This window comes from Corythoichthys intestinalis, chromosome 11, assembly GCF_030265065.1.
Source record: "Corythoichthys intestinalis isolate RoL2023-P3 chromosome 11, ASM3026506v1, whole genome shotgun sequence".
NCBI lineage: Eukaryota > Metazoa > Chordata > Actinopteri > Syngnathiformes > Syngnathidae > Corythoichthys > Corythoichthys intestinalis.
This window is the reverse complement of record NC_080405.1, coordinates 37,466,502-37,710,294: the sequence shown is the minus strand read 5'-3', so window position 1 is coordinate 37,710,294 and position 243,793 is coordinate 37,466,502. Positions and strand designations below refer to the sequence as shown.

The 243,793-nt window shown below is 38.4% G+C and overlaps 7 protein-coding genes and 5 non-coding genes across 32 annotated transcripts; 7 read left to right on the top strand and 5 right to left on the bottom strand.

Annotated features, from left to right (window-relative positions):
* Positions 1–10,100: 10,100 nt before the first annotated feature.
* On the bottom strand, positions 10,101–63,359 carry n4bp3 (NEDD4 binding protein 3). Of its 4 annotated transcripts, XM_057849341.1 has the most exons (11): positions 45,715–45,789; positions 38,986–39,055; positions 25,881–26,152; positions 25,628–25,790; positions 17,627–17,836; positions 17,432–17,553; positions 17,153–17,354; positions 13,594–13,686; positions 13,269–13,514; positions 12,897–13,152; positions 10,101–10,758 (listed from the first exon to the last, which is right to left on the bottom strand). In XM_057849341.1, the coding sequence occupies exons 3-11, from the start codon at positions 26,117–26,119 to the stop codon at positions 10,400–10,402; spliced, it is 1,890 nt and encodes a 629-aa protein (XP_057705324.1). In that variant the 5' UTR covers positions 26,120–26,152; positions 38,986–39,055; positions 45,715–45,789; the 3' UTR covers positions 10,101–10,399. The 4 variants fall into 4 exon arrangements, with proteins under 4 accessions (XP_057705324.1, XP_057705322.1, XP_057705323.1 ...); XM_057849339.1 differs by lacking the exons at positions 38,986–39,055; positions 45,715–45,789 and adding an exon at positions 63,222–63,359; XM_057849340.1 differs by lacking the exon at positions 38,986–39,055 and having other exon boundaries at positions 45,715–45,790.
* trnad-guc (transfer RNA aspartic acid (anticodon GUC)) lies at positions 19,991–20,062 on the top strand. Its single transcript has one exon. It is a non-coding gene; the product is annotated as a tRNA-Asp (tRNA).
* trnad-guc (transfer RNA aspartic acid (anticodon GUC)) lies at positions 21,741–21,812 on the top strand. Its single transcript has one exon. It is a non-coding gene; the product is annotated as a tRNA-Asp (tRNA).
* trnad-guc (transfer RNA aspartic acid (anticodon GUC)) lies at positions 22,267–22,338 on the top strand. The gene has a single exon. It is a non-coding gene; the product is annotated as a tRNA-Asp (tRNA).
* On the top strand, positions 22,504–22,575 carry trnad-guc (transfer RNA aspartic acid (anticodon GUC)). The gene has a single exon. It is a non-coding gene; the product is annotated as a tRNA-Asp (tRNA).
* trnad-guc (transfer RNA aspartic acid (anticodon GUC)) lies at positions 23,106–23,177 on the bottom strand. Its single transcript has one exon. It is a non-coding gene; the product is annotated as a tRNA-Asp (tRNA).
* A 1,455-nt stretch (positions 63,360–64,814) lies between the features above and the next one.
* On the bottom strand, positions 64,815–75,765 carry LOC130924195 (platelet-derived growth factor receptor-like protein). 2 transcript variants are annotated; one of them, XM_057850604.1, is made up of 7 exons: positions 75,551–75,765; positions 73,286–73,425; positions 73,068–73,210; positions 70,917–71,068; positions 70,553–70,846; positions 66,036–66,175; positions 64,815–65,909 (listed from the first exon to the last, which is right to left on the bottom strand). In XM_057850604.1, the coding sequence occupies exons 1-7, from the start codon at positions 75,630–75,632 to the stop codon at positions 65,703–65,705; spliced, it is 1,158 nt and encodes a 385-aa protein (XP_057706587.1). In that variant the 5' UTR covers positions 75,633–75,765; the 3' UTR covers positions 64,815–65,702. The 2 variants fall into 2 exon arrangements, with proteins under 2 accessions (XP_057706587.1, XP_057706586.1); XM_057850603.1 differs by having other exon boundaries at positions 73,286–73,440; positions 75,551–75,760.
* Positions 75,766–83,270: 7,505 nt separating this feature from the next.
* Positions 83,271–95,979, bottom strand: LOC130924581 (cationic amino acid transporter 2-like). Of its 6 annotated transcripts, none has more exons than XM_057851241.1 (14): positions 95,822–95,979; positions 95,142–95,210; positions 94,209–94,341; positions 91,117–91,501; positions 90,596–90,751; positions 90,363–90,528; positions 90,089–90,225; positions 87,372–87,594; positions 87,169–87,305; positions 84,631–84,733; positions 84,422–84,555; positions 84,170–84,336; positions 83,979–84,087; positions 83,271–83,869 (listed from the first exon to the last, which is right to left on the bottom strand). In XM_057851241.1, the coding sequence occupies exons 3-14, from the start codon at positions 94,338–94,340 to the stop codon at positions 83,739–83,741; spliced, it is 1,980 nt and encodes a 659-aa protein (XP_057707224.1). In that variant the 5' UTR covers position 94,341; positions 95,142–95,210; positions 95,822–95,979; the 3' UTR covers positions 83,271–83,738. The 6 variants fall into 6 exon arrangements, with proteins under 6 accessions (XP_057707224.1, XP_057707227.1, XP_057707223.1 ...); XM_057851244.1 differs by having other exon boundaries at positions 94,209–94,334; positions 95,822–95,977; XM_057851240.1 differs by having other exon boundaries at positions 94,209–95,210.
* A 4,792-nt stretch (positions 95,980–100,771) lies between these two features.
* Positions 100,772–144,265, top strand: anxa6 (annexin A6). Of its 6 annotated transcripts, none has more exons than XM_057849400.1 (25): positions 100,834–100,894; positions 104,614–104,672; positions 112,512–112,596; positions 112,680–112,774; positions 115,682–115,795; positions 115,871–115,961; positions 116,033–116,112; positions 116,209–116,265; positions 119,703–119,796; positions 120,385–120,480; positions 124,035–124,093; positions 124,198–124,320; positions 124,388–124,446; positions 125,093–125,171; positions 125,592–125,673; positions 127,380–127,474; positions 127,565–127,678; positions 133,324–133,414; positions 133,497–133,576; positions 134,490–134,543; positions 136,075–136,168; positions 138,927–139,022; positions 139,096–139,154; positions 142,848–142,970; positions 143,989–144,265. In XM_057849400.1, exons 1-25 carry the CDS (start codon positions 100,849–100,851, stop codon positions 144,046–144,048), a joined length of 2,085 nt encoding a protein of 694 aa, XP_057705383.1. In that variant the 5' UTR covers positions 100,834–100,848; the 3' UTR covers positions 144,049–144,265. The 6 variants fall into 6 exon arrangements, 5 of the variants coding, with proteins under 5 accessions (XP_057705387.1, XP_057705383.1, XP_057705382.1 ...); XM_057849399.1 differs by having other exon boundaries at positions 142,848–142,985; XM_057849401.1 differs by lacking the exon at positions 100,834–100,894 and adding an exon at positions 103,851–103,955 and having other exon boundaries at positions 104,611–104,672; positions 142,848–142,985.
* A 3,965-nt stretch (positions 144,266–148,230) lies between these two features.
* Positions 148,231–189,136, top strand: tnip1 (TNFAIP3 interacting protein 1). 6 transcript variants are annotated; one of them, XM_057849394.1, is made up of 18 exons: positions 148,231–148,461; positions 165,156–165,337; positions 165,627–165,773; positions 165,855–165,931; positions 166,038–166,097; positions 166,692–166,901; positions 168,201–168,295; positions 172,916–173,120; positions 176,258–176,350; positions 176,481–176,546; positions 180,849–180,980; positions 181,052–181,180; positions 181,272–181,394; positions 181,477–181,602; positions 184,855–184,938; positions 185,267–185,467; positions 185,720–185,807; positions 188,295–189,136. In XM_057849394.1, exons 2-18 carry the CDS (start codon positions 165,190–165,192, stop codon positions 188,426–188,428), a joined length of 2,118 nt encoding a protein of 705 aa, XP_057705377.1. In that variant the 5' UTR covers positions 148,231–148,461; positions 165,156–165,189; the 3' UTR covers positions 188,429–189,136. The 6 variants fall into 6 exon arrangements, with proteins under 6 accessions (XP_057705377.1, XP_057705376.1, XP_057705379.1 ...); XM_057849393.1 differs by lacking the exon at positions 148,231–148,461 and adding an exon at positions 163,148–164,311; XM_057849396.1 differs by lacking the exon at positions 148,231–148,461 and adding an exon at positions 163,196–164,311 and having other exon boundaries at positions 185,357–185,467.
* An 825-nt stretch (positions 189,137–189,961) lies between these two features.
* On the bottom strand, positions 189,962–199,139 carry gpx3 (glutathione peroxidase 3). Its single transcript, XM_057849405.1, has 5 exons — positions 198,971–199,139; positions 198,739–198,889; positions 198,549–198,666; positions 195,569–195,668; positions 189,962–190,452 (listed from the first exon to the last, which is right to left on the bottom strand). Exons 1-5 carry the CDS (start codon positions 199,064–199,066, stop codon positions 190,231–190,233), a joined length of 687 nt encoding a protein of 228 aa, XP_057705388.1. The 5' UTR covers positions 199,067–199,139; the 3' UTR covers positions 189,962–190,230.
* A 9,909-nt stretch (positions 199,140–209,048) lies between these two features.
* On the top strand, positions 209,049–235,438 carry dctn4 (dynactin 4). Of its 2 annotated transcripts, XM_057850572.1 has the most exons (14): positions 209,049–209,239; positions 209,869–209,939; positions 210,028–210,206; positions 210,292–210,335; positions 214,029–214,136; positions 214,476–214,496; positions 217,351–217,424; positions 217,612–217,724; positions 217,859–217,968; positions 220,814–220,887; positions 221,266–221,320; positions 221,470–221,577; positions 233,774–233,871; positions 233,940–235,437. In XM_057850572.1, the coding sequence occupies exons 1-14, from the start codon at positions 209,105–209,107 to the stop codon at positions 234,157–234,159; spliced, it is 1,410 nt and encodes a 469-aa protein (XP_057706555.1). In that variant the 5' UTR covers positions 209,049–209,104; the 3' UTR covers positions 234,160–235,437. The 2 variants fall into 2 exon arrangements, with proteins under 2 accessions (XP_057706555.1, XP_057706556.1); XM_057850573.1 differs by lacking the exon at positions 214,476–214,496 and having other exon boundaries at positions 233,940–235,438.
* The last annotated feature ends 8,355 nt before the right edge of the window (positions 235,439–243,793 follow it).

Below are 243,793 nucleotides of genomic sequence, written 5' to 3'. Positions count from 1 at the left end.
TCATGTTTTCTGGGCTTTTTTGTGTGTATAGGTCATATGCAGGGTTATATGGTGAGATTGTATATGTGTTAAACAAGAATGTATATATTTAAATGTAAGGAATGGAACTGATATGTCAGGACTTAAGGACAAGGGGTGGGAGTAAATAAGTTTTTACTTCTTCTCACTCCTTTTCGAATACTCATATTTTGTTTTTTTTGTTTTTTTTTTCATTATTGTCACCGATTATCGGTACCTATGTATTAAGTATTCGAAATAAACGTGTTCAATCAATCAATCAAGAGTGAAAAACGAGGGTTCACTTTATCATGAATTTGAAGGAACCGAAAAATTTAATACAATTAGTGAAAATGGAGTACACAGAGAAAAACAAGTAAACAAATTATCCTTATATTGGACATGCATATTTTTGAGTTTGATGATAAGTGGCAAACGCATCCTTTGAATGCTCAACAAGGGACGCGTACTTTTGTTTCTGAATGCCGGACGATTCCGTTTTTCAAGGAACAGTTGGCAACTCGCTCACACTTTACAATAAGGGTCCCTTAATTAACATTAGTTAATGCATTTTTAGACAGTAACTCATGTTTAACTAACATGACAATAATTCATTTAATCCCTTATCTAACATTTATTAATATATTAACATGAGTTAATGCATTAGTTAATGCATTTTAAGACAATAATTTTAAAGAAATATTACAATAATTAATATAATTGCTTATCTATCATTTATTAATATATGAATAACCATGAGTAAATGCATAACCAGACAGCAACTAATAGTTGGATAAAATTCAGAATACATATAGGCCTATATAGGGTTGGGGTTTAGGGTTAGGGTCTGTTAATTTAAGCATTTATAATTTCTTAGTTAAGGGATATGTGTGCTACACTTTACAATAATGGTCCAAAAACATTCAGTAATGGTTGATTAAGGTTAGTTAAGGTTAGGTTATAAATAGTTATTATACTGGTACTAGTAAGTGATTGTTATTTTAAAACGAGAAACATTGCTCTGTGAGTCCTTGGGTGCTGCTAACCTAACCTTAAGTATGGTATTATTTCAGGTGAACATACTGTACCTCATAAGTGTTACTTAACCTTAATTAACCATTACTGAATGTTTTTTGGACCCTGATTGTAAAGTGTAGCACATGTGTCCCTTAACTAAGAAATTATAAATGCTAAGTTAACAAACCCTAAACCCTAACACTTCATATGCCCGTATATACAGTGGGGCAAATAAGTATTTAGTCAACGACTAATCGCGCAAGTTCTCCCACTTGAAAATATTAGAGAGGCCTGTAATTGTCAACATGGGTAAACCTCAACCATGAGAGACAGAAGGTGGGGGGAAAAACCCAGGAAATCACATTCTTTGATTTTTAAAGAATTTATTTGCAAATCATAGTGGAAAATAAGTTAGGGCTGTTGTTTGGCAACACGGACTTTCAACTCCCTCCACAGATTTTCTATGGGGTTGAGATCTGGAGATCTTACAAAGCCACTCCTTTGTTGCCCTGGCTGTGTGTTTGGGATCATTGTCATGCTGAAAGACCCAGCAACGTCTCATCTTCAATGCCCTTGCTGATGGAAGGAGATTTTCACTCAAAATCTCTCGATACATGGCCCCACTCATTCTTTCCTTTACACAGATCAGTCGTCCTGGTCCCTTTGCAGAAAAACAGCCCCAAAGCATGATGTTTCCACCTCCATGCTTCACAATGGGTATGGTGTTCTTCGGATGCAATTCAGTATTCTTTGTCCTCCAAACACGAGAACCTGTGTTTCTACCCAAAAATTCTATTTTGGTTTCATCGGACCATAACACATTCTCCCAGTCCTCTTCTGGATCATCCAAATGCTCTCCAGCGAACCGCAGACGGGCCTGGACGTGTACTGGCTTCAGCAGGGGGACACGTCTGGCAGTGCAGGATTTGAATCCCTGGCGGCGCATTGTGTTACTGATAGTAGCTTTTGTTACTGTGGTCCCAGCTCTCTGTAGGTCATTCAATAGGTCCCCCCGTGTGATTCTGGGATTTTTGCTCACCGTTCTTGTTATCATTTTGACGCCACGGGGTGAGATCTTGCATGGAGCCCCAGATCGAGGGAGATTATCAGTGGTCTTGTATGGCTTCCATTTTCTAATAATTGCTCCCACAGTTGATTTCTTTACACCAAGCGTTTTACCTATTGCAGATTCAGTCTTCCCATCCTGGTGCAGGTCTACAATTTTGTCTCTGGTGTCCATCGACAGCTCTTTGGTCTTGGCCATAGTGGAGTTTGGAGTGTGACTGACTGAGGTGTTGGACAGGTGTCTTTTATACCGATAATGAGTTAAAACAGGTTCCATTAATACAGGTAACGAGTGGAGCCTTGTTAGACCTTGTTAGAAGAAGTTAGATCTCTTTGACAGCTAGAAATCTTGCTTGTTTGTAGGTGACCAAATACTTATTTTCCACTGTAATTTGGAAATAAATTCTTTAAAAATCAAACAATGTGATTTTCTGTTTTTTTTTCCCACGTTCTGTCTCACATGGTTAAGGCTTACCCATGTTGACAATTACAGGCCTCTCTAATCTTTTCCAGTAGGAGAACTTGCACAATTGGTGGTTGACTAAATACTTATTTGCCCCACTGTATGTATTTCATGGCACCGGGCTAACAAGAAATACTCAAATCTTCGAAGGAAACATTATTTATATGAAGTATTCGCCACATTTTGAATGTGAAATGGTTGCAGTCCGTCATATGAGCAGAGTGATGCAGGCCTCCTACAGAATGAAGAATGGCCTCTTCTCTCATCCCACTTCAGCTCTCCTAAACTCTGCAGTTATATTAAGCCCAGTTTATGTAATATTTTTAAATGTCGAGGTGAGGACCTGGTGAGTCAGCCTGGCTGTTCACAGTACATTCTTCTACATAATACCCAAAAACAGTCCCACTGTATGTACGTATAAATATTTTTTGCAAAAAAAAAAAAAAAAAAAAAAAAGATCCTTCTCAATAGAAGCTACTCCTCTGCAGGAGGTCGAGATAAGGATCCGAGGGTAAGCCACAATAACAGTGTTGGACACTCGTTCATTCTGCTATAAAGCGCTTGTCCCTAGCTTTTATTGGCACGCTTTTTAAACCCTTCAAGGGAGCGGAGGACGTTCGGACCCTCGGATGCAATCCAAGCATTTGGATTTCTGCTCCCTTCAATCCAGACTGCACTAATCAGAAAAGCCTCTTAACCTATTAGACTTTTACACCAAATTTCAGCTATTCATATAGCAAAGAACAGGACTGACTGGTTGTCACATGGATTGGTTTTCACACTCGACCACCAGTATACCAGTATACCACCAGTATATACTAATAATTATTGAAATGATACTAGTAATTTTTGAAATAATTACAAAATTTCTACATTTTTAATACATTTTTTTTCCCCTTTTAAACCTGTCCTGTTTAGCTGTTTGACACGGGTAATGGAAGTCAAAGTGTTCGGTTGGTCTGAACAGTTTTAATGTTTCACATTGAGAATATGACTTACTCCCATTGTGATCATTCAACATATCTCGTTTATGATGACAAAACAGACTATTGGGGGACAGAAGAAAAAGAAACAAGAAAAGAAAGACAACAACAAGAAATACATTGAACGCCTACACTAACTATTAATATGTTGGTGCTATCGTCAGCTAGATGTGTTTCCGTATGACACCATGTGGGGGACCTGTTGACCTGGGAAAGACGGGTGGGGAAGTCTATAAGCTAAGTGATTGGGAGAGGTAGAGTGTACACAAATCAGCTCTGTGATCTCGAACCCAGTAATCGTGTGAATGCCTTGTGAGTGTAAGCCCGTTGGCAACCGACCCTACGACGCCCCACCGCCAGTCCCGGCACCGGGACCCCCCCACCCGAGCGCGCCCAATCACATCCAGCCGCACGTGAGCCCCGCCAAACGCGACAGCCATGCAGACGAGCGGAGACACCGTGCCGGCGCCAACCCAGGGCCACAACCCCCACCCAGCCAGCCCAGGTAGGGTGGGCGCGATGGGGGGGGGGGGCAGTGCTGCGCATCCCTCCTCCCACAGCCCAGCAAAGGAGCCATCGTCACCCCCCCCCCCCCCCCCCCCCCCCGGGTGGTCCCCCAGGCCACCCGCGCTCCCATCAACCGGCCTTCAGGGATGAGAAGAGGCGACGCACCTCCAACCCCACATAAAAATATATATAAATACATATACAGTCATGTGAAAAAAATTAGCACACCCCATGAAATTTTCAGTTTTTTATGAAAAACTTCACATATCAAGTCATATCAAGATCATGTCTGATCTTATTTTTCTTTATCTCTGGACAATAATTTAATTGAAGGTAAACAACTAAAATTAACATTGTTTTACTCATTAAACCAAATAACAAAAATGCATATTCTAACTGAGGAAAAAGTTAGGACACCCTAAAGGCTAATAGCTAGTGTTTCAAGTCACCCCACGGGATTAAGATCTGGGCTTTGATTTGGCCATTCCAGGACTCTCCATTTCTTCCTTTTCAGCCAGTCCTTCGTGGATTTACTGGTATGTTTTGGCCCATTGTCATTTGCAGGGTCCAATTTCGCTTAAGCTTTAATTTTTTCACAGATGATCTCACATGTTCCTCTGATACACGATAGAATTCATGGTGGATTCTATGATGGTGAACTGGCCAGGTCCTGCTGAAGCAAAGCATCCCCAAACCATGACACTTCCACCCAGGGTGAACTTGCTTGGAAGGCCAGACCTAGACATGTTGGCAGCACAAAGCCCAAAAAGCAGACCAGAGTGGCCAAAGCATGGATTTATTTTAACGAAACAAAGGAGGGTGTCACTGTCGTGTGCGGTCTCTGCAATGCCAAGCTTGCATTCGTAGCATTTAAGATAGCAGACTTTTGTCTATTAGGCTAATTTAACCGACTAACTTTACATATTGATCAGATAAGACACCAACTTTTTTGTGTCAAGTGTTTTATTGTTAAAATGTGCGTCGTTTTGATCATAAGTGTACATATGTGTGTTACAGCTTTACAAATAGGCAAAAGTGAAGGAAGCAAAAAGCTTCAAAAACCACAAAACCAGCTGAACGGCTTCAAGTTTAGTGAGGACATAACGTCATATTAATAAGGTAAATTAAAAAATAAGATACTCTGAGGTACAATAAGGTACTGTTTACGTGACGGCGGACTCCAGCGTCGTAAATTCGAAATCATGTCAGCCGAGTACGTCGTAACCCGTGGACTACCTGTATACATATTACCAGTTCCTTATACCGTTAGAATTTTTTGTTTAACCCTTAACCCTTTCACTATCATTGACATCAAATCCATTTCAATTGAGACGGCTGGCATTAAGTGGTCATGTTTCACTGCCATTGAGGCGGTAGACATCCAATCCATTTTGACTGGAAGGGCTGGCAGGATGGATTGAATGTCTATCGTCGTCAATGGCAGCCGATGAGTTAATATTAGTGTTCACGAAAATTACAGATTTTACTTGAGAGAGTAGATAAGAGTCACAGTATGTGGAAAGCTCACGTGACAGCTGACTTTTGAAGTTTTTTATGTGTAAAAAATATACATTAATCTGCTTCATGCATTGGATTTTTGTTAAGGACAGTACAATTCATTGCAATGCATTTAAAATATACAGAGATACTGTTTACAGTGAAGTGAAGGACCGTGCATTTAGCTATAAAATATGTAAATCTGGCAAGAATGTGAGGAATAAAATAGTTCTAACAAAGTCATTTTACATACTGTAAGTAGGGGCAGTTTGACAAACAAACATAAGAGCTAAATGTTGGCACCAAAATTTAGTCCTTGTTGATACCAAACCTCCGCATGCAGCTTTTCTCCCTGAATCCGCGAAAGCTTTCCAAGGCCTTACTAAATCCCTTCTGAATCCTTTGGTTATTGTCAAAGCTTTTCACAACAGTACAACAACAACATTTGTCACAATAGTAATTTGTTTATGTACAGATTCACATTTTGGAAGACATTTAATGAATAATGCAGAATGTGATTGTGCCTTCTGTCTATTCTACAGAAAACAGACACTTTCTTGAAAAACGAGATTTTCTTCGGCCCTACTGTGCTTTTGCCAAACTTTCCTAAACTGATGATCTATTTGAAATCCGATTAGAAACATTCATAGAGGGCAACTTTTGTTGTTTGCAAGTTTCCGAGGTGAAAGTGTATTCGGCAAGTCCAAGTCACCTGTTTGAGAATCTGCCGATACCGAATCCCGATCTGACAACGGAACTTTTTTTTCTTTCTTTTTTTTGATCAAACGCTCCAAACATATTACAGTACTGTACTGTTTACAGTACTTCCGCTTTTTCCAGGACTGTAAAATGTATATTTTTGTTTCTTTTGGCGATGCCATTGTATTTTCGAATTATTTTGTTACTTTTTAGCCCTTAACCCAGGGGTCCCCATCTGCCGGGCCGCAGAACCGGTACCGGTCCGTGGCACATTTGCTACTGGGCCGCACAGAAATAATAATTTATTAACGACCGCATTCTGGCCGAATTAACCCCTGCTTAACACATCAATATCTCTGTCTACTCTAGATATAATACTACAGGATAGATTAGAATGTCGTCATAGAAATCCATTGATTGGACTGCTAGCAGCACATCTTGTTTTGTGTATATAATATATCTATGTGCACTTGTCCTCGATAATAACGTATTACTAGGCCACGGGCGCAGCACATTTGTTCCCGGAAATAATTAGCCCCCACACGAGCGAAGATGACTGGAAAACATACGTCTTTGGAGAGATTTTTTTATGGCAAAAAGGGCACCTGACAAGCCAGAAGATGAGCCTACAACCTCGAAGACCCACGAACTGCGAAGGAGTGGATTCGTGACCCGTTTGTGAATAAACCGAGTGATTTGAGCATGTCTGTGCAACAGGAGGATCAGCTTGGAGAGATCGCAAATGACGGCGACCTTAAATGTACATTTGTGACAACAACTATACCGAGGTTCTGGATTAAAGTAATTCCAGAATATCCTGACATCGCTACAAGAGCATTGAAAACCTTGCTACAATTTCCAACATCGTATCTTTGTAAAGCGGGCTTCTTAATTAATGCTTAACGACAAGGCAAAGTCGTTAATGGTGAGCGAGCGGAGTGCAGTTGTTGTGTGCAGCTAACATGGCAGGATGTATCTGAGGAGAACTTTTCTACATGTCCTTAACGTAAGTTAATATTCCTTTCTTTAAAGAAAGTTTGTAGTGTTTACTTTGGAATCGCTGCATTTGCGGCCATGTTTAACGTTACACGCATGCGCAGAACCGCATCATTGCAATTTTTGATGGGTTGCAAAATTAGAACACCGGTCCGTGAAAATAGGCCCAAATAATATATAATAGGTCCGTGGAGCAAAAAAGGTTGGGGACCCCTGCCTTAACCCCTTCAGATGCGTATTTTTTTCTGCTGGGCAAAAAAACAAAAAATCTGCGCTGATTTTTAATTAAACACCAGAAACAAGTGCAATTTTTTACTCCGGATATGTCATGCTTTTATTGGTCATTTTTAATGTTAATGTGTTTTTAATGAGATATGAGCACGTTATCCTTTTTGAAGTTGCGTTTGGTCAGCCATGTTCAAAGAGCAACAAATAGCGAAGAGGGTGTGCCAAACCTCATGATCTGATTTGAAGGGTGAAGTTTCATCCAATCATCTCTCAGAAGTGGCAATAGCAGCTAAATTCAGTGTATTTAGTGGCTTAGAGACGCGCCATGTCCTTCAGCAGCATGCTTAGGTCTGAAAGGGTTAAAAAAAATACATTTTTAAAAAATTAAAAACCCAATCCTTTTCACCTGATTCCAGCCCTCAAAAAATGTTGCGATCGGCCCGATTTCCGATCACGAGATCAGATTGGGGACATCCCTGGTATCGGTTATCGGTGCAACACTAGCTTTATATCAGTTACTAAATATATGAGCCACAATGATGCCAAATCTATTCAACTCAAATCCCCAAAAGACCAAAAAAAAAAAAAACGTGGAATACAGTGAATCACAAAAGTTAGTACACCCCTCGCATTTCTGCAGATATTTAAAGTATATCTTTTCATGAGACAACACTGACAAAATGACACTTTGACACAATGAAAAGTAGTTCGTGTGCAGCTTATATAATAGAGTTAATTTATTTTGTTGTCAAAATAACTCCAAATATTGCCATCAATATCTAAACCCCTGGCAACAAAAACACCTCTTCTATATCTGCAGCAATGCTGGTGGCACTCCTGTAACGAGTCACATGACATTTTGGAGGGAAAATGACAAGCAGTACTCAATTTGGACATTTAGGGATGTACGTAGTTTCTATGGGGTGTTGCCAGGGGTTTAGATGTTAATGGCTATATTTCGAGGTATTTTGAGGGGAAAATAAAAACTATTATACAGTGGGGCAATTAAGTATTTAGTCAACTACTAATTGTGCAAGTTCTCCCACTTGAAAATATTACAGAGGCCTGTAATTGTCAACATGGGAAAACCTCAACCATGAGAGACAGAATGTGGGAAAAAAAAAAAATAATAACATTATTTGATTTTTAAAGAATTTATTTGCAAATCATGGTGGAAAATAAGTATTTGGTCATAGCAAAAGTTCATCTCAATACTTTGTTATGTACCCTTTGTTGGCAATAACGGAGGCCAAACGTTTTCTGTAACTCTTCACAAGCTTTTCACACACTGTTGCTGGTATTTTGGCCCATTCCTCCATGCAGATCTCCTCTAGAGCAGTGATGATTTGGGGCTGTCGTTGGGCAACACGGACTTTCAACCCCCTTTACAGATTTTCTTTAGGGTTGAGCTCTGGAGACTGGCTAAGCCACTCCAGGACCTTGAAATGCTTCTTGCGAAGCCACTCCTTTGTTGCCCTGGCTGTGTGTTTGGGATCATTGTCAAGCTGAAAGACTCAGCCACGTCTCATCTTCAATACCCTTGGTGATGGAAGGAGATTTTCTCTCAAAATCTCTCGATACATGGCCCCATTCATTCTTTCCTTTACACGGATCAGTCGTCCTAGTCCCTTTGCAGAAAAACGGCCCCAAAGCATGATGTTTCCACCCCCACGCTTCACAGTGGCTATGGTGTTCTTCGGATGCAATTCAGAATTCTTTGTCCTCCAAACACGAGAATCTGTGTTTCTACCAAAAAGTTCTATTTTGGTTTCATCTGACCATAACACATTCTCCCAGTCCTCTTCGTGATCGTCCAAATGTTCTCAAGCGAACTGCAGACGGGCCAGGACGTGTACTGGCTTCAGCAGGGGGACATGTCTGGCAGTGCAGGATTTGAGTCCCTGGCGAAGCATTGTGTTACTGCTAGCAGTCTTTGTTACTGTGGTCCCAGCTCTCTGTAGATCATTCACTAGGTCCTCCCGTGTGGTTCTGGAATTTTTGCTCATCGTTCTTGTTATCATTTTGACGCCACGGGCTGAGATCTTGCATGGAGCCCCAGATCGAGGGAGATTGTCAGTGGTCTTGCATGTCTTCCACTTTCTATTAATTGCTACCACAGTTGATTTCTTTACACCAAGAGTTTTACCTATTGCAGATTCAGTCTTCCCAGCCTGGTGCAGGTCTACAGTTTTGTCTCTGGTGTCCTTCGACAGCTCTTTGGTCTTGGCTATAGTGGAGTTTGGAGTGTGACTGACTGAGATTGTGTACAGGCGTCTTTTATACTGATAATGAGTTAAACAGGTGCCATTAATACATGTAGCGAGTGAAGCCTTGTTAGACCTTGTTAGAAGAAATTAGACCTCTTTGACAGCCAGAAATCTTGCTTGTTTGTAGGTGACCAAATACTTATTTTCCACTCTAATTTGGAAATAAATTCTTTAAAAATCAAATAATGTGATTTTCTGTTTTTTCCCCACATTCTGTCTCTCATGGTTGAGGTTTACCCATGTTGACAATTACAGGCCTCTCTAATCTTTTCAAGAAGGAAAACTTGCACAATTGGTGGTTGACTAATTACTTATTTGCCCCACTGTATAAGCTGCACATAGACTACTTTTCATTGTGTCAAAGTGTCATTTTGTCAGTGTTGTCCCATGAAAAGATATACTTAAATATCTGCAGAAATGCGAGGGGTGTACTCACTTTTGTGATACACTGTATATGAATCTCAGTTGCAGATCCCGTAATGTACTGAAAGGAGTGCCACAGTAATCTTAAACAGTGTAATAGTGCTGATTCAACTGAATTAATGAGCCTTGGAGAAGGTTAGTACCTCATACGAGAAGAACCTTGATTCGTGAGTACAATCATAGTTGCCACACATTATTTTCATCTTGTATCTAAAAGTTTTTCTACTTCAATGTTTTTGTCTTCCCTTTTACCACATTCAAATTTCAGAGGATTCAATCCTGTCTATCCACGGCAAACCCGAAGATTGACTGTCCTCTTCTTTTTCCACTTTGTTTTTCAACTCGTGTCCTTCTCTTTCCAAAGTCCCATCTCTACTCTCTCCTCCTGGCTCTCGTCCAGCTCTCAACTGGTGAAGCTCCCTCTCCAGCTCTGCGTTGCGGTGGTACATCTCTAAATAGCTGGCCTGCAGCTCCTTCTGGTAGCGGATGACCTTGTCCTTCTCCGTCTGCCATGTCCGCCTCTCCTCCTCGAAAGCCGCGACCTGGGCTTCGCTCTGGCGCCGCTCCAGTAGTAACTCGGCGCGCAGACGCTCCTCGTTCGGGCCCACGCACCCTCCTACAAGGATAAGATGGTTACATTCTTCATTTCCAGGGCTGTTGCTGACCTGCTTACACTGATACAGTAATAAGGTTATTCTGGAATTGGAGGACATTTTGGCTTAATAATTCTTGGAAAAATAAGCCTTTGCGTTTCTGGTTTTCAGATCCATAGTCGTTATGAATTACATACAGTGGGGCAAATAAGTATTTAGTCAACCACTAATTGTGCAAGTTCTCCCACTTGAAAATATTAGAGAGGCCTGTATTTGTCAACATGGGTAAACCTCAACCATGAGAGACAGAATGTGGAAAAAAACACCCAGAAAATCACATTGTTTGATTTTTAAAGAATTTATTTGCAAATTATGGTGAAAAATAAGTATTTGGCCATTACCAAAAGTTCATCTCAATACTTTGTTATGTACCCTTTGTTGGCAATAACGGAGGCCAAATGTTTTCTGTAACTCTTCACAAGCATTTCACACACTGTTGCTGGTATTTTGGCCCATTCCTCCTTGCAGATCTCCTCTAGAGCAGTGATGTTTTGGGGCTGTCGTTGGGCAACATGGATTTTCAACTCCCTCCACAGATTTTCTATGGGGTTGAGATCTGGAGACTGGCAAGGCCACTCCAGGACCTTGAAATGCTTCTTAAGAAGCCACTCCTTTGTTGCCCTGGCTGTGTGTTTGGGATCATTGTAATGCTGAAAGACCCAGCCATGTCTCATCATCAATGCCCTTGCTGATGGAAGGAGATTTTCACTCAAAATCTCTCGATACATGGCCCCATTCATTCTTTCCTTTACATAAATCAGTCGTCCTGGTCCCTTTGCAGAAAAACAGGCCAATGCAGGCATGATGTTTCTACCCCCATGCTTCACGGTGGGTATGGTGCAATTCAGTATTCTTTTTCCTCCAAACACAAGAACATGTGTTTCTACCCAAAAGTTCTATTTTGGTTTCATCTGACCATAACACATTCTCCCAGTCCTCTTCTGGATCATCCAAATGCTCTCTAGCGAACCGCAGACGGGCGTGGATGTGTACTTTCTTCAGCAGGAGGACACGTCTGGCAGTAGGGGATTTGAGTCCCTGGCGGCGCATTGTGTTACTGATAGTAGCCTTTGTTACTGTGGTCCCAACTGTCTGTAGATCATTCACTAGGTCCCCCCATGTGTTTCTGGGATTTTTGCGCCCCGTTCTTGTTATCATTTTGACGCCACGAGGTGAGGAGGGAGTTGAAAGTCCGTGTTGCCCAACGACAGCCCCAAAACATCACTGCTCTAGAGGAGATCTGCATGGAGGAATGGGCCAAAATACCAGCAACAGTGTGTGAAAAGCTTGTGAAGAGTTACAGAAAATGTTTGGCCTCCATTATTGCCAACAAAGGGCACATCACAAAGTATTGAAATGAACTTTTGGCATTGACCAAATACTTATTTTCCACCATGATTTGCAAATAAATCCTTTAAAAATCAAACAATGTGATTTTCTGGTTTTTTTTCTACATTCTTTCTCTCATGGTTGAGGTTCGCCCATGTCAACAATTACAGGCCTCTCTAATATTTTCAAGTGGGAGAACTTGCACAATTAGTGGTTGACTAAATATTTATTTGCCCCACTGTATTTCTACTTTTCAATACACATTTTTGGGATGGTGCAACTTAACCCTTTAACACCGAACGTGTCGGTGGCGACAAAATTACGCATATCATCTTTGAAGCCTTGTCATGCTGTAATTATGTCACCCACGTGCCACTGGTTGGTCTCATTTGAAAGTTTGGAAGTTGAGGTCCACGCCCGTTGTTACTTGAAGACAATCGACCAAGTAAAATGGGGGATAATGTCATTTGAGTTTGATAGTTTTATTGCCCTCATAAATAAGCATCAAAACGCCACATGGACCATGTGTTTGTGCCCATATTTCCATTATTTTTTATGCCCATATTTCGATAATTTCTTGTCCTTTTTCAAAACCGAAAGCACCCAATCAGGCCATTGTGAACATTTTTTTCTTTGAAATGTAAAGGCTACATCAAAATAGGACAAAATAGGCTTTATAGATTAGATTAGATTTATATTCCCAAACATACAGTGTTCAAAATAACTCATATATGTGTCATTTCAAGTGTGTTAATTGGATCCGAACCGCTACCTGTTGCCCCGGTTGTAACGCCCTCGTCTCCTTTCCCGTGATCACTGGCACTCTGAGAAGGTCTTCTGTGACCCTTAGAGTTCTGCAGGATGAGCTTCATCGCCTCTACCTGCCCGTCTCGGTTGCGCAGTTCCAGCCGAGTCTCCCTGAGCTGCGTCTTCAACTGGAAGATCTCGCTCAGCTTAAGAGTGACCTCAGCCTGTGAGTCTCGAAACTGCTGCTTGAGCAAGGAGATCTCACCGGACTTCTGGCAAACCTTCCAGACAAGAAAAGCATAAATAAGGACAGACAACCCTGGAATTCGCTTAACTTCTCTGTAATTACATCAAAGTTAGTGCTGAGTGCTTTTCCCTGTCATAAAGTGTAGCCCACCTCCCACTGCGTCTCCTCCAGGGTCGGAGAAGTTAGCGTCTCCCTGCTTCCGTCCTTTTGGCTTTTTTTGAGAGCCTCAAGCTCTTCTAATATTCGGCTTTTCTCCTGCTGGGCCTTGTAGAGCTGCAGTTGGAAACTGCGTTGGGATCGCTGGGCATGCTGGGAAACCTGTCGCAACTTAGCAGCGTAGAGGCGCTTCAGTTCTTCCACTTCTTTCTCCCAAAGACGCTGTTTGCCTTCAAACACCTACACGCGGAAAACGCCAACGGCTGAAGTTTGAAACAAAACGGATGGATGGGATTATTGAGACAGAGGAGGACTTCACCTGCACGATGGCGCCCTCACTCTCGTCCAGATTTCTTCTCATCTGTTTCAGCTCGTGTTCTTTTTCAACCAGACGCTCCTCCAGATCACGCACCTTGGGGGATGGTCATCAACATACTTTATGTGGAAGATATTTGCAGTAATGGCTAGAGATGTCCCGATCGATCGGGTCCGATCACGTCATTTTCAAAGTATCGGAATCGGCAAAAAAAATATCGGCCATGCCTTTTATTAATATACGTATATTTTTTTTTAATTAAATCGTTTTCTAATTGTATTTAACGTTACAGACAAAATATGTTACACTGATCCAGTCTTTAGTTTAGGCTTAAAATAGGGTTATCAAATTTATCCCAATAACGGCTGTAATTAATTTTTTAGAAAATGTATCATGTTAAAATATTTAACGCAATTAATGCATGTGTTGCACGACCCACTCACGCATTGTCACGCTCAATCTGTAATGGTGCCGTTTTACCTTTATAGAGAGATAAAAGGCAGCGTAAAATGAGTAGAGTGAATTTTGGCAGCCTTTGGCGCCTTTATTTAATTGGCTAAACCCTTACAAGCCCTCTCCCTACAAATAGAAATATCATGGGAAGCAATGTGGGAAAGCAAGGTAGCAATTGATTTTTTTCTTCACCTCATTTTATTTCCCAACGCAGAGAAGATATATCAATTGGTAGCACAACGCACAGTCATGGTTCCACTTCCCATCATGCATTGGGGCATCGCTACAGTATCATTTACTGAAAGCTCAACAAATACACTAGATGGCAATATTTAGTCAAATTATACAAAGTCACAAGTCTTTCTATCCGTGGATCCCTCTCACAGAGAGAATGTTAATAATGTAAATGCCATCTTGAGGATTTATTGTCATAATAAACAAATACAGTACTTATGTACTGTATGTTGAATGTATATATATTCGTCCGAGTTTTATTCATTTTTTTCTTAATGCATAGCCAAAATGTATGTGATCGGGAAAAATTATCGGGAATGATTGGAATTGAATCGGGAGCAAAAAAAAGCAATCGGATCGGGAAATATCGGGATCGGCAGATACTCAAACTAAAACGATCGGGATTGGATCGGGAGCAAAAAAACATGATCGGAACAACCCTAGTGGGAATCTTTAGGCACCTAACGATTCGATTACGATTCAGAGGCTCCGATTCGATTATAAATCGACTTCTTTTTTTCCATTTTTGTTTTATTTTGTTGTTTTCAAAGTGAGGAAGAATGTGACTGACTGAGTCCGACATCTCAAATGCTGAAGCAGATGGTGGAAGTGCTCAAACCAATGCTTTTGGCAACAAAGGTCATGTACGAAGAAAAGACCCACCAATTTTATGATTTCCCCACTCCAAGCTCAACTGCTGACTGACACCTACAGCACCGTTATTTTTTTTTAAGACAATTTAAAACTTCAAAGAAATTAAAGGTGCCATTCATCATTATCTCTCCAAGAGATATCAGTGGTTGTGGTTTGTTTCCTCTATATGTGCAGGTAAACAATTTGCAGTAGTAGATTCATATTTTACAGCAACGTTGCACAGAAAAGGTGTCACTGTTTAATAAATGACTTAAACAGTATTTTTTTGTATTTTGAAATATCTTTTTTTTTCCGTTTCAACAGTTGTATTGTAAAATATCATGTATCAAATTTCTGACCAATATATCGATAATTGCTGCATCGTGATATCGTGAGATAATCGTTATCGTGAGCCTTGTATCGCGAATCGTATCGTATCGTGAGGTAGAGCAGGGCGGTAAACCGAAAATTTACCGTCACCGAAATTCTTCACGATGACCGAGTAATTTTGACCATGTCGGTAAATTCGGTAATTTAATAAAACAAATACAGTCGTTTTATCCCGCTTTGACGCTGTGTTGTTCGGCTATGTTCGTTCCCCTTTAAGAAAGCAGACAGTGTGCTTACGAATGGAGTCACGTGGTTTTTAGGAAGCCAATCAAACAGAAGCCCGGTAGGCTAACGCTAGCGGCTAACGCTACAAGTAAACGGGATGGAGTCGGGCTTAAGTTAGCTTCGCCAAACTTTCACCCGACATTAAGTAAATTTTGGCGGGTTCCAGACGGGCTTTCACCCGCTGTCCTCCCTGGTTCTCACGATATTAGGAGAGGATGCTTTCAGTGTTTTCTTCTGGTAGCCAAGCCACAGGCTAACGCTAGCAGCTAACAACGGCTACAAATGAACGTGAACGAGTCGGACAGCGGCTCTAACCTTGTCGAAATGGCTGAAATTAATGAGTGGACTGGGCACGGACTTCATGTAGCAATCATCATGTCGCGTTATTTGGCATCTCTGTGTGATTTCTCTGAAAGCTTTCATGATGGTAAAGCATTCAGCGTAAAGTATAATCCAACAGTGAAGCCTATATATAATATGACAGTTTAATGGCCACAGCTATTTTTCTGTATGTGTTTGCTTTATTCTGCCATCATAAAATCTTAAATGTTTCATTGGCATCAGAGCAATACAGCTTTAATCTGGTTGTGTCTGTGTGGGGGGTGCATGTATTAAAAAATGTTTTGGGAAAAAAAAAAAAAAAAAAAAAACCTTGACGTAAACACTTGTGTTGAAAAATTATGTCACAGCAGCCATTACCAATAAGTTGTCTGAAGTGTACTGTTAAAGCTGCAAGTCATTTGTGTTAGAATGACATGTTTGCACAGTCGTCATATTGATTTTTATAATGTTGTACATTTTTCAAGTCATACAAGCTGTTATAAATCTTCACACTAGAATTCTTATTGTTTACAAGATTTTTTTTTTAATACTTAACGTTTAGACTGCATGTGCAATTGTTAAATTGAAAGCTGGTTAAATAAATTTAATGAGAAACGGTCAATTTGTATTCCATGCATTAATTTAAATTTTTAAATTATATAACAGTCTGCTTGGGCGAATTTATCGTCATTTATCGTTATCGAGGTAAATCTGCTCAATTTATCGTGATACGTACTTGAGGCCATATCGCCCAGCCCTATCGTGAGGTGACCTGGGGTTCCCACTCCTATTAGCGAGGCCTGTAATTGTCAACATGGGTAAACCTCAACCAGGAGAGACAGGATGTGGAAAAAAAAAAAAAAAAACTGAAAATCACATTGTTTGATTTTTAAAGAATTTATTTGTTGCCCAACGACAGCCCTAAAACATCACTGCTCTAGAGGAGATCTGCATGGAGGAATGGGCCACAATACCAGCAACAGTGTGTGAAAAGCTTGTGAAGAGTTACAGAAAACGTTTGGCCTCCGTTATTGCCAACAAAGGGTACATAACAAAGTATTAAGATGAACTTTTGGTATTGACCAAATACTTATTTTCCACCATGATTTGCAAATAAATTCTTTAAAAATCAAAAAATGTCATTTTCTGTTTTTTCCCCCACATTCTGTCTCTCAAGGTTGATGTTTACCCATGTTGACAATTACAGGCCTCTCTAATATTTTAAATGGGAGAACTTGCACAATTAGTGTTTGACTAAATACTTATTTACCCCACTTTAGCTGTCAAAAACAACACTGGTACTTACTACTTCCTCAACAGACACGGAGAGCGTCCAGTCATAAGGAGGTGGCGCTTCCCCTCCGTACGGTACCAGACGGCTAAGGGTCGCCATGCTCCGACTCGGCATTTCTCCTAAAGCTCTTCCTCCGCCTCCTGACCCGACAGCTTTGCCGTCCAAAGAAGTGCGGTCCAGGGAGCCGATAGTATTGATATGGCCCATAGATGCACTAGAGGGGTCATGAAGAAGTATTTTCAAGCAGTGATTAACAGATAACTTAACTTGGGGCCAGGCAGTAACACAGACCTAATTTGAGCCAGGTTTGGGCGAAACGGAGGTCGATATGGTGGCAAACTGCTCATGGAGTTATGACCCGAGTCTGAAAGGTTGTCATCTTCCTGGCTCACCCCGCGCATGGAAGAATGAGCCTATAAATCAATCACAATGTGGTGTAAAGGCAATGTGAAATGAGCTCACTTTTTGCAGCTGAAAACACCGTACCTTGTTACCAGTGGTTGACCCTCCATGACGAGAGGGTGAGGATGAGGAAGAAGAGCTGGAGACAGTTTTGGAGACATGGGCAAAGGCTCGGTGCAACCCGTTCGATAGCCCGTGGTCCAGGTCCTCTGATTTGGAAGCTGGATACAAATTCTGCATAGAGCTGAAGCTTTTGGGAGTGACGGGCTTGAAGGCCGATGACCGAAAAAAAGACTGTGGAAAAAAATGATTCAAGAGACAAAGAATTAATGGGATATAACAAATGTTGCGGGAATTTGCAAATGAAAATGCAATCCTACAGATAATATCCTCAGACTACGCAATCAGGTCACTTTCCTCAGACTTCCTCGTGAGTTTGGTGGACAGTGTCTCCTGTCACGTGACAGACCAGGGTTTGATTCCCTGATGGGGAGATTGGTGTAGCTTTTTGACAGCTGTTGAATCCTCAATATGGGATTCTACACATACTATCCTCAGACGACGCAATCAGGTTTCCGTCTTCAGCCTCCCTCGTTAGTATAGTGGATATTATCTTTGCCTACAACGCCGAAACTGGGGTTTCATTCTCTGATGGGGAGTTAGTTTTAGCTTTTGACACCTCTTGAATCCTCAAAATGCCATCCTGTAAACACTGTCTTCAGATTGTGCGGTTTGTAGTTAGTTTTAGCTTTTGACACCTCTTGAATCCTCAAAATGCCATCCTGTAAACACTGTCTTCAGATTGTGCGGTTCAGTCATATTGATCAGCCTTCCTCGTTAGTATAGACCCTACCCACGTGACGTCACAACTCCGCTCTCCTGACTGGTGCCGCCCACTTGTCCGTCAACACATCATGTTGACCTGTTACGGCTACGTACATTCCTCCTATTTACGGCGTGTTTTTCTGCTCGTTAACATTAATAATCAAAATGGTGAAGGCGTGTGTGGCGGTCGGTTGCAATAACAGAGAAGATTGACGGAGAGACTTGAAGTTCTACCGGATTCCGAGAGACACGGAGAGGAGAGAGCGAGATGGGCTGCTGCAATTCGACGAGAAAACTGGGCTCCAAACGATTACCACAGATTATGTAGTAGTCATTTTATATCTGGTAAGATGCATTTAATATATATTTAGAGGGTTTTGGGCTGACAACCACAATTAAGATCATTGCTAGGCTAATCGCCGACAACATACACGTATGTATGTAGTGAGAGTGCTATCGCTAAACCATATAAACATTAAAAGCCATTGACAAATGACATGAAATACATTAGACTTGACAGTGGATGTTAGCAAGAACAAAAGATTTTGAATTGAAAATTTCGTAACTCACCTTCCGAGCACAAGATTCCTGCCGAATTTTCGTGTACGAGGACCTGTTTCACCCAACCAGCAACGTAGCATTTATAAGCCTCCAAGCTCTTAAAGTTTTTCAAACTTTCGTGAGAATAGGCGGATTTTGTGTGGACAAGATAGTTGTAAATATCAGGGTCAGGCAGAGACGGCGAAGGCAGCCGGTCAAAAATAATCGATTTAGGCATCAAATATGGATCTGGCGACTGTATAGAACGAAGCTTTTCCACATAACGCCTTTTATGCAACACATCCAGTGAGTTTACGGCATCAGAAAGCACCGGGTCTTCCATGAAATGCATTTTAAATTCCTCGATCAATTGAAACCAATGCTAATACAGAGACAAAATGACGGACAAGTGGGCGGAACCATACAGCGAGCACGTGGTTTTGTGACGTCGGTGGGTAGGGTATATAGTGGACAGTATCTCCGCCTGTCACGCGAGATAGCTTTATCTTTTTGACAGCTGTTGAATCCTCAAAATGGGATTCTACACATACTGTCCTCAGACGACACGATCAGGTTTCCGTCTTCAGCCTTCCTCGTTAGTATAGAGGACATTATCTTTGCCTACAACGCCGAAACTGGGGTTTCATTCTCTGATGGGGAGTTAGTTTTAGCTTTTGACACCTCTTGAATCCTCATAATGCCATCCTGTAAACACTGTCTTCAGATTGTGCGGTTCAGTCATATTAATCAGCCTTCCTTGTTAGTATAGTGGACAGTATCTCTGTCTGTCACGTAGAAGACTGGGTTTGATTCCCTGACGGGGAGATTGCTTTAGCTTTTTGACAGCTGTTGAATCCTCAAAATGGGATTCTACACATACTATCCTCAGACGACGCGATCAGGTTTCCGTCTTCAGCCTTCCCCGTTAGTATAGAGGACATTATCTTTGCCTACAACGACGAAACTGGGGTTTCATTCTCTGATGGGGAGTTAGTTTTAGCTTTTGACACCTCTTGAATCCTCAAACTGCCATCCTGTAAACACTGTCTTCAGATTGAGCGGTTCAGTCACTCAAATCAGCCTTCCTCGTTAGTATAGTGGACAGTATCTCCGCCTGTCACGCGGAAGACCGGGGTTCGATTCCCCGACGGGGAGATTGCTTTAGCTTTTTGACAGCTGTTGAATCCTCAAAATGGGATTCTACACATACTATCCTCAGACAACGCGATCAGGTTTCTGTCTTCAGCCTTCCTCGTTAGTATAGAGGACATTATTTTTGCCTACAACGCCGAAGACCGGGGTTTGATTCTCTGAGGGGGAGTTAGTTTTAGCCTTTGACAGCTCTTGAATCCTCAAAATGCCATCCTGTGAACACTTCTGACTGTGCAATTCGGTCATATTCATCAGCCTTCCTCGTTAGCAGTGTTGTTAATAACGGCGTTACAATATAACGGCGTTATTTTTTTCAGTAATGAGTAATCTAATGAATTACTTTTCTCATCTTGGCAACGCCGTTACCGTTACTGAGGCGGGAAAGGCGTGCGTTACTATGCGTTACTAAGTTGGTTGAATAAAAAAAGTCTGAGAGAGACGGACTCACGGAGACGAGAGAGCAGAGCAGGCGTGGGGAAGACGCCGTTGCAAACGCGATGCTAGGTGGCTCCAATAATACCTGACAGTAGCCATAGCCTACAAACTACGCCCACATGATACCGTAGATATCACATATTATAGAACTAGATGCAAATGACAGACACGGCTGCATTGGCACCATGTTTTAAAGACTTCATGCGTTAGTAAACAGCCGCCATCTTAAAGCAGTAGACCTCTCAGAAAGTCTATGATGTGGAGATCCTTCCTAGCGAACCTAAGTAACTTTTCTTTTTTTTTTTTTAATCTAAAATGCTCCTAAATCGGCAAAATCTTGACTTAAATCTATCTTTAAATGATGAAACAGTTTTAAAACCTACACATGTTGAAAGTAGACAGAAGGGAACTAATGCAATAACAACAACTTTAACGGTTGATTCACAAGTTTAAATGACTTCCACACATAGCAAAGGTTACTATCTAGTGATCGCAATACCCTTGTGTCTAGTTAGGTGGAGGGTAAAGAATTGGGCTATGGCCAATTGTCCCCAAAACCCTTTAAACTTCACATTGTGTTACCTGTTTTTTTTTTTTGAAAAAAAAAAAAACATGAAAATTATCACTAGTTACTTTGCCAAGTAACTAATTACTCTTACATTCAGGTAATTGAGTTACTAACGCAATTACTTTTTCGGAGAAGTAATTTGTAACTGTAATTAATTACTTTTTTAAAGTAAAATTAACAACACTGCTCGTTAGTATAGTGGACAGTATCTGACAATATCTCCGCCTGTCACGCGGAAGACCGGGGTTTGTGTCGCAGACGGGGAGATTCCTTTAGCTTTTTGACAGCTGTTGAATCCTCAAAATGCGATCCTCAGATGATACATTCAGGTTTCTGTCTTCAGCCTTCCTTGTTAGTATTGTGGACGGTATCTTTGCCTGTCACGTGGAAAACCGGGGTTCAATTCTTTGATGCGGACTTAGTTTTAGCTTTTTGACAGCTGTTGAGTCCTCAAAATACGATTCTACAGACTCTATCCTCAGATGACGCGATCAGGTTTCTGTCTTCAGCCTTCCATGTTAGTGTAGTGCACAGTATCTTTGCGTATCGCGGCAAAGACTGGAGTTCGATTCTCTGTCAGGGAGTTATTTTTCGCTTTTTGACAGCTGTTGAATCCTCAAAATGCCATCCTATGAACACTGTCGTCAGACTGTGCGGTACGGTCATTTTCATCAGCTTTCCTCGTTAGTATAGTGGACAGTATCTCCGCCTGTCACGCGGAAGACCGGGGTTCGATTCCCCGACGGGGAGATTGCTTAAGCTTTTTGGCAGCTCTTGAATCCTCAAAATGCCATCCTATAAACACTGTCTTCAAAATCGTGAGGTTAGATCACTTTCATCAGCTTTTATCGTTAGTATAGTCGACAGTAACTCCGCCTGTCACGCGGAAGACCTGGGTTTGATTCTCTGTCGGGGAGTTAGCTTCAGCTTTTTGACAACTCTTGAATCCTCAAAATGCCATCCTATGAAAACTGTCCTCAGACTGTGCTGTCTGGTCATTTTCATCAGCTTTCTTCGTTAGTATAGTGGACAGTATCTCATTGCTTTAGCTAGTAGACAGTATCTTTGCCTATCACGCCGAAGACCTGGGTTTGATTCTCTGTCGGGGAGTCAGTTTTAGCTTTTTGACAACTCTTGAATCCTCAAAATGCCATCCTATGAAAACCATCCTCAGACTGTGCTGTCTGGTCATTTCTATCAGCTTTCCTCGTTAGTATAGTGGACAGTATCTCCGCCTGTCATGCGGAAGACCGGGGTTTGATTCCCCGACGGGGAGATTGCTTTAGCTAGTGGAGAGTATCTTTGCCTATCGCGCCGAAGACCGGGGTTTGATTCTCTGTCGGGGAGTTATTTTTAGCTTTTTGACAGCTGCTGAGTCCTTGAAATGTCATCCTATGAACACTGTCCTCGGACTGTCTGATCCGGTCATTTTCATCAGCTTTCCTCGTTAGTATAGTGGACAGTATCTCCGCCTGTCACGTGGAAGACCGGGGTTCGATTCCCCGACGGGGAGGTTACTTTCACTTTTTGACAACTGTTGACTCCTCAAAATGCGATCCTCAGATGACATGGTTTTCCGTCTCGGGCCTTCCTTGTTAGTAAAGTGGACGGTATCTTTGCCTATCACGCCGAAGACCGGAGTTCGGTTCGATTCTCTGTCGCGGAGTTATTAGTAGCTTTTTGACAGCGGTTGAATCCTCAAAATGCCATCCTAGACACACTGTCCTCAGACTGTGCGATTCGATTATTTGCATTAACATACTGTGCAATATATTAACGAGGGAGGCTGAAGATGGAAACCTGATCGCGTCGTTTGAGGATAGTCTCTGTAGAATCGCATTTTAAGGATTCAACAGCTGTCAAAAACCTAAAGAAATCTCTCCGTCGGGGAATCGAACCCAGGTCGTCCGCGTGACAGTCGGCGATACTGTCCACTATACTAACGAGGAAAGCCGGCAAAAATGATCAGACTGCATAGTCTGAGGACAGTGTTTATAGGATGGCATTTTGAGGTTTCAACAGCTGTCAAAAAGCTTAAGCTATCTCCCCGTCGGGGAATCGAACCCCGGTCTTCCGCGTGACAGGCGGAGATACTGTCCACTATACTAACGAGGAAAGCTGAGGAAAATGACCGAACCGCACAGTCTGAGGACAGTGTTTATAAGATGGCATTTTGAGGATTCAACAGCTGTCAAAAAGCTAAAAATAACTCCCCATCAGAGAATCAAACCCCGGTTTCGGCGGCAAAGACACTGTCCACTATACTAACGAGGAACGCTGAAGACGGAAACCTGATAGTATCCTCTGATGATCCCATTTTGAGGATTCAACAGCTGTCAAAAAGCTAAAGCAATCTCCCCGTTGAGGAATCAAACCCCGGTCTTCCGCGTGACAGTAGGGCTGGGCGATATGGCCTTAAACATGTATCACGATAAATTGAGCAGATTTATCTCGATAACGATAAATGACAATAAATTCGCCCAAGCGGACTGTTATATAATTTGAAAATCTGAATCAATGCATGAAATACAGATTAACTATTTCTTGTTGATTTATTTACCAGCATTCAATTTGATATACTGTATTTAACAATTGTACATGCAGTCTAAACATTAAATTTATAAAAAATGAGGGCTGTCAAAATTATCGCGTTAACTGGCGTTAATTATTTTTTTAAATTAATCACGTTAAAATATTTGACGCAATTAACGCACTTGCCCAGCTCAGACATATTTAAATGTCACTAGAGTGAAAGGCCCACTTGTTAATTGTGTTTTGCGGAGTTTTGCTGCCCTCTGCTGGCGTTTGGGTGCGACTGATTTTATAGTGTAAGTAATTATTGCCATCAACAATGGCGGGCTACTAGTTTATTTTTTGATTGAAAATTTAACAAATTTTATTAAAACGAAAACATTAAGAGGGGTTTTCATATGAAATTTCTATAACTGATTTAGAACTGATTTATTGTTATAATAAACAAATACAGTCCTTATGTACCGCATGTTGAAAATATATATCCATCTTGCGTCTTATCTTTCCATTCCAACAATAATTTAGAGAAAAATATGGCATATTATATAGATGGTTTGAATTGCGATTAATTGCGATTAATTACGATTAATTAATTTTTAAGCTGTAATTAACTCGATTAAAATTTTTAATCGCTTGACAGCCCTAATAAAAATGTATTGTAAGCAATAAGAATTCAAGTATGAACATTTATAACAGCGTGTATGACTTGAACAATGTACATTGTCAAAATCAATATGCCTGTGCAAACATGTAATTGTAACACAAATGACTTGCAGCTTGAACAGTACACTTCAAAAAGACAACTTATTGTTAATGGCTGCTGTGATATAATTATTAAATACAAGTGTTTACTTTATGGTTTAAGGGTTTTTTTCCCCCCCAGTGCATTTTTTCATAAATGCACGCACAATAAAAATAGCTGGGGCCATTCGGTCATTATAAGTTTCGCCGTTGGATTGTACTTTATGCAGAATTCTTTACCATCACAAAAGCTATCAGAGGAATCACACACACAGACAGATACAAAATAACGCCACATAGTAATTGCTAGATGCAGTCCGTGCCCAATCCACTCATTAAGTTCAGCCGTTTCGACAAGGTTAGAGCCTCTATCCGACTCCATAACGTTCATTTGTAGCGTTAGCCGCTAGCTAGCGTTAGCCTGGCTACCAGTAGAAAGCACTGAAAGCACCATCTCCGGAAATCGTGAGAACAAAGGAGGACAGCGGGTGAAAGCCCGTCTGGATGCCACCAAGAGTCTACTAAATGTCGGTTGAAAGTTTGGTGAACCTCCCTTAAGCCACACTCCATCACGTTTTGCTTGTAGCGTTAGCTGCTAGCGTTAGCTTACCGGGCTTTTGTTTGATTGGCTTCCTGATGATCACGTGACTCCCTACGTAAGCACATTCACTGCTTTCTTAAAGGGGAATGAACATAGACGAACAACACAGAATCAAAGCGGGATGAAAAGACTATTTTCTTGTTTTATTAATTTACCGAATTTACCGACATGGTCAAAATTACGTCGGTCATCGTTAAGAATTTCGGTGACGGTAAATTTTCGGTTTACCGCCCTGCTCTACGTGACAGGCAGAGATACTGTCCACTATACTAACGAGGAAAGCTGACAAAATCAACCGGACCGCACAGTCTGAGGACAGTGTCCATAGGATGGCATTTTGAGGATTCAAGAGCTGTCAAAAGCTAAAACTAAACCCCCGACAGAGAATCAAACCCTGGTCTTCGTCATGATAGGCAAAGACACTGTCCACTACACTAACGATGAAGGCTGAAAACCAAAACCTGATCGAAGTGTAAACATTTAATTTTTAATGATCACATTTGATTGATAAGACGAACAGATCGGACAAGGCGTTTGTAGATTGGTATACAATAGTAAAATCAGCAGTCAAGTTCTTCAATGTGTTTGTACATGACTAAATTATAGTGAGAGTTCAGAGTACTTCTTTCTAATCTTGTATGACTGCATGACATGCAAGAATGTAACAAAATTGTATTTATTCATAATGTACCTTGTCATACTTGCCGCCACTTGGAAGTGAGTTCTTTGTCAAATCAATTTCTGTGCCATCTTTGTGGAAGACCTTTGCATAAAGATTTTCTTCCTTATGCCCACACGCAGATGTGATGATGTCCTTCTTCGAGCCACTGCTCTGGTTGGCTTTCGATTCTTTTCTGTTTGGGAATACAATACACCATCAGTGTCATGTCAAGACAATCTGCGAACATAGAATTGTGGAATCTTTTTCTAGTAGCGTCACTCACCTGGTAATGTTGAGGTAGTTGAGAAGCTCTCTCTGGGTGAAGCCTTTCTTCAGGAGACCATTGGATGGTTTGGGCCTTACCTGGGGAACAGCCTGGTTCACTTTAGTAGGAGACCCATTGGGCCTCTCGACCAGACTGCCTACACTTCCCATTTTGCAGGGGGGTGAAAAGGACGGTATCTTGAATGGAGTTTGGAAGTTTTTACTGGGACGAGGAAGTGTCTGGACCGAGGCTGCCATTGGATACACGGCTCACAGGGGCAGAAAGGTGCTCTGTGAAGACAGAAAAACAAGGCACTGGATGAAATGAAGGTGGAAATATTTACACTTTATTTGACATTTTAAACATTACATCCTCACTTTATTTGACATTCCCTCACTCATTTTGGTCACTCCACCTTTTGCCCTCTTTTATTACCCCAAGTAGATGTCTTCAGCTGTGCCCCTTGTACATCTACACGCAGCTGTCTCAGAGTCTAGCCGGAGCTTAAAACACACGCAAGTTCGCATCCTCCATCAGACAACAATGTGCACGAAAATATATCTTGGCAAAGAGGACAAACACACTGTATTCCTTCAGTTGTTTCAGAAGTGGTTTTACCCATCAAGAGCTTGTGTCTGGCAGTCCCGGCAGCAACTAACATGCAGCATTTGAGACTGATGTTTATCCCGAGGTCGGGCAGCATATGTGAAATCACAATCCCCTTGCGTAACTGATTCAACTGCTGAGCTCAGTGGGGTGAAAAGATTCTTTGCTGAGACAAATTCAATCTGGTGCTGATTTGGCTTGCAAATGTCCTGTTTTCTACGAAAGTCACATGTGTCCAATGTACTGTACCACTGACATAATTCTTGCAGTCTATCTGCCTGTCACGTATCTACTAGTGGTGCACGATAATCATCGGTCTGATAATTATCGGTCCAATAATAGGAATTATTACGTCATCCCAAATGACTCCAATAACATTATACAGTGTTTCCCACCAATGAAAGAGACTGTGGCGGCCCGCCACAGTCTCGTTTGCGCCCCCTCCCCCCCGCCGAAAAAAAAAAAAAAAGATACTAATCAGATGCGTCAGTCAGCCGATTACACAGCTGTAGCCCACTCCACTCTACTACCCGCGCGAGTGAGAGCAGCATTTTAGAGTAGTATTTTATTTATTTATTTATTTATTCATTTAAGAGACGCAAGGGGAACGAGTAGGAAGAATGGGAGAACGAGCGAGATAGCGAGAGATAGCGGTCGCATGTCGTAGCAGCCCGCTGTTATTTTGTTATTGTTTTTCTTTATTATTGTTACCACAATCAAGTGGGTAAGCAAATACAGACTTCTCTCCTTCTTCCCCATATCCGGGGCATTACAATAGTTTGGATCGGACTTTTCGGCGAAAGTGAGCGGTGGACGGCCGTCTTGGACGGAAAGCAAACTTTGATTGAACTTGCGCAGAGAGGCGGGACCCAAAATAAAGCCTTGCTCTATTTTCAGAGCGTTGGTCACAGTAAAGTATTTATTAGTTCAAGCAGAGTAAAATGATACATATTCACGGTACAAGAATGTCGTTTCCGTGTCCATCGATTGGTAAGAAAAGGCTGTTTGTACGAGTGACGTGTGGGCGCTCCCGTCGGGGGGACATTTCGCGTGGAGTGGCTATTTTTCGGCACAACACCGACACGCCAACTTCAGACAATTACGGCTGACGAAAGTTGGATAAATGCGCCCCCCCCGCCCCCCCAATTTCGCGAGCTCTGGGACACTCGAAAAATGACTCTCATACCTCTCCTTGCTAAGTTAATGGTACCTCGATGTGCGTTTGTGTGGAAATTTAGTTCACGAACAACGGGGAAAAAACTATTCACCTTCTCACCGAATCAAGAAAAACTTTACACGGCCATTAGAATTCCCCCAGTCCTGTAAATGGGTCAGTTGACAGAAGGACTGTTATTGTTGTGGTAATGTAGTACTTATGAGGGTCAAATAAAAAGGAAAAAGGAGGGCTACGACGGCGGTCTGAAACCCGCGGCTCTTGGGCCGCATGCGGCTCTTTAGTGCTGCTTCGGAGCGTTTTTTTTTTTTTTTTTTTAATGAAAAAAGATGGGGGAGGGAAATATTTTTTTTTGTTTTAATAGGATTTCTAGGAAGACAAACATGATACAAACATTCTTTCAATTCATTAATATTGTAATGAAGTTAAACTTGTGGTGTCATCGTACAACAGAGTAGTCACGTGGTGCGCTATAGGATCCACTGCAGGGAAAATAAACATTTAATCATGAAGGCTAATTATGTATTTCTAGCCAACTTAGTCATTTTTATAGTAGGCTAATATAGCTAGTATTGATAATTATAAGGCTTGTACAAGGCTTTTAATTTTTTGCTGCTCCAGACATACTGTATCAGGTTTTTTTTTTTTTTTTTTGGGGGGGGGGGGGGGGGGGGGTCAAATATGGCTCTTTCAACAGTTTGGGTTGCCAACCCTGAGTCACTACGAGATGTAAGTCGTACTATTGCTACGAGAAAAAAAGTCGCATTATTACATAGGGTAACGTAGCTGTAATCAGCAATGCATTTTACATACATGTACCGTAGCTGAGAGCTATAACATTAGCCTAGCTAATGAAATATTTCAAATATATCTTTGTTATGGTTCTTCTTGGGGGAAAAAAATAATGAAAAAAAAAAAAAAAAATCGCCGTGGCACGACATGGTGTGGCTGTCCGAATCCGATGCAGCCCACCACCACAGTTTCAAAAAATCCTATGGTCAGAGAGCCTCCCACCACAGTCTCCTAAAATCCTGTGGGAAACACTGTTATATATTATCGGGCCTATTAATATTTTTTGCACGGTGTCGGATTGGGATGTGAGCGTTTGTTTCCACTCCTGTTTTGCCAGTATTCAAATTATTGTTAGCATTCTAGAGGCTGTATTTTTTCTTTAATTATTTATAAACCTTATTATGGTAATTAGCATGTTTATGTTTACAAGTTCTTGAGAGGCCTTTTGGTTATTGATAGGCTTGCTGCTCTATTATTGCCAAGTTAAGAAAGTTGTTTCATGGACCAAGACGACAAAAGTCTCCTCTCCTGTTGCACCAAATGTTTTATCTGCTGACAAAGCACAATACATGTTGGGTTTATGTTTGTTTTAGATCAGTGCTCATCGCTCAGAGGAACACATCGTCAATGATATCGACTGATTGATTGTGATTGATTCAAATTATATTTATTTGAAAAAATAATATGGGCACTTTTTTGAAGTCAAAACTGTTCTTGTCTTTGTTTTGTTTATTATAATAATGTTCATGTCATCATGAAAATTCTGGTTTGGTCGAAAGCAAATCTAGGCTGAATCAACCACTAATATTTTTTACCTATAGGTGTTCAAAAACTCAGGTCATTAAAAAATTATATATATATATATTATCGGTTATCGTATCAGTATCGGCCTTGAGGAGCAGGAAGTTATCGATATCGGTGTCAAAAATGGATATCGTGCACCCCTGGTATCTACAGTACATTTCCATTCATCTATGCTAACATAAACATTTTGTATTTCATGAGGTTAAACACGAAGCATTTTTTTCAAAAAACTAACAAAAAAAGGATAGATTTTGTATATATCAATGTCGTGTAAATAGGACAAATAAATCTTGAAGGGGATCCACGGATAGAAAGACTTGTAGTTCTTAAAAGATAAACATTATCATGAGTTAAAATTTGATATTGAAACAATTTGTAGAATTTGTTTAATTAGTAGGTCGCCATTGTTGTTGACGTCGCAGGGCAGGGAAGTCACATAGTTACGCTGCTGGCCTTCCAGAGTATGACTCTAGCGATATAAACATGTCATCTGTTCAACCATTTCAATTTGAACTAGAGAGGAACATGAATGAGCAAGACAGCTCTGTCGATATTACACAAAACGAGCAGCAAAAGCAAAATGAACAGGAAAGACGGGATGAGACGTGACGAGAGTAGGGGAAAAAAAACAGTGTTCTGCTAAAATGTGCTACACCGGCGAAATGTCTTTAACTCATTCACTCCCAGCCATTTTCACCGGTGCAACCCCCTTTGCTTCCGGCTGTTTTACTGGATTTTGACTGATTTTGCAAGGCCCACAGAAAATTCTGTTCTATTCCTATATTAACATGGAACCGACCAAAAGAAAGATTAGACTCTCTTCTTTCAGCAGGAAAAAAAAGTTAGCTTATATCTTTTTCCTTTCTTTAGAAATCAGCATTAGAAAATAGCTTAGTTTGAGCAATTTTCCAATTTCTGATGAAAAAACAGAGAAACTGAGCTTTTTGTGAAAGCATAGCAAGAGGCAAATTTGCCCCCCAAAGTACTACCGTGCGCTTTCAGTTTGTTTTGTATAGATGCATACAGACAGAACATACTAATGATGCCTTAAGAATATACTTAATCGTAGAAATTTTAAATAAGGGTGCTATGTGACCAATGTGGTCAACGGATCAACAATCTGTTTTAAAGCTACACATGCAAAAAGTATTTTCATGCAATGAAAAGGTAATAAAAGACTCAATAAAAACTCAAATAGTAAGTACTCGCTGCTTTTAAGCGATGAGCGCATGTTTTGGATGTCTCGCCGCGTAGGAGGAATTGCAGTAACCCGGTAGTATTCATTGAGTGACAGTGTCCATAAAACATGGCGCCTTCCGTAGGTCAAAACATGCACTAAATATTATAGATTTTTAAATCAATAGCAATATTCTATATGCTTCTATAACATATTTTAGTAAAAGAGAACAATTGTGGCTTATTAGAGCCTACAAGTCTTTTAAGTCAGAGGTTGCCTTGAAGATTCGTGAGCAACTGTCTCTAATTCTTTTAGTTGTATGATTTAACAGTTCACTTTTTTTCTCAAACATTGTTATTTATTTTTGTCTTATAATAAACTTTTAAAGAAAATTAAAAACATTAAATAAACAATCAGAGAGAGCACAACCGCCAAAGCAGCAAAATTCAAAGCTTTGCGATATTTGGTAGAGTGGACACTCCCTTTAAGTATGAAACAAGTTATCGCGAAATACATTTTTTTTTTACTTTGTGCTTAAACAACCAGCTGCTAAAAGGACCATAAAACAAAACTGAGATAAAGGATGATTAAAAAAAAATGTACACAAACACAGAAAACCCTGCCCGGTAAAAATCTGACATTGACAGAATCTTTCAACTTGCCTTCAGATACAGAAGTTATCAATGCAAAGTGTTCTGGACATTTATAAACCTCAGCGGACAAACATTTAACGTGTTTATTTGCAAAACTGCATAAAGTGCTTTCTCCGTGGTTTCCTTTATAGAAATGTAGGTTTCTTGCCCTTAACCCACATAACTGCCACATGAACAACAACCAGAAAGACAACAAAACCTTCAGCCTTTAAGTGGAGATTCTCAAGGGCAAACACCCTCCTAAAATAGCAGAAAGTGGTCTGACACTTGAGTGTGAAGAGAGAACATTTCAGACGCTCAGAGACACTAGTGTCCGAAAGATGCACTGCGACATCATACGGATGAAGGTAAATTCCAAAGATACTTCAGAGAACACAAGTTTGGACTTGAAGGTTTTTGGATGAGCGGAACACACACTCCAACAGACGCTTTACATGTAGTGTATGCGTGTGGGTCACTCAACAACTGTGAACCCGCCTTAACTAAGAGGATTGCCTTCCAATGCCTCATATCAAAGTTTGTTTACATTTGTGGGGTAACTTTGTCAGTTCCGCCTCAAACTCCCACACAGCATAGGCTTGGTTACATCACATGAGTTCTGTGTACTAAAACTGAAATCCTTCCTCTGGTCATTTGTGATTCTCTATTTAAAATCTGTATCACAGTAATATGTCATTACAGTCTGTTCTGTTAAAAGCATTATTTAAAAAAATATATATATACATATATATATGTAATTTCTGGACTATGAGGCGCATCTGACTATAAGCCGCCACCCACCAAATTTGACATGAAAACAGCATTCGTTCAAAGATAAGCCGCACTGGACTACAAGCCGCAGCTGTCCTCACTGTATTATGGGATATTTACACTAGAGGCGTGCAAAATTTCCGATTCTTAGATTATTCGCGATTCGGCCGTGGAAGATTCCAGAACAATTCACAAACATCCAAATTCCGATTATTGAATTATACCAGGTAAAGCGGAAATAAAACGCAGTCAGCGCGGTCTTCGGGACGCAATGAGGAACGGACCGAGAGTAAATATCATGTGCAGCTAATGCCGCTAGGTAAAAAAAAAAACAATAATACCTGACTGTGGCTGTCAGCCGCTACAAACAGCGTCCAGTTGCTAGTTGCTACAAACATACGGCAATATAAGGCTATGGTAGATATCACATATATCTAGATTAGATGTGAAATGACAGACTTTCCCGCGCTAGTAAACAGGCAAAAAAGGCTTAAAGCAGTAGACTTCTCTAGAAGGCTCTGTTGTAGAGAACCTAATTAGTTTTTATCTAAAATACCCCTAAATCGGCAAAATCTTGACTTGAATCTATCTTTAAATGATGAAACAGTTTTAAAACTTTTACATGTCGAAAGTAGACATGAGGGAAATTATGGAATAACGGTCGCAATTTTAACAACTTTTACGGTTGATTCACAACATTAAATTAATTGAATGTAGTTTAAAGCTGCTGATGCAGAATGGGGACTTGAGTATTTTATTTACTGTTTTTAACCGGTAACTTGATACTAAAATAGTACTTTGGTTTATTTAGCCTGAGAGAATTTTTGAACAATTTTGGAACAAATATACAAAACATAAAATAAATAAATAAATAAATAAATGGGGGAAGGGGGGCATCAATAATCGATTTATAATCGAATCGGAATCTCTGAATCGTAAGCGTAATCGAATCGTTAGGTGCCCAAAGATTCCCACTTCTAATTTACACCAATAGATATTAACCGGTAGCACTTTATTTGACAGTGGCATCATAAGATTGTCATAAGACCAAATGAACCACCATAAAGCTTTGAACCAATTGGCTGCAATGCTTTATGACGCTTCATTTAGCCATCACTGCTCCCTTGGGGTAGACAGTCAACCTCTGCTGCCACCTGCTGTCAACACTGTTCTCGTCCAACGTGCCTCCTAGTATGCATTGGGGCGCTACAAATGTAAATAACAATCAAAATTCATGTTCTGTGCTAATTATTTCTTCAGTTTCTCTTCTAGTTGTTTCATTAATTGCTAGCTCTGGTATTTGGTAACACTTTATTTGACAGTGTTGCTATAAAACTGTTATAAGACAACCATAATTATGACATGACACTGCCTTGAGCATTATTGAATGGTTATGACCGATGTCATTTTGTGTCATCCGGAAATGATCTCACTTTTGAACAGATGTAAAAGATCCGAGCTGGACATAAATGGAGTGTTGGTGACATAATTTGCCAGGTGATACTTAATGACATCTGTCATAAGCATTCATTAATGCCCATGATAGTGTCATAACCATGTCATAATTATGACTGTCTTATAGCAGTTTTTTGAAGCCCCTGTCAAATAAAGTGTTACCTATTAACCAAAATAAATCAACAAATAAGCCACACTAGACTATAAGCCACAGGATTCAAAAAGGGGAAAAAGTAGCGGTTTATAATCCATAAATTACGGTATATATACCGTAATTTATGGATTATAAATATATACTAATTACCATAAAGTGCTTTCTCTTTTTTTATTCAAATTATTTATTTTATAACAAGTATTCCTTAGTTTAACATCCATACATCATTTTAGTTTACATATATAAATATATATTTATTTTAAAAAGCGAGAGAGAACCCCGGCCCGACCCGAACGTAATAATTGACATTTTAATTTTGTTTTGTTTTCAGTTTAATTTAGCTATTTTCAGCTTGCTATGTTTATAATTCTGATTTTTGTTTACATCTTTTCGTCTTACTGCGAAGATGGAGGTACTGATGATCGGCCGCCATGATATTAAGTCATCCGCCATCGTGCTGTGACAGGGCAATTTAACGCCTGCTTTCACACACACCGCTTCACGGGAAAGTCCCGGACATGATACTAGGACGCGACCCGTGAAATGTCCGTGTAGTCTCCGTGTCGGTCGACACGGGAAATTGTTTTCATACACAACTGCTGCACGGTTAAGTCCCGCGATATTCCCGGTGTTTCGGAGCATGTGAAAGGGGCTTTTGAAATCATTTATAGCATCATGGTTGAAAATGAAAAAAAAAAAACATAACATTGATTCAGCATTGTTCCAATATTATTAATAAAATGACGTTTAGGTTTTGTAAGGATTTCAACGGTGGAACAACATTAATCGAGGGTGCAAAAGTGATGACAAATCAATGTGGGGTACTGGGGTATCAACTTTGATTCAACGATATGCATAGGAATGACAGCGGAATGTTGATTCAACATCATTTCAACATCTGTCTGCTATCTGGGACACTGCCTTGCCTCTCACGTCCCTTCAATTGAGTCCACCCGACCTCTTCGACCCCACAATTGTGTCGCCATCGTAACTGTAACCAGGACAAAGAATTTCCAATGTGTACCTTTTTTTCCCACCAATGATAATGTTACTGTATGTAGATTTGCAATATTTCTGAGTGCATTTTGTGTTTTGTTACATTGAGCAGTGCACCATACATTATTTTTTTCAGTTTTATAAGGAATCCTGAATGATTTTTGCAGTCACAAAGGAATATATATTTAAAGTCATTTCCTGTCCTTTCCTGGTTATACAGTAGCTCACTGATATGGTTTGGGCCCCCCATTAAATTTCCTCATTTGAAAACACCACTGTAGTCGCTAGGTCCTTAAAATATCCACTGCCCTATTTTGTGTCTAGCGTCTCCACTCCGAGGACTCAATAGCTGCTTTTCTCTACAGCGATGAACAAATACGACCCGTTTGACCCCACAAGCGACTCAAGCTGACGCCATCAATGAAGACAGTGTGAGCGAGAACACTTGAGCTTTAACGCCAGCACTCTTGACCACCACTGACTCATGCTCCGTCTCTCCGAAAAAGGCTGCTTGTCGTCTTTCTAGTTTTGCGACGATAGTGAAGCACTTGTGCCAAATTGCGTCTGCTCTTTCCCTAGATGAGAACGACAGGGCTCTGTTTACCCACAGGCATCCCTCTACGCATTTCCATGTACGTGTGTAGCTTGTCTCATGTCGTATTTCACACATACGGCATGACAGACAAATTGCCCTTTAGTAGTTGCAAAGGATTTCACAGTCCTTCTTTTCCTCAAGTCTTCTTTGAGTAGCCTAAGGGTTAGCTAACAATTAAAGGCTGCAAACTTCGTCAGACCTGGGCCACAGTTTGTTTGCACGCAACACGCTTCTCAGCCACACATAGATGATTGCTCTCTTGCATCTACGCCTGCAGTACACTTTAGTACGCTGCTGAAATACATGCTAACGCTACACAAAAGAACTGAGGCCTTTTATGTCTCAAGCAAGTTTTGGGCAAGTCAAGTCACTATAATTTTTGGACTATACGAGCCACCAACCAAACTTTTAAAAGCAGGCATGAAAATGGGTCAGGGGTTAAAAAGGTGAGAACGGTGTGGAGGACATATGTTCCAGCGTTTTGCCAAAATGTTTACATCGGCGAAGCGTCCTACTGTATATGAGGCAAATTTGACACCCAAAGTACTACTGTGTGCTCTAAACTTGTTTTGTTTAGATGCATACAGGCAGAACGTACTAAAAAATGCCTTAAGAAAGACTTAAATGTAGTTATATCAAATAAGGACGGTTTAAATACGCTACGTGACTAATGTGGTCAACTGCTTTAAAGCTACCACAAAAAAAACACATTGGTTAAAAGTATGGGAGGGTAACACATGCAAAAAGTATTTTTGAGGGAATGAAAAGATCATATAAAACTCAGTAAAAACAAAAATAGTGAGTACTCGCCGCTTTCAACTGATGTGCGCATGCGTGCGAATGTTTGCGCAACTGCGCTGAGCATTGTGTACAGCCATATTAGAAAGAAGCTTGCGTTTCTTCTTTTATATTACCGGTAAATACACAAACTTGACGCTAACTTAATGGGAGCTATTTTTTTCACTGGAGATTTGGCTAGCTCTGTCAGTGTTCGACGCAAGTTGCAACAAACGGCAGTAACTTTGTTATACAGCAAAATATGAAAAGGATTGAAACCGTTACTCGCCAAATCCAATATGCGGGCAAATGCATTCATCTGAAAAAAAAAATATTCGTCCAGCGAATGTGAATTTGTGCTTAGGGCAAGATCATCTGTCGCAATTAGCGATCTTTGACGCTATCCTTTTTTCCACTTCAAGCTTGTTTCTCACTTAGCGGTTGTGAGACTTAAAACCACGACGAAGTTGCTCTTCCAGCTAAGCCTAGGCTAACATTCGTGTTTGTAAGTTTTTAATTAGTTTGTACTTTGAATTTGAAAGGAAAATGTGTTTTGTTTTTGGCGAACTTTTTCATGGTGCTAATCAGTTGAAGCTACGAACACATGGAAAAATACCATTGTACAACGTTTTAAATGTATTCATTTTGTATATTTCAGTTACCACGATTTGAGAGCTCAATAAATTGAAGAAATGTACGCCTTGTGTTTTGTTTTTGGGTTCGCTGGAATAGCGTCACTGACACACATAGCAACAAATAGGGGAAGGGGTGAGCGCTGCCGCGCCTCTTTTGACTGCATTTTTGACACATGAAAAATAATAGCGAATCATGTACTGTACTACGGTGTGACAGATAATTTTAGTGGTTTTGAAACCGCAACATTTTCATACCATGGTAAACCGTGACACCGGAAACCGGCACATTCCTACTCCCGACCCCACCCCCCTTAAAAAGTTTCTCCTCAGATCTACACGATTCACGTAGGTCACCCTTTTTGACTTCAAAACGGCGAATTTCGCCAAAAGGTGAGAGATTTTCATGCCTGGAAAACAGTATTTATTCATATATTAGCTCAACTATAAGGTGCAGGGATATTAACACTTAAAGACTACTGTTGTTACGATACTAAATGTTTCACCCCAAAACTTCCATTTTCGATACTGCATAAATAAAAACCCAAAAATGAAGTGTTATTTTTTATCAACTAATTCAGTGCCATTGATAATGATAGACTTCCAATCACGTGGCTCTTAAAAATTGAATTATAAGTTTTTAACTGAGTTTCTCACGAGTAAACGTCCAATCCATTTGAAGTGGAAGGGTGGGAGCAAATGAACATTCCTCATTCAACATTCGTTCATTCGTCAGTGACGCCATGGAGTTAACAAGAAAAACGAAAAAATATTATATCCGTTTTCCGATTTTAGATTCTAAAACAGATATGGAATGAACGAATGACACACTGTTATTTTTTCTTGGAAAACAAGAAATTAAATAACAATTCGCTATCCGTTTTCAAATTTTGGACTCTAAACGAAAAATGAAGAAGAAGTCATTATCCGTTTTCCGATTCTAAAACATGGCTTGTTAAACATTAGCTTGTTCTGTCTAAGGCTAGGTTCATACTACAGGTCTTAATGCACAAATCCGATTTTTTTGTCATATCTGTTTTTTTGGTGTGCCCGTTCAGACTGCCTTTGTCCATTGAGACCTTTCAAGTACTACGCATGCGCACTAATTCGCAGTCCGACACGTGCTGAGCAAGACGACCCGCATGCGCAGAAGCATCAAAACAAATGACCACACATGCTGGCTGTCATCTGTCATTCCAGGGATATCATATTTTGCTTTTTAGAAAGAGGACACAAATAACAGACATAAATAATCCCAGTTTAGGCTTATATTCAAAGTATATGGATCGATAGCATGCACGCACTGTCCGTGCATGTCACACACACATACGGGCAGTTTGCCCCGACTCTCGGCCGTGTAAGCAATGTTGAAATATTGCTTATATGGAGCACACAGAAAACCGTTCATTCTCAGGCTTATCCTCAACCCATTTTTATTTTTTTTATGACTGTTGTCAAGTCCGACCCTTCCTAAAAACCCGTGTTCAAGGCAAGCTAGGCGCTAATAACGCACAGCTGCACCGCTACCGTAGTGTCTCTCTCGCTTTTTGATGACATAATTGCTGCATGAATTCCGATTTGAGAGACTGGACAGTACAGACCGCCGCGACAGTCTGGAAAAATGTGGCCCAGATCGGATTTGAACCACATACGAAAGTGACCCAGATCGGATTTGAAATGGTCCAGTTCTATGCGACTCGTCATATTCAGACCGTCAAGTTAATGCCTCACTCGAGTCGGAAAAACACGAAAAAATCGGATTGGGGCATTAAGACCTGTAGTATGAACGTAGCCTAAGTGTTCTCAGCAACCTGAGCAAATTTGAGTGGACTCACTCAATGAAGCATTTAATAAAGGCAAGTATATTTTCTGTTATTCTTGTTTTAAAATAATTTGGTGGGACAATAACATGTTAAAACTTATCATAATTACTACATTTGAGGTGCTTGAAAACCATTTATTGAAATATAAACATATATACATTAAAAAAAAAAAATATATATATATATATATATATATATATATATGCTTTGGGAAAAAAGGTAAAAACGTGTTATATATCTATTTCCACTGCTATTTATCTTTTTTTTTTTTTTTTAAAGAAAAGAAGAAAGAGAGACAGAACAAGCACAAACAACAACAAGAAATACATTGAACGCTTAGACTAACTATGAATATGTTGGTGCTATTGTTAGCTAGTTTTATTTCCGGTTGACACCATGTGGGAGACCTGATAACCAATGAAAGCGGGGAGGGGGAGAGGTCTAAGCGATATGTGATTGGAAGGGGTGGAGTGTACACAAATCAGCCATGTGTCTAGAAACCAGGATTTGTGTGAATCCCTTGTGAGTGTGAGTATGTTGGCATACTATTCTATGCTGTCTCATCGCTAATCCTGACACCGAGCCAGTGCAGCCCATCCCTCCTCCCGCAGCCCGGCAAAGGGGCCATTGTCATCTCCCAGGGATCTAGGGTAGTCCCCCGGGCCACCGCGCCCCCGTTCCACTGCTAAATCTGAATAAATACATTGAAAAACACAAAACAAAACAAAAAAATACCTTTTTTTCCCCCCGGTATTGGATCGGAACCATCGGCAGATTCTCAAAATCAGGTGACTCGGACACTAACCTGTAAAAATATGCGATTGGGAAATCCCTATTGATTAACATCAAGACTAGTGCAAAACCTAATTTAACCCATGACAATAAATTTCTGATGACTCTGATAACTGACAATCAATATTTCTGCAATCCACTATCTTATCCATTCCGGATATGTTTGATTATCAATACGTTTGACGACACTATTTAATACATACAGCTCATTGGCATGTAAAAATCCACAAATGAACCACACTGGACAATAAACTGCAGGCTTCGGAGGTAAATTGTAGCTCTTTATATTCCGAAAAGTATGCTGCATTAAAGCAGTCTTTCCAGGTCATATTTTGATATAAGCAGTCAATTTATTAAAAGTGACACCTAAAACTGCTTCATTTCAAGTCAACTCTCCAGGAGATATCTTCTCCTGACACCTTCATCCTTTTGAAAAAAAAAGTGTTGCAAAACTGAATAAATAAATAAATAAAAACCAACAGGCACAATCTGGCTAGTATATGAGGTCTTTTTAGGTACTCTTGGAGGCTAGCATGATGTGATGGTAATCATTTATTAATACCCAAAATATACCAAATATATATATATTTTTTCAAACTGAGGCAGAATTTTCAGGATCATTTTGTAATTTAAAGATAATTCTAGTACAACACAATTCACATTGCACCTGTCTGATAGGACTACTGTGTCGAGCAATACCACAAAGCAGGCTACTCACCAAAATACTTGAAAATGTAGGATTTAAAAAGCTTAAAAGGCTCAATAGATTAGCCGAGTTTTAATCTACATTATCCTACACTGATTATTCCCTAGTCTCCCTAGTCTGATTTTGATGTTAGTCGCCCATCCTCCAGCTAAAATGGCTTTTCCCTCTCAGTATCTTACTGCATATTGACCTCTGCTGACTGTGCAATATTATTTACAATTGAATTACCAGCTACGGTTGTCATGTGGGGTTCTCCGAGGTTACTGTTGGTTAAACTGGTGCTTCTGCAATGAGCCATATTGATCTGTAGCTGACCAATGTTACGTAATACTGTTGTATGATGGTCCCTGAGGGGACAGTGTAGGCAGAACATGTAATAGCGCTCTTATTTATGGAAATATTCAATGACGTTTGGTGCAATTTGAACAAAATGTTAAACATACAGCAATGTCTTTCTTTGTGGGCGCGCATTGAACCCAGCCCACATGTGGAGTAAAGTAATCAGCGTAGGTGGGGGAAAACAAAGTGCATTTCCCCATCTATCCACTTTGGGTGAGATACAAGTTGCACCCTGGACTGGCGAGGCAGGTATGCTAACAAATGAACCATTGAAGTCAGAAAGCAAACTTGCCCACCTACTATATTTGAATACAAATGTTGTATGATCTGGAATTTAAACATCAAGATGATAATTCCTGATTAACTACACTCACAGATTGTGTATGCGTGTATGGAGGGGGGTTAGTCACTGTTGTTCTAAAATGGTATTTTTTGGTTTATTTGGATCCATGTTAGTGTCATTAATCAAGTATTAACAACACTGTGTAATGGTAAACGTTTGGCAACAATTACTTACAGAGTAAATACCTAAGTACAAAAATGCCTTTAAAAGTAAACCACTCCTAACATATATACTGCAAAAACACACCTGTTTAAAATTTGTCAAATTCCCTTGTTTTTAGTGTAAATCTATTGGAAATTACTGGTAGTGAAATTTTCTGCCATCGCTTCAAGTATATTTCACTAACTTAGATGTCTTGAAATACAAAAAAATAGCTATCTGAAAATGAGCTTAACAGCCATATTTTAAGCAATAAATTATTATACTTCATCCTAAAAAACTTGATTGTCAGAAATGTTCTGTATTCATGAATAGGTATGGTTCAAAACATTATTTGAAAGGCGACAGTGCAGAATTCGACAAAACTGTTTCGATTGCCCACATTTGGAGCCAAAATCAAGTATATAATTATCGGATTACATTATCGGTTGAAACTTTTTAAATCTGGATTATCTGTGTAACGTCATAATTGCCATCATCGGCAGATAATCATCGTCGGTAACCGATATTGTCATGCATCTTTACTTTATAAGATATTTTTAAAACATTTGTGATAATATGTCGACTGACAACTAGCTGAATGACACCTCTTTTATATCTTGAGTAGGTCTGTATCACTTTCACCGGCACTAATTAACTTTGAGGAAGGTGGCAGGATCCTTGCCACACACAAAAAACTACAAATGTACTGACTGCTTTACGACATACGTCACTTCCGCTTTTCCCCATTCATTGAAAAGACGGAAGTCAATGCCGATGCTTTTGTGCGAATTCTGCAAAGATGGCAGAGCAACAAAAGAGACAAAAAGTTTGTCTGAGGAGGTAAAAAAGGCATGCTACTAGGATATACAGAATAAACATCGGCTTTCACTTGCTGGCGTGACGCGCTGACGAGTTCGGGTGGGCTGGGCGGCTTAGCCACACTAAGCCACATGGTTGCTAACCGTCTTATGCTATTGTTTTGCCACAACTAGATTCATTACCTTATTACAATTTATCCTTTACACAGCTGCTGGAAACAGAAATGTTGTTAAATCCATCTGCAGGCGACCGGGAGATTGATTTTTGATTGATTGATGATTGTATGACACTGTACGGGTGTGCGCTGGTCCTCATGGGAAACGCAGCGCTGATCCTTATGGGAAACGCAGTTTTTCTTAAGGCAAAACACTCCCGCTTTTGTCCACCGGCATCGCTAAAATCGACCAAAACTGAAGAGTTAGTAAGTGTTTCTTCAATGCAAAAAGAACAAAGAAACCACATTTAAAAAGATAACTAAACAGTATGGTTGTGCTGTCGTACATGCACACAACAATGTGTCGTGTCACGTTGTATAAATATACATATGTACATATTTGCTTTAACCAGGTGGTTATACAGTATAATAAGATACACTGAGTAATAAGATGAAAAATGCTGTGACATTAAATTGAAGAAAAATGACATTTTTTACTCGGGATGTGCTTATCAGTGGACCCCATCCTGGGTACTGTTCATGTTAACAAGCAGCATTTCCGAGGGAAGAATGTGAACCTAGAGCGTGAAATGAGGAATGAAATGTACATTCTTAACATTTCTCCCTGGCTAATTATTAATACTCCTTCCTACAAACCAAACTTTGCTACTCTAACTAAAGTGGATAGTTTTGCTGTGTGTTAAGTAAGTTAAGAACGGTCAAAAAGACAGCAAAAACCACTGAGAGTGAGAAACCAATCATAGGTAACAAGAGCCATGTAATTACTAGACATTTTAACCTGATAATCATAGTGTTTTGGTGATAATAATACAAACAAAATGGGAGCGCGAGCTTCTTATTAAATTCATCAGAGATTGGGGAGAGCTTTCCTTCTCTTTTGTGAAGCTTCTTTGTTTCCCAAAGCGGTTAACGTAGGAGTTACCCTTTGTAATTCCGGCATCATAAATTGTATGCGGTTCCCATACCAGAACCAGGTCCTCTCAATTTACAGTCACGGATGGTGAGTCAGTCAGTACTTTAAAGTGCTAAGCAATGTTTTTGACTGCTTTAGGCTCATTATTATCAGCCTACATATAACAAACGCATGCTGGTCATCAGCACTTTTTTTTGCTGCTTGTGCTACTAAGAAACAGCAATGTAGGAACAGGTTCCTCACACTGTTTCTAAAAACAACAGTAGACGAGACTGCACTATTATGGAAAACATAATGGCCCTTTAAAGGGCACTCATTTAACTCATTGATTGCAAGTGATGGCGCCAGAAATCCAATATACAGTGCCCTCCATAATTATTGACACCCCTGAAAAAGATGTGATTTTTAGCTTCTAATATATATATTTTTAATTCAAATAATATGGGACCTTAACGGAAAAAAAGAGAAAAATCCAACCTTCAATACAAGTGCGTTCATTCAGTGGGAAAAAAATCCCACATAAAGAAAAAATTATTTGACATCAAATAATGTGTGTCACAATTATTAGCACCCCTGGTGTTAATACTTTGTACAACCCCCTTTTGCCAACAAAACAAGGTCTGGGGACTCAATCTTGCTCAAGCTCAATCTTGGTCTCACACAAAAATACACACGGTCCCAGGCTTCAACTTGGACCGTGTGCTTTGGTCAGATGAGACCAAGATTGAGCTTTTTGGCAACAAACACTCTAAGTGGGTCTGGCGTGCCACGAAAGATGCGCATACTGAAAAGCACCTCATACCCACTGTGAAGTATGGGGGTGGGTGATGCTGTGGGGCTTCCAAAGGCCCTGGGAACCTTGTTAGGGTGCATGGCATTATGAATGCTTTGAAATACCAGGACATTTTAAATCAAAATTGGTTGCCCTCTGCCCGAAAGCCGAAGAAGGGTTGTCACTGGGTCTTCCAGCAAGACAATGACCCTAAGCATATGGCCAAATCTACACAGACATGGTTCACCAGACACAAAATCAAGCTCCTCCCATGGCCATCTCAGTCCCCAGACCTTGTTTTGTTGGCAAAAGGGGGTTGTACAAAGTATTAACACCAGGGGTGCTAATAATTGTGACACACATTATTTGATGTCAAATAATTTTTTCTTTATGTGGGATTTTTTTCCCCACTGAATGAATGCACTTGTACTGAAGGTTGGATTTTTCTCTTTTTTTTCCATTAAGGTCCCATATTATTTGAATTAAAAAATATATATTACAAGCTAAAAAAACACATCTTTTTCAGGGGTGCCAATAATTATGGAGGGCACTGTATTTTTAATGGGAAGGCTGGCAACAATCATTCACTGCCAAGAGCTCCCGGTCAAAATGGATTAGACGTCTGGCGCCGTCAATGGCATTGAAAGATGAACATTCAGTCCTTCCCAGTTCAAACGAATTGGACAGCTATTGGTGTCAGTGATAGGCAATGAGTTAAATACTATGGATTGAAATGGGCTTTGCCCCAGAAAATTAGCTAAGCCTGTTTTTATTTATTTATTTTTTTATCGGAATTATGGGGGTGGGTGGTGAAGTAAATAAATATTAGAAATAAAAACATTATGTTGACAGAAATTATGACTATTGTTCATTCATTCAAAATATTGTACGTTTTATCGAATAGAATAGAATAGAAAGCCTTTATTGTTATTGTACAGAGTACAACGAGATTTAAAGCTTTGTCTTAACATGCACCACATAATTCTTTTGTAGCACTATTTTAACTTGACAGGAGGACAAAGTAAAGCATAGGTGAAACCAAGTAAAATAATAATAAACACAAAATAAAATATACTTTTGCATTTTATGTGGGGCCATAACTAGAGTGTATTTCGGTTTTATTCATTTTAAATTTTATTTTAAATTAACAGTTTCTTCATTTGAAATGAAATTTCCTGAGACAGTCAGGAAATTAGAATATTGTGTATTCTAATTTCCTGAGACAGTCCTGTATATATACACAGGACTGTCTCAAAAAATTAGAATATTGTGTATTCTAATTTTCTGAGACAGTCCAGTATGTATTCTATAAAAATGATTGATAATTTTAGTCCTGCTGTTTATAAATGTGGACACATGACCAAAAAAGTCTTAATGAGGTTAAATCGTATTTGAAATATCAAAAATATTCACTCGCCCTGAAAAAAAAACTTTCACATCTTTGAAATTCCAAGGACAATTTATTTAGAAACTAGGGCTGTCAAAATTATCGCTTTAACGGGCCTTGATTATTTTTTTTAATTAATCACGTTAAAATATTTGACGCATTTAATGCACATGCCCTGCTCAAACAGGTTAAAATGACAGCACAGTGTAATGTCTACTTGTGTTTTTTTGTGTTTTGTCGCCCACTGTTGGCGCTTGGGTATGACTGATTTTATGGGTTTCAGCACCCATGAGCATTGTGTTATTATTGAGATCAACAATGGCGAGCTACTAGTTTATTTTTTGATAGAAATTTTTACAAGTTGCATTAAAACCAAAACATTAAGAGGGGTTTTAATATAAAATTTCTAGAACTTGTAGTAACATTTATCTTTTAAGAACTACAAGTCTTTCTATCCATGGATCGCTTTAACAGAAGGTTAATAATGTTAATGCCATCTTGTTGATTTACTGTTATAATAAACAAATACAGTACTTATGTACCGTGTTGAATGTATATATCCGTGTTGTGTCTTATCTTTCCATTCCAACAATAATTTGCAGAAAAATGTGGCATATTTTATAGATGGCTTGAATTGCGATTAATACGATTAATTATTTATTAAGCTGTAATTAACTCGATTAAAATTTTTAATCGTTTGACAGACCTAATCAAAACACACTCAAAATAATACATATAATACCAGTATATGTCTGACAATACATGTCTTCATCTAAGCAACATGTGGTTTTACTTTGGGCATAATTAGCAATCACATGGTAATTACCTCAGTATGACATAATCTGCCTGCAAGAGATGACTTCAAAAGTCAAAGTTTACTCATTCTAATTCAATTGTACTACAAACAAGCATTCTTCGTGGCAAATTAGGCATGTCGCACTGCGACTTCTCACAGTGCTCATCTCACTGGCATGTCAAGTGTTTCCATGAGGTAAAGTAAAAGAAAATATTCAGACTTTGAACCAAATAGCAACAAGAAGAAATTGGATCATTGCACAATACAAAACGTAATTTTACCTGTATGTCCATTTGAATCTCTGACTAAAGCCACGCTATGTTTCTCGTACTGATAACCAAGTCTGGGGACTTCTTGTTTGTCAGTCTGATGGGAAGGTAGGAGGAAACTGCATACTATAGTCCTAACCCACAGGTGTCAAATTCGCAGCCTGAGGGCCAGAACTGGTCCGCCGCTTCATTTTGTGTGGCCCCTAAAAGTAACTCAAGCTAAAATAATTTAGTAATAACAATTTAGTAATAATAATTTTCTTTAGTCCTTCACAAAAAATTGAGGATTGCAGAAATAAAAATATGTACTTTATATTTACTTTTTCGCAAACTGAACACAAACACTGAAAAAAAAAAAAGATAACGTTTACCTTTATTTTTTTCCCCGCATTTTTAAAATTGTTTCCAACTCATGTCATTGACGCCCAAAGAAGAAGCAGAGAACCAGTGAAAATTAGCTGTTCTTACATTAACCACACAGTAATTTTGTCAAACTGCCACTTACAGCGCTGGAACTAAAGAAACATTTCAACAAGCTTTTTTTCCCCATTGTTTTATTCTGTTCATGTTGTTTGCCTTGTTACTTTATTTTAACTGTAAACCGTCTTTGAGCATATGTAAAAGCACTCTACAAATAAAACGTATTACAGTGGTACCTCTACATACAATTCGTTCTAGGACCCAATGTTGGAAGTCGAAATGGTCGTATGTCGTATTATTTTCCCTTAAGAATACATTATAATTCGATTAATTCGTTCCATAGCCCAAAAACCTATGCTAAATACAGGGGTTAAGTTAGCTATGAACACATTAAAACTTTAGCTGTATATGATGGCGATAGACCAATCCATTTTGACTGAGAGGGGCTAGCAACAATCAAACAATATTGCTAATAATAATAATACAGTACAATACCTCAACATACGAACACCTCGCATTCGACGTAAAATCTCATTCGTCTTTTGTCTTGATATATGACGACATGCTCGAAATATGACGATTTATAACAGCGGCGTAGTTATTGTTTTCCCACAGGAAACCGTAACCCTTTCGTTGTGAGAGAAATCAACATGGGTTCCAAGAAGGTTAGTGCAGGTGAGGAAAAAAAGGAAAAAGGTGAAGCTTACCACTGAAATGAAGATGGAAATGATAGAAAAATATGAGCGTGGTGTGCGCATCCGTGAATTGCCTCGACAATACGGCCGTAGAATGTCTAAGATCTCGACAGTCCTCTGACCTCCGTTTGCTAGTCTTTATAAGTTAAGGTGACAATTATTATTGTGGTAACATCGCCAATGAAATCGCAAGCTTTGTTAGGTTATTAATCATTTATTTCAGAACTTGTGCAACACAACACGGCTATTGTCTGCCGCAGTTGACGCCAAAAACAAAACATTAAAAGAGAAAGTAAAATGTCTACCGTACCTATCTCACTGTTACGTCAGTAGTGCTGCAACGGTTAATCAATTAACTCGAGTAATTCGATTAGAAAACAGATTCGAATGAAGTTTTGCTGCTTCGAGTAATCGTTTAATTAGAGTAGTGTTGTAATGGTTTGTCTTGAAAGTGTTTGTATTTAGTTTTATTGATTTAGGGAGAAAAACTGCCCTCTGGAAACAGTGAATATGACATAACTCATTTCGCATCCTGCTGCTCCCTGTTACGACCAACATAAGATACGTTTTTGTTTGAGTTAATGTTTTTTTAATGCATTCGTAATTTAGTTTATAGGTATATTTGGCCATTTTTTGTGGGAATACGTGTTTGAACCATTTGTTAAGAGCACTGCAAAAAAAAATGTTAGCATTTTATAGCATTTAAGCTAGCATACTTTTGCTATGTAAGTTAGCCAATTGGTCTTTTGTTGTACTTAGATCCTCATTTATTTATTTGTTTTTTTTATACCGTTTGAGGCTTAGCTCAGGTATTTTAATTTTTTATGTTCCTCATCTGATTACTCGATTATTCGAACTAACAAGTTCATCGATAAATCGACTACTAAAATAATCGATAGCTGCAGCCCTACAAGTCAGCCACACGGTGCGTTCAGGTACAGGACGCAAAACTCATCTGCCACATTGGAACCCGATTCATTACATTATTACAGGAATTATTATTATTATTATACTGTATTACTCCGATTTGTATTTATAATTTATTTGTTTTGCTATGTGTAATTACCATTAGTAATAGTATCAGCAGCATTTATTAAGGATTTAGTGTAGGTTTTTGGCTGTGGAACGAATTAATGGAATCATAATGTATTCTTATGGGAAAATCCTGCTCGACATATGACCATTTTCACTTACAAACCGGGTCCTGGAACGAATTAACTTCGTATGTAGAAGTACCACTGTAAATATATCTATTTTAGGGCTGTCAAACGATTAAAAATTTTAATCGAGTTCATCACAGCTTAAAAATTAATTAATCCTACTTAATCGCAATTCAAACCATCTATAAAATATGCCATATTTTTCTGTAAATTATTGTAGGAATGGAAAGATAAGACACAAGATGGATATATACATTCAACATACTGTACATAAGTACTGTATTTGTTTATTATAACAATAACTCAACAAGATGGCATTAACATTAACATTCTGTTAAAGCGATCCATGGATAAAAAGACTTGTAGTTCTTAAAGGATAAATGTTAGCACAAGTTATAGAAATTTTGTATTAAAACCCCTCTTAATGTTTTCCTTTTAATTTGTAAAATTTTCAATCAAAAAATAAACTAGTAGCTCGCCATTGTTGATGTCAATAATTACACAATGCTCATGGAGCTTAAACCCATAAAATCAGTCACACCCAAGTGCCAGCAGAGGGCGACAAAACACACACAAGTAACAAGTGGACATGACACTGCGCTGTCATTTAAATCTGTTTGAGCGGGGCAAGTGCGATAATTGTGTCAAATATTTTAACGTGATTAATTAAAAAAATTAATTACCGCCTGATAACTCGATAATTTTGACAGCCCTAATCTATTTATATACAGGGGTGAAAGTGGGCCAGAACGGTCAGGAACGCAGTTCCGGTATAAGATTCAGGGCCAGAACGCAGTTCCGGCATAAGATTCAGGGCCGGAACGCTGTTCCGGTACACGATGCTTTGATTCTGAAAATATGACGGCAACTGTCAAAGCGCTCTGTAAAAAAAAAAAAAGTGCTAAGCTGCCACACATGCATTTAATCTCCAAGAAGAAAACAATCTACCAACATCAGATTTACATACACAAGTGTTAACAATAAGCATGATAAAGTGCTTGTGTAGCATAATCCGTTTCCACCAGTATTTATTAGGGCTGCAGCTATCGAATATTTTAGTAGTCGATTAATCGATGGACTAGTTAGTTCGAATAATCGAGTAATCGGATAAGGAACATGTAAAATTAAAATACCATAGCTGAACCCCAAACGGTATAAGTTTATTTTAAAAAACGAGGATCTATGTAAAACAAAAGAACAATTGGCTAACTTACATAGAAAAAGTCCGCTAGCTTAAATGCTACAAAATACTAAAGTTTTTTTTTTTGCAATGCTCTAAACAAATGGTTCAGACACATATTCCCACAAAAAATGGCAAAATATGCCTATAAACTAAATTACGATTTACGAATGCATTAAAAAATATTAGCTCAAACAAAAACTTAACTTACGTTGGTCTTAACAGGGAGCGGTTAGATTCAGCCATGTGAAAAGAGGCAGACCAGAGGGCAGTGTATCCAGCCTAATCAATAAAACTAAATGCAACAATTTCGAAATAAACCATTCAAACCCTAATTTAACTAAACGAATACTCGAGTCAACAAAATTTAATTCGAATATTTTTTTCTAATCGAATACTCGAGTTAATCGATTAATCGTTGCAGCACTAGTATTTATTATTTATTTTATCCCACGGACGGCATGGAGGTTTCCCCAGCTGCTGCAGTTATCTGAGCCTGACGATGATGAGTCACGTGAATGTGCGAATGCACGCAGCAAAGCAAAACGCCTGGACTCATTTATCCGTTCAATTGACTGACATACTGACATGTGATCAGCAGAGATGGTTAGCTCTGATTGGTTCAAATGTGCATGTTTTCTGGAACAACAAGAACAAAAAAAAGGTTGAATTGATGCGACAAAAACGGACAATGCATCATAAAATGGATCAAATCTTTAAGAGCAACGAAGGAGTTGAGGAGGCTTATTTATCATATTTAGTTTTATTTGCTCTGATGGAGAGGTTCAGGACATATATTTTTCTTATATTTGTTCATTTATGTTAGGCTACTTATTCATTTCCTTATGATTTAAAAAAGTCTATGTTTGCGGAATCTTCAAAATATATTCAATTTCACTTTGCATAGTATAAGTCATTTGTACTTATTTTTCTGAATGTATGTTACTTATATCTTTATGTATAAAAAAACAAAAAGTAAAGTTTTACATTATCTTCAATTTTAATGTACCTCCTATGTTCTTAAGTAGTTATAATTGAGATTTGGCATTTAGTATGTGAGGAAATGAGAGAAAATAAAAATTAGGAGATGGAGGTTCGGGTTATTGCTGTTTTTGTTAACTTTTATTTTGCAAATCATTGAAAAAATACAATTTTGAATGAAAATCAGTTTTTGTATGTGTTATAGAAATAACTGTGCTAAAACAGTTTTCTTTGCATTTAAGTAGTTTAAGTGGTTTGACACCCCCCCCCCCCCCCCCCAAATATAAAAAAGCTCCGTGGCGACATTCACGTCGGGGAGTTCCGGCAAGAAATTCTAGGCACTTTCACCCCTGCTTATATATATATAGGGCAATATGGCAAAAAAGTAACTTGGACTCAGACTCGAGTGCAAAAATATGCGACCGGGACATCCCTATGTCCAAGCGATGAATCACCTATACAGAATTTAAGTTGTACGTGCAAGTTGTACAGATTCAAGTCTTTTTCTACCTCAACACTAAATTAACTCATAGCTTTTGTACACTGAGTGGTACTTTCCAGTTCTCCACCTGCTCATCTCTTTGTTCACGAGCTTTAGGGGCCCGCGTGGTCGGACTTGTTCTGCCTGTTCTCCCGCAGACAAAAGACATGCCTGCATGTGGATCCGCTTCGGAGGCGGACAGTCCAGAGCCAACATTGACAAACGCACAGCCTCATTGGACTAACAAAACCAACGCAACATGTGTGTTTGCTCTCTAATGAAGGATCTGACTAGGACTGAAAGACTGACACAAGAGGCATGAGGGGAAAATACAAGTGCTGAGCCGAGCCTGAACAATAATCCATTGTCAGATGGGCTACTTGACGAGTTCTCCATCGTATCATCTTACATGAATTAAACTAGAGGGAAGAAAAGAGAGGACATTGTTCTCTAAATTTGCAAGAAATTACTAATGCATTTCTCTGCTTTATATCAACTTCTTAAAGATGGCACCAATGGGTGGGCATGCTGGAATTTTATTTAATAAAGCACCACACCACGACTGGCAAGCTATAAAAGGCATTCCTGGACTTGACTGTGCTGTTGTACTGTATAGTGTCTTGTAGGTTCATAAAAGCAAATAATACATGAAAAGACCCCTGGAATGGTAGGCTGAACCCCTATCATTACCTTTGAGCCCCACAGGCTCCAAAGATTAACATCTATCTGACCGACTATCAGCCTGACACAAGAATGTATGCAGCGTACCATAAATGGAGAAACTAAAAACTATGTTGGTGCCGGCTTACAGATTCTGTACCTGTTGGACTTTTCAACCTGATGAGAGGACTGTCTGGACTAGCCTCATTTCCTCTGCCCAAGCTCCCCAGGACAATAACATTACAGGAGGACAGGCTGTCTGGCATTTAGGAAATAACATTAGCCTCGGTCGGGAACAAACTAGAGTTAAGCTGTTTTGTCAGTCCACTATCACAATAAGATAAAACGTGGCGAAGGTCAGAGTGATATAAACATGTTGTGTTATTTAAAATAGGATGTGAGTAACACTGAGCAAACTGAGTGTGTGGTAGTACACTAATAAAAAAAATATATGGTAAAATACCAGTAGCTGTAATTGCCAGAATGTTACAATTAAAATAACGAGAGATTAATAAAATGCATGTGAATATAGTATAGAGCTACTGTATCATGGTATTGCAATTACAGCTCTAAAATGTGTTACTTTGAGATGTCTGGGTTCAAAAAACAATTTTTTTCCCATTGAACAGGATTTTTATTTTTCAAAACATATGAGCAAATTGGAACATAAGTATAATGTTAAGTTAAAATAAAGATAAAAAATAAATTTAAAAAAAACATGTTATAAATACAATTAAAATAAATGCAGTCCTTAGGGCAAGCCTAAATCCACAGCCACAGCTCAACATTTTTAACATTAGAACAAAAAAAATTGAATTATTTTCCATAAAAAGCAGGAGTGTATGACTTGTATCATGTTTACATCATACACACACTCTCTTTCTCGACACAGACAGTTGCCAGAGAGAAAAAAACCACCAAATTTTACCACCACTAGACACACTAAACACCCTGGAGTTAACGCTCTCAGCTGTTGGGAAACGTTCATGGCAGTGTTTACTGTTCTTTAATTTTGTATGAATGTGAAATCATATTGGAGGTATTACCTCCTTGACAGTCAACCTCCGCAAACATGTTTTACATGTCGGTTGGCCCTCCTCTAACCCGAGGCCGTCTGTAGCATTTCTGTAGCCAAAGGATTCCCGTACGAGCAATTTCGTTTTCTTCGATGGGGGGAAAAAGGTTCAGGAGTTTCACCTCCTCCAGTCATCGTCATCGTGTAGCACAACTGTAACTGACTCACTGACACTGAGCAACAGCTGCAAGCGAGGGATTTCTCCATGCAATTTTGGCACATAAAAAAAACAGCTAATACCAAAGAAAAGTTTTGCAGCTTTGAAACCTTGACGTTTTCATACCACGGTATACCTTGAAACAGATAATCGGCACATGCCTAGTGGTGACATCACATGGTTACGCTCCCGTACTTCCAGAGTATGACTCTAGCGACATAAAGATGTCTTCTGTTCAACCCTTTCAATTTGTACCCGAGAGGAACATTAATGAGCATGACAGGACTGTCGATATTTCACAAAACGAGCAGCAAATGCAAAATGAACAGGAAAGACGGGATGAGACGTGACGAGAGTAGGAAAAAAACTGTGTTCTGCCGAAATGTGCTACATCGGCGAAACGTCCTTCAAGAGGCAAATTTGACACCCAAAGTACTACCGTGCGCTTTCAGGTTGTTTTGTTTAGATGCATACAGACAGAACATACTAAAGATGCCTTAAGAAAATACTTAATCGTAGTAATATCAAATAAGGGTGGTTTTAGTATGCTACGTGACTAATGTGGTCAACAGTTCAGCAATCTGCTTTAAAGCTACCACAAGAAAACACTAAGCTTAAAAGTATGAAAGGAAAACATAAGCAAAAACTATTTTGCAGCAATGAAAAGGTGATAAAAGACTCAATAAAAACAGAAATAGTAAGTACTGTATTCGCCGCTTTTAACCGAATAGCGAATAGAGACGTGCGAAATTTCCGATTCTTAGATTATTCGCGATTCAGCCGTGGAAGATTCGAGAACGATTCACAAATATCCAAATTCCGATTATTGAATTATACCAGGTAAAGCGGAAGTAAAACACAGTCAGCGTGGTCTTTGGGACGCAATGAGGAACGGACCGAGAGTAAATATCATGTTCAACTCATGCCGCTAGATAAAAAAAAAACAATCATACCTGACTGCGGTTGACAGCCGTTACAAACAATGCCCAGTTGCTAGCTGCTACAAACATACGGCTACAGTAGATATCATATATATGTAGAACTAGATACAAAATGACAGACGATGTCGGTGTTAGAACATGTATTATTCAACAGAGATGCGAAAAAACAGACTTTCCGGCGTAAGTAAACAGCCGCCATCGTAAAGCAGTAGACCTCTCTAGAAGGCTCTGTTGTAGCGAACCTAATTAACTTTTTATCTAAAATACTCCTAAATCGGCAGAATCTTGTCTTGAATCGATCTTTAAATGATGAAATAGTGTTAAAACTTTGACAAAAGTAGACAGAAGGGAAATTATGGAATAACGGGAGCAATTTTAACAACTGTAACAGTTGATTCACAACATTAAATTAATTGAATGTAGTTTAAAGCTGCTGATACAGAATGGGGACTGAGGTTTTTAATTTACTATTATTTTTGTATATCTGTTTACTGTTATATGTTAACTTGATACTGAAATAGTAGTTTGGTTTAGCCTGAGAGGATTTTTGAACAATTTTGGAACTAATGTAGAAAACATTTAAAACAAAAACAAAAAAACAAAAAAAAAGGAGGGGGGTGCATCAATAATCGTTTTATAAACCAATCGGAGCCTCTGAATCGTAATCGTAATCGAATCGTTAGGTGCCCAAAGATTCCCAGCTCTAATAGCGAATGTGTTGGACATCTCGCTACATAGAAGGAATTGCGTCGAGTGACAGTGACAATCACCCTGAGTGTCCATAAAACATGGCGCCCTGTGTAGGTCAAAACATGTACTAAATATTATAGATTTTTAAATCAATGGCAATATTTTATGTGTTTCTAATAACATATTTTAGTAAAAGAGATCAATTGTGGCTAAACAGAGCCTACAAGTCTTTAAGTCCAAGGTTCCCTTTAAACATAAGGTGGAGAGATTTGCTGTACTTCCCTAACATATAGACTGACATCCATTTTATCCTCGACTGTGTTCAACATGAGAGGCTGTACCATACACAAGAATAGAATGTATACATCCTACCATTTACTAAAGGCATTCAATGTGCCACTAAAAACACTAATCACAAAGATAAATAGAAACGCAAGACCTAAAGCTGACCTCCACCAGCAAGTACCTGCTGCAGGTTTCAGATAAATCCGTCCTGAAACCATTCGGTGCAATTTGACGTACTAGACTAAACGTGTTCACTAAGGTGTCACATTTGTCTTGCTTCTATTTTTCCTCAAACAATACACTTGGTGACCATCGCCCCTAATGAGGCACGTGAATGCAGGCACACCTCTAATGGAGATAAAGTAGATCAATAAGAAAGCTGAAGACGATAAGGCTGCATTGAGGTAAACGCACTGTGGCTTACTTTGGTTAATGACACCAAAAACAATAAGACAATAGCCCCTGCATTAGGCGCTGTCAAAGTTTGTTCAAGTTGGTGACATTTGGGGACAAAGGGCACAGTGAGGGGTCTGTCTGTCCTTCTGCATTTGCAGACCTTTCCCCCACACTGAAGGTCAGTGGGTCATGCCTATGCTCATACACTTTTGTTTCAATTGTTTGCTCTATAATGTCTTCATATCTGCTTCAACGTCCACCTAAATAGTTTTGGATGGGTGGAAATGAACATTTGGGTCGCCTCAGTGCGCCAAACCAACACATGAAGTATCCAGCCAAGACACTAAGGCTTAAGGGTGTTCCAAAATATCGATTATTAGATGCATCGCGATTCGACACGTGACGATTCATTTACGATTCAAAAATGTTCAAAAATGATGATTTTCCCAAATAACTTTATGACAGCCGCTCGTAGTAAAAAGAAATTCAAGAGACGTCTGCTGCCTGGACATCTTTAACAGACGCACGCACAATGTTGGATGTGAAGAGAATGCCACCGGCCGCTAGGGGGCAGTAACTTCCTGTAAGAATGTTATTCCTACTAATAGGGGGAGAGTGAGTAGTTGGGAAGAGAGATACTGTAGTTTGTTGCTCCTTGTCTTTAAGTTGTCCAGCAGTAGGTTCAAGTCGTGTTAATTGGAAAAAGTCCTTAGTGTTTTGCCAGGTCCCGTGTCTGTCTATCAGAGGTGAGTACAAAAACCCTTTTGTACTGTTTAGCTTTTATTTTTGTTGTTTTTGAGATGTTACGAGTTAGCGCCGAGGACTATGCTAATTAGCGACTTCGAATCCAGATGCAGAATGTTTAAAACCAGGATTAAGTACAGCGCTAACACTACAAACATGTAAAATAGTACAGAAATCTGTGAAAACAAAGTATATTGGTTAAAAGAAGTCTTATTTCTAAAGACACTTTGTTTGTTTCCAGAAAATGTGGAATTCATTCCACCAGTGTAAATTTTATTGTATAGTTTAGAGAAATAAGTACTGCCTTTGAAACAGGTAAGGTTTTTGCACCTTCTTGTTGTATAGCCATGTTGAAAAATAACTACTCTCTTTAAAATGGTTAATGTTTTGGCACTTTCTTGTAAAAAAAAAAAAAAAAAAAAAAAAAAAAACTCTCTGTCACTCCAAGAGATAACACTGTGAAAACAAAGTATATTGGTTAAAAGAAGTCTTATTGTAAAGACACTTTGTTTGTGTCCAGAAAATGTGGAATTCATTCCACCCGTTTAAATTTCATTGTCGTGTCGAGAGAAATAAGTACTCCCTTTAAAATGGTTAATGTTTTTGCACTTTCCTGTAAAAAATAAATAAATAAACAAGCAGCTTAAAGGCAGCTTTTTGTTGTATGGGCATGTTTCTATCGTTCCTGTTGAATCATTAGGTTATGTTAAATAAATAATGGACATAAATTTGTTTGGGCACTTTATTAATTAGTAATGTATTATGCATCGATAATCGTGATAATCATGATAACCTCGATCATTGTCATCGTTTAATAATCGAATCGTAGCACCCCGAATGGTAATCGAATCGAATCGTGGGGTGCCCAAGATAGCACACCACTACTAAGGCTAGGTTCATACAAGGGCTGCAGCTATCGAATATTTTAGTAATCGAGTAATCGACTGAAAATTCTATCGATTAATCGAGTAATCGGAAAAAACATTTTTTTTTTTTTTTTTTAAGGTAAAGAGCAATTATAAATATACATGAGAAAAAAAGACATTTAATCCAATATTGAACCATTTTCAGTCAATAAATGTTTTTATTTCCAATGTACATTGTTGAAAACAACCAACAATTGCATCTCAGATGTGACTAGAAAAAAAATTCACTACTTTTACTCCAAAAACTTAAAATCTTATTAAAAAAAAAAAAAAAAAAGATATTTCTTACCTAAAAATGTAATTATGCTTGATAACACACATCACTTGAAAACTATGTGTTTTTCCCACGTGTTTCAATTGAATTTCCTTTTGTGTCAAGGTATTTTTAAGTTCTAGTTAAGTTTTAAGTTAGTCTAAACTATAAGTACTGATAGGATTTTGAGTTTTTGCAGTGTTCAAAATAAATGTATAATACCTGCTGTACTGGATCACATTAGGGACCAGTGCTACTTGGTGTTTTATTCAGCAATGAATACTGAGCTAAAACTGACAGTTAGCTTTATTATGTTTTAATTTTACACCCTCATCACTCTACAGCGCTGTGTTATTACAGATTAAATAAAGCCTGTAGGTAAGACACGTTAGCCACGCATCGACAGTAGTCATAATCAATAGAAACCTAACCCTCCGAAGGGCTAACGTTACGTGATCGAGTGACAGTAACGTTATATTTATTAGCGCTGAGAAGTCTACTGCTTAAAGATGGCGGTTGTTTACTAACGCTGCCCAGACGCGGCCGAGTCTGTCATTTCACATCTAGTCCTAAATGCATGCGATATCTATGAGACGCATCGGACACTACCTGCTACCACACTAGCACCATGCGGGCGTAGTTTTTAGCAACGTCGGCGTAGTTTGTAGTGGCTGTCAGCTGCAGTAAGTTTTTTTTATTTTTTTTATTGCTTCTTCCTCTACGCACGTGACGTCAGCGCGTTGTCCTGCATTAATAGTAGTCTGAGCAAAACGTGATGCTTAGAGCTAGAAAAATTAAACGATTCCTCGAGGGGAATAAAATTACTCAGATAAATTTTTAAACTCGAGTTACTTGAGTTGCATGAGTATTCGTTTCAGCTCTAGTTCATACCGCAGGTCTTCATGCACAAATCCAATTTTTTTTCGTGTTCTTCCGAGGCACTAACTTGACGGTCTGTACGTGACAAGTCGCATAGAAGCGGACCATTTCAAATCCAATCTGGTTCACTTTCGTATGTGGTTTAAATCCGATCTGGCCCACATTTTCCAGAATGTGGCGGCGGTTTGAACTGTCAAGCCTCCTAAATCGGAACTCATTCAGTAATTACGTCAGCAAAGAACGAGAGCAGCAGGCAGGACGGAGGCGATGTAACTGTGCATTAGCATTAGCGCCTAGCTTGAACTCGGCTTTTACGCAGGAGGCGGGCTTGACCACAGTCATAAAAAATTTAAAATGAAGAAAAGGATAAGCCTGATAATGCTAGATTTTCTTTCTGTGCGCCAAATGAGCAATATTTCAGTCTTGCTTACATGGTCGGGGCAAACTGACGCACACACGAAAAGCTTGTGTGCGTGCGTGTATGCGTTCTATCACTCCATATAAACTTTGAATATGAGACTAAACGTTGATTATTAATGTCTGTTATTTGTGTCCTCTTTTGGGAAATCAAATTATGATCACCATGGAATGACATACAGCCAGCATGAGTTGTTATTTGTTTTGATGCTTTTGCGGGCCAGTTTTCTCGGTGCGTGTCGCACTGCTAATTAGTGCGCATGTGTAATACTTGAACGGGCTCATTGGACAAAGGCAGTCTGAACTGGCACGCCAAAAAAAACCCAGATACGACAAAAAATTGGAATTGTGCATTAAGACCTGCAGTATGAACCTTGCCTAAATAGCACTTGACGTTAGCAAAACGTTATTGCATATATGTTGCAGATTGTGTTGTGTTTCACTTACCTGAAAAATCAACGTAAAGTCCCTGTCGTTTGAACTCTTCATTCTGGACAGGAAACTAGCTAAATTGTCAACATCCTTCTTCAGGTATAAGGAACCTACTGCTATTTGAGGATAATGATTAACTTAGGTGCGCTCTACTAGTAAATAACTCAAGCTGCAAATGAAAAAAAAGCGCTCTGCTATTTATGACGGATTACTTCAGCTTTTAGTTACAACTAAAACCGTCATTAACCAGCCATTCAGAAATTAGGTTAAGTACTCCCATTGTGTCTTTTTTAAATCAAACCAGCAGGTAGTCCAAAAAAGGATGGGTGCAGTCAAGGAGTGAAAAGCTTTACATTCAGAGACAGTCTATGAGATGAGGATAAACTGAAGATTAAGGACTAACGTTGAGAAAGAGGTGAAAGGAGCGGAAGAGCCAAGTAGAGAAAGGAACGGAAGGTGGGGACTGGACCAAAGAAAGAAGGGCCGATTAGTCTTTTTGATTTGCTGACTAGCTTAAGGGGGAATCTCGGTGGCTCAACACAGTGCCATTAGACCATCTGCTGGACTCTTAAGTATGCATGACTTATCTGACGTGTACTTGATTGCTACCAGGCAATTTAAAAAATGGGTAAAACATGCACGGCCAATTCATTTAGCTACATCTGCGTATTCCTATGCAAAATCAACATATCGCCTTGTAAGATTTTTCTCGACAAAACAAATGGTTAGTAAACATGTAACGTCGGCAGGATAGTGTTATATCAGCTGCTGGTGTTCAAAACAGCAACAGACATACACATGCGAGCCCTTGGGACATTTAACAGCTGAATGAAGACGTAGCATCAGCTGTCTTGTACGAAAAGGATGGACAAATGGTCAGTCCTAGCGGTGTGAGATAAGAAAGCTTAAAATTATAAGTACTTAAAGGGACTTCAGACTTAAAGACTGGCTCTGATAAGGCAAAATTGTTCTCTTTTACGAAAATATGTTATTAGAAACACATAACATTTTGCCATTGATTTAAAAATCGAAAATATTTAGTACATGTTTTGACCTACGGAGGGCTCCATGTTTTATGAACGCTCGAGGTAATGACGTAGATTGTCACTGTCACTCGACGAATACCACGGGGTTACTGCAATTCCTTCTACGCAGTGAGATGTCCAACACATGCACTCATCGGTTAAAAGCGGCCAATACTTACTATTTTTGTTTTTATTGAGTCTTTTATTACCTTTTCATTTCCTCAAAATAATTTTTGCGTGTGTTTCCCTCTCATACTTTTAAACATTGTGCTTCCTTGTGATAGCTTTAAAGCATATTGTTGATCTGTTGACCATATTAGTCATGTAGCATATTTAAACCACTCTTATTTGATATTACTAGATTTAAGTATTTTCTTAAGGCATCAGTCGTATGTTCTGTCTATATGCATCTAAACTAAACAAGCTAAAAGCACGCGGTAATTTTTTATTTTTTGAAAAAAATGTTTATACTGTTCGTGATTAAATGCGATTTTTATGTGTAATTCTATTTCTTGGTTCGATTGTCTTTGTTTTACGTTCTATTGATTTAATGTGATTTTTATGATCTTCATATGATGTAAAGCACTTTGAATTGCCTTGTGTTGAATTGTGCTATATAAATAAATTTGCCTTGCCTTGCCTAGTACTTTGGGTGTCAAGTTCACCTCTTGCAGGACGTTTTGGCGGTGTAGCACATTTTGGCAGAACACCGTTTTTTTTCTCCTAAACTCATCCTGTTTTTCCTGTTCATTTTGATTTTACTGTTTGTTTTGTGAAATATCGACAGTGCTGTCATACTCATTAATGTTTCTCTCAGGTTCAAATTGAAAGGGTTGAACACATAACATGTTTTTGTCGCTCGAGTCATACTCTGGAAGCCCGGCAGCGTAACCATGTGACGTCACCGCCCTGCTACTAGCTAAACTAATTTTACAAATTGTATATAAACAAAAACATCAAGAGGGGTTACAATATGAAATTATTTTGCCTCATAATAAGGTTTATCTTTTAGGAACTACAAGTCTTTCTATCCGTGGATCCCTTTACAACGTGTACTGTAAATGAACTTCGCTTCAAAAGACAACATTTTAACAATTATTAAATATTTGCCCATACAGTCAAAATGGATTGGATGTCAAGCAGCGTCAAGACTAGCGCATTACATAACCGAATGGCCACTGCAGTCACTGAATTAACTGAGCAGTATGAAGAATTCAACTCCAAATCCCCACAGGAAAAGCCAAAGTTGCAGTAAAAGTACCTATTACCCACTCTTGACTAAACCATACATTATCCCAAACAGCATCTATTGTCGAGCTGATCCTTCATTTGCGTCAGCCACCTCACTCAAAAGACCCTTCCTGCTTTGCTTCAAGAGCCCTCCCGGTCAGAGGTCACCTGTGGCCTCTGGTTTCCACGACGACAGCGTGGCAGTCCCCAACATTGAGTTCCCCACCCCACCTCCAACACACACAACAAGCACCCAAGAGTGACAAAAACCTTCTCCCTCCCAAACGCCATCAAAAGAAACCCAAATGTGTGAAAACTCTACTCATTGACATTGACAGCAAACACCTTTCAACACATAGGCATGAGCCAGTATAATATTCTGACAGTATGATAACCTTCAGAAAAAATATCAGTTTCACGGTATCACGGTATTGCAATTACAGCTCTAAAATGTGTTACTTTCAGATAACTTTTTTAGTTTTTCCATTGAACAGGATTTTTATTTTTTCAAAAAATATTAGCAAATTGGAACATAAGTATAATGTTAAGTAAAAATATTTTGAAATATTCTAAATAAAATTAAATTTGAATTATTTTCCATAAAAAGCACGTGTGTATGACTTGTATCATGTTTACATCATACACACACATTCTCAACACAGTTGCCAGAGAGAAAAAAAACACCACGTTTTACCACTGCTAGACACACTAAACACGCTGGAGTTAACTCTCGTAGCTTGTCTGAAACGTTAATGACAGTGTTTCCTAACATTTAATTTTGTATAAATGCAAAATGATATTGGAAGTATTGCCTCCTCGGCAGCCACCCTATGCAAACATGTTTTACATGTCGGTTGGCCCTCCTCTTCTAAGCCGCATACGTCTGTAACTTTTCTGTAGCCGGCGTATTCCCATACAAGTTCCGGAGTTTCACCTCCTCCAGCCATCGTCTAGCACAGCTGACTCACTGACACTGAGAAACAACCGGTGGGGGAGGGTTGAGCCTTGCAGCTGCCAGCGAGGGATTTCTCCCTGCATTTTTAGGACATAAAGAATAGCTAATACCTTAAGGACGGTATGAAGGAAAATTTTTGTGGTATTGAAACCTTGACATTTTCATACCACGGTAAACCTTGAAACCAGTAATGGACATATGTCTACATTACACTTAGTCATTCCCAATTATACATGGTCACTTGTTCAAAATATGACTACAAATAAGTATATTTTTTCATAAACAGTAAGTGGTAGTCAGAACTCAGAACAATTAAATGCTCTTCATGACCACTCTGTGACATTTATTGTTTGGCGGTCCGCTAAGATTGTTCAAATGTAAAATATGAGTCATATAAGCACAATAGCTGCTTATTAACCTTTGATAGGGCAAGTGACTTTTTTTTTTGTAATTTAGAAAAAGCAAACTTAATTCCATTGATACCCAGTGTCCCCAAATATGGACATCAGATTTTGGGTCATGTAGACCAAAATATTAACATTTCTGTGGTCTAAATGATTCAAAATGTCATGTCCACACAAGGTCGCAATTACAGTATAATTATAATCTTTTTCATTAAAAATTGTTTTTCATCTTTTTATTTTTTTTAATTTTGTTTAATTCATAGCATTTAACTCATTACTTGCCATGACAATGATGCTTGTCAGGGGTGGGCAATTGGGCCCAAAAAGGTATCACAATTTTATTTTTCAAATCGTATGTTTTTGCTCTTTTTTGTTTTATATATATATATATATATATATATATATATATATATATATATATATATATATATATATATATATATATATATATATATATAGTTTTTTTTTTTATTTGTAGTTTTAGAGAAAATGCTTTGACAAAATAAAAAATTTGAGAGTATTTAAACATTTTATTTCGTTATGAAGTAATTGTTCTGAGTCTCCAAAAAGACAAATCGAGACAATTTTCATTAGCGTGTGAATAGCGTCTCTGATTATATATTAGCATTAAGCTAGTGGGTGTTAAAATACGAAATATATCGTGCACAGTATGAGTAATTTTCTTTGTCATGTATGTTTAGTGTTGCTATTTACCTCAACTGGATTGTAATAAACTGCTAAAGACTATCAACATTGGAATCTTTTTGAAGGACTGTTAGCTATCTTCCTAACTACAGTTGATTAAATATGTCACGGCTGATTCCCAAGATCGACTGATTTTTTTTCTCGATATACGATCTCGATGCCAAAATCGGCCTGCCCTAATAAACGTCCAATTCATTTAAACTGGGAGTACTCGCTGTAAAAGTTGATCTCTCATTCAAACGCAGCCAATAAGTCAGGTTAAGCAACTCAAGGCATATGATTAATAAAGGACTCATTACTCTTGACAAAGCTTAACACTCACTTTTTTAAAGCAAAGTTTCCTCCTCCATCATTCTGCACAGTGCACTTAGACAAACACACGTTCCATTGCGATATAACAAAGTATCACGATAAACTTTGGCGCTCACCTTATCCCGCAGGCAGGACATGATTTCTTCACCGTAAGTCCCTCTTTGTTGATAAAACCACAGAAAAAAGTAGATATTTTTCCGTAGTTGGTACGCTGTAGCGTGAAATCAGCCTGCTCGATGCTTGCATGAACACAGTCTGGCAAGAAGAAGGGCTTCCCTCTCAAACATTTGGACGGAGCGGAAACATGAGAGGCTGGGAGAAAGTTGCACCAACACGCTGTGTGGAAAGATAGAGGAGAGGGCGTCATCTAGCGGTCAGAAATGGTCTTACTGCAATGGTTGGTACTTCGCATTGGCTATTGTGTCTGGAGGACCAGGACTGCAAAATGTAAATAAATAAATACACAATTAAATAAATAATGAAAAGTGTCATTAAAATGCTTCTATTTCAATATTTATTTATTTATTTATTTCAACATTTATTTAAACATTTATTCATCCATCCATCCATCCATTATCTTCCGCTTGTTGGGTCGGGTTGCACATTTATTTATTTCAATATTTATTCATTTATTTCAATTTATATTTATTTATTTCAATTTATATTTATTTATTTCAATTTTTATTTATGTTTTTTGCTTTTTATTTACTCCAATTTATATTTATTTATTACAATTTATATTTATTTTTATTTCAATTTTTATTTATTTATTTCAATTTATATTTCCATTTTTATTTATGTACTTCAACATTTATTTATTTATTCCAATATATATTTATTCATCTAAATATTTTATTTATTTTTTTAATATGTTATTTTATTTATTTATCTAAATAAATATTGAAATAAACATTGAAATAGAAGCATTTTAATAACACTTTAAATTATTTATTTAATTGTGTATTGATTTATTTAATTTTTGACAGCTATCAATGACAGAGAAAGACGTCCATTTCGGTGGCGATTTACATCCTTCTGTTTTGAATTTAAATGAGTTGATCAGTACTAGACGTCCAATTTGAATTGGGTCAATGTCAAATATTTGTTGGTTGATTCAGCCATGATCAACCACTTATTTGTAATTGATAGAATACCTGTAGCATAATCCAGGGGTGTCAAACCCATTTTACGGAGGGCCATTATGTCTGCCAACTATGCCACCACGATGAATCGACCAATCAGCAAGTAAACGATTATCAAATGAATCAACAACATTTTGACAGTCGGTTGATTTGGTTTGAAACCTTTTATGTTTTTCCCCGCTATCACATATCCGAAAAATGTAATTCTGTGTTTTTTCAATTTATTAAACACGCTTTTTTCACTGGGATGTACATGATAAAGGTGTCGTCTTTCCAGTGGTGGATGAAGTACTGCCTCCCCCCCCCTTTTTTTTTTTTTTTTTTTTTCAACTTTAAGTAAAAGTACAGATACAGGTGCTAAAAATACTTAAGTACAAGTATCTAAGAAAAAAAAAATACTTGCTTTAAAATTGACTATACAAGTAAAAAGTAAAAGTATTTTCTCCCGATGTAAAAATGTAATATTTATATACATACATACCTACATACATACATACATACGTACGTATGTACATACATACATACGTACAGAGATCTGAGTCAATATTCAAAGAAAGAACCAGAAAATTCATTGACTTCTCAATTTTATTTAAAACTGTGCAGGATTGAAAAGAACTATCAACAAAATTTAATGCACTGTAAACAGAAGCCTAACAAGCTCAAAAACTCAGAAAACTTAGCTTAATGGCAGCTTGCAAGCAACCATTAGGTGCATACTACCACCTACTGTACAAGAGTGTGGTGGTTTTTATTGTTCAATATCTTGTTCACCCGCTTAATCTTGCTTGCACTCATGCTGCTACCTCTGGTGCTCAGTTACAGTATAGTTGCACGGGGCTTATCGATTGTGCCGGAGGCATGAAAACAAAACTACGAATTCATGAGAAAAATTAAGAAACCAAACAAAAGTAATGTGTAACGCACGCGACAATTTGAAAAGTAGTGGAGTAAAAAGCTCAGATACCTGTTGTAAAATGTAGTGAAGTAAAAGTAAAAAGTACTTAAGTACAGTAACGATTTAGTTTTACTTCATTATATTCCACTACTGCTTTGCCTGTAAATCATACCAAAAATAGATATGTTTAGCAAAATGTGATCAACGTGAAGGAGAAAAAATGAAATTAGTTTTGAATTCTGCACACAAAAATTAGTTGAATACATCTGTCAGATCGAACTCAACAACAATTCTTCCCCAGTTTAATGTAAGTGTGCATAAATAAAGCCCCCTTTTGTTCTCATAATAAACTACTGTTAACATCTGAGTCATTTTAAAAGTACAAAAAATTTAAAAAGTAAATATATATGTCTCAAAATCAGGTCAATACACAAAGTTGTGACACCATATTTGTCACACATTTCTAAAGAACATGTATTCCCGAAATTTTTGCATGTCTTTTCAGGACTATGGTTCAATCCAAAACTGTAAAACACTGCCCTCTTTCAGACATTTGGCCATCAAGGTTTTGTAGGCTTTGCTTTGTGAAGCACTTTGACTGTTGTGGATACTGATTTCGATCCTTGTAGGTTCTCGGCCGTGCATGTGTATACTCCTTGGTCCACGTCTCTCACCTCGTCCACCAGGAGAATGGACTGAGTCTGTTGTCCAGTTGCACCCCCGGTGACTGGATTGATGCTCTCGAGCGTGTACTGAGGCCTTCCTATCTGCTCCCAATACAGGTGAAATCAGTATTTGTAAAACATTAATGTCACATTTTTGTCAACATTCTACCCCACTACAGTATAAGAGACAGACTAAACCCAATTTAACAAGCATCTAATTTCAGTGACCTGTTGTCCAGGGTAGTCCCATGTGATCTCTACTGCCATATTTTTCTCTCCCATCACAGTACAGCTGACACGAAGATTTTCACCAGTAGCCAAAGAGCTCGAACTGGCCTGGATCACTGGAGCAGGGGGAGCCATTGGGTCTAAATAATAAATTCAGAAGGCATTTTAGAATGTGCGAATACAGCAAGAGCTATTTTCTACAGGAAAGCAAGTTAACTTTAAATGTCAACAGTCAGTGGATAACAGCATGTTATCCTTTCCTTTAAATGTGAAGGACAGACTAACTATGTTGGGATTCTGGTGTACCCACAATGACTCATTGCTCAGGAAAAACGTCAGCTGTGATTCTGTACTATTACATACTGTAATTGTAGTATCACACAGGGATATGGTGGCATTTTTAAATGCATGTTATTTTTTTCCACACACGTTGAAGGACCACTGGAAATCTCACAAACCCTAATCTGCATTTACCATTCCAGGGAAAAGTATGGAAGAACTGCATGTGCTACACTTTCAAAATAATTTCTGTAAACACATCATTATTGATAAAGAGACAGTCAAAACCTGGTTTTAACTAACTTCATGTGAAAGATAGTTGCTCAAAATATCTAAGCATGCAAATTGTGACTTCTTTAGACCTCTTCAGATGGAGAAAATCATGTTTAAACAGAAAAACGATACATAGTGCGAGCACACCCACCATAAGTAATTGCCGAATTGACAACTAATGATCAAATGAACTGACACCTACATCTATTTTGACAGTTGATGTGTCATTTGGAGACATTGTTGCCCTAAAAACTGTTCAAATCTTTCTTTTCACCCCATTAGTAGCGTATAGTTTCTCATATTTTTCTTGTTTATTTACATTTTTTTAATTAAAAAATATATTTCTTTCATATTTGTTTAGGTGCCCTGAGAGCTTTGTGTAGTCTATGTAATTTCTAACACACAATGGTACTCACAGTGAGAGAGACAGTCTAAGAGCCCGTTTTAAAATTATTTCATTTCCAGTGATTGAACCCATGCCCTACTGCCCGCATGAGCAATTTAATATGTTGCTCGTTTGCTGCAAACAACATATTTGACGTTATTTCCTCTCTCTGTTGAACACAGCAGCAATTATTTTCTTTGGCTAGCCCTTTCATACTACCATTCACAGTTTTTGTCCCTGTCCATTCAGCTGTGTAGAAGAAGCGTGATTGTTAGATTTAACGCACTGCAGCCATTTCTCACTCTGAAAGCTCAAGTCATTCATCTTGTAGAGTCCAGGTGAACACACACAGTATAATGTGCACACTGACCCCAACAAAAAGTTTTATTTTTCCTCCAGTAATGACTTCTGGAATGCTGATATATCTAAGCTGAATATGAGGGACACTGAGGGCCAAAGAACAAAGTGTGTGACAAAGTTCTTTGATTAAATTAATCAGGTGTTTTATCTGCTGACAAAGCACAGTACCTGTTGGGTTTATGTTTGTTTTAGATCAGTGCTCATTGTTCAGGGGAACACATCGTCAATGATATTGACTGATTGTGATTGACTCAAATTATATTTATCTGAAAAAAATAATATGGGCATTTTATTTGAAGTCAAAACTGTTCTTGTCTTTGTTTTGTTCATTATAATAATGTTCATGTCATCATGAAAATTCTGGTTCTGTCAAAGGCAAATCTATGCTGTATCAACCACTAGTATTTTTTACCTACAGGTGTTCAAAAAATTCAGGTGAATATAAACTGAAAAATTATATATCGGTTATTGTATCGGTAACGGCCTTGAGGAGCAGGAAGTTATCGATATCGGTTTCAGAAAATGGATATCGTGCGCCCCTATGAAATATGTTATTAGAAACACATAAAATATTGCGATTGATTTAAAAATCTATAATATTTAGTACGTTTTGACGCCAGGTTTTTATACCTGCAATGGACGCTCAGGGTGATGACTTAGATTGTCACTGTCACTCGACAAATACTACCGGGTTACTGCAATTCCTTCTACGTGGCGTCCAATACATGTGCTCATCGTTTAAAAGCAGCGAGTACTTACTATTTGTGTTTTAACTGAGTCTTTCATTACCTTTCTATTGCCTCAAAATACTTTTTGCATGTGTTTCCCTCTCATACATTTAAAACATTGTGTTTTCTTGTGGTAGCTTTAAAGCATATTGTTGATCTGCGACCACAGTCACATAGCATATTTAAACCACTCTTATTTGATATTACTACATTTAAGTATTTTCTTAAGACATCTTTAGTATGTTCTGTCTGTATGCATCTAAACAAAATAAGCTGAAAGCGCACGGTACTACTTTGAGTGACAAATTCGCCTCTTGTAGCCGGTGTAGCACATTTTGGCAGAGCACCATTTTTTTTTTTTTTCCTACTCTCGTCTCATCCTGTCCTTCCTGTTCATTTTTCTTTTGCTGCTCGTTTAGTGAACTGTCGACAGTGCTGTTATGCTCATTAATATTCCTCTTGGGTTCAAATTGAAAGGGTTGAACAGATACATGCTTATGTCTCTCGAGTCATACTCTGGAAGCCCGTCAGAGTAACCATGTGACCTCACCACCCTGCAACATCAATAACAATGGCCACTTACTAGTTACTAGGTACTTACAAGAGCAACTCATAATAATGTTTATTTTTTAAGAACTGCAAGTCTTTCTATGCGTGGGTCCCTTTTAAAAAAAATGGGAAAAATGTAAATATTATTATTTTTAGAATTCATATTTAATTTATTTTTAATTTGTATTTATTTATCTAAATCTTTAAAAAAAAGACGTGGCAAAAGAGTAGTCTTTTTTAAAAAATGTTATAAAATGTTCTAACTATTAATCTAAAAATGTTTAAAAATATATACGGCGGAAAACACAGACAAGGCTGAAAAAGCCGTTTTTGCTCTTGCACCCTTCTCTAAAATAAACTGCTGTATTTTAAGCCAAAAGAACTGTTGTGTTTGATAGAACAATATTTCTATGTGCTGCCATAGCAGATTCATGGCGCATTAAACCCCCGAAGTATTTTTAATTTGGACATTTTACCCTGGAAACACCCGTTTACAGACGTAGCACAACCGCTTTTGTTTCAACCCAGCCATAAAAAGAAGGTAAGTAATTATGTTTATTATTCAAAATGTCTGTCGTTTTTAGCTTAGAATCATCATTTCAATGTCTAATACTTAGTTAAACAAAAAAAAAAAAAAACTTTGTAAAAACATTCATTCGCATATTTCAAACTTTCAAACAAATTACGTCACAATGAAAAAATTTGGTGTCCGTAACTAAGTCACGGATATATCTACCTCATAACTATCGCTTAACTGTATTTCTTTTGTTACTGTCGCATTTTCCCCGATATGATAGATGATAAATAATTGATCCAAACAAAGAAAAATTGAAAAAAAAAAAAAAAACATTTAAAAGGGTTGAAGCGGGATGCTTTACTATGAGTCTTTATTGCTAGCTGTGAACTCTCGTACACTCGCTCTCTAATGAGCCGGAACGCGCGCGGCTCTTTATAAGGTCTGTCACGTGACTGTGACGCAGCCGGCAAAGCGCTCGGCCAAACAGACAAGTACGGTGGGTGAATTATGTCCAACAAAGGGTCACCACAGGGTAAATATATGAAAAAGAAAATCTCGACCACTCCTTGATGTCTGTGATTTCTGTATCACGACCCTTGTTATATTAGCATGTTTCACCCATAAAATCCCCCCAAAATCCGGCTGTGGCCATTCACAGCTGTGTCTTGACACTCGGTGATACATGCTACATGGAGTTTTTGGATTGAAAAGAGGTAGGTATGTTATAATATCTCGTTAAAATCATGGCGGTTTTAATTATGCTCTCGCGTGCTCTCACTAACTGGAGGCAGTTATGGTTTTGCTGTTTACATTTTTTTTTTAAATGCCCTCCTGTTCAAAATTGTTCTTCCCCCAGAAAATTGAGATTTTAAGCTTTCCAATGATCTATCACACATGCATATAGGACAATTTTGAAATTTGGCCGGGTCTAAGAGCGGAACTTCAAGTCACCTAGTGTCTTCTGCCATATATTCATAAATTAGTAAACATATTCAAAGTTTATGACATGATTTTCTTTCGTGAGCCGCACAAAGACATTAGTCTTTAAGGATTGAAAATCAGTTTAGATACTTAAGAGACCATAGATTAGCTATTGTATATTATAAATCAGTAAAAAAAAAAAAAGCATTAGTAAATACTGTTCTAATATCTGTTTCCTCAAGACGGGGTTCTCCAAACCGCTCCTCAAGGGCCGCTGTAGGTTCTGTTTTTTGTTCCCACCAATCAAGCACAGACAGATTATTCAATTAAGTTTCTGCTAAAACAAGCAGTACCTGACTGCAATCACTTGTAAGACACCAGATTGGTGAAAAGGTGTCGTCTGATATTGTTGGAATTAAATCCAGCACCTACTGCGCCCCTATGTGGAATAGTTTGGACACCACTGCCTTAAAAGGACGATTTTTTTTCTATCAGCGGAACTCACAATTGACATAGATGAGCATGTACTTGGTGGAGCTCTGCCTCAGGCCACCCAGGCTGGCCACACAGTACAACGCCCCGGCATGATAGGGCCGTGGTCGATGGATGGTGAAACCTTTCTTCACGTTGAAAGAGATTTCCGTTCCATCCACTGCCACCTCCACTGGCGGGAACTCACGGTGCAGTGTCACATTGGCTGCGGGTGACGTTACCTGGCAGGGCAGACGGGTCGGCCAGTTGGTGCGCAACTGAATTACCTCATAGTAATCAGACGTTGGGACGAAAAGCTCCTGTGGGTCTATTTGGATTAGATGAGTAACAGTATCAGTGTGGTGGTGAAATGTTATAGTGAGATATTTCTTTAGTACCAGGGAAGAAAACAAAGACTTTAGCAGCCTTTTCATAGTTCTTTCTGCAATCTGTGTCCTCGCAGAACATAGGGTAGCAGGTGTACTCCCCTGTGTCTGCACCTGTAGTGTTTACTAGTGTCAGCGCGCCATATCTTTCATGCTGAACAAACCTGTGTAGATGAAATAGAAAATGTAATGGAATCCTTAAAACTTAGCGAACATTGATTCACTACTAACAACACTTAAAGGGCAGATGAAGTGTTCAATTCTTGACCGTTTTACTCGATTAAATTGTATAAAATACATCATTTCCTGTGTCAAAATTTAACCCAAAGTTACTGCTATAGCAACACCTTAGCAATGAGGTACGCGCATCGCTGCCGGCCGCTACCTAATGACGTAATTTACAGAAGACCTCATCAGCACTCCAATACAGAAGATACTACGGTATCCTCGTCATATATTGCAAATATTTTCTGGGTTTCACTGGCAAGATTCATTAGCCATCTCGTTGTGTTGTGATGAATTGCCCACACGAATGCTCAAGACTTTATCAGTGGCCCAATATCCTTCTTCTGCAAGTATTTGGACATCTTTTGTGAGAGTCAAGTCAACTTGTCCCCGGATCCTCGATCGCGCTTTGTTTTCAACATTTCAAAGATGTAAGTAGACCCTTACTGGCTTTTCCACTTCCAAAATTTGATGCAATTCTGTTGATATAGGAGGGCAAATTTACTTCGTCTTTGTTGAAGTGCGTCCTGTTTTTATGTTGACAGAATGACTGAGGAAAGAAAGGTGCAGAGAGAAATCACAATGCTAGACATACAGTCCCTGACAAAAGTCTTGTCGCTTATCCATTTTGTAGAAAGAATTGCTAATAACCTGACTTTTAATTATTCAATTGGTTTCAGAAATGGCTCTTATGAGAGCTAAGACCCTCCCAAATGATGTTGAATGTACAAAAATATATTTGTGTCACCGAAAAAAGATTTATCATTTAATGAAGACATCAGGGGCAAATTTTGGCAAGACAAAAGCTTTGTCGCCTACAGAAAGTAGTGTGAAAATTGAACATAAAATGTACTACAAATACAAAAATATGTTACATAACATAAGCGAATTAAGTAGTGGTGCTGTGAGATCCAAATCTGATATTTTGTATGACTTCCATGGGCTTGAAGGACTGCATCCATGCGGTTCGGGAAGGATTCATACAATTTATTGATGAAGTCATCACGAACATCAAAGAAAGCAGTCTTGCATGCCTCCCAGAGTTCAGCAACATTCATGGGTTTCTTCTTCCATGCTTCCTCTTTCAACCTACCCCAGACATGCTCAATGATGTTCATGTCTGGTGACTGGGCTGGCCAGTCCTGGAGGATCTTGATCTACTTTGCCTTAAGGAACTTTGAGGTAGTGATTGAAGTATGCGATGGAGCATCATCCTGCTGCAGAATTTGTCCCTCTTTATGGTTATGAATGTAAGAGGCAGGGAGGGTTCTTAGCTTTTACATGAGCCATTTCTGAAACCAATTGAATAATTAAAAGTCAGATTATAGCAATTATTTCTACAAAATGGATAAGCGACAAGACTCTTGTCAGGGACTGTATAGGCTTACCACTCTTCCTTACGTGCAGTGTCGAGCCGCCAATCGGCGTCATCGCCACTGTCTGCTGTGCCGAGTAAATCGTCGTCATCTGACACCTCAGGTTAAAAAATGTAAGGATTATTGTAGATAATTTTTCCTGGGAGCAATTGTCATCACTCATGTCATGAAAAAGTGATCCTGAACGGGTACTTTCGCTGGAAATATCACTATTGCCTGTGCTGCTATGGATAAAGTCAGCCATGTCTTCTGTTGCCTTCTGAAAATGAATCACACTTCCAGGTCTGGGAAAGCAGTATTGACGAAGTGCTAAAAAACTGAAAATATATACAAAGTCGTTTCGACGAACTCATCCAAAGTTTAAATTTGTCAAATTACACCGAAATCCGACAAACTTTTCATCTGCCCTTTAATTCACTGATTAACACTGAGAAAAAAGGCAATTTCAAATGGATTAGACATTTACTAGTGACTAACTCATTTCAGTTCACAGTAGAGGGATGAAAAGAGTCACAAAATTGGACGTCTGTTGCACGATCGAGCAATCAGGCATAAAGTTTACCTGAGTCGGCCATCATCATCCTCCTCCAGGTATGACGGGACGCTCCACTGCACAGGTTTACCCTTGCACCTCAACTCTAGAGGAGCTCCAGCGTTCACACTTATAGTCTCTCCCAATTTTATGAATTTACCTTTGTTTATAACCTTTGGGTGTAGGATAGAAACCAGAATTACTCACTAGAAGAGAAGAATGAGTCAAGTCTAAAGATGAAGTTCTACCTGTGTGAGCAAGGTCTGACTTGGTGCTTTCACCATTGGTTTGGTTTTCACAGCCATGGTTCCTTTCTTTGCCGCTTTGGCCAGTTTAGGTTTTCCAGACTTGGGTTTCTTCCCGGGACTCCTCCCCTGTTCTTGAGCATCTTTATGACAATGAGCTAGATAGCAATCAGAACATATCATAAAACATACCGGTATATACAGTGCCTTGCAAAAGTATTCGGCCCCCTTGAACCTTGCAACCTTTCGCCACATTTCAGGCTTCAAACATAAAGATATAAAATTTTAATTTTTTGTCAAGAATCAACAACAAATGGGACACAATCGTGAAGTGGAACAAAATTTATTGGATAATTTAAACTTTTTTAACAAATAAAAAACTGAAAAGTTGGGCGTGCAATATTATTCGGCCCCCTTGCGTTAATACTTTGTAGCGCTACCTTTTGCTCCAATTACAGCTGCAAGTCGCTTGGGGTATGTTTCTATCAGTTTTGCACATCGAGAGACTGACATTCTTGCTCATTCTTCCTTGCAAAACAGCTCGAGCTCAGTGAGGTTGGATGGAGAGTGTTTGTGAACAGCAGTCTTCAGCTGTTTCCACAGATTCTCGATTGGATTCAGGTCTGGACTTTGACTTGGCCATTCTAACACCTGGATACGTTTATTTTTGAACCATTCCATTGTAGATTTGGCTTTATGTTTTGGATCATTGTCCTGTTGGAAGATAAATCTCCGTCCCAGTCTCAGGTCTTGTGCAGATACCAACAGGTTTTCTTCCAGAATGTTCCTGTATTTGGCTGCATCCATCTTCCCGTCAATTTTAACCATCTTCCCTGTCCCTGCTGAAGAAAAGCAGGCCCAAACCATGATGCTGCCACCACCATGTTTGACAGTGGGGATGGTGTGTTCAGGGTGATGAGCTGTGTTGCTTTTACGCCAAACATATCGTTTTGCATTGTGGCCAAAAAGTTCAATTTCGGTTTCATCTGACCAGAGCACCTTCTTCCACATGTTTGGTGTGTCTCCCAGGTGGCTTGTGGCAAACTTTAAACGAGACTTTTTATGGATATCTTTGAGAAATGGCTTTCTTCTTGCCACTCTTCCATAAAGGCCAGATTTGTGCAGTGTACGACTGATTGTTGTCCTATGGACAGACTCTCCCACATCAGCTGTAGATCTCTGCAGTTCATCCAGAGTGATCATGGGCCTCTTGGCTGCATCTCTGATCAGTTTTCTCCTTGTTTGAGAAGAAAGTTTGGAAGGACGGCCGGGTCTTGGTAGATTTGCAGTGGTCTGATGCTCCTTCCATTTCAAGATGATGGCTTGCACAGTGCTCCTTGAGATGTTTAAAGCTTGGGAAATCTTTTTGTATCCAAATCCAGCTTTAAACTTCTCCACAACAGTATCTCGGACCTGCCTGGTGTGTTCCTTGGTTTTCATAATGCTCTCTGCACTTTAAACAGAACCCTGAGACTATCACAGAGCAGGTGCATTTATACGGAGACTTGATTACACACAGGTGGATTCTACTTATCATCATCGGTCATTTAGGACAACATTGGATCATTCAGAGATCCTCACTGAACTTCTGGAGTGAGTTTGCTGCACTGAAAGTAAAGGGGCCGAATAATATTGCACGCCCCACTTTTCAGTTTTTTATTTGTTAAAAAAGTTTAGCCAAGACTGTCTTTAAAGATCCAGACGTCAATAATACGTGGCATCAGAGAACAGGAATGGGGTCAAAACAACTTTTTCCCAGAAAATGTTGACATAGTAAATCAGTATATATTACACAAAATATACTGTACAGGTCATGGGGTGGAGGCATGACCAAGAACCCTTAATATTTTGGATAACGGTTTATAGTTACACCATGGAACTGTCAATTCCACTAAAATTGTAATGGAACCACCCATCTGTTCAGCATGCTCAATGACCAAGAACTCTTAATATTTTGGATAACGGTTTATAGTTTCGCCATGGAACTGTCAATTCCCCAAAACTCGTAATGGAACCGCCCATCTGTTCAGCATGCTCAATGAACCCGGATGTAGCTTGCTAGCTAAAAGATACTCATACATTAATACAGCACAATACATTAATTATAACTTTTGTTAACAAAATGGCCTCAGTAGAGGTTTCCCTTCTCCTGAGCGTCATTCTATTCAAGCATTGTCATTATGGCATTGCTGAAACAACAAATGGTCGCCTCAGGCTTTCACACACAAGCGTACATTCACAGAACTGCTGACCAAATGAGTCACTTACCTAATTCGGAGATTACGATACAAATAAGGAAAGCACTCAGCACCAGCTTCCACTTTGACCGAAACAAGTTCACCCCAGTCATGACGTTCAATTACAAAAAAGAAGTTGTCTGCTTTTTGGTTCACACAGTTTAAAGCAGTGAGTGAAAAGAAAGAAGGCATGAACACGAGAGGTTTTACAGGAGGAGGTGGGCAGAACTCGCAAAGTGAGTGGTCAGCTGCTTTCCAAAATCACACAAATTCCGCCTCCTGAGAGTGGCATTAGCACCCCAAATTCCTGCTGACTGCCTCAATGGAGGCTTTCAAGCTTGCCTAGACCAATGAGAGTGCAAAAGCAGAGGCCTCTCCATGTAGAAACGCAGTGCCTGTTTGCTTAGCTGCTGAAGTGGACGTCTGTGAGCAACATGGGACAACAACACAGTCCATATGAGACCTTTGGAAAGGTTATTGAAAACATTTGGTCTGCTATAAAAGCACTGTTTGCTCACAAACACTCGGTAAAGTTGGAAAAACTAACAACAATGTTAGCAGAGTTAGCAGAGTTACTGTGGCAATACAATACAAAAAGTTTAAGGTACGATATAACAGCATAACCTGCATGTAGACTTTTTGCTGGGGAAATTAATAAAACCAAACAGATTGGGTGAACGGGAGTCAGGGCTATTTCTCACCAATATGAACTAGGGTTGTTCCGATCATGTTTTTTTGCTCCCGATCCGATCCCGATCGTTTTAGTTTGAGTATGCCGATCCCGATATTTCCCGATCCGATTTTTTTTTTTGCTCCCGATTTAATTCCAATCATTCCCGCTAATTTTTCCCGATCATATACATTTTGGCAATGCATTGCGAAAAAAGTGAATAAAACTCGGACGAATATATACATTCAACATACAGTACATAAGTACTGTATTTGTTTATTATGACAATAAATCCTCAAGATGGCATTTACATTATTAACATTCTTTCTGTGAGAGGGATCCACGGATAGAAAGACTTGTGACTTTGTGCATTGTGACTAAATATTCCCATCTAGTGTATTTGTTGAGCTTTCAGTTAATGATACTGCAGCATGCCCCAATGCATGATGGGAAGTGGAACCATGATGGGAAGTAAAACCATGACTGTGCGTCGTGCTACCAATGGATATATCTTCTCTGCTTTGGGAAATAAGTTTAGGTGTTAAGACAAAGCTCTATTGCCACCTTGCTTTCCCCACATTGCGTCCCATGATTTTTCTAATCATCGGGAGAGGGATTGCAAGATTTTAACCAATTGCAAAACGGCTTCAAAGGCTGCCAAAATTCACTGTACTCGTGTTGCGCTGAGTTTTATCTCTCTATATAGGTAAAACGGCGTCATAACAGATTGAGCGCGACAATGAGTGAGAGGGTCGTGCAGCATATATATTAATAGCTGTAAATATTAAAACATGACACATTTTTTAATAAATTAATTACCGCTGTTATCGGGATATTTTTGATAACTCTACATTAAGCCTAAACTAAAGACTCTGGATGAGTATAACATATTAAGTCTGTAACGTTAAATACAATTAGAAAACGATTTAATTAAAATACATATATATATATTTAAAAAAGGCATGGCCGATATTTTTTTGCCGATTCCGATACTTTGAAAATGACGGGATCGGACCCGATCGATCGGCATCTGATCGATCAGGACATCTCTAATATGAACCTAATTAATTGATTAGTGCAACTTTCATACTGCAAATTTATAACATCTTAATCTGATAATTTTCCCAAAATCTAGTCGAATAATTTTCTCCATCTTGTTTGGAGTACGGAGGAAGTCGGCGTGATTTTACATTGATGTCACCTCGCTTAGCAACGTGTCGCCATTTTGCAAAGGGGGCACGAACAGCTAAACATTCCGTAGACAAATGTCTGAAATTCATATATTTCAGGTGTGTTTTGCGTCTTTTTTCATAAAAACGTCTTAAACATGGCTTACTATTATCACAAGTCACTGCCAATAGACGCGAGGAGGTGATACAATTTAAAATTACCGTGTATTGGCTTGCAAGACTGCCCATACAAAGTCGCAGCTGATAGCTGGATGAACAATCCAAACGAATGGCCTGCAGTGGAGTGCGGAAACATCTACAACTACCTTATAAAGTCACCCAGTAAGTTGACCTTTATCAATTACGTGGAATATGTACTGTGTGGAACTAAGAAAACTGGTAGTCTATACGGAGTGATTATTTCTGCCGTAACCGACAATTCGTCTCCAAGCGTTATTTAGCTGTGAACACGTCACGGCAAAATAACCAATTCCAGCCAGGCCAATAATATACCGATTGACTATTCAGAGCAGTTCACGGCAAAAGAAAAATAACGCTTTGCGAGTTGCCGGTTACGGTAATAATAACCACTGCCTAGTCCACTGAATCCTAGCAGCTAATTGGGGCAAAAAAACATCGATTAAAGTTTACTCACCAGTAATAAAATGTCGGCTGCAAACGTAAATGTGCTTGGATTTAGCTTCCCACAGGTGAGAATAGTCCACGGAACCGTCTTCTTTTACTGTTCCTCGATTAATTGCTTTCAGCCATTTGTTTCTCCTTTTCTTCTCACGAGGAAGAATGAAGAACTTCAAATGCAGTTCCGAACTCTTCCTTGTGTGACAACCCGCAACACAGCAACTTTTAGTCATTCTGACGGAAAAAAGACCGCAAATAAAACAAAAGTTCAACGCGTTTGTATTGCAATGCACGACAGAGCAACTGCTTGTGACTCGTCTTTTGCCGTTTTCAATATGGCGACACTTTGTTGTGGCTGGTGACGTCATTAATGCCCAGATGTCCGACTGCCTCTATGAAAGGCCAGTAAACAGATTAATGCAGGGGGAAACTTTTTGGCTGAGAGAGCCATGAACACCACATATTTACCTGGGTCTTTCCGAAGGAAAGATCAAGGTAGTGTTGTTCTACAACTTTATCGTACTTATTATTATTATTTTTCATCTTATTCTCCGCGTTTTTTGGTCCCACCGTGCAGCCGAACCGTAGCACCGATCGGCACCGTTCAAGTATCGGCACGACCGGAATTTTCGCGCGCGGATGGGAATTTTTCAAACGGCCCCGAAAATGTTTTCGTTCGCCCGTAAACGGCAGTTTTCCGGAAAAAAAAAAAAAGTTTCAAAATGTATCTAGTTTTAAATGTAATTCCGTGAGAGCCATACAATATGTTTAAAACTAAAAATACAAGTAGTGTGTGCATTTTATGTAATTTCAACACCCTTAAAGTATAATAAGTCTCTGAATTCTTTTGAATGACAGTATTATGCTGTGGTAATCAATGATGAGTATTTCGTACCATTAATACAACTTCTGGTGCTGCATCGTTTTGTTGATGGCTTTGTAGTCTGGTTGATACTTGGTGGGGTTCAGCTTCATGCAGGCATTGAGAAACTTAGGATGCATCTCTTTTCATGTTCACGAAGCACCACGAATCCACACACCGAAACAAGTTTATCCATTGCTTGTTTTATTTCTTTAGCGAACTCAGTGAAGGACTTGAAGAAATCCTCCCCTCTTATTGTCCCTTTCATAGTCAAAACCATGAAATCACGCTGAGCTGGGATAAACTGCTTATGTCTGTTGACTCACCCAGAGCGAGAGAAAAAAGTGCCGCATTTTTGTCCTTCACTTGAGTTGCCTCAATTTCATTAGACATCATGATGGTACGATCGTGAACAGTTCTTGCCGACAGCCATGTCTTTTATTCGTTTAATGATCTTGTCTTTATCCAAAAAGTCATCAAAATCTCTCCACAAAGGCAAATTCCTCTGTCCATTCCTGCTGAAAGGTACGATACTCCTCGTCTTTTTTTTTTTTTTTTTTTGCCATCTTCTCCAAAGGGTTTCTAAAATTAGCTGACAAACACGGAAAGTGAAACTAAAAACGAGGGAAGTTCCTCATCTGCGTTGCCAATGCGATTGATAGATAGATGGATAGATCGATGGACACAATGACATGTATGTTTGCCACTTTCCCACTAAAATTACTGCGAACTGGCTTTTTAGTCGCCAGTTGTAGTATATGGACTACGTGTCCCATGATCAGCCTGGGCTCATGCAGCCAATGGCATGGGACTTGGAGGGATCTAACATAGCACATCGAGGTTGCTATTTGATGATATCTGGTGCAAAGTGCGTGAGTATTGTCGGAGCATTAAAAAAGTTAACATACGCCGCAAAAGTCATGTCTGCTCATGACTGTACAACACCAGCATATGACCGGTGAGCGTCGCCGTTTTGCGCAATGCGCAAACGAGTATAACGAAACTCCGTCAAAAGACCCAGATCTGGCTCACGAGCCATAGGTTCCCGACCCCTGGATTAATGCGCCAGATTATTCCACTTACTTTAAGTAACTATTACTATTTCCTTATTAAGCCCATACAGCTAAAAGTTGGTCATTTTTCACCTAAATCTAGAAGAAATGCTTTCATATAATGTTTTGAACAATATCTATTCTTGAATTAAGAACTATTTCTGATAAACAAGTTTTTTGTTTTAGATTAAATATACAAACTATTTGTTTAAAATAAATCTGTTGACCTTATTTTCAGCTGGCTAATTTTCTTATTTCAAAAAATCTGAGTAAAATTTACTTGAAGCACTGGCAGATAATTTCACTTTTTTTCTAGTAGATTTACACTGAAAACAAGGGAATTTAAGCTTTTTTTTTTTTTTCTTCCAGTTTTAAGGAGGTGGGTTTGTGCAGTCAATATGTATTGGTTCAGGTGACACACTATTCGATTCAAACCTTTGTTTTCAAAAACTAATAAAGACACATTTTGAAAACTTCCAGAATATATGTCTGGATTTTATTAGCAAATTGAAATCGCAATATTTGAACACAAATTATATTAAAATACACAAGAAATACAAATTGTTAATCATCTCAACTATCCAGAAATGCAAAAAAAAAAAACAACAAAAAAAACATTTGCCTTAAGACCACTCAAAATTGCCTGTCTAAATAAATTAAATATCACAAAAAACTTCTTAGTCAGGAAATAACAAAAATAAATAAAAACGGAGCATTCCATCAGGTAAATAAAACACTACTGGCTTTGTCCACTCAACAAAAAAATGAACGTACCGTTGGGCTGCTTTAAGACTGCATAAATAAAACAAAAATGAAAACTGGGGAGAAGGGGGTAAAACCTTGGTTCACTACATTTCTTTCAGTTTAATGAACGCTAACATTAGAAATCATACAGGAGGATATTTCTCTCAAAGCACCTTCCTCCTCGAGTTTGAGAAATTCACACAGATTAACGTAACGTTTACTCTGATGCAGGTCAGTCTTACATTAGCAAAATTAGTGGTGTGTTCTGCCCCTCCACAACATTGACTTCTCTTTACATTACTTACAGTGGCTGCTGCTGGCTGGAAAAAACATCTAATATCACCTCGTCTTCGAAGCGGGCAGAGGAGGTGGCATGTTTTATTTCTGTCGAGCTGTGAAATGCGTGTGTTTGTGGCCGGGGTGGGTCAAGTCAACAGCCAATCAAACGAGCGTTTGAGGGGAAAAAATGGACTGGTACATTCAGAAAGGCAAAAGGGGTCAATGTAAATCTGAACATAATGATAATAATTCACTTTATATAATGATAGGGTCTATATTATCCTTACAACATATGGAAAGACAATCTAAATTACCTATATAAATGGAGCTATTATATAATGCAAATAAGGTTGCTTAAAAGTTGGTGGGGACATTTTGAGCATCCTGAAAAGTTGATAGTGTTATGTCCCTACCGTACCTATGCAAACCAACACCCTTGGTCCAAAACCATTTACTGAGTTGTTTGGATTTTATACCTCTAAGTTATTTGTATAGACCCTACTCACGTGACATCACAGCCACGCCCCCGCGCCATGTTGTCCGTATATTCGTCATGTTAATGCATTAGCGCTTCGTAAATTCCTCCTATTATGGCGTGTTTTTCTGCTCGTTAACATTAATAATCAAAATGGTGAAGTCGTGTGTGGCGGTCGGTTGCAAAAACAGAGAAGATAGACGGAGAGACTTGAAGTTTTATCGTATTCCGAGAGACCCGGAGAGGAGACCGAGATTGACTGCTGCAATTCGACGAGAAAACTGGGCTCCAAACGACTACCACAGATTATGTAGTAGTCATTTTATATCTGGTAAGATGTATTTAATATATATTTCGAGGGTTTTGGGCTGACAACCACAATTAAGATCATTGCTAGGCTAATCGCCGACAACATACACTCAGACATTGTGAATGAACTACCTGAAAATATATAATTATAAGGGGATAATCAGACAGTTGTCATACAATTAATTTACAATTTCACTATTGAGGTCAAAAGCCAAAAAATAAATTCAACTAGGGACAATCTGGAGTAGTGCTATCGCACTTCATATTTATTACATATTATATATGTATGTAGTGAGAGTGCTATCGCTAAACCATATAAACATTAAAAGCCCTAGCTCCATTGACAAATGGCATGAAATACATTAGACTTGACAGTGGATGTTAGCAAGAACAAAAGATTTTGAATTGAAAATTTCGTAACTCACCTTCCGAGCACAAGATTCCTGCCGAATTTTCGTGTACGAGGACCTGTTTCACCTAACGAGCAACGTAGCATTTATAAGCCTCCAAGCTCTTAAAGTTTTTCAAACTTTTGTGAGAGTAGGCTGATTTTGTGTGGACAAGATAGTTGTAAATATCAGGGTCAGGCAAAGATGGCGAAGACAGCGGGTCAAAAAACATCGATTTAGGCATCAAATACGGATCTGGCGAATGGATAAACTGAAGCTTTTCCATGTAACGCCTTTTATGCAACGCATCCAATGAGTTTACAGCGTCAGATAACACCGGGGCTTCCATGAATTACTCTATAACAGGGGTGGGCAAACCGGTCCTCGAGGGCCGCAGTGGGTCCTGGTCTTTGTTCCAACTGACCCAGCACAGATAGTTTAACCAATGAGGTTTCAGCAGAAATGAGAAGCACCTGACTGCAATCGACTGATTGCACGTGTAAAATAGCAGATTGGTGAAAAGGTGTCCTCTTAATGGGTTGCAACAAAAACCCGCACCCACTACGGCCCTTTGTGGAATAGTTTGCCCACCCCTGCTCTATAACTTGCACGACTAATTGAAAACAATGAGAATAGGTCTAAAAAATAGGTACAATATGGCGGCCGGATACAGCGACACGTCATTTTGTGACGCAGGTGAGTAGGGTCTATAGCCCTTTAAAAAATTTACAGTACAATATTTACAGAGTATGTCTCAGCCAAGCTGGTCTAAACTCACAACTTTTCTATTAGGTTCTGTTTTTTTAAATTGTCTTGCATTATTGGTTGATATGACTTTGGGTGAAAATCAGGCGATGTTAAAAGAAATTAAATGGTTATCATTCAAATCCTATGCGAATGTACTGGCAACAAAGATGCAATGTTTAAAGCTGTTTGTAATTTGGATTTGTCATGTGGTTCCAGAGTACAACTATGTACATAGTTTTAGGTTTTGTTTGTTCTTAACGTTCGCTAATCTGATTTCAAAGGTGTTTTTGGTATGCAGGAAATCTGCGTGCGGGTGGACTAAATTCTTGATCCCTTTTATTTGTATTCCAAATGCTACACACGACACAGGGGGGACAAAAAATCTTTGGTAAACAACTCAATAACACAAGTTTCTCTTTAATTTCAAGTATACATTCAAAATGTATAATTACAAAACATGTACACCTTTAATATTTACACTTAGGTACAAGAAATGTGCTGCAAACATGACTAAAACAAAAACAGGAATCAGGATTAGCTCATGACTGCCGTTTGCTAAAAAAAAAAATGTAAAAAAATGAGAATTAATCAAAAAAGTAATTTCATACAGTTTCAATAAAATACAAGTATTGGCGAATGATTTGTTTTTACTACAGTTCATAAAGCACATGGGTGCAAGAATGTCTTCCAATCCGGAATAAATGGAAATATTATTGGCAAGATAAAAATTGTGGAACCCAGACAGCGGAAAACAAAATGTGCATTGAGCCTTAAGTGCATGAACGTGTGATAGAGTCATTTTGAAATGCTCATCACTGTAGGAAGGAATAAAAAAAATGTCTCACAGTAACATCTCTATTCATCTCTCCCCAGCCTGCTAGTGCTCAAAATTTGCACTCGCTAAAATTTTCCTTGTCGGTAATTTCACAGATGGTTTCGATGTCTGACAGTTTGGTTTTGCGACGCTGGCTCTCAACACTGTAATGCAGCCCATAGCCAAAGTAGATGATCAGACCTACAGAGATCAAATAATGCTTACTGACTTCAATGTGAATTGCATTAATGGGACAGACAACAGCTTTGAAGGTTCCACTGTACTAAATATGTGCTTGTTACATTCTCACCTATTGCCATCCAGATGGCATATCTCAACCATGTGGCGGCTTGTAACTGGAACATGAGGTAGACGTTTATAAGTGTGCTCACAATGGGCAGGAAGGGGAGTAAGGGTACCTATTGAGCACATGAATTTCCATAAGTTGATATGGTAATCTTGTGCTTGGTCACTCAAATTCTTTTTGTAAAATGCACTCACCATGAAGGATGCTCTATTTGGGTTCTGTGGGTGCCTCCAGATGGCGAAAACGGCAAGAAGCAAGATAAAGGAGAAGATGCATACCAGCACTATACTCCATGCCTCCGCGTTGTATAGTGAATCAATAGCCAGGTTTAAGGTGATGCACAGAGCAGTCACGCATACAACTGTTGTCAGATATATGAAACACAATGACGTATGCTGTAGCAGTGCAAACCTTAAGAAACACTGATCTGTTAGTCGTGTTCTTACCAGAAATTAAAATCAGAATGGTGACTCTTCTTGAGGTCTCTGAATTTGGAGATGCTGGAGGCTTAACAAAGGAAAGGATGGAGTTGGATTCCATGATTTTTAACTCTCCACCGTCAGTTGGAGACACTTGATACCTAAAGTGACAGCAAATACACAATATGAAAGGATGTAGCTCAAAACTTGCGCGGTGTTAATGTACGATATGTGACCTCAGTATGAGGATGCATATGGCCACAAGTGTGTAGGCAAACAGAGTCCCGATAGACATCATCTCCACTAAGGCATCCAGGTCGAACAGCACAGCCATGAAAGCTGAAAATGGGAGAAAAGCAGTACTTGTGACAGTGATATATTTTCATCCTCCATTCATAGGCGGAGTTTGACTTTTGGGGCAGGGGGGGCACAACGTGTTGATGACCCCAAAACGCAGTGTCAGCAATAAAAAAAACTTAGAAGAATATTTACGATAGTAAGTTGAAAATGAGTGTTTTTTGTTTCCCATCATGCTTGAGGGGAATTCTAAATCAGGCTGCTTAGGACAGCTATATACCCTACCCACCGACGTCACAAAACCACGTGCTCGCTGTGTGGTTCCGCCCACTTGTCCGTCATTTTGTCTCTGTATTAGCATTGTTTTCAATTGATCGAAGAATTTAAAATGCATTTCATGGAAGACCCGGTGCTTTCTGATGCCGTAAACTCACTGGATGTGTTGCATAAAAGGCGTTATGTGGAAAAGCTTCGTTCTATACAGTCGCCAGATCCATATTTGATGCCCAAATCGATGTTTTTCGACCCACTGTCTTCGCCCTGTCTGCCTGACATCTGCTACGCTAATATTTACAATTATCTTGTCCACACAAAATCAGCCTATTCTCACGGAAATTTGAAAAACTTCAAGAGCTTGGAGGCTTATAAATACTTCGTTGCTGGTTGGGTGAAACAGGTCCTCGTCCACGAAAATTCGGCAGGAATCTATCTTGTGCTTGGAAAGGTGAGTTACGAAATTTTCAGTTCAAAATCTTTTGTTATTGCTAACATCCACTGTCAAGTCTAATGTATTTCATGTCGTTTGTCAATGGAGTTAAGGCTTTTAATGTTTATATGGTTTAGCGATAGCACTCTCACTACATACATACGTGTATGTTGTCGGCGATTAGCCTAGCAATGATCTTAATTGTGGTTATTTGTCAGCCCCGTAGACGAGGCCAGTTTCTTTCACTTGGTACCAGCTATATATTGTTCAAAAATAACGATGGTGGAAGAAAGGGAAGTCACAAACATCTTGAATTTGAAACTATGTCGTACTACGTCGTATGTTGTCGGCGATTAGCCTCGCAATGATCTTAATTGTGGTTATTTGTCAGCCCAAAACCCTCTAAGTATATCTTAAATGCATCTTACCGGATATAAAATGACTACTACATAGTCTGTGGTGATTTTTTGGTGCCCAGTTTTCACGTCGAATTGCAGCCGTCCATTTCGCTCTCTTTGGATCCCTCGGAATACGGTAAAACTTCAAGTCTCTCCTTCCATCTTCTCTGTTAGTGCAACCAACAGCCACACACGCCTTCACCATTTTGATTATTAATGTTAAGGAGCAGAAAAACACGCCGTAAATAGAAGAAATGTACATAGCCGTAACAGGTTAACACTATGTTTTGACGGACAAGTGGGCGGTACCATTCAGGAGAGCGGAGTTGTGACGTCACGTGGGTAGGGTCTATACTTTTCGCCAAGATCGTTATCCATTGAATATTGTACGCTTGCCGGTGTCATGCCAATGCAGTTACCCCAGTCAAAAATGGTATCCCCTGCACGGAGCCATATGAGGTAGATTTGTATCTTCACTATTCAATATTCGAATGCAAAAATAAATTTGAAACTCAAAAAATGCATAAGCTATTTTTCTATTTTTTTTTTTTTTGTTTTTTTTTGATTGAAGTAAACTAATTTTTTGATTGAAGCAACTTTTTTGATTGAAGTAATGTTGTTTTGTGTTTAGGTCACATTTTGGCGAGGATATTTGTGTCTTTATTATTCAATCAAAAAATGAGTTGCTTTAAACAAAAAAAATATATATTTTCAAAAGAATAATCACTTCAATCAAAATAAGAGAAATTTCAGTCATAGAAAAAAAGTTTTCGAATGCGAAAAAATATTTGAGACTCAAATATTTGCATTTGAACACTTAATTTTTCCATCAAAAAAGTTTTTGATTTTAGCAATCCTTTTTGTGTTTGGGCCATATTATGGGTAGCACATTTGTGGCTAAATCATTCAATCCCAAAAAAGTCGCTTCAATCAAAAAATAAAATAAAATCATTTGAAAAATAAAATTGCCCTCCCCTATTTTTTTTTCTTTTTAAATAATATGCTAGGTCTATTCACATGATCTGTTCGAAAAATGATTTTGACCCATTATCACAATAGCTTTTTTCGTTCATTTCATTCATTTTTGTTGCTTGTTTTATTGCTTTACAACTTTTATATATATAGGAAAGTCAATTACATGCAATGACATTTTTGTGGCCACCAGGGGGCCTGCCCCCCCTTAAACTCTGCTTATGCCTCCATTCCAAAATGTAATTTCATTGAGTTTCATACAGAATTTTTCTTGACAGTGTTATTCATAAAGTTGCAATTAAAATAGAAAATGAAAAAGCATATCAGACAGTAAGAAAGAGTAATGGTCCCACACTATTTTGCCATAACTGAAATCCCAATTCTATCATTAAACTATTTACCTGCCACACTTCCAGATGTGATTGTTGCAATACCAGGACTACCCCTGGAGGTGACTTTGGTCAGGGGTTGGAAAAGCAGGCCATCCCTTGCCATGGCAAACATCACCCTCGGCATGGGAAACATCGAGCCCAACAGACTGCGCAGACCAATAAACACAGGCTAAGACATTGACTGCATTGACCGGGACAGTTTTTGCTCATACCTCGTAGACAAGGCACAAAGTGAACCCACGGCAACAACATATTTGGCGGCCCCCCAGCCGATGTATTCAAATGCCACAGGCAGTGGGCTTTTTTTGTTGAGCATGTAGTAGGGCATCATGAGGGTAAGTGCGGCAGAAACAGCAAAGTAGGCCAGGAAGCAGATTAGTAGAGAGGCCACAATCCCAATTGGAACAGACTTTTGAGGGTTCTTCACCTCCTCACCTAAGAGAAACAAGAAAAACATTGTTTAAGCAAAATTGTCTGAAACTCCTTCTGCATGGTCCCATTGAATAAAGTAATGCAAATGGATACTTTAAACTTTTTATTTTACTTAATTTTTGCAAGATGTTTTTTTATTTTTAATGTCCAAGGGGTAAGGTGAGGTGAGAGTCATCGAACAGGAAACTGAGGTACGTAATTTTGTAAAAGTGTTACACATGTTTCTGTCATGGCCATTCTATACAATGTGGATAGGTTGGGAAGATATAGAATTAAAACAATTAAATGTACACTAGAGACTTTGTTCAGTCTCCTACTGTATGTGGAGATTTTATTCTAAAGCACAACTAGTTTTATACCGTTGCACTGCCATCATCCTTATTCAAGTCGGTGGTTTGTTGTATAGCTTACTTGTATGATAGCAAAGAATGAAAAATAAAGGCTTTCCACTTCCCACTTGCACTTTTGTCACGCTGTCCGCGACAGTGATCCCTCGCTACTTCACGCTTCAGACTTCGCGTCCACAATCCACTGCATTTTTTTTTTTCAATTAAAAAAATAAATAAATACAGATGAGTTGTCCCGATCCGATCACGTAGTCTCACTCTCCCTCCTGCTGCTTTTCTTGGTCAGGCAGTGCACCGGAGTTAAAATTAGCGATGATTTACAGATGTTAAGGTTTGATCTTGCCAGAGATGTTTGGATGACGAAACTTCAAAGCGCCGCATGCATCAGTCATTGTTTAACTTGTTAAACAGTTGCTGTGGCAACTCATTGTGTGTAAGTGAGCAGCTTGAGCGGATTTGAGTGGAATCACTCAATGTAGCATTTAATAAAGACAAGCGTTTTTGTACTTCATTCCTGTTTAAAAATAATTCCGTGAGACAGTAACATGTTTAAAACTCATCATAATTATTGCATTTGAAGTGCTTACTAACCATTTATTAAAATATATATAGATATTTTTTTTAAATTTTACATTGGGAAATAAAGTGAAAAAACATGGCTTGTAGAGGTGGGAATCTTTGGGCACCTAACGATTCGATTACGATTCAGAGGCTCAGATTCGATTGTAAATCGATTATTGATGCACCACAACCCCCCCCCCCCCCCCTTCTCTTTTTGTACACTAGTTCCAAAATTGTTCCAAAATCCTCTCAGGCTAAACAAACTACTATTTCAGTATCAAGTTAACCGTTAAAAACAGTAAATAAAATACTCAATCCCCATTCTGTATCGGCAGCTTTAAACTACATTCAATTAACTTGTAAATCAACTGTTAAAGTTGTTAAAATTGCTCCCGTTATTCCATAATTTCCCTTCTGTCTACTTTCGACGTGAAAGTTTTAAAACTGTTTCATCATTTAAAGATAGATTCAAGTCAAGATTTTGCTGATTTGTGTATTCATTTATTATTTTTTTTTTAGATAAAAATTAATTAGGTTCGCTACAACAGAGCCTTCTAGAGAGTGTACTGCTTTAAAATGGCGTCTGTTTACTAGCGCGGGAAAGTCTGTCATTTCGCATTTAGTTCTTGGTATATGATCTAACACGGCCGTCGTCTGTCATTTCACATCTAGTTCTAGATATATATGATATTTACCATAGCTGTATGTTGCCGTATGTTTGTAGCAACTAGCAACTGGGCGCTGTTTGTAGCAGCTGACGGCAGCAGTCAGGTATTATTGTTTTTTTTTTTATCTAGCGGCATGAGTTGAACATGATATCTACTCTCGGTCCGTTCCTCATTGCGTCCTGAAGACCGCGCTGACTGTGTTTTATTTCCGCTTTACCTGGTATAATTCAATAATCGGAATTTGGATGTTTGTGAATCTTTCTCGAATCTTCCACGGGCAAATCGCGAATAATCTAAGAATCGGAAATTTCGCACGCCTCTAATGGCTTGTATGTATCTTTTTCCAATGCTAAATCTAAATAAATACACTGAACACACACACACACACAAAAAATGTGTGCTATTTCGCTGTTTTTCACTTATCGTGGAGGGTTTTGGTCCCCATTAACCGCGAAAAACAATGGATCACTGTATACGTTACAAACCTTTTCCCCGCTGCCTGCATACTTCCCCCCTACTGTATGTAAACTGTATGTAATTAACAAGTAAAATTTAGAGCATGTACAAGTTTAAAAAAAAAATAAAAATAACAATAAGTCCTGTTAAATGTTACTTAAAAGCTACCTGACAATGAAAAAAAATTGTTTAGACATTGAGCATTCACGACCAAATTATGTCGCATTAAAAAAAACATAAGCATTACACATGACTTCACAATAACATTAGCATAAATGCTAATGCGGCCTGAGTAGCCAGAATGTTCTCATCTTATTTCTGGAAAATGTTTGCTGTTGTGATGCAATATGCAATAATGATATCTATATATAAATATATATTATTAATAATAATTTTAGACCATTCTTTTTTTTTTTTTTTTTTTTTTTGTGGGTATGTTTTATAGCCTTAAGGTGGTCTTCTCACCTGTCGTTGCGATTGTGTCAAAGCCCACAAAGGCGTAGAAGCATGTTGCCGCCCCAGCCAGGGTTCCACTGATGCCGTAGGGGAAAAAACCACCGACTCCGAAGTTGCTTGTGATATTGGCAGTGGTGCTCAAGTTACTGAACAAAACAAAGTGTATTATCTCACCGGCGGCTTTAATATCCCATAATCTGGAGTGCGATAACGTCTTATCTCTCAATAAGAGGATGCTACATGCACCCAAACACAGACGCAGGTTGTAACTCTTTGACTTTACTTGAGTTGTGCTGTGGCGTTGAGCAAATCAGTTTCACTGATTTGCCAGTTAGCGATATCGCCTTTGATGAAGCCTGAGATGGCGACAAAGACCAGAACCAGGATGTTGACCCCTGTGAAGACCTTGTTGATTGTGGTTGACTCTTTCACTCCAAATGAAAGCAAGCCTTCAAAGAAACAGATGAGCTTGCATTAGACTTGATATGAATTTTTGTATTGCTAAGGCTGTCTTACCAGATAGAACCAAGATGAGAAAAGCAGCAAAGATATCTGGATAGGGTGCCAACCCCGGAAGGCCCATTGCTGCATTTTCCGCCAAGTATTTGGACATGACACCCCCGATGAGGTCATCAAACGTCCCACTCCACGCAAGCGCTACACTGGACGTGCCTAAGCAGAAAGTGAATGGAAAAATGCAATAAACCAAGTCACCATTTAACTGCAGTCATAAAGCCAGGAAATATACATGTTGATGTTTCTCCGCATCCGATAAACTTTAGACTTTAGAGGTTTATGGTCTTATTTACATGGCAGTAAGACAAGATTATATGAATGTGAATCATCTTTGTAGATTCTGCTTCTACAGCAGGTGGAAGGTCACATGATGTATCATGCGGATGGTTGATCATTTATGTTCGGTGTCCTCTAAATATGTTACGTAAGATAGTTTTCAAAAATAGAACATCAATAAATAACAAATTTCTTCTTTCACATTAAGAGAAAATAGCTGTTGATAAAAGAAGGACTGAACTTACCTATGACATAAGAGAGAAGCAGATTCCAGCCGGTAATAAAAGCCAGCAGCTCTCCGACCGTCACATAGCTATAAAGGTACGCTGAGCCAGTTTTTGGAACTCTGGAGCCAAACTCTGCATAACACAATCCGGCGAATATAGATGCCAGAGCAGCGATGAAGAAGGCGATGATGATGCTGGGCCCGGCAGACTCTCTGGCCACTTCTCCGGACAGGACGTAGACGCCGGCCCCAAGCGTGCTGCCCACACCAAGCGCTACCAGGTCAAGAGTGGTCAGGCATCGTTTAAAGGTTGACTCCTCCCCATCGGGCTCCAGAGGTTTCGTTCGCGACAGGCTGGAGAAGAACAACTTGAGCGCCATGCTTGGGTCCGGAATGTAAGGATGCTGGATAAGGTTGTGGAGACACAGGTGGAAATGCGGCCGGGTGTCATGAAAGGAGGGAACAGTGTGGGAGTAACGAGAAGAAGTAAAGAGGAGTTGAAAAGGGCGGGTCATTCAACGTCAATGAATCATTGTCAAGACAGCCTGTAAGTAGGACTTACCCTCTTCAAAATATGCCTTATTATCAACAGAACACTAATTATGAAATCTTTAATACAGAGCATTATTAAGTCATTCATAATTTATGTAATAAGAATAAATATATGATCAAATGAACAACAAAGGTAGTACTACTAATGAGCAACCCTTTTTAATTGACATATTGTAAGAATAGTTCACTTACACAGAGGTGTTTTAATTAGGGGTGGGTATTGATTAACAAACTTTAATTAATTAGATGCTTGCAATCAATCTTTTAATCAATCAATTTGTTTAAATCAGTTACATGTTTTTCAATTTTAAAGAATCTTAGTGGATGAATGAATGAAAAACAATTACCCGGGCAAAAGCCTAAAAGATCTTAAGTTAAGGTACCATTTTAGAATTTTTTTCAGAGATGCCCAACATTTAAACCATCCCCGACCCTCCCCCCAAAAAGACAACATAAAAAAAAAAAATAATAATAATAAAGTGCACATATTTCTTCAGTTTTAAGAACCAGAAAAATAAATGGTTATTTGAGCGGCCTATAACTCCAAGTAAATTCAACCTCTTTTTGACCAAGGACTGATTTTACGTGAAGACATATTTTGACTTACCTTTTCAATGAGCTGGCCAAGGGCGTAGGTATGCCTGGGGATGGTAGGGACACTACCAACTTTTCAGGATGCTCAAATTGTCCCCACCAACTTTTAAGCAACCTTATTCGAATAATACAATGAGTTCAGTGGTATAGGTCATTTAGATTGTCTTCCCATATACAGTGGGACAAATAAGTATTTAGTCAACCACTAATTGTGCAAGTTCTCCCACTTAATATTAGATGGGCCTGTAATTGTCAACATGGGTAAACCTCAACCATGAGAGACATTATATTGAAAAAAAAAAAAAAAAAAAAAAATCACATTGTTTGATTTTTAAAGAATTTATTTGCAAATCATGGTGGACAATAAGTATTTGGTCAATATCAAAAGTTCACCTCAATACTTTGTTATGTACCCTTTGTTGGCAATAATGGAGGCCAAACGTTTTCTGTAACTCTTCACAAGCTTTTCACACACTGTTGCTGGTATTTTGGCCCATTCCTCCATGCAGATCTCCTCTAGAGCAGTGATGTTTTGGGGCTGTCGTTGGGCAACATGGACTTTCAACTCCCTCCACAGATTTTCTATGTGGTTGAGATCTGGAGACTGGCTAGGCCACTCCAGGACCTTGAAATGCTTCTTACGAAGCAACTCCTTTGTTGCCCTGCCTGTGTGTTTGGGATCATTGTCATGCTGAAAGACCCAGCCATGTGTCATCTTCAATGCCCTTAGTGACGGAAGGAGATTTTCACTCAAAATCCCTCGATACATGGCCCCATTCATTCTTTCCTTTACACAGATCAGTCGTCCTGGTCCCTTAACAGAAAAACAGCCACAAAGCATGATGTTTCCACCCCCATGCTTCTCAGTGGGTATGGTGTTCTTTGAATGCAATTTAGTATTCTTTCTCCTCCAAACACGAGGATCTGTGTTTCTACCAAAAAGTTCTATTTTGGTTTCATCTGACCATAACACGACCTCCCAGTCCTCATCTGGATCATCCAAATGCTCTCTAGCGAACCGCAAACGTGCCTAGACGTGTACTGGCTTCAGCAGGGGGACACGCCTGGCAGTGCAGGATTTGAGTCCCTGGCGGCGCATTGTGTTACTGATAGTAGCCTTTGTTACTGTGGTCCCAGCTCTCTGTAGGTCATTCACTAGGTCCCCCCGTGTGGTTCTGGGATTTTTGCTCACCATTCTTGTTATCATTTTCATGCTACGGGGTGAGATTTTGCATGGGGAGATTATCAGTGGTCTTGTATGTCTTCCATTTTCTAATAATTGCTCCCACAGTTGATTTCTTTACACCAAGTGTTTTACCTACTGCAGATACAGTCTTCCCAGTCTGGTGCAGGTCTACAATTTTGTCTCTGGTATAATTCGACAGCTCTTTGGTCTAAGCCATAGTGGAGTTTGGAGTGTGACTGACTGAGATTGTGGATAGGTGTCTTTTATACCGATAATGAGTTTAAAAAAAGGTGCCATTAATACAGGTAACGAGTGGAGCCTCGTTAGACCTCGTTAGAAGAAATTAGACCTCTTTGATAGCCTGAAATCTTGCTTGTTTGTAGGTGACCAAATACTTATTTTCCACTCTAATTTGGAAATAAATTCTTTAATAATCAAACAATGTGATTTTCAGTTTTTTTCCCACATTCTGTCTCTCATGGTTGAGGTTTACCCATGTTGAATAGTACAGGCCTCTCTAATCTTTTCAAGTAGGAGAACTTGTACAATTGGTGGTTGACGAAATACTTTTTTGCCCCACTGTATGTAGGGATAAAAAAGACCCTACCTTTATTAAGTGTATTATTTGTATTATGTTCAGACTGAAATTGATCCCTTTTTACTTGCTGGATGTGCCGATCCATTTTTTTCCCCTCAAACGCACATTTGATTGGCTGATGACTTGACCGCATGCCGCACCACTCAATCCCATCCCCCAACGGCAACACAGACACACTCACACTGCGCACGGTAGACACAGGAACATTCAGGTCTTTGGAGTTGGACTTGTAGCCTTGAGATTGCCCATGCTTCCTCACAATTTTGCTTCTCAAGTCCTCAGACAGTTCTTTGGTCTTCTTTCTTTTCTTCATGCTCAATGTGGTACACACAAGGACACAGGACAGAGGTTGAGTCAACTTTAATCCATTTTAACTGGTTGCACGTGTGATTTAGTTATTGCCACCACCTGTTATGTGCCATAGGTAAGTAACAGGTGCTGTTAATTACAGAAATTACAGAAGCATCACGATTTTTTAAAGGGTGCCAAGACTTTTTTTTCCGGTCCATTTTTGGAATTTTGTGTAAAATTACATTGATTTTTGTTTTTTCATTCTCTTTTGTGTTTTTTCGTTGCAAGCAAAATAAATGAATGAATGAATAAAGATATTACTACCAAAGAGACCAAACCTAAGCCCTTGGAGCCGGCCCATTGTTTTGTGGGCAAATTTTGTAAAGACAAGCACATTTTATATATTTCCACAAACCCACGTTTTATCAGGTGCTTATTTAATCTAATTTCTCTATTTTCAGTGTGCATCAGTTTAATTGGTGTATTGGGAAATTGTGCACTGACAAAAGTTCCGTTGTTTAAAGGTTTCACGATTACAATGCAATCTGTGATTGAAATATATAATTTTTAAAAAATCATTAAATCTTTAGTATTTAATTAATCATCATTCACGTGTTGAAATCATGCCTCTATTCTTATTATTGACTCATAATTGCCATCTTTAATCCACCTTAATCCAATTATTGTTTTATAATGCCAATGTTTAGTTATATGATTGCCTCACATAAAATAAGGAAGCCGAACCCTTTACTCAACCTTTGACAACTTCCACCTTTTATGAGGGTATTACATCAACAATTATTTTGTTACTAACAATTCTCACCTCACTGCTGCAGGATCATGTCCGAAGATACCGCCGCTGGAGTCAGGACAATTTGAATTTTAATTACAGCTATAAACAAATAAAACATATGTAAACAGTAAAGATAGTGGTGTAATTAAATGGCAGTGTAGTCTACCACACAATGTCCAGCAAAATAATAGGAACATGATGAACGTTTTCATTTACACATCATTTTCATTTTTCGTGTAAATTCCACCATGCCTTGCAAAAACTCGTTTTAAAAATGCTTACTGGATATAATCAAATTGGAATAAACACTTTCATCTTGACGGAAATTTGTGTACTTTGATTGATGACGTCCGCACGCAAATGTGTGACGTAATCAATTACTGGGAACTGCTAGTTTTCACCTCGACATTCACTAACAGCGGGTTTTAACCCCCTTAATCGCTCCTAGCATCCACCACAGCAGTCTTGAGGCAGTCCGTGTGTACCTTTCCGTCTACCTTTGACCAAACATAACACTTGCCCTTGCTATCTGCTGAGCTATCAATTCCAACGTAGAGATAATAGGCTTATTACAACTCACACATGCACATGTGACGTGTAACTGTCACCGCTGTTATTAGTTTCACATTTACAGTACTGTAACCCATGGTATAATTCAAAACAAAACTCAATACATAATAAGTTTATACAGACATGTTATTTTACTGTACCTTGTTTGCTGCCCCAGGAGGACCGTCCAACGTCGAGAACATTTTTTTTTTTTTTTTTCAGCGCGGGTCTACAAGCGTAGCAAGCGGGACCCTCCCACTCAATGGAATTAGTCACAAAGTAGCCTTTCTTGCCCTTGTTTGGATCATAATGTGCTCATTATTGCAGACACAGCTGGGAACCAAATATCCCGGCCAGAATTTAAAAAATGCTACTGATGAATTTTTGTTTCATAACTGGAAATATAATTCAGTCCCGGGCTATGTTCTCATGGTTTACAAACTTTTTTATTTTTATTTTTTATTTTTTAACTCAGTGGCGTAATTAGTTTTTACAGTAAATTAATGGTCAATAAGTAACTATTTTTGCCGTTTCTACGTCATTTAAATCTTGACGAGGCGATCATGATGTGCAATGCACCATTACAGCACAAGAGGTCAGTATAAAACATTAAAATTTTATCAGAGCAAAAAGTCCACAGAAATCCTCATTCACTCAGTAGAATTTCACATGTATGTTCACATAATTTATAGATATGGAATAATGCAATATGAATGCAAAGGCATATCATTTTAGATCAGTGGTTCTTAACCTGGGTTCGATCGAACCCCAGATTTTCACATACAGTGGGGCAAATAAGTATTTAGTCAACCACTAATTGTACAAGTTCTCCCACTTGAAAATATTAGAGAGGCATGTAATTGTCAACATGGGTAAACCTTAACCATGAGAGACAGAATGTGAAAAAAAAACAAAAAAAAACAGAAAATCACATTGTTTGATTTTTAAAGAATTTATTTGCAAATCAGGGTGGAAAATATGTATTTGGTCAATACCAAAAGTTTATTTAAATACTTTGTTATGTAAATGTTGTTGGCAATAATGGAGCCCAAACGTTTTCTGTAACTCTTCACAAGCTTTTCACACACTGTTGCTGGCATTTTGGCCATTTCCTCCATGCAGATCTCCTCTAGAGCAATGATGTTTTGAGGCTGTCGTTGGGCAACATGGACGTTCAACTCCATCAACAGATTTTCTGTGGGGTTGAGATCTGGAGACTGGCTTGGCCACTCCAGGACCTTAAAATGCTTCTTAGGAAGCCACTCCTTTGTTGCCCTGGCTGTGTGTTTGGGATCATTGTAATGCTGAAAGACCCAGCCACGTCTCATCTTCAATGCCCTTACTGATGGAAGGAGATTTTCACTCAAAATCTCTCAATACATGGCCCCATTCATTCTTTCCTTTACACAGATCAGTCGTCCTGGTCCCTTTGCACAAAAACAGCCCCAAAGCATGATGTTTCCACCCCCATGCTTCACAGTGGGTATGGTGTTCTTCGGATACAATTCAGTATTCTTTCTCCTCCAAACACGAGAACCTGTGTTTCTACCAAAAAGTTCTATTTTGGTTTCACCTGACCATAACACATTCTCCCAGTCCTCTTCTGGATCATCCAAATGCTCTCTAGCGAACCGCAGACGGGCCTGGACGTGTACTTTCTTCAGCAGGGGGACACGTCTGGCAGTGCAGGATTTGAGTCCCTGGCGGCGCATTGTGTTACTGATAGTAGCCTTTGTTACTGTGGTCCCAGCTCTCTGTAGGTCATTCACTAGGTCCCCCCGTGTTGTTCTAGGATTTTTGCTCACCGTTCTTGTTATCATTTTGACGCCACGGGGTGAGATCTTGCATGGAGCCCCAGATCGAGGGAGATTATCAGTGGTCTTGTATGTCTTCCATTTTCTAATAATTGATCCCACAGTTGATTTCTTTACACCAAGTGTTTTACCTATTGCAGATTCAGTCTTCCCAGCCTGGTGCAGGTCTACAATTTTGTCTCTGGTGTCCTTTGACAGCTCTTTGGTCTTGGCCATAGTGTAGTTTGGACTTTGACTGACTGAAGTTGTGGACAGGTGTCTTTTATACCGATAATGAGTTAAAACAGGTGCCATTAATACAGGTAACAAGTAGAGCCTCGTTAGACCACGTTAGAAGAAGTTAGACCTCTTTGACAGCCAGAAATCTTGCTTGTTTGTAGGTGACCAAATACCTATTTTTCACTCTAATTTGGAAATAAATTCTTTAAAAATCAAACAATGTGATTTTCTGTTTTTTCTCTCCACATTCTGTCTCTCATGGTTGAGGTTTACCCATGTTGTCAATTACAGGCCTCTCTAATCTTTTCAAATCGAAGAACTTGCACAATTGTTGTTTGACTAAATACTTATTTGCCCCACTGTATATGTTCACATAATTTAAAGATATGGAATAATGCAATATGAATGCAAGGACAAAGGATTTTAGATCAATGGTTCTTAACCTGGGTTCGATCGAACCCCAGGGGTTCGTTGAGTAAGTCTGAGGGATTCGTGAAGGTTAAGACACACAGGGCCCTATTTTCGTAAAGGCAAAGTGTTGTTTTGGACTGGTTTGCCCCCAATTTACAAGCGTATCGTAATTCAGTTTCTTGAAATTGTTAGCCCTCTATCTAATAAGAGGATAAACTGGTTTAATACGTGGAAGGTTGACCCGTACTTGGTATGATGAAAAAAAAAAAACATATATTTTACATTATGAAAATAGTATGTGATGCAAGTATGCAACATAAAATGGGAATGGATATAAACAAAATATTGTGAAAAACAAAATGCGCAATTTGTAGTATATTTGAAATAAATCAAATGGGAATCCACTCAGATATTAGCTTGCTATAGCTTAGCAATATCAATTTTGAATTGGAAAATAATTGCTTTATTTAATTGCGAAGGGTTTGGTGTAGGCACATGTGAAACTTGTGGGGTTCAGTAGCCTTAAAGCAGTAATGTGAAGTAATTTCATAACATGCCAAATAGGGTCACAATTAAAGTAATTAAACATTGTCCAACAAATAAAGCACGAAAAAATAATTTATATGTTGTATATTTGGCAAAATAATCGCGTTTCCTAAGTTCGAGCCTGAAAGGGGACGAACCCGGAAGTGATACGTCACACCGGGAACAGCGATGGCAGCTCCATACATACGGCCGCCATACAAAGCCCTTCAAACAATGATTCAAACAGTGATATAAGCGATAGATCGAGCGCAAGGGAGGAGATCCAAATTTTTGAAGAGTTGGAGGAAGAAGAGGAGGTTGGAATTTTATGTTGGACCTAACATGTATTAGCCAGACGCTAATCAGGATGCAAACAATGTGCCTAGACTACCTGACATGGAATGGATACAAGACCCATTGAGATTACAAGATTGGTAAGATATAGGCTATTATTATTTTCATGATTTGAAGATGCAGGCATTTGCACATAATTGTATGTTTTTCTCTATCTGATGACATTGTTAAAAAAATAATAATCAAACTTCATGTTCCTTTTGGCAGATCCGGCAGCTCTCGTGCATATGAAATAATAATATAAAAACGTTGGGGGGAAAGAAGGAGATGAGTCGTTGATGGCTTTCTCCACTTTATTGTGGCAACAATAAGAAAACAAAATAATAGCGGACTGCCGCCACATTCGACCGCGAAGTTTTGCTTCTCGTTCATCTCACCCCCTCGCCTCCTACTACTCACAGCTCTCCAGTCCCAGAGTCTCTTAAACAGATCGTGCATAGTGTCTTGTTATGAGCTTTTTGTTTACAAATGTATCGAACACACAACGTGCTGACAACTTTTTTTCTTAATTAACACATGGAGCGAACAGTACAACACGGCTCGGTGCACTCAGGAGGAAGAGGCATCTAATGGCGTGACGAAATGTAGTTTTTTCACACAAGCGAACAGATTACAAAGCACTACTTCAGTGTTGTCCCGAGACTACATTTCCCATGATTCACTGTGTGACCAGCGCGCTCGCTGATTCGCTGCCAGACATTAAAACCAACATGCTTGTCAATGTCACCTGTCAGCGGCTCGCACGTAAAACATAAGCTAGAAGGCTACCAAGCGATCACCGTGAAAGAAACGCTGAACCGTACAAATGCAATGCAATGCTTGAAGCATGAAGGTGGAAATACATAATACAAATACAAATAAATGTCCACGAACTGTCTCTTAAGGCAACGTGACCGTGAATTACCGCGACGCCGACCCGCTTATGTGCACATCCACACCCCTTTCCCGATTGACAGTGGATTAACCCTTTCGGACAAGACCGTAGATGACGCACAATTTAAACACGCTTAACCTAGCGAACGCAACAACAACTATGATCGGGGATTGCCATGAGTTAACTTTCGGCTAACGTCGCTAGCTTATACTGTTCATTCCACAACAGTTGGCAGCTCTGCTTTGACAAAGTCATCAGTCATCTATCCAAAAATCACACTTACTTTTTGGCAAATCCTTGATCATAAGCAGACCAGTTAAGGAAGCAGGCATCTTCGAAGTGTTTGCAGCAGAGAACACTACTCGATTATGGCGTGAAATTAATTCGCTTCGTGCGAACGAAAGATGTCCATTTACGTGCCCTGCTATCCTTTGGCCACTCAAACAACTTTTCGTTTGAGTGAGAACAAAACATCGCCACACACCGCCGTGGCATCTTACCGAGAAGCAATGCAACAAACAATACTGTTCTATGGCGGACTTCCCTCGCACTTCCCGGTGTGACGTAATTTCCGAAGATTTCCGAAGATTGCCGAAGAAAAACATTTTCCTTGTCAAGGGCGTTGCTATGGGTTAAACAAAGAATCTGGAAGGGTTGCGTTGAAAAAAAAAAAAAAAAAGAAAGAAAATATGCTTATAACTGTTTAGCCATTGATGTTATTCAAAAACATGGTTGGCCAACCTTACTTCACATTACAGCTTTAACAAGGTTAACAACCACTGTGTTAGATGCTAGGTTATCAATTCAGTGTCTCAAGTGGGTTGCATGGAGGGATGTTGAATGTCCAGCAGGTGTCAGCGTTTAATGACAGTATCAACACTCCCGCAGTGTGTCACTGTGAAGCGTGTCGACTGTTCATGAAGCCTCGCGGACCCATTACTACCTTCAACTCTCACTGGAATGGTTCGCAGCTGTGTGCCAAGTGGTCAGGATGAAAATCAGCACCTCCAAATCTGAGACCATGGTCCTCAGTCAGGGTAAAGGAGATATTTTGTTAAATAAATCTTATTACTGAAATGATATTCATAAACAAATGGTTGCTTTTGATGTCTGTAATCTCCAAAACGTGAAAGGCTATTTAAGGGGTCAATGTAAGATTTTGTTCCAGCTGGACTGGTGTAGAAAAACCCAGGAATATTTTAAATGAATTACAATTCATTGGAAAACCATTGCCTTGAAAATTGGCACACAAATACTAGGGGAAAATTCTAAGTCTTAAAATTAAAAAAAATAAAAAAGCAGTTGATGAGGTTTGGATTTTTATTAACACCAATAAACATGCAGAACATGTGTGCGTAACAATACTGAACAATCATGCTCAGTACTCCTCCCCATCCTCTTCATCTTCACCAACACTGTCTCATTTATTTCAAAATTTATTTATTTTTTTCAATTTATATCTAATTATTTCAACATTTATTGCCATGTTTATTGAATTATTTCAACATTTATTCATTCCAATATATATTTATTTCAATATTTAAAAAATAAATAAATCATTATTTATTTATTTCAACATTTATTAATTTATTTCTTAGAAGGAAAATAGCAAGTGTATTAATGTTGAAATAAATAGATAAAAATGGAAATAAATGTTGAAATAATTAAATATGAATTGAAATGAATAAATAAAAAGTGAAATAAATGAATATATATTGAAATAAATAAATAAAAATTAAAGTAAATATTGAAATAAATATAAACTGACATAAATAAATATAAATTGAAATAAAAATTGAAGTAAATAATAAATAGTGAAATAGAAGCATTTCAATGACACATATATTAATTCATTTAATATTGTATTTATTTAATTTTTGCACTCATGGGCCTCCATAACTCGTGAGTGGGAATTTCAAATTAAAAGCAAGTTACAAATGCACGTAAGACAATTCACACACACATTTGTTGAATGTGTGCGTGTTTCGTGTGATATGTGTTCACGAAACCCACAATGTGTGTGTGTTTCGTGTTAGATTTGTGTGTTCATTGAGCATGTATGTGTGTTCATTATGAGACTGATCTAGCCCTTTACTAATGGCGTACCGCACGCATGCTATTTTTAGACCGTGACGTCGCATCGTAAAGCGGAAGTAATGCTGAAGTGGGACATTATAGACCCGCCCTCGCATAGAAACAACGTAATTTCTGCTACTTTTCGTCGGTAATCTTTCAAAAACGAAAATGCCGATCACGCATTGCTTTTTGGGAAACTGTAGAAACGACTCTAGACATTACGACACATGAAGAATGTTTTCTTCATACGTTACCGGAAACCAAAAACTCGGGAGGAAAAAATGTGAAGAGCGAATCAATTTGCACGGACTTTAACCCTAGCTCGGTGAATCCATTCAGATTTCATATGCAGTAAACATTTTGTTGGGTTGGCATGGTCTTTCAGAGGACAAAGAGGTAAGCCATTTTTATATTTTTAACTTATTTTTTTAGCTTAACGTTGTGCCGTACTGCTTCTGTCTGACAATGAATGACCTGAAAAGAATTACAATGGTATCTGACTGCCACTGTTACGGTTTCTGTTCTATCTATCTTCTGTTCGTTCGTTCGTTCGTTCGTTCGTTCGTTCGTTCGTTCGTTCGTTCGTTCGATCGATCGATCGATCGATCGATCTATCTATCTATCTATCTATCTATCTATCTATCTATCTATCTATCTATCTATCTATCTATCTATCTATCTATCTATCTATCTATCTATCTATCTATCTATCTATCACTTTAGTAGGGGGGAAGTGTAAATAAATTATAGAATTAAGATTTGTTATCAATGAAAAAATTAAAAGTGTTCGTTGGCTGTCACTGAGTAGCATTTGCGATCGCTACACAAAGCTAACTAAATTACCCCCAAGAACGGTCAGAGACGTAGGACAACCAGAGGATATATAAGAAAGACAGGGCTGATGGTAAAGGATAGCTTGTTGAAACAGGAGAATGTCATTGTCAATCGCGTCGATAAAAAAGCTAAGGCTATGCTTAGGTCGGCTCTTTTCTTCGTCTTTTTCCAGCCTTCGACACTCAAGCCATCTCTTTAACTGAACATTTTTATGTTCTTCCACATCTTTGCCAGTGAATTTGGCACCAGGCACATCATTTTCGGAGAGAATTGGTAGGTTTAGCTCTGTAAACATCTCCTTCGTACACGATTTCCATTCATTTCCTATTAGGGACAAACGGTCTACTTAGCAACAGTAGCAAATGTCATGAATATTAATGAACGGAAGTGACGTATTGCTTGCGGTACGCCATTGGACAAGTAACTAGTTTTAGCCATTTAAAAAAATTCAATATTAACAATTTTTAAAAAATTTCTTTCTAAATTTTTAATCCTTATTGCATTGAATTATAAATACATGTATAAATTCATAAAATATTAATCAAAACTAAATTAATGAAGTTCAAATGAATCATAACAAAAATACATGCTGGTTACAGCCACAAGTGAGACTCTAAAGTAGATTTTTTTTTCATAGTATTAAAGTTCAAGACAAGGCAGCTTTATTGTCAAATATGCTATATGTACATGAAATACAGCATGAATGACTCATACAATAACTCATTGCATATCACTGAAGACGAAAAACGTCCAACCAATTTAACCCGGAAGACTGGTTGACAATGCTCATGTGACGGTGCCATTTAAGGGAGAATGAACGACAGTTCATCGTCGTCATTGGCAGCTGAGTTAAAATAATCCCTGTAACGGTAAAATAATAATAATATTAGTAGTAAAAATAATAATAATTTTGTCATAAAACGGCTAATCTCCATTAAATGTATACTTTTGTCAAATAAAACACAAAGGAATCAACTTGCTACAACTCAAGATTTTTTTTTGCGCTGCCACATCTGTGCGTAAAAAGTGGTATTACGCTTAAAGTTGTGCGTAATGCGCACGGGCGCCACATTCACGTTCCCGGGGACGCCGCAGTCTGCGTCACAGCAGAGGGAGGACACGTAACGGTCCACAAAGATCCGAGCTAGTCTTCACACCGTTTTTGCCACAATCTCCGTCCTAAAAAAGGTAATCAGATTTATTAAGTTACTTCTTTTAGAGAATACATCAAGCGCAATTTGCTCTCAGCCATTTGTCTTTTTCTAAACCCATACGACAGCGCGTGGTACGTTTGTGTGTGAAAAGATTTGAAATTGGACATATGTCGAGCTGGAGGTGATTTCAAAGTTTTAGAAGTTCTTTAAAGAACTATACAAATTGGGGTACAGGGAAGGGCGTGGCTTTGCGTGTACAGTAGAGGCCCAGACCCTGAGACTGCATTCTACTTCTATTTTTGGAAAGACACGGTTGTGTCTTAAACAAATAGTGCTGCTGCACATGAAAACTAATAGGGATCTATTTTATATTTTATTATTTGTACATATTCCTTGCAATCAAAAAGTATTTACAGAATAAATCTGTTAATTTTGACAGTGTTGAATGAATGAGTCTTAGTCTCAGTTATGAGTCAAAAGAAGAGAAAAGAGAAATTCTTAAATATATTTCCTGTGCTGCATTAGATTTGGGAAGTAGCCCCTAATAGTGAGGCAACAAGACTGAGTTTAGATTCCACGTCAGAGGAGGGGCTATCTAATGTCTACATATAAAAACTCTTCACATAGTACAATTGCAGTAAAGCAGCAATTTTGACAGTATGTTTTACTCTTTTGTCATGCTTTCTCAGCAGGCACTGAACTCTTGCCCCCTTCACTTCGACATCCTCATCGACATCTCGATTCAGAAATGGTAAGAGAACTCTCATCTACCATTGTCATTTTTGTCAATGTTTTTTGTCTTTTGTCTCGTATGAATTAAGGTAGTAGTTGCAGTAAATGATCCAAATTGTCTGGTGAGTAGGCTTATGACAATATATTAATATGGTGCAATATGCTCCCACCAAGACTCGAGATATTGTTTTAAACAACATGTTATTGTTTAATAAAGGAACCAACAGACAAACCAAATTTTCTACAAGACCAACATTTTCCACCAAAATAATGTCTATTTGTCATTGTCGGCACCTGACGTTCAATCTGTTTTCAAAATTGGACATATAGTGGCATCAATGACAGTCAAACATGAGTGATCAAAGTCAGTCCTTCCTGTTTAAATGAATTAGACATCTGCCAATGTCAGTGCCAAGCAATAAGACAACAAAGGCACTCATTTTTTACAAGAATGTTGCAATAATATAGTATTGGTGTACCGTATTGGCACGAATATAAGACAGTGTTTTTTGCATTGAAATAACACTGAAAAGTAGGGGGTCGTCTTATATTCGCGGTCTAGACGTTATACCCATTCACGACGCTAGATGGCGCCAGATATCATTGAAGCGATGTTCTATCATGACAGAGCTCAGCTACTCTCAAGTTTAACCAGTTTGCATTATTTTATTGCAATGTTTTTCTTTATTCAGATTTGTTTCAAAACTACAGTTACAGTTAGACTTTACTTTGATGGTTAATACAGTTATTGCAATTTTGTTGTTTTATCACAATAGATTGGTTTATTTACATTTCAAAAACCAGAAGCCATTCATTTACGAATGTGATTGGACTTTACATATTTAAATGTTCAGATATTAAGATTTGAATGAGGCAAAATAACATGCTTTTTCTCTCAAATATATTGTTATAATCATTGTACTGTAATTATTTTCTGTATAAAAATTAATTTGGTGTTTAAAAAGTCTTTTTTCAAACTTGAGTCTTGAAAAAGAGGGTTGTCTTATAATCAGGGCCGTCTTATATTCGGGCCAATATGGTATTGAATGTTACACTGAAAAATTCTCATAGTCGTAGGCCCACTTGCACAATTTTCTTAAAAGCTTGTTGCCATGGGCTTGTTGGGGTGCCCTGTTGCTATGACAGTGAAAATGTCCCATCTGTCGAGGGAGTGTGCATGAGAAAGTGCCTTTTGGCTTTCTGCCCTAAAACAGCATGGATCTGGATAGCAGCTGCTGCACTAAACGCTCGGTTTCCTTGCAGCCTACGATGACATTGCATAAATTTAGTGGGTCAAAATCAAATCCACTGACTGATTGCTCTACATGGGGACTTATGATTAAAGTCATACCTTTATTCTTTACATCATGGGGCTTATGATTAAAGTCATACCTTTATTCTTTACATCTGAGAAAGACTCGCACAGTCAGTGCCCCTTTGTGTGTAACCTGACTCCTTGCTGCATACTACTGGCCCACCCCTTCGTCCTTGCAGTGGTCGAACACAGATCCACACATATGGAGGTTGTGTCTGTGAACACGGGGGTCAGACAACTGCTCATGGGCAACTGGTTTTACAACAAATTGCAACATATCACTTAGAAGAGAACCCTGAAGATTACAAATGCGTATGGGTCATTCCAGAATTGGATGACATTTTGGCTTCATAATTCTTAAAAAAATAAGCCTTCACTTTCTTGGTTTCTGCTACACATTCATGAATTGTAGGTAATAAACTAACAAAGGCATGCTTAGGCTTTTTTAAACAAGTAAATTTACTCAGAAACTGCAAGTTTTGGTATTTCGTTAAATCCATTTGATGGTGTTGGAAATAAGTTGACAGCAACTGCATCTTTATTTTTTTATTCAAGTAAAGTTGAGTAATGAAATGTGTCACATGATGGTGTAATTCAGGGGGATTCAAACTTTTTTCTCTGAATGCCACTTTCAGAAAAATCAAAAGATGAAGGGGTCAGTTTGAAGTCCTTGAAATAAGGCAAGGGAAGGCAAGGCAAATTAATTTGTATAGCACAATTCAACACAAGGATATTCAAAGTGCTTTACATCACACGAAGGTAATAAAAATCACATTAAATCAAAAGAACGTTAAAACAAAGGCAATCGAAACAGGAAATAAAATTATTCATGAAAATCACATTAAATTCCTAAAGGTGAGGAGCATTAAAACTAAATGCTGCCTCACCCTGCTTGGTTCTTGTTCTTGGAACATGTAGGAAGCCGGTTCCACACGACCTTAGGGGTCTAGATGTTTCATAGGGATCCAACGAATCAAGCATGCATTTTGGTAAAAGGCCATTAAGTGTTTTGTAGATGAGCAGTAGTATTTAATATTCTATCCTTTGACTCACTGGAAGCCACTGTAACGATTTCAAAACCGGTATAATGATGTCCAATTTCCTTGTATTTGTAAGGAATCTGGCAGCAGCTTTCTGTACTAGCTGCAGCTTCCCTAACTGATTTTTTATCAAGACCTGTAAATATACCATTGCAGTAGTCCAATCTACTGAAAATGAATGCATGCATATGTTTTTCCATGTCTTGTTGAGTTAGAAGCCCCTTAATTCTGGCTATATTTTTTAGGTGGTTAGGTGGTAGCAGATTTAGTGAGGGACTTTAAATGGCTATCAGATTTTAGGTCTGAGTCAATAATTACATCTGACATTGTGCTAAGGTGCGTGCTTATCTTTGAGCTTTCCTTTTTTGGCCCAAAGATGATCACTTCTGTCTGTTCCACATTTAGCCCCAGAAAATTCTGGCACATCCATTCACTGATTTGATGAATGCATTTACTCAGGGAGACTAAGGGACTATAATCATGTGGGGACACAGAAATGTAGAGTTGTGTGTCATCTGTATAGGTGTGATCGGAGATGTCATGCTGTTCCATGATCTGAGCTAGGGGAAGCATATACAGTGGGGAGAGCAAGTATTTGATACACTGTCAATGGGTTTTCCCATTGGCAGTGTATCAAATACTTGTTCTCCCCACTGTAGATGTTAAATAATAGTGGACCAAGAATGGACCCTTGAGGGACTCTACATGTGAATTTGGTTCATTCCGACTGATGGTTTCCGATTGACACAAAGAAATCCCTGTCATGTAAATAAGATGTGAACCACTGAAGAACAGTGTCAGTGAATCCTACCCACTAGGTACCATTAGGTAAAAAAAGATCAGGTTTTTAAATTGTATCCTTCTTTAAGTGCTACCTCATTGACTGCCATTGAAGCTGATAGACATCCAATCCGATTTGACTTGATCGTTCGATCCCTGCCAGCCTTCCAGAGAAATTTGATTCGATCTATATCGCTATCAATTGCAATGAAACATGTTCACTCAATGCCAGCCTTCCCAATTGAAATGGATTTGATGTCTATAACTGTCAATGGCAGTGAATGAGTTCAGGGCTACAAGCGATAATGATATTGCAATGTACATATAGTGATATTAGGCCTGCACAATATATCGTTTGAACATCGCCATCACAATGTGTGCATGCACATAGTGCTATTGCAGGACGTGCAATTGTTGTTGTTGTTTTTTTTTGCTTCATAAAAGCGACATGGCCTCCTGGATCCCTTTTATCAGAGCTGGGTAGAGTAGGCAAAAATTGTACTCAAGTAAGAGTAGCATTACTTCAAAATAATATTACTCAAGTTAAAGAAGTCACCATCCAAAAAATGTGCTCAACTACTTTGTACAAGTAAAAAAGTATTTGGTGAAAAGAATACTCAAGTGATGACTAACATTGTGAATAACTGCCTACAATGTTTGATTTTGATTGTTATTATTATTTTTTTTAAATATGGTGTTTTTTTCTCAGCACATAGAGCAAATACTTCACGCCACGTGATTGAAAAGGCTGGCGTGATAGAAGAACGGCAAGCTTGAGTCTGATTGGTATAATGGAGTCATGTGATTATTGTTGCGACATGTGATTATTGTTGCGACATCTCATTGGTGAAATTGGTGGAGCTACCGTTGGCATCTCTGACAAAAATAAAGTTTATATGTAGAATAAAGAGGAAAAATGTCATGACTCAAGTGTAGACGAATGTAGCGGAGTAAGAGGAGCGTTTCTTCTTCACGAATCTACTCAAGTAAAAGTAAAAAGTAATTTTTTCTCAAGAAGTTACTCAAGTAAATGTAACGGAGTAAATATAACATGTTACTACCTACCTCTGTCTTTTATAAACAGCAATCTTCATCATTCACAAATTAACTCCCTTGGCCTGTAATAAACGGTAATATACTGTATGACCATACAATGTGGTCATGGTGAGTCAACCAAAGTATCGAGCCAAATTCTTCTAGTTTTAATATCGCAATATATCGCAATGTCTGTTTTTTCCAATATCGTTCAGCCCTAATTGATATATACACTATGAAATAAACTTTACACCAAAGAGAAAATGTCAAGAAAATCACAACTAATCAATCATCAATTCATCACATTGGATTTTTTTTTTTCAAATACACTACCGTTTAAAAGTTTGGACCCCAATCTTTTGAACCATAGTTTATCATATGGGATTTTTCATTATGTACAGTCCCTGACAAAAGTCTTGTCGCTTATCCATTTTGTAGAAACAATTGCTAATAACCTGACTTTTAATTATTCAATTGGTTTGAGAAATGGCTCGTATCAAAGCTAAGACCCTCCCAAATGATGTTGAATGTACAAAAATATATTTGTTTCACTCAAAAAAGATTTATCATTTAATGAATACATAAAGGTCAAATATTGGCAACACAAAAATTTTGTCGCCTACAGAAAGTAGCGTGAAAATTGAACAAAAAATGTACTTCAAATACAAAAATATGTTACATAACATAAGCCAATTAAGTAGTGGTGCTGTGAGATCCAAATGTAATATTTTGTATGACTTCCATGGGCTTGAAGGACTGCATCCATGCGGTTCGGCAAGGATTCATACAATTTATTGATGAAGTCATCAGGAACATAAAAGAAAGCAGTCTTGCATGCCTCCCAGAGTTCAAATTCATGGGTTTCGTCTTCCATGCTTCCTCTTTCATCCTGTCCGTATCTGGTGACTGGGCTGGCCAGTCCTGGAGGATCTTGATCTTCTTTGCCTTGAGGAACTTTGAGGTAGAGATTGAAGTATGCGATGGAGCACGATCCTGCTGCAGAATTTGTCCCTTTTTATGGTTAGAAATGTAAGAGGCAGCTAAGATTTGTTGATATTTCAGACTATTTATGTTGCCTTCCACCCTGCAGATGTCTCGCACACCCCCATACTGGATTTAACCCCAGACCACGATTTTGGCACCACCAAACATCACTGTTTTGTTGAAAAAGGTGGATTTTTCAGATGAATCTTCCATCGAATTACACCACAGTCATCGCAAATATTGCAGGAGACCTACTGGAGCCCGCATGGATCCGAGTTTCACTCAGAAAAGTTTTGCCTTCTTTGATGTTCCTGATGACTTCATCAATAAATTGTATGAATCCTTGCCGAACCACATGGATGCAGTCCTTCAAGCCCATGGAAGTCATACACAATATTACATTTGGATCTCACAGCAGCACTACTTAATTCGCATATGTTATGTAAAATATTTTTGTATTTGAAGTACATTTTTTGTTCAATTTTCACACTACTTTCTGTAAGCGACAAAACTTTTGTGTTGCCAAATTTGACCTTTATGTCTTTATTAAATGATAAATATTTTTTCAGTGAAACAAATATATTTTTGTACATTCAACATCATTTGTGAGGGTCTTAGCTTTCATATGAGCCATTTCTGAAACCAATTGAATAATAAAAGTAGTGTTGCACCGATACCATTTTTTGGCCCCGATACCTATACCTGGCTGTGCAGTATCGGCCGATACCGATACCATACCGATACCACCCTGTTTATATTTATATACTGTATATATATTTTTTTCCAAAGAGCTACATAATTGGATGTGAAATCATTGCTGTCAAGGCTTTGTCAGGCTGTTGCTTACCTTTGCAAAATAGGAAAAAGACTAGTACAAAGTGAATAGTCTACTAAACCCTAGTAGACAATAGTTGAATAAACCTTTGGCTCTCAAAGGCCAAAATAGTGCTACATTTGTGAAATTAATAAAACATGTATAATGCTAGCCCAACAGTAAGAAAGTAAATATAAATTCATAATAATAAACTCAGAATGAACGGAGTAAACCTTTTTAAACCTCTCAAACGCCAAACAGTGCAACTTTCATGAAATTATTGTCATATTCTGCTGCTGGTTAGATTGTGTCTTGTTGCTGGGCTGGTCGTGGGGGCTTTCCTGACGTCGCACCTGAATCCAATGCAAGCTCATCAGCGCAGCATTTAAGCACGGGTAATCTCAAAGATATTTGCCTTGCTGATCGCCATTTGACATCTCGCACTATAGTCTCGCTACATTTGCTTGTTACGTTTTTTTTTCTGTTAGTGTGCTGCTCTCGTTTGTAACCTCTACGCTGTGCAGGTATTTGAGTGTTTTATTTTGGCTTTTTGTCTCGCTGCCTATCGTCTTAGTTAACCTTCGAGTTTGTAGTATTGAGCTCCGTCGACCTGCTGTCACAGACTCCTTTTGTTATTTCTTCTATCCCGCGATCGCGTGTTATTTTTTGTTTGCAATCATTAAACCCTTGTACATATCCCCCACTCGTTGTCTGCTTCGAGTTCCAACCTTGTTTCCACATTTGCGGACGCTAACAATTATAAGTAATAATAATTGACCACAGCATCCCGTATGTCTATTAGCCTCCTTTTTTCGGGAGGGGGGAGTCCCTTATTTCTATTTCTGAAAGGTGGCAACCCTACTTTGGAAACAGTTCCCAAATTACTGCGGCATTTCTTTCAGTAAAACACAATAAAAGTAAAGTAGACGTAGTGAATTGACCAGAGATTGTTGCTCCGGTCCAGCGCCCTTCCTCTGGATACCAGTCCTGCTCTTGCAGGCTCAAACTCGTTGTGTTCGTTATTTCGTCTTCAAATGTTTTATCAGGTTCGAGGTATTGAAATTGGCCGATTTAACTCCACATCTCGAAACTTTCAGGCCGCAAATCTTGCATGCAGCCATTGATTTTAATCGACGGGATTTTTATTTTGAAATACTTCCCGACCGCCGCCATTTCTCCTGGTTTGTTTTTCCTCCATATGAAAAAGCGCCCTTGTCATTGGTTAGGAGTGGCTATTGGCCCGCTCTCATTGGTCTGGAGCAGGCCAATAGCGATAGCTGCTTGGTGTTCACGTGTCATCACACAGCACAGAGACAGAGTGTAGTGAGTGCCAGGAGGAAAAAAAGGCTGCGGTCAAATGTTATAATAATGGACCGGTAAATGGTATCGGCGCAGTCTTTGTTGGTACTCGCCAATACCGATACCACCATTTCGGGCTGGATCGGCGCCCCCTGCCGATACCAGTATCGGTATCGGTGCATCTTTAATTAAAAGTCAGGTTATTAGCAATTGTTTCTACAAAATGGATAAGCGACAAGACTTTTGTCAGGGACTGTACACTACGGTTCAAAAGTTTGGGGTCGCTTACACACCAAACTTTTGAACGGTAGTGTATATTTTATTCATGTTATACAATTTACTGAAATTGTACAGTTTCCAACGTTAATTTCAACATGTTGTCAGTTTTTTACCCCTAAGCTATTGGAGAGGCACTGTTTAAGTGACAAGCTTCATTGAGCTCTAAAAAATGTAGGCTGAACTCAAGCTTCTTATGTCAATGCATATTAGATGATAATTTCACAATTTGCTACGGCCCAACAAAACTGGGCAGCGGGCCTTAGTTTGGACACCCTGTAATAAGGGTAATGTTTTGTGCTGCATTGTTCGCAGGTGTTCAGAGGCACAATAAAAGATGCTCCCAATTTTGACCCCAGTGCTGATGCTGAGTCACTCTACAATGCAATGAAAGGAATGGGTGAGTATGTGAAAAGTGCGCACACAATGCCATTCAACACTTTTCAGAATTCACGGCTCACATGTGTTTGTCATGCTCCTCAGGCAGTGATAAAGAAGCCATCTTGGACCTGATCACCTCTCGTAGCAACGCTCAGAGGCAGGAAGTTATTGCGGCGTACAAGTGTACCTTTGGAAAGGTACTTCATATATTAAAGATACACGATAATATCGGTCGCCGATAATTATCGGCCGATAATGGCAATTATGACGCCACACAGATAATCCAGATAATAAAAAAATTCAACCGATAATGCAATCCGATAATTATATACTTGATTTAGCCTCCAAATGTGCGCAACCGAAGAATTCAGCACGCCGCCTCCTCAACCCCTCCCCTCTCTGAAGCCCCTGAGGGAGGAGGGGTTGAGGAGGCGGAGTTACATGACAAGAAGTAGTTCAATATTATGGCGGCTGTTACTAAAAAATACGACGCTCTCGCCATCTGCGAAATATGTACCGTAGATGTTGCGTCTGCTGGGTGAAACGTGTTTAAATTGTGCCTCACCTGCTATCTTGTCCGGGAAAGGGTTAATTCACTGTCAATCAGAAAGGGGTGTGGATTCGCATTTAAGCGGAAGCTGGGTCGGCGTGGCTGTCATTCACGTTCACGTTGCCGAGAGAGACACGCACCGCCGGTGAGTTTGTGCTCATTTGCTTGTGTTTGTATTATGTATTTGCACTTACTGCATTGCTTTTAGATGGCTTGGCGTTTTTTTTCACGGTGATCGCTCGATGGCCTTCAAGTTTTGTGTCCGCTGAGTTTTGACAGTTGATGACTAGCGTTGGGTTAGCGTAGCCACTGAGTCAATCTCACAGCGAATCAGCGAGCGGCGTGGGTCGCGCGGTGAGTCATGGGAGATGTAGTGCCGGGACAGCACTGTATTGGTGCTTCGTAATCTGTTCACGTGTGTGAAAAAACTACATTTTCTCATACTGTTAGACGCCACTTCTTCCTAGTAATTTAAAGCATTGGTCAGCGTTCGTAACGTGAAGTGTTTAATGATTCTACTACTACCTTAATGAAATGATGGGAAAATGTGATTTTAAAATAATGCATAATATTTGGTTATTGCAATCTGAGCAACTTAATTGTGAATGAATTATATATATTATGCACAGTATTATTTATTCATTTATATGTAGGAAGCTTTGTATATATTTGTATTTAGCATTATCATTATTTGAATATTTATTCACATATATACATTTTGTTTGCATTTATAGGTTTATAACCTGCTTGGTGTTTGCTATTTACTACTCCAAACAAATCAACAATAAAAAACCAACAATATACTGTGAGCACAAGCCGAGTTATCCAGTGTGTTCTCTTTCGGATCCCTTTCGGCGGGGAAAACGCCACAAAAAAGCGTAAACGGCCGAACAGTAGAAGTTCCACGAGGCAGAAAGAAAGCGTCCTCATTCAAAACCACTAACCCAGCAGCCATTTAAAACTGCATCACATAGATTTTCGGAACGAATACGAGGCTGCTGCTAGCGGGAATGCTAAAGCTATTGTAAACACCAAGTTAAACTACAGGGCTTGTGACGATACAGAGTCGGGCTGTTTGGGAATGCAGCCGAAGGCGGGTGGTTCGCATCTAAGGCTAAACACCGGCACGACTGGAGACCGATAGTCGGCAAGTAGCCGTCTTCCGACGGAGCCCGCCGCTCTGGCCGGTCCGGCAGGCCATGGTGAGGCGGGCCGAGCCCGGTTCCCTGGCCTCGGGACCTCCGGCGAACACCCCGGTTTCTCGAGCGTTCCCCCACGGCGTGCGAGCAGAGCCAGGTCCCGAAGACGCCGGGGCGGGCGGATTATCCGGTATGAACCTAGCTGCCGCCGCCGAGACAAGACACATTTTTTTTTTTTTTTTTTTTTTTTACCTAAATGACCCGAGAGCCAAAGCCCTGGATAAAAAAATAATGCAGTTTATACGACCACCATTCTTCATGAAAAAGTGATGTCCAGTAAGCAAGCTTATCATAACGGCACAGTGGTTAGATGATAATTTAAACATGGAGAAAACGAAGTCAGACAGTCAATTATGCATTCAGTATGTAAAATGACGAGCGGTCAGATGACTTTGTAATGCTGCCTTTATTTTCGGCTTAACAAAACTCAGGCACAAAACAACACGCACGTGGATGCGAGCTCCGACTCCGTCCAAATAGTACTGCCGTGTATCAGTTTAGCTGCTGTAAAGCAAATGTCGTGAAAACCGCAAATGTAAACAAAGTGCATTTTCACAGTGTGGAACAAAGCATATAACATTAGCAATCACTTTTCAAATTATTTAACTTATTTCTCTGCTCAATTACAGTCACAGTAGATAATCAAATTCTTAAATCAATATTCTGTAGCCACAAATATTCAAAATCTTTCCTTCTTCCAAGTTTTTTTTTTTTTTAGGATTAAGTATAATGTATTGCTTAAAACAAGGCTGTTAAGATTATTTTCAGCTAGCTATTTTTCTTCCAAGAAATCTGAGAGAAATACACTTGAAGCGATGGCAGATAATTTCACTTATTGCCAATAGATTTACACTTAAAACTGACCACTTTTAAGGAGGTGTGTTTTGCAGTGTATTAATGGAATATATGTTAGGAATGGCTTACTTTTAAAGGGATTTTTGTGCAACTTAGGTATTTACTCTGTAAGTAATTGTTGCCAAAGGTTTACCATTACACAATGTCAGACAATCTGTCATTATTTAGATGTTTGAATTGACGACTTGTTCATATTTTATGTTGAAAAAAAGAGCAATAAATTATATTTTTGCACAGCAATATTTTCTTTTGTGTATACTTTAAAATTTTACATAAATCATTTAATAGAATTATCGGCTTGACATTATCGGTTATCGGTTGGAATGAGGAGGAAATTATCGGTTATCGGTATCGGTTGAAAAATGTATTATCGTGCATCACTATCATATATATAGTAAAAATAAGTATTCAAGATTTGGTATGCGGTGAAATTGAGTACTGTATCACAAGTAAATGTTTTCCAGAATAATATGTCTTCGTAAAAACACATTGTCTTACAGGATCTTATTGAGGATCTGAAATATGAGCTGACAGGTAAATTTGAGCGTCTCATTGTGAGTCTGATGAGAACACCAGCCTACCATGATGCCAAAGAAATAAAAGATGCACTCAAAGTAAGACACTTGGATAACATTTACATTCGGAAAGGTGAGTCAAATTTACATTAAATTTGATGCTCCTGTCATAAGGGAGCTGGAACCAATGAGAAGAGCTTGATTGAAATTCTGGCATCAAGAAATAACACACAAATACATGACATGGTGCAAGCATACAAGGACGGTGAGGCATTTTTTTTTAAATTTATTCTTAGTCATTTTCATGACTTGACTCTGACATTTGACCGTTTCCAGCCTATGGCAGAAACATGGAGGAGGATGTGATAAGCGACACCTCAGGTCACTTTAAGAAGATGCTGGTTGTTTTACTTCAGGTTAGTCATCTAAGGGATGGTCGTATCTAGGATCATAAAGCACCTGATGAGCAACAGTATGTTTTTGTGACTTCCTGATGACTTTTCTGGTGTCAGGGGACCAGAGATGAGTCGGGAGTTGTGGATGGAGATCTGGTGGAGCAAGATGCGCAAGTGAGAATGTCAACCAGTATTTCACTGTACTATTAAAAATTGACATAGTTTTATAGTTTTAACTACTTGAATGGCCCAATAGTTGTACAGTATTAGGAATTTAACCAATGTTTCAAAACAGCATACATTTGACAAACAGCTGTCAGTGAACATGCCACAAATAGTATGCCTGGTGATATCAAGCATGTTGATAACAAGGTTGAAAAATGTGTCGAATTTCAATTGACTTTTATTAGACCATTGATAGCAGAATAATCTTGATGAGTTTCATTTTCCTGCGATATACCATATTTTGCGGACTATAAGTCGCACCTCAATTTACGGTGCTGGCCAAAAGTATTGGAACCCCTGCATTTCTGTGAGGAAATGCTCAATTTCTCCCAGAAAATGATTGCAATTACAAATGCTTTGGTAACACAAAAGAGAATGAAAAAAAAAATCATTATCATTTTACACAAACTCCAAAAATGGGCCAGACAAAAGTATTGGCACCCTCAGCCTAATACTTGGTAGCACAAACTGTAGACAAAATAACTGCGAACAACCGCTTCCGGTATCCATCAATGAGTTTCTGAGAATGCTCTGCTGGAATTTTAGACCATTCTTCTTTGGCCAATTGCTCCAGGTTTTTGAGATTTGAAGGGTGGCTCCTCCAAACTTCCATTTTCAGATCTCTCCGCAGGTGTTCTATGGGATTCAGGTCTGAACTCATTGCTGGCAACTTTACAATTCTCCAGTGCTTTCTCTCAAACCATTTTATAGTGCTTTTTGAAGTGTGTTTTGGGTCCTTGTCCTGCTGGAAGGCCCATGACCTTGAGAGAGATCCAGCTTTCTCACACTGGGCCCTACATTATGCTGCAAAATTTGTTGGTAGTCTTCAGACTTCATGATCCCATGCACACGGTCAAGCAGTCCAGTGCGAGAGGCAGCAAAGCAACCCCAAAACATCAGGGAACCTCCGCCATGTTTGACTGTGGGGACTGTGTTCTTTTCTTTGAAGGCCTCATTTTCTTCCTGCAAACTCTATGTTGATGCCTTTTCCCAAAGAGCTCTTCTTTTGTCTCATCTGACCAGAGAACGTTCTTCCAAAACGTTTTTGGCTTTCTCCGATAACTTCTGGCAAACTCCAGCCTGGCTTTTTTGTGTCTCTGGTTCAGAAGTAGTGTCTTCCTGGGTATCCTACCATAGAGTCCTTTTTCATTCAGATGCCGTCGGATAGTACGGGTTAACACTGTTGTACACTCGGACTGCAGGACAGCTTGAACTTGTTTAGATGTTAGTCGAGGTTCTTTATCCACCATCTGTACGATCTTTCGTTGAAATCTCTCTTCAATTTTTTTTCCCGTCCACATCTAGGGATGTTAGCCAGAGTGCCATGGTAGACACAGGAACATTCAGGTCTTTGGAGATGGACTTGTAGCCTTAAGATTGTCCATGCTTCCTCACACTTTTGCTTCTCAAGTTCTCAGATAGTTCTTTGGTGTTCTTTCTTTTCTCCATGCTCAATGTGGTACACACAAGGACAGGGACAGGGGTTGAGTCAACTTTAATCCATTTTAACTGGCTGCAAGTGTGATTTAGTTAATACTACCACCTGTTATGTGCCACAGGTCAATAACAGGTGCTACACAAATTAGAGAAGCATCACATGATTTTTTAAAGGGTGCCAATACTTTTGTCCGGCCCATTTTTGGAGTTTTTTTTTTTAAATGATAATAATTTTTTTCCTATTCTTTTTTGTGTTTTTTCATTGCAACACAAAATAAATGAAGATATTACAACCAAAGCATTTATAACTGCAATAATTTTCTGGGAGAAATACAGTATTATCTGACAGAATTGCAGGGGTGCCAATACTTTTGGCCAGCAATGTAAGTGGCACCAGCCAATGATTGCACAACGAAGTGGGAAAAAAAATTAGAAATCACACTTGACTATAAGCCGCATTTTAGGGGGGGGGGGTTTAATTCATCAGAATGTAAAGTGAAAACAGTAAAATGGATAACAACATGCTAAATAGTAAGGGTGTAACGGTACATGTAATAGTATTGAACCGTCAATACTACTACCGGTAGCTAGGATCGGGCCGGAAGTCACTCGTGTATCCGGTCGATTTTCAAACTAATATGCAATCGTAACCTACTTTTTGAGTCCATCAGACCTCTTGAGTGGTAGATCGGGGCACAGTTGACTTGTCTTTGTTGATTTACTGCTGTCTTCTCTGCTATAATAATAACCAACACGGCCCCGTGTTCAATACAAAACCCTCCTACCACAACAAAACAAGTAGGAACTAATATTCACATAGGAACTAAAGTTATACAACATTAAATATACGGTATAAATGAATACTATATCACATTTGTAAAATATAAACACATTATAAAATAAATAATAGCTCATTTAAATAAAATAAATTGAAATGAGCTAAAACACCTGTAATTAAATAATAAGAATAATACACACATACTGCTTACACAATTAAATTGATTAATTTCTGTGTGGCGCTTTAACTTGAGAAAATTGTTCACAAGAAAAAAAAAATGATTCATTGAGGCATTTCATTTGTAAAATACATGTTAAAATCTTTGTCATTGGGATTGCTTTTTCTTTGCACAGGACTTCTTTTTTCTTCTTTCTTTCAGAAAGAAAGCAGACCAATACGCGGGGTCTGAAAGGCAAATTGTTGTTGGATTATCTTTATATACCCGCTACTTTTTGAGCAGAATTCTAGCTTTGTATAGGCTAATGTTCCTATTGTTGAAAACACAAAAGTGTGTAATAAACAACTAGCACATTTATATTTTGCATTTTGTTTTCTTACTGTACCGAAAATGAACCGAACCGTGACCTCAAAACCGAGGTACGTACCGAACCGAGATTTTTGTGTACTGTTACACCCCTACTAAATAGGCATCTGTTAACATAATTTATTAACAGTTTTTCAGATAGCGAATGCCTAAGCTACACAACATAATAATCTCGCCACTGTCGGAGTTAAAAAAAAACAAACAAAAAAACATAAAAGTCACACCTGTGTATAAGTTGCAGGCCGAGCCGAACTATGAAAAAGGTGTGATTTATAGTCTTGAAAATGCATTATTAATCTTTAAAATCAACAAATATGCACGAATTTCTGCCCACAATTTTAACTCACTGGTTGCCATTCGCTGCCACCCTCCAGCTTCAAATGGATTGGACGTCTACTGTGATAAACTAATTTTAACTTGTTTTAATTTAGTTTTTAAGGGCCACATGAATCTATCATCGGCAATATATGAGGTTGCCTTTTTAATTGATAAGGAGTTTCAACGTGTCCTTCATTTTTACTCAAGTTTCAAAAAGTTGTTTACTATGTTTACTACCATTGATGACTATATTGTAAAGACGGTTCATTGTAATTTTGCCTTTTCATGGCTCGTTTATTTCAACAAAAGGATCTTTATGCTGCTGGTGAAGAACAGTGGGGGACAGATGAGGCCAAATTCATCATGATACTGGGAAACCGTAGTGTAACCCACCTCCGCATGGGTGAGTGCTCGCCAAGGGAATTAACGTGAATGTGTGACATTTAGACCTTTTACCTCTGACCCGAGTGTGACAGGGTTATAATGTGAATTTCAGACTCTTGTACTGTACTTCACTGCATAAGAGCAAGAGAAAGTCCCAAATAGAATAACTTTTGTGTATTTTTAATGATATTTAAAAATCTTCATTTTCAGTCATTTCTCAAATGTAACTACAGAAAATGGCTTTAAGTTACATTTTTAGTACTTTTCATTATTTCAAGAAATAACTATACAGTAGATATACATGCATAACATGCTTGTACATAATTGGGAATATTAAAAATCATATCTTTCATTATATATCACTAATATTGTACTCTTGCAAATATTTCAGTTATATACATAATTAGACTGTAGCTACAGTATTACTACCTACCATCATGTAACAATCTTTTCAGTTTTTGTCTTGTTTATGTAATATTTACATTTCAAAAATCCATTTGTTTTGCCTGACAAATGGTGAAATGCTTATATGACAAAATGCCAAATCTATGAAGAAATTAGTGTCAGTCTATTCTAAGTTAACATACAGTATATGTTGTTTTTGTAGTTTTTGATGCATATGAGAAGATTGCTGAAAAATCTATAGAACAAAGCATCAAGAGTGAGCTCTCTGGAGACTTTGAGAGACTAATGCTTGCTGTTGGTAAGGCACTGATCTTTTACTAATAAAACATTACGATTAAAATGTTATTTTGGAGGGTTGTTTTTGTGTTGAAATTGTTTAAAGGGAATGACAACACCTAATAGAAATGACTGTTGCTCAGCGTATTTAAATATGCAAATCGCGCATTTCTTAGACCTGTAATAATTTAGAACTAATGTTTAAACACTAAATATGACGCCGCTTTTGAGCGCAGACATTGAATGTGACGTCACTTACAAGCCACGTGTTATACATTGATACACTAGAAACAGGTATAAAGTAGGATGTGAAAATAGGCACACACTCTTTATAGTTACTGTACGTGTTCAATCTGTCACAGTCTTTCTCCTTTCTCTGTCTGAGACACAGATGAAGCCTGTTTAACCTTTTGGGTCTAATAAAGCAAATATCCTTGATAGCAGCGCATAGCATAGTGGGTAACCAATGCGTGATGAGTATGTGTAGGTGGGAAAATCTCAGATGCTTGATTGGCTAAAATAGTACTGCCATTTTAAATAAGTCTGACAACGGCTTTTTGCTCTACTTCTGGAAAATATTGGCTTAATTTTTTTCTCCACTATTACACATAATTAATTAATTAAGTTATACGTCATTCTCATGAACTGATTGATCCTCTTGGTCAAAGCGACTTTGACATAGGCCATGTAATAGTGTGTGATAGTACTAGGCCTGCCGCACAATATATAGTTTGAAATCACCATCGCAATGTATGCAAGCGCAATAGTCACATCGCAGGACGTGCAATTGTTTTTTTTTTGTTTTGTTTTTTTGCACGTAAACTTTTGTTTTCCTTCATAAAAGCAGCAAGTGTGGAGATCCTGGATCTCTTTTGTATACAGAAAGCCTGGATTGAACGGCATTATATAAAAATAGACTTCATTATGTATTGACGTGACACGGCGCAGGGCCGATTCATAGGGGGCCTATCTATGTCAAAGCTGACCAAGTGGAAGCACAGACAAAGAGCTTTTTCCGTTGAAAATTCTTGTGAATAATTGCTTAAATCCCTAAATTCTTTATAGATATGGACGTCAAGCAGTTTTGATTCTTGGTTAAAAGCAAAAAAATCGTGCAGGTAGCATTTATTTTACGGAAATATTGCGAACTATGAGGCTAGTCAGTAAGGAAACTAGCGGCCGCCATATGTAAACAAAGAGCTTTATCCGTTTAAAATTCTTGTGAATAAATGCTTAAATCCCTGAATGTTTTGTAGATATGGACGTCTCGGTTCTTGGTTAAAAGCAAAATAAACCATGGGGGTAGCATTTATTTTACATAAATATTGCGAAGTATAATGCCAACGTTTCAAAATACATGCATGATACGAAAAATAAATAATTATCATGAATCCTCGAACAAATCACTCCTGTGACAATCCTTCCTGTTTGTATGAAGTACAGCTTTTGTACTTTTTCAACCTAAATCCGGCATTAGATCGCTGCATGTGACCGACTGCTAATAAATGAAGCGGAGTATTGGAGGGCCCCCTTCAGGAAGGTGTGACACCGTGAATGGGATATGTGTCATGTCAATACATTATGAAGTCTATGATATAAATTAAGGATGTCACCGATCCGATCAGGTGATCGGAAATCGGGCTGATCGCGCCATTTTTCAGAGGATTGGGATCGGATACAAAAGGATCAGGTTTATAATTGTTATTGTTGTTGTAAAATATTTTTCTACTTCATGTTTGCTCAGCGCCACAGCCTTTCCCCATCCCTCCTGTTAGGCAGTGGGACCAAACTGTTTTTCTTGGTCATCAGTGCAGCTGGTACTTTAAGGAGTCACAGGAGTGGCAAAATTAAAAATAAATAAATAAATGAATAAATAAATAAATGAATGAATAAATAAATATAAAGAGAAATGAATATATAAATATATAAATAAATGAATAAATAAATAGGTAAATAAATGAACAAATAAATAAATATATAAATAAATAAAAATATAACGGTATACTTTGTCATTGACATTTACTTTTGGTCATTAACAACCACAAATGGAAAAAACAATGACAATATTTTTCATTGACTTTTACTTTGTCATTGAACACCACAAACGGAAAAAACAATGGCAATTGTATTTTTTGCCCTTGCCTTTTCTGTTTGGCTTTCACATTGTCATTGTCATTTGATCACCTTTCCTCTTTGGGAATGTAAATGGCAAATGCGCAGAGAAACGGTCTGTCAATCAAATGACGTTGGGAGGGGCTTTCCAACCAGGAATAGTAGCCGATAACTGATTATTCCTGGTTTAACTTTCCGCACATGCGCCGTACGGCTACCCAAACGCGACCGCGGCTGTTTTGTGTGACTGCACTACGCTTACGCCACTTCCTCCAATGTCGTCATGATTATAAACACGAAGATTCGGACATAGAAAATAATTATTCTTTGAATGGTCTGGCATGTGTGTCGAATAATATATTTTATAATATATATTTTTTTTACCGGTCTAGAAAAATGTATTTCTATCGTTGAATCCATCACATAAAAAGTCTATCCATATCCATATCTATTCAGTCTATCCTATCCATAAAAACCGCACGTGCAACTCGATAACCGACGTCACTTTCCTTCAGGTAAACTAGGAATAACCAGTTATCGACTACTATTCCTGGTTGGAAAGCCGCGCCCAACATCATTTGATTGCCAGACCATTTCTCTGCGCATTTGCCATTCACATTCGCGAAGAGTAAAGGCGATCGACAAATGACAACGACAATGTAAAAGCCAAACAGAAAAGGCAAAGGCAAAAAATACAATTGTCATTGTTTTTTCCGTTTGTGGTGTTCAATGACAGAAAGTAAAAGTCAATGAAAAATATTGTCATTGTTTTCTCCGTTTGTGGTTGTTAATGACCAAAAGTAAATGTCAATGACAAAGTATACCGTTATATTTTTATTTATGTATATATTTATTTCTCTTTATATTTATTTATTCATTTATTTACCTATTCATTTATTTATATATATATTTATTTCTCTTTATATTTATTTATTCATTCATTTATTTATTTATCCATTTATTTATTTTTAATTTTGGCACACCTGTGACTCCATAGTACCTTAAGTTAACGATGATTGACAGGTCTGATCTGGTTTAATCTGGCCTGAGAGGCTTCGGTAGCTCGACGATCGAAGGCACAAATTTGTTAATCGTTAAATTTGCAGCCCAGTCTAAGTGTGCTATGTCAACTCATTCGTTTAGTAAGTGAGAGGCTGTTCTCAACAGAGTGTGCGTCAACGCAAGAGTGGACTCACCCATATGAATTATATGAATGTTATGGGGAGTGATTAAAAGTATGGTGTTTAAGGTGAAGCCATGAAAATCTGGTGAAAATTCTTCTAGTTTTAATGTAGTAAAATATCACTATACCCCCAAAAGTCGCAATGATAGTTTTTTTCCTATATCGTTCAGGCCTATATAGTACAGTTTAAATATATATTATGTTACTTTTAAAAACACATCAACTGCTGTACATAATATGACATTTTGGAAGTAACAACAACCTCTTTGACTTTCTCACAGTCCAGTGCATACGCAGTATTCCCATGTTCTTTGCCAAACGTCTTTACAAGTCAATGAAGGTAAATATTCATTTCCAATTACGTATTATATTTAAAATTAAGGGTCAACTTGTGATTCTGCAAATAAAAAGTTGCTGCTCAATAAACCTGTGCTTTGTTTCCAGGGTCTTGGTACAGCTGACAACACATTAATAAGGATTATGATTTGTCGCTCCGAAATAGACATGTTGGATATTCGAGAGTGTTTCCGGCTGGGCTATGAGAAGTCACTTTACAACATGATTAAGGTAGCAAGAATACAGAATAACCTGTGTGTGAATGAGTATAGCACTCATATGTGCTTGCTGATAACAGGATGACACATCAGGTGATTACAAGAGGACTCTGTTGAATCTATGTGGAGGTGATGATGAGTAAGTAAATGTACCATGTTGAATTACACTAAGGGAGGACCGTAACAACATAATTAAGCTACATTCTTGTGAATAAATGTTTCAAAATCTTTCCGAATGGGTAAATGAAGCTTCGATCTGTGCACATCGTACACTGCAAATTTGTAACGTCTTGATCAGATTATTTTTCTTAAACCTAGTCTAATACTTCATTGTGTTTTAGTGTTAGAGAATAGTTACCTGTAACAGTAATGCGTAAGATCATTCCACTTACTTTAAGTAAATATTAGTATTCGTTCTTATCAAACCCATACATTGAAAAATTGGTTGAGTTAAAAGTAATTTTTTGCTTAAATTAAGAGAAAAATGCTTTCACATAATGTTTTAAACAGTATCTATTCTTGAATTCAAAACATTTCTGACAAACAAGCTTAAAAAAAAAAAAAAAAAAGTAAATATGCAAATTTATTGCTTAAAATAAGTCTGTTAAACTTGTTTTCAATCTTTCTTATTTCACGAAATCTAAGTGAGTAAAATTTACTTGAAGCAATGATTGATAATTTCACTTACTTCTAGTAGATTTCCACTGAGAACAAAAGGATTTAACTAGTTTTAAGCAGGTGTGTTAATTTCAGTGTACTGAGTTGTGTCCAAATAATCATTGCAGTTTAGCTGGAGAGTTCTTCCCTGAAGCAGCTCAGATAGCCTACAAGATGTGGGAAATAAGTTCCATGACCAAAGTCAAGGTTTGGCCATTTTTTGCAGCAAGTTATCATTGCATGGTTTGGCTTGGCTGTGATATGCAAGCCTTTGCAGTGATAACAAATAATTTTAATGCATGCCTTATGAAAATAGTTGGCAAATTGCAATAATAGTTTTGCATTTGCTGCTTTGCTCTAACTTGGAAGTCATATGTCAACACAATTTCAAATTCGGTTTTAACGGACACTAATGAAGTAGCTCTTCAGGCCACCCATTTCATTGTTGGTTTTTAACCTCTAACCAAGGTAAAAATGTTAAAAAGCTGATGAAGAATAGTAATTCAACTCACCAAACATCTTAATGCTGTTCATGTGATTGCCTTTCTAACACTTGTGTCTTTGTCAAAATATAGAATTCCACCTTGTCGTGCGACCAAAATCTAATTTGTGCATTGCCACTTCCAGCTGAGGCCAACAATTGTCCCTGCATCCAACTTTGACCCCGCTGCTGATGCACAAGCTTTAAGAAAGGCCATGAAAGGATTTGGTATGTAATCTCTAATATACAAATGAATACAGTGCCTTGCAAAAGTATTCGGCCCCCTTGAATCTTGCAACCTTTCGCCACATTTCAGTCTTCAAACATAAAGATATGAAATTTAATTTTTTTGTCAAGAATCAACAACAAGTGGGACACAATCGTGAAGTGGAACAACATTTATTGGATAATTTGAACTTTTTTAACAAATAAAAAACTGAAAAGTGGGGCATGCAATATTATTCGGCCCCTTTACTTTCAGTGCAGCAAACTCACTCCAGAAGTTCAGTGAGGATCTCTGAATGATCCAATGTTGTCCTAAATGACCGATGATGATAAATAAAATCCACTGGTGTGTAATCAAGTGTCCGTATAAATGCACCTGCTCTGTGATAGTCTCAGGGTTCTGTTTAAAGTGCAGAGAGCATTATGAAAACCAAGGAACACACCAGGCAGGTCCGAGATACTGTTGTGGAGAAGTTTAAAGCCGGATTTGGATACAAAAAGATTTCCCAAGCTTTAAACATCTCAAGGAGCACTGTGCAAGCCATCATATTGAAATGGAAGGAGCATCAGACCACTGCAAATCTACCAAGACCCGGCCGTCCTTCCAAACTTTCTTCTCAAACAAGGAGAAAACTGATCAGAGATGCAGCCAAGAGGCCCATGATCACTCTGGATGAACTGCAGAGATCTACAGCTGAGGTGGGAGAGTCTGTCCATAGGACAACAATCAGTGGTACACTGCACAAATCTGGCCTTTATGGAAGAGTGGCAAGAAGAAAGCCATTTCTCAAAGATATCCATAAAAAGTCTCGTTTAAAGTTTGCCACAAGCCACCTGGGAGACACACCAAACATGTGGAAGAAGGTGCTCTGGTCAGATGAAACCAAAATTGAACTTTTTGGCCACAATGCAAAACGATATGTTTGGCGTAAAAGCAACACAGCTCATCACCCTGAACACACCATCCCCACTGTCAAACATGGTGGTGGCAGCATCATGGTTTGGGCCTGCTTTTCTTCAGCAGGGACAGGGAAGATGGTTAAAATTGACGGGAAGATGGATGCAGCCAAATACAGGAACATTCTGGAAGAAAACCTGTTGGTATCTGCACAAGACCTGAGACTGGGACGGAGATTTATCTTCCAACAGGACAATGATCCAAAACATAAAGCCAAATCTACAATGGAATGGTTCAAAAATAAACGTATCCAGGTGTTAGAATGGCCAAGTCAAAGTCCAGACCTGAATCCAATCGAGAATCTGTGGAAAGAGCTGAAGACTGCTGTTCACAAACACTCTCCATCCAACCTCACTGAGCTCGAGCTGTTTTGCAAGGAAGAATGGGCAAGAATGTCGGTCTCTCGATGTGCAAAACTGATAGAAACATACCCCAAGCGACTTGCAGCTGTAATTGGAGCAAAAGGTGGCGCTACAAAGTATTAACGCAAGGGGGCCGAATAATATTGCACGCCCCACTTTTCAGTTTTTTATTTGTTAAAAAAGTTTAAATTATCCAATAAATTTTGTTCCACTTCACGATTGTGTCCCACTTGTTGTTGATTCTTGACAAAAAATAAAAATTTTCTATCTTTGTTTGAAGCCTGAAATGTGGCGAAAGGTTGCAAGGTTCAAGGGGGCCGAATACTTTTGCAAGGCACTGTAATTACAGAATAACTACGTACTCACTGTAATGTCATCGTGTCCTATAGGAACAGACGAAGATGCAATTATTGACATAGTTGCACATAGAAGCAATGCACAGCGACAAGAGATCAGACAGACCTTTAAATCACTTCTGGGGAGGGTGAGAGATGATTCCTTATATGTACTGTGATTGTAAAAACTTCCCAACAGTAAAACAGTTCAGCACTGATTGTGTGCAAAATGGTTGCAGGATCTGATGAAGGACCTCAAATCTGAACTGTCAAAGAATTTAGAGAGGCTGATTATTGGTCTCATGTTGACCCCAGCAGAGTTTGATGCCAAAATGATGAGAAAAGCCATTGAGGTAATGTCTACATTTAACTCATTCACTCCCATTGGCAGCTATAGACGTCATATCCATTAGTACTGGAAGGACTGGCAGTGATCATTCACTGCAGTTAAAATGGATTTGATGTCGAGCTCTGTCAAGAGAAGTGGCGATTGAATGAAAGGGGATAAAAAAGTTTTGTATTTTTTAGGGCTGTCAAAATTATCGCGTTAACGGGCGTTAATTAATTTTTTAAATTAATCACGTTAAAATATTTGACGCAAATAACGCACTAGGCCCGCTCAGACAGATTTAAATGTCAGTACAGTGAAAGGCCAACTTGTTAATTGTGTTTTATGGAGTTTTTCCGCCCTCTGCTGGCGCTTGGGTGTGACTTGCATATGTTATGTGGCGTAATGTCGCCCTCTGCTGGCGATTCAGTGCAGCTGATTATTTGGGTTTCGGCGCGCTTTTCTGACGTGATTATATGTCGACGCGAACTCAGACAGTGCTATTCAGACCAGCTAACGTCCGCATCCAGTATTCAGTGGCAGTTCTCATAGCCCCATCACACTGTTTGTGTCTAATACATGCATCGCTTGTGAGTTATATTCCTCCTTTGTTTATATTCATGAGCATTAGATAGTTATTGATGATGTGTATTTGAATTTGTTCACATATATGGTGAAATGCAGTTACATGGTTAGATGCTTGTGAGCTAATTGGCTAGTGCTACTGCTCAAATGGACACGTGTGTGTACATTTTATGTTATTTTGTGATTTATGCAAGTTATTGACACATTGCCTTGTTATTTTCAGTTTTACAAAAGTACAAGAAACGTGCTCCTGTCAAAAAGAGATGACTTCAGTAAAGCCCATGCAACTTTGCCACACCGTCTGATTTATTTTTGGAACTTATGTTCGCTATCTGTCAATTTGTGTACTCACACACATTGAGGACAGAATAGGGCTGCTAGTTTATTTTTTGATTGAAAATTTTACAAATTTTATTAAAACGAAAACATTAAGAGGCGTTTTAATATAACGTTTCTATAACTTGTACTAATATTCATCTTTTAAGAACTATAAGTCTTTCTGTCCATGGATCACTTTAACAGAATGTTAATAATGTTAATGCCATCTTGTTGATTTATTGTTATAATAAACAAATACAGTCCTTATGAACCGTATGTTGAATGTATATATCCATCTTGTCTTATCTTTCCATTCCAACAATAATTTACAGGAAAAATATGGCATATTTTATAGATGGTTTGAATTGCGATTAATTGTGATTAATTACGATTAATTAATTTTTAAGCTGTAATTAACTCGATTAAAAATTTTAATCGTTTGACAGCCCTAGTATTTTTACTTTGCTAGTAGTTGAAACCTACGGAAGGTGGAGGTTTTGTATTACGTCTGTTTATCTATTTGTACGTTTATGTTCAAGATAACTCAAGAACAAAAAAAGGGATTGTTATCAAACTTGCAGGATATGTTTTTAATATGAAAGGGAAGAAGTGATTAAATTTTAGGGTGATCAGATCAACAAAGTCAGAAAGGAATTTTGCGATAACTTCATAACGGATTAGCCTGTTTGACTCAAATTTGCAGGATAGGTGATGATAGGTAAAAAGATATCATAAATGTACCCGACAGTTGGGCGGCACAAGTTTAAAGTCGAAAAGGTCATAATCAAACTCTTTACCAGTTAGGTAAAATAGCTTTTCAATTTTGTTTATTTTTGTTCATGATAATAACCTTGGTTCAATGTTATGTGTTTACTTGAATTTATAAATGAATTAAGCTCAATTCATTACTAGCCTGGGATATTCAAGAACAAATTGCTGCATTAGTGAAGGACATGGGAAATGTGGCCTAAAAAGTACAGTACATGTCAACACTCGATGTAAAATTGAATAATTTACAAATTTCTGACTGAAATCATGACGCAAGACAACGTGATTAGGTAAAAAATACTGGGTCTTGAGAATAGTTGCGAAGGTCGCCCTGACTCAGTACTTCTGATTGTGACAGTCAGCAGAAAACAGTATAGTATATTAATCTTTCAGGCAATATAGAGTACCACACAGCTACACCAGGTGGCACCATGGCCCAAAAGATCTTATTTGAATGGCTGTGTTTAGACCAGTACTTCTCAAATAGTGGGGCGCGCCCCCCTGGGGGGGCGCAGAGCGATGCCAGGGGGGGCGCATGTGTCCTCGGGGAACATGCTTTTTTTTGGGTTTTTTTTTTGGCCGTACTGGAATAACGTGTACTTGCACATCCACTCAGTGGGTGGCAGTGGCGCTCTCATTTACAGAGTGCGTTCAGTATTTTTGAACTAAGGAAGAGCACTCAGCACACAGAAAACAGATATGAAGAGCAGTGCGCCGCCGCCGTTTTCGAAAGCCGTTTTCCGACCGGACTCACTCACGCAGCGACCCACGGTCTTGTCGGGTTCTCACGTCGCCGCCCGAGAAGTGCCATTTTCGGCTTGGGATCGTCAAGTCGACCGCCCTCACCTACGGTTCTACCTCGGCCGCCGAGAATCCGCCTTTTTCGTGCCGTTTCCTTTTAGCTTTGACTTTTAATACAGTGTGTGATGAGGAAATACCACTGTTTACTGTGTCCAAAAATATTTATAGCGGACAGCCAGAAGCCAAATCAATTAAGACGCCACTTAAAGACATTCGACCCCAATCTCATTGATAAGCCGCTTGATTGTTTTTCAGCGAAAACGTGCCGAATATTGCCAACAGTCGTCCTGCTTTGTCAGTGTTATATCAGTAAACCAGTGAGCATTGATCGCATGCTCATTGCAAAATAACTCCACACCATTGCAAAGGAGGTAATACTGAGTGTGAGCAACAAAAATAAAAACTGTCCTTCTATCCAAGGACACTCTTTTTTTCTTTTATTCAAATTCAATTCGGTCAAATTTTTTGGCATATTGTCCTCATGAGTGAATGTTTCTAATCAATTCGAATTTGTTATTATTTACTGATTTTATTACATTTTATTTTTCTGTATCAAATGGTCAAAAATGTACCTTGAGTGTATTTTTACAGTTTGAACGTTGACTTTTTTTTTTTTTTTTAATTCAGGCAAATTGATGCTCGTCAAGTCTTTGTTACAAACAAAACAACGTTAATAAAGTTATACTTTATTATAAGTTGATCTATGTTACTTTTTTTCTTTATTAGAAAAAAAAGGACACAGTGTTAGGCAGATGTGTATTTATGATAGTAATTTTATAGACAAATGATACTATTTACAGTGGCGGCAGATAGTTTGGGGGGGCGCGAAACATTTACGTCTTGCTTGGGGGGGGGCGAAACAAAATAATTGAGAAGCACTGGTTTAGACAGTTAACAAAGCTGGCCAAAAGCACGGGCTCCCCTGCAATTCTGTCAGATAATCCTCAATTTCTCCAAGAAAATGATCGCAATTACAAATGTTTTGGTAGTAATATCTCCATTGATTTTGCTTGCGATGTAAAAACACAAAAGAAGCGGGGGGGAAAAATCATAATCATTTTACACAAAACTCCAAAAATGGGCAGGACAAAAGTATTGGCACCCTTTGAAAAATCATGTGATGCCTCTCTAATTTGTATAATTAACTGCACCTCTTACTTACCTGTGGCACATAACAGGTGGTGGCGTTAACTAAATCACACTTGGTACCAGTTAAAATGGATTAACGTTGACTCAACCTCTGGCCTGTGTCCTTGTGTGTGCCTTATTGAGCATGGAGAAAAGAAAGAAGACCAAAGAACTGTCTAAGGACTTGAGAAGCAAAATTGTGAGGAAGCACGGGCAATCTCCAAAGACCTGAATATTCCTGTGTCTACTGTGCGCAGTGTCATCAATAAGTGTAAAGCTCATGGCACTATGGCTAACCTCCCTAGATGTGGACGGAAAAGAAAAATTGACGAGAGATTTCATCTAAAGATTTTGCGGATGGTGAATAAAGAACCTCGACTAACATCCAAACAAGTTGAAGCTGTCCTGCAGTCCGAGGGTACAACAGTGTCAACCCGTACTGTCCGTCGCCACCTGAATGAAAAGGGACTCTATAGTAGGATACCCAGGAGGACCCCACTTCTGACCCAGAGACATAAAAAAGCCAGGCTGGAGTTTGCCAAAACTTACCTGAGAAAGACAAAAACATTTTTGGAAGAATGTTCTCTGGTCAGATGAGACAAAAGTAGAGCTTTTTGGCAAAAGGCATCAACATAGAGTTTACTGGGGGAAAAACGAGGCCTTCAAAGAAAAGATCACGGTCCCCACAGTCAAACATGGCGTAGGTTCCCTGACGTCTTGGGGTTGCTTTGCTTCTTCTGGCACTGGATTGCTTGACTGTGTGAATGGCATTTTGAAGTCTGAAGACTACCAGCAATTTTTGCAGCATAATGTAGGGCCCAGTGTGAGAAAGCTGGGTCTCCCTCAGAGGTCATGGGTCTTCCAGCAGGACAATGACCCAAAACACACTTTAAAAAGCTCTAGAAAATGGTTTGGGAGAAAGCACTGGAGACTTCTAAAGTAGCAAGCAATGAGTCCAGACCTGAATCCCATAGAACATCTGTGGAGAGATCTGAAAACGGCAGTTTGGAGAATGCATCCTTTAAATCTCAGAGACCTGGAGCAGTTGGCCACAGAAGAATGGTCTAAAATTCCAGCAGAGCATTGTAAGAAACTCATTGATGGATACCGGAAGCGGTTGTTCATAGTTATTTTGTCTGAAGGTTGTGCTACCAAGTACCAAGTATTAGGCTGAGTGTGTCAATACTATTGTCTGGCCCATTTTTGGAGTTTTGTCTAAAATAATAATGATTTATTTATTTTTTATTCTCTTGCAAGCAAAATAAATGAAGATGAAGATATCATTACCAAAGCATTTGTACCGTATTGGCCCGAATATAAGACTGTGTTTTTTTGCATTGAAATAAGACTGAAAAAGTGGGGGTCGTCTTATATTCGCGGTCTAGACGTTATACCCATTCACGACGCTAGATGGTGCCAGATATCATTGAAGCGATGTTCTGTCATGACAGATCTTTTTATTACAATGTTTTTCCTCATTCAAATTTGTTTCAAGACTACAGTTACAGTTAGACTTCACTTTGATGGTTAATGCAGTTATTGCAATTTTGTTTTATCACAATGGATTGGTTTATTTACATTTCAAAAACCAGAAGCCATTCATTTACAAATGTGATTGCACTTTAGTTTATATTTAAATGTTCAGGTATTAAGATTTGAATGAGGCAAAATAGCATGCTTTTTGTCTCAAAAATATTGTTATAATCATTTGTTTCAGATATACTGTAATTATTTTCCGTATAAAAATTAGTTTGGTGTTCAAAAAGTCTTTTTTCAAACTTGAGTATTGAAAAAGAGTCTTATAGTCAGGGCTGTCTTATATTCGGGCCAATACGGTAATTGCAATCATTTTCTGAGAGAAATTGAGGATTATCTGACAGAATTGCAGGGGAGCCAGTACTTTTGGCCAGCAGTGTAGGCAACATTGCCGGAGTTTATGGAGGCTGCTAGCAGAAAATGGAAAAGTGTTATTTCACTATTCGGGCATTGACGTAAAACTCTACTGTTATGATGCTGTCAAACCTTTTCATACACATCATCCACTGTGAACATTTCCGGGCTTTTCCACAGGGTGCTGGGACAGATGAACACGCGTTGATTGAGATCCTGGTCACTAGGAGCAATGAAGAAATACAAGCCATGAATGCTGCCTACCAGGAAGGTGAGCTAATGTGCTGGAATGGTGTTTTGTTGTGGCAACGTTTCAATGTGATATACTCATATTTTTTACCTTAACTTCACAGCATATAAGAAATCTCTAGAGTCAGCAATTCAATCTGACACATCAGGTCACTTTTGCCGCATCTTGGTTTCTCTTGTGCAGGTAATATAACCCTCTAGAATATGTTATTAATAGATTCACTTCTCTTTGAAAGCAATAGACCTCAAATTCCGATCTGGCCCTTGGACCGTGAGTTTGACACACGTGCTCTAAACTTTAGAGCACATGTGTCAAACTAACGTTTTTTCCTTGATTCATTTTCTCTGCCAGACACACTAAACACAGTTCCTCGATCCACTTTGGGGTCGCGACCCTCTAGTTGAGACTAACTGCTTCAAACACTCTTCTGTCCAGCTAGATTTTCTGAATAATCAACACTACAACAACCATAAAGGGAGTTTTAAAACATTTAAAGCCATTCAGATTTAACATCGTTTGTCCATGCAGCTGAGCAGGACAGTTTTAAAAAAAAAATTTAAAAAAAAAAAAAAAAAAAAGAGAGAACAACATAACATGGTAGTAACAACATTATGGCCGAGAAAACCCATGCAAACACAAGAACTCCACACAGGAAGGCCAAATTCAGGACTGAGAGACAACATCCTTATCACTACCCTGACATGCTAAAGATGGTTATTTCCTTTTGCGTTTTAGAAAGGATTTCACAATTTCAGAAAGCCCCAAAAAAACAAGGGTACAATCCAGGTACTATGAGAATTAGGGTTGTAAGCATCACTGTCCTAACGTAAACGTAATTTGATTAGCCTGGATATGAACTTCCAGGAATAGCATGACATCATGACCTACTTTTATCTTAGTAGGCCATCTTATCTTCCCTGAACATTCATTTGCATATCAACCATTAAACATTGAGATAACCAAAAAAGAACAATCAGTCACCCATCCTGAATGACAAGAAAATGTTGTTGTCTTTGGAGAAGTGGTCGTGTGGTAAACACTGGTGTTGCAAAACAGTATTGGGTTTTTGCATAATTCAGTCTTTCCTCCTGTTTAGGGTGCAAGAGAAGAAGGCCCTGCAGATTTTGAAAGAGCTAATATAGACGCTCAAGTAAGTACATTCAAATGTAGTGAGGAAAATAAGTATTTGAAAACCCTGCAGTTTTGCAAGTTCTCCCACTGAGAAATGATGGGCAGGTTCGAGATTTTCATGGTAGGTGCTGTGAGAGACAATCTAAAGAAAAAAATCTAGAAATCACAGTGTATGATTTTTAAAACTATTTGTTTTATACTGCTGCAAATAGTATTTGAACACCTGTCTATTAGCTACAATTGTAAGCCTCAAAGAGCCGTTAGTCGCCTTTAAAAAGTCCAACAAATAAGTGGAGTGGAGGTGGACTTTTTGAGTCTGACTTTTTGACCTGTTTGTGGCGGTTACCTGGATATAAACACCTGTCCACCCCATACAATCAGGAAGACTGGAATTCCTAACATGGTCAAGACCAAAGAGCTGTCCAAAGACACCAGAGACAGAATTGTAGACCTCTACAAGGCTGGACAGTGTGACGGTGCAATTGCCAAGCAGCTTGGTGATATAAGATCCACCTTAGGAGCAATTATTAGAAAATGGAAGAATCTAAACATGACTGTCAGTCTCCCTCGGACTGGGGCTCCATGCAAGATCTACCTCGTAGGGTCTCAATGATCGTAAGAATGGTGAGGAATCAGCCAAGAACTACGCAGGAGGAGCTGGTCATTGAAATGAAGGGAGCTGGGACCACCATTTCCAAGGTTACGGTTGGAAATACACTAAAACGTCATGGTTTAAAATCATGCATGTCACTGAAAGTTCCCCTGCTTAAACCAGCACATGTCCAGGCCCGTTTTAAGTTTGCCAGTGACCATTTTGATGATCCAGAGGAGTCATGGGAGAAGTTATGTAGTCATATGAGATCAAAATGGAACTTTTGGTTTTAATTCCATTCATAGTGTTTGGAGGAAGAAGAATAATGACTACCATCCTAAGAACACCATCCCTTGAGCCATGTATTATGAGATTTTGGGGAATAACCTCCTTCCCTCAGTTAGAGCATTCAAAATGGGTCGTGACTGGGTCTTGAAACATGACAATGGCCCGAAGCAGTCAGCCAGAATAACCAAGAAACTCTTTGGATGAAGCTCAAACTCTGTGTTTCTCAGTGACATGTCAGAAACATGATTGATCTAAAGAAGATCTTTGTGGAGCAATGGTGCAAAACCCCTGCTGCAGTCTGTGCAAACCTGGTGAAATTTACAGGACAAGTTTGACCTCTGTAATTGTAATCAAAGGCTACTGTACCAAATATTAACATTGATTTTCTCAGGTGTTCAAATACTTATTTGAAGCAATATAATGCTAATTAATTGTTAAAAAACTCATACACTGTGATTTCTGGATGTTTTTTTCGATTGTCTCTCACAGTGTACAAGCACCTACTATGAAAATTTCAAACCCATCCATCATTTCTAAGTGGGTGAACATACAAAATTGCAGGGTGTTCAAATACTTATTTTTCTCGCTCTATATACATATTAGTTCTAGAAAGATAAAAAAAATAGGTGTCTTATTGATTTACACCCAATGCTTTGTTTGCTACTAACAGGAGCTTGCTGATGCGTGTAATGCTGATTCTGATGACCGGGTAATGAAGTTCATGAGTATTTTGTGTACCAGGAGCTTTCCTCATCTAAGGAAAGGTAAACCACAGTGGCTATGTTGACTGTATTTTCCAGATATCATGTTGCACATTTTTCATAGTTTTGCAGGTGACACTTACAGTGGTATGAAAAAGTATCTGAACCTTTTGGAGTTTCTCACATTTCTGCATGAAATCCCCATTAAATTTGATCTGAACTTTGTCAAAATCACACAGATGTAAAAACACCGTCTGCTTCAATTAAAAACACCCAAACATTTATAGGTTTTCTTATTTTAATGAGGATAGCATGCAAACAATGACAGAAGGGGGAAGGGAGGAAAAATAAGTAAGTCAACCCTCTGCCTAAGGAGATTTGACAGGAATTGAAACCAACTTTTACCAAACACTTTTAAGTCAAGTGAGTGCCCAATCACTGATGAGTGGGTTAAAGCTGCCCTGCCCACTATAAAACACACACCTGGTAAGAATTGTCTTGATGAGAAGCATTGTCTGATGTTGTGCATCATGGCTCGGTCAAAAGAGTTGTCTGAAGACCTGCGATCAAGGATTGCTGATTTGTATAAACCTGGGAAAGGATACAAAACCGTCTCTAAAAGTCTGGATGTTTATCATTCGACAGTCAGAGAAGTTGTCTACAAATGGAGAGAGTTTGGAACTGTTGCTTCTCTCCCAAGGAGTGGCCATCCACCAAAGACGATGACAAGAGTTCAACTCAGAATTAGAGCTGTCCCGACTAGTCGACATAGTCGACGTCATCGATGACGTAAATCCGTCGACGAGCACAACATCCCGTCGACGGTTAATGAAGGGTTAAAAAAATATATGCGTGGAAAGTTAGAATGTCGGATGCTCTGTTTGCAAGCGGGGAAAGCGGCACAAAGCCAAAAAAGCGCACCAGAGTGTCCAAAACATTGCCTTATTTCAAAGAAACAAAGGAGAGTACACTCTTCTGTCCTGTCTCTTCAATGCCAAGCTTGGCTGCACGTCGGCCGTGAATAAACACCTCAAGCGCCTTCACGCAGTTTGTAATTTTTTTTCTTTCATTTTTTGTACACCAGAGGGTGCTGTCGCCTTACTAAATAATAATGTTTCATTGACAATGGGCCTATAAGTGCTATTAGTATTGTTCTTAATGCTAATTGAAAGGTTTATTTCATGTTATGGTTTATTTTATGGTATAGAAAATTATATAAGGTTAAAAGGTCATAAATATATACAGTATATACAGTGATTGCACTCAAGGGAGAGATTGTCAATGATGAGGTAATAAATTAAGGTAAAGGCAATTCATATAGGCAATTCATTGATATATAAATAAGGTTTAAAAGGAAAAAGGTGAAAAGTTTTTGTTAATTTCTAATTGTGTTGCTTTATTTGTGTGCACCGTAGCTCTTACAGTGTGTTTACATCAAGGATGGAATAAAAGTTGTAAACCATCAGTTTAAGAGACCATCTTTTCAATCGGGATGCTACACTAGTTAATTCTATCAGCATTTGAACTCATTGTTTATTTGTGATTTATTATTGTTATTTACGTGTTTATTTGTACTTTAATAAATAATTTGAGTGTTCCAATATGTTTTTTGTGAATTGATAAGCGTCAACAAAAATTTCATTGCTAAATTGGTAAAAAAAAAAAAAAAAAAAAAATGTAATTATTAGATTAGTCGACTAATCGTAAAAATAGTCGGCTGACTAATAGGGAGAAAATTAGTCGTTTGGGACAGCCCTACTCAGAATACTCAGAGCGGTAAAAAACAACCCTGGAGTGTGTGCTAAAGACTTACAGAAATCACTGGCACAGTCCAACATCTCTGTGGACACATCAACTATATGTAAAACTATGGCCAAGAATGGTGTTCGTGGGAGGACTCCACGGAGAAAGCCACTGCTGTCTACAAAAAAACATTGTGGCTTGTTAAATGTTTGCAAAAAGGCCACAGAAGTTTTGGCAAAATATTTTGTGGACTGATGAAACCAAAGTTGAATTGTTTGGGAGTAACACACAACGTCATGTGTGGAGGAAAAGTGGAACAGCTCACCAACATTTACACCTCATCCCCACCGTGAAGCATGGTGGAGGGAGCATCATGATTTGGGGCTGTTTTGCTGCCTCAAGGTCTGGACAACTTGTAAACATTAATGGAAGAATTAATTCCAAAGTTTTTCAGGGTATTGCAGTCTGTCTGTCAGACATTTGAAATTAAAAAGATAGATGCTGCAACAAACAATGATCCAAAACACAGAAGTAAATCAACTTCAGAATGGTTTCAGAAGAACAAAATACACGTTCTGAAGTGTCCAAGTCAAAGTCCAGACTTGAACCCCATTGAGATGGTGTGGCATGACCTAAAGACAGCGATTCATGCCAGACATCCCAGGAATCTGACAAACTACAGCAGTTTTGCGAAGACGAATGGGCCAAGATTAGTCCTGATCGAAGCTTCTGGTTTAAGTTATTGCTGCAATGGGGGGGCCACAAAATATTAAATGTGATGATTCACTTACTTATTGTTCCCCCTTCTGTCTTTGTTTGCATACTAACCTCAATAAAATATGAAAACCTATAAAAGTTTGGGTGGTTTTAGCAGACATTGTTTTTTTCATCTGTGTGATTTTGACAAAGATCAGCTCACATTTGACAGTGATTTTATGCAGAAATGTAAGAAATTCCAAAAGGTTCAGATACTTTTTCATACCACTGTAATAGTCTAAATACATTAACTGATGTAGTAACTGCTCAATGAGTGCAAAGTGGCTCATATTTGTTCATAAATTACTCTTACTCTACTCAGTTTTCCAGGAGTTTGTCCGGTTCTCCAACAAGGACATCGAACAAATCATCAAGAAGGAAATGTCAGGAGATGTTAAGAATGCCTTTTATGCCATTGGTAATTGAAGACTTAAAACTGAAAGAAAATTCAGAGTTCGGAACTTCAGTTTAACTCTCACTTTCCATTGCAGTCCGCAGTGTGAAGAACCAACCTTCTTATTTTGCAGACCGGTTGTACAAAGCCATGAAGGTAATGATCTGAATACAACGAGAAATACTCGTAAAATTCAGAAGAAGAAAAAAAGTTCCACTATTTTAACTCTTTTAGTGCTATTAAAAATGATAGACGCCCAATCAGTGACGTCTATCAACGTCAAAGGCAGCCAATGGGTTGACTTCCCGATTTCAAAGTCCTACTCTTCTGCTTTTTGCTTAACGATGATTGGGTAAATTCATCGAAGCATAACTTTATTGGCCTTACATTGTGCACTAGTTATGCTGAGACAGAAATGGGTCATTCCAAAATTGGTGGACATTTGGGCCTCAAAATTCTTGAAAAATAAGCATTTATTCACTTTTCAGATTTTCTCCTATATGAACACATAATAAACTATCAAAGGCTTGATTAACTCATATTACAGATCAATATTTTTCTTACATTATTTAACTATTTTGTTTATTAAACAAATACTCCGATTTTGTAAGAGGCAGAAATGAAACAACGCCATTAGAAAATAATTTTAAAGGTTAGCTCATGTAGCCCACAATATTAACATTTGGTAAACAAGAATGGTCTACATAATCCAAAATGTGACATAAGTGGCCACCAGGTCTCAATTATAATTTTGCCTAATTTGTATATTTTTTAAAATGGTACTAATCATTATCATTTCTTAGAAATAAATAAAATCATAAATTAAAAAAAATGTTGATTAAAAACAATAAAAGCAACACTAGGTAACCTTTCAACGTAAAAAATAAAAATAATAAAAATTTTCATAACATTTGTGATATGTCGACTGACAACTAGTTGAATGACACCTCTTTTATATCTTGAGGTGGTCTGTATCGCTTTCACCAGCACTAATTAACTTAAGCACTTCATTTAACTTTGAGCCACACTGTTGCTAACCGTCATATGCTATTGTTTAGCCACAGCTGGATTCATTACCTTATTACCATTCATCCTTCACACAGCTGCTGGAAACAGAAATTTTATTTAATCCATCTGCAGGCGACCGGGAGACTAATTTTTGATTGATTGATAATTTTACAATACTGTGTGGATGTGCGCTGGTCCTCATAGAAAACGCAGTCTTCCTTAAGGCAAAACACTACCGCTTTTGTCCACCGGCGTCGCTAAAATCGACCAAAACTGAAAAGTTACATAGTGTTGCTTTAACGTAGTAAGATTTAACATGTTAAAAACAGAACTACACTTTGATTATGGCTCCCAAACACACTGTAAAGTTCATTAAAAAACAAAAAAAAACAAACAAAAAAAAAACCTCTTATTTTAATTTGATTTACAGCCACCACTGACAACGATACATATTCAATTTATTTAAACTGGGAGTTCTGGATTTGAATGATAATCTTTCTGAGCCACACTGTTGCTAACCGTCATATGCTATTGTTTAGCCACAGCTGGATTCATTACCTTATTACCATTCATCCTTCACACAGCCGCTGGAAACAGAAATTTTATTTAATCCATAGTGTAAAGCGCTTTGAGCGCCTTGAAAGGTAAGTATAACACCATTTACCATCTGCAGGCGACCGGGAGACTAATTTTTGATTGATTGATAATTTCACAATACTGTGTGGGTGTGCGCTGGTCCTCATGGAAAACACAGTCTTCCTTAAGGCAAAACACTACCGCTTTTGTCCACCGGCGTCGCTAAAATCGACCAAAACTGAAAAGTTACATAGTGTTGCTTTAACATAGTAACATTTAAAATGTTAAAAACAGAACTACACTTTGATTATGGCTCCCAAACACACTGTAAAGTTCATTAAAAAAAAAAACAACAACTCTTATTTGAATTTGATTTACAGCTACCACTGACAACGATACATATTCAATTTATTTAAAATGGGAGTTCTGGATTTGAATGCTAATCTTTCTGTGCCATTTACTGCAGAATGGTAATGAATTCAATGAGTGGTATACAGTGGGGCAAATAAGCATTTAGTCAACCACTAATTGTGCAAGTTCTCCCACTTAAAAATATTAGAGAGGCCTGTAATAGTCAACATGGGTAAACCTGAACCATGATGACAGAATGAGGAAAAAAAAAAACAGAAAATCACATTGTTTGATTTTTAAAGAATTTATTTGTATATCATGGTGAACAATAAGTATTCGGTCAATACCAAAAGTTCATCTCAATACTTTGTTATGTACCCTTTGTTGGCAATAACGAAGGCCAAACATTTTCACAAGCTTTTCACACACTGTTGCTGGTATTTTGGCCCATTCCTCCATGCAGATCTCCTCTAGAGCAGTGATGTTTTGGGGCTGTCGTTGGGCAACACAGACTTTCAACTCCCTCCACAGATTTTCTATGGGGTTGAGATCTGGAGACTGGCTAGGCCACTCCAGGACCTTGAAATGCTTCTTACGAAGCCACTCCTTTGTTGCCCTGGCTGTGTGTTTGGGATCATTGTCATGCTGAAAGACCCAGCCACGGCTCATCTTCAATTCCCTTGCTGACGGAAGGAGATCTTCACTCAAAATCTCTCGATACATGGCCCCATTCATTCTTTCCTTTACACAGATCAGTCGTCCTGGTCCCTTTGCATAAAAAACAGCCCCAAAGCATGATGTTTCCACCCCCATGCTTCACAGTGGGTATGGTGTTCTTCAGATGCAATTCAGTATTCTTTCTCCTCAAAACACGAGAACCTTTGTTTCTACCAAAAAGTCCTATTTAGGTTTCATCTGACCATAACACACTCTCCCTGTCTTCTTCTGGATCATCCAAATGCTTTCTAGCGACCTGCAGACGGGCCTGGACATGTACTTTCTTCAGCAGGGGGACACCTCTGACAGTGCAGGATTTGAGTCCCTGGCGGTGCATTGTGTTACTGATAGTAGCCTTTGTTACTGTGTTCCCAGCTCGCTGTGGGTCATTCACTAGGTCCCCCCAGTGTGGTTCTGGGATTTTTGCTCACCGTTCTTGTTTATCATTTGACGCCACGGGGTGAGATCTTGCATGGAGCCCCAGATCGAGGGAGATTATCAGTGGGTTTGTATGTCTTCCATTTTCTAATAATTGCTCCCACAGTTGATTTCTTTGCACCAAGCGTTTTACCTATTGCAGATTGTCTTCCCAGCCTGGTGCAGGTCTACAAGATTTCTTTGCACCAAGCGTTTTACCTATTGCAGATTGTCTTCCCAGCCTGGTGCAGGTCTACAATTTTGTCCCTGGTATCCTTCGACAGCTTTTTGGTCTTGGCCATAGTGGAGTTTGGAGTGTGACTGACTGAGGTTGTGGACAGGTGTCTTTTATACCGATAATGAGTTAAAACAGGTGCCATTAATACAGGCAACGAGTGGAGCCTCGTTAGAGCACAGGTGTCTTTTATACCGATAATGAGTTAAAACAGGTGCCATTAATACAGGCAACGAGTGGAGCCTCGTTGGACTTTGTTAGAAGAAGTTAGACCTCTTTGACAGCCAGAAATCTTGCTTGTTTGTAGGTGACTTAATACTTATTTTCCACTGTAATTTGGAAATTAATTCTTTAAAAATCGAACAATGTGATTTTATGTATTTTTTTTTCCACATTCTGTTTCTCATGGTTGAGGTTTACCCATGTTGACAATTACAGGCCTCTCTAATCTTTTTAAGTAGGAGAACTTGCACAATTGTTGGTTGACTAAATACTTATTTGCCCCACTCTATATAGGTTTAATATCAGTTCTGTTCTCTGTGCAGGGTCTCGGGACAGATGACAGAGCACTGATCCGCATCATGGTGTCCCGTAGCGAAATTGACCTTTTCAACATTCGTAAAGAGTTCAAAGAAACGCAGGACACGTCGCTGCATGAATTCATCCAGGTAGAGACGATGATCGTAAGTCTGCGTCGGTGTGCACTAACGCTCCCGCTGGCTTTGTTTTGTCTCGGCCCGTTCTTTCTGTAGCATCGTGTAGGAGCATGTCACACAGTCGTCTTCAACTGAAGGGATGGGGCCGCGGTAATCTATAGCTTCTTTGTGGTGGGCTGTTGGTCTGTGGCTTCTGCACAGCTGTTTAGGAATTTCCCTTGTGTGCTCAACTTCCTTTCTATATCTGCCGCACGATTGGCCGACAGCTCGAGAGACAGGAAGTACCCAGGAACATTTCTATATTAACTTCCACATGAAATGACAGTGACATATATTCAGATAAATACAGTAAGCACATTGCCACATATTGGCTTTGCAAAAATATTTTGCAATTACGAAACGACTTGAAGATGTGCTATGTAGTGTGTTGTACACAAAGTTCAAGTGAGAGGTTTAAGAATACCACTTTGTTAGATTTTATTGGCTCTTTGGTTAAGTTTAAGTGCACAACGTTCTGTAGGGAAATTTATTTAATTAAAATAGCGTCAAGTATAAAGTTCTAGTAATTAACGTAGATCAGAGATAACGTTTGGGAAACGTACCACAGTTAAATGCCAGGAAAAGGAAAAGATTTCTCAAGGACGCTTTTTTAAAATCTGACATTTGAAAAAGGGGTGTAGACTTTTTGTACACATGGAATTTTCCATGATGTCTTCTGTTAGCTTGTAGTTTGTTTTGATAAGTAAATAAAATAATCATAGTTTATTTTGATTGATTTTTTAAATAAATTTTTTTTTTTTTTGTTATGGACGTACTGTATATGTTACTTTACCATGAACATGCTATCCCCTTTGCAATGTTTATAACTCAAATGTTTTGACTTCTTTTGTGGTGTGTACTGTTTTGTTTTTTCATTCCTTTTGCAAACATTGAATGTTTTGTGTCTGTGTGAAAGTAGTGATAATGAGCGCAGGTGAATATTCTCTATATTGCAATTTTAATAATTGTCTTTTTCCAACTCTCTCATCAGGGCGACACTTCAGGAGATTATCGCAAAACCCTGCTGTTGCTGTGTGGAGGAGAGGATTAAACTTGCCACATTGCTGCAACCCCATTCACGAGCCACTGTGAAAACTAGTGACAAAATTATCAGCGCATTGAACTAATGTTCGATTCACATGCTTTTTTACTATAGAGCCATGCTACTTGAAAGCACACCAGAGCTCCCTAAAAAACATTCAATTCATTGAATCAAAAATCTGTCATCACCCACAACGAAATAAAATCACTATTATCAGCTGCCTATATTTATGTTCCATTGAGCTGAAATGTTTTCAACTTTCCCTAACGTGTATTCCATTTTCATCACATCCTGTTATGTACATAAGAGAAGTGCTCAAATTTGCATGTTAGCAGACAGTACATTAATTCATTGTGTTAATGCTGGCACAAAGCACAGAGCAGAACGAGAGCTATTTGCCAGGAGGAAACTCCCTCTTAAATAATTGATCGTTAGTTTGCCAAATGTTTGTGAAAGTATGAATCATGATCACATGACAAACATTGCAATTGAATAACCCCGAAAAATATTTTCAAAGTTAAACTCTATGCACAGTTTAGTAATCTGTACCCACGGTTTACTGAAACGTAGCTACATTTACTAGTTGGAAGTACAAGTAAGGGCTATCTGCATGGCGTTTCCACCTGACTCAACGCTGATGGTGCCAAAAGGGCATCTGCAGGGTCATCAGCCATGAGCTACCCTTCATTGATGTTTCATTCCATTAATCCCGGAACATCTCACAGTTGTGGACCCTTCTTTCCCCCACAACATGTCCTTGTCAGCCTGCCTCTTCTGCCAAATCCCTGGATGTCCTCCTCAGTTTCGACCCGGTGAGTTCGATCTTTCTGAGGAGTTGCTGGATAGATGTTCCAGTAAACCCCCGCAGCCGACCTCAGGTCGACCACCCAGCCAAGGGTTTACGAATATGTACCAACAGTTCAGCAATATACAGTCCCTGACAAAAGTTTTGTCGCTTATCCATTTTGTGGAAACACTTGCTAATAACCTGACTTTTTTGGTTTCAGAAATGGCTCATATGAAAGCTAAGACCCTCCCAAATGATGTTGAATGTACAAAAATATATTTGTTTCACTGTAAAAAGATATATCATTTAATGAAGACATAATGGTCAAATTTTGGCAAGACAAAAGTTTTGTCGCCTACAGAAAGTAATGTGACAATTGAACAAAAAAATGTACTTTAAATACAAAAATATGTTACATAACAAGCGAATTACGTAGTGGTGCTGTGAGAACCAAATTTAATATTTTGTATGACTTCCATGGGCATGAAGGACTGCATCCATGCAGTTCGGCAAGGATTCATACAATTTATTGATGAAGTCATCAGGAACATCAAAGAAAGCAGTCTCGCATGCCTCCCAGATTTCAGAGTTCATCAACATTCTTGGGTTTCGTCTTCCATGCTTCCTCTTTCATCCTACCCCGGACATGCTCAGTGATATTCATGTCTGGTGACTGGGCTGGCCAGTCCTGGAGGATCTTGATCTTTTTCCACTGCAGAAGAGCTCCATGAGACCTGGTCACCTGAAGTCCCTGGGTCAAACAGAACAGTCTGTCGAATTCTGTCTAGAAATGGCCTCCATGGTCGAATCAGTGCCCAGAAACCAGCATTAAACAAAAGACTATTAAAAAATGTGTGGCATTTGCCAAGGCAAGTTGCAAAAGGTGGATTTTTCAGATAAATCTTCCATTGAATTACACCACAGTCACCGCAAATATTGCAGGAGACCTACTGGAGCCTGCATGGATCCAAGATTCACTCAGAAAACTGAAGTTTGGTGGTGGCAAAATCATGGTCTTGGATTACATCCAGTATGGGGGTGTGCAAGAGATCTGCAGGGTGGAAGGCAACATAAATAGTCTGAAATATCAACAAATCTTAACTGCCTCTTACATTCCTAACCATAAAAAGGGACAAATTCTGCAGCAGGATGGTGCTCCATCTCATACTTAAATCTCTACCTCAAAATTCCTCAAGGCAAAGAAGATAAAAGATCCACCAGGACTGGCCAGATATAAATATCTCCAGAAATGTGAGGGGTGTACTCACTTTTGTGATACACTGTATAGGTTATATGCATATATTTGGTACTTAAAGTTAACAATGATTGACAGGTTTGTAGCTTTGATCCGGCGAGTGAAGGCTCGGTAGCGCTACGATCAAAGGCACAAATATGTTAATCATCGTTTAGTCATCTCCATTGTCGAGAGGCTGTTCTCGGCAGCGTGAGCGTCAAAGCGTAAGTGAATTTGAGTGGGCTCAATCATATGAATGTTATGGAGAGTGATCAAAAAGTAACAAAATAATCCAAAAATACAATAGCATTGCCAAAAGATACGCAAATATATACATTTTATTCTCGCAGTCGGTGTGATGTCACGATGACGTCATCTCGCATAGCAACGTGTCGCCATTTTGAGATGGGGGTAAACATCCATAGACAAACATTGTCTGAAATTCATATACTTCAGCTGTGTTTTGCGTCTTTTTTTCATAAAAACGTCTTAAACATGACATATTATCACGAGTCACTGCCGACAGACGCGAGGAGGCAATACAACTTAAAATTAGCGTGTACTGGCCTGCAAAACTGCCCATACAAAGTCACAGCTGATAGCTGGATTCCCTGCAGTGAAGTTCGGAAACATCTACAACTACCTCATAAAGTCACCCAGTAAGTTGACCTTTATCAATTACGTGGAATATGTACGTTGTGGAACTAAGAAAACTGGTAGTATATAAAGAGTGATTATTTCTGCCGTAACCGGTAATTCGCCTCCAAGCGTTATTTAGCCGTGAACACGTCACGGCAAAATAACCAATTCCTGCCAGGCCAAAAATATACCGATTGACAGATCAGAGCAGTTCACGGCAAAAGAAAACGCTTTGCGAGTTGTCAGTTCCTGTAATAATAACCACTGCCTAGTCTATTGAATCCTAGCAGCTAATTGGGAAAAAAAATTATTAAAGTTTACTCACCAGTAATAAAATGTCAGCTGCAAATGTAAATGTGCCTGGTCCACGGAACCGTCTACTTTTACTGTTCCTCGACTGATTGCTGTCAACCAATTGCGTGTCCTTTTCTCACGAGGAAGAATGAAGAACTTATGATGCGGCTCCAAACTCTTCCTTGTGTTACAACCCGCAACACAGCAACTTTTAGTCATTCCGACGAAAAAAAGACTGCAAATAAGACAAAAGTTCAACGCGTTTGTACTACAATGCACGACAGAGCAACTGCTTGTGACTCGTGTTTTGCCTCCATTTCATTATGGCGACGCTTTGTTGTGGCTGGTGACGCCATTAATGCCCGGATGTCCGACTGCGAGAATACTCCGCAACACTCCTGGAAAAAGCAGAAGAGGAAGTACTGTAAAAATTACAGTAGTATAACATGTTTGGAACTTTTGTTAAAAAAACAAAACTTTTTCGGTATCGGATCTGGACTCGTTATCACAGATTCTCAAAATCAGGTGACTTGTGTGTGCTAATGTAAAGCGCTTTGGGCATGGTAACCATGTAGATAAATGCGCTATGTCAGTACTCTCCATTTACCATATCCTTGGACTCGGGTGCAAAAATATGCGATCCGGACATCCCTATACTATACTGTGGGTACAGATTACTAAAATGAGGGTACAAATTAGTATAATGCGCTAACAGATTAGTAATTACCTATCATAAATATTCTTCTGTACCCTGGCAACAGCGGGGCTCCGTACAATCGAATGTATGCAAGTACATATTACAAGTTTACAATGATGCCACAACCCTCTTTCGGAAGCCTTGTCTTAATGTACAGTCAATTCGCCGAATGTTGGATTTTAAATCTTTTAATGGCCCGAAGAAGTCTTATGTTAAAGTAATGCATTCTCTTTTCTAGTTGACTGCATGCAGCAAATTCGCATGTGTGAGTGCAGCTGCTGCAGCCTATCTTCATGTTAAAAAGAGGAAAGAAGCTAAAAAACAAGACGTGTGGAGAGGAAATCCCCCACAGAAAGCCAAAATCCAAGGCAAAAAAACAAAACAACTGCTACAACCATATGCACAACGATTTAATGGCACGCCCCAGCCTGTTAATTCTCCATTCAATCATCACTTATGTGAGAGAATATCAGAGATGCATTGTGATAAGAAATATTTCCTAAATTTTGCAGAATTTCTTGATCATTCTTAATTGCTTTTACAGCGCTGTTTGTGGTCAGTTATTATGTTTTGAAATATTTGTTGAGTCATTCTGTGAAGGAAGAACACAAAGTTGGAAGAACACCAGGTTGTATTCACACTGAGCCCATAGTATCAGGCCGTTTTGCTTGGTTTTGGGAATTCCCCAAGTCTCACAGTGAAATTGCTTCCCCCCTATTCACCAGTTTCCTTAAAAAGTTCATGCCTTTCAGACACAAGAAAAATGAGTGGGTGAGTTGTTGTTTTTTTTATACTATGCGTTTAATATTTTTGAAATCATTATCCTGCTAAATGTTTACGCTCTTTGTTGGTTTGTGTTATGTACGAAGTTATTGAGCAACATTGGGAAATACTAACCACTTGAATTCGTTTAATTCTTTCTTTTGAAAAACATCATGCAGAGTTTAATGAAATACATCCTATAGTTTTGTGTATTTCAATAACTTATTTATATACAGTCATTCAAATAAATCTATGGTTAATCATTCTCTAAACCCTATAACGTCAGCGTGTAATTTAAGTAAGCGAACAAATTATTCATGTGAGACTGCTTAAGATATTCTATTAAAAAGATGATCCTCTTGTTTCTGCAGTTTGGTAATAGTAAAAAAAAAAAATGTCTGCTTGCATTAGTCTTTCTAAAATATAACGAACTCCCCATAATTCACCAATTTGACACATTTGCTCTAGCACTACTTTGCAACTTTGTACGCTTTAATTTAGACGGAAGCTTCCTGTGCTTCAAATGAATACATTAATAATCGCAGTCTAACATTCTCATGGTTTAAATACATAAACCTATTCTGAAATTTATAAATTAATTTATCAAAAAAAAAACATTTTGTTTGAAAAATCATTGCTTTATTTTTAATTTTTTTGTAAATCTGAAATCAAACCTTTTTGAGGGCCTGCTTGGAAATACAACATTAAAACACAATTTTTAAAAAATCCCAAAATACATTACATTCCAAATTGCTGGAGTCATTTTTTATAGTTGCTGTTGTTTTTATTCATTTATTCATCTTCTGAGCTGCTTACACACACACATACACGAGATAAAAAATGCACATGCATGACTTTTAACTTTTAAATACCGGTAGGTGTTTTTCATTGTATATACACGTTAGTTTGTGTTTTTTACACATTACTGGAATCCATTGTTGTATTTATTATGTAAGGGAGTCAATTAAAACACTTATGAATAAGCATTGCTTAATATATATGTAACGTGATTTGAACTTTTAAATAGGTGTTTTTTTTTTGTATATGGCGGAAAACACTCAGGTAAGTTCCGCTCTGAGACCCCCAATTTGGCCAGATTTTAAAATTGTACATTGATACATTACTGGAAAGCTTAAAATCTCAATTTTCTGGGAGAAGAATTTTTTTGAACAGGAGGGCATTTATAAAAAAAGGGAATTTTTTTTTTTTTTTTTTTAAATTAAACAGCAAAACCCTAACTGGAGGTGAGAGCACGCGAGAGCATAATTAAAGACGCCATGATTTTAACGAGATAGTGTCCCGTACTTACCTCTTTTCGATCCAAAAACTTCATGTAGCATGTATCACCGAGTGTCAAGACACAGCTGTGAATGTCCAAAGCCGGATTTTTGGGGGATTTTATGGGTGAAACATAGTAATATAACAAGGGTCGTGATGCAGAAATCGCAGACATCAAGGAGTGGTTAAGATTTTAATTTTCATATATTTACTAGGGGTGTCAAACGATTAAAATTTTTAATCGAGTTAATTACAGCTTAAAAATTAATTAATCGTAATTACTCGCAATTCAAACCATCTCTAAAGTATGCCACATTTTTCTGTAAATTATTGTTGGAATGGAAAGATAAGACACAAGACGGATATATACATACAACATACTGTACATAAGTGCTGTATTTGTTTATTATAACAATAAATCCACAAATGGCATTATTAACATTCTTTCTGTTTAAGTGATCCATGGATAGTAAGACTTGTAGTCAGGGCCGGCCCAGCCTATACGCAGACTATGCAGCTGCTTAGGGCCCCTGACCACTAGGGGGTCCCCAATCTGGCAATTGTTTATATTTTGTTTACTACAGTTTGCTTTAGTTGACTTTTGTGAGTTTTGATACTTAATTTAAAGCTTAAAAAATAAAAGTTCTTCCTTAACTTCTTTCTTTTCCTCTTTTTGAAAAAGGTTTGGCGCTATTTACTGTAAGTACTGACAATCATTTGGGGTGAGAAGTTTGAAGTATGCAGTGCAACAAAATCTGATTAATATACAAAATATGGATGTATGGGTTGGCATGTATGGGTTTCACAGTACACTGTGACGAAATGGTGGGCCAAAAATATGGGCCCCTTGGCATTATTTTGCTTAGGGCCCCCAAATGGCCGGGGCCGGCCCTGCTTGTAGTTCATAAAAGATAAATGTTATAGTTACAAGTTATAGTAATTTTATATTAAAACCCCTCTTCATATTTTCGTTTTAATAAAATTTGTACAATTTTCAATCAAAAGTAGAGTTAATCTAATAATAAGAAGAATAAAAATAACAGCAATAAGAATTGAGTGACTAAACTCTGAATAATGCCAGTTCACTTTGCATTGTTGTTTAGCTGTGTGAGAATAGGGCCTCATTACGACAGACTGAAGTGCTTTTCTTTTTGTGAACATTTTTTTTGGGAGATAGCAATATTATTTTTGTTGTGCTTTTACTAAATGATACTTCTGTTTGTTGTAAAGGAGTGGCAGAAGCGTATGCCAATAAACGGCGCAGCCCAAAGAACGCCTGTGTCCACTCGCCTTTATAACAGATATATCTCTGAGCATATCTTACCCAAAATACAACAAGAGACACATAATTGCCACTAAAAGAAAGCAAACTTACCGAAATATGTGTGGAGCACAAAGCAACAGCATAAACGTCTCACAACTACTAATTCTCCCACTATTAGAAGAAATAACATTAGTATGGAACGGCGCCGCGCTGCCCCCAAGCGGCCGGTGGCATACTCGTCACTCTTAATGTCCATAAACGGCCTCATTGAAATCTGTTTGAGGCAATGCGAGAGTGGCTCATTCAGTGCATGTGTTAATTGCGTCAAATATTTTAACGTGATTAATTTAAAAAATTCATTAACGCCCGTTAACGCGATAATTTTGACAGCCCTAATATTTACCCTTTTAAACGTTTTAATTTAATTTTTCTTTTTTTGGATCGATTATTTATCATCTAAAATATTGGGAAAAATGCGACAGTAACGACAAAAATACAACTAAACGATAGTTATGAGGTAGACATCCGTGACTTTTTTACACACGCTAATTTTTTTATTGTGATGTAATTTGTTTTAAAAGTTTAAAATACGCGAGTGAATAATTTTAAAAGTTTAAAAAAAAATTTTTTTTTAATAAACTTAATTTTAGACATCAATGAAAGATTCAAAGCTAAAAATGACAGACATTTCGAATAATAAATACGATTACTTACCTCCTTTTTATGGCTAGGTTGAAACAAAAGTGGTTGCGCGACGTCTGTAAACGGGGGTTTCCAGGGTAAAATGGACAAATTAAAAATAGTTTGGGGACTTAATGCGCCATGAATCTGCTAAGGCAGCATATACTGTAGACATATTGTTCTATCAAACACAACAGTTAGTTCTTTTGGCTTAAAATACAGCAGTTTATTTTAAAGAGGGGTGCAAGAGCAGAAGCTGCTATTTCAGCCTTGTCTGTTTTTCCTGCCATATACACATTAGCTTTGTGTTTTTACACATTAATAATTGATTGTTGTATTAATTATGTATCAGAGTCAATTAAAACGCTTATGAAAAAGCATTGCTTAATATATACGTAACATAACATATGTAACATGATTGAAATACATTTTAAATAGTTCTCCCCACTGTAAATATATATATATATATATATATATATATATATATATATATATATATATATACACACACACAGGGGTGCACATAATTTTTTTGCCCAGGTTCTCAGGTCCTCATTAAGCTTGAGAGCCGACCCGCCTGATGCGATAAATTTATGACAAGCTTTACTTAGAGCCAATTAACTTTAATTAATTATATTAACAATTAATGCTTGATTAACATCAACTGGCACAACAAAATTGCCATTACTTTGAAGTGAAATGTAAAGAAATAAAAAGCATCAATTCAAAATAAAGGGCATTATGCGGCTCCCACTCTCATGTCCGCCGCAAATACAGTGGTCAGCCATCGGTACGCAAAAGCGTATGGAAGCCGTTGAGGGCCAGCGCGTTTGTCTACGTCCAGTACGCATGTGCGCATGAGGACCACTTATGTGCACCCCTGTATACACACACATATATATATATATATATATATATATATATATATATATATATATATATATATATATATATATATATATATATATATATATATATATATATATATATACAGTGCCTTGCAAAAGTATTCGGCAAGAATCAACAACAAGTGGGACACAATCGTGAAGTGGAACAAAATTTATTGGATAATTTAAACTTTTTTAACAAATAAAAAACTGAAAAGTGGGGCGTGCAATATTATTCGGCCCCCTTGCGTTAATACTTTGTAGCGCCACCTTTTGCTCCAATTACAGCTGCAGGTCGCTTGGGTTATGTTTCTATCAGTTTTGCACATCGAGAGACTGACATTCTTGCCCATTCTTCCTTGCAAAACAGCTCGAGCTCAGTGAGTTTGGATGGAGAGTGTTTGTGAACAGCAGTCTTCAGCTCTTTCCACAGATTCTCGATTGGATTCAGGTCTGGACTTTGACTTGGCCATTCTAACACCTGGATACGTTTATTTTTGAACCATTCCATTGTAGATATGGCTTTATGTCAGTGCTTCTCAATTATTTTCTGTTACGCCCCCCCCAAGGAAGACGTAAATGTTTCGCGCCCCCCCCCCAACTCTCTGCCGCCACTGTAAATAGTATCATTCGTCTATATTACTATTATAAGTACGCCTCAGCCTAACATTGTGTCCTTTTTTTTCTATTAAAGAAAAAAAGTAACATAGATCAACTTATAATAAAGTATAACTTTTTTAACATTGTGTTGCTTGTAACAGAAAAGACTTAACGCGCATCAATTTGCCTGAAGTTAAAAAAAAAAAAAAAAAAAAAAGTCACATCCAAACTGTAAAAATACACTCAAGGTACATTTTTGACCATTTGATACTGAAAAATAAAATGTAATAAAATCAGTAAATAATAACAAATTCAAATTGATTAGAAACATTTACTCTTCAGGACAACGTGCCAAAAAATTTGACCGAAAAACAAAACTGAATAGAAGGGGGGGAAAAAAGTCTTTGGACAGAAGGAAAGTTTTTATTTTCGCTGATTCACCACAGTGCTCACTGGTTTACTGATATAACACTGACAAAGCGGGACGATTGTGACAATTGGCAATATTCGGCACATTTTCGCTGAAAAACAATCAAGCGGCTTATCAATGAGATTGAGGTCGAATGTCTTTAAGTGGCGTCTTAACTGATTTGGCTTCTCCGCTATAATCATTTTTAGACTCAGTAAACAGTGGTCTTTCCTCATTTCCCACTATATTAAAAGTCAAAGGCAAACGGCCCGAAAAAAGCGCATTCTCGGCGGCCGAGGTAGAACCGTAGGTGAGGGCGGTGGTCGTGACGATCCCAAGCCGAAAACGGCACTTCTAGGCCGGACACGTGAGAACCGAAGAAGACAGTGGGTCGCTGCGTGAGTCCAGCTCTGCATGAGTCTCTTCCGTGTGCTCTTGCTTACTTCAAAAATACTGCACGCACTTTGAAAATGAGAGCGCCACTGCCACCCACGGAGTGGATGTGCAAGTACACTTTATTCTAGTACGGCAAAAAAAATAAAAAAAATAAAAGCATGTTCCCCGAGGTCACTCGCGCCCCCCCTGGCATCGCTCTGCGCCCCCCTGGGGGGGCGCGCCCCACCATTTGAGAAGTACTGCTTTATGTTTTGGATCATTGTCCTGTTGGAAGATAAATCTCCGTCCCAGTCTCAGGTCTTGTGCAGATACCAACAGGTTTTCTTCCAGAATGTTCTGTATTTGGCTGCATCCATCTTTCCGTCAATTTTAACCATCTTCCCTGTCCCTGCTGAAGAAAAGCAGGCCCAAACCATGATGCTGCCACCACCATGTTTGACAGTGGGAATGGTGTGTTCAGGGTGATGAGCTGTGTTGCTTTTACGCCAAACATATCGTTTTGCATTGTGGCCAAAAAGTTCAATTTTGGTTTCATCTGACCAGAGCACCTTCTTCCACATGTTTGGTGTGTCTCCCAGGTGGCTTGTGGCAAACTTTAAACGATACTTTTTATGGATATCTTTGAGAAATGGCTTTCTTCTTGCCACTCTTCCATAAAGGCCAGATTTGTGCAGTGTACGACTGATTGTTGTCCTATGGACAGACTCTCCCACCTCAGCTGTAGATCTCTGCAGTTCATCCAGAGTGATCATGGGCCTCTTGGCTGCATCTCTGATCAGTTTTCTCCTTGTTTGAGAAGAAAGTTTGGAAGGATGGCCGGGTCTTGGTAGATTTGCAGTGGTCTGATGCTCCTTCCATTTCAATATGATGGCTTGCACAGTGCTCCTTGAGATGTTTAAAGCTTGGGAAATCTTTTTGTATCCAAATCCGGCTTTAAACTTCTCCACAACAGTATCTCGGACCTGCCTGGTGTGTTCCTTGGTTTTCATAATGCTCTCTGCACTTTAAACAGAACCCTGAGACTATCACAGAGCAGGTGCATTTATACGGAGACTTGATTACACACAGGTGGATTCTATTTATCATCATCGGTCATTTAGGACAACATTGGATCATTCAGAGATCCTCACTGAACTTCTGGAGTGAGTTTGCTGCACTGAAAGTTAAGGGGCCGAATAATATTGCACGCCCCACTTTTCAGTTTTTTATTTGTTAAAAAAGTTTAAATTATCCAATAAATGTTGTTCCACTTCACGATTGTGTCCCACTTGTTGTTGATTCTTGACAAAAAAATTAAATTTCATATCTTATCTTTATGTTTGAAGCCTGAAATGTGGCGAAAGGTTGCAAGATTCAAGGGGGCCAAATACTTTTGCAAGGCACTGTGTATATATGTATATATATATATATATATATTAGCTTTGTGTTTTTACAAATTACTAAACCCATTGTTGTATTTGTCATGTCAGAGAGTCAATTAAAACACTTATGAAAAAGCATTGTGTAACATAAATGTAATGTGATTAAATTAATTAAAAAAACATTTTTAAATAGGTGTTTTTCATTGTATGTACATATCAGCTTTGTGTTTTTACAAATTACTGGACCCATTGTTGTATTTATCATGTAAGGGAGTCAATTAAAACACTGATGAAAAAACATTGCTGAATATATATGTGATGGGATTGCAAAAATTGTATGTATTTTTTCCCCTCTGAGGATGCCGTACATCGCAAAATCTGTGAAGTAGATTTTTTTTTGTGTAAATTATTTTTTATTTGTTTGGTGTTGATTTGTGTGTTGTCTAGCACTAGCTGTGTTAAGATCGCTCTTGGCGCGGTGTCACTTAAGTGAGTTGAACACAGACACCCCTGGCATAGTTAAATGTACTAGCAGAGTTAATCAGCCACACCCAGTTTAAGTGCACGTGTCAGGAAACAAAGCAAGCGCGAAAACTTGTGGGTGAAGTGACCACACTACTCTAAGTAGTGTTGTCTGTAAATAGCTGGAGTGTGTTCGGTTGAAAAAATACATAATAGTGAGCCTGACTTCTGTGCCTACTTAACGGATGCAAAGTCCCTCTGTTACCTCTGCCAAGTGCTTAAGTAGGTTACAATTGCCAGTTAAGCCCATGTTATGCACTAGGGTCCCCCACTCATCTAGAATATTAACAACATCACAATGAGTATTTAAAATTAACACTCCTATTGTAAAAAAGCAAAAGGTGGTTACACAACTTGCATGTAAAAGATTGTTCAAGTAATTTTTTAAGTCTTACCTAAATAATTTAGGCCTATTTCATTTAACGACATAACTTAATAGGTACTTAAAGCAGTTGTGTGAAACCACTTGAAATAAGGTTCTTGCATAAATACCATGTTTCATCTTTTTGAGTGATATATCCTCACGAGTGCCATTTTTAATCATTCATACTTTTACAATAGTTGGATATACTGTAACTTTTTTTAATCTCAATGGGTCAAAGAAATGAGGTCTACGTTAAACACTGACAAAAATATTGTACACATTACAAACATGAATGCACAATTTTAAAATACTGTACTATACACCCTCGTGTATGAACAGACCAGCTTTTCCTGAGCCATTTGCAGTAGCTTTTGTCGAACAAATGAATGGTTTTCAGACAAAGGTTTAATTTAAAAAAAAAAAAAAAAGAAAAGAAAAGAAAGTCTACACATTGAAACAAGTTTGACCCAACAAATAAGACTTGTATAAAGTAAAATGATGTAATGAAGTACAGTGTGGATAAAAAAAGTCCACAATTAAAATCTTATCGTAAATCTTGTGTGTAATCTAGCCAACTAAACTATTTTTAGTGCACCAAAAATACAATTTAATTGAGTTGACAGAGGAAGCTATTCATCTGGTTTTGCCTTTTTAGTCCCTCGCCTCCAGGCAGGACCAGGGAAGATTTTCTTCCGCTCCTAGTGGCACTTTGGTTATGGTTTTGCTATTTTTGTTTATTCTTTCCTGAATACTACTAAGACTAACCAACTTATTATTTAGAGCACTATTTTTTTTAAATTAAAACAGAACAAAAAGCAAACAAACTGAATGAAAATCAGTTTTTGTATGTGCTATACAAATAACTGTCTGTGCTAAAAGTTTTCTTTGCTTTCTTGCCAAATGTATCACATTTGATACATTTAGAATTTCATGATTTTGAGAATAATTCAGAAATTTTGAAATATCTTTCCTCAAAAAAAAAAAACAAAAAAAAAAAAAACTGGATGCAAGTCAACTCATGCATCTGCAAGTTCCATGAAAAAAAAAAAAAAAAACAGGATTTAGCAAGGGTTATAGATATTAGTGCTTATTACACATATATTTTATTTCTTTTTTACAAATTTGAAAAAAGATTTCATTAAGACCTTATTTTTCAAATTTTGTGATTCCCTGACAATTCCTTCATATTGCAGGCATTAAAGGGTTAACAGGTCCCCCCAAAAAATAAAATAAAATAAAATAAATATATTAAAAAAAAAAAAAGAAAAAATAAATAAAAATTTTGGCTCCGTGGCGACCTTCACGTCGGGGAGTTCTGGCAAGAAATTCTAGCCACTTTCACCCCTACTTTTATGAAATGTAAATGTAAAAGTACTTGTCCAAAATATGTACTGAAGTACAAATAAAAAAAGTATCCAGTGAAAAGAATACTCAAGTAATAAGTAACATTATGAGTAACTGCTTTTCTTTTTTTTTTAGATTTTTTTTTTTTTTTAACAACGGTATTTTTTTCCTCTCAGCACAAACTTATCAATATGAACTGTTGTTATAATGATTCTGTAAAATAACCCATTATATAACCACATAAAGCCAAAGAAATACAAAACAAATAAATAAAATAATTGAATTACGGCGAGAGAAAAAAAAAACATATGAAGCATTAGTCATCTAAAGAGCATGAGTGCCCTCTAGTGGAGAAAATAGTTCCTGGTTTAAACAGTGAATAGTTCCTTCATAGTTACTATTATGAAATGTAAATGTGAAAGTAGTTGTCCAAAATATTTACTAAAGTACAAGTAAAAAAGTATCCAGTGAAAAGAATACTCAAGTAATGAGTAACATTATGAGTAACTACTTTTTTTTTTTTTTAGATTTTTTTTTTAAACAATGGTATTTTTTTTCCTCTCAGCACAAACTTATATATATGAAGTGTTGTTATAATGATACTGTAAAATACCCCATTATATAACCACATTAAGCCAAAGAAATACGAAATAAATAAATAAAATCATTGAATTCGGCGAGAGAAAAAAAAAAGACAGAAATGAAGCATTAGTTGTCTAAAGAGCATGAGTGCCCTCTAGAGGAGAAAATAGCTCCTAGTTTAAACAGTGAATAGTTCCTTCATAGTTACTATTATGAAATGTAAATGTAAAAGTAGTTGTCTAAAATATGTACTCAAGTACAAGTAAAAAAGTATCCAGTGAAAAGAATACTCAAGTAATGAGTAACATTATGAGTAACTGCTTATTTTATTTTTTAGATTTTTTTTTTTTTAAAGAATGGTATTTTTTCCCTCTCAGCACAAACTTATCTATATGAAGTGTTGTTATAATGATACTGTAAAATAACCCATTATATAACCACATTAAGCCAAAGAAATACAAAATAAATAAATAAAAGCATTGACGTCCGGCGATAGAAAAAAAAAAAACACAGAAATGAAGCATTATTCGTCTAAAGAGCATGAGTGCCCTCTAGTGGAGAAAATAGTTCCTAGTTTAAACAGTGAATAGTTCCTTCATAGTTACTATTATGAAATTAAAGGGATCATATCTCTGGTTTTCCGTGGTCAATCGGTGCCAAATAAAATCAGGAAAGAGGCTAAAATCCGCGCTTTCGAGTCAGGTTGAGGGAAGCGCTCTCCGTCAAATTTTTTACGGTGCTTTGAAGACGCCACGTGACTGAACAGGTCGGCATGATCGTAGAACGGCGAGATTGAGACTGATTGGTATAATGGAGTCATGTGATTACTGTTGCGACGTCTCATCGGTGATACTGGTAGAGCTACTGTTGGCATTGCTGGGGGAAAATAAAGTAAAATCTAATATGTAAAATAAAGAGGAAAAACATAACGACTCTTGTGTATCCCAAGGTAGTGGAGTAAGAGTATCGTTTTTTTCTTCAAAAAACTACTAAGTAAAAGTAAAAAGTATGGCTTCGTATAACTACTTTTAGAAGTACATTTTTCTCAAAAAGTTACTCAACTAAATGTAACAGAGTACATGTAACGCGTTATTACCCACCTCTGGTAAAATTACTCTTAGAAGTACATTTTTCTCAAAAAGTTACTGAAATAAATGCAAAGGAGTACATGTAACGCGTTACTACCCACCACAGCAAATGACCAAATATAGTTACACAATAATTGTCAATGTAATACAAATGACCAACTCTTTAGGCTTTGACTGTAGGTGAAAACGTGCAATCTTACCATGAGCTCAACACGCGAAAATGTCTGCATACAGAATTTAACAAAATGGCTGAAAAATGTTGCGATAACAGCTCCGTTTCTATGATTTTTTTCTCTCTCTCGTTTGTTTTTCTTTGATCCGTGTGTTTGTGAATTGGATGTAACAATGCCTTCTAACAGATTTCCCCAAATTTTTGTGGCTGCAAAGGAATTCAGAGAATTACGTACTGTTCTCAGAACTATGAGGCTTCACAACTTTACTACACAGTTATAATGTCTATGATCTGACCTTAAAATTATCCTGCACTAGTTTAACTGTCTTCTGGTGGTGTGATGTTACAGTCGATTGTGAATTTTGACCTACAAGAAGTCAAATGTGTCTGATAATTCCCACAAGATGTCAGTGTTGCAATAACTTAGCCATAAAGTCAGTTACATATCACTCTCACATGATTGAAAGTGTTCTGAAATGTATCACTCTAAAAGTACAGTATACATTATGTAAAAGAGTAATAGGGTGGAGTAATAATTTGAATTGCTGACACTGTTTGGGGCTCGAATCTTTCTTCCGACATTTCATATAACAGGACGTATTGAATGACAATTTCAACTCTTTATCTTTACATCCTGATGAGAAATAATGTATCGCTGACCTGACCTCAATCATACTGTGGTCAAATTCTGTGGAAATGTTTGAGGCAATCAAAGAAGCCCCCACTAAGCTCTTTATCAGTTTCGGTTTCCTGATTTATTCGGAGATATCAAGCGATTTACTAACACTGTTTAAATACGTTTTTTCATCAGCATGCCACTAACTTTGAAATTATAAGCAACATACCTTATTCAAAGAAATGTTCTTTTTTCCCCCCTGTAAGCCATTATGTTTACATTTTGGATAGCTCTTTTTTGAATAGTAAATATTGGGTCAATATTTGTTGAATATGTATTTTCCCACAACTGTAAACTATAGGTCAAAAAAGAATACCTGAGGAACAAACCAGAATAAACAATATCTGCTCACGCAAAAACTTTTAACTTTAACATTATTGGAAGAGATTGCAAAATTTTGCTGTAATATGACTAGTTGATATGCCCTTTCCAATTTAAATTATGCTGTATTATTGGTCTGAAGAATTTAGCTCTTTCATGTGCAAATGATGTTTTTTTTTTTTTTTTTTTTTTTTTTTTGGGAGGCCATTTGCGGCCTCCAAGACACTATTTTTCAGCCTCCATTAGTCATCCAATTGTAATATTAGTGTTGCCAACTCGTATTTTGCAATGAGAAATAAAAGAAATACATAAATAGTTTTAAATAAAATGACTGAATTAATTGAAGGATGCATATCGGGGGAAAAATCAATTATTTAAATAGTTAAAAAAAAAAAAAATGAATAAAACAAAGAAGCCAAATGATTCTAAATAAAATAAAGACTTACGAAAATATACACTCAAAAAAAACCCAACAAAAACAAATTGTAATAAATTGAAAACAGAAGAAAAAAATCTTTAAATTAAAATAAATGTGGACTGTGGGCGGCTGTGGTGCAGTTGGTAACTGGAGTTGTCCTTGGACTAAAGGGTCAGTGATTCGATTCCCCGGCTATGACTGCCCACTGTCGAAGTGCCCTTGGGCAAGGCACTGAACCCTGATTTGCCTCCAATGGGTTGACAGCGCCTTGCATGGCAGCAGCCCCATTGGTGTGTGAATGGGTAAATGTGTACTAATGTAAAGCACTTTGGGCATGGTAACCATGCAGATAAATGCGCTATATAAGTACTGTCCATGTACCATGTATATATTTAGTTGAGGGAATTTTGTTGATTTTTTGTTTTTATTTATTTATTTATTTATTTATTTTAATACAACTCTTGTGACATCACATAGCTTAATGCTTTTGCTGGCTTGCTCTTTACGGCAATGGATGTCCAATCCATTTTAACGAGGGAGGAGGGCTGGAAGCAATTGTTCGATCGCTTTGCTGAAATGGATTGGACATCTTGTGATGTCAATCAGTGTTTTCAATATCAATTTCCCTCTTGTACTAACTACCACAACACATACCCTGTGTCCTGGACCGACAGTGAACGAGTTAAGCTCATAATAACTTTTAAATAGATGTCCAATGTAGTGACCACTGTCCCCGAAAGGGTTGATTTCATGTTCGCGTTAAATTTACTCCGTTACATTTACTTGAGTAACATTTGGAGAAAAATGTACTTCTAAGAGTAGTTTTAGGAAGCCATACTTCACTTTTACTTGAGTAGATTTGTGAAGAAGAAACACTACTCTTGCTACGCTACTTTGGGCTACTCTAGTCGTTACATTTTTCCTCTTTATTCTACATATTAGATTTTACTTTTTGCCCCAGCGAAGCCAACAGTAGCTCTACTAGTTTCACCAATGAGACATTGCAACAATAACACATGACTCCATTATACCAATCAGACTCAATCTCGTCGTTCTATGATCACACCGATCTGTTCAATCACATGGCGTCTTCAAAGCACGGTAAAAAAATTGACGGAGAGCGCTTCCCTCAACATGACTCGAAAGCACGGATTTTAACCTCTTTCGTGATTTTATTTGGCACTGGTTGACCACGGAAAACCAGAGATATGATCTTTTTAATATTATAATAGGAACTATGAAGAACCTATTCAACTATGCAAACTAGGAATTATTTTCTCCACTTGAGGGCACTCATGCTCTTTGGACGAATGATGCTACAGTTCTACATATTTTTTTCCTTTTTTTTTTTCTTATTTCTTTGGCTAAATGCTGTTATGTAATAGGTGATAGTACAGTATAATAACAGTCCATATTGATAACATTGTACTAAGAAAAAAAAAATACCATTGTTTAAACAGAAAAAAAATCTAACTTTGTGAGCGGTTACTCATAATGTTACTCATTACTTGAGTATTCTTTTCACTGGATACTTTTTTACTTGTACTTGAGTACATTTTTTGGATGACTACTTTTCTTTTACTTGAGTAATATGATGTTGAAGTAACACGCACTCTTGCTTGAGTAAAAATTTTGGCTTCTGTACCCACCTCTTTTTAAAAAAAATTCTTATCTAAATGACATGATGATCTGCTAAAATAAAGTACTGTATTGGCCCGAATATAAAATGACCCTGATTATAAGACGACCCCCTCTTTTTCAAGACTCACATTTTTAAAAAAACTTTTTGAACACCAAGTTAATTTTTATACAGAAAATAATTACAGTACATCCGAAACAAATGATTATAACAATATATTTGAGAGAAAAAGCATGTTATTTTGCCTCATTCAAATCTTAATATCTGAACATTTAAATATGTAAACTAGGGCTGTCAAAATTATCGCGTTAATGGGCGTTAATTAATTTTTTAAATTAATCACGTTAAAATATTTGACGCAATTAACGCAGATGCCCCGCTCAGACAGATTTAAATGACAGTACAGTGAAACGCTCACTTGTTGTGTTTTATGGAGTTTTGCCGCCCTCTGCTGGCGCTTGGGTGCGACTGATTTTATAGGCTTCAGCACCCATGAGCATTGTGTAAGTAATTATTGACATCAACAATGGCGGGCTACTAGTTTATTTTTTGATTGAAAATTTTACAGATTTTATTAAAACGAAAACATTAAGAGGGGGTTTTAATATAAAATTTCTATAACTTAACTAACATTTTTCTTTTAAGAACTACAAGTCTTTCTATCCATGGATCGCTTTAACAGAATGTTAATAATGTTAATGCCATCTTGTTGATTTATTGTTATAATAAACAAATACAGTCCTTATGTACCGTATGTTGAATGTATATATCAATCTTGTGTCTTATCTTTCCATTCCAACAATAATTTACAGAAAAATATGGCATATTTTATCGATGGTTTGAATTGCGATTAATTGCGATTAATTACGATTAATTAATTTTTAAGCTGTAATGAAATCGATTCAAATTTTTAATCGTTTGGCAGCCCTAATGTAAACTAAAGTGCAATCACGTTCGTAAATGAATGGCTTCCGGTTTTTGAAATGTAAATAACCCAGTCTATTGTGATAAAACAACAAAATTGCAATAACTGCATTAACCATCAAAGTGAAGTCTAACTGTAACTGTATTCTTGAAACAAATCTGAATAAGGAAAAACATTGCAAACTGGTTAAACTTGAGAGTAGCTGAGCTCTGTCATGACAGTATATCGCTTCAATGATATCTGGCGCCATCTAGCGTCGTGAATGGGTATAATGTCTAGACCGCGAATATAAGACGACCCCCTCTTTTTTAGTCTTATTTCAGTGCAAAAAACACCGTCTTATATTCGGGCCAATACGGTAATACAGTTGTATGAAAAAGTTTGGGTTCCCATGATCAGATTTTCCTTTATCCAGCAAGGTTCTGCTGATTTTGTTTTTGTTACTATTTTTACTGGTACATTAACTAACCTATGCATAGATTTCTCAGCAGGATAGCAGTGTTAAAAAAAAAAATTAAATCACCAAACATAGTCACTTGCTCAATAAAACGTTAATTGCAGTATCTCGTCTTAGAGGAGAGTAATCAATTGTAAAAAAAAAAAAATGGAAAAAAAAAAAAAAAAACAAGTAAAAGATTACTGTATGCATTGACGTTAAAAGCAAAACGAAGCGTAAAACTCATTCGAAAATTGAAGCAGACAGATTCGCTCCTTGATTGGCCGTGTTGACTGTCACTCATTTCTGCTCTCTGATTGGTCGCCTTGACAGTCAATCATCGCTGTTTACATCAAACGTCGCAAGGTGGAATTTCCCGTGTTACGGCATAGCAGCAACCACTTCCGCAGTAGATGTCTGAGCACAGAGACAAGAGGCCGCTGCTAGCGGAAAGCCATTGTGTCAAAGGACGCCGCTTTGTTTGTTGCTTTGTCAGGTATCTCCACGCTTTCTGACTAACGGAGCGCTTCGTCAAAAGTGTCTCTAGAGGCGTTAAAAAAGGAGCGAGCTGCTTCCTGTCTCCTATTGTTATCTAGTGTTAGCTAGCCGACAGCTAACGAGATGTGGCTAGTCATTTGCATGACAACAGCGAAAACTAATATTAGCCTGCTTCAACCAATCAAGGTAGCTATCAACTGGATAGTTTGTGTCGGGCAGTTTAGCGATTTATATGACATAATTAGGTGTGAATTTTTTTGCTCAAGATCATTTGACATGAATGGTGTATTTATGGTCACTCTTTGTGTTGAAAAAAGACGATTCGTTCAGTGCTTCCATTGTGAGAATGCAGTCACTCTTAAAAGCTTATATGTATTACACCAATGTGTAGCTGCAGATTTATTGTCTGAAACGTGCTGTTTTTAAACCACCCTGTTTGAAAGATGAAAATATCTTTTCCTCTTTCAATTCATTTGCTGCCATTGAGAGAGGACAGGAAAAACCAGGGTATGATTCGGAAGGTTGAGTGAATGAGTTAAATGCATTGTTCTTCCTAACTCTTTTAATGCCGTTCAATCATGTGGCTCTTTTCATCCTGCTGTGAATTCAAGATAGTTTGTCACTCGACGTCCAATTCATTTGAATTTGGGGGCCCAGATTAAATGGACTGGACTTTTATCGTCAATGGCAGCCAGTAAATTAATTGTCAAACCGGACCACCATACACGTATTAAATTTGTATATTTTAAGCCAAATATTTGGAGGTTCTTTGTCCAATTTTACTGTTTTTGCTCTGGAAACGCCGTCGCTTGGCTCACAACATAATGTGTTTGTCTCTTCAGTTTAGAGGACCATGCTTAACGTGTGAACAAAACAATGGAAGGAAAAGGTCCGTACCGCATCTACGATCCGGGTGGGAGTGACGTCAAGACCAGAGATGAGGCTGTCGGAGGAAGCAGCTATCGACAGCTCCTGGAGGAAAACAGTATGCTGAGGGAGAGGATGAAAGGTCTGAAGAGCCTTGGTAAGCCCGTATGAGTGCCTTGCATTCCAACTTTATTGTGTGTACAGTACTTTAACAGTCTGTTGAAACAACATGCTAGAATTATTCTCATAGTCAAACAATACAAATAGAGGAATGACAGACATGGAACATGTCGAAGAAAAATGTAGTAAAGTAGGTTTTACTATCCTGTCGCCTATGACTCATTGAAGGAGTCTTACTTGTTCTTCAGCACATCCTATTTGATTCTTGTTGTGGCAGTACATGCGAGCTTAGTAGCCGATGAAGCTGAACAGCCCCGTCTTTGCAGGCGATTTGCTCGAAGAGTCTCAGTTAGAAGCGTCGAGGCTTCGTCAGCGAGTGGAGGAACTCGTGAGGGACAACGAAGCGCTCAAGTCCTCCAGCTTCGCGGCCAGTCTGTGTGCCGGCGGTGGTCACGGTCAGACGGAAACACAAAGTAAGTCTCAATTAGTTTATTATTTGATATTTGTGAAATAAATGTTAAATAGGGTGTTGACTATGCCACTTTCACATGAAGGTAAACCTTGTTTACGTTCCGCTGCTGAGCCGAAAGAAGCGGATGCGAGCTGTTTAGCGAGACCTAACAGACTTAATGTGAGTGTGAAGTTTGCAAATATTACAACATTGCAAATAGCGGAACTTTTATTTAGGGGCTGCGCTGTGTTTGCCATTGTTACCCAACTCTAAGGTTTTTTTACAGGACGCCTTATCAGAGTTCGAGGTGGTCAATATGGACAGAAGGACGTCAGACGCCTTGACCGTATGTGCCCATTTTATTTTTACACGGGCTTTTGCTTTCCGTTTTAGAAAATAGAACGCTAGCAGTTGTCAAAGTTTCGGTATGTCACTGACACTGATAAATGTGTAATTTAGACGGGTGTGGACACACACCCTTTTCCCAACAACTGAAACTTATCCTGTTGAAGTAACTCAGCAGCTCATTCAATACTGGTAGTTCTAGCCTGAGTCAACCAGGGGAAAGTCCAGGATTATTGCTAACTGAAATCACACATGATTCAGTCACATGCTGCATCCTAAGGGACGTAGTCATTGCATACGCTAGCAGAATACTACAGACATAGATGGTATGATATTCTAAATTTTGCATACTTGTGACATTTGTATATGTGGTTGGATCGGTAAAGCAAGCCTCTTTGATATGTTCCCATTTTTGCATTTTTATTTGTTTTTATTTTTCTATAATCATCGGACGAGCTCAACTGGTCTGACTTGTAAAAAGTAGTAACACTACAACTCCTACAGTGGGATTCTTTTCGAAAATGCACTTTATAGATATTTACCTTGAAAGGAAAGATTGACTGACTTGTGAACATGTGGGTGGGTGTATCTTCAGGCCCGGTCGGCTGTCGGAGTAATCCCCCTCCTGCCGCAGGAGAACGTCGAGCTGGCGAGCCAGCTGAAGAAATTGGAGAGCTCCTTTAGCTTGTTTGCGGAGGAGTCCAACCCAAACCAGCTATTAGCTCACCTTGGTCGAATGGCTGTGGAGTTTCACCATCTTTCCTCGAAGGTGCAAAAGAATGAACAGAGGACGTCACTTCTACAGGTAAGTGAAAGCACAATATCACAAACATTTTTTTAGGTTATTTATGTTTTAATGTAAGAATGTTTAGAATTTAATTTGACAATGTAAACTTCATAGGCAACAGCACAAAAGTATAGGGTAATTTTGTAATTTTCTATTTGTCAGGTTTAATTTTTCTTTTTTGGAGGAGTAGTTTACTTTTTAACTTTAAATAACTGTAACCCTTCATAGGCTACATCCCCTGCTTAATTAAAAATATATTTTTCAGGATTTTTTTTTTTCATTTTTAATTTAATTTTTATTTGAAATAGAACTCTTTATAGGGTAAGCGACGATTTTGGTGCAATAAAATGTAAATAATCGAATATTACTAGTGAATATTATTAATTTTGTCGTCAATATATTAAATTATACGAAACAACTCGACAAACATGTTTTTCAAAAACAAACGAAATAATCCCACTCAAAACGGAACAATTTAGGATAAAATATTATTGCCTTTTAAATTATATAATTTTAAGGTTATGTTCTTTAACTTAAATACATTTAACCTATGATTTGACGTACAAAATTTCAATAAAAACATTAAACAAAAACAACTTCCTGAACACTTTTAAGTGTTTTAATTTTCAATTTTGTTGAATTAAAATGAGTGCTTTATGAAGGGTTAAAGCTGGGACAAGAATCCATACATAACATTTTTGATTTTTATGGCAAACATTTGACTAGTTTGGAAAAAAATACTGTTCTTGTTCTGGATGACACCACCTTGGGCTGATGTTGACGTGGTTGTGTTCTATTTTCTGAGGCTGTAAAGACAAAAGAAGGTGTTGCCTGTTTTCAAAGGGTGAGGAGTAAAACACCCATCATCCAAGCAATTTGCTTCTCAACACCACTGAGAGATTTTCAAGTTATTTATTGGGGTGGTGCTTTGTTTTGCTGGGATGTTTTAACCATGCTCACAGTCTGGTTTAATTTTGTTCTCTGGAAGTTGGGCACAGAGCATTATTTAATGGCAATTTTGAACACTTTATATTGTAAATATTTCTTGCATTGCACACCACTTTTTAAACATAGTAACCTAATAGTTAAAACTAGCAGTGAACTTACAATTTATATCAAGGGTCCTGTTACAGTGGGATTTTTTTTGGTTGTTGCATAATGTCTGCTAGTTGTGTGCATGCAAATGATAGGGGGAAAAACTGTGTTTTGACATCACATAGGGTGGCATTTCTTAATTCTGTTCATACAGACTTGCAAAGTATGGCTAGTTGGAGGAGAATATATTGACAGTGAATTCAAGCTACTTTTGTTTTGCAGACCCTGTGTGAGCAGCTCAGGCAGGAGAACAATGAGCTTCGGAAAAAAATGGAAGAGGATCATCATATTAGGAATCGAGACTTGGAACAGCTGAGGTAATAATTTAAAAAAAAGTCAGTTAAGCTGTAGTTTTTTTGTTTTGCTTGTTGTAATTTTCTCACCAACAGGTTTAAGCTATCGTTCATTTAAAAATTGTAGTAGAAAGTTTAAATACGAGCTGTATGAAAACTTAAGCATATTAAAGATAAGGCTATGCCAAATGATTGTTTCTGCCGATTAGTCTGTAGACTTTTTTAACGATTAGTCGACTAATCTAATAATTTTTTATGAGCTTTTTTATTTATTTATTTATTATTTTTTTAAAAATTTAAATTTCTAATCTTTCAATTAAATTTTTGTTGACGATTATTAATTCACAACAACATTTTTTGGAACACTTAAATTCTTTATTAAAGTGCAAATAAACACATAAATAACAATAATAAATCATAAAGAAACAATGAGGTCAAATGCTTATGGCATTAACTAGTGCAAAATAATGAATATAAACAGATTCAGAACACTGTGACTTCACTTTTCTGACAGGATTAAAAAAAAAATCTTACTTTCTCTTTTTGTGGCATGTCTATATTGTTCAGCACTAGAGTAAGCACCAGCAGAGTAGATAAATAAATGTCATGTATCACTGGTGTGAAGTGTGTGAAAAAAAATTAATGATGCATGTTTATACGACGCTACAATGGAAAAAGTCGCATTATTACTAAGGGGTAATGTAGCTGTGAGCCGCTACGCACTTTACATACATGTACCTTCGCTGGGAGCTACGACAAAGCATTAGTATAAATTTTTCTATTGATTATAATTTGATGTAGATGAAGCAAAATAGTAAAGATTTCCCTGTTTTTAAAACAGATTCTAAAACACAAGATGCTTTCAATATTGTTCATTTTAACGTAGGCGGCAACGTGCTACGTAAAGTAGTTACCGTAAATTCCGGATTACAAGCCGCTACTTTTTTCCCTCATTTTGAATCCTGCGGCGTATGCAATGATGCGGCCAATTTATCAATTTTTCTAACGACCACCAGGAGCGCTCGAGCATAAAATGCAAGCATAAGACACGTGGAATATGTGTGTCGAGGAAGACGCTAGTTGGCACTCTTACCCGTATTTTAACTTTGTGCTTTGTGCACGAATAAAAGTAGCAGACCCTCACCTTTGTGCATTAGTAGAATTAGCATAGCCTGGTACTCCAGACTCACCGCTGTTCCAGCCATTGAGTCTGGCCACCATTAAGCGGATAACATTTTCAGGGCGGAGCAAGCCACAGCAAACAGACAGCGGAGTTGACCAATCAGCAACGGGCGGGACGAGGGACTTGCGCGCGGAAGTAAACATACGAGGAGAGCGGAGTTTATTCAACATGGCTAGCGCGAGACAGACTGTTGTCACTGACTTGTGTCGATGTGTTTTTGGTAATTTAAAACTGATTTTACCGTGGATTGGAACATATTTTCGGCTCTCCTGTTCACCATCTGTGTTGTGGACACGACTTCCGACGCGGAAGAGTGACACCGCTCGTTAAGAGCACGTCACGCAAATAAATGAATCTGATTTATCGATTGATTTTGTACTTGTTCGAGAGGGCGTTAATGGGCTGGGTCTCAGACTATTCTCTCAGTGTTTGAAAAACACACGGAGAACAGTCTAGCCGTGCCAGGCAAGACTTAGCATACCCGCATCATGCTAGAAGAAATGGATATGACGTGCCGAGTTGAATTGAAGGCTTGGATGGCCAGCGGCGTCAGATCGTTTACAAAAGTGGTCGTATGCGAAGAGCAACTTTTGCAAAAGTCTGACAGCGTGGAGCAGCGTGAAAAAAATCCACCATCACCAGCGGGTTTCGAAAAGCCAGTCTGCTGCGTGAAGAGGACGACACGCTAAGGAGTGAGCTTGAGGAGTCAGCTAAGTGCCGTGTTGCTGGCGCTGTTTGGAAAGAAAAGTTAAGGTATTGTAACGATGACAAATAGTAACCCGTTAAGTTAGGTTGCAATTCTTTATTTTGGAAACTCGCCGAACAACACACGACTGCTGCCTCTAGCAGCCGACACACACACACAGACAAACCCGCAACAACAACGACAGCACGTCTCTTGCTCTTCCGCACCTCCCTTACCTGTAAGTCACGCGCTGTATTTAAACTTGGAAAACTGTGTATTTCTTTATAAATATTTCAGTTTAATATGTGGGCACACGCGGCTTATAGGCAGGAGAGGCTTATGTATGTACAAAATGCTTTTTCCTTTAAAAATGTACTGGGTGAGACTTGTAATCCGGGGCGCTCAATGGTCCGGAAATTACGGTAGCTGCTTATTCAGCTACATTAGCCCCTAATACTCTGTCGTACGACCCACATGAATGCAACTTCAATAAAAAATGTTGTTATATGGACTTACGATCCGCCATCTTGTTGTCTCCTGTCGTCTTCCAAAATTATACCTGTGTGACGGCGCTTCAGGTGTTCATTGACGGCCGACGTGCTGCCGTGGTATGCGAGTTTGGCATTACAGAGATTGCACAGTGACAGTGTACCCTCCTTTGTTTCGTTGAAATAAGTCCATGCTTTGGTCACTATGGTGCGCTTTTTTGGCTTTGTGCTTCTTTCCCCGCTTGAATCCCGAGAGTCCGCCATTCTCAACTTTCAACACGTATATGTTTTTTAAAAACCTTTATTAACCGTCGACGGGATGGTGTGTTTGTCGACGCATCAATTATGTCGACTACGTTGTCTAGTCGGGACAGCTCTAATTAAAAATCATGTTTCAGTGCCATCAACGACGTTTATCGCCGTCAAAGAATGTCAGTGTGTCAATTTAACAGTATGTTTATAATTGTGTTTGTAATTAATCATGCAGGTACTATTTGACCTACTTTTTGGTTCTGCTTTCATATGCTTTGGGAAACTCTTGCACTGTGAAAACATTACACTACAAACAAACAAACCTGCTGTCTTGATAAGAAATTGTTTTCACAATGAGTGTTGCGTGTTTTGCATGCTTTCATATTGTAGGAAAATGTACAGTAGCAGAATGGTGTTCTGACATTCTTTTGCCTTTTTGGGCTCTGAAGGGTATTACCAAAGCTCTAGAATTGCTCTTTTTCTTACCTTGTTTTCAAGTTTGTGTGTTGTTGTCAGTGTTGTTAATAACGGCGTTACAATATAACGGCGTTACTAACGGCGTTATTTTTTTCAGTAATGAGTAATCTAATTAATTACTTTTCTCATCTTGGCAACGCCGTTACTGTTACTGAGGCGGGAAAGGCGTGCGTTACTATGCGTTACTAAGTTGGTTGAATAAAAAAAAGTCTGAGAGAAACGGACTCACGGGGACGAGAGCAGAGCAGGAGTGGGGAAGACGCCGTTGCAACCGCGATGCTAGGTGGCTCCAATAATACCTGACTGCAGCCATAGCAGACAAACTACGCCCACATGACACGGTAGATATCATATTATAGAACTAGATGCAAATGATAGACACTGCTGCACTGCCAACATGTTTTAAGGACTACATGCGTTTGTAAACAGCCGCCATCTTAAAGCAGTAGACCTCTCAGGAAGGCCCTGATGTAGAGATCCTTCCTAGCGAACCTAAGTAATTTTTTAAAATCTAAAATGCTCCTAAATCGGCAAAATCTTAACTTAAATCTATCTTTAAATGATGAAACAGTTTTAAAACTTACACATGTTTAAAGTAGACAGAAGGGAACTAATGCAATAACGGGAGAAATTTTAACAACTTTAACGATTGATTCACAACTTTAAATGACTTCCACACATAGCAAAGGTTACTAGCTAGTTATCGCAATACCCTTGTGTCTAGTTAAGTGGAGGGTAAAGAATTGGGCTAGGGCCAATTGTCCCCCAAACACTTTAAGCTTCACATTGTGTGACCTGTGTGTGTGTGTGTTTTTTTTTTTTTTTTTTTTTTTTTGAGAAAGAAAAAAACATATCACTAGTTACTTTGCCAAGTAACTAATTACTCTTACATTCAGGTAACTGAGTTACTAACGCAATTACTTTTTGGGAGAAGTAATTTGTAACTGTAATTAATTACTTTTTTAAAGTAAAATTAACAACACTGCATGGCACTAAATGCGTTAGTAGACAGCCGCCATCTTAAAGCAGTAGACTTTTTAGGACGGCTCTGTTGTAGAGAACCTTCCTAGCGAACCTAAGTAACTTTTTATCTTCTTTTAATCTTTTTATATAAATACTTCTAAATCGGCAAAATCTTGACTTGAATCTATCTTTAAATGATGAAACAGTTTTAAAACTTTCATATGTCGAAAGTAGAGAGAAGGGAACAAATGCAATAATGGGAGCAATTTTAACAACTTTTTACAGTTGATTCAGGGTAAAGGGTAAATTAGGGTAAAGAATTGGGCTCGGGCCGATTGTACCAAAAACCTTCACAAAAAACTTCACATAGTGTGGCCAATGTTTTTTTTTTTTTTTTTTTTTTTTTTTTTTTTTTTTTTTTTTGAGGGAAAAAAAAAAGTAATTATCACCAATTACTTTGCCAAGTAACTAATTACTCTTACATTCAGGTAATTGAGTTACTAACGCAATTACTTTTTGGGAGAAGTAATTTGTAACTATAATTAATTACTTTTTTTCAGTAAGATTAACAACACTGGTTGTTGTTCTCTTTTCAGGCAAGAAAATCAGAAACTTAAGGAGCTAGTGACAGGAGGAGCAGCAGCAGTAGTGACATCAACAACAACAGAAACAGCAGCAGCGTCATCATCATCATCATCTACGGCAGCGTCGGACACTGAAGCTTCCGATACCAAAGATGAGCCAGTTAAAGAGGAATGTGACGTGGTGAGATCTAAGACGGAAGCCTCCACTCCACAGAAGGTAAGCCAAATGGAGTGATGCAGCTGTAGTACATGAGAAAAAGACGACACTATTGACTCAAAGCCCAAAAAATGTGGGAACATAACGTGCATCTGAGCCTTCGACTTCTCTCTTTGCATCAACTTGTATAATGTAAAAGTATAAAAATAGAAATATAGGCTCGTTGTCTGAAATGTTATTTAACAATGGCTGATCATAGTGTGAAAATTACCCATCATCAGCCTTAAAAGAAAGGTATCGTAATACTCTTACAGCTTAGCCTTTAGCGATAATTATATTTAAACAACTATAGTAACGATAAGATACGGTTGACTTGAAATTGTAACATTAATTAAGAAGTAAAGAAGTGTATACCTACATAAATCTGTATGGTTTTAAATCATCTTTGGATGTGAGGTTGACAGTAACCGAAGCCAGCAGATAAAGCCAGTACAGCTAGGCTAAGCTAACAGGACCGTCGATGAACTCATTATTATTGAGGAGGAATATAGTTTCTGTCCCTGTTCCAAAGTTCCTGTTCTCCTTTCTGTAAACAATTGACCTCTCATTCTCAAAGATGTAATAAGGGAGAAATAGGAACGTATATATTTTTGTATCTTTTGACAATGCTATTGTATTTCTGGAGTATTTTGTTACTTTTTATCCCTTAAAAAGTTAAAAAAAAAAAAAAAAAAAAAAAAAAGAATTTAGGCCTGAACGATATTGGGCAAAAAATTAACATTGTGATATACTGTATATATTGCCGAGGCTCCACACTTACTTTTTGCATTGGTTGCACCTAACATTTTTCTTCAGTTGCACCAACACAAAATGTTAGGGCACAGAACTCTTAGCTGGATGTGCTAGCCACTGTCCCAACGTGCCACTTTCATAATGTGAATTAATTTTTTTACCCAAAAAATTGTAGAACAATGCTTGTCTTTATTAAATGCTTCATTGAGTGAGTCCACTCAAATTCACTCATGGTTTGACGCTCACGCTGCTAAGAACAGCCTCTCACTTGAATGAGGGGCAGTTTACATGGTGACTCTCCGAGAAGACGAAAAATTCCAATTTGCATTTATATGGTTCCGTCTCCATTCGAACAATGTCGCAATTCTGCATGAAAACGATGTAGTATTCATGCCAGGCCCTAGGGGGCAGTGCAGATTTACAAGGCGACGGTGAATGATGCACTTTGACGACCTCAGCCCGGAAGACGGCATCCCCGCCTACTCCAAGCAATGGAATTTTTGTTTTGTTCAAAAGGCACAAAAATGGAAACATTCAACATATTTAAATTTAAGAATATTGATAAAGCCGACGTTTCGCCATTAGCTGTTTTTAATGTTTAATAGCACCGCTGCGCACACCCAATGTGACGTGTACGAGTGCTGACATCATGGAGCTTTTGATATGCATGCGGAGCCAGTTCCCCTAAAGCCCCCGCAATCGAATTTTTCCTCTTTGGAGGTAGGATTCAGAATTTTTCGTCTTCGCCGACACCATATTCACGTGAGGCAATTCCGCTACTCAGTCATTGCATCTTCGTGTTGCAGAGTGGCCATGTATACTGCCCCTGAGTTGCCGCTGACTGGTGCAGTACTTCTCAAATAGTGGGGCGGGCCCCCCCAGGGGGGCGCAGACCGATGCTGGGGGTGGCGCATGTGACCTTGAGGAACATACTTTTTGATCGTACTAGAATAAAGCGTAATTGCACATCCACTCAGTGGGTGGAAGTGCCGCTCTGATTTTCAGCATGTGCGCAATATTTTTGAACCAACTAAGAGCACACAGCAAAGAGCACTGGAGATATGAAAAGCTAAGACAAGGAAATATGACAATATGACGTATGTAGCATTTGTCTTTGACTTTTAGTACAGTGGGAGACGAGGAAAGGCCAGTCTGTTTACTTTGTTTTTAAATGTTCGCATTGGACAGCAGGGATTATTTTTTTTCAGCGAAAACGTGCCGAATATTGCCAACAATCCTCCCGCTTTGTCAGTGTTGCATCAGTAAACCAGCAAGCATTGTCAGAGTCATATAAGGTTGCATACCAAGTTGCTCTGTGCAAAATAACCCCACACCATAGGAAAGGAGCTGATACTGCCTGCAGCAAAAATAAAAACTGTCCCTCTGTCCAATGACGTAGTCGTTTTTGTTCTATTAATTTTTGTTTTTTTTGGTCTAATTGTTTGGCATATTGTCCTCGTGAATTAATGTTGCTAATCAATTTGAAATTATTATTTATTTATTTTATTAAATTTTATTTTTCAGTATCCATCGTTAAAAATGTATTTTGAGTGTATTTTTACAGTATGGATGGTTTTTTTTTTTTTTTTTGTAAGTTCATCTATTAAAGTTTTTTCTGTAATATTAAAAAGAACACAGTGTTATGCAGAGGTGTACTTATGATAATAGGAATTTTATATACAAATGCTACTACAGTATATTTACAGTGGCGGCAGAGTTGGGGGGGGGGCACGGAATGTCTACGTCTTCTGGGGGGATATCACAGAAAATAATTGAGAAGCACTGGACAGGTGTGTAACAAACTAAACGATGATTGACACATTTGAAGCCTTTGATCATACAGCTACCAAGCCTTCTCTGCTAGATCAAAGCTACAAACCTGTCAATCAACGTAAACTTTTAAGTAGCAACAGCTGCACCGGTAAGCAGGAAAAGCAGCATGAGGGAGGGTGAGTGGCTGTACTAGCATGAAGCAGAAAAACAAATATATTTTAAAAATTAAAAACACGATCCTTTTCACCCGATTCCCATCATCTAAAAAATGGTGCGATCGGCTCGATTTCCGATCACATGATCGGACCGGGAAATCTCTAGTTTAACTACAGTTTTGTTGCTTAAGTGAAACTAGTGTTTTAGGTACTTGGCGACAAATGGCGGACAACATAGATTTCTCCCCCAAAATTCAACTTCTAGTTATTATTGTTGTCATGAAGCATTTTTTTGGCTAGTTCGATTTATACTCCAGAGTGATTTATAGTCCAGAAAATACTGTACTTTTTCACATCCAAAAGCTTGCCCAAAAGCCTTTCCATACTGGAGTATAACATGAGCACAATTTTCCAAACTCACCGATTCATTTGTTCTGCTTTGTATGAAACATGTATGAATGTTCTGTGTGCCCCCAGAGTGGAAAAGCTGCTGAGAAAAGCCCAAGTAAACCTTGTGATGTTGAGGTTTATGAAAAGAAGATCAAGCTCCTAGAGAAACAAAGAAAAGATGTGAGTTACTTCCTCTTTTATCCTTTTAGTTTTACTATTTAGTTTGACCATTTAGTAGTGGGCTTTTTTTTTTTTTATGGGAGATGCGGTTTACTATTTACTCATTTGTTTTGCGTCATGTGTTGCACAGGTACTAGAGGTGAATAAGCAGTGGGACATTCAGTGGAATTCAATGAAGTCACAGTTTGAACAGAAGGTACAGTGATGACTAAGGCCACTATGAGGGTGAAGGGAAAGATTTTCTGTCTGGTAGTGGCACGTTTCAATTTTACTACACCCATCAGTTGTAAAATTCACAATTTTTCAAGCGGTCAAAATGGTTTTGTTGCCTTGCACAGATGGAGTAAAGCACAACACATTGCATGATATGATTCCATCAGATTGAAATGGTGATATGTTTTGTTCACTTGTGTGCCATTTGCCCAAGTTTACATAATATTAAAGTATCAGTCGTTATTAGAATATAACAAATGACAGTAGAGCAACTGTTTGCTGTGCTCGTATAGAGTGGAAAAGATATACTTTTGCAATAGCTAAGCTATCTGTGCATACTTACAACATGCACTGCCAGTGAGAATTCCCCTTAACCACTCTTGTATCTGCTGACCTCTTTCTGTGGTGCATTGAGGGGGGAACAGACATGCACACGGACCGATAGACGGCATGTGATTATGTGCGTCTATCTTGAAACAAACTTGTCACTGCTTCGTGATAGGTACACCATGCTGCCTTTAGTCAAACCACAAAAGCCTATCTTTATCCATCTGCGTCACTAGGTTGCCTGTCTGTTATTTCACATATCAAAACAAATAACCTGTTGCTACTGTGGGTTCATTTAAATAACAAACTTGCCTGAGTACCGATCTCATGTTTATTTCTAGAATCATAACGCATATTTTCGCTTGAGAATCTGGCTGCCACGATTAATCTATTAAATTAATGGACGACTATTTTGATAGTCAATTACCGTAATTTCCCGAATATAAGGTGCACCCGTGTATAACGCGCACCCCAACTTTACCTGTAAAATCTAGGGAAAATTCTTGTACCCCTGTATAAAGCGCACCCTTATTTTAGCACCAATAAATATGAGTCTCGTGTCTTGAACTTTTATAAAGTACGCGGTTGCAGCATTGTTTAATCCTTTTGTCAAATATTTAAAAAAAAAAGAGAATATTAATTTTCTGTGGTAAAATTGCTCACAGTATACGATAATAATTTTCACAAAGTAAGGAGTTGAAGCGAGTTTTAACAGAATTCACCAGCGGAGCTAACGTTGGCAAGTTGTGTAGTTCCCGGGGGGAAGAGTTTAGTTAAGGGAACAGCCGGAAGTAAACAAATGTCCCACGATTTGCGTGCAAGACGTACGTTGTTACTTTGTAAGTTTCAATGTAAATAAAACAACGCGGCTTGGCTCAGTGGTTCGACACTCTTCCTCAGACTCCTGTCCTAGCTCGCCACACGGTCTACATTTATACGAAACGAATCGCTGTATACGTTCTCTTCAAGACAACATCGGCGTGTGCCGGCATGTTGCAACGCAAAGGTTAGAAAAATGTACCGGTAAATAATAAACGAATAGTACAAAATTTTTAAAAAAATGTATTAGATGTGAAAAATATAATGAAAACAATTATTTACCACATGAACTTGATTATTATATCACTGTCGTTCAGATTAGGTAATATTGTGCTGGTCCATGCTTACAATGGAACATGAATCATGATGAATTTTTTCTGTCTCCGTCCCTGTACCCGTGAATAAATCGCACCCGTGATTTTTAAATTTGGGGGGGAAAAAAGTGTGTTATATTCGGTAAATTACGGTAATTTTTTACATATAGTGTTGACGTAGAAATTATCCTAATACTTTGTTATGGGGCTCTTAATAGTAAACAGTCTTATTCATTTATTAGGGCTGCAACTAACGATTAGTTTCATAATCGAATAATCGGACAATTAATTAAATGACTAATTGATTCATCAGATAAGTGTCACTTTTTTCAAATACCTCCACAATTTACCTTGAAGTTGTTTTAGGCATGTTGCAAGTAACAATAAAGACAAAATGGATGACTATTTTCTTCAAAAATATTTTATTACAGTTTCCTGAGTTTACTGTCGTCTACAACTTTATAGATTATCAAATTTGTTGGCAACTAATTTATTATTCAATTTAATCAATTAGCTGTTGCATGCTTATTACAGGCATGAAAATGACTTACCTTTCAGAGAAATTCGCCGTTTTGAACTCAAAAAGGGTGACCTAAGTGAACTGTGTAGATCTGAGGAGAACATTTTTAGGGGGTGGGGGGCTCGTAATTCCACCTAACTACTAACGACATGTTTTATTGAAGTTGCTAAGCCTGTCGCGAAATGCAATGAGAAACATTGGCAGTCTTCTCCAAAATGCAAACTTGCGGTTAAAAGGTGACACTTCAAACATTAAAAATCGCTGGTTAACAGCATTTGCAGAAAAAAAAAAAAAAAAAAAAAAAATTTACATATATATATATCGTAAGGAAGTACGAAAAGTTTTTTTTTTTTTGTGGAGTGTGAAGCTGTTAGTGGTGTAGCGAACGTACTTCCGGTGTACATTTCAAAATAAAAGCACGTTGCGTTCATATAAATAACGATTTTTGGAGTTAATTCCCTCGTACTTCAGAATTAATACTATAATATGTAAATACTATAATACTACAGAATTCATATTTAACATTAAGAATAGCTTTAAAATGACCCTTTTGAAAAATATGATTGGCAATGAATATTTTAATTATGATAAAACTATTATGTATAGTTCTACACTATAATAATAATGCTAGAAATCTTTTTAAGAACCGTTTTGAATAATGTTGGAAAGGCGAAGTCAGTGTTCGAATCTGTTTACATTCCATTCATTTGCAGTAGTAAATGCTATTAACATTTGACCTCATTGTTTGTGTGACAAATTATTGTTATTTACATGTTTATTTGTACTTTATAAAGAATTTAAGTGTTCTAAAATGTTTTTGTGAAGTAATAAGCGTCAACAAAAATTTAATCGCTAAGTTAGTATTAGTATTAGTTGACTAATCGTAAAAATAGTCGGCTGACTAATTGGGAGAAAATTTGTCGTTTGGGACAGCCCTACCGGAACATATTTCCGCCACACCCTTTTCACCTTTTTAACCCCTGACCCATTTTCATGCCTCTTATTAAGAAGCTAGTTTACACAGTAAGATGTCTGTAAATTGGCAAAAATATGAATTGTTGTTTTGTTTTCCAAAGTAAAAGATTTTGGTTCATGCCCTAGTTTGACTTAACAAAAATATAATGAAGAAATCTGCTAATATAACTGATAAGTTATGTGTATGTTATAATTTCAAGAATTTAGACAAGTTTTAAGGTTAAGAAGGTCCTAAACAATTAATTGGTAAATCAAAATAGTTGTCAATTAAATTTGCTAATCATTTACTTGTCGATTAATTGTTGCACCTCTATTATTTAATATTACAGGTACAATGCATATTAATAAACATTACTGTAAATAAGCTAGAATTAGCCCATTTTTCATCTGCAGTCCCTGTACGGATGCTATGTGTATTCAGGTAATTAGAATCAAGGCACATATCTCGGAAATAACAGAATAAAAGAAAACAGTAAATTGTCTAATTTATGTAGTCTTTGATGAAAGTAGAACACGACTCTGTATAATGAATCCAAATTAGATACCGGTATTTGCAAACATTCTGCTTTTGCATCTGTTGGGTCTAAAACACCTTCTTCAATTTAGCTGTTGACCCAGAGCGAGGTGACAAAGGCAGGACACAAGGAGGCAGGAGTCAGAGAGTAGACTTTTACCAAGCTGCAGTTTGGGGAGAGGTCTGAGATCGGGCAACGTGACCAAGAGCGTCTCATCGAAGTCTCTCTCAGAGCTCCCCGCGCTGCTGACTTTTATTGAGGGCTTGTTGCTGGGCAGAATATAGTTACAACACTGTTGTCCAACATGGTAGTTTTGATCGGGCAAGTTCCTTATTCTAGTCATAGATTAAATTAACAGTCACACTCATTGAGCGAGCAAGATAACTTTGTTTTGAACACACATTTGCACTCGAAGTAGCTTGGTGGAAAAGTACTGAGACGTTGTGTGATGAATCAACATATGTGTATCTATTTATCAGCAGAATGTGAGCAATTGCCGGTAATAAAAATGTAAGCACATGATTATGGGCTAAAACTGTATTCTTCATAATAGCTTGGGAGAGCGCGTATAATAGCTGTGGGAGAGCAAACTTGTATAACCCGCAGAGTATAATGGTCATACAATCAAGCATATCTTACAGCATCAGAAAACAATGAGTAATAGAACTATGAATGACAGGATTTCTATATGAGTGGTTTAGTCGATTCAATGCAAGAATAAATGATTAGTGGACTATCAAAATTGTTTGTGGCAGCCCTACTTGAGAATAGTTATCAATCCTCTCCAAGTAAATGTTTTTAACTGGACAACGCAGATCACTGACCTCAGACAGAGGCTGGCCGATTCCCAGAAGACTGTGGTTGAGCTAGAGGCTGAGCGAGAGCAGAGGCAGCGTGACTACGACAAGAAACTGCTACTAGCAAAGTCCAAGATTGAAAACGTGCAGGTAAAACATGAAGTCAAATCAAAATCCAGAGTAAGAGAAGACATTTTGAAAATGTTCGGGCTGTGTTTTAGGGTGAGAAGGAGTGTCTCAACACCGAGGCGACAGAGCTGAAGCAGAAAGTTCGCTACCTGCAAGACCAGCTATTACCCCTTAGCAAACAGCGAGAATACCAGGAGAAAGAAATCCAACGGCTCAACAGGGTTTGTTATGGGAAATCCAAAGCTTGAATAGTTTGAGTCTGACATTGTGTTTTTTTAAAAAAAAAAAAATTAATATCTTTTTTATTTACAGGCCTTAGAAGAAGCCTTAAATTTGCATGCCCCTTCATCCTCCCAACCACAGCCTGGCCAAGATGCTGCCAATAACCTGAAAAAGCAGGAACTGCTCACCCAAATTGCTGTTTTAAAAGAACAGGTCTGACAAAACATAAATCTAAAAGTGGATTTTTTTTTTTCATCTCCTTACTTTTTATTCATTTTTTTTCTTTGTAAATCAGGTGAAAATCTTTGAAGAAGACTTCCGAAAAGAACGCAGTGACAGGGAGCGAATGAATGAGGAAAAAGAAGACCTGAGGCGGCAAGTGGAGCGACTGCAGATTCAAATTACTAATTTGACCAATCAGGTAAGGGATGATTTTTTCAAAACAATTTTTCAGATACCCATCGCTCTGAATGAAAGACCTGGGCCCGTTTAGGTATTGACTTCTTCGCTGCCATTGACGACTTCAGGTGTACAATCTATTTTGACTGGGAGAGCTGACAGCAATTAAACAATTTCTGCCAGCCCCTCAAGTTGGATTGGACATCTATTGCCGTCAACGGCAGTGAAACATGATCACTCAATCCCAGCCTTCCCAGTTGAAATGGATTTGGTTTCTATAACTTTCAGTGGCAGTGAATGATTAAAAAAAAATCACAACCAAGATGGCTCAGTTTTTTTATACAATGGATTATTATTATTTTTTATTTAAGTTGATTCATGGAAAGCCAAATACTGAAATTCTACATTGTTTCCTAGCAGTGCTGTCATGGATTACTTAAAAAATTTAATTTCTGATTACACCTCAAAAATGTAATCTAGTTACTGATTATTTTATTATCAAAGTAATCCGAGGCGCGATTATTGCTAGTTGAAACTAAAGTTACCGTAATTTCCCGAATATAACGCGCACTTTTTCCCCCCAAAATCAACTTGTAAACTCATGGTGCGCATTATAAACGGGTACATGGATGAAGACAGAAATATATATGTATTACATATATATATAAACCGATTTTTTTTCATTGACACGGCCACGTTGTGTTGAAGAAACGTATGCGGCGACCCGTTGCCGACCATTACGGTACGTGACGTCACCGTTTTGTTTCGGTAATACTTCACTCTAATCGGCCGAATGATTTCGTCTGTGTTAAATTCTGCTTTTTTCACTCTTCATAAAGCACAGAATTTAGTTTCTTGAACTCATTTGAGTCGACGTTTATTGCAGCTCCACAATTCGGACCACAACAAATGTAAGGACACACACTTCCTGTGTCCGTCAACTATATCGGTCCCTCGGGAAACTCAAACCCAAATAACAATAGTTCCTTTTGTTACTGCCGTGTTGACAGCTATGAGCTCTCACGGATTTCCGACTTACGTTCTCACTTTCATTTTACCGTATCAATCCATGGAAGAAACATTTATTCATCATGAGGAAACGAGCAAGTTATACAGCAGCCTTTAAAAGAAAAGTCACATCTGTTTTGTTTTCTCCTAGATTCTGGTAAGTTGGAGAAGTTGTCAAATCATATTATTACCGTAAATATTGTCAGTTTACGGTAATGTTTTGAACTACCAATGTGCTATGCTTGTGCTGTGTTTCCCCAGTCAGTAAAATGACATCTCTGTATCTGTACACAAGCTCTGTTTTCTTCTAAAATTAGGGTGCGCGTTATAAACGGGTACAATAATTTTCCTGAGATTTTACAAGTAAATTTGGGGTGCGCATTATACATGGGTGCGCCTTATATTCGGGAAATTACGGTACTTTAAAAGTAACTTATCAGTTACTTTTTACCAATTTTCATCCTTTTGCTGCCTCAACATAAAAATAACAGAAAAATTTCATCGCGTATACCGGTAATTGAGTTTTTCACATAAGGCTTAATCTTTCAGTTAGCGGCGGTTTAATTAGTCGATGGAGTTCATTTCAACCACTATTGACTCGCCCTAGTTTAGCCATTCCGGAGCCCTAAAACTAACAAATAACTGACAAACTGCACGAAATTTGTTTTAAATCAAATCCAACGACTAATTAAACCCCCGCTAACTCCAAGATTAAGCCTAATGTAAAAAAAATATGAACTTCCCCTTTGAAATAAAGACCTAGCCGTTAAAATGTTGTCTATAAACGTTGTAAAGCAATAAAACAAACAACAAAAATTGATGAAATAAACGAAAATCCTACAACGTACAGTAATCATTTTTTTGAACAAATCATGAAACTAGCACCTTGGAGACTATCCTTTGCTTTGCTTAGCCAAAACTGCATCAGAGGAGGCAAGATGGATATTTAAAATTTCTTTAAACCTAAGCTTTCAAACGCTACCAACAACAACTTGAACAGTTGATTGAACTCGAACAGTGTCAAGATGTGTGTATATATATATATATATATATATATATATATATGTATATGTGTATATATATATATATATATATATATACAGTATTGGCCAAAAGTTTGGAGACACCTCAAAGGTGGATACTTTGAAGAATGTAGAATACAAAACCTGTTTTCAGTTATTTCACTTTTTTTGCCATTCCACATCTTCGTTCATAGTTTTGATGTCTTCAGTGAGAATTTACAATAGTAGTGAAAATACATAAAATGCAAAAATTATTAAGTGTGTCCCTACTTTTGACTTTTGTTTCAGTCTTCAACATGCTTTTCTCCCAGTCCCACAAATGAAAACTCCGCCTATGATTACAAACTCTAACTATAAAATGTACATAATTACACACATTATACAGGCTGGTTACAAACTGTAGAAGTGCTGGCTGTCTCGTTACTTGTCGGCTTTGTTTCTAGTTTTTTCGCGTTGTGCTGTAATTCCAAGTGCTTCCTTATTGAATTGGATGTCGAGTTTTTAGCGGTCGAGCCAGCGCAGAGTTTGCAACGCACCGAGATATTTTTGTCATCTTTACTGGACGGATATGCGAAGTAATGGCTCTATCTCCAGTGAGCAAATGCAGCCGTTTGTTGTATATCTCAGGCTCCTTTACTGTTAGCATCTTGATAGGTAGCCAGGCTATGTTGTTGACCGCCTTGGCAGACGGCGTGCACACAGCATGGTAATACATGTGACCCGTTTTTTTTTTTTTTTCTATTACTGGCTTGGAAAAATGAATGCGTTAGATTTCTTGTTACTGAAAGAAAGTAATCAGATTACAATAACGCATTACTTAGTAACGCGTTACTGACAACACTGTTTCCTAGATTGATTTCAACATGTTGTCAGGTTTCGACGCTCAAGCTTAGGGCACTGCTGAAAAGTGAAACAGAATGTAGGCTGAATTAAAGCTTCTTGTGCAGGCCGTTAAATGATATTTTCATAATTTCCGGGCCAATAAAAACTGGGCTGCGGGCCACAGTTGGCCTGCGATCCAGTGTTTGGACATCCTTGATCCATTCATAAAATGCCACATTACTGCAAAAAAATGCAGTAGACTTTTAGGTCGCAAGGAAGGAAAATGTTGCTCGCCAAGTAGCTATACACAGTCATTAGTATTACGGTACCGATACTTAAAAAAAATTGAATAGTTGATTTGTCTCTGAAATAGTTTGACAGAATCTGATTAAAAAAAAAAAAAAAAATCTATTTTCCTACAGCTGCATCAGGCACAGAGCGAGTGTCAGCGTGAACACACCGAGAGATGCAAGCTAGAAAGACTGCAGATGCAGCACCACAAGCAGGTAATGTCTGAGATTTCGTGTGAGAAATTGTGTGCAAGTCCTGAATGAAAGAGTAACAGCAGCTTTGATAGATGACAATTCAATCATGAGGACAATTCAAAACCTCCAAACCTTACCTGCATGATTTGATGATAAAGCTTACAAACTAGCGCCCTCTTGTGACCAGTGAACGTCACTCTTAAATGTACTGCCTGACTCCAATAGACGTTTGTCAGCGCATCCGGGGTTCCGCATTCGGCCACTTTATAACCAGGCCACCTCTATTTTGGCTCAGTTTAGCATCCGTGCAGCAACTGGGGATCACATGTGTACTTGTGATCCCTCGTAGGGGCAGCAGCAGAAAAGACGTACCTCAGACCCCACGTCAGGCTCAGTGAACGGCCCGCTGAGCCCCCCCTACTGTGGTCCCTTTGTGCAGGTGGGACCGCCGGGCCTTGAGGGCTGGCCCGTAAACTTCCATCCCCGGATGCCCAATGCAGCAGGCGCCGCAGCTCCGCCCCCCGTACGAGACTTCCAGCCTGTTAACCTGGTAAGGGTCCTCAAAGGTCCCTACGTCAGTCTCACTGACAGAATCAGGCTCTCTTTTCTACTGCTTTGCGCTTTTTCTTTTGGGAGGAACACACCAATGATGTAATTGAGTTCCGCCTAATTAATACTTAGTGACGAGGCTCTGTAGACATCTATTATTACATTGTGACAGAAACTTTGGCCTTTATATTTGCGGTTAAAATAGTTATGTTTCAAGTGGTTTAAGTAAGGACATTTTTCTGTCTCTTCTTAGGGTTTTCCGTGGCAGTCTTCGTCATTTCTACAACCCAGAGCAGCCAGAGCGGTGGGGGAGAGTTCACGACTGGCTCCAGACAGTGCAGGTAAGCTGTGATGGCGAACCTTTAGTAGCGAGGACGGGGCTTGTCAACTTGACAAGCTTCTAACTTAAAAAAAAAAAAAAAAAAACAACCAAAAGAGTCTAGGAAAAACATGTCATTATATGCCGTTTTGCCTATTATGCCATTATACCACGTTAATATGTCATGTCCGGGGCCATCTTCGCCGTGGACGGCCGGCGAGTGGCATGACACTCGGGGTCCCACCGGAGTGCCGCGACGTGAAACTGAAGCGACGGGGCTGTTGCACCCAGACGGCGACTTGCCGGGCTGGGGCGGGGAGTAACAGCCCCGTCGCTTCAGCGTCGCGGCACTCCGGTGGGATCCCGACGTCACACCCCAGGCCTGGCGCGAAGGCCGGCCACCGGTCACTTCCACGTCGCGGCACTCCGGTGGGACCCCGATAGCCAACCGCCAGGCCGGCAAGTGCACGGTCTGCGCGGGCAACCGGCAGCCGCGCAGGTGAGGTTTCTAATGCTGAATCAAATTAAGCAGCAGACTCTCAGATCATAGAGGCGCTGCCTCGCACGAGCCCGTCGTCAGCCTGTGGTGCGCTATTTTCGGCTTGGGCTCGAGCCGATGGCTGGGGCCTGCTCAACGAATGTTGGTCATGATTCTTGCTTCATCAAGCTTTTAAGGCTTATGCCATTGGCGTAGCCGTTTGTCACTCAAACATGTCTGACCAATAGCGAAGTGCAACATTTGTCTCAAAATGATTACACAAAAAACTGCACTTCAAAAAAAAAGTGGCACTTCAGATAAAAAATCAAATAAAAATATTTTCAAAAAAATAAAATTTTTATGGGAGGGGAATTTTATTTTTGCAAATGAATTTTTGTCTTTGAAAATATTTTTTTTGATTGAAGCAACTTTTTTGGGGGATTGAATGATTTAGTTACAAATGTCCTAAACACAAAAAGCATTGCTTCAAACGCAAAACATTACTTCACTCAAAAAAGTTGTTTCAATCCAAAAAAAAATTAAGGGAAAATAAAATAGTTTTCAAATGCATTTGTTTCAAATTTATTATTGCATTCAAACACATTCCTTGATTGAAGTGACTTATTTTTTATTGAAAATATATACAGTGGTGAGAACACGTATTTGATACACTGCCAATGGGAAAACCCATTGTACTGTATCAAATACTTGTTCTCCCCACTGTATATATACATATATATTTATATGTATCTTTTTTCAGATTGAATAATACACACATCTACCTCCATGGATAGTGGTTGTTTCCCAGAATAGTAGTGATCACTGTGTATGTTCATCCACCTCAATATTGCTGATAGAAATGCCAGCTCCTCAGTGTAGTGAAAAGGCATTTTACAGAGACTCTAAAATGACGAAAATGATACATTGTTAAAAAAAAAAAAAAAAAAAAAAAAAAAAACTTCCAATAAGTAATGCAACTTAATTACTGTAAATAGAAACTTCATTAACTTGAGTATCCTTAATCATTTTAACAATTTAAATTTTGAGGAAAATCTTAAATTTCTGAGTAAGCGGAGCTTTCACTGTTGTGTGAACTTGATATGTTAAGCAGTGAGAACTTAGCCTGATACCTTTAAAAGAGCGCTTTAAGTTTTCAGCAATGACTTGATCTTTTGTTTTCCATCAAAACTTGAAAATTCATGTGTGAATAGGTGAAATTGCAATTTCAAAATTGCTTTTTTCTTTTCACATTGTAGCAAGTTTGCGTTCCCAAAATAAAGCTTCATGTTGCCCAGAACTACAGTAGGTGCAGTATCAGCTCAATTAAAGCCAGTTAGAATATTTGATTGAAGGCATCTGTCTAGGGCTCCAGCTATCGATGAACTACTTAGTTCGAATAATCGGATAAGGCACATAAAAAAATTAAAATACCTCAGCTGAGCCTCAAGCAGTCTAAAAAAAATACTGTAAATAAATGAGGATCTAAGTACACCAAAAGATTTGGCCAACTTACATAGAAAAAGTCCGCTAGCTTAAATGCTATAAAATGCTTTTTTTTTTTTTTATGTAATACAATTCTCTTAACAAATGTTTCACATATTCCCACAAAAAAAAATTATGAATGCATTAAAAAACATTGGCTCATACAACAGCTGATTTTATGTTGGTCTTAACAGGGAGCAGCTGGATTCAGCCATGTGAAATGACGTATGTCATATTCATTGTTGCCACTTGAGGGCAGTGTATCCACTCAAATCATTAAAACGGAATGCAGACTTTCAAAACCATTACAACTCTACTTAAACGAATACTCAAAGCAAAATTTAATTTGAATTTTTTCTAATCGAATTACTCGAGTTAATCGATTAATCGTTGCAGCACTATGTCTTCATTATCAAAGTTAGGTGTAATAGAAAACTTAAATATGGATAGCATTAGTATAGCGTTAGCACAGATATTGGTCCTCCATTTTCTTTCTACGAAGCCTCACAATGGTACTATATTTTTTTGAAACTTTGTGTCTACTTGTAGATCAGTCCACGGCGGCGGCGGCGGCAACGGCGGGAGGGGGAGGTGCAGCTGCAGCAGCTGGAGGAGGAGCAGCGGCACCAGCAGGAGGATTTGGAAAAAGGGAGCGACAGAATATAGATCCTGGAAAGCACTAAAGTTCCCCCGCTTGATGGAAATTGGGTTGTAGCATGGAATCAGTTTTTGATTTTAAAAAGGTGTGATCTATCATTTTCCTACTGAACTGTAGATATCCTATTGTAATGTTGTTTATACTTGCGTTTTATAAGGCTATTTGTGGCAATTCTGAATATAACGATTTCAATTTTCTTTTTTTCATGAACAGAAATCTTTTGTTAATAGGTCGAAATACTTGACACTTTTTCTTTCCAGAAAATAAACGTTTGTGTTCTAATCTGCAACAACTTGATTTAGCAACATGTAGGGTTACAGCAAGCCATTCCCCCATTTGAGCAAAACCATTCCAGTAATGGACGTAGGTAAATTCAGTTGCTGAATTTACAGATTTAATGATGATTTCAGAAGACTTCAGAGTATGTTGATGTGATAGAAACGTCCCATGTGTAACTGGTCGAAATGTTGTTGTTGCATACACACATTTGGGGTGGGTGAAGGGTGATTTTGACGTATCATACCAAAAACATATTTGTGATTGATAATTTATTTATAACCTGCTGTTTTGATAGTTGCATTGACTAAGTGTGAATCATTGTCTTTTAGTAATGCTGCTCAATGTTGTTAGTGTATTCCCGATATATTGTAGCTATTGACATACGTTTGTGTCGGACACAGTAAACACATACACAAGCTTTTTTTTTTTTTTTTTTTAAACCATGATAATGGACCTAATCTCATTAAACACGGCACTTCGATGACTTTGTTTGACCACCAATGTCACTGTACCTTATCTTACGCACATTTTAAGCCCCGGGCAGTACCTAACAGTTATGCAATCTTTTAATAGCTGTTATTTTACTCAGAGTGATAGTTGTCACGGCAGAGGACGTCTAGTTTAATCTTTGACACCTGCCTAGTCAAGTAACCCGTGACGCATTGGGCGTTTTGAGGTTGTCAGATGAAGGGCTTCAAAATTCGCAGTATCGGAAAGATTCATTTTTAACAGCTATTATACTACCAAGAAACTCATCGGATTGGTGGGATGAGAAGGGAAACGTGCACTTTTGAAACGTTATTCTTTGATTACTGGCGGTTGTTTTTCTTGGTTTGCAGGCCTTTTTCTGTTTTGCTGTAGGCAAAAGCACATGTGAGATCTTTTGTATTGACTGGCTTAATAAATCTATTCTAAGTGTTTATATTGTATGATTGTATACTGCAGTTATTTTTCATTTTAATGTTTGGTAGCAGGACTACGCTAATGATTTACACATTTACGTAAGATTTTGTGAATTGGTGTCACGATCCTCTGAGAAATTGTTGAAAAGTACAGACCTAGGATTTACAATTTCACTGTACCAACAAAAGAACCCACAAATATGCTAAGTGAATGCAACCATTTGTACAATTTAAGTATAGCCATTGTTTTGCATTATTGGGTTAATTCAGTCAACCAGTCTCACGTCACTTGTTTTTGCACTATTAATTTCAAAATAGAAACATGACATTCCCACATCCGTAACACATCTGAATTCCACAAAAACCGCAAACAAGTGTGCAATTGTCATCAGTTTATTTAAAGTAGTTGACACAGTAAATGCCAGCAGGATTTGCTTTGCAAAGATAACATGATGCTGTGAGTTCGCAGGACAGCTTGAATGCACTGAAAAGCTGTCATGAATCTCAAGACTCCAAAGAGGCTCCACAGAATTCCTGTTTTCAAACCTCTTCTTCATTTAACATGCTACCTTCATGAATTAAAAATCCGCTAGATTTACAGCTCGATAAAGCATCCCACTTGATTACATGTGGAAACTATGACGATCTAGTTGAAAACCTCTTCTGTGTAACGTTGGAGCAGGTATTTGTGAATATCAGCTCGCACCTTGGAAACATTGACAGACGGGTGCCATCTCATCACAGGTTTTCCATCTGGGCCCACCAGGAACTTCTCAAAGTTCCACTTGATGTCATTGACTTTTAGTGGTTCCCAGAATAGTCTGTTGGTCGGGTTACCAAAGGTGTCTGAGACCGGGGGACAGGAACTCTAGAGAAGCAGATGGCACATATATGAGAAATCCCCAAAGGGGAGAACAGAGTTCGTTGTCACGCTTGTTATAATTTGGCTACCAGAGGGCGTTGTTGCGCAATATAAATTTCAAAATGATCAAAACTGCACCAATAAGGGGGGGGGGGGGGGGGGTGGAACCCACCTTACTGTAGTGTAGAAAGTCTTGTAGTTCTTAAAAGATAAATGTTAAGATGAGTTAAAATAATTTGATATTGAAACCCTTCTTGATGTTTTTTTATATCATTTGAAAAATTAGTTAACTAGTAGGTCTCCACTGTTGGTGACATCACAGGGCAGTGACCATAAGCGGATTTTAAGGGGGGGGGGGCTAGGCCCCCCTGGTGGCCGAAAAGCGTCATTATATGTAGGAAAGTCAATTACATGCATACAGTGGGGAGAAAAGTATTTGATACACTACCTATGGGTTTTCCCATTGGCAGTGTATCAAATACTTGTTCTCCCCACTGTATAAACGTTGTAAAGCAATAAAACTGCAACAAAAATGAATCACATGAACAAAGAAATTTTTTATAATGGGTCGAAATTATCGAGCACCTTAGACTGTCATTTGCTTTGCATATATATATATATATATATATATATATATATATATATTAGTGAACAAATATTTTTAAATGGTTTTTTTCTTTGAAAATATTTTTTTTTTGATTGAAGCAACTTTTTGGGGGATTGAATGATTTAGACACAAATGTTCTAATCATAATATGGCCCAAACACAAAAAGGATTGCTTCAATCAAAGAAAAACTTTTTCAATGAAAAATTAAGTGTTCAAATTTTTCAATCTCAAATATTTTTTCGAATTTAAAATTTTTTTTCTATGATTGAAAATTTTTGTTTGGATTTTCTTTTTGAAAATCGATTTTTTTGAAGCAACTTAGTTTTTGATTGAATAATAGCGAAAAATGTCCCAGCCAAAATGTGACCCAAACACAAATCAACATTACTTCAAATCAAAAAGTTGCTTCAATCAAAAAAAATAAAAATTAATCAAAGAAAAATAGCTTTCACATGCAGTTTTTTTGAGTTTCAATTTTATTTTTGCATTCAAACACATTTTTTTGAGCTAATTTTTTTGGGCTGAAAATATATATTTTTATTGAAGCAACATTTTTGATTGATAATAAAGACACAAATCTACCTCCATATGGCTCCGCCCAAGGGATACAATTTTTGACTGGGGTAACTACATTGGCACAACACCGCCGGGCGTACCAAATTCAATGGATGACTATCTTGGCAAAAAGTATTACCCAAGCAGCCTGATTTAGAATTCCCCTCAAGAATGATGGGAAACAAAAAACGCTCATATTATATTCTTGTGAGTTAATTTTATTGCTGACACTGCGTTTTGGGGTCATCAACATATTGTACACCCCCCCCCCCCCCCCCGCCGCCCCAGAAGTCAAACTCCGCCTATGGCAGTGACATAAAATGTCATTCTTTCAACCCTTGTAATTTAAACCAGAGAGGAACATTAATGAGCATTACAGCACTGTCGATATTTCACTAAACGAGCAGCAAAAGCAAAATGAACAGGAAAGACTCGATGAGTAGGGGAAAAAAAACTGTGTTCTGCCAAAATGTGCTACACCGGCGAAACATTCCACATGAGGCGAATTTGACACAACAAGTACTACCGTGTGCTTTCAGCTTGTTTTGTTTAGATGCATACAGACAGCACGTACTAAACATGCCTTAATAAAATACTTAAACGTAGTAATATCTAATAAGGGTAGTTTAAATATGCTACGTGACTAATGTGGCCAACAGATCAACAATCTGCTTTAAAGCTACCACACAATGCTTAAAAATATGAGAAGGAAACGCATGCAAAAAATATTTTGAGGCAATGAAAAGGTAATAAAAGACAATAAAAACACAAATTGTAAGTACCCGCCGCTATTAACCGATGAGTGCATGTGTTGGACGTCTCGCCATGAAGGAATTACAGTAACCCTGTAGTATTCGTCGAGTGACAATAAACGTCATCACCCTGAGAGTCCATTGCGTGCTTAAAACAAGGCGCCCTCCATATTAGGGTTGTGACAAAATATCGAAATGGTGATATATCGTGATACTTTGTATCCCAAAATATTATCGATATGCACCTGCCAAGAATCGAGATATCGTTTTAAAAAGGTGTCAATGAAAAAAAAAAAAAAAGTTGCTATCAAAATCTTCAACCATAATAGTGTCTCAGTTAACTATGGCTGCCAATAGCCACGTTTACATGCTGACTTTTATTCATACCGATTCAAATCATTCCGAATGGAAATTTCAGATCAGCTGTTTACATGTCACTTCATCTATTCCGATCCAGCGTTTACATGTGTGACTGCCTTTATTCCGAAAGGACGTTTGACAACTGCCGTCTGACATGCGCAGATTAATCAAAACAAAGCGTCACGTTGCAAAACATGGAGATCGATCGTCGGAGTGCTGCTGTTTTAACTTTAACCCACTTGTTGTGTTTGTGGGGTCGTACCCGCTTCTGCTGTTTTGCTCTTTTGCCTTGTAGTAGCCGGTTTTCCACCGGTTCCTAATCTGGTCAACGCTCCGGTCTATTCCGGCTTCGTGTAACCTCTCGTGAACTTTTTTTAAATAGTTCACTGTTCCTCGTTTTACGCCCGTCTAAACGAGCAATTATATTCAATTCTTTTAAAGTTTGAATTAAATACAATCTTTCCGCCGGACTCCAATTAGGTGCGCTGTGCTTGGAAGCCATGTTGCAAGTGACGTTAATTACGTCACAAAGTGACGTCACCACGTCAGTATGGAGCATGTGCAGAAAGAACGCAACCAGACACCATTCCGCTTCCCTGTTTACATGATATAATTTTACTTCTAATCGGTTTGGGAAAAGGAATATTCCACCCCTGTGAATCGGAATGAAATTCCATTCGGTTTGGGCCTGTTCATTCCGAATGAGGTGTTTATATGGAACACATTTATTCGGTTTGAACAAATATTCCGATTGTAATTGGAATATTTGGCTCCATGTAAACGTGGCAACTGATGGCGCTCGACGCCCAATCCATTTAGACTGGGAGGGTCGAACGAACGTTCATTCATTCGAAACCAGAGCATTCACAGTCACTCTTTCTGATTTTCAGGCCATTTACAAGTCAATTTCTGTTCATTTTAGTGCATTTACAGGTCGCTTCATGTTGAGTTTGAGTCGCTGCCTATTCATTTGGGAGATTCCTGGGCCACTTCCTGTTCCGTAACCCAAAATCAACAGGAAGTGACTCATAAAATGCCCTGAAATCAACAGGAAGTGACTTCAAATCAATAATGATCTGAAATGCCCCAAAATTACCTAGCATTGGCTGCCACTGAAGGCCATAGACGTTCAATCCCTTTGAAGTGGGAGGGATGGTAGCAGTCACTGCCACCCTCCCAGTTCAAATGGATTGGACGTCTACTAGTGGTAAACTCATTCTAATTCACAACAGAAGCTTGTTTTTCTGTTTATTAGTCGTTTTGTAGAATATCTTAGGTTGATTTCCTGACCAATGTATCGATAATCGTTGTATCGCCATATCGTGAGATCATCGTTATCGTACGCTTTGTATCGCATCGTGAGGTACCAAGAGGTTCACACTCCTACTCCGTAGGTCAAAACGTGTACTAAATATTAAAGAGTTTTAAAATGAATGGCAGTATTTTATGTGTTTCTAATAACATATTTTAGTAAAAGAGAACAATTGTGGCTTATTAGAACCTATAAGTTTAAGTGCGAGGTTCCCTCTAACTCCTTGCATGCCATCAATGGTGATCGACATCCAATTCATTTAAAACCATAGGCGGAGTTTGACTTTTGGGGCAGGGGGGGGCACAACATGTTGATGACCCCGAAACGTAGTGTCAACAATAAAATTAACTTACAAGAATATTTATTATTAATATTATTATTATTAAAAAAAAAAAAAAAAAAGTGTTTGAATGCAAAAATAAATTTGAAACTCAAATAACCGCCCCCCCCCCCAAAAAATGCATGTGAAAGCTATTTTTCTTTGATTGTCTTTTTTTTTTTCTTTTTTTTTTTTTTTTAATTGAAGTCAAGTTTTTTTGATTGAAGCAACTTTTTTGATTGAAGCAATGTTGATGTGTTTTTGGGCCACATTTTGGCTAGGACATTTGTGTCTTATTCAATGAAAAAATAAGTTGCTTCAAAAATAATATAATTTTAAAAAAAGAAAATCACTTCGATCAAAAGAAAAAAATTCAACCATAGAAAAAGTTTTTGAATGCGAAAAAATATTTGAGATTGAAAAATTTGCATTTGAACAATTAATTTTTCATTGAAAAAATTTTCTTTGATTGAAGCAATCCTTTTTGTGATTTGGCCATATTATGATTAGGACATTTGTGTCTAAATCATTCAATCCCCCCAAAAAGTTATTTCAATCAAGAAAAAAATATTTTTGATCAAAGAAAAAAATCATTTAAACCCCCCCCACCCCAATTTAAAAAAAAATTTATATGCAACGCAAATGACCGTCTAAAGTGCTCGAAAAATAGTTTTGACTCGATATAAAAATATATATTTTTGTTTGTTTCATTCATTTTTGTTGCAGTTTTATTGCTTTTCAACTTATATATATATATATATATATATACACAGGAAAGTCAATTACACGCAGTGACACTTTTCGGACACCGGGGGTGGGGGGGCTGGTCCCCCCATAAAAGCCGCTTATGTTTAAAACCCTTTAAAATTAGACGTTAAATACTTTTGTTTCATTCACTGCCATTGACGGCGCGAGACGTCCAATCCATTTTGACAGGGAGCAGTCAAAATGGACTGGATGTCTAGCGCTGTCAATGACAGCTAATGAATTAAAAGGTGAATTAAATGTTAGGGGAGGGAAAAAAAATCAGTTCGCGCATGAAAGGGTTAATAAAGAATGACAATTTTAAGTGGTGTTGATGGGAAGATAATCATGAAAGAGTAAAAATGGTGACAACCAACACTATCTTAATCATTTGTATGGAGATATGAAATTCCCCCAATGTGTTTTGCCTCAAAGACTGTGAAACAATCTTTTCCAAGACAGCAAAACCTACCTTGAGGAAGGTATAGACCTCTTGTTCATCCTTCCCGTTCACATCACCTTTCTCAAACAGCATAAAGTTGGGAACAAAGTTGTTACCGGGTCTGACATGCCTGGAATGCAGATGGAGAAGCTTATCAGAGGTCAGTCTTTCAACACTTTAGGAGTTGGACCTTGGAAGCTGGCCCGAATTCCATTTTTTTTGCTACTGTCCACTGCAGAGTCTGTGTTCAGTCTTTGATGATTGATGAGAATGTGAGATGGGAGTTTTGCCAGCAAAAGGCTACTATAAACCTGATTTAGAATGCTGATTAAATGGATACTAGCTTATTTAGTTGATGAAAATTCGTGAAAAGGGTCCCTCGGAAATTTTAACAAAACAGAGCAGTGTCTCAAACTTCTAGTCCGAGGGCCAATTGCGGCCTGTGGAACAGTATTTTCTGCCCCCCCAAACACACACACACACACACCTTCATTTAAAAAAATCGCTATGGAACAAGCTACCATAGATTAGGATAAGGTCAATTTCAAGCAATGTTTGCCAATCTTTCAAAGCTGAATTGTTTCGATACCTAAAAAATGCCCAAAGCCTCTTTTTGAGCTTCAAAATAGAAAATATATTCCAATTCTTTTCTCATTTTAATATATAAAAACAATTAAAAGGGAACATTAAAAAAAAAAAAAAAAAATGTTTAGCATTTTATTTATTTATTTATTTATTTTAATTCTGTAATGTTTAAATGGAAAAAAAGGAAAAAGATGATTTTTTTAAAAAAAATCATCATTTCTTTAAATTTTACTGTGGTGAGAAACACGAAGTCGAGGCACATGATTGACTTTCACACAAAATTATGTGTTGGGCCCCCAGGCCTAGAGTTTGACCCCTGGGATTTAGAGAATTGGATTACTGATACTTAAAGCAACACTAGGTAACTTTTCAACCTTTATAAAAATATTTTCATAACATTTGTGATATGTGGACGGACAACTAGTTGAATGACACCTCTTTTACATCTTGATGATCTGTATCGCTTTCACCGGCACCAATTAACTTCTGCCACACACACACACACACACACACACACACACACACACACACACACACACACACACACACACACACACACACACACACACACACACACAAAAAAGAAAAAAAAAAAAAAACTACAAATGTACTGCATACGTCATCTATCCCGAGCCGCTTCCCTCTGGGAGACGCTACAGATGTTTACAAGCAAAAACAAAGACTGAGAAACGGTTTCTTTGCTAAAGCCATCCCCACCCTGAACTGCCATATTTAACAACACATGACCCAACGTGCAACATTCATTTACATGCAATATTCTATGTGCAATAATCACTTACATGCAATATTAATGAGCAATATTTAATGTCTTCACTGTCAAACTGCTGCTGCTATTTCACTTCCATTATCTGCACTGTTTGTACATAGGTCTATTTCACACACATTTGATACTTTTATGCTTTGTGAGAAACTTAAGATTTTAACTTACCTTATCCTGCACTGTAAAGGGAGATGCTCCATAATTTAATTGTACAACTGTATAATGACAATAAAGGGCTATTCTATTCTATTGTTTAGCCACAAGTGGATTCCTTATTAGTAGTCATCCTTAACAGAGCCGCTGGAAACAGAACTGTTGTCTAATCTATCTGCAGGCAACCAGGAAACAGATTTTTGATTGATTGATTGATGATTTTACGACACTTTGCGGGTGTGCGCTGGACCTTATGGGAAACGCAGCGCTGGTCCTGATGGGAAACGCTTTCTTACTTAAGGCAAAACACTACCGCTTTTGTCCACCGGTGTCGCAACAAAACAAAACAAAACAAAAAAAAAAAAATCGACCACCAAAACTGAAAAATGTGCTGCTTTAAATATATATATGGTAGAAAACACAGACAAGGCTGAAAAAGCAGTTTCTGCTCTTGCACTCCTCTTTAAAAGAAACTGCTGTATTTTAAGCCAAAATAACTGTTGTGTTTGATAGAACAATATGTCTATATGCTGCCATAGCAGATTCATGGCGCATTAAGCCGCCAAACTATTTTTAATTTGCTGGTTTTACCCTGGAAACCCCAGTTTACAGACGTCGCGCAACCGTTTTTGTTTCAACCCAGCTATTAAAACAAGGTAATTTTATTATTCAAAATGTCTGTCATTTTTATCTTGGAATCATTAATTGATGTCTAATGTCTTAAAAAGACTTTAAAAAGTTATTCCCTCGCATATTTTAAACTTTTAAACAAATTACATCACAATGAAAAAAATGGCGTCTGTATAAAAAGGTTACGGATATCGACCTCAAGTCATAACCATCGCTAAATTGTATTTTTTTGTTACTGTCGCATTTTTCCCGATATGTTAGATGATAAATAATCGATCCAAACAAAGAAAAATTGGGAAAAAAAAAAAGTTTAAAAGGGTAAATATATGAAAAAGAAAATCTTAACCACTCCTTGATGTCTGCGATTTCTGCATCGCGACCCTTGTAATATTACCATGTTTCACCCATAAAATCCCCCCCAAAATCCAGCTCTGGCCATTTTTGGATCGAAACAAGTACGCAATAATATCTCCTTAAAGTCATGGCGTCTGTAATTCTGCTCTCGCGTGCTCTCACCTTCAGATAGGGTTTTGCTGTTTATTTTTTTTATTATTATTATTTTTTAAATGCCCTTCTGTCCAAAATTTTTCTTCCCCCAGAAAATTGAGATTTTAAGCTTTCAATGATGTATCACACATGCATATCGGACAATTTTGAAATTTGGCCACATTGTGGGTCTCAGAGCGGAACTTCAAGTCACCTGAGTGCTTTCCACCATATTATAGATTATATAAACGTGACATGTGATGTTGCCCACACTCCCAAAGTTCATCAAGCAGCCTTCAGGTAAATTGGGACCCCTGGAATAGAGCATCTCTTATAGTTCAAGTAAAGTTTAAATATAATTAAAAAATTTCCTACTTCAAAGCAGGCAAGATTTCATGTTTGTTCCCCGGTTCTTGTTTCCCAAACTGATTGCAAGGAAAGCCGAGAATAGTGAGACCGTGGATGTTCATCTCTTCTTGTAGTGCATTCAACTCTGCGCAAGACAAAAAAGTGCAATTCACTCATTTTTAGATTATTATTGCTCATTTGCGTTGCGTTCATTTACCTGGGTACTGAAAGGTGTAACCTCAGTATGTGGCCACGTTAACGAAGAGAACGGTTTTCCCGATAAATCGGCTGAAGTTTAAAGCATGACTGCCATTCAACGGGATCGCCTGGTATTTGTGGATGGTACCATCTGCGGGTGGCGTGCACCACTGAGGGTAATGCGCGAAATCATTGATTTTCACTTTACAGGGACTTTAATAAGTCCAAGAAAGTATTAAGGCAGGGTTTACCTGAGTGAGCGGGACTCCGTCGGCGTCGCAAGGCGGTAGCGGTCCAAGCAGCAGCAGTAGCAGCAGCTGCTGCAACGGAGGCAACATCTTCCACATCACGTCCACCTGCGCTCGGATGAAATTTCCTCTGCTCCCTCAACGGAAATAAAGCCTGGGGTGGTGACGAAACAGCCGCCTGGCGAGGACGCCCTTATATTGACGTCATCGACTACAAGGCGGTGCAAAAGTTAAACTGTATTATTATTATTTTATAAATAGAATTGACTCGACTTCGGATTGATTAGACTACATTTAGTGACATAACATATGATATATGATATCATGATAATTATTTTTGTGTGTGTGTTTTTTTTTTAATTTTTTAAAATTAATTAATGTATTTAGATTTTTAAAAAAATAGTGAATGAGCATTACTTTTGGCACGACAGAAACAAGCTTTTCACTCATATAAGGCTGGATCCATGATAAGCTCTGCCTGCCAATAGGGACCGGCATTGTCATTTGTCAGCCATCTTGCGTCGGAGAAATTCGAGTAACAACATTTTAATCAATGGAGCGCAGTGGTGTTACCAGGATGCCAGGTGTGGGTGGGCATTAGTCTTACCTTGGTGGGTGGGGGGGCTACTGCACCTTAAAACATGTTTTGTTTTCTCCTTGAAATAACTGTTGTGGTGATTTGGTCTAAACAAATGAAATTTGATTTGATTTAATTTAACTTAGAACACACCCATAACTGAACAGTATGGACATGCAGGTGACACTGTTTTTTTAGGTAACCTATTGTGGTTCCTCGGTTTTTATTATATTATTATTATTATTATATTTATTATTATTATTTATGTTATTATAGTTATTCTTTGTCCCGCAGCCCCTTTGAGCTCAATTTGACCCCCTTAGAATGCTTCAAAATGCACCAAAATCAGCAGGCAGGTCAAGACAGGTGCAATCTTTGATACCGTGTAAGAAGACAAATTCCAAATACACCATGTAGCGCCCCCTAGCAGTCATTCTTTGACCCGCCGACGCTTTGAGCCCTACTTTGACCCCCTCAGAATGGTTCAAAACTCAACAGCCAGGTGAACACTGGTAAAAACTTTGATAAAATGTAAAAAAAAAAAAAAAAAAAAAAAAAAAAAAAAAAAAAAAAAAAATCAAAACATGCGTAAATGTGTGTAGCACCCCCCCCTTAATTTTTTTTTTTTTTTTTTTTTTTTTTGTGCTCGTAGTACGACCCTACGACGGAGGATTAGGGCCAAATCAAGGAGAGAAAAAAAAGAAAAGAAAAAGGACGACGAGATTAAAACCGTACTGGTACTACAAGACTAAACTCATTACATAGCGTAACCGCTACGCACATTACGTACATGTACCGTAGCTGAGCGCTACGACGAAGCATCAATATAAAGCAATCTATTGATTATAATTTTATGTAGATGAGCCAAAAGATAATGTGTTTCTTTATTTATGAAGCAAATTATAAAATATAGGCTCAGGAAAAGCACAATATCACCCGAATACGCTATGACGTCACTTACGGCGTACGTAACGTTATATTGACTTGGAACAACAGCGTGCATCTCGAGAGCGGTGGTGATTCTGTACTTCTGGATTGTTTCAAAAAGACGTTTTGGTGCATTGGCATCAAATTACAATCAATATAAAGAGTCATACACGTCGTGGCTCCCAGCCAAGGTAGGGTAACTTGTTATTTTAAGTACTTGACGTAATATCCGTCGTAATCACACACAAAGCTTTCACTTCATTAAGTTTTCACCGTCAATTGCAGCCAATGAGAAAATACTGTGATAGGGCCAAATGTACGTTTTATTTATATTAAAAGGTAATAGTCAAACGTACGTTTTGCTCGATGTATTTATATTAAAAGTAATAATTTATGTATCGTGAATCTTCACAATTCTTCTACATGGTGTGTCTGTATATCCATTTTTCATAGTTCTTCCCGAGCGCTTACATGTTTTGCATCTTCTCATTTTTGTCTTCCGAGTTCCCGATTTTCTTGTTTATTCAATTCCACCGATCCAAGATGGCAAAGAACTTGTTGGAAATTGTGACTTTCCTGAGACGTCGGAGTGTATCAGAGGAAACAATCAATTGGATTGAACAGCAAAAGGTATTTCTTACTTTTTTTTGTACCTTTTCATCAGTCAGTTCATGTCATTTGTAAATAACAATGTTTCAATATGCATTTGTTTCGACTATTTCTCCGTCACTTGTTACTTTTCTCATCCGCCTCTCCTCCTATGCACTTTCCTCTTACCATCCCCATCTTCTCACCTGCTTCTCTACTTCACTTCTCACACAGTATCTCGCAAAAGTGAGTGCACCCCTCGTATTTCTGCAGTATTTAATTGTCCTTTCACGGGACAACACTGAAGATATGGCTTTTTCAAAAGGTGAAAACGAGTCGGTGTACATCTAATAATACAGTGTAAATGTATTCTCTCAAAATACATTCATTAATGTTTAAACCACTGGCAACAAAAGTGAGTACACCCTAAGTGAAAAATCCCCAAATCAGTACGCCCTTTTCCCTCCCCAGCGTAACGTGAATCATTAGTGTTACGTGATCTTAGGTGAAAATACTGTAGGGAGCAATAGTGTTAAATGTGGTATTACTGCTCCTCTCTGGTTCAACATTAATGGCTGTATTCAGAGACAGATCTTCAGTTTCGTGGGATACTGTACCTTCTCTTTTCCTACAAATCTCCTCATTACCCCCTGAGCATTATTGTTACCTAGGAGTGATGTATACTAGGGCTGAACGATATTGGAAAAAACTGACATTTCGACTCTATAGGGGTTTACGATGTATGTTGTGATATTGAAACGAAAAGAATTTTCACCAAAGAACTTGCATAGCTCTATTTGGGAAGACTTTGGTTGACTCACCATGACAACACTGTATTCATATGATACCGTTAAATCCAGGCTAAGGTGGTTCATCTGTGAATGATGAAGATTGCTGCAAATAAAAGGAATCCAGGAGGACATGTCTCTGCACTATTGCTGCTTTTATGATGCAAAACAAAAATATACATGGCTAAAAAAATAATAATAATGAAATAAAACAATCACACGTCCTGCGATGGGACAATTGCGCTTGCGCACATTGCAATGGCGATGTTCAAACGATATATTGTGCAGGCCTAATGTATAGCCATTTTAACTAAAATTGAGAAATGAAAATCGGGAAATTTGGAACGTTCTGGATATCAGTGGACTTAATAGTGTTATGAAATGGAGTTCTGGATGAAAGTTACGTTGTCCTTTTTTTTCTTTGTTATGATGATGTGTCTGTCTTATTTTCAGATTGACAGCGAGGTCATCCTACTGATGGAAGATGCTCAACTGGCGAATTATCTCCCATCATATGGAGACAGGATTGCTCTCTTTAACTTTTGCAATCACCAACCACAGTCATCAAAGCGAAAGCAGGGACTGTTTGAAAAGCTAAGTGAGAAGCTCAAACTTAGAAAGGAAAACCATACAGAGAGTGAGGAAGCAACCACCTCCAATAAAACAAAAAGACCTAAACCAAAAACAAGAAAGCTTGAAATAGGGTGGATTCACACTGAAGGCCAACTGACCAAACAAATCAGAGCAAAACAAGGCGGAGGGACAAGAAAGATCTCAATTCGAAGTGAAGAAGGTTATAGTGAGATACTAAAACAAGGAAAAGTCACTTTTCTTTCGATACTTTTCTAGTCGATATTTTGACGACAGATGTTGCTGTCTGATTCCATTCAGTTTTAAATACTCAAACTGTTCTTTTTAAAATCACTCCATGAAGGGAATACTGTATTCACATAAAGATAATCAGAAACACAATTGTTCAATACCAACGTTTACAGTTTTACGTTAAATGTACAGTAGTCTGCTACTGCACCATATTTACAGAGATGACAGTTTTACTGTTACACGTATATATCACATTACGATGTTGTGTACGATGTTACAGTGAATCTTTAAAGAAGACCAGTATTACAATGCTACATGTAAACAGTATATGTAACTGTTACAAATCATTCTTATTATTTACAATGTACCATTATTTACAATGTTATATGTGTATATATATACAGTGGGGAGAACAAGTATTTGATACACTGACAATGGGAAAACCCATTGGCAGTGTATCAAATACTTGTTCTCCCCACTGTATGTAACAGTGGCTTGGTAATGTAACTGTTTAACAGGTAATTATGCTATTTACAGATAATGTGAATCATTGCTTTAAATTTCACTGCTGCTTTCTTGGGGACCTTGGCTGAGTGAACATTTCAAAGGGTCGCTCGCATTTGTTTGTTTTTTTCCACAAGTTCCATTTACTTTATATGTTCAATAAAAGGTTGTGAATACGTCTACATTTTACTGTGGAACATCCATAAAGCATAGAGGAATGCCATTTCCAATATTTCCACACTTTATATATGTTCGACTATTTCATTCCTTAGTCGTGAATAGAGTTCTACTGCAGCATATGCATCTGATGGAGCATTCCAGACATTTTCCTCCATAAGGAGAGTGCAAAGCTCAAAAACCGTCTCATCGCAGGGATATGGCCCTTTCGGAGTGCAATCCTCCTTGCAAACAGGTATTTCCTCTGCAAGGACAGGCTACAGTTTGTCGTCTGCTGCATACAGCCGTGCCATGCTGAACATGAGGATGGGCCGTCCTCCAGGCGTCCCATGGGCAGATCTTGGTCGTATTTGGTGTGTGTTCCATGTCCTTACCACTTCATCCAATTCATCCTGCATGACAATTAATATACAATTGATAATCAATCAACAGAACCACTATAAATGTCTAAAAGGATAGTGGTTTTTTAGCTGTAGTTGTGAAAAAGTAGCCTTACGTCACATTTCGTTTTGGCAGATGTTTCAAAGTATTTTTACAAATGATATTGGATTATTTCCATCAATTCGCCTGCTATATATCTCTGTGTATGTTTATTATTCCTCCTCTTTATGTCTCACTCTCTGTCTGTCCCAATCTTAGTTGATATTACAGTACATGGGCAATAACTTCCTTTGTTTATTGAAATAGAATAGATTACAACTATAAACATGAACTATTCCTTTTTAGCCTCTGTGATGGAGGTGCAAAATGTCATTTCTCGTAGTGGAAGTAACAGTATGACTTTTATTCTCAAAGTAACAGTATGACTTTTATTCTCGAAGTAACAGTGTGACTTTTATTCTCGAAGTAACAGTGTGACTTTTAATCTCATAGTAACAATTGGAGTTCTATTCTCGTACTAATAGGGTGACATTTTTCTTGTACTGTTACTTCAAGAATAAAAGTCGTATTATTTCGTTGGGCTAATGCTACTTACAGGGAGCTACGACAAAGTGTTGATAGCCTGTAAATAATGATGTAGATGAGCCAAAATATGAAGGATTTCCTTTTCCTTATTTGTAGATCCGATTCAAAAACACAAGACGCTTTCAATACAAAACAGTGTAAAAGCGACGTAAGGTAAGTAGCATTAGGACAACGAAATAATATGACTTTTATTCTTGAAGTAACAGTACGAGAAAAATGTCACCCTATTAGTAAGAGAATAGAACTCCAATTGTTACTATGAGATTAAAAGTCACACTGTTACTTCGAGAATAAAAGTCATACTGTTACTTCGAGAATAAAAGTCATACTGTTACTTCCACTACGAGAAATGACATGTTGCACCTCCATCACAGAGGTTAAAAAGGAATAGTTCATGTTTATAGTTGTAATCTATTCTATTTAAATTAACAAAGGAAGTTATTGCCCATGTACTGTAATAATATCAACAAAGATTGGGACAGACAGAGAGTGAGACATAAAGAGGAGGAATAATAAACATACACAGAGATATATAGCAGGCGAATTGATGGGAATAATCCAATATCATTTATAAAAATACTTTGAAACATCTGCCAAAACGAAATGTGACGTAAGGCTACTTTTTCACAACTACAGTTAAAAAAGTTTACAGTGGTTCTATTGATTGGTTATCAATTATTTATTAATTGTCATGCAGGATGAATAGGATGAAGTGGTAAGGAGCTGGAACACACACCAAATACGACCAAGATCTGCCCATGGGACGCCTGGAGGACGGCCCATCCTCATGTTCAGCATGGCATGGCTGTATGCAGCAGACGACAAACTGCAGCCTGTCCATGCTAAGGAAATAGCTGTTTGCAAGGAGTATTGCACCCCGAAAGGGCCATATCCCTGCGATGAGACGGTTTTTGAGCTTTGCAGTCTCCTTATGGAGGAAAATGGCTGGAATGCTCCTTCAGATGCATATGCTGCAGTAGAACTCTATTCACGATTAAGGAATGAAATAGTCAAACATACATAAAGTGTGGAAATATTGGAAATGGCATTCCTCTATGCTTTATGGATGTACCACAGTAAAATGTAGATGTATTTACAACCTTTTATTGAACAAATAAAGTAAATAGAACTTGTGGAAAAAAAACAAACAAATGCGAGCGACCCTTTGAAATGTTCACTCAGCCAAGGTCCCCAAGAAAGAAGCAGTGAAATTTTAAGCAATGATTCACATTATCTGTAAATAGCACAATTAACTGTTAAACAGTTACATTACCAAGCCAATGTTACATAAATATACATATAACATGGTATATAATGGTAAATTGTAAATAATAAGAATGATTTGTAACACAGTTACATATACTGTTTACATGTAGCATTGTAATACTGGTCTTCTTTAAAGGTTAACTGTAACATCGTACACAACATCGTAATGTGACATATACTGTACGTGTAACAGTAAAACTCATCTATGTAAATATGGTGCAGTAGCAGACTACTGTACATTTAACGTAGTAAAACTGTAAATGTTGGTATTGAACAATTGTGTTTCTGATTATCTTTATGTGAATACAGTATTCCCTTCATGGAGTGATTTTGAAAAGAACAGTTTGAGTATTTCAAACTGAATGGAATCAGACAGCAACATCTGTCGTCAAAATATCGACTAGAAAAGTATCGAAAGAAAAGTGACTTTTCCTTGTTTTAGTATCTCACTATAACCTTCTTCACTTCGAATTGAGATCTTTCTTGTCCCTCCGCCTTGTTTTGCTCTGATTTGTTAGGTCAGTTGGCCTTCAGTGTGAATCCACCCTATTTCAAGCTTTCTTGTTTTTGGTTTAGGTCTTTTTGTTTTATTGGAGGTGATTGCTTCCTCACTCTCTGTATGGTTTTCCTTTCTAAGTTTGAGCTTCTCACTTAGCTTTTCAAATAGTCCCTGCTTTCGCTTTGATGACTGTGGTTGGTGATTGCAAAAGTTAAAGAGAGCAATCCTGTCTCCATATGATGGGAGATAATTCGCCAGTTGAGCATCTTCCATCAGTAGGATGACCTCGCTGTCAATCTGAAAATAAGACAGACACATCATCATAATAAAGAAAAAAAAGGACAACGTAACTTTCATCCAGAACTCTATTTCATAACACTATTAAGTCCACTGATTTCCAGCACGTTCCAAATTTCCCGATTTTCATTTCTCAATTTTAGTTAAAATGGCTATACATTAGGCCTGCACAATATATAGTTTGAACATCGCCATTGCAATGTGCGCAAGCACAATTGTCCCATCACAGGACGTGTGATTGTTTTATTTCATTATTATTATTTTTTTGGACATGTATATTTTTGTTTTGCATCATAAAAGCAGCAATAGTGCAGAGACATGTCCTCCTGGATTCCTTTTATTTGCAGCAATCTTCATCATTCACAGATGAACCACCTTAGCCTGGATTTAACGGTATCATATGAATACAGTGTTGTCAAGGTGAGTCAACCAAAGTCTTCCCAAATAGAGCTATGCAAGTTCTTTGGTGAAAATTCTTTTCGTTTCAATATCACAACATACATCGTAAACCCCTATAGAGTCTAAATGTCAGTTTTTTCCAATATCGTTCAGCCCTAGTATACATCACTCCTAGATAACTATAATGCTCAGGGGGTAATGAGGAGAAAGGAGGAGGAGATTTGTAGGAAAAGAGAAGGTACAGTATCCCACGAAACTGCAGATCTGTCTCTGAATACAGCCATTAATGTTGAACGAGAGAGGAGCAGTAATACCACATTTGACACTCTTGCTCCCTACAGTATTTTCACCTAAGATCACGTAACACTAATGATTAACGTTACGCTGGGGAGGGAAAAAGGTGTACTGATTTGGGGATTTTTCACTTGAGTGTACTCACTTTTGTTGCCAGTGGTTTAAACATTAATGGCTGTATTTTGAGAGAATATATTTACACTGTATTATTAGATGTACACCGACTCGTTTTCACCTTTTGAAAAAGCCATATCTTCAGTGTTGTCCCGTGAAAGGACAATTAAATACTGCAGAAATGCGAGGGGTGCACTCACTTTTGTGAGATACTGTGTGAGAAGTGAAGTAGAGAAGCAGGTGAGAAGATGGGGATGGTAAAAGGAAAGTGCATAGGAGGAGAGGCGGATGAGAAAAGTAACAAGAGACGGAGAAATAGTCGAAACAAATGCATATTGAAGCATTGTTATTTACAAATGACATGAACTGACTGATGAAAAGGTAAAAAAAAGTAAGAAATACCTTTTGCTGTTCAATCCAATTGATTGTTTCCTCTGATACACTCCGACGTCTCAGGAAAGTCACAATTTCCAACAAGTTCTTTGCCATCTTGGATCGGTGGAATTGAATAAACAAGAAAATCGGGAACTCGGAAGACAAAAATGAGAAGATGCAAAACATGTAAGCGCTCGGGAAGAACTGAAAAATGGATATACAGACACACCATGTAGAAGAATTGTGAAGATTCACGATACATAAATTATTACTTTTGATATAAATACATCGAGCAAAACGTACGTTTGAGTATTACCTTTTAATATAAATAAAACGTACATTTGGCCCTATCACAGTATTTTCTCATTGGCTGCAATTGACGGTGAAAACTTAATGAAGTGAAAGCTTTGTGTGTGATTACGACGGATATTATATCAAGTACTCAAAATAACAAGTTACCCTACCTTGGCTGGGAGCCACGACGTGTATGACTCTTTATATTGATTGTAATTTGATGCCAATGCACCAAAACGTCTTTTTGAAACAATCCAGAAGTACAGAATCACCACCGCTCTCGAGATGCACGCTGTTGTTCCAAGTCAATATAACGTTACGTACGCCGTAAGTGACGTCATAGCGTATTCGGGTGATATTGTGCTTTTCCTGAGCCTATATTTTATAATTTGCTTCATAAATAAAGAAACACGTTATCTTTTGGCTCATCTACATAAAATTATAATCAATAGATTGCTTTATATTGATGCTTCGTCGTAGCGCTCAGCTACGGTACATGTACGTAATGTGCGTAGCGGTTACGCTATGTAATGAGTTTAGTCTTGTAGTACCAGTACGGTTTTAATCTCGTCGTCCTTTTTCTTTTTTTTTTTTTTTCTCTCCTTGATTTGGCCCTAATCCTCCGTCGTACGACCCTAATCCTCCGTCGTAGGCCCTAATCCTCCGTCGTAAAAAATGCCTAATTTCTTTCTTTATTTATTTATTTTTTGCTTCGACCTTAACTTTTTTTTCCGGGCATTTTTTTTTTGCTTCAACAGAAAAAAAATCTTCCGTGTCCCATTCAGGGCACTTTTTTTTTTTTTTTCTCCAACGTCAACTTTTTTTTTTCTTTTCTGTCTTTTTTCTTAGGGGCTCCGTATAAATCTGTCGAAGCGAAATGCATAAGAAATTGCTGATTGATTTTCATAAAATTATTTTAGAAAAATAGTTTTGTGTAGATTTTTATCACCAATTTTGTCCACGTGTTAATATGAGTAATATTATTGCAGAGAGCCCGCAATGGGGAAAGTTGTAGTTAAAGTATTAATATTAAACAATGTTAAAAAAAATATTTCAAAACATTTTCCTTCATTAGTGAAGTCTTTTGGAAAACCATCTTTCCCGTGTAGGGAGGTCTAATAATTTGTGAATATGGATTCAGTTCCAATGGTCTCCGAAAGGAGTCGCCTTTAAACTCGCTTTCAGTGCAGCTCACACGACCGTGCAGAGTGACACAGCCTCAGCGACCGTGGAAGTCTGACAGTGTAGAGATGGCGTCTCTTCTCCAGCCAGATAGAGTCGTCTATCTGGTTCGCGGGGAGAAAAAGATTCGGGCTCCTCTATCCCAGCTATATTTCTGTCGTTACTGTAGCGAGCTACGTTCATTGGAATGCGTGTCTCACGAGGTATGTTATCCGGTTTTCTCTTGGTTTTGACGCACTAGCTTTTCTGTCTCTAGCTTGCTAGCTGGTCAGAATGATAGGCGGGGTTAAGGGGAGCTTTCTTCTGCACGGAGTGGCTGTGAAGCCTGTCAAATACGGAATCCTTTCTTTTGATTGGCTCTTTGTAAGCACTGTAACTTCCGCTTCTGTACTTGGCATTTTCGTATATGGGCGTTTAAGCTAACTAAACTTAGCTCTTTCTATTTATGTTAATCTTCAATGAACTCACTCGTAAATGTTTATAAAAGTTGCAGTGAACATCGATAATTTCATCCCACAACCGAATGCTATTTTCATTATGAGCAGAGCTTGGAAAATTCAACTCTTATTTGCGAACACCCCACCCTGAAAGGCCAAGTTCAGCTTCCCTAAGCTTAAAATTAATCGTTGATTTATGCCTTCCCAGGCTTGATATGGTTGCGATACTTTTTTTTTTTTTTTTTTTTTTTTATGTTTTGGGGGGGGGGGGGGGGGGGGGATTAATATGTTTCAAAATGTACCAAGATGTTAACCAAATTTAATGTCCTTAAGGTCGTCAACATACTGGATAAATAACTGGACACTCATTTTTACCCATTGTTCTTCCTGATCAGGTTGATTCCCATTATTGCCCAAGCTGCCTAGAAAATATGCCTTCCGCAGAAGCTAAACTGAAAAAGAACAGGTGAAATAAAGAGAGGCTTTTTAATGTTTCAAATTAATCTTTTGGCAACAATTCCTCAATTAAATTCCTCCACTGTTGTATTTTGCAGGTGTGCCAACTGTTTTGACTGCCCATGTTGCATGCACACCTTGTCAACTCGGGCCACGAACATCCCGGCTCCTTTGCCTGATGATCCCACCAAGACTGCTATGAAAAAGGCATACTATCTAGCCTGTGGTTTCTGCCGCTGGACCTCCAGGGATGTAGGAATGGCTGACAAATCAGTGGGTGAGTACTGATATGTAATATATCAAATGTGACGGTGCCTATATTTAAACTGATTTAATCCAATTTTGTTTTCCCCTCTCTACAGCTAGTGGTGGGTGGCAGGAGCCTGAGAACTGTCATAATCAGCGGGTATGTTCCCCTTCCTTTCTTTGCGTTGCCTTAGGTGGGTCACATGTTTTAATGTTCTGAGTAGACGTCTGTGGCTGAATCCTTGAAACAATCAGCTGCTTAGATTGTATTTGTGTACAGTGGAGCCTTCATGGTTGAAGACTATCTGCTCTAGGGCACTGACTGACCTCGTATTTTTATTTTTTTTCAGATTTAAAGATCATTTTCCCTTCCTTTCTACTAAAATGTTTCCAAAAATAGGGATACGAATTAGAATCTTTTACAATGTAAAACATATATTTTGAACATCTGTTGTTCTGTGCTGCAAAAGTCTCATGCCACCAGAATATTTGTTCTTCTATTAACTCATCCTTGACCATGTATAACTAACAGTCAACTAAGTATATAATAGACCTCCACAAAGGCCGAACTAGTATGTGAAAAAAGAAAATAAGTCATACATCTTTGTATTTGGGTTCATAATTGCTCATGAAACTGTGGTGGAGAAGTCAGTTTCTTTCTGTCAAAAATACTATAAGCATCTCAATCAAATATGAGGTTCCTAAATTGATAATCGTGAACAATTGTGTGTCAATACAGTATGTGTAGACACATACTGAACTGTACTATAATTTCTGAGCTATCCCACCACTCTACTAAGATCAATTGGGATAGTCTCCCAAATACTAAAAAGCCAAATTGGGAAAAGCGTTATTGAAAATGGTTGTACATTCACAAAAGATGGAGTTAATGCTCACGCAGCTGAGAGTTTCACAAGCTGATTTTTTTCAAGCATATCCATTTAGTTTTATGGTATTTTTTTACTAAAAAGACCAAATTGATGGACTTCAGTGGTGTTAAATTTTGGATGGTCGACTTAAGCTCACATAAACCACTCCTAATATTTTGTAATGCTTAAGTAGTTGTGATCCTGATACATTGTCTTATATCATTCATCAATTCGCATGCCATCTTCCTATGAAAAACTAACAGGGTTTCCCCTACATATGTAATATACATATAAAGATTGTGGCGCACCGCCACACCAAAATAAAAGAAGCAACGCCTTGCAAATGAGATGTTTTTTTTTAAAGGCTGTTTCCAACTAGGAGCAGCCTAGTGTGAAGGGTCCAGTGGCAACTTATTCATTTTGTATTGTAATGTCCGTAACTATGCACGACCTTAAGAGATCATCGGACTGGGGAGCTGTGACGTAGGGGGACGCGAGTTGGAAGAATGGGAGAGAATGGGAGTGGTTAAGCCATTTGGGATGCAACGATACAGTTAAGTCACAGTTTGGTGCGATTTTTGATACGAGGGACACAATTTTCGATTCGATTCAATACATTTAATGCTCTGAAACAAAAAAAAAAATATATATATTTTTTAAATGTTTTTTTTATTTTGCTAAATGGCAAAAATAACAATTCCATTATATAAACATGCGTTATAGTGCATCATATTTATGTGCTTACTTCTTACTTTCAGCACTTACTGAAAAGTGCTGAGAACAATCTTTACTGTTTGTAAAGTGGGGCGGGGCATACTGTGGATTGCTATTACTCTCTTAGCAGGTAGGTTTACCACATGAGATAAACATCCTATTTGTGGTCCGAATCAATTCATGTTACTTACTGAATTAACAATATATGCAGCATTATCTATAGTCACTGGTATGGATTGATTTGGCCTGCTTAGCTTCCATTCAGTCATGGCGTTTTTTAAAAAAAATTTTTATTCATCAATGTAGTATATGGACTACGCGTCCCATGATCACTCTCGGCTCACCCAGCCAATGGCATGGGATCTAACGTAGCACATCTAGGTTGGTATTTGATGATATCTACTGTGCGTGCGAGCGTTGTCGGAGATTAAAAAAAGTTAACAAAAGCCACAAAAGTCACGTCTGCTCATTACTGTACAACACCAGCATTGACTTTCATAAGCAAGACGAGTCTGAAGTACAGGGCTCTTAATTTGCCACTCATTGTTCATCATGTAACCGTGAGTGAGGTGACCCACAGTCTTGACCTGTCTGAGGTCAAAGCAAGGTTAATCGTCGCAGCCAACACGGCAGCAATGTATTTGCGGTCTTTGGTGTACGTATCCGAATAGACGGCCGTTCTTTAATATGTACGAGTGGGAATAGCATAACATCGCAGCCTAAATGCTGCTAAACAACGGACCTGTACGATATTGAAGCCGGCAAGCCGCCTCCATAAGTTTATGTCTTTCCTCACGAGCAATGATCCGCGTGCACCGTAGCTCCCACCTTTCATGCGGTTTGGGGGAGGAGTTGAGGAAGGGGGCTGCTAGCGGCAGGGTTTGTTTTTTTTAGGAAAAGCTGCGCCGGACATTTTAACGAGAGAGACGACAAAAATGAATTCGGAAAATACTTTTTGGGAACTTTTCATTTGGATCAAATGTTTTTGCGTATTGAATCGAAGAGGGCGTATCGAACGGTTCAATATAAAACAGTATGGTTGCATCCTTAGTAAGCCAATACCGACCCCCCCCCCCCCCCATCCGGGGCATTACAGTATTTTGGATCTGAATTTTCGGCCAAAGTGAGGGGTGGATGGCCGTCTTAGACAAAATGGCAAGTTTGAATGAATTTGGGCCAAAAGGCCCAACGTGCCTTGCTATATTTTCAGAGTGCCGCCGCACTAACGTTAACGCATCCAATAGCAGAGGGACAGGTGTATTTATATCTGTGCTATCAGACTGTTTTGGCGGATGGATATATGCAATCACCGCGACGAGACCTTGATAAATGCCCTTTTTTCAAGTTTTGCGAGCTCTGAGACTCTGGAAAAATGACTATCATACCTCTCCTTTCTAAGCAAAATGCAAAGCAAAGTAAGACAACAACAAAAAAACTTGACCTTGTCACCAAAACTAGTAAAACGCTTTACATGGTTATTAGAATTTCCCCCTACTCTTTGAAATGGGTTCGTTAACAGAAGAACTATTATTGTGGTAATGTAGTACGTATTTGGGCCAAATAAAAGGAAAAAGAAGGACTACGAGATGTAAGTTGTACTATTGCTACAAGAAAAAGAAATCGTATTAATATGTAGGGTAATGTACAGTGGTATGAAAAAGTATCTGAACTTTTTGGAATTTCTCACATTTCTGCATAAAATCACCATCAAATGTGATCTGATCTTTGTCAAAATCACATTGATGAAAAAACAGTGTCTGCTTTAACTAAAACCACCCAAACATTTATAGGTTTTCATATTTTAATGAGGACAGTATGCAAACAATGACAGAAGGGGGAAAATAAGTAAGTGAACCATCACATTTAATATTTTGTGCCCCCCGCCCACTCCCCTTTGGCAGCAATAATTTCAACCAGACGCTTCCTGTAGCTGCAGATCAGTCTGGCACATCGATCAGGACTAATCTTGGCCATTCTTCTCTACAAAACTGCTGTAGTTCACTCAGATTCCTGGGATGTCTGGCATGAATGGCTGTATTTAGGTCATGCCACAGCATCTCAATGTGGTTCAAGTCTGGACTTATACTTGGCCACTCCAGAACGTGTATTTGGTTCTTCTGGAAAAAAAAAAAATCTCATATGTCATGATAGGATGAAATTTCGCCATGGCACGACATGGTGAGGCTGTTCTACTCCAATGCAGCCCACCACCACAGCTTCAAAAACTCCTGGGGGAAACCCTGACTAGTGTTAATCTTATGTCCCCTCAGATCAACAAGCTGATGGAGTATTACCAACAGCTGGCTCACAGAGAGAAGCAGGAGCGAGACCGTAAGAAGCTGGCCAGGAGACGACAGTGCATGCCTTTAGCTTTTTCGGTAAGCTTTTCCCATTTTCAAAACTATATTACGAGTACTTGTATAGAAACTGTGACATTTACCTCAAAATAATTTGCAAAATGCTTTGCATTACTCCAAAGTTAACAGTCGTGTTAATCAAAACTAAACTAGAAAAAAAAACGAAGTGCTTGACAAACAGCTCAACAATTTACCAGCCTGCCTTTACACTTAAATTGTGATTACTGACAATTGCAATTCAGCTGTAGCGTGTATTGCTGTTGCATGTCACATAATGTTTGCTTAATCTCTTCATGCATCTTTATTCTCTCCCCTTTCTTTGCTAATGCATCCTGATATTTTGTTTTTGACCCCAACCAGCAACATACTATTCACGTGGTGGTGAGTTGTATTTGCTTTTTTGCAGTAATGTAGTCTTCATCTCTCATGTGTTAATGTGTGACCTCACAGATCACATGAATGTGCTTTGTGCTAATACGATATTCACACAGTGGAGCCTTTTTGTGTGGGTTAGCAGGGGAGAAAAAAACGCATCAGTGTCAGGAGGTCAAAAATACTGTATGAAAGTATTTTACCTTTATAAAATCATTTTGAAAAATAATCGTACAGGCTGTTGGCAAAAATGTCATAATTTGCTTTTATATTAGAAAAAAATGGTTTGTACCTCTATTGTGCTTGCAGTGCTGGCAAAAAGTATTGGCATCCCTGCAATTCTGTCAGATAATTCTCAATTTCTCCCAGAAAATTATTGCAATTACAAATGCTTTGGTAGTAGTAATATCTTCATTTATTTTGCTTAGAATGAAAAAACACAGAAGAGAATGAAAAAAAAATACATAAATTGTTATCATTTGACACAAAACTCCCAAAATGGGACGAACAAAATTATTGGCACTCTTTTAAAAATCATGTGATGCTTCTCTAATTTGTGTCATTAACAGCACCTGTTACTTAGCTGTGGCACATAACAGGTGTTGGCAATAACTAAATCACACTTGCAGCTAGTTAAAATTGATTAACGTTCACTCAAGCTCTGTCCTGTGTTCTTGTGTGTACAACCTTGAGCATGAAGAAAGAAAACCAACAAACTGTCTGAGGACTTGCGAAGCAAAATTGTGAGGAAGTATGGGGAATCGCAAGGCTATAAGTCCCATCTCCAAAGACCTGAATGCTCCTGTGTCTACCGTGCGCAGTGTCATCAATAAGTGTAAAGCCCATGGCAGTGTGGCTAACCTCACTCGATGAGGACGGAAAAGAAAAATTGACAAGAGATTTAAACGGAAGATTGTGCGGATGGTGGATAAAGAACCTCGACTAACATCCAAACAAGTTCAAGCTGTCCTGCAGTCGGAGGGTACAACAGTGTCAACCTGTACTATCCATCGGCGTCTGAATGAAAAGGGACTCTATGGTAGGATGCCCAGGAAGACCCCACTTCTGACCTAGAGACATAAAGAAGTCAGTCTGGAGTTTGCCAAAACTTACCTGAGAAAGCCAAAAACGTTTTGGAAGAATGTTCTCTGGTCAGATGAGACAAAAGTAGGGCTTTTTGGAAAAAGGCATCAACATAGAGTTTGCAGGGAAAAAAATGAGGCCTTCAAAGAAAAAAACATGGTCCCCGCATTCAATCATGGTGGAGGTTCCCTGATGTTTTGGGGTTGCTTTGCTAACTCTGGCACTGGACTGGTTGACCGTGTGCATGGCATTGTAAAGTCCGAAGACTACCAACAAATTTTGCAGCATAATGTAGGGCCCAATGTGAGAAAGCTGGGTCTCCCTCAGAGGTCATGGGTCTTCCAGCAGGACAATGACCCAAAACACACTTCAAAAAGCACTTGAAAATGGTTTGAGAGGAAGCACTGGAGACTTCTACAGTGGCCAGCAATGAGTCCAGACCTGAATCCAATAGAAAACCTGAGGAGAGATCTGAAAATGGCAGTTTGGAGAAGGCACCCTTCAAATCTCAGAGACCTGGAGCAGTTGGCCAAAGAAGAATGGTCTAAAATACCAGCAGAGCATTGTAAGAAACTCATTGATGGATACCAGAAGCGGTTGTTCGCAGTTATTTTGTCTAAAGGTTGTGCTACCAAGTGTTAGGCTGGGGGGTGCCAATACTTTTGTCTGGCCCATTTTTTGAGTTTTGTGTAAAATAACAATGATTTTTTAAATTTATTTATTCTCTTTAGTGTTTTTTTATTGCAAGCAAAATAAATGAGGCGATTACTACCAAAGCATTTGTAATGGCAATGATTTTCTTGGAGAAATTGAGCATTTCCTCATGGAATTGCAGGGATTCCAGTACTTTTGGCCAGCACTGGATGTCGATGAATTTTATGGAAAATGCAGACGGCACACGCTTGTTTGTCTGCTTTTGAGTGTCGTCTTACATACAAATAGATGGCAAATAGACATATCTTTGTTATCTAAATAAAATATACTAAACCCTACAAATTTGAGTTGATAGTTTAGCCTATTTATTTCTAAATTCCTTTGATCTCTGTGATCTTTGACCTCAGGACCCCAGAATTTAATAACCTCTTGCGTTACATATTCTAAACCTATCCTGCAAGTTTTCTAATAGACCCTTTTTTCATTCTTCGGTTATCTGTAACATAAACATACAGACAGACATTAGGAACCAAATACATAACCTACTTGTAACAGTAATTGAGACCTGGCATCCCCATATGTGGACATCACATTTTGGGTCACGTAGGTCACAATTGTATACCAAATATTGTAGCCTGCATGACCCAAAATGTGATGTCCACGTATGTGGACGCTATATTTCGAATTGCCCTATAAGGGTAAAAACAGAATTGAATTAATTCATTTTCTTTATCTTGTTATAATGAGAGATAACTTCTGAGAGAATTGTTATTACACTTGAAAATGATTTAGTATTTTTATGGGACAGCCCATACAGTAAAAAAAACATGCATCATTATAAAGAAAGAGGGCTGCTAATCAAAGCAAACATTGGAAAACAAAGACAATATTGCAACAAATTCAGTTGATTCTCTCCTGTTCTCCACAAAAAGGCATTTCCTGTCTTTCTGTGTAAATAAATGGCTTCCCTGGCTTTGACTTTCTTGACATTCCAAATCAATTAATAATTTCCGCAACGCCTTCCGTTAAATGTAGCCAATAGGGAAAAAGTAGCTTGAGATTCAGACTCACTTGTGTTGAAAACATTAAATGTGTGATGCTGATTTTACATTGATTTGACATGCAGGAAAAGTACGGCCTTGGAACACGACTGCAGCGTCAGAGGTCTGGAGCGCCCATTTCTACTCTGGCTGGTCTTTCGTGAGTTGCATTTTCATGAATGTTGGGACTTGAAAGGGCTAATCTCTGATATATTCATGTTGACAGAATCACAGTTGTGATGTGCTGCCTATTGGGTTTTCTTCAAGTAAACCAAAACGAATGAATGGGTGCCAATAAAACAATATTTTGACAAGTTGTCGATATAGCTGGACATTTTGTTTTGCAGCCTGAAAGAGGGAGAAGACCAGCGGGAGATAACCATCGAGCCTGCCCAGGCTGTTGATGAGGTGGAGCCTCTGCCTGAAGATTGCTACACAAGGCCCATTTGCTTGCCAGAGGGTAATATTTCTACTCAATAATGATTATACACTTCTCTGATTATTTTGCCAGTAGAATTCAGAGGTTTAGGGGTGCTACAATTTTCGCACCACAGTGGTTTGACATGATTCAACATCATTGTTTCCTCTTCCCAGTGACCCGACTGCGCCAGCGACTCCTGCAGCCAGACTTCCAGCCCGCAGGAGCCTCGCAGCTGCACCCGCGGCACAAACACCTCCTGATGAAGCGCTCACTGCGCTGCAGGGTTCGTATGAATGAACAGCTTGGGTTCAATAATTTATGTATCATTGATTCTCAACTGTTGCCAGTCCGGTACATGAATTTTACTATTGTCAAGGAGTCTCAGACTTACTTTAATTGGCAGTCGAAACAAAAAAATTGTGTTTTCGTGGGCACATTTTGTGTGTCTGTGTTGGTATCTGTTATCATATTTTGACCTCTCATCCAATCTGATTTTTTTGTATATGTTTTGCCAATATGATCTGATACCTATATTTTAGACCATTATCTCATTTACTCCCAGAAACGTATAAATACGTCCTATTTTTAATTGTTTCAGTGTCCCAAAAGTGTATTTATACGTCTTTTACAGTTTTTTTTTTCACAAGAGACATCTCTAGGTTCTGATGCAAGTTCGCTCCAATGCACAACGTTCAAAATCCATTTTAAAGCACTAAAACTGGCCACTGGAGGGCAGTAGCGCATTTGGTAAGAACTCATATCAGACCTTGAAAGGAAATGAATGAAGAGAAATAGTCAGGAAACGGAAGTTGGAAGAAGTATGAGAAGTGTGAGAAAAATGTGCAGAACGATCTGAAGCACACAAATTCCCTAGGGGGATTCTGTTATGAGGTAGTGGTCACTTTGCCTGGTACACCAGACTCACCGCTGTCCCAGCAATTGAGTCTGGCCACCGTTCAGCGGATACAATTTCCAGGGCGGAGCAAGCCGCAGCAAGTGTGGGGTCCTATCTGACATCGATTTTCGATAGTTTGCTTAATTGCCACATGCTCTGTTTTTTCGTGCTTTTCAAAGTTTGGATGGCTGAAATTCTTTGACCCTACATAAAATGCGCTGCTCTTATCAGCAACATTGGGATTCTCACGGCACATTTTGTACCGCATTTCCGTACGAGCATCATTTACTTCTAGCCATGGTACCTCCTGCAGCCACTTTTCAGCAAAAGTCCTTTTTTTCCGGTAGCTCCGGTGACGTCTCTGGCGTCTGTCTCTTTTGACGGGGGTGGGGGAACACGGAAATAATTACTCAGTGGGGCCTGCCTTTTCGACATTTTGAGAAGTTATTTTCTTGTGTCCGCCGCAAATACAGTGGTCAGTAATCAGTACGCAAAAGCGTATGGAAGCCGTTGAGGGCCAGCACGTTTGTCTACGTCCAGTACGCATGCGCGCATGCGGGCCACTTATGTGCACCCCTGCACAAAAGCAAAAAAATAGCTGTGTCAAAGTTAGTTATGTTTGAAATGTATGCTTCTACAAAAAGCTCAATTTCTCTTTTTTCATCAGAAATTGGAAAATTGCTCAAACTAAGCTATTTTCTAATCTTAATATCTAAAGAATGGAAAAAGATATGAACTTTTTTTCCTGCTGAAAGAAGAGAGTCTTTCTTTTGGTGGGTTCCATGTTAGTGCTTTGAGCGCCTTGAAAGGTGGAAAAGCGCTATATAAGTATAACACCATTTACCATTTATATAGCAACAGAACAGAATTTTCTGTGGGCGTTGCAAAATCAGTCAAAATCCAGTAAAACGGCCGGGAGCGTAGGGGGTTGCTCCGGTGAAAATGGCTGGGAGGGAATGAATTAAAAAATAATGCAAACAGGTTATAAAAAGATGCATTACATAATATATAACAGGAAATCGGACCGATAGCGTCATTTTTTCAGAGGGTCTGAATCGGGTGAAAAATATTGGGTTTTCAATTAAAAAGATTTGGTTTTCTGCTTCATGCTCGTACAGCGCCACGCCCTCCCTCCTTCTAAGCAGTGTAGCCAAACTGTCCAGTGCAGCTTGCTTTTGGTACTGAAAGTTAACGATGAATGACAGGTTTGTAGCTTTGATTTTACCAGAGAAGTTGGTAACTCTACGATCAAAGCCACAAATGTGTCAATAATCGTTAAACTTGCAGCCCAGTTATAAGTGTGCTGTGGCAACTCATTGTTTAAGTGAGAGGATGTTCTCAGCTGCGTGAGTGGATTTGAGTGGACTCACTCAATGAAGCATTTAATAAAGACGAGCATTTTTCTACATTATTCTTGTTTAAAAATAATTCACATAATGAAGACTGCGCAGTGGGACAGTAACATATTTGGAACTATTGTTTAAAAAAAAAAAAAAAAAAAAAAAAATCAGTTTTGGATCGGAACTCTGTATCGGCAGATCCTCAAAATCAGGTGACTTGGACTCGGGTGCAAAAATATGCGATCGGGAAATCCCTAATAATAAGTATATGAATCCCAAAAAGTTCAAAATCAAGAGACATAATACAACTCTGTTGTACAAAAGAACCAAAATATCAATATGATAGAAAAAAACACTTTAAAAAATGCTGTGGCTAACTTTGTCTGGTGATTCCACTGTAAATGACAAATCTTTTTTATTTTTTTCCGTTTTAAAGCGAGCTCTTCTGGTAATTCCTTGAGAAATGTTGTTTATAGATATAACATGATGTTCTGTTACTACCACTAGTTTCTAAAAATCAATAGTCCCACACAGCGTACATGTTTTCCAAGTGGTTTGATTTACAGAAGCAGAAAAGCGCAACAGTGCGAAAAACAAATGTGAAAAGTGTAGTGATCTGATCATGATGCTTCAAAAATAGCCCCATCGGGCTCCGATACAATTTTTAATGTGGCTTAATGTTTAATAACAGACACATGTCGTCCCTAAAATGTGAACACATATACTCACGCATACTTCAACCTCTGAAAATGACAATCAAGCCAATGTTTTTCATTTTATGGACAGAAGAGTTTTCCAACGGTATCTTCCCATTGGGGGGAAATGCTTGTACTTCAGGATTGATATCAATTTAATACTCATGTTTTTTTGTCTTCTCTATTTGGCACCCTTAGAAATGTGAGCACAACCTGAGCAAGCCTGAATTCAATCCAACTTCCATCAAGTTTAAAATTCACCTGGTGGCTGTGTGAGTGTCACCTATCTGATCAACACATTCAATATGCACCTGTTGTTCACTGTCTCTTTAGGTTACGCTACTATAATGACTTCGGTAAACGCTAACAATATTGTTTAACTAATATATTGTTAGCTTGTATAATTAGAATTTACTGAGCCTGTTTTTGCTGCTGCTTTGTCCAGGCTATTGTGATTTTATTTATTCCTGATAAAATGCTTTTATTTGCAGTTTTACCCGAGGGCTGTCATTTTTTTCCCCCATTGCCTTCTATTAGCATATGTTGTTTTTCATTTTCACATAAAATGAAAAACCTTGCACTTTTTTAATGACTCTTGTAATTGTTTTTTATAATGAGCAATAAATATAGTTCTCCCTTTTCTCCTGTAGGAGTTACATCCCTGAAGTGCGAATTATGTCCATTCCAAATCTGCGCCACATGAAGGTCAGTATCTCTAATAAGATGTTAGAAATGCATCATTTATACTCAACGTGCCTGCTCAGTGGCATTTCTATGCTTTCGTGGGTTTTCCATGACTGGCCCCAGATAGCATCAGCGATGTGAGTTGAACCTTGACTTTCTTGTCACGATAGGAGAGCCAAGTGCTTCTGACCCTGACCAACCCAGTGGAGAATGTCACCCATGTGACACTGGTTTCCTGTGATGAGGAGGACCCTGATGACATCAACAGCACTGCAGAGGTATTACAGCCGAACCATCTTCAGACTCATACTCAGAAACATGCACCTGGATATAGGGCTCAACAGTCAAAAAATGCACAACGAAGAGGGAAATTAACCTAAGCTGGTATGAAACCAACAATCAGAGAAAGTTGATTCTATAATTTCTTTATTCCATATTGAGTGATTCCGTATTTATTTCTCTCTGCTTAAAAACGTATGTATAGGTCACACTGGAGTTTAAGTTACAACAACAAACATTACACATGAGAATAATAACAATAAAATGGAGAGCAATACCGTAACATAGGATTCGGGTACCTTTTAGACAGAGAGAGCCAAAACCCAATACATTTTAAAATGTGATTCCCCAAGAGCCATACAGTGTGTGTCTATTTGCATGTATGTATGTATCTAAACACACACTGTATATTCTATGTTCTTTTGCCAGCTTGTCCGAGTCTGTTTTGTAAGCACTGTTTCTTTCGTGAATGCATTACACGGGAGGCAGAGGGTGGTCACGCTCTGCTTTTACGAGCAGTCGCCTAGTTGCGATTGAAATAAATCTTTAGAAAACAACAAAGAAAGTCTGACATCGTTACTTGGGTTGTTACAATCGTTGTGCAGTTGTGCACTCACCACAAGGAAAATGACAAATAAAAAACATGGTGTGGCACCGCGTAGATTTCCTGGACTAGGAAACCACAATCTGGGACGACCAGGGGTACGCGTCAGTAACAGTGGCCAAGACAGGCAGAGCCTTTTGGAGTGGTCGTTTCTTGAGTGGCGACAATTTGACAGTCCAAAAAGTCACGGAAGTGAAGCGCCTATGTCACCTGGGGTATCACACAGGTCCCTTTCATTTTTTATATACTCCAGTTCATTAGGTATCGAGTCGGGAGGGGCCGACCCCGCCGCTGGCCGAGTGGTGACTTAACGCACGAGGCGATCTCGCCTATTTCCGCGCGACCAGACTTGAAGCATATTATTGTGACGCACATTTGAAGTGTACAAGATTAATGTGCAAATGCGACATCAGCTCATCATAGCTGGTTCATGTCAAGCGAGCCGGCGGGTTCCACATTAAGATGAGGGGATCGCAGAGAGCCATATGCGCTCATCAAAACAGCCATATATGGCTCGCGAGACATAGGTTCCCGACCCCTGCCGTAACATATAATAGTCAAAACTTGAATAAATGCATGTTTGTGTTGACATTTTGGAGACATTTTTTATCCCATCAGTTAACATTTTTCTTTTTCTGAACCTTGCGAAAGGTACCGAAGCCCATGAGTTCCACAACTGCACTAAACGAACCTGTCGGATTAATAATAAAGTAATTTTTTTTTCAAATTGAAAACCGATATAGCTAAGCTAGAAACCTAATATCTTTGTGAATTCCTGTTTAAATTCCTTCAAATTTACTACAAAGAATTTTGCCTTTTACTGTTGATTTTCACGTTGGAAAATGAGATTAAGCTCATTTCAGACAGTTCCCCATTTAATTGTCACACCCTTGGATCATATACCATTTTCATGGCGTAAAATAACCCAAAACTTGTATTCATTTATTTATTTATTCATTTTTTAATCTGCACAATCCACGCTGCCTGTAAGTCTGTTACAACTTCCTCATAGCAAGTGCGAGTCAACCTTCCACTGAGCAAACCAGTTTCTCCTCCCATTACATAGAGAGCTAGCAGTTGAAAGAAATGGAATGAAGCCTGTAAATTAGGGTCAAACCAGTCCAAAACCTAATCTAAAATGACACTTTGCCTTTAGTCAGCATATAAAAAGGGGGGCCCTGTGTGTCTTAACCTTCGCCGATCCCCTTGGGTTCAATGGACCACTGTTATAGATGATAATGCATCTAGCCATCAAGCAAAAACCGAACACACTGTTGTAAGTACTAGTGGGAACCTCTTGGTACCTCACGATACAATACGATACGATTTGAGATACAAAGCTCACGATAACGATGATCTGACGATATGGCGATGCAACGATTAGCGATACATTGGTCAGGAAATCATTCGAGGATATTCTACAAACAACTAATAAACAGAAAAACAAGCTTCTGCTGTGAATTGGAATGAGTTCATCACTAGTAAACGTCCAACCCATTTGAACTGGGAGGGTGGCAGCGAATGAACATTCAAATGGATTGAACGTCTATGGCGGTCGGTGGCAGCCAATGCCTGGCAATGAGGCAATTTTGGGCCATTTAAGGTCATTTACCTGTTGATTTTCAGTTACTTCCTGTTGATTTTGGGGTATTTTAGGGGTCTCTTCCTGTTTATTTTGAGTTACAGAACAGGAAATGACCTGGGAATCACCCAAATGAATAGGCAGTGACTTAAGCTCAACAGGAAATGGCCTGTACATGCCCTAAAATGAACAGCAAGGACCTGTAAATGCCCTGAAAATCAGACAGAATGAATGTGAATGATCTGGTTTCGAATGAACGAACGTTCCCAGTCTAAATGGATTGGCCGTCGAGCACCGTCAATGCAGCCTTAGAGTTAACTGAGACACTATTATGGTGGAATATTTTGGTAGCCACTTTTTGGTTCATATTTATTTTTTTTTTGGAAATTGACACCTTTTTTAAACGATATCTCGATTCTTGGCAGGAGCATATCGATAACTTTTTGAGATACAAAAGAAATTGACACCTTTTTCAAACGATATCTCGATTCTTGGCAGGAGCATATCGATAACTTTTTGAGATACAAAGTATCACGATATATCACCATTTTGATATTTTGTCACACCCCTAGTTGTAAGGTCAAGTCATGGCCTGCAAATAGTCCAAAATCTGGGTGGAATTTAAAGAAAATGGTCAATGACTGGGCTCAAATATGCAAAGCGCAAGCCGGATTGATGAAGAGCACTGTTTGTGACTCATTAAATCCATGCCTCAGAGCTTTTATAAAAGCCAGAGGTGTGTCGCAACAAATTATTAGTTGTGTTTGCTGGATCACTGTGAATATTTATTTTGCCTCTGAATTGAGTGATTTCCTAATTTTCTTCAGCCCTTTTGTTGTTAGTCAGTGGAAAACAAACAAATTGACCCTGAGAGTTGCTAGCTCAGTCAGACTATAACAAAAAATGGCACTAATTGTCCGTAAAATACAGTAATAGGTACAGTACATTTAAATGTAATGAAACAACAAAATACAACAGCCAGTTGTGATATACTGGCAGGTCTTTGGGGGCCTGTTTCTTGGTAATTGGTCTCAATTTATTCTGTGACTGAAATGAATTATTCACGCCAGCACCAGCAGTCAGCAGAGCTTTTGGAAAACGACGCAGTAGAGGGCTACCTGGCCAATGAGCGAGGATGGGGAAGAAAAATAGTTATTTGGCTTTTATTGGTGCTTTGGGATCTTATTTGCTGCGCTAATCCAAATATTCATAGTTCTTGGAAATGCTTTCTATTTGGGGAATTCCAACCTCAGTTGTGTGCTTTGTTTATAATACATGTGTGTAGTTGTCATCTAAAAGCTGTTAAAATTAAATGTTACCGCAGTTCCCACTCCCTCTGGCATTGATGCACAAAATATACGCTAACCTTTCTTTAATAGTGGCGCAGTGGTTTGTGGAGGTGAGTAAAATGGGAGGTATTTGTTCCTGAGGCGGTACAAGAGCTTGGCAAAAAATAAAAAAGACGGACACAAAGTGGTTACAAATTGCACACTTTGTCTTCTTTTTATCTTCCATAGGAAGAAAAATCCACTAGACAGCTTCTGAATGCATGTGGCAGAATGTGTTATGGTCCATCTGGACCTGGCAGTATTCATCTCACAGGGGAGTCAGGTCCAGTTTGAGCTCAATTTGTCAGCTGTCACAGAAACAGTGACTGGCATCGTGATCCCATCTGAGGACGGTCCACTGAGTTGCGTGTCGCCGGCGGCCACTAAGAGGTCCGGCCTGACCCGATAGCCTGTTTGTCTTTTCGTGGTGACGTCACAGCCCTTGACTAGATAAGTCAGAGCTCCAGGCCAAAACACGAGCTTGACCCATTTCTAGTCGCATTGCGGCCAAAGTGAGTGTGTGGTTGACTTTCTGCTTCATTTGATATTCAAACACCTGGAGGGCCCCGTGCTCAACTGCGTACATTGACTAGCCCTTCCAAAAATAAAAGGTGGACGGGGGACTTGGCTCATCTCTAGGTGTGACATGATGTTGCTGACCTGTGCAGTCTACTAGTTTGCTCATGACTCAGCGGGTGAAATGTTCATTTTGCACTATTATGCTGGGAGGTGATGCAGCAACATCAGTCATGGTGTCAGACTGCAGGGTTTGCAATGTGAAGGGTTGTTGTTTGACAGTTATTAGGGATTCATAGTGGGCCGCATGAGTGATTAGCACATTTGCCTCATTCATGAGGTAGATTTTTTGTTAACCCTTCTAAGAGAAAGTGACTATTTTTTATAGTTAAAACTAAATCATAAACCCCTGTTGTCCACTACATTTTTGATCACAGGCCACAATATAAACAGTTGGCATTAAAGTGTTGACCTATAACGTGATGTTCACATATGTGGACGCCAGGTCTCATTTATGATTACATATACCGGTACAGTGGTCCTTCTACATATGAAGTTAATTCGTTCCAGGACCTTATTTGTAAGTCGAAATGGTCATATGTGGAGTAGGATTTTCCCATAAGAATACATTATAATTCCGTTATTCCTTAATAAATACTGCTGGTACCATTACAAATGGTAATTACACATGGCAAAACAAATTATAAATAAAAATTGGAATAATAATAATACAATAATTCCTGTAATAATGTAAAGAATCATGTTCTAATGTGGCAGATGTGTTTTGCATGCTGTACCTGAACGTACCGTGTTGCTGAAGTGACAGTGAGATAGGTGCGGTAGAGATTTTACTTACTCTTTTAATGTTGTTGTTGGCGTCAACTGTGGTGGACAGTAGACGTGTTGTGTTGCACAAGTTCTGAAATAAATGCTTAAAAACTCGACGAAGCTGGCGATTTTTTTGGCGATGTTACTACAATAATAATCGTCTCCTCAACTTACAATGACTGGCGAACGAGGTCTGAGGAGGACTGTCGAGATCGTAGACATTCTATGGTTGTATTGGTGAGCCAGTTCACGGACCTGCACACTATGCTCATTTTTCTATCATTTCCATCTTCATTTCAATAGTAAGCGTCACCATTTCCCCTTTTTCATCACCTACACTAACCTTCTTGGAACCCATTTTGATTTCTCAATAAAATCTGCCATGTATCTGTCTTGCGAGAAAACTGCGGTGCTAAATCGTCGTATTTCGACCATGTTGTCGGATGTAGAAACAAATGGCGAGTCAAATTTTACGTCAGATGTCGAAAAGATAGTGTGTCGAAGTGATCGTATGTCGAGGTACCACTGTACAGGGTTTCCCCTCAATTCTTTATAAGCATGGCGGCCCGACGTACTAAAACAGTGCTACAAAAGAAAGTATAAAAAGTGTACATATTTTATCTGCGTCTGGTGACTTTTGAAAGTGCAGTGGCGACACCTTCTGGTCGATATGTGAACAAACCTGTCCCAGCTCTCTGCCATTGCACTGAATTGCATTGTATTTTTGTTTTTGTTAAAACTGTATTTCAAAACTGCATTGTATTAATTTAACACGCTATAAATTAATACTGCTAATAAATGGATTGTAATATCACATAATAGCCATAATTTCAAAATTCCTATCAACTTTGGATTTGTATGTTTATTTTCCCCTCCCAAAGACATGGTGGGCCGCCGGTAGTCTTATCAATCATCAGGCTTAACAAGCTTTTTTGGGGGAAACTCTGATACATAATACATATATATTATTGATCTTTTTTGTATTTTTTGAATATTGTTTTTTAAATATGTGCATTTCAAAATGAATAAAATAACAATTACAAACAAAAATTAAATAACTAAATATAGGAATACTCTTTTTATTATCCCAATAATACTATACACGTAGTCCCCGGGTTACGACGTACTCGACCTACATGATTTCGACTTTACGACGGTGTCTCGTCCACCATTTTGCCCCCAGTCGTTTAAAAAAAAAAAAAAATTAATCGCGTAAACAGTACCTTATTGTTCCTCACAGTTTCTTATTTTTTACTTCATTAATATGAAACATTCTGTCCTCACTAAACGAGAGGTTGTTCAGCTTGACAGACAGCAAACAAGTCACATGTGGTATTTGAAGCTTTTGACTTCCTTCACTTTTGACAATTTGTAAATCTGTAACACAAAGTTACACTTATGTTCAAAATGACACACATTTTAACAATAAAACACTTGACAAAAAACAGTTGGTGTTCAAACGTCCATCTTGTCTGATCAGTATGTAAATTTAATGGATTAAATTGCCCTAATTTGCCTAACAAAAGTCCGCTACCTTAAATGCTACAAACGTATTTACAATTCTCATAGCAAATCGCTTCCACACAGCTCCGTAAACTGTAGCCCTAAACTTAATTACAAATGCATACAGAAACATAAATTAGGTGAAACATCCTACAGCCTTATGTAGGCCAAACCAGACCGCAGCTGTTCTTTATCCATGTCGGACAAGAGTCTGCTCCTTAGTCGTAAGGCAACAGTCCAGCCAGACCCAACGCTGCCACCAGAATGCAGTGTATCCTCCATCATGAAAGAGAATATAATACTTTTGGACTTTTTGGATAGTTATTTTGGGAATATGGGGTAATCAAAGAGTAAATTCCAATTTACACGAAAATTCGGGTTACATCGCCAGCGTAGGAACGGAACTCATTCGTAACCCGGGGTGTACCTGTAGTATAAAGTAAAGTAAAATATTGGTCAGTCCCTTTGTGAGTATATTATTTTTCCAATTTATTTACAAAAGTTGTGTTTAAAAAATGGTTTGTTTTATATAACAATGCAATACCAGTCCCTCAACAAACAAGCCTTTTGTTGTTTTCCTGAAAAGAAAAAATAGGATCACTCCGTTTTACACGCACCACTAAAAAGTCCCAGTATAAATACTGAAATAATGATAACCTAATCTCAGTTTAGTCTCAAATTTACGCTGTGTGTGAGAAATCTGGGCCTGTTTCATTAAACACAAAGCTGATATTTTCACCTTGTAGGGAGAAAACGCAGTGGTCTAATTCAAAAGCTCTGAGTCACTCTTTGGTTTTGATGGGAGTCATGCTGCTAGGTGGTTACATGGATTAATTGTACTGTCTTCCATCTGGAGAAACAGAATTTATGTTTTTCAAACAAAAATGTATTATTTGTAGTCACTGTTGTTAATCTTACTGAAAAAAAGTAATTCATTATAGTTACAAATTACTTCTCCCAAAAAGTAATTGCGTTAGTAACTCAATTACCTGAATGTAAGAGTAATTAGTTACTTTTACTTTTTTTTTGTTTTCCTCAAAAAAACAAAACAAAAAAAAAAAAAACATTGGCCACACTATGTGAAGTCTTTTGTGAAGGTTTTTTGTACAATTGGCCCGAGCCCAATTCTTTACCCTGATTTACCCTTTACCCTGAATCAACTGTTAAAAGTTGTTAAAGTTGCTCCCATTATTGCATTAGTTCCCTTCTCTCTACTTTCGACATATGAAAGTTTTAAAACTGTTTCATCATTTAAAGATAGATTCAAGTCAAGATTTTGCTGATTTAGAAGTATTTTAGATAAAAAGTTACTCAGGTTCGCTAGGAAGGTTCTCTACAACAGAGCCGTCCTAAAAAGTCTACTTGCTTTAAGATGGCGGCTGTCTACTAACGCATTTAGTGCCATGTCTGTCATTTTGCATCTAGTTATATCTATATACAGCACATGTGATATCTACCATGTCTACCATATCTACCATAACATGCAGGCGTAGTTTGTAGGTTATCGGCTACAACATGTATTATTGGAGCTACCTAGCATCGCGTTTGCTCGGCGTCACAACTTTCTTGCCTCCTCCCCACTCCTGCTCTGCTCTGTCGTCTCGGTGAGTCCGTCTCCCTCAGACTTTTCGACCAATATAGTAACGCATAGTAACGCATGCCTTTCCGTCCTCAGTAACGGTAACGGCGTTGCCAAGATGAGAAAAGTAATTAATTAGATTACCCACTACTGAAAAAAATAACGCCGTTAGTAATGCCGTTATATTGTAACGCCGTTATTAACAACACTTTGTAGTTTTAAAAGCATTTTGGATGCTAACATTGGATAATGTCTGCATGTTGTACAGTTTCCTTTGAACAGTAGGGGGCAGTAATTACGGTCATATAAATTAAGATGGACAATTCATTTAAAATGACTTTTGATTGTATATGAGAAAAAATATTGGTTAATCAGTCTGCTGTGAGATAGCTAGAAGGAAAAGCTAATATTGCAGTGTTCATCCTTCCACAGCACAGCCAGTAAAACAATACAAGCAGTTGAAATCATAATATCAGAGTCCTTTATTTATGATATGCTGGTTCAATATACTGTCCTGCTTTTGAACCAAGCTAAGGCAAAAATAGAAAAACCCTCACGCAAGTACATAAGTACTTGGACACTGACAGAATCTTTGATTCTTTCCTTTTAAAGTTAGTCCACTTACTTCACAGCAAGTTCCCCAGGATATTTTTCTTCTTTTCCCTTGCCATCGTCTTTCATGTTTCAACTAAGTGGAGCAAAAAGTCAAAGGAAAACCAAAGACGAACGCAGAGCTCATAATATGGCTCTGGCTGAAAATAGGATGATGGAGATTCTTCTACACGTCGTTTGTTGAAGACAACAAAAGAGGTAGACATCACTCCGATCAGTCAAAAATACTCAGTCTGCCAAGTTGAACTGGCTGCTCACGAAATGTCTGTTGTATTAGACCGCAAATTAATTTTTCAAAGTTTTAGTTGTTCAGAAGTATACTGAAAATAATTTAAATGACTTGGTAGTGATTTGGAGAGACACCAAGATTTTTTGTAAACATGTTCTATTGTTTAGGCCAGGGGTTTTCAACCCAGTCCTCAAGGCACACTGTGGGTCCTGGTTTTTGTTCCAGCCGATCCAGCAGAGACAGTTGAACCAATGAGGCTTCTGCTAAAACAAGCCACACCTGACTGCAATCAACTGATTGCACTTGTAAAACACCAGATTGGGGAAAAAGTGTTGTCATCTTGTTTGGTAAGAATGAAATCCTGCACCCACAGTGTGCCTTAGTGGAATAGGTTGGGGACCCCTGGTTTAGGCTATAGTTATTTGAAGACTTTTGACATGTTACCTGAACATGAGCTGCATGTTGTTATTATTAGTCCTAGAAAATGCAATTTTTGGAGAAACTCCTGTGGGTGACTTCCTCTTGAGATTAGGATATTCATGGGTCACTTTCTTTTCATTTCAGGCAGTGTTGTTTTTGTCAACAATGACAAAACCGAAAATATTTAGTCCACGAACAATTTTTTTCACGACAATGACATGACAAGCTAAAAACGTGGCTTGGGAGACTAGAACATAATGCGACGAATGCCAGTTTTCATCGGACGAGACGACAACGAGATGAAAATGCCAAATGACGCAGTATTTTCTGTCGTATGTTCACGTTATGTGACATTTTCATATTGTACGTGAAGTATGTCAGCTTGAATCGTAGCAATGTTTGGGTCGTGTCACTCATGTGAGTGGTGAGTTTAGGATGTGTTTCAAGCTAGGCTGCGCTCTATGTTGCTTGTTTGGAAACACATGGTAATATTTGTTTTCTTATCTTGGCAACAGAGAATGTGCAAGGTTGCTTTAGCCTTTAAAGGTAAGTGCTGAGTAAATGTAACTTATTGAGTTAGCATAGCATTCGCGTTAGCATTAGCATCAAATTTAGCGTGGCGAACATCCTGTTAAACACTCGGACAACTTTTCTATTTTACAAACAGGTCGTGGCTTCTAGGTGGGATTAATTTGAAAATAATGTACTGCTTTTCCTGCTAAGTCAGTATTATCACGATGTTGGAGTTGACCTTGTATATCATTGGTTCTTAACCTGGGTTCGATCGAACCCTATGGGTTCGGTAAGTCTCAGGGGTTGGGCGAAGGTAAAGAGCCCTATTTTCATACACTAATTGAATCTATGCAAAGTGGCTTTTTAAATCAGGTTTTGGCCTGGTTTGATCCCAATTTACAGGCTTAATCCATTTTTTAAAACTACCAGTCCTTCCAATGAAAAAACAGAATGAAAAAAAAGAATCATTATCATTTTACACAAAACTCAAAAAATGGGCCGGACAAAAGTATTGGCACCCTCAGCTTAATACTTGGTAGCACAACCTTTAGACAAAATAACTGCGAACAACCGCTTCTGGTATCCATCAATGAGTTCCTTACAATTCTCTGCTGGAATTTTTGACCATTCTTCTTTGGACAACTGCTCCAGGTCTCTGACATTTGAAGGATGCCTTCTCCAAACTGGCATTTTCAGATCTCTCCACAGGTGTTCTATGGGATTCAGGTCTGGACTCATTGCTGGCCACTTTAGAAGTCTCCAGTGCTTTTTCTCAAACCATTTTCTTGTGCTTTTGGGTCATTGTCCTGCTGGAAGACCCATGACCTGTGAGGGAGACCCAGCTTTCTCACAATGGGTCCTCCATTATGCTGAAAAATTTGTTGATAGTCTTCAGACTTCATAATGCCATGCACACGGTCAAGCAGTCCAGTGCCAGAGGTAGCAAAGCAACCCCAAAACATCAGGGAACCTCCACCATGTTTGACTGTGGGGCACGTGTTCTTTTCTTTGAAGGCCTCGTTTTTTTCCCCCTGTAAACTCTTATGTTGATGCCTGCTCTGCTTTTGTCGCATCTGACCAGAGAACATTCTTCCAAAATGTTTTTGGCTTTCTAGAGTAAGTTTTGGCAAACTCCAGCCTGGCTTTTTTATGTCTCTGGGTCAGAAGTGGGGTCTTCCTGGGTATCCTATCATAGAGTCCATTTTCATTTAGATGTTGATGGATAGTACGGGTTGACACTGTTGTACCCTCGGACTGCAGGACAGCTTGAACTTGTTTGGACATTAGTGGAGGTTCTTTATCCACTATCCGCACAATCTTTCATTGAAATCTTCCCATCACAACATCTAGGGAGGTTAGCCACAGTGCCATTGGCTTTACACTTATTGATGACACTGCGCACGGTAGACACAGGAACATTCAGGTCTTTGGAGATGGACTTGTAGCCTTGAGATTGCCCGTGCTTCCTCACAATTTTGCTTCTCAAGTCCTCAGACAGTTATTTGGTCTTCTTTCCTTCCTTCCTTCCTTCCTTCCTTCTCCATGCACAATGTGGTACACGCAAAGACACGGGACAGAGATCGAGTCAACTTTAATCCATTTTAACTGCCTGCAAGTGTGATTTAGTTATTGCCACCACCTGTTATGTGCCTCAGCTAAGTAACAGGTGCTGTTAATTACACAAATTAGAGAAGCATCACGTTTTTTTCAAAGGGTGCCAATACTTTTGTTCGGCCCATTTTGAGAGTTTTGTGACGAATGACAATGATGAAAAAAAAATTCCCATTCTCTTTTGTGTTTTCTCTTTGCAAGCAAAATAAATGAAAATATTACTACCAAAGCATTTGTAATTGTAATCATTTTCTGGGAGAAATTGAGCATTATCTGACAGAATTGCAGGGGTGCCAATACTTTTGGCCAACAGTGTATTTTCGTCCAAAAGACTAAGACAAAGACAAAAATTAAAAGGGCTTCCGTAAACAACCCTGATTTCAGGTTACTTTCTATTGAATTTCAGGCATTTCTGTGCCACTTCCTGTTAAATTTGGGGCATTTATGGGTCACTTCCTGTTGATTTTGAGAAGAAAGTGCCTCAAAATGGATTTTGGGTCATTTCCTGTTAATTTTGAGGCATTTCTGCATCATTTCCCGTTAAATTATGATGAAAATACCCCCCCCCCCCCCAAATCTTGGACGTGTACTTATACAGTACAACTTGTGTATTTCCCCGACCTCTCTTTATTGTACTTTTTTTTCTTCTTTCTTTCTTGGGCTGGTGCGACTTTTTGTCCGGAAAATGTTCATCTCATTGTGTATTTTTGTGGCTGACTTATACTGCGGTACGACTTATAGCCCGAAAATGCGTTAATTAGTTTTAGAGTTGGCGACACACTGTCAGACAGCAAAGATAAAGATGAGGCTCTCAGTTGGCATTGTGTAAAGAGACGAGGCTTGAGGTTTTGGATGGTGTTTGTTTTAAAGGTCATCGTGCCCCGTAAAGAGCTGGTCCTGGCAGGGAAGGATGCCGCTGCTGAGTATGATGAATTGGCCGAACCCCAGGACTTCCAGGATGACCCCGAGTAAGTATCTCATTCAGAATATTCCTACTGCGCCCCTAACTCTTCACCTCATACGGTCTCCTCCCCAGTGTGGTCGCATTCAGGAAATCCAACAAGATTGGTTTCTTCATCAAAGTCATCCCACGCAAAGAAGAAGACTGCGACGTCACCGTCACATTCAAGATGCGACATGACTCGCGGGACCTCACAGCTTCCATCAGACCGAGCGAGGAGGGCGCCGACACCACCGCTGAGCCTGTTTGGCTAACGCACCATGTGGAGCTGAGGCTGGGACCGCTCATCCCTTGAATGCCCGCAAACGATGGTGGCTTCTAAACGTATTGTTTTAAACTATTCCTCTCCTGACTAATATTCTAAAACAAAAAGTCAACATTTTGCAGCCTCCCCACTCGTTCTGGTTTATTTTGCTTTTTTGGCCTTTGTTGCTTTATCATCTGCAGTCTTGCTTACCTCGACAAGTACAAACTGATAAGAGCATCATGTCCTGCTTGACTTATACCATGTCAGTATAATAGAAGATTAGGAGCTGACTGTACCCTCCTCGCTGCTGCATTATTTTTCCCGCCTCCCTTCCCTTCAAGCAATATATTTTGTATCTAGTTCAAGGCAACCATTTGTCCCGAAGTTGTTTGCTGTTATGATGAAATGCATAAAACAGCAGCATCAAGGAATTCACTTGAAACTCGGCCGCATAAAAGAGGAGCCGATGAGGAGATCGAATCAGAACTATCTATAACAAACACACAGAGCGCTTGTAGTTCCCCAGACAATATCGTTGCACTAACCCGCATGGATCATGTATAATAAATACTACAACTGTCATTGCAAACATGCTGCTGTACACGGCTTTGTTCTTTAGTAAATGACGAACTTAGTGTTGACACTACAAGAAGCTCTGCATTTGACAGTGGAAATTGTCATTTTGAGCTATACTGTTTCATTTGCCATCTCTGTGTTGTGAGCTGCTGTCAGTTTTGATTCCAATTTGTAGCCTTGGTGAAAGGAGCAAAAACAAAAAAGGCGACTGATCTTCTGTAATGCCAAATAAAATATCCTGGAACAAAGCACAGTATTTTGTGTGTTGAATAAGTTGGAAAACAAGTACAGAAAAGGCTAAATGTTTCCAATGCATAGGTCCTTTTATTGTTTGTGTTCATTCTTCTTATATAGACCCTACCCACCGACGTCACAAAATCACGTGATCGCTGTATTGTTCCGCCCCCTTGTCCGTCATTTTGTGTCCATATTATCAATGGTCTCAATTGATCGAGCAATTTATAATGCATTTCATGGAAGACCCGGTGCTTTCGGATGCCGTAAACTCACTTGATGCGTTGCATAAAAGGCGTTATGTGGAAAAGCTTCAGTTTATCAATTCGCCAGATCCATATTTGGTGCCTAAATCGATGTTTTTCGACCCGCTGACTTCGCCATATTTGCCTGACATCTGCTAGCTACCCAGATATTTACAACTATCTTGTCCACACAAAATCAGCCTATTCTCACGAAAGTTTGAAAAACTTTAAGAGCTTGGAGGCTTATAAACAGGGGTGCACATATTTTTTTTGCCCAGGTTCTCAGAGGAGGACCTGGAGATGTGACTTGGTCCTCATTGAGCTTGAGAGCCGACCCGCCTGATGCGCTAAAATTATGACAAGCTTTAGTTAGAGCCAAATACCTTTTATTATATTAACAATTAATGCCTGATTAACATCAACTGGCACAACAAATTTGCCATTACTTTGAAGTGAAATGTAAAGAAATAAACATAAAAGCAGTACTAATTCAAAATAAAGGGCATTATGCGGCTCCCACATTAACTCCAAGCCTTTGTAAAAGTGGGATGTCCTCCTCATAAGAGCTCATTGAACGTGCATGTTTAGCTTTGTGAAATGCGAGCAAAAACACGTTTGTCAGTGCATGGCGCTGCTCTTCATTAACTTTATTCCGCCACTTGTCCATAGGGCGAGTGGGGTGCTGCCTGACATCGATAGTTTGCTTAATTGTCACATGCTCTGTTTTTTTTGTGCATTTCAAAGTTTGGATAGCTGAAATTCTTGGACCCAACATAAAATGCGCTGCCGTTATCAGCGATTCTCACGGCAAATTTTGTACCACATATCCGTGCGAGCATCATTTGCTTCTAGCTATGGTACCTCCTGCAGCCACTTTTCAGCAAAAGTCCTTTTTTCGGTAGCTCCGGTGACGTCTCTGTCGTCTGTCTGTCCTTTGACAGGGGTGGGGGAACACGGAAATAATTACTCAGTGGGGCCTGCCTCCGACATTTTGAGAAGTGATTATCTCGTGTCCGCCGCAAATACAGTGGTCAGCCATCGGTACGCAAAAGCGTATGGAAGCCGTTGAGGGCCAGCGCGTTTGTATACGTCCAGTACGCATGCGGACCACTTATGTGCACCCCTGCTTATAAATACTTCGTTGCTGGTTGGGTGAAACAGGTCCTCGTCCACGAAAATTCGGCAGGAATCTATCTTGTGCTTGGAAAGGTGAGTTACGAAATTTTCAATTCAAAATCTTTTGTTCTTGCTAACATCCACTGTCAAGTCTAATGTATTTCATGTCATTTGTCAATGGAGCTAGGGCTTTTAATGTTTATATGGTTTAGCGATAGCACTCTCACTACATACATACGTGTATGTTGTCGGCGATTAGCCTAGCAATGATCTTAATTGTGGTTGTCAGCCCAAAGCCCTCTAAATATATATTAAATGCATCTTACCAGATATAAAATGACTACTACATAATCTGTGGTAATCGTTTGGAGCCCAGTTTTGTCGTCGAATTGGTCTTTGTCAGTCACGTGCGAAACTAGCGGACACGCCCCCATGCGCCATTTTGAGTGTATCACGGATGAAAACAAACCAGAACAGGAGTAGCTCCGACGCCACATTACTGCCTCCAACTTCATCGCTGGATATAAAAAAGTCCCTCGTTTACGGTATCAGCGCTTACATTTTAAAAACTATAAATCTCTCGAAGCTCACGGACATTTAACGAATGGCTCGGTGCAGGATCTTCGCATTTCGACCGCAGGACTGCGACAACACAGTCGTCACTCGTTGCTACTCTCAGAAACATGATACAGCTCTTACTTGAACATCCTTGAACTTGAATTGTACCTTGAATATCATCTTAAACATCACATGACTAAAATAGGTGAAGGAACTGTCATAATGACATGCAAATTCATGTATATTGCACAATATATTGTTTCAGTGTTGACATTGCCATGCAAAGATGTGCAATTCTCTCAATGCAGGACTTATCATGTGAAGTGGGACAAATTTACTTGAACATGTTAGTCTACAACTAGTGTTATTTTACTTCATATGCACGTTTTATATTTCCTTGTATTGCTATTTTCTGTTTACCATTGTGCTGCAGCTGTGTTTTGATTGAGAATTTTAGTAAAAATTATAAAGCCAAAAAAAGTAAGCCTGTCAAACATCTCGTTTTGTTAGCAAACATTGTATTTCCTATTCAGTGTTTATCTCCACAAAATTGTTTGAATGTAATTAGTAAAAAAAAAAAAAAAAAGTACTTTTCATTATCAAAACCAACACTAGTGTTTTACGTACCTAAGAGAGGCAAGAAGTCAAGACTTCAAAATTGTCACTGACATACTTTATTAAACAGGTTTAAGTCATCTACAAACGTATAAAAAAACTGCTTGTACAAACACTACGAAAAGAAAATTGTACTATACTACTGTTGGGCAATGGCTTATCAGGGCACAGCAGAAAGTAACCTTATCCAACATTGTGGCTTCTTCACCTTCACATGGAAGAATCATGTTTATGGGTATGGTTCCTGTTAAGATCTTATACTTCTGACAAACATTTCCGATGACCCTTTCAACATGGATTCTCAAATGTGCTGACAGCGGCCTTTTGTAAATGCTGGGAGTTTGACATCTGAACACTACATGCCCTCACATTCTTGTATGTCAAAACCTCTGTCAGCCAAGACAATGTCCCCAGGTAACAAATTATCCCCAAAAAAATCACTGTTCAGGGTTATATGTTTGTCACTTGTACGCCCTCCCCAGCCTTTTGATAAGAAACAAATGGCTCCCTTGGGTGTAATACATATTAAATACTTCATAGTGTGGTGGTGCTTGTAGCTGGAAAACATTTGGGCACGTGCTTTCAGATTTGATGAGTTTTCTGTGAAAATTTCAAAACTGTCAATAATCACAGTCTGTGTCACATCCTGATTTGTGTTGTGCGGCTCATCCTCTGTGATTAGCTGATCACCTTCTTCTCCAGCTTCATGTGTCCCCTCTTCAGTCTGTAGCTGACCACTTTCTTCTCCAGCATCAGGTGTCCCTTCCTCATTCTGTTGGTGACTGTTTATTTCACCAGGCTCAGATGGTCCCTCCTTGGTCTGCAGCTCTTCAATGTTTGCATCCTGCTGGACCCCCCATCTCTGGTGCTTGCAGTGTCTCTTTCCGTAGCTGCTGATGTTCGTCTTGCAGAGCGTGCAGTGTTTGTCGGTGTAACAGATGTGTGTCCCAGATGTAGGGATGGTGCCCAGTCTGGGTCAGTCTCCATCATTTCATAAGCTGGTTCACCTGCAATCACAGGTTTTATTTAGAAAGCTAGGTAAGATTGGATATTCCCATGGCACTTCACTTTCGTAAACACTTAATCAGACATGCTACCATCCCATCAGATCTCTCAAATCACAAAAGGAAATCTCGCACATTGATAAATATTTCTGTGCATTTTTGCTGTTTACCTTTATCTTTTAAATCATTCACTCTATAATGTATTTATAAACGATGACTGAATAAATTAAACACTGATTTATCACGTACAGATTAACCCATTTCAACTGCCCTCCCTCTTTGCCTGTAGTTTACAAGTGAGGCTAGCAAGCTAAGGTTAGCCAATGAGAAAATAGCGACTTTAGAAAGCAAAAAAACAGCATATTCAGTATCAATACTTTGAAAAAAACTGACTTGCCTGTATGAAAATGCCGAAAGCAAACACGCCGGAAGGGAGATAATGGTGTAGAAAGTCGTTTCACCGCTGCGACCCAGGCCATCCGACGCCGCTTCGTTAGTTCCTCAACCTGCTGTCTATAACCTCTTTTCCAAGAGGGAAAACGAAAAAATCTTACGTCGTGGTGGTCAACTTTGCTGCCATTTTTGTCGTGTGATTTAGTATGGCAGCCTTTCAAACAACACGAGTGTCCCATTTATCAAAGACAATGATGAAAGCAAAGACGATTCTCACTGCTCAGTTGTTTACAATAAGTGTACACTCAAAATGGCGATTCAACTCACAATGCACTGCGGCTTTTGACAGCGTTACGTCACCTGACAAAGACCGATTGCAGCAGCCCATCTCGCTCTCCTCTCCGGGTCTCTCGCAATCCGGTAGAAGTCTCTCCGTCTATCTTCTCTGTTATTGCAACCGACTGCCACACACGCCTTCACCATTTTGATTATTAATGTTAACGAGCAGAAAAACACGCCGTAAATAGGAGGAATGTACGTAGCTGTAACAGGTAAACACGATGTGTTGACGGACAATTGGGCGGCACCAGTCAGGAGGGCGGAGTTGTGACGTCACGTGGGTAGGGTCTATTATGTTGCCTTTTCCAGTCACATTTTTTCCCCAAGTAAATGTTAAATCTGGAGTACCTTGGTCATATTTTTATAAAATGCTAGCTGCCAAGAAAAACTTCGGGTTTCTTTAACTTAAGGACTGCAGCTATCGATTATTTTAGAAGTCGATTACTCAAACTAGTTACAGTAATTTTTGCACTGTAAGGCGCACCTCACTATAAGCTGCCACCCACCAAGTGTGACACAAAATTGGCATTTGTTCATAGATAAGCCCCACTGGACCATAAACTGCAGCTGTCCTCACTGTGTTATGGGATATCTCCACCAAATATATTAACCGGTAACACTTTTTTTGACAGCGGCATCATACGACTGTCATAAAACCAAATGAACCACCATGAAGCTTTGAACCAATTGACTGCAAAGCTTTGAGCTTCATTTGGCCATCACTGTTCGCTTGGGGAAGACAGATAACCTCTGCTGCCACCTGCTGTCAACACGGTTGTTGTCCAACATGCCAAGACTGTCATAAAACCAAATGAACCACCATGAAGCTTTGAACCAATTGGCTGCAAAGCTTTGAGCTTCATTTGGCCATCACTGTACAGTGGTACCTCTACATACGAAGTTAATTCGTTCCAAGACCTTGTTTGTAAGTCGAAATGGTCGTATGTCGAGCAGGATTTTCCCATAGGAATACATTAAAATTGCATTAATTCGTTCCACACCCAAAAACCTACACTAAATCCATAATAAATACTGCTGGTACAATTATTATAAATGGCAATTAAACATAGCAAAATAAATAAGTTATTAATAAAAATCAGAATAATATAATAATGATAATAATAATATTAATAATAATAATAATAAAATAAAAATGATTCCGTTAATAATGTAACAAATTGGATTCTAATGTGGCGGACACTTTTTGCTGTACCTGAATGCACCGCGGGGCTGACGTCACAGTGAGATAGGTGAGTGCGGTAGAGATAATACTTTCGTTTTCTTGAGAGCACAGTCAACTGCAGAGGGCAATGGGCGTTTTGTGTTGAATAAGTTCTTAAATAAATTATAAAAACGTGACGAAGCTGGCGATGTCTTTGGCGATGTTACCACAATAATAATTGTCACCTTAACTTATAAAGACTGGCGAACGGTGGTCGGAAGAGGACCGTGGAGCTGTATTGTTGAGCCAGCTCACAAATGCGCACCCCACGCTCATATTTTTCTATAATTTGCATCTTCATTTCAAAGGTAAGCATCACTTTTTTCCTTGTTTCACCAACTGTACCAACTTTTTGGAAACCTGTGTTGATTTCTCACACAAGAAAATCCGCCGTGAGTTCGTTTGCGTTGCTGTCGTGTCGTCGTATTTCGAGCATGTCGTTGGATGTAGAAACAAATGGCACGTCAAATTTTACGTCGGATGTCGAAAAGATCGTGTGTCGAAGCGATCGTATGTCGAGGTACCACTGTACTTACTGTATTTATTTTCTAAATTATTTATTTAAAAATATTTTTATTTGCAGCCTATTCAGACATTTTTTCAGATAATCATACATTAATCATAGTAGAGGTAAAATGTTTTATTTACAATTTTTTTTTTATTTTTTAGTTGAGCTCTGTTGTGGACAGAAGCAGTACTGTTTTACTCTAAGGCAGGGGTGTCCAAACTTTTTGCAAAGGGCGCCAGATTTGGTGTGGTAAAAATGTGGGGGGCCGACCTTGGCTGACGTCCTTTACGTAGAACAATATATTTAAGCAAATTTTAGCAAGCCATTCTGTGTGTCACTTTCGCTTTTATTTTTTTTAAAATTAACAATTTCAACAGTCTTGCAACTAGCCTTTGTGGGGTTCTCTTTCAACTCTCGGGCTCTTGCGAAATACTGCTGCTGTAAAATTAAACTAGCTTCAAGTTTCTTCAATTTCTCACTACGTATCTTCCCTGTAATCTTGTCATACATGTCAGCGTGTCTTGTTTGGTAATATCGCCTCACATTGAACTCTTTAAAAACGGCGACTGTCTCTTTGCAAATGAGGCAGACACAGTTGTTGCGTATTTTAGTGAAGAAATAGTCCAATTTCCACCTATCCTTGAAGCGTCGGCCGTCTTGGTCAAATTTCTTCTTTTTGTTGATTGTCGCCATTTTAGAAAATTGGGAATGTTGCTTAGAGTGTTGCTGCCTTTTAGTGGGTAAATGAGGAGCAGCATTTCGTGTGTAAGCTACTTCATATGCTGGTAGAAGTACTGCTGACCAATTTATTAAGTCTGTGTGCCAGCCAGACATTATTGATTTTATGACAGAGGCTGGGGGCCGGATGAAATTTGACCACGGGCCGCATTTGGCCCCCGGGCCGGACTCTGCTCTAAGGAATACATTTTTTTAATACCCTGACTGAGAAGTTTTTTCAGTTATATTTATTTATTTAGAGAGATTATGATGAGTGGTTTATTTTTTGCATTCCTGGATAGTTAGATTAGTATAGATTATATTAGATTAGTTAGATTATTTACAACTGTGTATTTATTGTGTATGTTAATTATAATCTATGTTCAAATATAGCAATTTAAATTTGCTAATAAAATCTAGACATTTATTCTGGAAGTTTTCAAAATGTTTCTTCAACAGTTTTTTTTTTTTTTTTAAACAAAGGTTTGAATCGAACCGTGTATCATCCTAACCAACACACATGGAATTTAATATAAGTCAATACAGATGTATTCTGCATTGATCATTTAGCCTATCAATTAATTAGGTTCATATTTGTGAGAAATGTAGCACTGATATTTGAAGTTTTTTCCCCGCCAGCAGCAGCAACTGCAAGTAATGTAAAAAGACGTCAATGTTGTGGAGGTGGGGAACACACCACTAAATTTGCTACTGAAAGTCCGACCTACATCAGAATTAGCATAACATTTATGTGAATTTCTCAACCTCAAGGAAGAAGCTGCTTCGAGAGAAATATCCTCCTGTATGTTTTCTACTGTTAGTGTTAATTAAACTGTAAGAAATCTAGTAAAACAAGGTTTACCTTTTTATTTTATTTATGTTGTCTTAAAGCAGCCCAAAGGAGTTTTCATTTTTTCGTTGAGTTGGCTGCGCTTGTGGACAAAAGCAGTAGTGTTTTACTTAAAGGAAGGCTCCATTTTTATTTATTTTTGTTAGGGTTACGGTTATGGTCCCTACCAATGTTGAGACCAAACCTACGCCTTTGAATTACACATAAATAAAATGTCATTGATAACAAAATTAAAATGTCATTGATAACAAAATTAAAATGAATAAAAACAAATACACTCTGGTTATGGCCCCAAATAACACTCTGAAGTTGATAATAATAAAATAATTAAAATAGGGTTAATAACAATTATTTTTAAACATATCTTTTTGTTTTAAAATATTAAAAAAAAAAAAAAAAAAAAAAAAAAAATTTTAATGCATGAATGAAATTAACATAAAAAATATGAGAATAACTACTGCTTTCCCTTTGTTTGGTTTTTAAATTAAAAATTAAACTTAGTTTCATTTTTACCTTTTTTTAACTCGTTGCCTGCCATTGACAACGGCAGACGTCCAATTCATTTAAACTGGCTGTGAATGTTCATCTTTCAAGGCTGGCAGCGAGTCAATATGGATAGAACGTCTTGCGCCGTCAATGGCAGCCACTGATTTAAACGAGTGCCAAATTTATTAATCAGATGGAACTATGCTCATTTCTTGCGTCTGCAAATGTTTTCTCGTTTTACCACCAGGTGACGCTACAGGTCCGTCTTTTACTCCTTTCTTCAAGGTAAGAAGACAAGGCTGTCATCAGAGGGCACTTTGCTCATCAGTCTGTGCTCGAGCAGATCTGCTAGTATGGTGCTCATGATGTTCCTCTGATGCAGTGTTTCACTTAGAGGACACCACCCACCTGCACTGTAATGTTTAAGAAGAAGCCAAGCAAGACAAATGTTATCCGCAGATGAAATATGATTGCCAACACTGGGGTTAGATGGAAAATAATGCTATTTTACACATGGGACAGTTTATAGGCTATAAGGCGGTTCTGCTTTTCGACGCGGGTCTGCTCAGTAAACAGAACCTCTCCATCTGGGTAATAAAGCAATGATTTTCTTTTATCTTCAGCAGACATAAACAACTTAGAGAGAGCACCCCTGAAAATGGGGTCATAAAATCGTCAAAGAGTGAATCCCCCCCTACAGAAACAGCCCAGACGCCCATTAAAAGTCACTAACTGAATTCTAGTGCTCTTCATTACCTGCACTGACTGATGCCTCATTGATGGAATGCTATATTTTATTGAGGAAAATATGAAAGGCAG

Coding starts and splice junctions, on each gene's coding strand:
- n4bp3 (XM_057849339.1), bottom strand. CDS start 26,119: ATGGCAGCCTCGGTCCAGACACTTCCTCGTCCCAGTAAAAACTTCCAA. Junction 25,791..25,880: donor AACTACCTCAACATTACCAG/GTGAGTGACGCT, acceptor ATTCCCAAACAG/AAAAGAATCGAAAGCCAACC. Junction 10,759..12,896: donor CGTTACAACCGGGGCAACAG/GTAGCGGTTCGG, acceptor TTATCCTTGTAG/GAGGGTGCGTGGGCCCGAAC.
- LOC130924195 (XM_057850603.1), bottom strand. CDS start 75,632: ATGACTGGGGTGAACTTGTTTCGGTCAAAGTGGAAGCTGGTGCTGAGT. Junction 70,847..70,916: donor AGTCTTTGTTTTCTTCCCTG/GTACTAAAGAAA, acceptor TAATCCAAATAG/ACCCACAGGAGCTTTTCGTC. Junction 66,176..70,552: donor CATGCTCATCTATGTCAATT/GTGAGTTCCGCT, acceptor TTTATTATTTAG/ACCCAATGGCTCCCCCTGCT.
- LOC130924581 (XM_057851240.1), bottom strand. CDS start 94,340: ATGAAGAAAAGAAAGAAGACCAAAGAACTGTCTGAGGACTTGAGAAGC. Junction 84,734..87,168: donor CACATCTGGAAGTGTGGCAG/GTAAATAGTTTA, acceptor TCCCATTTTCAG/CTTTCATGGCTGTGCTGTTC. Junction 84,337..84,421: donor CATTCTGATTTTAATTTCTG/GTAAGAACACGA, acceptor ATCTGACAACAG/TTGTATGCGTGACTGCTCTG.
- anxa6 (XM_057849399.1), top strand. CDS start 100,849: ATGAAAATCAGCACCTCCAAATCTGAGACCATGGTCCTCAGTCAGG. Junction 120,481..124,034: donor GAGACTAATGCTTGCTGTTG/GTAAGGCACTGA, acceptor ACTTTCTCACAG/TCCAGTGCATACGCAGTATT. Junction 142,986..143,988: donor TCCAGGTAGAGACGATGATC/GTAAGTCTGCGT, acceptor CTCTCTCATCAG/GGCGACACTTCAGGAGATTA.
- tnip1 (XM_057849394.1), top strand. CDS start 165,190: ATGGAAGGAAAAGGTCCGTACCGCATCTACGATCCGGGTGGGAGTGAC. Junction 165,932..166,037: donor CGAGACCTAACAGACTTAAT/GTGAGTGTGAAG, acceptor GTTTTTTTACAG/GACGCCTTATCAGAGTTCGA. Junction 184,939..185,266: donor AGATGCAGCACCACAAGCAG/GTAATGTCTGAG, acceptor GATCCCTCGTAG/GGGCAGCAGCAGAAAAGACG.
- dctn4 (XM_057850572.1), top strand. CDS start 209,105: ATGGCGTCTCTTCTCCAGCCAGATAGAGTCGTCTATCTGGTTCGCGGG. Junction 209,240..209,868: donor TGGAATGCGTGTCTCACGAG/GTATGTTATCCG, acceptor CTTCCTGATCAG/GTTGATTCCCATTATTGCCC. Junction 210,336..214,028: donor AGAACTGTCATAATCAGCGG/GTATGTTCCCCT, acceptor ATGTCCCCTCAG/ATCAACAAGCTGATGGAGTA.